This window comes from Vicugna pacos, chromosome 19 (genome assembly GCF_048564905.1).
Source record: "Vicugna pacos chromosome 19, VicPac4, whole genome shotgun sequence".
Lineage (NCBI taxonomy): Eukaryota > Metazoa > Chordata > Mammalia > Artiodactyla > Camelidae > Vicugna > Vicugna pacos.
Window position 1 is genome coordinate 36,147,209 of NC_133005.1, and position 287,410 is coordinate 36,434,618.

General features: G+C 41.7%; 6 protein-coding genes, 3 long non-coding RNA genes and 4 other non-coding genes across 26 annotated transcripts; 9 read left to right on the forward strand and 4 right to left on the reverse strand.

The window, feature by feature from the left end:
- The first annotated feature begins 8,935 nt into the window (after positions 1-8,935).
- On the forward strand, positions 8,936-89,964 carry ARFGEF2 (ARF guanine nucleotide exchange factor 2). 3 transcript variants are annotated; one of them, XM_072944357.1, is made up of 39 exons: positions 8,936-9,222; positions 22,470-22,500; positions 23,153-23,276; positions 29,901-30,047; positions 30,984-31,163; positions 31,522-31,756; positions 39,752-39,820; positions 41,493-41,644; positions 43,981-44,111; positions 45,341-45,575; positions 46,179-46,278; positions 47,025-47,164; positions 47,931-48,039; positions 48,723-48,906; positions 50,583-50,694; positions 51,215-51,420; positions 53,401-53,485; positions 53,590-53,761; positions 54,374-54,525; positions 55,589-55,717; positions 56,776-56,934; positions 60,113-60,260; positions 61,454-61,553; positions 65,671-65,711; positions 65,814-65,983; positions 70,057-70,208; positions 73,197-73,369; positions 73,780-73,940; positions 74,497-74,627; positions 74,775-74,904; positions 77,156-77,291; positions 78,152-78,290; positions 78,394-78,448; positions 79,546-79,660; positions 82,257-82,387; positions 85,567-85,735; positions 86,745-86,883; positions 88,655-88,772; positions 89,350-89,964. In XM_072944357.1, exons 1-39 carry the CDS (start codon positions 9,102-9,104, stop codon positions 89,524-89,526), a joined length of 5,358 nt encoding a protein of 1,785 aa, XP_072800458.1. In that variant the 5' UTR covers positions 8,936-9,101; the 3' UTR covers positions 89,527-89,964. The 3 variants fall into 3 exon arrangements, with proteins under 3 accessions (XP_072800458.1, XP_072800457.1, XP_072800459.1); XM_072944356.1 differs by having other exon boundaries at positions 8,951-9,222; positions 45,311-45,575; XM_072944358.1 differs by having other exon boundaries at positions 8,951-9,222; positions 30,006-30,047; positions 45,311-45,575.
- LOC140687452 (uncharacterized) lies at positions 78,098-101,230 on the reverse strand. 2 transcript variants are annotated; one of them, XR_012061794.1, is made up of 3 exons: positions 100,851-101,096; positions 97,401-97,478; positions 78,098-78,410 (listed from the first exon to the last, which is right to left on the reverse strand). It is a non-coding gene; the product is annotated as an uncharacterized lncRNA (long non-coding RNA). The 2 variants fall into 2 exon arrangements; XR_012061793.1 differs by lacking the exon at positions 97,401-97,478 and having other exon boundaries at positions 100,851-101,230.
- CSE1L (chromosome segregation 1 like) lies at positions 101,205-136,085 on the forward strand. Its single transcript, XM_006206672.3, has 25 exons — positions 101,205-101,347; positions 109,162-109,257; positions 111,682-111,824; positions 113,823-113,924; positions 114,000-114,145; positions 114,497-114,587; positions 116,172-116,279; positions 117,694-117,786; positions 119,588-119,755; positions 119,878-120,007; positions 120,897-120,962; positions 121,314-121,516; positions 121,972-122,056; positions 123,072-123,133; positions 126,760-126,896; positions 127,896-127,999; positions 129,256-129,353; positions 130,577-130,727; positions 130,862-131,070; positions 131,472-131,569; positions 131,668-131,753; positions 132,181-132,262; positions 133,561-133,707; positions 134,702-134,933; positions 135,840-136,085. The coding sequence occupies exons 2-25, from the start codon at positions 109,167-109,169 to the stop codon at positions 135,927-135,929; spliced, it is 2,922 nt and encodes a 973-aa protein (XP_006206734.1). The 5' UTR covers positions 101,205-101,347; positions 109,162-109,166; the 3' UTR covers positions 135,930-136,085.
- A 7,764-nt stretch (positions 136,086-143,849) lies between these two features.
- On the reverse strand, positions 143,850-193,274 carry STAU1 (staufen double-stranded RNA binding protein 1). 6 transcript variants are annotated; one of them, XM_072944363.1, is made up of 16 exons: positions 193,137-193,274; positions 183,621-183,691; positions 177,311-177,599; positions 175,520-175,644; positions 172,370-172,526; positions 170,299-170,437; positions 169,129-169,294; positions 159,618-159,716; positions 152,882-153,094; positions 151,550-151,693; positions 149,576-149,722; positions 148,188-148,263; positions 147,649-147,968; positions 146,908-147,030; positions 146,051-146,136; positions 143,850-145,381 (listed from the first exon to the last, which is right to left on the reverse strand). In XM_072944363.1, exons 3-16 carry the CDS (start codon positions 177,513-177,515, stop codon positions 145,366-145,368), a joined length of 2,016 nt encoding a protein of 671 aa, XP_072800464.1. In that variant the 5' UTR covers positions 177,516-177,599; positions 183,621-183,691; positions 193,137-193,274; the 3' UTR covers positions 143,850-145,365. The 6 variants fall into 6 exon arrangements, with proteins under 6 accessions (XP_072800464.1, XP_072800463.1, XP_072800465.1 ...); XM_072944362.1 differs by having other exon boundaries at positions 152,882-153,112; XM_072944365.1 differs by lacking the exon at positions 143,850-145,381 and having other exon boundaries at positions 145,952-146,136; positions 147,649-147,722; positions 147,808-147,968; positions 152,882-153,112.
- Positions 192,093-209,006, forward strand: LOC140687220 (uncharacterized). Its single transcript, XM_072943532.1, has 4 exons — positions 192,093-192,173; positions 192,910-193,512; positions 204,356-204,468; positions 208,486-209,006. Exons 1-3 carry the CDS (start codon positions 192,093-192,095, stop codon positions 204,428-204,430), a joined length of 759 nt encoding a protein of 252 aa, XP_072799633.1. The 3' UTR covers positions 204,431-204,468; positions 208,486-209,006.
- Positions 209,007-220,295: 11,289 nt separating this feature from the next.
- LOC140687515 (U6 spliceosomal RNA) lies at positions 220,296-220,402 on the reverse strand. The gene has a single exon (XR_012061909.1). It is a non-coding gene; the product is annotated as a U6 spliceosomal RNA (small nuclear RNA).
- A 3,643-nt stretch (positions 220,403-224,045) lies between these two features.
- DDX27 (DEAD-box helicase 27) lies at positions 224,046-240,757 on the forward strand. Its single transcript, XM_006206669.4, has 21 exons — positions 224,046-224,418; positions 226,072-226,218; positions 227,371-227,430; positions 227,689-227,854; positions 228,454-228,497; positions 228,623-228,709; positions 229,397-229,502; positions 230,613-230,786; positions 231,463-231,613; positions 233,680-233,779; positions 233,916-234,057; positions 234,971-235,124; positions 235,919-236,000; positions 236,112-236,289; positions 237,466-237,572; positions 237,770-237,872; positions 238,591-238,685; positions 238,781-238,904; positions 239,434-239,521; positions 240,375-240,449; positions 240,578-240,757. The coding sequence occupies exons 1-21, from the start codon at positions 224,326-224,328 to the stop codon at positions 240,594-240,596; spliced, it is 2,295 nt and encodes a 764-aa protein (XP_006206731.1). The 5' UTR covers positions 224,046-224,325; the 3' UTR covers positions 240,597-240,757.
- Positions 240,758-241,993: 1,236 nt separating this feature from the next.
- Positions 241,994-268,752, reverse strand: ZNFX1 (zinc finger NFX1-type containing 1). 4 transcript variants are annotated; one of them, XM_072944359.1, is made up of 16 exons: positions 268,136-268,752; positions 267,299-267,352; positions 266,606-266,782; positions 265,897-266,011; positions 259,712-261,520; positions 255,748-255,879; positions 254,271-254,419; positions 253,499-253,648; positions 252,353-252,467; positions 251,030-251,280; positions 249,236-249,375; positions 248,054-248,208; positions 247,540-247,685; positions 246,622-246,732; positions 246,200-246,295; positions 241,994-245,515 (listed from the first exon to the last, which is right to left on the reverse strand). In XM_072944359.1, exons 4-16 carry the CDS (start codon positions 265,955-265,957, stop codon positions 243,074-243,076), a joined length of 5,757 nt encoding a protein of 1,918 aa, XP_072800460.1. In that variant the 5' UTR covers positions 265,958-266,011; positions 266,606-266,782; positions 267,299-267,352; positions 268,136-268,752; the 3' UTR covers positions 241,994-243,073. The 4 variants fall into 4 exon arrangements, with proteins under 4 accessions (XP_072800460.1, XP_072800461.1, XP_072800462.1 ...); XM_072944360.1 differs by lacking the exon at positions 267,299-267,352; XM_072944361.1 differs by lacking the exon at positions 266,606-266,782.
- LOC140687453 (uncharacterized) lies at positions 248,187-253,312 on the forward strand. Of its 2 annotated transcripts, none has more exons than XR_012061796.1 (3): positions 248,187-248,258; positions 252,365-252,546; positions 252,658-253,312. It is a non-coding gene; the product is annotated as an uncharacterized lncRNA (long non-coding RNA). The 2 variants fall into 2 exon arrangements; XR_012061797.1 differs by lacking the exon at positions 248,187-248,258 and adding an exon at positions 249,913-250,391.
- A 91-nt stretch (positions 268,753-268,843) lies between the features above and the next one.
- Positions 268,844-272,336, forward strand: LOC107033747 (uncharacterized). Of its 2 annotated transcripts, none has more exons than XR_012061795.1 (5): positions 268,844-268,878; positions 269,210-269,325; positions 270,257-270,333; positions 270,707-270,790; positions 272,096-272,336. It is a non-coding gene; the product is annotated as an uncharacterized lncRNA (long non-coding RNA). The 2 variants fall into 2 exon arrangements; XR_001459258.2 differs by having other exon boundaries at positions 272,104-272,336.
- LOC116284375 (small nucleolar SNORD12/SNORD106) lies at positions 269,051-269,141 on the forward strand. Its single transcript, XR_004194137.1, has one exon. It is a non-coding gene; the product is annotated as a small nucleolar SNORD12/SNORD106 (small nucleolar RNA).
- On the forward strand, positions 270,104-270,194 carry LOC116284377 (small nucleolar SNORD12/SNORD106). Its single transcript, XR_004194139.1, has one exon. It is a non-coding gene; the product is annotated as a small nucleolar SNORD12/SNORD106 (small nucleolar RNA).
- On the forward strand, positions 270,463-270,554 carry LOC116284376 (small nucleolar SNORD12/SNORD106). The gene has a single exon (XR_004194138.1). It is a non-coding gene; the product is annotated as a small nucleolar SNORD12/SNORD106 (small nucleolar RNA).
- Positions 272,337-287,410: the final 15,074 nt, after the last annotated feature.

Sequence of the window (287,410 nt, forward strand, 5' to 3'; positions counted from 1 at the left end):
CGTAGTTTTCTCTCCCATAAAAAGGAAGTACTATTACTAAGAATCTCCTGGGGTAGTTTTGTGTCAATTTAAGCCAAGCTCTTAGAACAGCCTGTGGCCTGTGAGACGCACCATGTGTGTCAGCCACAATCAGCTCTCATGTTTCTGCATCATGAGAGTTATTTTTCCAGTGTATTTTCTTTATTTTTAAAACAGCTTTGTTGAGCTTTAATTCACGTATCACACAATTTATCCATTTAAGGTGTACAATTCAATGGGTTTTAGCATAGTCACAGACTCGTGCCACCATTAACCACAATCTAATTTTAGAACATTTTCATCATCCTCCAAAGAAACTGTACCCATTAGCAGTCATTTCTTCTTCCCCTCTCTCCTTAGTGCCCAAAAGCCCCTAATCCACACTCTGCATCTGAGGGCCTGCCTACGTCCATGACATTTTATTTCTTGTTTTGTTTCACCTTGACAGTGTCTCATTTCCCACCCTCAATCATAACGAAGCATAAGATCCAGGAAACCCTGCCTTCTCCTCTTTTGTGTCCTGTCCTGAACTTCAAATAGCTCTTCGCCCAGTGGGTATCTACTGATAAAGTAATAAACTGGCCCTTTGCGTGAGAACACATACTGAGGACCTACTATGTGCCAGGTAATGTGCTAGGTGCTTTATATACATTAATTCATATTACACACACACACATTGCTATGATCCCCATTTTACTGATGAAGAAACTGAGACATGAGAGGGTGAGTAACTTGCCCAGGGCAACACAGCCCCCAAGTGGGCAAAGTCAGAATTCGAACCCAGACCATTTGCACCTGGAGTCTACACTCTTTACCACTGCACCATACTGCTTTTGAGGCCAAACGCATGGGATTTCTTCACTTATGATCAGGCCCAGGAGACCTTGCAGGTGTTTGGGAGAAACTGTGGTAGCTGTTCTCAGAGATGGTCCCCACCAGCCAACCTCTTAGTATTGCCGCCTGCATGTGTCTCCTCAAACATTTATTCTGGCCTGCCCTCACGACTCAATTTAACCACTAGAATTCAGCAGAAGGGATGCTATGCCATTCCAAGATTAAGCAGCTTCAGTTTTGTACTTTGGGGAGCACTGAGCACCTCCATAAGAGGTCTGGCCACTCTGCTGGCAGAGACTGTGCAGTGAGGTCACACAGGGAGAGGCCCTGAGTTCACATGGACAGCCCTGTCCTGGCGTCTCAGCCATCCTCTCCATGGTACCAGATGTGTCAGTGAAAATTTTGGACATCCTGGCACAGCAAGGCCCCCTTATGCAGCCCAGAACTACCCAGCTGATTCCAGTCAACCGCAGAACTGTGAGAAATTATACATTGTTCCTGTAAAAAGCTAGGCCTGAGGGTAGATGGTTGGGCATCAGTAGATTGTGATGTAAGGCCACTTCCCTGGGTAATAGGTCCAGGGAGGGTCTGATCTCAGGATTCCACAGCCAGCTGCCCACATGGTGATGAGAGCAGAGCACAGAGCAGAAGTCTTGAGATCCTGTCCCCGCTGGTAGTCAGGGTGCAGGCTCACGACCTCCGCTCGGCCCAGCAGAGGTGTCAGCTCAGGACGTTGAATCAGGAGTGAGCAATGCAGAAGGGCAGGAGGTTTTGACTTGTTCTGCAAGGGGGTGATGATGGTACTACACCAGCATCTTGTTTCCAGTGACAGCCAATAAGATAAGGCAAGAATGGAGACCCATATCCAGTTCGGACAACAATGGCATCCTTTCCAGAATCTTCTTTTGGTGTAATTTCTGATCCCCTAACATCCCTCACCTCCCATTTATTTTCTGAACCTGGATCTCTACTCTTCTGATTAGTTTCATAAAAGACCTGTCATCATTCTGATAAAGCTCTTTTTCTGCCTAAGTTAGCAAATTAGTATATTGATTAGGTTCGGTTGCACACATCAGAAAAATCCAAAGCAACTGTGACTTAAACAAGACAGACAATTTTCTCTTTCAGAAGGAACTACAGAGGTCAGCAGTCCATGGTCTTCAGAGATCCAGCATCCTTGTGTCTTGGTGCTCTGGCCTCCATTTTAGCACACTTGCTTCATGGTCTAAAATAGCCGCTAAAGCTCCAGCCACTGCATCCACATTCTGGCAAGAGGGAAGAGAGGATGAAGAAGGACATTCCCCACTCTTTTAAGGAGACCTCCTAGAAGTCTCATTTAACACCTTTGCTTATCTTTCATGGCTAGAACTTAATCGCAAGACCACTGTTAGGTATGAGAAAGACAGGGATGGATGGTCTTTAGCTGAGCAGTGAGGTACCCAGCTAAAAATGAGGGTTATGTTCCTAAAGAGGAAGGAAAGAATGACCGTTGTGGTAGGCTACTAGAAATCTCTGCCTTGGTCTGTCTCTGCTGTGCTCAACCACGAAGCTTGCGTGGAAGAGCCGGACCAGTCAGAGGCCACAGGAGAGCAAAGGACCTTGACAACAGCTGTCTGTTGACCCAGCTGGTTCCCAGCCTAATTTTCTCTCATTTCCTTTTCCAAATTCTTTTTCTCCTCCCTGTTTGTCTTGAATCCCCACTGGCTCTCCCTGGCCCCTGAGTCCCTCAGCTTTCTGCTCTATTTTCTAGCCTACGGTTCCACCCCAGTCTAGCCTCCAAGCCATTCTGTGCACCATTCTTTTCACCTGGAAGGGCCCTCCTTGTCCCTCTGGCTCATCTAAAGTTATCTGTGGGAACGTGTGTCATGCCTTTGGCCACTCTGTGTTTGGGAGATTTCCCACCTCAAGGGTGGAGGGCAGGGCCAGACGTGTCCTCCAGCCTCCCTTGCGACAAGGGGCTGGCGTGTGGCCTTGGCTTTGCTGATCAGCCCCTCCCAGATCAACCTTCAATTCAGAGATGAGTGACATGAAGAAGGCCCACCTGAAATTCCTCTGGTGAGAGTAGCAGACAGGCCTGCAGTTTGCAGAAGTGGGAGTCCTGGAAATCCTCAGCGTTGGCCATGTGGCCTGTACCCCAGGGTGTTGGCAGTGGCTCTTTCTAAGGTAGCCCAGCAGTGAAATGTGGACATTGTATCCAGCTGCAGAGCCTCCAAACCTGATTCTCTGGCCCTCCCCGAGTTTCTATCAGTGTCTTAGTATATTTTAATAAAACTCTTTTCTGCTTAAATTATCTAAATTCTATTGTTCACAATTCAGCACCTTGTCTGATACACTCACAGTCTGGGTATTAGTTCCTTCCAGCTGCTGTAACAAGTGGCCACAAACTAGTGGCTTAAAATACCACAACTTGATTACCTTACAGTTCTGGGGTTCAGAAGTCTGAAATGGGTCTCAACTGGGCCAAAGTCAAGGTATCAGCAGGGCTGAGCTCCTTTCTGGAAGCTCTGAGGGAAAATCTGTTTTCTTGCCTATTCCAAATTCGACAGGCAGCCCAGACCCCTTGGCCTGTGGTCCTCTTCCATCTTCAAAGACAATAAGGGCATCACTCTGACCTCTGCGTCTGTCATCACATCTCCCTCCTCTGGCTCTAACTCTTCTGCCTCCCTCTTTCATTTATAAGGGTCTTTAAAGGGTCCCTATAAGGACTGTTGTCATTATATTCAGCCCACAAAGATAATCCAGAATAGTCTTCCCATCTCATGATCCTTAATTTAATCCCATCTGCAAAGTCCCTTTTGCCACGTAAGGTAACATATTCACAGAGATTCCAGAGATTAGCACGTGGGTGGGTATCTTTGGAGAGCTGTCAGTCTGTCTGCCACAGTTGGGTTCCCCAGAGGCTCATTCTGAGATAAGGGTTTGGATGCACATGGTTTATTTGAGAAGCACCAGTCAGAGAGCAGAGAGCAGACAGGGAAGGGAAGGAAGCCACGATGGGGTGAGCGGCCACAGAGCTGTCTGTTCATCACTGGGTGGCTCTCCCCAGGGTGTCAACCCACTGGCACTCTGGTCTTTCCCAGGCTCGGCCAAGCACACATCTGTGTCCAGGGAGAGTGCTCAGGCCAAAGGTCTGGCATATTTAAAAACAAAAAAGTACCAAAACAGCATGTAGCAGACACTGTCAGTGCCCCAGCCATCTGCCCTGGGCACTGACCACTCCTGGCTGCAGAAAGCTGCTCCCCGTTAGGCATGGGGCTTGGCCAGCCTGTGTGCAGGGCACTGTGTCAGAGCTGAAGCCACCAGAAGCAGCCCTTAGGCAATGATGGGTGGGAACTAGGTGAATGTATACCCAGCTCCCTCATCCCTTGGCTGGGATAACTCTGAGGCATGTCTACACTGGCTCCCAGAATTCTCCAGTGGGATGGAGACCCAGATGCCCTCAGTGGTGACTGGCTTGATAATCACACCTGCCTTGGCCATGTCCCCACCCCTCCTGCTGCCGTGTCCCGGGATCACCTCTCAAACACACTTAAATCCCTGTGTCAGGGTTCTCTTCTCGGGAAGCCCAAACCAAGATCCAGGGACAAACAAACAAACAAACAACAAAACCCCACACCCGTGGTGTGTTAAGTATTTGCATTGGGCAAGTTAACACTTTTTGAGTGCAGCTGGACACATGGACACAAACAAGCAGAATACAATTGCTGTACACATAACCTTCTTCGGAGAGAATCTCAAACATCTACATTTGAGGCTTTTCCTAACTATGAGGCCCCAACCAAACGGTGCTTCCGCCTCGAGCCCCCTCCTACCCTGCTGACAGGCATTGAGGGGGCTGCATTTGAGTTTTGCCTTAAAGTAAACAGAGAAAATAAATTTGTTTCCAACGGAGCGGTGACACAGAGGCGCTGTGGGAGCAGGGCAGGTCTTCCAGGACGGCTGGGCGGATAAAGAGGCTGTGTACAGTGGGAAGAAACCGACTGGCAGCTGGAAAGGCCCACTGCAGGCACGGCCCCAAGCGCCTTGGATGACTGGGTGCTTGTTACCAGTCGAGACATTACTCAGAGGAAAGCAGGAGTCAAAGCAGACACTGTTGGTTGCCAACTTCATCAGTTAGGACTAGGTTCAGCTACAAGAAACAGGGAACTGAAAATAAAAGGTACATATTTCTATCTCATGTAAAAGCCAGTGGGTCAGCACCCCACAATTAGCATGACTCTCCAGAATGTCAGGGACCCAGGCGCCTTCTCTCTTGTTGCTCTGTTGAGAAAAACTTCTATCCCCAAGATTGCCTCATGCGTCCAACGTGGCTGCTGGACAAACAGAGGCTGGGAGTGGGGTTGCTGGGTAAAATGCAATGTATCTAGTTAAATTTAAATTTCAGGTAGACAGCAAATACTTTTTAAAATGTAACTATGTCCCAGGTAAGGCATGGGACATACTTATACTAAAAAAGGTGTTCTAATGTTTACCTGAAATTTCGGTGTAACTGTTGTAACAAATTACCACAAAGGTAGTGGTTTAAAGCAACACAGATGTATTCTCTCACAGTTTTGGAAGGCAGAAGCAGAAAATGGATCAGCAGGGAGGCGTTCCTTGGGTAGGCACTAAGGACACTTGCTTCTCTGCCTTTTCCAGCTTCTAGAGGCTGCAGTGTGCCTTGGCTTGTGGCCCCACAATCACTCCAACTGCCTCCATCATCATGTCTCCTCCTGACTCTGACCCACCTGTGCCTCTCTTATGAAACCTCCTGTGATCATATTGAGCCAACCAGAAAATCCAGGATAACTTCTCTATCTCAAAACCCTTAATTTGAGGGAAGGGTACAGTTCAAGCGGTAGAGCGCATGCTTAGCATGCATGAGGTCCTGGGTTCAATCCCCCACTACCTCCTCTAAAAATAAATAAACCTAATTACTTCTCCCACAAATACAATAATTATATAACACAGTAATAAATAAATTTTTAAAATCATCTATTTAAAACAAAACCCCTTAATTTAATCACATCTGCAACATCCCTTCGGCCTTTTAACATAACGTACTCACTGAGGATTAAGATGTGGATATCTTTGGGGGCCATTATTATGCCTACCATAGAAACACTGATGTTATTCCCAGATAACCCGCTGATTGAATGATTAAGTCCTGTGGACCCCAATCCAGCTACCTCCATTCATTCATTCATTCTATAAGTGGTTATTGAGCACCTCCTACGTGCTCTAGGCAGAGAGCTGTGAACAAGATAGACAATGTCTCCCTCTTCATGAATGCACACATTACCTCCGTTCACTATTCTAGAAGGAAATTCATAATGAAATCTTCCTACGCACATAATTTTTTTAAAAAGATAATGACCTAAGAGACAAAGATGAAACAAAAGGAAAGCAATGTATAATTTGCAAATCTTATTTCAATACATAAGTGCTCAGGCACAATTACACTAAGGGATGTAATAAAGCAGTCAGCTGCTGGAATCTAAAAGTCGAGTCCCCTGAATTACGACAGCTACAAATGCAGGCTGACCAGGGGTGCCATTGGGGCAACTCAAATACCATGGCTGGCATCAACAGTGGTGATGTAGTTTTGAAACGGTGAACGGCATTTGGTAAAGTCCCAGACAAAATACAGTCTTCCCTTGAATTACAATCACAGTTGCATTCCTGGAAAATTCAATATATATTAAAACCATACCAAAAATTCTTTGTGTTCATGTGTAAAGCAGATGTAGGTTCTAGGTTCAGATCATTATCAATAGGTTTTCACCTCCAGGAATGTGCAGTCCAGCCACGTGGGACACGTATAACTCTGCTATCTGGGATTGTCCAGCTGTTTGCAAGATGTCGTCAAGCATTCCTGCTCCCCCAATCATGAAAATAAAAATACTCCCCCTACAAAATTTCCAAAATGCCCCTGAGGGTGGCACTGCCCTCATGGAGAAGCACTGATTGAGAGGCACAGAGGTGCTTAAGCCAAGCCCTTGATGGGAATAAAAAGGAATCCAGACTGGCCAGAGGGTCCTGACAAGGAGGAAAGAGGGGAGAGATGTGGGCAGGGAAATCGGCCATAGTGAGACACTCAGACTCAATTCCAAGGGCATTGGGGCGTCAATCACCCCAGAGTCTTCAGCAGAAGAGTGACGTGGCTTGATCTCATTGTGGGGGGGGGGGGCGGCTCAGAACATGTTACTCAGTGGATTGCACTGCATTTTTCTGAGTTTCACACATTCATTTACTCATTCATTTGACACATGAGGATCAAGGGGCCTCAATGATGAATGGATTCCTGTGTAATGAGCTATCCCCAAATGTGGTGGCTTAAAATAACAATTTGTTGTTTTCCACTAATCTGTGGGTTAGCTGGGCAGTCCTTCTGCTGATCTCCTCAGGGTTATTCATGCTGCCGAATTCAGCCAGTGGATTGCCTGCAACTGGGCTCAGCTGGGAGCCCTGGAATGATGGGCCTCTCTGTCCTTATGCTCTTTCTTCCAGATGCTCTCTGTCTCTCTGTGGCCTACACCCTACCCTAGTCAGACGATAAACAAGTCCACAAGTGAAAAAGGTCAGAAAGTGCTATAGGGAGAAAGGGGCTACTTTAAATATGGTGGTCAGGGACGGCTGCCCTGAGATGTCTGAGCTGAGACCTGAGCATCTGAGCTGCCTGCGTCAGAAGTTTCTGAGATTTCCAAAAAAGATACTGTCTTTGCATGAGCCCAACAGCACCACAGCTCCCCTGGGGGAGGTGGCCAGTGTACGGTGGCTGTCCAGGCTCCAGCGGACATCACCAAAGCTGTTCTGATTTCGCTGGCAGTGGGAAGGATGGGACACTGAGGGGAGAATATCTGTCTTCTCGCCCTCAATGGCAGGCTTGTGTGACATTGGCCATCTCTGTTGCTTCTCCTGCCAGCTGCCCCCAAATACCTGCTGCCTCATACACTCACTGGGAGGAACTACAGGTTTACAAAAAGAGGTGGATACACTGCACAGGGGGGTGCACTCAGGGTGGTTCTCCCTGGCAGCACCGTGCATAGATGTGGCACTAGAAACACAGAAGTCCACTGGCCTGGATGCCAGGAGTCAACTCTACTCCAGTAACAGGAGAAGTGTGTGGAAAGTGTGTGGAAAGTGTGTGTCTTGCCAACAGGACTGGCAAAATCCTGCTTTGGGAGCGTGTGCATGAATACACCTTTCAACCTCTCCCTCCCTCTCGCCCTCCCTCTGCCTTCTTTCACCTGCCCTTTCCCTCCAATTTCTCCCTCCTCTGCTCTCTCCCTCTCCTAGTGTGCCCTTCTCCCCCTTCACCTCCCTCCCATTTCTTTTTCCATTTAATTCCCCATCCCTCTCCTCCTAACTCCCCCTTCCTTTTCTTTCTCTCCCTCGCCTCCTCCTCTCTTCTTTTCCCCTCCCCTCTGCTCTTATCGAAACCTCTCCTCTTCCTCCCTGCTCTCTCCCCATCTTCCCCCCTGCTCTCTCCCCATCTTCCCCCCTGCTCTCTCCCCATCTTCCCCTCCCTTTCCCCTCACTTCTCTTCTCACCTACCCGCCTCCCCTCTGGCCTTCCCGCACCACCTCACCTGCTCTTCTAACCCCCTTAGCTTCCTCTCTTTCCTCCTCACCTCCTCTGACTCCCTTGTCACCTCTCACTCACTTGCCACTTTTCTTCCCATCTTCTCTCTCTCCCTCACCTCCTCTCTCTCTTCACCTCCTCTTGCCCCTTTAGCATCTCATTCTCTTTTTATCCAGTCTTCTTTCTCTCCTTCCTTCTTCTGCTCCTCCTATCTGCTCTCCTTCCTTCTCTCTTCTCTGACCAGTCGTCTCCGCTCTCATTGCCTCTCTTTCTCCTCACCTTCTCTCCTCTCACCCCATCACCACCTCTCCTCCCTTTCACCTCCTTTCTTCTATCCTTCACGTCCCCTCCTACCTCCACCCATTTCTACTCACCTCCCCACCTTTCCCTATTCCTTCCTCCACTCTCAATGCCCCCTTCCTCGCCCACCTGGCCTCACCCCGCCCCTAGCCGTAGGCCCCGCCCCGCCTGGGGTCACGGGGTCGACGGACGCGCGGCAGCCGTAGCAGCCCTGCCAGTCACGTGGTCACGTGACGCGCTCCAACATGGCGGCGCCGTGGGGCCGCGGCGTCGCTTCCTGACGGGGCGGCGCGGACGGACGCCGGGACGCCGGGCCCGCAGCCTCGCTTGCCCGTTTGCTCGCGCCGCCCGCCCGCGGGGCCGCCAGCCCCCGCCGGGCCGGGGCCATGCAGGAGAGCCAGACCAAGAGCATGTTCGTGTCCCGGGCCCTGGAGAAGATCCTAGCCGACAAGGAGGTGAAGCGGCCACAGCACTCCCAGCTGCGCAGGGCCTGCCAGGTGGCGCTCGGTGGGTGAGCCGCCCCGGCCCGGCCCCGCGCCGGCCTCCCCATGCCGGCCGTTACCCTACCCGACCTCAGGCCGGCCTCTGGGGCGCCGCTTCCCCTCCACCCGAATCCCACCCTCCCGGCCCCCTCATTATTCCTCGGGGGAAACTGATGCCCTGGCAGCTCGGGACTGGCCCAAGGTCACCTGGCAAGTTGGTGACAGCTTAGGCTAGCTGTCCAGCCTCGTAGCCCAGGGCTCTTGCCACGACTTCTTGCTGTCCTGCTTCCTGGTTCCTCCCCTCACCACCCTCAGAAGCAGCAGCTTTTGCCCCAAGTTTTTTCTTTACGTGGGTTCTGCTGGTTGGAGTTCCCCTTTGCGAGCAGAGCAAGTGGGAAGAGCTGCCCAGCTGGTTTAGGGATACCCCTGAGGCCTACTTTGGAAGTGCTCAGCTGGTGAATGTTTTCCTTTCATTTGGGGATCTCCCATAAGTCCCTCCAGGAGGGACTGCACCTCCCATGTATTGTAGTGTGCAGGAGCTCTGCTCGTTCCGGGCGGTCCACTGAAATAGAGGGCCTGTGAGGGCAGATAGTTGTTTGTTTTGTTCACCGCTGGATCCTCTGCGTGTGCAACAGCGCCTAGCACACAGTAGATGCTGACTGAATGGACCCACAGACTATAGGAGAGAACTCTTGATTCATAGCTCCTTAAAGCCTTGGCAGTTGATTCCAGCATCAACATCCAATCTTTTAGTTTCAGTCATTCAACAAGTATTTATCAAATGCCCACTGCGTACCAGGAACGGTGATTGGCACCAAGGGTACAGTGGGGAACAAGACAGACAAGGTATTTGCCCTTAGTAAGTAAATTTAAAAATTAGACAATTTTGAATACTAATAAATACTTTTGTAAAAGTAACTTTTTAATAATTAATTTACTTTTGTAAAAAACTTTTTGTAAAAGAGCAAGATGTGATACAGAGGGCTTGAGGACTGCTTTTTATAGGGTTATGAAGAAGTAATCTTTTCTGAGAAGGTGACATTTGAGCCAAGTACTGAAAGGCAGGAAGTATCCACCATGTGGAATTCCAGGGGAAGAGAGTTCTAGGCGGTGAGGATCAATACATTTGACCAGAATTGACTTTAAGTTACTTTAGCACCCCAGTGCCTTTGGTTTGAAATCCATAAAGAGACCTGTTTTCCCTAACAAGTCACCAGGTAAATGGAAAGTTTGGTTTTCCATGACAGAGTTTGAGGTTACTATCACCTTTCTCCCTTCATTTGGTGCAAGGTACTCTGGGACTCTTGGGGCCTAGGAATGAGTTTGTGAACTTTACACTTTTCTGAGAGGAATCCCATGGCTTTCATCAGATTCTCAGGAGGGTCTGAGGCTCCCTCAAGGATCAAGAACTATTGATGCAAAGGTTGTTGCTTAGATAACCCGGAAACACATGCTAGACCTGTGAATTCAGGATCAAGTGGAGGGATTTACTGAGATTTAGGTTTGTAAAGCTTTTTTATTCATAAAACCAAGACTAACTGTTGGATATTGTTTTATCTGTAATGTAGGATAAGCACTACAAAGTAGTTTGTTAGGCAAAAGCCTGATACTTACAACTCCACTTTGAAATCTGCCTGGATTCTATCCTCTCAGTGTTACTTTAAGAGCATTGTTGCGGAAGTTTCAAAATAGTTATTTGGCAGAAAAGTTTTCATTTCCCCGTTTAGAAAACTTAACATCAAATTTTCACCAAATTGTATTTCACATTGTTGGAACCTACTTATAAAATTGTCATGTAAGTCATAAAGGGTCATAACATTGAGAACTTACTAGATAATTTTGCATCATACCTTTGTTGAGAAGATTTTTCCCAAATTGTGGAATGCATATTCAGTGTTTTAGTAGTGAACTGTAAGAAATAGCCTACACTGAAAATATAAATTCTCCATTAAAAACATTTTTCTTGTCAAACAACATAGACAAGTTAAATAAAATATCCCATATAATGTTATTTGAAAAAAAAAAAAAGGAAATAGCCTGTAAAGGAACTAATTGGAGCAGAGGTTAATTGAATAGCAGATTGGTATTGTGGTTCGTCATCATCAGATTGATTAATAGGAGCTATTACAAGGGAACCTGTGTAAAGTATTGCATTAAACTGACCATCTTTAAAAAATTTTTTTAAGATAGTACGTGTGTGTCATTGCTGTTAAATAAAAATGACTGTTTTTACTTATAAACAGAAGAAAACATATAGCAAAGTATCTGGTGATGTTTCGCTCTGCATCACAAGGCCCAGTTCTGTGTCCAGTAAGAGGAGCTGAGAGGAGCCTGGGTACAAGAAGGGTTATGTTATGGCTGGTGTTTTAGAGCTTACCATGTGTAGATTACCACTCATTTTGATAAGAGGAAGTGTAAACGGCCTCTCAGAGTTGTAATGCTTGAATAATAGGAGCATTTACAGGAAATAGCTTCTGTGACATTCCACCAGTTGTAGCCTATTAGGGGGAGGGGACCAGGGATGCACTGGGCTGTACCGGGTAGGAGTTGGGAGTGTCCTCTCTGGACTCAAGACTGCCTGGGTTCAAATTCCTTGCCTTCCACTTGCTGACTTTGTGTTCTTGGACAACTCTTACGCCTTCCTCATAGGGTGGTTATACAGATGAAGTTAATTGAAGTTAATGTGCAATAAACTTGGCATGTATAAAGTAGGTGCTCTGTGAAGGCTTGCTGCTGTTACATATTTTTATTACTTTAAGCTGGGACAAACCATAGACACTGTAAGTGCTCTGGCTTGACATTCTTAACCGACGTTGGTTCCTCGTTTAGGGGTGACTTAACTGCTGTATTTGGTTTGTAGATACAATAAATAAGGATGTAATTACATGACTAAAAGGCTTTGTTTATTGGAGTATTAACTTGCTAAGCTCAATGAAGACAAGGGTTGTACCTTGTAAAAGCAGTGATGATTAGGCTGGAATAGATCTGGAGTAATAATCTTGAACTTTTCAGCTCTCCAGTTGGGGCACATAATTACATTTTTAAACCTTACTTTCATAACTATCTTATTTAAGAGCCATTTTCTCCCATGATTTCATTTAAGTTACATTTCTGGTCTTAAACTGTATGAGATTTGGAGGCTTGACAAGAATAATCTGAGTGTTTTTAAATTGGGTATGGAAAAATTTGGAAGTCTGGAAAACTTTTAACTAAATTGTTCTAACAGTACTTCTCATGTATGATAAGATACACAACATCTTGTTTAATAATTTAATACCCACAAAATGCTAAGTAAGGGCTAAGTGCCCTGTAATTGCTAGCTGTCATTAAACATACCTATGTTTTTCATATGAAATTGAGTGGCTTTAAAAAGTCACTTATTTCTTAGAGCAGTTTTAGGTTCACAGCAAAATTGCAAGGGAGGTGCAGAGAATTCCTATATGCCTCTGCCCCCACACATCTGTGGCCTCTCCGTTATCAGCATCCCTAACCAGAGGGGTATGTTTGTTATAATGACGAACCTAACGTTGATGCGTCATTATCATCCATGAGTGACTTTTTAAAATCACATATTATATAATAACTGTATGGTATCTACCATGTACTAAGCATTTCTGTGTTCCAGGCGCAGTGCCGTTTGCTTTACACGCGGTTTAGTTCTTACTATTATTATCCTCATTGAGGCCTTAGAGAAGTTGGCTGACATAACTCAGCCAATAAGCAACGGAGCTGGGGTGTGAACGCGGACAGTCTGCTCCAGAGCCCAAGATCTTAACCATGACTGTCATACTGTGTTGCTTCTCCATATGAAAGTTTTTGCATTGTATATAAAATACTCAGAGAAGTCATAAACGGTCATTATACCGCAGGGCAGTTTCTATGCAGTGAAGTTTTGGTGAAGTTTCAGTAAGTAAAGCATTCAGTAAGTGAAGAGACCATATTTTTTGTAGTTGAATTTTGAGATGTAGTATTTGACAGGCTTTAATTAAAAAGATCACAGCTTTTTTTTTCTGCAGCTTTTTACTGCATATGTCTTTGGCTTAACTTAGGGACTAACAATAAGAAAGAAATGAGGATAAAGAGCTGATTTCCTATAAATTTCATTTGAGTTAAGTCTTTCTGATTTATGACCTCCCTCTTCATCAGCAGTAACTCCGTCTTACTCCTTCTGGAGTTGTGACATGTAACTGATGTCCGTCCTTGAGTACAGCAGGCAGAGGGAAACCAAGACTCAGAGAGCAGCTTGCCCACAGCTGCACAACCAGGTGGGAGACAGCTGTAACATGTAGTTGCTGTATAAATCATAAAATCCACGTTGAGATTTGCTACTCTGACTGGTTCATATATGGGATTTAGAGACACGTGAGTGATCTTAGCTTGAGCTGATTGGTGGCACAATGGAGGTGGAAACCAGAAGGTGGAGTGGCTTGAGGCATGAGTGAGAGGCGAGCAGACAGTGAGCACACACCTCTTTCCCAAAGTTTGGCTGTGCTGTGAAGAGGCAGAGGGAGATGTGGATCATGGGAACTTTTTGGTTTTCTTCTTTTTCTTTCTTTAAATGTAGAGAAGCCTTGAACTTGTTTAAATGTCATTGGGAAGAAGCCCATTGAGGGAGTACATTCATAAATTTAGTTATATATTAGTTTACAAAAAACATGCACATGTCTGTATAATATATGGTAAATTGTTTATTTCCTCAGTATGATGTTGTTCTTCTAACTTTGATGTGTTGAAAATAACTATTCTCACCATTAGGAAGAACCTAAAGTGCAACTTTTGAAAAATATCAAAAATATCCCTAAATTGTCATAAAGTAAGGCTTTCAGTTGAAATACAGAACAAAACCTTTAATGTTAGCAAATTCTGTCATTTTCATGAGAGATTTTGTTTATGAGTGCTGTAGATTATAAAAGTGTCGAGAAATACTAGTACTCGGGACCCTGACATTACTTTTTATTGAAAAGCTTTAGAGTGATTCCTCAGGAGAAGGTCATCTGTCTAGAAGCAGCACTAAAAATTGCACTGTGCTTATTGAAAAACATTTATTTATTGGATTGGCAAAAAAATCCATTGGGAGCTTATTGATTAGTCTTGTGACCCTGGACTAATAGCTTCTTGGAGCCTTGGTTTCCTGGGATGAGAAAGGTAGTAAGACCTGTGTCACAGGATTATTATGAGGGTTAGGTGAACTAATGCAGTAAAGGGATTGACGCAGTACCTGGCACCTGACAAGTGACCGACTGAAATTCAGAGGCATTGGTTTTCCCGTATTGAAAGGAGAAGGAACTGAATGCTTGTTCTTCTCTGCCTCCCTCGTGGGTTGGTTTATGGACTTTTTTTGCTGGTCTCTGACATTTTGACACTGGCGAGGCAAGTGGTTGGAAGAATTTAGAGCTCAGTCCGGCACTTGTAAACCTCAGTGGGAGACCCTGTAAGCAGTGCTGGGGAAAACAGTAAGACCATTCTTTATGGAAAAGAGCGAACTTGTGAGAACGTGTGCTTAATGAGCAAGTACATGGCGGCTCCTGTGTAAATAGCTCAGGACTGTATTTAGTTCTTACCATTTTCACCAGGCTTCGGGGGCCTGCCAGGAAAATACTTGACTTTCTTTCCAGCAAGCTTATCTTAGAAAATACTTAAATGTTTGCTAATTCATTCCTGGAGTCTTCGTGTAAGAAGCTTCTTTGGGTATACTGTCTTGGTTGTAAATGAGTCTTTTAGCCTTTTTTAAATTAGGTATTTCATTAGGTTTTATAGCTTTGTGGGGAGAACGGCCTTCTTGTGCTAGGACATAAAATTCTTAAATTTTCCCACAGTCCTAAGGAGTAGTCAGTGCATACTTGTTCTCTATATAGTCTTTTTGTCTGTTGACTAAACCAGGCTGACATGTATTCAAAAGATATTTATTTGGGTGGCATACCTGGTGTCATGATACAAGGGAAATAAAACAAAGATCCTGTTCTTGTGGAGTTTGCAGTTAATAGGGAAGAAGGGCACTGTGCAAATGATCATGTCCTCTGAGACCTACTAACAACCTGACAGGTTCTGTGAAGGAGAGAAACCTGGTCTCAGAAGGGGAGTGAACAAAAAGATGAGGAAAAGCTTCCCTGAGGAAGTCTTGAGAGCAGAGTGATAAATAAGAATTAAGTCGGTTAGGGTGAGAGGCATTTTGGCAGCATGGGGACATGGCAAGCATATACAAAGGCCCTGTGGCAGAGAGGAATACAACCGTTAAGGAAACTAAAAGATACAACTGCTTGTGAATCTAGAGTTACCTCAAATTTTTAAAAAGGTTTTAATAATAATAATTAAAAAAAAAAAACTAGAAGAGGCCGCTGTGTGGTTGGAGCATGGTAAATGAAGGGGGAGAGTGTTTGGGGATAAGGTGGGAGTGATAGGCCAGGGCCCCCCCTTGCAAGACATTGGAGGTGATGGTGAGGAGTTTGCTTTTTAGACCAAAAGCAGTGAGATAACACTGAAGAGCTCTAAACAGGGAAGAAGATGATGGGATGGCGAGGTTTGTATTTTGGAAAAATCACTTGAGCCATTTTGTTCAGAACATCTTAGAGGAAAACCAGAGGGATTGCCCAGGGTCATTGAGGAGGTATGTACCGTCATCCAGGGAAGAGATGTTGATGGCCTGGACTTAGAGCAGTGCCAGTGGAAATAGAGCAAAGTGAATGTCTTTCCCATTTGTCTAAAGAGAAAGCTAACAAAACCTGGTGATGAATTGGGTAAGAACATGAGAAAGAGAATCAGTAAGGCTGTTGAGTTTTTGACTCACCCAACTGGATGGATGAGTTCTTTAAGATGGGAGTGGGAAGACCATCTGGGGAGAGGTGGGTGGAGGAGGTTGATCTGAGTTGGGACTTGGATGTGTTCAGTTCCACCTGCCTTTGAGCATCCAATTGGACAGGTGGAGTAGGAACTGGATGGGTGTATGAGCCTGATGTTCGTGGCAGGCCTGCACTGGAAATCCAGATTTGGGAGTCATCAGAGCTCAGGTGGGAAATGAAGGTGCAGGTGAGGATGAGAAGGCCTGGGGAGAGAGTGTACAGAGAAGGAAAGGCAAGGAAGCTTGGGCCTGAGGAACCCCTGCCTGCCTGGCTGGGCAGAGGAGGCCGCGTCTGCCACGGAAAGGGAGGAGAGATGGCGCAAGAAGCAGATGGCAGATGAGAATATGTGCTCATGAAGCCAGAAGTAGAGAAAATTTCAGGGAGGGTGAGATCAGAAAAGTGAAATGCTGCTGGGAGTTCAGGTCAGGTGGAGACGGGAAACATGCCCATCAGATTTAGAGACATGTGGGTCATGGGTGACCTTAGCTTGAGCTGTTTTGATGGTGCAATAAAGGTGAAAACCAGACTGGAATGGGCTGGGGCATGTGTGGGAGGTGAGGAAATAGACGGTGAGCACACACAACTCTTCCACAGGGTTTGGCTGGGGCGGGAAGGGGAAGGGAGAAAGATGGATCATGGGAGTTTGGGGCTTTATTTTTTCCTTTGCTAAAAGATAGAAGAGACTTGAACTTGTTCAAATGTCATTAGGAAGGGAGCCAGGGGAAGGAGAGGTTAAATAATGCCAGAAAGAGACAGTTTATTCCTTCAACAAATGTTGAGTGCCTGCTCTGGGCTGAGGAATTCCTGGATGCTGGAAATTCAGCAGTGAACAGAGCAGACCAAAGTCTGTTGTCACAGAGTTTATATTCTGCTGAGTGAGATGGATAAGAGAACTGATAAAAGTATGTCAAGGGTGGTAAATACTGTGACTGAAGATTAGAAAAATCAGTATAATATGAAATAAAGCAGGTAGGGGATACAGAATCACATGGAGGGATAGGGTGGCAGTTTTAGGTGGCAAGGGCAGGCCTTCTGAAGAGATGACATTTGAACAGTCATCGGAAGGAAGTCAGGGAGCAAGCCTTGTGGGTATCAGGGGAGGGCATTCCAAGCAGCCAAATGGCAAGAGCAAAGGTCCTGAAACAGGAACATACAACAGGTAAGCTGGGGGCAGGGTGAAGTGAGATCAGAGGGACAACAGGGGACGAGATCTTTTAGAGGCTTAGAGGCCAAGGTCAGGATTGAGGATTTTACTCAGTGTGAGATGGGAAGCCAGTGGAGTGTTGAGCAAAGGAGCAGATGTTACCAGATTTACATTCTAATGGTTACAGATCATCTGTTTTGAGCAGATGTAATCTGATTTACATTTTTAAGGGAATCCCTCTGACTGCTGTGTAGAGAAAGATGTGAGATGGGTGGAAGGGTAAGCGCTGAAGCAGTGAGACAAGTTAAGGAGGCTGTTGGTCCAGATGGGAGAGGATGGTGGCATAGCCTGGTGTAGTGGGGATGGCACAGCGTGGTGAGAAGTGATCAGATTCTAGGTGGTGCGGAGAGCATTAAGTTCTTCAGAAGGCAGGTGGGGATGGGAGACTGCAGAGCTGGAGGGATTGGGCACTGTTTTCCAGCAGGAGAGAGTGTGAAGAGGAAATGTATCAAAACGCTAACTGTGGTTCTCAAGCTGGTAGGGTAACAGGTGATTTTTTCATCTTCTTCTTGGTATATATTTCTGTATTACCTAGCTTCTCTTTAGTGAGCACCTGTTACTTCTAAAGTCAGGGAGGAATAGTCTCCTCAGAGTTTGCATTTATGTTTATGTGACAGTGTGAGGCAAATCTTATCTTAAATTCACATACTTAAAATAGATATTCCCCTTCTGCCTGGAATAACAATATTAGTAATAATTTTGCTGAGTTTTTACAATGTTCTAAGCATACTAAACTCTTTTAATGCGCTCTCTTCTGCTAGGAACAGTTGGCATCCAATGCCTCTCGTCCTCTCTCTTTTGCAGGGTGGGTGCAGAAGTGGGTCAGTTTTTCGATTGGCTAACAGGAAGTTGAGGGGATCTCCTTGTGGTGTCTTCTAATTCCTGCATGAAATAGGAGGCTGTTCCATCTGTTGTAAGTAAAGAGGAATGTTGGTGATTAAGAGAGGGAAGGGGTATTTGAGGAGAGTAGAGAAGTGTGCAGTAGTCTTTGTGGAGAGTTAGAGAAGGGGAGCTTAACTGGCAGTATTCAGGGTGCCATTGTGGTTGGTGATTAGGGCCTTTGTAGGCTCACCAGCTTGCCCTGTGGTCAGAGATCTGGTTGTTAAGTGGAGACAGGTCGGAAGGAGATGGTCATATAATTTAACTTGGGGTTTTGCCAGAGTTTAGGCTAAAGGTCAGAGGGAGTCAAGCCTGTTGTTTTCCTGTCATTCAGGTAACAATCTTGCTCAGGGGGATCCATCCTGGAAAACGAAGAAAGTGGAAAGCTGGCAAGTTGGCTTTGTCGAGTCTGACAGGCCAAAGAAGGATCCTTCTTCTGGAGCTGTTAGTAGGTCAGCTGGAAGGAAAGAAGGCTGTGGGCAGAGAACAGGCAGGAGCTGGAAGTGGCACAGTTCCAAATGAAAACAAGATTCAGTGTGACCAGCCACACCGGGCTGCCTCTGAGCGGAGGAGGAGGTCCGGGGAGGGAGAGCTGGAGGAACTGAGGGCAGCGTTGTTTTGCATATTAGGGAGGAGTGTTGTAGATCAGATGTGTCAGGGGCAGCTGAAGGTTTGAAGGAATATGGTGGGACTTTGGGGGAGTTGACTAGTGATGGCATTGTCGAGGCTAGTGATGGTCCTTGTTGCTCTCAGCTTGGGAGTGGAGCAGGGAATGTGAGCCCGTGCCAAAGTCATTGAAGAAAGGGGAGGTGTGACCCGAGAGGTTTGTGAATGACAGTGATGCCCAGAAAGGATTTCCCCAAGAGACCAGCGTTGCTTTTCAGCTGCAGCTGCCCCACCCCACCGGGTCTCTCACCTTTCCAGCCTGCTCATTTATTGCTGCTAATTGCCCAGTTGGTGGTTAGGAAAGCAATGCCTGTTAAATGTGGAGCGATAAACTGGAGCAGGTATGCCCCACCATCTGCTCCTCTTCCTTCACCCATCGTTTTCCTTCTCACTGTTGGGGCTCTCGAGTATTGGCTCTGGAGCAGACGGTCGGGGTGTGATCCTGCGGTAGCACTTCCGGGCTGTGACCGTGGGCAGGGGACTTCCTCTCTCTGTGCCCAGTTTACACACCTGTATACAGTTATGAGAGGAGTGCTGTTGTCCTCCTGAGTTGTAAGGAGGACCAAACAGGCACCTGCCCCTGGTGAATGTTAGCTATTATGATGATGATTTGTGTTCCACTAATTTCTTCTTTCCCTTGGCTCTGTTTGGTTCCACCAATGGGACTAGAGATTTTGCACTATTGCTGACTCCTGTTTTAAGATAAGATCAAGAGAACTGACAATTATTTACCACCTGTGTCTGCCTGCCACTGCCTTAGCCATTAATACCTTGGGTTTGTCAAGAGAATTAACCTGCATCCAGCTGCCTGGTTATAGTCTCTGGAGCATATGGGGCTCCTTTTTATCATCCTTATTTTTTTTAGAGTAGGAAATCGAGTTTTAGGGAGGTTTAATAACCCACCTGGCATCATTCAGCTAACAGATGTCCATGCCAGGACTTGAACTTAGTTCTCTCTAAATTGCCAACCTGTTTCCTGTCTTTTACTGCTCCAGGCTGTGTCAGGCGTTCTTTGGGACCCCATGCTGCACACCTTTTCCCTGTTCTTTTTTCTGCCTCTTTTTAATGGGGAAAAAATTGTATTATCCAAATATATCTAGAAGCCAACTGTTAGGGGAGACCATATGAAACGACTAATGTCTGACCACTTCCAGCTTTCATGTGGTTCCTACTGATATATCTCTCTGCCTCGACTGTTTGCAGTAGCCTCTTGATGGGCCCAGGTTGTAAATAGGTGCCCTGAGGCCAGATGGGGCTCAGAGAGTAAGTAGGACTAGCACCAGTGCTTCCAACTATGGTCTCAGCATTCACACTTTGAATCAGTGACAGCAGAACCAGCATTTACATTGTTCCGCATTTATAGGTTGTAGAGTAATTCTGCGTGCTTATTTGAGGGCCGTGGTACCCAAGAGGTTACGAACACGGTCCCTGGGGCCTAATTTCCTGGGTTCAAGTCCCAGCTCCACCTCTTACTAGCTTGTAACCTCTCTGGATCTTGTTTCTTCATCTGTAAAATTTAGCAGAGTTTGGCCTGGAGCCCTGGTCCTCTGGCTCCTTAGTTGCTCTTTGCTCTTTGGCCAAGCAACATTTAATTTGTATAAAACGTGGATGTTTTGTCTTCATTGTGCTGGTCATAGTCCTTAAAAGCTACTTTTATCCCCTGCAGTTAGTTTTCTGCAACCATTGAAGTACTTTCTCCTTGATTCTTCCCTGTCCCTTCAAGCAAAGGTTGCAAACTGGAGTCCAAGGTCAGGGCAGCCTGCAAACCAGTTTTATTTGAGCGCAGTATTTCTTTAAATCATTGAAATTGCTTTCAATTATAGTTGGAGCTTTCACTTAAAATCCAGATTCTGACTTCTGGAAAGATCAGAACAGGCACCTCCGGGCTCAGTCAGCTGGCACTGAGACTGCTGGGGCGCCCCTTGTCCTGTTGGGTGGGGAAGGGGACCTCCCTGCCCCTGATGTCTTAACGCCCATCCATGTTTCTTTGGGAGGTTCCCTCCCTGACCTCAGTAGGCCTTTGCTTTTATTACCCTCGGTGCCTCAGTGAGCAAGTAGCAGTCCTGGTGATTGATTCACTGATCTGTGGGTTGGCGCCCATGGCATTCCAAAACAGACTCTTTTAGAGTTCAGAGGCCAGCAGACTCTCTCAAAGGCCTAATTGCTTCAGATGCACTTAACATCTAAACTTAACTCTGATAAGGTGACATGGTTGGAGGAAAACCTTACATTTAAGACCAGGCAGCAGTGCCCCTTCTGCACATCACAGAGTGACAGGTGGTATTACCACCAAGCAGAGCCTTGACGTTCTGCATGTTGATTTCTGTAAACTGAAAGCTTGGCCACCAGCCTCCCGGGCTGGATTTGCCGAGCCACTCCCGCAGCCTGGGGCCTCAGCTAGAAGCCAGAGCTGCTTCCTTAGTGAATTCTTGTCCTTGAAGGGCAGGAACCATGCCACAGAGCTCTCTTTAGGAGACAGCCACAGGCCTTATGGTCCATGAGCAGAATGTTTAGTATTAGTCATCTGGGTGTGTCTCTCCTGTTTTCTTACACATGTATAGTAAGAGCACATGGAAAGATGGGCTTGAAGGTTAAAGTTGCCACCTCTAGTGAGTCCAGTTACTCGTTTTTTCACTTCCTAAGGGTCAGTCTAGAATGGAGTTGTCCAGGAAAAGGAAATTTTCACTTCCAGAACTGTGTTCTGGGGCGGCTAGAATAACTAATGCCATGTGCAAACTAGTGGCTCTCAAGAGGCTGTGTAAAGAAGGCTGGCCTTTTGGGGGTTATCTGAATACATGGCATTCAGCTCGACCCGCTTCATTGGCCTGCTCTGGTAATACGGTGAGCCCGCCAGCCTGACACGTAGGGACATGCTGGGGAGTTCGGCGTGTTTTAGATAGGATGTTCTTGTGTCCATGGCACAGAATCTTGTTCTCCTGGACGTAAGACTCTCTCTCTGAGATTGTGATTTTTGAGTATTGACACTGTTTCCATAACCGTAACCTACATGGTAAAAGTTTTTAAATTAATTTTAATTCATAAAAATTACATATGCCTTAGCATAACAATATGAATGTACTTAATGCCACTGAACTAGACACTAAAAAATGGCTAAGATGGTAAATTTTATGTTATGCATATTTACTACAGTTTTCGTAAGTGCTAAAGAAAAAGTATATATATCATAGAAAATGTGGAAAAGAGAAAAAAAACTCGCCATCCCCTTACTTAGATAGCTTTCAATAGTTTGTTGTATTTTTCTGTGCATACGCAGTTGAGGTGTTACTGTATTACCATAATATTGAGTTAGCTATCGTTAACATACATTTTGCAAATGGAACGTAGACTGTGGGGTCAAAATGCCTGGGTTTCAATCCTGGCTCCTAGTTCCTGACATGTAGCAGGAGACAAGTTACCAACCTTTCTTTGCCTTGGTTCTCATCTACACCAGTGGTTCTCAGCAGGGGCAGTTTTGCCCCAGGGGACACCTCAGCACATAGTAACTGCTATGGAAATGATAACTGTTATTAATGATGTTACTGTTTTTATCACCTCATATCAGCATTTCTTTACTTAAAAATCTTCATAAACATTCTTTTTAATAGTTTCAGAGTATCTTTTGGTAAAAGTTTTCTTTTCTATCCATATTGCATGCTCCTAACATGCCTTTCCTTTCTTCCCCACCAGATGAAATTAAAGCAGAAATAGAAAAGCAGAGGTAAGCTGGGACACTTTCTCCTTGCTGAGTGCAATATGAAGGGAGCAGACTTGGCTGTGGGAGCCGCATTCTCTGCATGTTTTCTCGAATTTCTGATCCTTGGGGTCTCCTAGCACCGCACCGGGCACACGGCATGACCCTGTATGTGTCTGAACTGATATCAGGTTACTGGCTCAATAATTGCATATTTGGAGGAAAGGATAAGGAAGGTCAAGTTAATGCTGTTGTACCTTTTATTGACATAAGGGGCACAGCCCTTGTCTCCTGTATGTCCTGCTTCCTTAGGCAGGAAGACAGATTGTCCTGTTAAGTGGCTGCTCCTTGTCTTCGTAGTAATGCAGCCAGTGAGTCACGTTTCAGAAATACAGCTCTGACATGGCAGATGCCAGGATTCAGTCCAGGATGCTGACGATACAGCTTGTTAATCCGAGACCTTGTTCTCTGCATGTGGCACTTTGGTGTTTTTTGCTAAAGCATGTGTTTCAACTTTTCATTGTCTAGCCCCATAGGTGCAGTTTGCAGGCACTTTTAATTAATGATTGCACGTGGGATGAGAAGTTAGCGTGAGGTGTAGGAAAAGCAAGCCCTCTTTTTGTTTGTTTGTTTGTTTGCTTCATTTCCCCTCTCCGGCCCTCTCTTGTTTTTTTCCTAGGCTTGGTGCCGCCGCACCACCAAAGGCAAACTTCATCGAAGCTGACAAGTATTTCCTTCCATTTGAACTAGCTTGCCAGTCCAAGTCCCCACGGGTGGTCAGCACGTCCCTCGACTGCTTGCAGGTACCATATTTCAACTTGATAGTATAAAGGATGTTCTCTCAAGCCACAGGTGTCCTTACACTGGAGCTATGCCAGTGACCCTCTGGTACTCAGAGTGCTTATGGGGGTGATGGAGAAAGGTGAATTCCAGTCTTTCCTTCTGAGGTCTTCTGAGGGAGGGAAGAATGAGGGGTCTGACCTCTTTATGTAAAAAAGAATTTATTTCTCTAGAAGTATTTTGTTGACCTCTTATGTATGTTTTCCTAAATGAAACCTTTAGCATTGATGGAATATTTGGTACATACACGGGCACGTAACGTATTTTTATGCAACTTCTTTATTGATGGCATTCATAACATTATATTCATAACATCAAGTAGAGCAATATAGTCAACTCTTGTTCTTTGTGGTAATGGTCTGTACTGTCGCTGTGAACACTGAATTAGCAAATGCTGGGCCATTGTTCCTAGAAGAAATACACAGTTAGGTTCCTGCGAGCCCTTGGTCACAACATGTTTATCAGCTCATCAGAATGTAACTTTATTCCTTGTGTGTTTCTGTTTAAAGGCACTTTATTTAATATATATTGATTCGTTAGCATTGAATTCATGGTCAACAGCACTGCTGCATGCCTGAAAAAAGCTTATCCCACGCCATTTCTCTGTTGGACACGTCCTTCTGCCTTCTTGCTCTTAGGAACACTAGACAGCACTATGCTTGGGGGCCATTTTAAATGGCAAAATCACCAGCAAAAAGGACAAAAATGTGAAGAATGTGGCACCAAATAGATAGCAAAAAAAACACTGCTTACAGTATGAGAGGTGAAATAAGAAGGCAGAGTCTCCTTATTCCACGGGGCATTGGTGGTTCAGTGGTAGAACTCACACCTCCCAGAGTCTCCTTATTCAACCTCGTCTGGAACCTTGTGCATCAAGTGATTCAATTCAAATTTTTCACTGCCCGGCGGTGACTGCAAATGACTGCAGAAGCATCCCAACTATTGATTTGGGTCTTACAATGAATTTTAGTGAGTGGGTGCATTTGCAAATACAGAATCTGCAAATGATGAGGATCCACTGTATTTGGGGCCACAAGCAACCTTGTTATAAATTAGTTTTTTACTGATGGAGAAGCAGGAGGGGAGAAGTTGGGGTGACTTGTCCAATAGTGTGCAGATAGGGACAGAAACAGGACTACAATTTGGGTTTCTTCATTCCTGGTCCAACATGCTTGTATTTTTTCTTCAGATCTACTCCTGAGACTTCTGGTTACTTCAAAGAATATTTATTTTTAACCCCAGGGGGCAACCTACATCAGGAGAAAAGAGCTTGATAAATTTTTTAAAATACATTGAAGAGATCCACAGTTTACCAGTACTTTGTAGAACAGGGTTAAACGTGAATAGATTCTGTGTTATTACTGCTTAGAAGCTGTGTTGAAAAAAATATCTGGAACCTTGTCTGAATTTCTTGAGAAAGTGCCGTGATTGATTGGTTATGTCTGCTGAGGCACAGGGCTGCCAAGTGGCAGTGGGCATGCCACATTTTTGGCATCTCTACTCTAATATTTACTCTATTAATCTTTCTTTTTTGATGTATCTATACTTGAAAATTGATGACAGTTTCTTCACAGAAGCAGCTCTTCCAAATGAAAAGCCGTTTTCTCATTCAGTATAATTCTGTCCAGATTGTCCTATGTGAAACATGTCATGAGCCAAGAATGTTTAAATGGCAGGCGCAAATCCTACTTCTATCCTAAAATATTTGTTGCTGTGAACATTTTCTGAGGGAATTTGGCATAAGTTTAATTTTAGTTGTTTCGTCCTCTTGTTAAGGTTTAGTTTGGAAGTGGGTGCTGATAGTTGAGATTATTGACGTACTGAACAGTGGCTCACGTATCGAGCGCTCAGCCTGTGCTGGGCCCTGTGCTAAGTGCTTTATCCCCATCAACGTGTTTAATCTTCCCAACAACTGTCTGAGGTTCTTGCTCTTATCCTCATTTTAGAATCAATGAAACTGAGGCTTAGAGAATAAAATGACCAGCGCTGCCAAGTTCCCCTGGCCAGGCAGTGATGAGGTTGGGTGGGTTTCTAGGACTTGTTTACTAGTCTCTGTTCCTAATCAGGGGTCCTTAAACTACAGCATGAGCCAAATCTGGCCTGCTACCTGCTTTGGTAAACACAGTTTTATTGGAACACAGCTATCTTAACCTGTTCAGGCTGATACAAGAGAATACCACAGACTGGGCGGTTTAAACAAGACGCATTTATTGTCCACAGTTCTGGAGGCTGGGGAGTCCAAGATAAAGTGCCAGCTGTCTAAATTCCCGGTGAGCCTTCTTCCTGGTTTGTAGACCGACAGAGTCTCAATGTGACCTCATGCGGCAGACAGAGCAAGCTAGCTGTCCGGTCTGCTCTTACAAGGCTTAGTCCCATCGTGAAGACCCCACTTAATCACACCCTAAAGGCCCCCACCTTTTAATACTATCATATTGAGGGTTAGGATTTCAGCGTAGGAACTGGGGGAGCACAAACCTTCAGTCCGTAGCAGCAGCCGTGCCCTGTCGTTAATGTGTTATCAGTGGCTGCTTTCCAGCTACTACCACGGCTGAGTTGAAGAGTTGGAATGGAAACCTGCAAAGCCTAAATATTTAGCACGTGCTCCTCTACAGAAAAAGGTTGCTGACGTCCGCTTTTAACTATTACCCTGTAGTTCTGTCCTCTTTAAGTAAAAATATGCTGTGTTTTCCTGGAAATAGTCCGTTTCTGGAACTCTGTGTACATGTGAGTCTGATTTCTGATGGAAACATTGATGTCCTGGTTTACTTCAGCAGCTTGAGTGCAGTACCTGTCCCGAGGGTTATGGCCCATGATTAGCTTTTTTTTTCTTTCAAAAATGGAGGTTCTCCATAATTTAGTAGGTGCACGTGGATTTCTTTGGTTAGTGTACAGAATGCAGAATATGTTGTCCTTTTTATGACATTGGAAAGTGGCTGGGTGCTCCCTGGAATACTGAATGAAAAAAAATTCATTTCCTCTTGGGGTTTATCCTTGCAGAGCCTGTTTGGCTGGCCTTTCCCAGTGTGGGTAAGGTCACTTCTGCCTTGGAAATGGAGGGCCAGCATCTAGGGGTAACGGTTGATTTTGGCAGGGTTGAAGCCAGCTGCAGTCGCGTCCATATTGTGCCCTGGGCGTTTTCAGGCGTCCCTCTCTGAGTTTGGAGAGGTGATGGGGTGCTTGCCGGTTTGGTTTGCCCTGAGCAGAGCTCAGAGTTCCCCCCAACACACACAGGGAGAAGCCTAGAGCCTTCCCTTGCTTCTCGCTTCTCCTGAGTGATGAAGACTGTCCGTGTTCCTTTCCTTCAGCACGTGGTCTCCACATACCTCCCCAAGGCCAGGAAAAGTGTAGGGGAGAGAGGGTGGGTTCAGTCTTGTCTAAACTAGTGAGTGATCTCCAAGTTTTTCTGGGCACATATCAATAATAAAAAGTATTTTTGAGACTATCCTCTCAGAGTATTCATTATTCTTTAATTAGAAGACTACTGTTATTAAATTACATACATTATAAAACGTATAAAAATAGACCTTTTAAAAGGATAAGATTAAAAAAATAGATAAAAATAAAATTCTGATATCTTCTTTCTCTATCCCAGTGAAGGCTGTAGGAAATCACTGGTCTAAGCCATCATGTTTATACCATGAGCGTTATCCTTTAGTTCTTATTTCTAAAAGACTTTGGAGTCTTTAATGCACATTTTAAAATCTGTTTGTAATAACGTAAGCTGTCCATGACTATGTTCTCTGTTAAATTTTTTTTTAGAACTTTACAATAAGGCTGAAGTCCCATGGACCACTAGCCCTAAATCCAGTTTGCCTGTTTAGATGTATAGTTTTCCTTCTTTCTTTCTTTCTCTCTTTTTTTTTATTTGTTTTTTTAACATAAATAATACCACTTGTACAAATTTTTCTGTGGCTTGGTTTTTCCAACAGTGGTTTTTAATGTCTATTAGAATGCTGCACGCAAATATGGGGCATTCCTTTTGACTGATACGATATGTTACGCCACCGTTTTACTTACCCCTTCCCCTGTAGAGGGGCATTGACAAGTAGGGTCACAGTGAGCATCCCAGCGCAAGCCGTCTCCTGGACACAGGTGTCCATGAGCCAGCTCCCCTGAGGTCTCCCTCCTCTGCCCTTTCCCCATCCCCGCTTTGCATCGGCCAGAGACAGGCAGGAACTTCTCCTCTCCACCTCCGTCAGTCCCCCAGGGTCCAAGCCACCAGCATCTCCTGGGCAGCTGAGGTGGCCTCCTCACGGGTCCCCCCTTCCACGCCTGTGGCCCTTCAGCCTGTTCTCCACTGAGGAGAAGGACTTAGAAGTGTATCCCAGTTCCTGTTCATCCTTTGCTCAAACCTGCCAGTAGTTTCTGCCTCACACGCTGTGCAGTACACTTCCCTCAAATGAGCTTGCCAAGCACGCTCATGCCCCCGGACCTCTGATATGTTTCCAGGCTGTTTTCTATGCATTTACGAAAGTACTTATTCATGCACAAATTGTTTCTGTTTTCCAAAAATGAGATAACGCTATGCATTATCACTGCAACTTGCTTTAAAAAAAATAAGTTTTTGGCTTTGGTCTCCCCCCACCCCACCCCCTGCTGCCCCCAAGGCTATAAACTCCATGAAAACAGGACTGTCTTACTTGCTGTTGTAACCCCAATTTCTGGCATAAGGAAGGGTGAGAAGGAAGAACTTAGAAAGACCCACCGGACACAGGAACTGTGCTTTCTTCTGGCCCTGTCTCACTACACAGACAAGGGAGTAAAATTACACTTTAAACCTTTTTCTATTTGAATGGTAACACGCCTTTTAAGGAGTGCACAGAGTGGGGAATACTTCCAATGTATTTTCATATTTGAATTAAACACCAGGAATTCACCTCCATCTTTGCTTTGCACCATCAGTGTTGGGTTCTGTGTGGCCTACGTTTCAATATTCACATTTTAGGAGTTCGTAGACCATCCCACTCATAACCCACTGCTCAAAACAGACTCGAGTCCATTAGGAGTAAGGAGTGAGCAGTGTCCAAAACCAGAGCTCATTTACCAGGTAGCCAGCGCTACCCTCACAGAAGCCTGCACGTGTGGCCACAGTGAGAGGGAATGCGGTAAAGGGCATCCTGACTTGTTTTTCAAGAGGACACTTGAACCCCTCTCCGTCCTGGCCTGGAGCTCTCTGGGCTGAGGCTTGGACAGCTCATTCCTGCAGTGTCACACTTCTGCTCCCAGCCACTGTTTCTCAATCTGGTTTTCCTTTTCATTGAATGGCAGCACTCGCGAGGCTAATGATGGGGAAAGCCCTTGAGAAACAGCATCAGGGCTCAGCAGGGCTGTGGGTCTTCCTGTCGCGGTGTGGCGGCACCGTGGGTCGCCTCAGGAGCTGTGTCACTTTGTGCAAGAAGAGGCAAGAATGTGACACACCAGAAACCAAAAAGATAAAGAACAGGGCAGTGTTTGTGATAGACACTGGAAGCAGAGGCTTCCTTTGTATCCTCGACGCCCAGAGGGGTTGTAGCAGATGAGAGGTTCTTTCATCTGGTCACCCATCAGAATAGCCTGGATAGCTTGGGGAAAACCTCGGCTCCCAGGCTCCACCCCGTAGGCTCTGGTAGAGTAGGTCTACGTTGAGGCCCAGGAATCTATTAAGGAGTGCCCTTGGGTGACTCTGAATCTCAGCCTGGCTTAGCCACCATCCTGACCTTTGAGTTCACTCCCGCCTCTCAGATTCTCCAGGATAAAATCCAGGTCATGAGTGAGGTGGCCCAGGCAGATGGCCCCTGTCCAAACTAACCTGTCACCTGACTGAGAGGGCACAGCCCAAGCAGCCACTCGTCTCTTTAGCCACATGGGTGACATGCAGTTTGATAACGTAGGTGCAGAATTCAGTTAGTGTTTTTCCTTTAATTTTTGGAATAGAAAATACACTGACATGATTCAAGATTCAAAAAGAATGAAAGCAAGCGCTACAAAAATGTCTTAGTCCCGCCCCTGCCCACGCTGCTGCGCTCTCCCTGAGCTCAAGCAAAACGTATTATTAGTCTCTTATGTATCTCTCCATTTGAAAAAAAAATACTTTTTTTAAACAACTTTGAGATGTAATTCACATGCATACAGTTCACCCATTTGAGGCATACAGTTCAGTGATTTTCCTATATTGTCAGGGTTGTGCAGCCATCTCAGCAGTCTCATTACAGGCCATCTTTATCCTCAGAAAGAAGCCCCGTTTTGCTCAGCAGCAGTCACTCCCCATTTCCCTCAAATACCCCCAGCTCCAGGGAGCCGCCAACAGCTCTGTCTCTGATGTATAGTTTCAACCCCTCCATTTTTTACACAAGTGGTTGTGCACTGGGGGCTGTTCCACACGTGCCTTTTCCACTGGACATTCTTGCACTGTCACGAGGCCCTTCTGCCATCGATAGTGAGGCGACGTGCTGCTCTCGGGGTGGCTGTGCCCGCCGCACCCCAGGGGAGCAGCGGGATCTGTGGCAACTGGAAGTTAAAGGCAGTGCTCACTGCCTGCCTTTTAGTGCGTGGGCGGCCTCAGTGCTGGCCAGACACAAACTTCTCATCTCTGTTCTTTCTGTGTTTAGAAACTCATCGCATATGGACACATCACTGGCAACGCCCCCGACAGTGGAGCCCCCGGGAAGCGGCTGATTGACAGGATCGTTGAAACTATTTGCAATTGTTTTCAGGGCCCTCAGACGGATGAAGGAGTTCAGTTACAAATAATTAAGGTATTTCTGTCCGTCTGCCGGGTCTGGATTTTGAATGAGAAAGCTCATCCCCCTAGGGGTTTAGATTTCTAATTTACCATGTGTTATTTGTCTCAGGAGGTGCTGAGCTGGAACAGAAAAATGTAAGCATCACTTAGATCTTTTGTTAAGTGTCAGAATGTATTAGCATGGTCTGAGACAAGAAGAGTGGAACCAGGTGTGGTTTCAAAGTAAACAGTTCCGCTAATAACTACACAAATTGCTTGTGAATTAAATTGACGTGAAATCCTCTGGTCTTTTCCCTGGAAATTCTAGATTTCTGGGCTGCCGTTTCTCAGCAGGTCCTTGTGTTGGTGCTTTCCTGCAATTTACTCCTGTCCTCTTGTCCTCCTTTTCCATTTCCCTGTTGCATTTCTGCTGCCAAGAGTGGCTTGGTGTGGGGTGGTCTGTCTGTCTGTCAGAGTACAGATCAGGGTGGGTGTGGTCAACATTTCAAACCTTAAGTCCTGAATTCACTTTGTGAGGGATGGCTTCGTGTTAGCCACACCTTGCCTAAAGCTCCCTTGAAAATCCACCAGGGAACTGGGAGACTGACCGCCTGCTCCCCACGCCATCAAATGTGTATATTTTATGATTAATATAGATGAGATCAAACTGGAGCATTTTCCCTCCTGAGAGGAGTGTCTGCATTTTTGGCTTTTTAAAAAGTAAGCGGGTAGAAAGCAACACAACTTAATTACTTCAAATAATTTGGATTTTATGAAGTCAATTATAATTTTTTATCTCAGAGCAGTAGGGAGTTGGCTCTTGGTACTAATCATCCAGTTTAATTTGCAGAGCCATCTTGTTAGACCAAATCAAATGAAAACAGAGCCAAACCCTGTAGAAAAGTTTGGCTGTGCTAGGATAGGTGGGGGGTTTGCTCCTGAAGGTGAAGATTGCGGGTTGTTGTTTTAGGCTCTCCTGACGGCAGTGACGTCCCCGCACATTGAAATTCATGAGGGCACTATCCTGCAGACGGTTCGAACATGTTATAATATCTATTTGGCCAGCAAAAATCTCATCAATCAAACCACTGCCAAGGCTACCCTTACTCAGATGCTGAACGTCATTTTCACCCGCATGGAAAACCAAGTGGTGAGTGGTAGTAATTTTCGGTTGCTGGGGCGGAATACCATCCCATACTGTGAACTGTTTCACTTGTGGCCTAGGTGCCTGGTGAAGATTCACTTGCATTTTAAAGTTTATCCCTTCCTCCTCTGCATTCTCTGCACTCTGTTTTTGTTCTTGCTTTAAAAAGCAGAGAGAGGATCTAGCATGGGTTTTGAAATTTGCATTCAGAATTTGCTTTGAATTTGTTGAAGGAATTTATTTCCTTTTTTAAATTCTCTCCTTCTGTTTGGAAATTTTTTATGCAACAAGCTGGTATATTTTCTGTTCCTTATCAAAACCCTGGAGCCATTTAGATTGAATCGCTTTTTTTGTTGCCTTTCAGTTGCAGGAGGCCAGAGAATTAGAAAAACCAGTCCAGTCAAAACCCCAGTCCCCTGTGATCCAAGCTGCAGCCGTGTCCCCAAAGTTCAATCGTCTGAAGCAGAGCCAGGCACAAAGCAAACCAACAACTCCTGAAAAGACGGAGGTAACCAATGGTGAGCATGCCACGAGTGCTTCTGGCAAAGTGAGCACGGAGAACGGAGACGCGCCCAGAGAGAGAGGCCCATCGCTGTCAGGTACGGCCCGTGCGCTGTCCCCATCCAGCTGGGACGGGGAGTCATCCTGTACCCGAGGGGCGGATGAAGGAGTTGTCTGATGTCATCGCAGGAAACCTCTGACAGCAGCTCTTCTATTTCTGGGCTTTCCCCTTGACTGCCCCTTTGCTTTTCTCTTACAAAACACAGCCAGCAAGGCCTGGTGTCTCAGGCCCCATGGGTACAGTTGGGTAGTTTTCTCTAGATAGTTCCTGGAATAGCTCTAGCTACTGCTGCTTAATTTCAGCTTCAGTACCATGGGTTCAGCATGGAGCACTTGTCTCCCAGTAGTTAATCATTTGGGTGGGTAGTCGCTCGTTCAGTCTTACCCTCCCAGAGGAGGACAAAGGCCTCATCTGTCATGTATACATGGGATCTCCCACTGCCCAACAGTTAGTTGCTATTTATGGACGTTTGTGAAAGGATCTAGAAGGTGGGTGGGTGGGTGGATTCATAGAGAAACAGATACATAGATAGCTTTGTTTTCTTCTTCTGAGACCAAATACACTACTTGGTTTTGTTTGCTTTTTTAAATGAAAGAGACATTGCACACCTGATGAATAGTCTGAAAGTAAATAAAACATGAAGCATGAAATCTTGGATTAAGTTGTCATAGAAGATTATTTCTGAATGTTTACATCTCTCTCTAGGCAATTTGTATGAACCAGATCCTAAATTCATATACTTTTTTAAGAATATACCTTCTTCCCAAGTGATTCTGCCAAATAACTCTTCACTCTCACTGGTAGAAGTGCATACTTTTACATGAAGTATCTGACCCACCTTTATAACTCATCCCATGTCTCCTACCCCCATTATTGGTAATGACTTCTGTTGGTGGCCAGAGGGCCCATAGTTCGGCAGCTTTTGTTCAACTGTAATTTATCAGAGTGCTTGGCGTCCAATGGGAACAGACCAGGTGTTGCTAGAATGTTGCTCTGTGTCAGTTCGCTGAAGGCAAAGATCAAAGAAAGTTGCCATTAGAACCATGTATGTCTCAGGGTGAACATAGTTACTCAGTCCCGCTGTCTTGTGTCTTGGAAAGTGCTCAGAAACTCCTGCCCCCACCCTCTGTATCTGTTGTCACCTTTGCCTTATTAACTCTCAGGGCAAGGACCAGGCAGGTTTTTACTGTATTCCTTATCAGCCTGTGGCTAATCAATAAATATTAATATTTAAACACACTGTAATAAGCGTGGCTGTGTGGATGTGGAAACAGGTCTCTCTGAGCTGCATGAAAGTGCTTCGACTACAGTCCCTTTTATACCCGGCAGCCAAAGTGATCTCTTAAAAGCGTGAATTAAATCACTACCCTCCTCTACTTACCCCCCTTTGATAATTTCCCATCCTGTCCCACTCAGAGTGAAACCTACGCCCGTCCCATCCCCAGGGCTTCCAGGACCCTGTGTGGCCTGGCCCCTGCCCATCTCACTGTCCCCTTCTTACACTTCCTTTCCCTTGTTTGCTGTGTGATGCGCAGCAGTGTTTCTGGTTCTTGAAAGTGCCCTGCTTGCTCTTGGTGCCTTTGCATGTACTGTCCTTTTCCCGTTCTCTTATCTTCAGGTCTCTTGGGTCTAACTCTGAAGCTCCCTATCACTTCTGTCCCATCATCCTCTTTTATTTTCTTCTTAGCACTTAATCACTACCTGGAATCACTCAAGAGTTTTGTGTTTACTTGTTCCCAATCTAAGACCTAGGCCACCCTGTTCAGCATTATGTTCCCAACACCCGGAATGGTTTCTAGCACCCATGGCAGACACTCAGTAAATATATGTATTTTTTTTAATGAATGGGGGAAAAACTGAATTTCTAGAATGCAGTTTTGCAGAAACACAGTAACTTAAAATTCTGCTTCAAGAGAGAATGCTCTACACTTAGTATATTGCTGTGGATTTTGTTGCCAGTACTTGGTGCCCTCCATGAGGCTTCTCCCAGGATGTGGGAATCAGATTGCTTATAAGAATCAAATCGCAAACCTACAAATGGTAGGTCAGAATGGAGGTGCACTGTCACCATTAAAAAGAGTGACTGGCTTCCAGTTCTCCAGATGTGGCCCTTAAGCTTCCAGTTCTCCAGATGTGGCCCTTAAGAAAGAATGAGTCCTTCAGGAGGATGGGTTGAGGAGCCTGGGAAGCCTGGGAGGAAGACAGCCTGAGAGGCAGGTGGTGGAGGTGCCGGCCCAGGGGACACAGGGTCCTGGGTCTGAGTCCAGGCGAGAGGCTGGGCTCTGGAGCCTCAGTGACAGACAACACGTCCAGCTCTCCTGCGGGCTCCATCGTGTAGGAATCGCCATCATGTGGCCACCCCACACTAGCCAGTCACTGTGCCAGGCGCGGTGCTGGCTAACTGGACCCTCCACACACATTGTCCTGTTTCACTGGGAACCGTCCCCTGGCCTTGGGATAAGTTGTCTCCCAGTGAAATTCGTGTAGATGACAATTCACTGACAGACCAGAGCGTCTTTTTCCCCTTAGCAGTTTTTCATCCCAAATTGATAAATCAACAATTTGTCAGTCTTATCAACCTGTCCAAGAAGTGGATCAGATCGCTCTTTGTAAACTCACAAAATGAGATTTTCAGCCTGTGCCTTGCTACCTTATGTGAATTTTGGGGCCTGGCCAGAAACCTTCCCTGGAGACCACACCCTGTTTTCCATTTACACCCCTTCTGATGGCCCAGCTCTTCTTGTCAATTTCTTTAATAAAACAGCTTTATTGAAATACAATCCACACTGCCTAAAGTGACCCATTTAAAATATACAGTTCAGTTCTTAGTATCTTCACAGCGTCACACAGCAATCACCACAATCAATTTTAGGACAGTTTTATCACACCCAAAAGAAACCTTGTACCCATGAACAGTCAGTCACTTCCCAGTTTCTTTTGAGTTCATTTTGAAGATTCTGACTTTTTAACTCCCAACATTAGACTTTAGCACTTTCACATTTATAGAGCCAATAAGTAGCTGTTGTAGGTGTACAGTTACCTACGTGTTCACGGATTTCTTAGCTGCCTTTTTTCTTCTTGCATCCCATTCTTTAAGGAAGAAACAACCCAACTCTTAAATATTACGAACTAGAGAACATGTGTCTTCCCTCAGCCAGCTGTGGAGGTTCTGATCCAACACCCTCAGTTCAGATCATGACTCCACCACTCGGTAGCTCTGTGACCATGAGCAAAATCTTTAACCTCTCTGAGCCTCAATTTCTTCATCTTTAAAATGAGAATACCACTTGTACTTACAGGTTTGTGAGAATTAATAACAATGTCTGGCACTCAGGGCTCTATAAGTATTTGCTGTTACTACCTTTAAGATAAGTTTCAGCTTAAAAAAATGAGCTAGTTTAGAGAAAAATTAGATATTTCAGATGGTAGTCAGATACGAGGGTGGCAGGAGCAGGGCAGCAGCATAACATGAGCCTGTTTCCCATGTTAGCAACACCAGTCCTCTGTTTCAGGAATTTTATTATTTTTGTTGACAAAAAAATAAGTCTCAGACTAACACTTTATAAAAACAAAATGTACCCACAGGTCCCCCTTCTTTCTGGCTTGTTTTTGACACAGCCTGCTTTATAGGGAGGCTTTTCAACCCATTGCTTTGCAGTATTTTTATTAGCTGTGTAATGTACATTTATTTGGGGACAGTGAGTTGCCCAACGCATCTCTTACTGTTGAGGAACCACATGGGTGTGTGGCCAGAATGTGACAACAAACAGCCTTGTGCCCTGCTTTTCCCCTTTAGTTTTCTTACATACGACCGAATGCTTGGATGCTGGACATAACCAAGCCCTGGTTTTTAGGAAACGAGTGTGTCATATTTTATTGTTATCATGTGCTCACACTTGCCCTTTCCAACTCCAGGTCTGCCTTCTGCCACTTCGCTTTTTCCCTAGCACCGTAGCAGAGTATTATTTATTTAGTTATTATCCCAGCTAGAGTATAAGCACCTTGAGGATAAAGATCTTTGATTGATTGGTTGTTATTTTTTTTAACTGAAGTATTGTTGACTTACAGTCTTATAATTGGTTTCAGGAGTACAACGTAGCGATTTGATATTTTTACAGATTATGCACCGTACAAAATTATCACAATATTATTGACTGTATTTTCTGTGCTGTACTTTGTGTCCCTGTGACTTATTTATTTTATTTTATAACTGGTAATTTGTACCTTTTAATCCCCTTTACCTATCTTGCCCAAACCCCTTTCCTCCCTTCTAGTAATGACTAATTTTCTTAATCTGTGAGTCTGTTTCTGTTTTGCTATATTTGTTCATTTGTTTTATTTTTATTTTCCACATATAAATGAAAATATGCAGTATTTGTCTTTCTCTGACTTACTTCACTGGCATAATACCCTCTAGGTCCATCCATGTAATCACAAATGGCAAAATCTCCTTTTTATGGCCAAGTAGTATTCCTCTGTGTGTGTGCGTGTGTGTGCATGTGTGTGCGCGCGCACATGCAACATACCTTCTTTATCCATTCATCTGCTGATGGGCACTTTAGTTGCTTCCATATCTTGACTATTGTGAATAATGCTGCAGTGAACATTGGGGTGCATGTGTCTTTTCTAATTAGTGTTTTTGTTTTCTTCAGATGAATACTCAGGAGTGGGGCTGCTGGATCATATGGTAGATCTATTACTAATTTTTTGAGGGACCTCCGTGCTGTTTTCCATAGCGACTGCACCAATTTACATTCCCACCAACAATGTACAAGGATTCCTTTTTCCCCATGTTCTCACCAACACTTGTTAGTCCTGGCCTGCCTGTATTTCCTGGCTTTCCTAGTAGAAAGGTGGCCATGAGACAAAGTTCTAGCCGATGAGCGGCCAGCCTAAGTAACTGGGGATGGCACAAGCTTCCAGGAAGGCTCCTTACTAAGGGGTGTGACTCAGCTGGGAGCCCTGTTCCTACCCCCTTCTCCTTCTTCCTGCCTAGAACAAAATGGCAACATCAGGAGCCATAAGGCGACCCTGAGAATGGGAGTTACGTGCTAAGGAATCTGAGATGGGCTTTCCCATGTCTCTGTTTTCTGTCTGGTGAAATAGGGACCATGAGGGATGGGGGTATGTGGGCTCATAAGATGCACTCACTCCATTCAGTCAACAAATGGACTGCCTGTGTTTAGCACTGATACAGGTATTTGGAATATATCACTGTTTAGAACAAAGATCGTTCATCAAAAAGAGGCTCACAGCTAATTCAGAAGTTTTAGAAAGCAGTGCATCGGCACAGCAGAGGAAACAACAGAGAGAAAATTCAACCTGTGGACTGGGAGAAAATACTTGCAAACTGTACCTCTGATAAGGGAATAACATCCAAAATAGCTCAGAAACTCATACAACTCAATAGCAAAAAATAAGTAAATAACCCCATTGAAAGTTGAGTAAAGGACCTGAATAGACAGTTCTCAAAAGAAGCCATACAAACAGCCAGGAGAAATTAAAATGGTGCTCAGCTTCACTAATAATCAGGAAAATAGAAATGAGAACCATGATGAGATACCACCTCACTCCTATTAGGATAACTGTTGTCAGAAAGATGAGTTATTAAGGATGGAGAGAAAAGGGAACCCTTGTACCCTGTTGGTAGGAATGTAAATTGGTGCAGCTGTTACAGAAAACAATATAATGTTCCTCAAAAAATTTAAAGTAGATCTACTTTATGATCCAGCAATCCTATTTTTGAGTATATAGCCAAAGGGAGTGAAATCAGGGTCTTAAAGAGATAATCTAAACCTCCCCATGTTCGTTTCAGTGCTACTCACAATAGCCAAGATATGGAAACAGCCTAAGCATCTGTCAAAATGATGAAAGGGTAAAGAAAATGTGTTTTATACACACACACGCACGCACGCACATACAATGGAATATTATTCAGCCTTAAAAAAGAAGGAAATCCTGCCATTTGTAACAACATGAATGGACCTGGAGGGCATTATGCTAAGTGAAAGAAGCCAGTTACAAAAAAGACAAGTACTGCATGATTCCACTTACATGAGGTGCACCTCGAGTAGTCAGATTCTCAGAGACAGAGTGAGAATGGTGGTTGGGGAAATGGGAAGATGTTTGTCAGGGGTACAAAGTTTCAGTTATGCAAGATGAGTAAGTTCTGGAGAGCCAGTGTACAACAGTGCGACCATAGTTAACAGTACCATGCTGGGTACTTGAAATGTGCTGAATGTAGATCTTAAGTGTTCTCACCACCAAAAAAAAAAAAAGGAAAAGGAAAAATATAAAACTGTGAGGTAACGGATGTGCTAATTGGCTTTTTGTAGTGATTATTTTATAATGTATACATATATCAAATCATCAAGTTATACAACTTAGATATATAGATATAGATATATAAAATTCTTACCAGTTACACCTCACTGAAGTTTGCGGGCGGGGAGAAGCGTGTGTAGACTATAAACAGTGCATACCTGCAAACCAGGTGTACCCGGCGGCCACCGCTTTCCAGCCTCTGATCTAACTTACCAAGCCTGCAGCAACTCTGATAAAATGTATTCATAAAGCTGATATTTCTTGGGTGTTGAATGTGTACAAGGGACTTTGGAATGTATAACAGAGATTAGAAACTGTTGTCATAATTCTGTTAAATCATAGCATCAGGGAATGTTGGAATTGGAAAGGAGCTTGGAAATATCTAGTTACGTGTTTACCAGATCATGGTTTGGACGGGATGATTTTAGATGACTCGTAGGTGAATGGTTTTTATTTTAATAGTTACACATCTGTTTTAGCATGCATTCAGAAAATATAATTGGCATATGAAACCTGTGGTTTTGTAAACATTAATTATTGCTTAAGACGAGGTAAAGAGCTTTGTTAAATATATATATGTAATAAAGTAAGTGGTGCATGAACATGGCAGAAATTCGAAAAGTTGTATAAGAGTGACTAAAGCATGGGTAACACTGATCGCTACTAAATCATCTCATTTGGATGAAGAGACAGGTTTAGAAGATTTTGACTGTGGCTGCGGGCTTTTCTAACTTCCATTCAGGTTGTTTTTTGCCTTCTAAGAAAAGCATATAACATCAATATTTTTCATGTAAATTTTCTTACTCATAAAAATAGTTATGATGGTTTTATTTGTCAGTTAAACCTCAGTAAAGCTGGGGATGGGGGCAGGGAATAACTAAATAGTTATGGTGGGTTAAGTGCTCAATGTAAATGAAAATATTTCCTGCTGCTTCTCTAGGACCTAGTGGACCAAGCACAGAACTCATAAAAATAGTGGCTTGATTGAAAATACTCATTAAAGAAGAGCTTAAAGGGTTATTTTGGTTTTGTTTATTTAACATGATGGCCTTTTTGTCCATGATGTTTTAAAGTCAGTGATGTTTGCTTCTAAAAATCTAGTCAAGTGCTGTTTGCTAGTTCTCCTAGAACTAGTTTTCTACCAAAGCAAAAAACAAACAAACAAAAAAACCTGGTACTGAATCTCTTCCACTTAAACAGTTAACATTTTACAGAATAATTCAATTTAAAATTTAGTAAATTCTCAACTGTCACATTAGAAATCTTGTGCTAAGTTCTGGGTATACAGTGTGGGAAAATGAAGCAGCAGAAGGCACATTATTTACCAAGGATCTGGAACTCGAGGGGAAAGGGCAAGACAAAGCTTTACTTTTGTTCTGCCAGGAACCATGACTGGATAAAATCCAGCTTCTGCCTCCAACCCGGGGGTGGTGGAGAGGGCCCTGGGCTGAGCAGCTGTGGCTCAGGAAGGAAGAGGGTCTGAGTGTTCCACAAAGGGAAGATAGAGTCATAGCAGATGCTGCCCACGAGTTTGCAGAGCTTGCAGGGCATGATCAGATTTGGCTTTGGAGAGTGCTTCTTTGCACCCTTGCCTTCTGAAATGTGACTCTAGAGACCGTTGACTTAATCTCCATCTCCATCTTCCTTTGTTTTCCCTGGAAATGCCCACGTGTATGTGTTTGTGTTTGTATTTGGTGTTTGTGTGTAGGGACTGAAGATGGAGCCCAGGAGGTGGTGAAGGAGATCTTAGAAGATGTGGTCACATCCGCCGTTAAAGGTAAGAACCAAGAACCCAGCCTTTCCTCCTACTCATTCCTCCACAGAAGTCCTCAGCCAGACGTTTTAGTGGAGGAGTGTCCTCCTCCAGGGAGCTCATGGGAACTGAGTCTGTCCATCTTTCATACGGAATTCAGAAATTACTTGTTAGTGATGGATTTTATTCCCACTCGGTTTGGGTTCAAGAAACACAGTCTGACAGTGTTAGGGTTGAGTTCTCCACATGGAGGCACAGAGGACTGTTCCCGTATCATCCAGGTTTTTCTAGGAGTGGGCAGTGAGCCCTGAGGTGGTGAATTTTTATGGCCAGCCATCGATGTGTCCAGGAGACAGGTCCCATGTCAGCAGGTATCAGAAGCACAGGGAAGCTTTGTTTGTTTTGTTGGACTTTGTTCATAACTCCCTCAGTTTTCGGTGTGGCTTCACTGGATTTAAACTTGTAGAGCTCAAAATGTCTACTAGATGAGTTTGTTTGTTTGTTTTTACCCAAAATCTCAAGTCAGTGCTTATGTGTTGAACACTCAGCTCCATGCCAAAAAACTATCAATGGGATCAGAAATTGATAAATTAGTGGTTGCAATCAACATGTTTTAAATGAAAGAGAATAAAATGAAAATAAAATACAAACTGAAGGCATTGCATATAGTAATGTTAAGCATTGTTTTGTGAAATGTGTGTTTCAATGATGTATTTATATGTGCACATGTATACTGGGTCATAATTTTTAAAATGTGTTTCTTACTGAGGGTCAGGTCAGAGAAATTTGACCCACTGCTCTCAGCACTATCTTTTTGTTAATTTAAGGTACCACCAAGCTATATACCTAAATTTCGTTATTTGTTTAACTCTGTAAAAATGTCTCTAAAATAGAATAATTTTATTTCATACTCTTAGATTTTTTTTTCTGGGACCCTCATAAGAAGTCCTCATGTAATGAATACTTGCCTGTCTTGTTCCCTGCAGTATCCCTCAGCCCCTAGCACCGAGCTTGGCACGTAATAGGCACCTAATAAATATTTGTCGAATGAATGTCTGCCTCGAAAACCGTTATGGAAGATTGTGCTTTACCAAGTTGTTTGGTGTCCCTTACATGTATAAAGATCCACGTAGTAGATTCCTCATAGAGTTCAGCTGTTCTGCTAATCATCAAATAGGCTTTCTTTCATTAAATAATGAAATCTACTTAATTCTTTGTCTTTTCCTTTTCCACATGGTTGCTAGGAAGCTCAAGCCTATATTTTTTTCCCCAATGACTAAGGTTTTCTATCATAATTGTCAGACTCTTTTCATTTACATAACTCTTGTTCTTTAATCCCTATATTAAGAGCCCTTTAAAAAAAATCTGTGCTTTTTATGTTTAGTTATTTCTAATCTTCTTTGAAAGTAGGTAGGGGTATGCAGGGCTGCTGTATTGCACAATTCTGGAAGCATCACTGACCTGGACCACAATATGAACGAAGGCACCTGGGAGTGAGGCTATGGATTGTAGACATGCAAAGCCAAAACACTGCTTTGGCCAAACCTTTTTCAAAATTATGTCAGTCACAAGGCAGTGGTGCAGGGAAGGGGGAAAAGCAGTTGCTAGAAGGTTATGTGAATAACTTCTTCCTGGTCTCAGACCAACTTATAGGGTAAGTACTAACTTGGCGATGACTTTTGCATTGTATTTTAAGAAGCAGCACAAAAGCATGGTCTGACAGAGCCGGAGAGGGTCCTGGGCGAACTGGAGTGCCAGGAACGTGCTGTTCCCCCAGCAGCTGATGAAAACGCACAGACCAATGGGATAGCAGATGACAGGCAGTCCCTGTCGTCGGCGGATAATCTGGTATGTTGGTGATCCTCTATCAGATTCATTTCGATGTTTACTTTTTTAGAAAATGCAGAATTAAATCTCTATCAGAAGAAGCGAGGGAAAACCAGCAGGCCCTGTTCAGTAATTTTGTCACACCATCCCGGCCTGATGGTCTTTGTGTTAGTTGGTTCTGTTCTTGAAACACGCTGATGGTGGGTGGTATATAACATTGTTGTTAAACCCTGTTTATTCAGACTGTTTAAAACTTATATATCTCCTGCCCTTTTTCCTTCTCCCAAAATGGTACGCATTCATTATAGAAAAATAAGAAAATATTGAGAAGGGAAAATAAGGAGATAAAACTCATCCCTAATCTTCTGACCCAGAGGTAACTCCTCGGTAACATCTCACCTTTATCCATCTAGATTTTTCTCTCCCTCTCTTATTTATTTACCACTTAAATGTAATAACACAACATACATGCTGTTTTATAACCTGCTTTTTCACCTTAACGTATATTATGCACATCCTTTCAGGCCCCCATGTCTGCTACATTATTTTTTTTTTAAACAGCTTTGTTGTCTTGAAAATATAAACAATCAAAACAGGACAAAATATGATGTTAACGTCCCATCTGAACCCACTCTCTCTCTACACCTTTTCACCAGTGTTTCTCTACCTTTTAAATTATCCGCCCACCACACACACAGAGGAGCTTTTTTATGTATTTCCTTTTCCTAATCACCACCCCACTTTACGAAACTTTAAAGCCACTGATAACCTAGGGAGCCGTTTATGTACTGTATGTATATCTGTGCTTTATACATAAAAAGAATAAGATTTTTTCCACGTACCCGCTGCCAAGAACCAATTTTTGCCCCTGTCTCAGTCTGTTTAGGCTGCTGTAACAGAATGCCGTAGACTGGGTGAATTATAAACAACAGAAATGCATTTGTCACAGTTCTGGGGCTGGGATGTCTAAGGTCAAGGTACCAGCAGTTTCAGTGTCTGGTGAGAGCCTGTTGCCTGGTTCATAGATAGCTGGCTTCCTGCTCTGTCCTCACGTGGCAGAAGCGGCGAGGGAGCTCTCTGGGGCCTCTTTAATAAGGACACTGGTCCTATTCATGAGGGCGCCAACCTCATGACCTAACCACCTCCAAATACTGTCACAGTAGGGATTAGATTTCAACATGTGAATCTGGGAGGGACACAGACATCCAGTCCCTAGCAGTCCTCTTGGAGTTGTATCATCCCCATTAAGGATGCACTTATTTAGGGATGTACTTAAATCCGTCTGAGGGGCTTGTATCTTACACACTAGGCTGCAATTTGCTTTGTTCGCTCAACACTGTTTTATGGACATCTTTTCACATCAGTGCTGTATATCTGTTTAGATATATATGTCTAGCTAATTTTTTTAATAATCATGTGAAATTCTATCATAGATTACCATAGTCTATTTAACTAATTCTCTGTTAGGTTTGGGGGTTATTTCAGTTTAATCACAGGAGACAGTTCTACAGTGAACATCTTTACGGATAAATCTCGTGCCCATCCTTAATTCTTTCTTTATGAAAAATTCCTCCAAGTGGTATTGCTGGGTCAAGAGTTGGAAGCTTTAAGGCTTTTGTTCCTTAACATCAAATTAGCCTGCCAGGAAGGCAGTGCTTGAATTCCTACCTACCTGGAAGCTCTCGGCATTCCTTTTCCCATTCCCTCATTAAAACTGGACAATTGCATTCATTCAGATCTTTGCAGATCTAGTGGGAGAAAGATCCTGCCTTAATAATTAGTAGTAAGATTATTTAGGTTTAGCTGTCATTTGCATTTCTTGGTGAATTGCTCACTCATGGTTTTTGCCTGTTTTTCGTTTGGGAGTAGAGTTTCTGTATTCCCTTAATGAATTATGAGAACTTTTTCAAGATATTCATCCTTGTCGTATTACAAATATTTATTTAAAAAATTTTTAAATGTAACTAACTTAAAGAAGTTTATTTTAAAACATCTATCATTTTTCCCCCATTTCCCCTGCAATAGTATTCTTAGGAATACCTTTTTTACGCAAGCTAATATAGACAGTTACCTCTATTTGTTTCAGGGTTTTTTTTTTTGTGGTTTAACCTTCACTCATTTATCATTTTAAACCATCTACAACCACTGTTTGAAGGACAAGGAACGAGGCTTGAGAATTGCTGTAATGACTCCCCCTAAGCTTCTGTTTTGACATATTGTCTCCTCCCCCATACCGTCACTTCCCCCACTGAATGCATAATTTAAATTTTCATGAGATAATTACATTTCTTATTTTTGAAAAGAGTTATTCTTTTGTTTGGACCTTTTGATTTTTCTCGTCTTTGTTCTAATCTTAGGAATCAGATGCACAAGGACATCACGTGGCAGCGAGGTTCTCTCACATTCTGCAGAAGGATGCCTTCCTGGTGTTTCGCTCCCTTTGCAAGCTGTCCATGAAACCCCTTGGTGAAGGTCCCCCGGATCCAAAGTGAGCAGACAGCAGTTCTTGGCCATCTATAACCCAGATGATCCAGGAGACTCTCTAGGGTTCCAAGAAACCCCATGCCTTGTCCCCTGGTTGGTGTGAATGCAGAAATCCATAGGATGGTTTTACAACCTTTCAGACTTGCAGGTCCCTAGTCTTTTCATCATGAATTGTCTCTGTGTCCCCATCAACCAAGATTACTGTGCCCAGTTTTGCTTTCCTTGGTTTATATGCTAAAAAAAAAAATTGTTATAGTGAATATTCACCCTCTTTTTACTGACTAATGAACTTAATCTCGTGATCGGAAAGTCCCCTGTCAGGATGCATACAAACCTCAGTTTCCTGCCCTGGTTGGAAACTTTGCTTCATGGATACAGATTTAAGCCCCAGAGTCAACCCAGGAAGGCCGGACCTTTAGAGTGAAGGAATGACCACAAGGGTGGTAGTGCTGTGGAGTGTCGAAGCAGAAGTTCTGGAGCCATGGGAACTGCATTCAGCCCTGGCTCATTTGAGCACTGGCTCCATGACCGTATGAGTTACCAAACCTCACCTGAAAAATGGCAATATGGAAAATCACCTTATAGGATCAATTACATAAAAAGATAGAATGACATCTCAAGGTGGGGGGAGCTTGCACTTTTATAGAGTTTTATAGTTGCTGTTATTATTATTATTATTATTATTATTATTATTATTATTATTATTATTATTAGTCACTAGTAATAATCTTCACTCTTCTGTTGAGACTGTGATGATCATTAGGGAAAGGGCTCTTGGAAGTGTCCCTTTCTCTCCATCCCTGTGGCCAGGGTGGGGAGCATGAGGCAGGTGGAGGGAGAGCACTGTTTTCCGTTGTCTCTGAAGGTGGAGCGGGACAGATGTTTTTGTCTCTCATGACATAAAGTAGTTGGTTCTGTTAGTTTAGCTGCAGAACCAGCTTCCCAGAATCAGTTTGCACTTTCTTACCCCTGCTGTCTTCTCTGCTTTATGACAGGGAGAGGAAAGTAATGGAAATCGGCAGCCCTCGTTTTGAAAGGCCTGCAGGTTCTGTGAGAACCCACCTCATGCCATCCGCCCTCATTCTCTTGACATTTAGGTCCTGTCACCAGTTCTTAACTCCCCGGCTTCTCAGAAAGTCCTGCTCACGGGTAGAGGAGTGCGACCTTCTCAAGAAACACCCTTCTTAAAATTTTCTCTTTTAGCGCTGTCATGGTTTTCCTGTTCTCTGCCAGATCCCACGAGCTGCGCTCCAAGGTGGTTTCTCTGCAGCTCCTGCTCTCCGTGCTGCAGAACGCCGGCCCGGTCTTCAGGACGCATGAGATGTTCATCAACGCAATCAAGCAATATCTCTGCGTGGCGCTGTCCAAGAATGGCGTCTCTTCAGTGCCTGATGTCTTTGAGCTCTCTCTTGCTATTTTTCTTACTCTTCTTTCAAACTTTAAAATGCACTTGAAGATGCAGATAGAGGTACAGACTCCAAACTGATTTTTTTTTTTAATTTGATGATGCTTTTACATGATGAGTTAACCGCTGGCAGCATAGTCACCAGGAATCAGTACTTGCTGGCACCCCAGAGAAGAGCTTTTTGAGTGAGAGAATACGTCTCCATACAAAGTTACTGCCCCTAAATCTTGTGTGCCGTCCATTTGGACCAGAGGTTTAAACTTTATGGTCTGGGTATTGGGCTCAGTCCCCCAGACGTGTTTGTTTGGCCTGTAAATTGTTTGAAATAACTTGAATTAGCTTCCAAGTTGAAAAATAAGATTCTCCACAACAATGCAAAATTCTGATTTTTCTCAAAAAACTGTAACACCAGTCCTGCCTTTCACATGGCAGTTCCTGGCAGTTTCTCAGGAGCAGTTGCTCCCTCGAATAGAGCCCTGTTCTCAGTTCTCCGTGGTCTGACCCGATTAGCTGTTCCTACATGAGGCCAGGTTCCAGGGCTGTTCCCTGTCTGCGGCTACTTCACTCAGAGGCTCTGCGTGTTCTTCAAAGGTTTTGGGGTTTTTGAGCCCTAATTTAAACTGTCTATTAATGAGTGTCCTCCTTTGGCCTTTCCTTATCATATAGGTCTTTTTCAAAGAGATTTTCCTGAACATTTTAGAAACGTCAACGAGTTCCTTTGAGCACCGGTGGATGGTCATTCAGACCCTGACGAGGATCTGTGCAGGTGTGTCCACCCTGTGGGGGCTCATCCATTTGACTTGCCCAGAAACAGTTTTGATGCTTTCATTCTCCCAAGTCCAGATTAAGACCTTTAACTCCTTCTTTCAGAGTTTTAATGAAGTGCTGAGAAAATCTTAACCTTAAAGGCTAATGCTAGCCAAACGACCAGCCCCCCCCCCCCCAGTTCTCCTCCTTCAGAAGGTGACCAAGATTGGTTTGCCTGGGACTTTCTGGGTTTTGCATGGAAAGCCCCATGTCCTAGGAAACTCCCTAATCCTGAAAGACCAGGATACTTGTCACCCTCCCTACAAGCTGAACATGGTTTGTAAGTCACAGGGTCCCAGGTATTGGTGCTGCCAGCCCTTGACTGGATGCTAAGGTAAATTTGGATTCCCTTTCACTGTACAGTTGTGTGTCTGTAAAACGAGCATCTGTCATCAAATGTAACTTCATAAAAGTTACACAACTTTAAGAGGTGGATGGGGCCCTGGCTCTCCCTTTTGATGAGAGTGAGCCGTGCGAAGGTGGAATGTGCCGCTGGAGATTTCAGTTAGTGCCAGGGCAGGCCTGGAAAGAGGGCTTCCCACGCCCCCAGTACTCCCGCCGTACATTTTCCTAGTGAGTTGTGTCCAAGCTGAGTTAGTAATTCACTGGGAAAAGTTTTTGACAAGAGAATCTCATTTAATAAGAAAGCATAACTACTATCTGTGTCCCATCAGAATTTCTAACACCCGTGTGTTATTTTCCAAGATGCCCAGTGTGTTGTAGATATTTATGTCAACTACGACTGTGATTTAAATGCTGCTAACATTTTTGAGCGCCTCGTAAATGATTTATCCAAAATCGCTCAGGGAAGAAGTGGACACGAGCTGGGAATGACACCTCTGCAGGTAAAAACACTGAGAACACTCACTCATATTTAAAGTTCATTCATTTCGATAAACATTTATCGAGCACCACCATGTGCCCAGCACTGCCCCTGGGGTTGGAGGCCCAGCAGAGAACAGAACCCAGACACATATGCACATGTGCACGATTGCTGCGGTCCTGACACGTAACAGCAGGCAGTGGAGAAGTCAGCTGCAGAGGGCAATAAAGCAGGGATAACAGAGAGAGGGTGCTGGAGCCGAGGCTGTTGCCATTTTAAATGGGATCAGTGAGTAGTCTCCTGGAGAAGGTGACCGTGGAGCCTGAGACCTGTAGGGAGTGAGCACACTCCCAGTCACCTTCCCGCAGATCGTGTGGAAACAGGATCCCAGGCTCCAGCAGCCGCAAAGGAGATTGCCTCTTATTAAATTGCCTCACTGTTAGATCTTTTAAAAAGGGGCATTTTAAGAGGTTTTTTTAAAAAAAATTATATGGCAATGAATGTGAACTTCCTTTTAAAAATCCGAATAACACACTTCATTTTAAGAAAGCACACATCCCGTAGTTTTGCGGCTAGGGTGTTTGTAATGAACAGCTTTAAAGATGGTCAGGGTATTTATAATGAGCCCTCAATATTTCTGTCACCTGTTACCTTTCCCTTGGATTTTGTACTTAATAGCATTGAATGTGAGAGATCAGCTCGTGTCCTCCCAGGGTTCCCGGTGCCCTGTATGTGTCTGCGCTTAATTCATCAGCTAAGTCTCTGTGCCGTGTCACTTTGTCGTTTAGGAGCTCAGTCTGAGGAAGAAAGGCCTGGAGTGCCTCGTGTCCATCCTCAAGTGCATGGTGGAGTGGAGCAAAGACCTGTATGTGAACCCCAACCACCAGACCAGCCTCGGTGAGGGAGCACTGCCGTCCCCACTCCCTTCCCCGTGCGCTACTCACGGCTGTTGGAACAAGCTGTCTTGGTAGAGCTGTCTTAGAATTAGCAGGAATTAAATTTGCGAAAAACCTGAAGTATGTTAAGGGTGCCGTTATTTAATCCATCTGGAATTTGTGGGGGGAACAGTGTGATTTGTGCTGTAATTTCATTTTTCCCAGTGAAGAGCCAGTTATCCCAACATATTTTTTTCAGTAGTCTCTGCTTCCCGCACTGATCTGAAGCACATCTTTATGATATATACCGCATCCCCCGTGTGCATAAATCCTTTTCTGAATTCTCTGTCCTGCTCCGTTGATTTGTCTGTCCTTGCACCAGCGCCGCGCTTTTCATATGCCTGGAGTTCTGCAGTGAGTTTCAGTTCCTGCTAGGACAGGTCCTCCTGCTCACTGTTCCTTAAGCGTCTTGACTGTTTTTGCACTTTCATTCTTTCCTGTGGATTTTTGCATTGTCTTATCAAGTCCCACAAACAAGTAAGTTGTTAAGTGAAGCAACGGAGTTACGTCAGGGTGTTCGTGATCCATACAGCACGACATTAGTGTTACAGGCCTGGGAAAGGGAAGTGCAGAGCCAGACCTCAGCTCATCCCTGTCTGTATCCCATCTGCTTATTTGGTTTCCTTTGCTTTTATGTCATCACAGGTCAGGAGAGGCCCACAGATCAGGAAATGGGGGACGGGAAGGGTCTTGACATGGCAAGACGGAGCAGTGTGACATCCATGGAGTCCACAGTATCCTCGGGAACTCAGACAACCGTCCAGGATGATCCAGAGCAGTTTGAGGTCATCAAGCAACAAAAGGAGATGATTGAACATGGCATTGAGCTGTGAGTGTGGCTGTTGATCTAGCTGAATATCTTGGGAGCCTGGCACTGACCCCTCAGGACGAAATGCCTGTTACAAAAGACCAGAGCCGGGCCTGATCAAGCCAGGCTGTGAGTGAGTGAAGGAGGGTGTGAGAGAGAGACATTTAATAGCTTTGTGTGGTTGATGCCCGGTCTTTAAAAAAAAATTTTCCTAATTAAAAAAATTAAACCAATTTAGAAAATACAGAAAAGTATAAAGCAAGAATGTTAAAAATCACTTATAAAATTACTACCTAGAGAAAATCAGTTAGTAACATTTTTTTCTATTTATTATGAAAAATTTCAACATACAGAAAAATTAACTTTTGCCATATTAGTGTTAATCTGTGTATGTTTCCCCCTCCCCCTGGATCATTTGAAAGTAATTTGTAGCCATTATAATACTTCAGCTCTACATTGTTGAAAAGTAAAGACACTCTCCCATATAGCCACATCATCATCATTACAATCACTGGTAAATCTTAATGTTTCTTTCCAGTCTTTTACACACAAAAATAAATAAACACACAATCTTATATCCTGTCCAACTTTTGAAAGCTTGGGTGACTTAATAAACTCAATTTATTTTAAAGGTTGATGTTACAATACTTATTTATTAAAATGTTGATCTCATTTCCACTCTCACTATCCCAGCATCCCCCCAGTCTATTCTCCCACAGCAGCTAAAATAATCTTTTAAAAACTGAAACTTGATCTTATCACTTCCCTGCCTAAATCATTCCAGGTTTCCCAATTCCTCACCACACCCTAATCCAGTTTCCAGCCTCCCTCACTGACCTCATCTCCTTCCAGTACTCCTGAGTCACACAGTGCCTTGCAGTCCCTTGAACACCCCAGGGTCTTTTTGCCACTGCACCCTCTGCTTGGAATATTCTTGGGTCTTTTTCATCCTTTAGGCTTGGCAAACATCTCAGAGAGGCCTCCTATAACCAATATCATCTAAACAGGTCGTGAGTTTGTCTCTGTCCCTGCACCGTATTCATATCCTTTCCCCTCAGCCCTTGCCACAGTAATAACAGTACGTAAGCACCATTAAATCCCAGAGTGGACAGTCTAGGGCTGGTACCGTGGCTCTTACGGACGTCAGAAATCCAGGCTCCTTTTATCTTCCTGCTTCACCATCCTGAATACAATTTTCATCTTCACTATTGCCCCATGATTTAATGTGCCTGCAGTACTCCAGTCATCACACATGTATTCTGGGGAAGAAGGAGACAGAACAAAAAGTATATACCTCTCAGCCACGTCAGCTTTGTTAAAAGTCCTTCCTAGAAGTACCCACACCTCTCTGCCCATATCTCAGTGTCTGGAACCTTGGCACATGGCCATGCTTTGTTTCAGGGAAGCAGGGAAATGTAGTTTTTACCCCAGGTAGTTGTGTGTCCAGCTAAGCATCTAGGTTTTATTAGTGTTGGAGAAGAGGAGAATGGATACTGGGTGACAGCCAGCAGATTCTGAACAGCTAGGTCAGAACTTAGAGGTGAACCTTGAGAAAAGCTGCCAGGACACACAGGACCTTCCTAGTTGATAAGTGACAACTTGTTCACGGTGTTATTATAGTTTGCCTTAAACGCCAGCTTTTTCCATCCTCCAGATTTTGAAATAAGCAACCTGTGTTCTGTCTCTTCTTGAAACAGTTTCAACAAGAAACCCAAGAGAGGGATCCAGTATCTCCAGGAGCAGGGCATGCTGGGAACATCAGTTGAAGACATTGCCCAATTCCTGCACCAGGAGGAGCGCCTCGATTCTGTAAGACTGGGGGTTGGGTGCTTGCATGCGGCTTCTGTCATGTGATTCTGAGACCTTGATGGTTTTAACGTAGAGATTGGCCGACCCTCAGTGCAGCGACTGTTGTCACCACCCCTGCTTAGGAAGGTCCTACTCATCCCTTTGGCCAGTGTTGCAGAAAGCTCTTTAAAGGGAATAAACTAAACTCTGGACAGGTAGTTGTTTATTTGGAGGGACAGTGTCAGAGCTTAAAGTGTCCCTTGAATGCTAGAAATTGTTATGGGTGCCCATCTGCAACTGACCTCCCTCCGTAGTGTACCCCATCATTCTTCCATTTTTTAGTTTCTTTTGCCTCCTCCACATCCTTCATGGCAGGACAGATTGAACCTGGAGTGGTTGGATGGGTGGGCAGACCCAGAGATTCAGCCTGTTCTGGGTGTTTAGAGCCGGGGCATTCTGCCTCCCGCATTTGACCAAAGCGTCTTTAACTGGGCGTTCATATTTGACAGTTTGTAGATGTGAATGAGTGTGTATGTTTCAGACTCAAGTAGGTGATTTTCTGGGAGAAAGCATGAAGTTCAACAAGGAGGTGATGTATGCCTACGTGGACCAACTTGACTTCTGTGAAAAGGAGTTTGTCTCAGCCCTGCGGACATTTCTAGAAGGTTTCCGCCTACCTGGGGAAGCCCAGAAGATTGATCGGTTAATGGAGAAGTTTGCTGCAAGATACATAGAGTGCAACCAGGGGTGAGTACTGTGTTTAAGTCCCTTCTGTGCCATTGTTTTGTCTCACTCATAGCACCAATCTTAATGTGGTTAGGGGTTGAGTTTAATCTTTCTAAATCCATATCAAGCTATTAAAGGTTCTGTTGACCATGTGCCAGTCGCTGTGCTAAGGAATTATCTCACATAAGATCTCCCAGCAACTGTTTGTGTGCCCTTCTACAGGAGATTGAGGACCAGAGAAGCTAAGTAAGTAGCCTAAGACCACACAGCTAGAGCCCATGCTATTAAGTACGACAAAAGAGCAATTTTATGAGTTGAGAAGAGGTACTCAGTCACCTCTTCCTTAATCAAGAGCAACTCCCTGACTTAATATATGGGGTAGAAACAAGGATTTTAGTTTTCCTTTGATTATATACTGACGAGCAGGTCACAGAAATGCCTGCCTATCTAATAAAGCCTGCTTAAGTATATGATTTCACCTTGGAGTCTTTTTTGATGTGTAGTTCATGTTTTCGCAGGAAGTGGAAATTGAAAAGAGAGCTGACCTTTATAAACACTTCCTGTGTGTCAGCCGTGCTGTGAGTTTTACGTGCATTTCATTTAATTAACAGTAAGCCTGGGAGTAGCGTCCCTGTTTTATAGGTGAGGAAACAGGCTCTGAGAGATTGAGCAACCTGTCCAAAAATTAATCAGCTAGTAAGTAGCAGAGCGAGGATTGAACATGAATTTGTCTAACTCAAAAGCTCATGCTCTTTCCCCTGAAGGTAAGACTGTCTATAAAGTAGATAAACAGCAAGGTCCTGCTGTACAGCACAGGGAACTGTATTTAATACTTTGTAGTAGCCTATAATGAAAAAGAATATAAAAAGGAATGTGTGTGTGTGTGTGTGTGTGTATCTGAATCACTATGTTCTACACCAGAAATTAACACAACCTTGTAAACCGACTGTATTTCAGTTTTAAATAAATAAGTAAATAAACTGAAGGAGAAAAAAAGAATGTCTGAATATACCATGAACGTGATGTGGAGATTTTTCAGTGGAAACAGTATGATAACAGTTTTGCCTCTCAGGTTAACTTGGTTTTCATAATTCTTGGTCCCAGTCCTCCAAGTGCACAGCAAGCTGTTCCCATGAGATGCCATGGTCAGCAAAGGCAGCATCTGGTCACTTTAACCAAATGGATACTAGAACACGCTGTGAAAGCAGAATCAGATGTGATTTACTTTAAACATATCTCTTGTATGGACCCAGAGACCTTGGTCTGTGTCCCTTAATCAGTAAATATGTGACCCAGTTAAATCTCACGTCGGAATGCAACCTTTACTTTCTTCAGAACTACTCCTTTTCCTCTGGGGGGCAGTTTGGATAGACGAGTTTTTCTTTAGCCTCATATATCACGAAGCTGTGCATCTACAAGTTTTTGTCTTTTCTTGCCATAGGACTTCACCAGTGTATTGTTTATTGAAACAACATAAATATTTTCCTATGTATTTCTGCTGTTAAATATTATAGTGGATAACGTAAAGTTTAAATAGCTAATAACTGGATGGGAGTTTTAGTCGTCTTCCTACCTGGTGCCTGGCACAAAGTAGATGATCTCAGGAATAGGACCAGAGTGAGGCAAGTGACATGCTAAAGGTACAGACTGTAAGGGGCCTCACACTCAGGGTCAAGCACTGCAGGGTCGACACCTGGGGGCAGGGGAGCCTTGCATGCCTCACCCTAGTCCCGGCCCCGGAGGCTCCATAAGGATCTTCTTAAAAATTTGACTTAAAACTGCTTAATTCAAAGAAGTCCAAATCTGACATGTATTCTTAGTTAGCTTTTTCTGTACGCTGGGTCATTCTTTATCACTCGGGGATGGAATCGTGAAAACTCTAGATCGTTTGGCATCACATGGAGCAGTGGGCCTGCTTTAGTGACGCTTGTCTCCTGTCGCCCTGGACCTTCCCAGCCTCATGCGTGTTCTCACGTCTGGAACCTTTTTTTCTTTTTTCAGGCAAACACTGTTTGCTAGTGCGGACACTGCATATGTCCTAGCATATTCGATTATTATGCTGACTACAGACCTGCACAGCCCCCAGGTAAAATATTTTAATGATTTATATACTGTAATGGCTAAGTAAGTAGCTTTATTTGAACCATTGGATGTCTTCTAAGTGGTTTATTAATTTTGTTTTAATTTCAGGTAAAAAATAAAATGACAAAAGAGCAATATATTAAAATGAATCGAGGTATCAATGATAGTAAAGATCTACCTGAAGAATATCTCTCAAGCATCTATGAAGAGATCGAAGGCAAGAAAATTGCAATGAAAGAAACAAAAGAACATACAATTGCAACCAAATCTACTAAGCAGAGTAAGGTCTAATGGCAGATTATTTCTATTAATTCCAGTTTTTGAGTATCAGAATGCATGATTAAGTTCCCTGAAAATGAATTTAGTTTGCATATCTAGCTATCCGAATAAGAAATGTGATTACATTAGTTACTATGATTATGTTGGCTCTCTCATAACATCACTTATCTTCTTGCTAATTTTGCAGTTAGTTACAAGAGGGAATTTAAAATAATCTGAGAGCTAAATTTTATTCCCCCAAAAGATTCCTTAAAACTTTGCTTTAATACCAGTGGTGATTGTGCCAACTTTGATCAGAATTCTTAGTTCAGGTCCCCGTGAAGCTGTCGGTTTCTTTCCTTAAGAGCAGCAGAGTGCTGTGTTTTAGACACACACTCCAGAGCCACGCTGCCTGGACCCAAGTCCCAGCTCTGCTGCTTATTAGCCGTGTGATCCTAGGCAAGTTACTTAGTTTTTGCGCCTCATTTCCTATCAGTAAAATGGTAATACTTGTAACGGATGCATGAGATGTTTGGAAGGATTTGTGAGTTCATTGTAAACCTTTTGAAATAGCCCGGCACACAGCCGACACTCAGTGACCGTTAGCTGCAGTGATTCTCTTACTTCCTTGTAGGTGTAGCGAGTGAAAAGCAGCGACGGCTACTGTACAACTTGGAGATGGAGCAGATGGCTAAAACAGCCAAAGCCCTGATGGAGGCCGTGAGCCATGCCAAAGCCCCGTTTACGAGTGCCACTCACTTGGACCACGTCCGGCCCATGTTCAAAGTGAGTGTGCTGAGAAGTTAAGACATGGCTAAGCCTGATTCTAGAGTTGACCAGCCAGAAGCTAGCCAGCAAGTTGATAATGGCGAAGAGACTGATGAGAGGAGAGGCCAAGTCCAGGTGTTTCTTTCTGAACAGTAATTAGAGCAAGTCCTTCATGGAGGTTCTTTGATGACACTGGGGATGCTGCAGACAGGTTGAACAGTCAACATGTCCAGTTTGAACCCTGCCTTTGCCACTTTGTAGCTCTGTGACCTTGGTCAGGTTACTCAGCCTCTATGGTCATCATCTGTGAAATGGAGACAGATACAGAGAGCTGCAGGGCTGCTGGGGGGATTGAATGAATTAATAATTATTCAGGCAAAATTTTATGTGATATCTCTTCTCAGTGGCCTCAAGGTTAGTTTATCAGTTGAGATTAGGTGGAAGTAAAAGACAGTATCCTGAGGTCTCTCTGTTTTAAAAATGTCTAAAAAAGATACTCATTCTAAATACATAGCATTCATTTTTCTCTAAGATGTCCTTATAGTAACTGTTAATAGCCTGTTGATCAATTCTAGATTTTTGTGAGTTTTTATTTTCAGGAAATTCACAAGAAAATTGGAGGAAAAGTAAAGTCTAAATAATTTGAACTAGGAATATTTCAATAAACTAAGTTTAAAGAACCTAAATTTCTTATAGATTTTACTTTGCATGCCGACCTCTGATTGGTAATGGATGCCTGCTGCACTGTGTAAAGGATTCTCGAGCCCTGATTAGCCTCAGCAGAGAGTGGGGGGGGGTCTCTGATTGATTAGTGATGTCTGCCAGGAGCACACAAGTAGACACGGTGGTGGCACACTAGCCACGCATTTGCCATCCTTTCTTCCGAATTGTACATTTACCAAATGGCCTATCTCTAGTCGTAGCTTTGACCACAGTTTAGGAGGAGTTATTTTATATTGTGAATGAATCAAAATAGCTGTGAACTTTGCATCCTGGCTCTGCTCATAACTAACAGTGTGGCCTCTAAGTGCTCTTTCACACTGAAATTCTAGACATTATTGAAACCTTCCTTCTTTGGTAGCTGGTTTGGACGCCGCTGTTGGCCGCCTACAGCATTGGACTGCAGAACTGTGACGACACTGAGGTGGCCTCCCTGTGTTTGGAAGGCATCCGATGTGCAATCCGGATTGCCTGCATCTTTGGAATGCAGGTGGGTGTAAGTTAGCAAAGCTCCAGAGATGCTGGTGGGCTGTGTACTTTGAGATTTGGCAAAATTTAGAAACTATCAAACGTTTCCAATTAGCCGAAAACGTCTCAGCAAACTCCTTAGTCATGCCCACTGAGAGAAAGCCCACAGATTTGTGGTGACAACAGCCTCATTAGGGGAAAAAACTGTAGATTTGAATTAAAACCTTCTTTGAAGGTAGGTGGGGTCCACGCTACTCAATTGAATTTGACAAAGCAGGCTTCCTATCCATCTGCCTAACTGCCTACCCTGGTGCTTAAAATATTATTTTTCCTTTTAAGTTCAGTTTATTATAATTTCTGTTATATCCAGGTCTTCTCTGGGGGAAATAAATAGTTCAATACAGAAGGAATACGTCTGTATATCTTTTGACTCTTGAAGGATTCACGCAAATAAAATATAATTCTCACACTGTTAAGACACCAGGAATTTGTCAATCCCATGCTTCATTTTCTAAGTCATTAAGAATTTGCACCCATTCATTTTGAAAAGCTCAGTCTTCTGTTCCCTTTTATTTTATAGCTAGGCAATTTCTTTTGGACCAAAACCCTAGGCTTTGACATCAGATGATCTGGGTTTCAAACCCCAGCTCTGTTGCTTCTCTAGTCATGTAACCTTGGCCCAGCTAGCTTCTCCCTAAGACACCCTGTATTTCCTCATTTATAAGCTTGAGAAAATAGACCTACCTTGCAGAATTGTGGCAAATACTAGCATTTGTGTGACAATCTTAGCATTCAACAGAGTCCTCCCCCACTCCCTGCAAAGGGCGTAGCACATGGTACATCAGGTGGAGGTCAGTTGCAAAGAGGGTTAGTTCTTGAACAGGTGACATACAGGGAGCCTCCTCAGGGTGTTCTGGTAGCGAGAGGACAGCAGCGTGGAGTAACTGGCACGTTAATGTGTGTAAAAACCTGTCCACTTGTGCACAGAGGGCATCAGGGAATCCAGGCACAGGCCCTTCGACGTGAAAATGGTCTCGCTCAGGGCAGGGACTCAGCGTTCTCCCATCACTTCCGTTACAGCTGGAACGAGACGCCTATGTTCAGGCCCTGGCACGCTTCTCCCTGCTGACGGCCAGCTCCAGCATCACGGAAATGAAGCAGAAGAACATTGATACCATAAAGACGCTCATCACGGTGGCTCACACCGACGGCAACTACCTCGGGAATTCCTGGCACGAGGTGTGTATCCCTTTGAGAGCCTGGTGATTGCCTTTTCTTAGTTAAGATGAGTCCTGGCTCTCCTTTGATTTAGTGTCAGTCTCTGGTTGACTCCATTTTTCTTGAAGTCAAGCCTAACTTTAACTGTGGGTTTTGTCTCACCCCCAGATAACTCGTGTATCAGAAAGTTAGGCTCCCTAGGGCCACGGAGAGTAAGATGCCTTGGATGCACCACCTCATAGGGTGTCCCCATCCCCAGTGGCCAGTGTCCACACAGAGTGCGCTTCTGTTATGACAACTTTCTTCCCACATCAGCGCCACTTTTCCCAAGTCCTTCCACCTCCTGAGAGCTCTTACTGCCAGTGAGTAGATTTAAGGCAAAGCCGGAAACCTGATTTTTCTCCTAATTGTATCAGAAAAGAAATGGTCACCATCTACAGTGAGCCTATAGGGAGACTGCCAGTGGGTTTCCATTTTTATTTAACTAAACCATATTCTAAGAGTCTCACTTAAAGAGGTGATTATTCACATGTACAAACATGTTTGAAAGGTCATTTATCAAAATTTTAGTTGTTCTAGGGAACAATTAGGTTAGAAATAGCCTACATGTCCCAACAATGAGAGATTGCTCGTTTTTAAGAAAAGAAGTGTGAGGCACCACCATGTCGAGTGTTACGCAACCACGTAAAGCGACGTTGCTGAAAGGAGAGGCAGCCGGATGTTATGTGCTCCCTGATGGAAGCACACGGCACCACCTAAGAAAGGTTTTTGCCCAGAACTCCATCCTGAGTCAATTCCAGCCTCTACTTCCAGCTTTCAGGAAATAAAGGAGACGGAGGAGCGCAGCAAATGGTTGATGGGAATGCAGTCTGAGTGCTCCAGGATATGACAGACCCTTGGAGCAAGTGATCAGGTTCTTCAACAAATAAATTGCAAGAAAAATAGTAGTTTGGGTGACAGGGGGGTACCTAGATTAAAAGAGACTTTAGAGGAAAAAAAGATAAAGATGTCATTAAAGACTATCTAATATTGTAGGAAGATGATCACAGTACATTAAATAAAAAATCATTATAAAACATTGTGAGACATCGTCCCTTGTACCAAACGTACACAGAGAGCGAGGTTTGAAAAGACAGACAAGAATGTTAACACCCCATCTGAGTGACACAGTTATGGAGGTGGTTTATTTTCTCCTTTTTTATGTTAAATTGTTTTCTAATTTCTTAGCCATCTACAGGGATTACTTTTTATTCTGGAGAGAAAACTATAAATGAGTTGAGGTGAGAGCTTGGAGGGTGGTGGGGACCGTGATGTCCTAGGAGAACTGCTCTCCGCCGCCTCCTGTCCCAGGCGTCACGTAGTTAGGAGGCGAGGCCCAGAGCCAGCCGGCTGGCACCCGATCTGGGTCCCCGCCTCTTCCTGCCTGTGTGGCACGGCAAGTTAAGGAGTCTTTGAGCCTCACCTTCCTTCCTCCTTTGTGAGGTGGTTGTGAGAATAAAAGGAGTCAATACGTGGGAAAGGGCTTAGAACGGTATTTGGCAGGTAGTGAGAACTCAGTAGATCCTAGCTGTTGTCACTGCTGACATGGCACTCACCTCAGTCCTTGTCACCCCGTCTTTCCTTTCTTTTTCACATCTCTGCAGTATTCCATATTTGAAAAGATGGTGGGGGGTGTTGTTTTGAGTTGTGGCTTTTTTTAAGAAATAATGTCCTGTTTTCTAAAGAGTCATAGTACTGGTGAATCGATAAATAGCTGCTTTCTTTAACCTGAGAGAGATTAGTGTGGTGCTTTTGCTGGTGGCCAGGTGTATAGCCGTACCTGGAAATTTAAAAGTGAATCAGCCACCTGGTTGATGGTCAGAAACCTTGAGGCATTGGGTTAGAGTCCGTCAGGCCTTGGCCGCGAGTGTCACCAACATGCTTGAGATTCGAGTTATCCCGGCTCTGGAAAAGGGAGGATGTTAACAGTTCACTAGTAGTGATTTAGCAGCACCGAGCCATGTGGAGCGATCAGGGGATGGCTCTCTCTGGTGGAATTAAGTACCTTTCTCAGTCAAGAGGAAGGCAATTTATAATTGAAAATACTCAGCAGTGGTCAGTGGTATGGTAGAGTCCCATACTCTGGGATTGGATTGTAAGGTCATCATGAAAAGCAAAACTCAGCTTTAGTCAGAAGTCCCCATGGAATTCCTTAGGAGGGGTTTACCTAGAGATCTACATACTGTCCCTCAGTAAGTTTCATGCAGCCAGTTTTTGCTCCAGTAGAAGTTGAAACCAGTCTCTGTTTCTCCGGGTAAGCTCCAGGTGGGAGAGGGCTCATGTGCAGGTATGGGTTCTCGAGCACCTGAACTACCCCACAGGGCTGGAAGATACAGTCTTTTCTCCTATGCACACCCATTCTAGGGCACTTTTCATTTATTCAGTTAATTAAATAATAATTGCCAACTATTTTAAGTGCTAAGGATGCAACAGTGAACAAGACACAGTTAATGCTCTGTTTGCCCTTAAGACAGAGAACAAATATATGACATAATGCCAAAAAGTAGTAAATACTAAGAAAAAAATATGTGACCAGGAGATGGAAATGGGGAGGGTGTGTGATCTCGTGGTGGTCAAGGGAGGTCTCTCTGAGGGACACATGTCTAAGCTGGGCATCTGAGGGGTGAGCCGTGGGGAAGAGCATGTTCAAGCATAAGGAATAGCGAGTGCCAAGGCTCTGGGCTAGGACTAGACATGTCAAGTTAAAGGAGCAGCAGGGAGGCTGGGGAGGCTGGCGTGTTGTGTATCTGAGCGGTGGAGTGGGAGGGCAGAGGGGTTGGCTAAGTCAGACTAGGCGGTGCGCTTACTGAGTGGTGTGGTGGGTGAAATCCCATTCTCCAATCAGATGCTTTTTCTTTATTGAGCACTAATTAAATTTGCATAATAAAACATTTATGTAGCATAACTGTGTTTTGCCAGTTTTTCTTTTGCTCGTTTTTTCTTTTCCTTTTTAACAGAAAAAAAGAAAAGTGAAGTTTGTCTTCCAGACCCAGCCAGGTTTCCCAGCCGGAATTAGGGCAGGCCATCTTAAGAGCCTCAGATTTTGTTCTTCTGAAAAGCTGCGTGTTTCAGAGAACTCTTTAATGACTAATGTAAGATTATAGTGCCCTTTTCGGGCTATGAAGTGGGAACTCATTCCTTCACACCTTCTTTTCCTTAGATCTTGAAATGCATCAGCCAGCTGGAGCTCGCTCAGCTGATAGGAACCGGAGTGAAGACCCGATACCTGTCTGGGACTGGGCGTGAAAGAGAAGGGAGCCTGAAGAGCCACACGTTGGCGGGAGAAGAGTTCATGGGCCTTGGCCTCGGTAAGACCCCAGGCCCCACGGCTGGCCGTCTTGGACTCACGGGTTAACCAGAATGAAACTTCTCATCTTATCAGGACTGTCATGTGGATTGTCTCCTCCTTATGTGCCAGCTGACAGTGTGTTTGCTAGTGGAAATGGAGGCGCTGCCTCAGCTCTCTAAATTGTAATTAAACTGTCGAGTAAATGCCTATTTTATCAGCAGCGGCAGGGTGCGTTGCTTTTCTTTCTATACATATAACTACGTGGGGGTGGGGGGAGCCATTTGCTTTAGAAAGGCTGCCTGCAGCCTTAGTACGTGGTATTAGAGGAGTGGGTGTGCATATCTCTAGGTTTTAAAAGGTAGATTCAGCCTCTCTTCCATGTTCATTTGGGGGTCTTTTGTTAAATGGTATTCTTCTGAAAGTAGAATAATTTTTGACTGCATATTGAACTGAGAGACTCCCTTGTCAGTGATATAACATCATCATAACAGTAAAAAGGGCAAGCAAATGTGCCAGGTCGCATTCTAAGTGCTCAGTTTATATACTCTAATTTATTTAATTTTTGTAACAACTCCGTGAGATTGGGGTTATCATCATCCCCATTTTGTGTAAATGAGAAAAGTGAGCTACAGGATGTGAAATGACTTGAACAAGGTCACATTAGGAGGAAGTGGCAGAGATCAGTTCCAAACCCAGGCCACTTGATGCAGAGAGCAGGCTCCTAGGTCATTCATACCGTGGTTGAAATAATGCAGTATAACAAAAGGACAAACTATGAAAATGGAGAGGTGAAATAGCAACTACTTCTTAGGGTGTATGTGAGGGTGGGTGACTGGAGTGAGACCCTAGAAAGCGCCCCAAGCCTCCAGGAGGTGAAACCGTTACATGTTCTAGGGGCTCTGGGTTAGTACTGATCAGTTTGAATTTCTAAATATAAGCATTTAATACTGTGAAAATGTAAAAGACTATTCAGAAAGGGAGATGTTTGGTACAAACAAGGGAGCTTGTAACAAGAATGTATTCTAAACGCTAAACACCACAACCTAAGTTTAATTTTCTTCTGTCATCAATGGAGGTTCTTTTGTTGTTTGTTTTTCCTGCAAATCATTCTCATTTATGTCTCTTGTCTGTTCACATTGATGTCACCGGATACTTCGTTCTAAATAGCTGACGGTTTTTGAAGCACTGTTGATTTTGTGCATTGTGTTTCAGGTAACTTGGTGAGTGGTGGAGTGGATAAAAGACAGATGGCCAGCTTCCAGGAATCAGTTGGTGAGACCAGCTCACAGAGTGTGGTCGTAGCTGTAGACAGGTGATGATTTTGTTTTCTGGCGAGAGTGGACTACCCAGTAGCTTGGCATCTTCTATATGGTTACTGAGTGTGAATGAGTTCTAATTTGTTCGACTGTTACAAGTGTTGTGAGCTCCAGATCACTCAAGCTAAGAAAGATTAAAAGTGGGACACATGATCCACAACTACTGATAACCTTCAGATTTATTTGAATTTTGACCTTGAAATTGTATCATAACCTTTTTAAAAATAATTTTAGCTTTGTGACCAAAGTCAGGTCAAAAACAAGCATTTTTGGTTTGTGCTAATGTTTTAAATTACCTTGTTTCCTTGGTGTAGAAATTACTTTTTTAAAATTTCAAGACGAGTTTAGGATTTAAAGCCTACCCATAAGTGAATGTTGGCCGAGTTGACATTTTCCATTTGTTTCCTCAGAACCTTCCTATTGTTTCTGTTTACTTAAAACTTGACCTAAACATCCAAGAGAAACAAAGGCATTCTCATTTGAAGATACTCGTTAGGTACTAGTGCTTAAAATATGAATTTTCTTAAAATCAACAAACTCCTGAAAATTACCATTGAACAATCATGTACATTAAATATAGACAATTTTGAGATGATAGCAGTATGGAATTAATGACATAATTTGTATTACTCTCAGAACAATTTCCTTAGCATTTTAAACCCTTTATCAGCATATTTTTCTTACCTTGCTCCTATTACTTCTCTGCTTCTCTCCAACAGAGATATTGTCTATAACATACTTTTGATGGGTTTTCTCCACTTTTTTCCACTTAGGTTTAGGCTAATAGAACAAAATATTTATTCTGCCATTAACCACACATTTCTTTCCTGTTTCTCTGCCTCAGCCAGATAGCAGACAGTAGCAATTTTGCCTAGCACCTTTTCGTATGCTACTCCATTTTTTTAAATTGAGATATAATTCACATACTGTAAGATTTACTCTTTTAAAATGTACAATTCAGTGGTTTTTAGTATATTCAGAGTTATGCAACCATCACCACTAATGCATTTCAGAGTATTTTGATCACCCCATGAAGAAGCCCCACATTTATTGCAATCGCTCCCCATTTCCTCTCCCACCAGTTCTGGTAACCACTGACCTACTTTCTGCCTGTGTGGGTTTGCCGATTCTGGACATTGTTGAATTGTCTGTTTCTCCCTTTCAGTGCTGTCTTTTTTGCCTCATTGTTTAGGGGCTCTGTTGTAGATACATATATATTTATTGAGTTTTTTTTTTTTTTGACAGATTAAATGTTTTATTATAAAGTGATCTTTGTCTCTAGCAGTTACTTTAGTTTTAAGTCTGTGCTGTCTAATATTAGTGCGGCCACTCTTGTTCTCTCTTGGGTACTGTTTGCGTGCTGTATCTTCTTCCATTCTTTTACTTTCAGCCTATTTGTGTCTTTGATTCTAAAGGGAATCTCTTTAGACAGCATATAACTGGACCATGTTTATTTTAATCCATTCTGCCAGCCTCTTCCTTTGATTTAATTCATTTACATTTAATGTAATTGCTAGCAGACAGGATTTAATACCTGCTATTTTTAAGTATGTGTTATGTCTCTTTTGTTCCCCTGTCTCTCCATCATTATTGCTGTGTTTTGTGTAAAGAGATTTTTTTTAGTGTATTGTTTTACTTCCCTTGTTAATTTTATTGTCTTTTTAAAGTTATTTTCCTAGTGATTCTTGAAGATTAGGATTAATAAATCTTAACTTTTAATATTCTTCTTTGAGTGAATAGCAACTTAATTTTAATAATATGAAATTGGCTCCTGTTCTCTCCCTCCTTTTCTGTGCTATTATTGTCATAAAAATTATGTCTTCGTGTTTTTTGCCCATTAGCACATTTGTAATTCCTACTTTTGCTATTGTCTTTTCAATCAGTTAAGTAAAATGAGTTACAGACAAAAAATGCATTATCTTTTATATTTCCTACGTGGTTACCTTTACCAGTGCTCTTCGTTTCTTCATTTCAGTTATTATCTGTTATCCTTTCATTTTGACCTGAAGAACTTCCTTTAGTATTTCTTTTGGGCAGATCTATTCACAATGAATTGCCTCAGTTTTTATTTATTTCAGAATATTTTAATTTCTCCACTTTTGAATGTTAGTTTTGCTAGATATAAAATTCTTGGTTGATAGTCTTAATTTCAGCACCTCAACTATGTTATCCCATTGCCCTTTGGCCTCCGTTGTTTCTGATGAGAAATCAGCTGTTAATCTCATTTAGGATCCCTTATATGTGATGTGTCTGTTCTCTCACTACTTTCAGGATTTTCTCATTGTGTTTGGCTTTCAACAGTTTGATTGTGATATATCTGAGTGTTGATCTCTGAGTTTTTCTTACTTGGAGTTTGTTGACATTCTTGAATGTGTAGATTGTTGTTTTTCATAAAAAATTTGGGAAGTTTTTAGCCATTGTTTCTTGAAAATTTTTTCAGCCTCTTTCATTATGTGTATGTAGATACACTTGATGGTGTCTCCCAGGTCTCTGAGGCTTCCATTTTTCATTCATTTTTTAAAGTTTTTTTTTATTTCTGTTCATCACATTGAATAATCTCATTTGACCTGTCTTCAAGTTTACTAATTATTCTGTCAGCTCAGAACTGCTGTTGAGCCCTTCCAGTGACTTTTTCATTTCAACTTTATAATTTTAACTCCAGAATTTCTGTTTGGTTCTTTTTTTATTATTTTAGAGCATTTATTAATACTCTCTATTTGGTGAGATATTATCCTCATATTTTCCTTTAGTTCTTTGAACATACTCAAAGTAACTAACTGAAAAACTCTGGTGAATTTAATAACCTGGGCTTCCTCAGGCATGGCTTCTGTTGTTCTTTTACTGTGAACGGGCCATCTTTTCTTGTCTCTGCATTTTTTGCAATTTTTTTGTTGAAAACTGGACATTTTAAATAATGCAACGTGGCAACTTTGGATATCAGATCCTCCACTTCCCGCTCAGGGCTGGTTGTTGTTGTCATTGCAATTTGTTTAGTGATTTTCTTGAGCTACTTATATAAGTCTATATTCTTTTCACATGTGGTCACTGTCTCTGCTCAGTTAGCCTTGGTGGTCAGCTAAGAATTGGACAGATTCCCGGAACTGTTAGATCCCCTAGCCTTTGCTGAGGGGTTCTGTGTGCATTTTGGGGCTCTCCTTTGCTACTCAGACAAGCTGTTTACAACTCTGCCTTTGCCTTGACTTCTTGTTCATGGAGAGCCTTAAGGCCAGCCAAATGAGAGCTTAGGGCCTTATCGTATCTTTCCTGGGTGTGTGCAAAGCCTTACACACTCAGTGGCTGTCTAGAGTCCCAGGAATGTGTGGGAACTTTTTAAAGCCACCTATGGACATTTCATTCCCAGCTTTTCCTTTTAAGTTTTTGGCCAGTTTTTTGTTTGCCCCAATTGTTATTGCCACCTCGGGTAAGCTACAGTGTTAAACACTGATTGTTTTTGGTAAAAGGCCCCTGGGGGAAAAGACTGTTTGCATCGAATGAAGTACGAGTTAGGTCAAAAGATTACAAATCCTGTAAATGTCTGTTCTCAAAGAATGATGTTTTGGGGGCACTCCAAGACTTTTCTGTTCTCACAAGTGGTTATCAGGCTCCTGAGTTCAGTTACTGTGACTTTGAAGCTGTTGGTTTTCAAGGTTCCTATGAAGCTGGAGATAGTGGAAATAGACCAAGTTAAAAATACCACAGTTTGTTACTTATACTGAGAAAAACATTTTTTAGACCTTTGGTAATTTCCAGAGTTTAGTTCTGAAAAAGTTGATTTTTTAAAATTTTTTCCACTTTTTTGATTGTTGCTGTTATGGAGCAGCAGCTTTTTAAAGGTCATCCCTGCCACTCCCACTGTCGTGACATTACATGCTATTACATTTTGACTCTCCCCCCATCCCTTTGCTGTGTCTCTTCCTCTTTCTATCAGTATAAGCATTTCTGCTGTCACCTCAGCTCACTGACCAGTTGTATACCTCTGATGCCTCATCATTTATTTTAGTGGAAGTGCCAGACCTGAAATGTTTCCTTTCCATCTTTTCTAAGTGTTTAAAATAGAAACTTCTGCTTCCAAAGCTAATTTTTATTTTATTATGTCTGGAATTTTCTTCCTAGAATTTTTACGGGGTCGACCAGACTCGATGGAAATGCAATAGGTACGTATTTGACTCACCTGTGACAACTACAGAAGCCTCGTGTTGTGACTGTCTGACCGTTACTAACGAGGCCTCGCGTGTGTTGTTGGGTCTGGCCTGTAGTTGACTTTGTCCGCTGGCTGTGTGCCGTGTCCATGGACGAGCTGGCTTCCCCCCACCATCCCCGCATGTTCAGCTTGCAGAAGATTGTGGAGATATCATACTACAACATGAACCGGATCCGACTGCAGTGGTCCCGAATATGGCATGTGATTGGAGATCACTTCAATAAGGTAACCCTTCAGATTCAAAAACCACCCTATCAGTGTCCAAAAAAGACAGGCAACTAATGTCAAAGAAGAAGTAATGAGGGTTTAGGTGCCTGTGATTCATTTTCCCTGTGGAGTCAAGAACAGCTCATAGTATCCTTATCTATTGATAGAACTCATGAAGAATGAATTAAAAATCTATCGGTATCAAAACTACTTTAATAGCCCATATTTAGGATGTACACTAACACCACAGAAATCGTTACAGTCATTAGATGAATGTATTGGTGTTTGAAAGCATTGTGAAATCCTGAAGCACCTTCTGGATGACCCAAGATTAAGTTATGTTGCATATAGTTTCACTGTGAACATCACTACCTTGTATTCTGGCATCCATGGCCACCGCTCTTCTGAAACCTTTGTCAAGGAAACTAACATTTATTTAAATGAGAAACAAGCCAGAGACTTCTGTGCCCTAAAACTGACAACTACTGAGAGAAAACCAGGCCTTTCTCCACTAGGGGTTTCACTGTATACATACAGACACATGTATATTGAACCAGTGAAATCAATATACGTATTATGTGTATGTCTGTATCTGTAATGTCATTTGCTTTATAAGGGAAAACAGCTTAATAACGCTATTGTTTCCTTCCAAAACACAGTTCATGATTCCAGAAAAATTTCCTTAGGCCTGGAGATGCAGAGTTATAATGTAAATGCTTAAAAATAGTGTTAATAAAAGCGTATCCACAAGAGAACTGCTCTTCCTACATTGACTAGAAGAAAATCAGAGAGGGGAGGATGTAGCTCAGTGGTAGAGTGCATGACTAGCATGCATGAGGTCCTAGGTTCAATCCTCAGTACCTCCATTAAAAATAAATTTTTAAAAAGCCTACCAACCCCCTCCCCCCACCCACCAAAAAAAGAAAGAATCTGTCATTGGGATACAGAACAAGCAGTAGAGTGCTGGCAAATGATTTGTAGCATCTGCCGATTTCTGTGGTGTAAATGCCCCACCACGATCAACTGAAAGCTAGCAATGTGATGTCACTAAGTGTGGATTAGGAAGGGTTGGGCACTGTTGGCTCTCCCAGGCAGCTATTCTAGAACCCCTCTGAAATGAGGCATTGTCACATGTAATCTTTCTTCTAACTTGGTCCATCAGCTAATCAGAGTTCTTTGTTTACTTTGCTTCCTTATCAGCTCAAAGTGAGGCACCTCCGAGCACACCATCTGCTTAACAAACTGTCAGAGTGCCTTGTAGCAGGGAGTAAACAGATGAGGTCCCTGCCCTAATGGAGGTCATTTGCATTTTATGATAAAATTACTGATGGTAAAGGATCAGTTAATGCGATGTGTCAGGCCTCTCTAGAGGTGATCTTTCATCTGAGCCGTCAGTGAGGAGGCAGCCCTGAGAACCTGCACATGACCCAGAGCAGCTGTTTGTTGAGTGAATAGTATCACTGTCAGCTGAAGCAATCAGTCACCTCAGCAACCATGTTTACCACAATTCTGGGTAAATAAATTCTTGGTGGACCAGTTGACGTCATTAATGTGAACTTGTTTGGGAGAGAAAATGTAAACGATTACCATGACTGTACCTTGTAGTCTCGTCCAAGCCTATGACAAGCTTGGGATCTAGGCTGGCAGATAGTAATTAAGCATGTCGTGGTTGTCAACCTCATTACAAATGTCCGTTCCATCTAATCAGTGCTGTTAAGCACAAAGTTGTGGAAAACTTAGTTGCTCAGTCTGGGGCTCATCATTCTTTCCACCAGCTCAGAAAGCTGTGCTGTTTCCCCTCGGGAACTGGAGCACATGAGAATCTGTGGGTTTAAGGAAGTGGACGGCTGGTACAGCTCTCTGGATTCTAGCATAGTCATTGGGACAGTCACACGTTTCCCTTCTTCTAAACTAGGGCACGTGTGCTCCCAGGGTGTGCTAAGCTGCACTGTAAGCATGGTGTGTATTCTTGAAGCAGGGATTCCTGAATCCTCCTAGAGTTTTAGGCAGGGAGTAATATTCTCATTAGTCTCTAATTACATCAATATTACATGAACATTTTAAAAAACGTTACAGCAAAAAACAGCCTTGACCATCCTCACCCCCAACAGACCCTCCCCTAAGCTAATTATTTTTTATCAGTTCAGTATACAAACATATCTTGGAGATGCTGCGGATTCAGTTCCAGACCAAAGCAATAAAGTGAATCACATTAATTTTTTGGTTTCCCAGTGCATAAAAAAGTTATGCTTACCCTATACTGTAGTTTGTTAAGTGTGCAGTAACATTATGTCTAAAAAAAGTACCTTAATAAAAAAAACATTATTGCTAAAAAATGCAGACCATCATCTGAACCTTCAGCAAGGCATAATCTTTCTGTAGTAGTAACATTCAAAGATCACTGATTACAGATCACCGTAGCAAGTATAACAATAATGAAAAAGTTTGAAATATTGGAAGAATTATTAAAATGAGACACAAAGTGAGCAGATGCTATAGGAAAGATGGTACTAGTTGACTTGCTCAACACAGTTGCCACGAACCTTCAGTTTATAAAAAACACAGTATCTGTGAAGCTCAATGAAATGAGATGTGGCTGTAAATCTTCCTATTTTTCGATGCACATATATGTGTATGTACTCATAGAAATGTAGATAATGTTGTCTTGGTTTGTTTTGCTTTTTTAAAAAAATGTAAGTAGTATTACATGTATCATTTAGTGACTGGCTGCAGCAGATCTCCAGAACCCTTTTCATCTTGCAGAGCTGAAACTCTGTACCCACTAAACAGCTCCCCATTCCTTCCTCCCCCTATTCCTGGCCACCACCGTTCTACTTTTTGTATGAATTTGACAACTCTAGGTACCTTGTGTAAGTGGAATTATATGGTATTTGTTTTTTTGTAACTGCCTTATTTCACTTAGCATCATGTCCTCAAGGTTTATCCATGTTGTATGTAGCATGTGACAGAATTTTCCTTTTTTGTTTTTTAAGGCTGGATTTATTCTTCCTTTTTAACTGCCAAATATTATTTTGTGTATATGAATATACCATTATGTAGCCATTTTCCTATTGACGGTCCCAATTTTTTTTTTAATTACAAATGATACTGCAGCATTTTTTAAAGGTTTTTTTGTGGGGGGAGTGGTAATTAGGTCTACTTATTAATTTATTTATTAAGTTGTTTTTGTTTTTATTTTTAATGTAGGTACTGGGGATTGAACCCAGTACCTCGTGCATGCTAAGTACTCACTCTACCACTGAGCTATACCTGCCCCACCTCCTCTGAAGCATTACTTGTGTAAAACATTTTCTGGTCAGACCACGTGTCGGTGGAATTCCTTGCTTGGAGCAGGCTACTGCAAAGTGCCCCGATGCCTTGGTAGGGCTTCCAGTGGGAAACATTTCCTTGCTCTGCTCTTTGGAATTCTTCTTGAGGGAAAGATCTGAGAAGCACCAACTGAATATGTATACTCATAACTCCAGTCCCTAAAAGTAGGTAAACCATAGATAAGTACAATTTTAAGGAAATTGAAAAGCCTCAATATTTCTGCTGGATTTTTCAAGGCTGATGATATTCATTTATAATCACTTGCTTTAGGTGACAGACATGGGAAAGTGTGAAGAGGGTTTACAGAGACTCTAAAGTCTTTTGACCTCTTTTATATATTGAATAAAATTAAATAGCACTTGGTGGAGGTTATTTAATGGGTAGAGTTTCAGGTTTGCATGATGAAAAGAGTTCTGGAGATTGGTTGCACACCAGTGTGAATGTATGTAACATTACTGACTAAACTGTGCACTTAGAAATAGTTCAGGTAATAAATTTTATGTTCTATGTATTTTGCCACAATTTTAAAAAATTACATAGCACATTTTGAAAGCATATTTAATCAAATGTGCAATACTGATCTTTCACCGTTAAACTTAAAACCATACAGGTCATAGTCAAGAAACATCTTTTTTTTCTCCTTAGGTGTTTTATCCCAGAGCATTTGTTTTGAAGGCAGTCTGTCCATTGTTTATGTTCAGAGCCCCGTACCCACCGTTGTTGCACTGTGCCTATTTCATCTCACCTCCTGTCCTGCTCAGGTCGGCTGTAACCCCAATGAGGATGTGGCAATCTTTGCTGTTGACTCATTAAGGCAACTCTCCATGAAGTTTCTTGAGAAGGGAGAATTAGCCAACTTCCGCTTCCAGAAAGATTTTCTGAGGCCCTTTGAGCATATCATGAAGAAAAACAGGTATGTGCATTGTTCTGGCAGATCCTTGGCCATACCCCGACTGGGAGTCTAAAAAGGCCTCCTAACACTAACCACACAATTAATTTTTTCCTCTCTTGTTGGTGGAAGCAAATAAAATGAGCAGACTGTGATTCACATGTATTGTCACTAAATCACCCTAAGATCTGCATGTAACCTTTCCCAGAAGATTACAGATTACATCACTGCAACTAGCAGAAGTGTGTCATGCATCCTTACCGGGGCTGGTACTGGCAGTTTGGAGATAGAGCCACTGCCACAGCATCCTTGGGCAGGGTCAGGAACTGTGGGACCCAGCATTTCTGCCCCGGGGAGCTGGTAAAAAGTCAGCATAGCTGTCCCTCCGAAGCACTCCCTGTTCATCCACTCACTTGGCCTATATTTTTTTTTTACTTGTTTTAATTGAGTTATAGTAATTTTACAATGTTGTGTCGAATTCCAGTGTAGAGCACAATTTTTCAGTTATACATGAACATACATATGTTCATTGTCACTTCTTTTTTTTTTTCCCGCTGTGAGCACTTGGCCTGTATTTTTTGAGAACTCTACTGTTCTCAGTGCATACAGCAATAAATAAAACGGTCAAAAACTCCTGTTTTTGCTTGGCCCTGATTTGATAATCATTGCAGCTGAGCCATGGGGATACAGGTGTTCATCACCCTGTCTACTGTTGTGTATTTGACAGTTTCCATAATAAAATATTTTTAAACCCCTGTTTATATTCCACTGAGATAGCTACATAAACAAAAAATGCTTAGTAAGTCAGTGTCGGTGATTGCTCTGAAGAGCATTCAGTCACAGTAATGGGGTGAAATAGAAGGACTCCCTTATGTGGGGCAGTCAGCTGACGTGTGTTTGGTAAGGTGACCCTTAACCAAGGTGAGGAACAGGCCAGGAGTGCCTCTTTGTGTCTTGGGAGGAGTGTTATGAGCAGAGGGAGGAACAAGAGCAGAAGCCCTGTGGTGGAATGTCCTTGGCATAGTTAAGGAGGAGCAGGGAGGCTAATGTGGTGGGTGTGGAGTGAAAAAGGCAAAACGTCCTAGAAGCCTAAGTCCCAATCTTGTAGGACTATCAGCCTTTGTAAGGACTTTGGCTTCCTCTGTGTGAGAGATGGAAGCCATTGGAGGCTTTTTGAGCAGAGAAGTGAAATGGCCTGACATATTTGAAGGATCATCCTGCAATTCGTTCATGAAAAACGAGAGGCAGAAGAATGAGTTAGGTGGCCATCGGGAGTTGTCCAGGTTTGGACAGAGGAGGTAGCAGTGGCGAGGCCCCATGGGACTGGATTCCGCATACATTTTGAGAGGAAAGCCTGCAGCATGTGCTGATGGGTAAGCTATGGGACATAAAAGGGAGAAATGTCAAGGATGACTTTCGGACATCACCCTTCATGCCTGCCTTTATCCCTAAAGAGTATATTCTGGATCTGCTGGGATCATTTTATTTTTTAAAGAAAATGGAGGCTCACAAGCTCAAAGGCTTTAAGCCAACATGGGCCATTTTGGGGCAGCAAATTAAAAGGGCAGCAGAAAAGTCTCCTTGACATGTCTCTCTGTCTCTTGGTGTCTGTATTCTTCACAACATTGCTTATTTTAGAAGAACCAAAGTTAAGCCCCTTCCAGAGTCTGGCATCAGCCCTGATACTAGCATATGCACAGAAATGCTGTCCTGCCTTTGGGAGCACTGTCAAGAGTGGCTGAGGAGTCCGAGACCTCACCGGGCTAAGCAGCGTGCTCAAGCCTGCCTGGCACCGGAATCCCTCATCTCCTAACTGCAGCCTTCCCTGCCCATCCTGCTGCTGCCCGCCCAGCACTTGAAAAGGGCCACAGGAAGTTTAGAGTCACATGTCACCAGCTGGCACTGTTGGATCTGTAACTTGCTGTAACGTTTTCAAAAGTATGTTGGTGGTATGCGTCACGAACCTTAATATTTTTGTGCCCTTTGATGCAGTAAGTCTGCACTTCTTTAACTCTTTCCTAAGGAGTTAATTTGAAATACAACAAAATGCTGTGAATCACACAAAATAGTTTTTGAAAATCCAGAAACCACCTGTCTATACAAGAGTATGTAGTAAATATTGGTACAGCCCCAACATGGAATACTGTGCAGCTGTTTAAAATGCTCACAAAGTTAACATGGGAAGTGCTTAGTTGTTTAGTGAAAAGGGCAGGTTATAGAATTGGACAGACAGTGTAATAACAAAGAGTGATATGGTGTATCTCTCTGTATGAAATACCATACCATCATATAAAGGCATCTTTTTCTTAATGTTTTTTCCTACATTTTGCAAAACATTGATTGTCATCATATATTTTAACAATCAGGCAAAACCCATTTTAATAAATATGTATAGTCCTTGCCAACAAGGGAAACAACCATGAATTCATTTGTATTATGCATTAAAGTCACCCAGGTATGTAGTCAGTTCTCCGTTATCTGCAGGTGGCAAATCTTCTTTGTGGACTTCTAGGCAATTTTTAACTCTGTTTTGACTTTGTCCTTGCCTTCTCTAAATGAGCTTTCCTACTATCAGTTAATATGGGTCCTGCAGACAAGCATGAATATTATCCTAAGCCAGATGAAATTTGAAAGACAAACCTGCAATCCCAAAACCACTCTAATGTCTTCCAAAGCTAGTGCCATAGAAGGTCATGTAGCTCCCCTAGCTAGCTGCAAGGGAGGCTGGGAAATTGAGGGTCTGGCACATGAGACAAGACTGTCATGTTGTCTTATACTATTTATTATGATGAGATTGGGCGTGTTGTGACTGCTGGGTAGGCAGCTAACTGCCACACTGACTGTCTTGTATTTTTTCTTCTCATTGTCTCTAATTTTTTTAATAAATGTGGATTACTGCATGCTTTAAAAAAATTTTTTTTTAAGTGCTACTTCTGAGCAACAGGCTGTATTTATTTATCTTCCCACTGTCCAAAGTACAGATGACAGGCTCCTGCCCCATTCCTCCTTCAGGTCTCCAACCATCCGGGACATGGTGATTCGCTGCATTGCCCAGATGGTGAACTCCCAGGCGGCCAACATCCGCTCAGGCTGGAAGAACATCTTTGCTGTGTTCCACCAGGCAGCCTCAGATCATGATGGGAACATCGTGGAGCTGGCCTTCCAGACCACGGGCCACATCGTCAGTAAGTGGCTCTGTGCCCTCTTAACTAATGTCCCACGTGCAAGTCTAGAAGGGTGACCACTTATTTCCCATCTGTTTTACTCCCAAAAGGGGCTTCCTTGTTTTAGCTACACTGTGGTGTGATAACGTGCTTAAATGCGTGCACGTAGTCGGCACTCAGTAAATGTTTGCTGCATGAATGAATATTTGGGCCCTTGCATCATTGCTTGAGCTCAGGAACCAGTTTAGTTTAGCCCACACTATACTCAATGCATTCATTCTTGAATAATTTAATAAGAAGCTCTGTGCTCCAGAGATACTTACATGCTGTTCTTAGATTTTCACAAAAGTAATCATCTCTGGGGGGGTGTGTGTGTTTAATCTTCATTTCTAGGTCCTCGTCTTATAAAAACTATGCCTTTGTTTCCCCAGCAACTATTTTCCAGCACCATTTCCCTGCGGCCATCGATTCCTTTCAGGATGCTGTGAAGTGCTTGTCCGAGTTTGCCTGCAACGCTGCTTTCCCTGACACCAGCATGGAAGCGATTCGGCTCATCCGCTTCTGTGGGAAATACGTCTCTGAGAGGCCTCGGGTACGTCTTTCCTCGCTCGTACGGGCAGTGAAGGAAGGAGTCATGCGCAAAAACCCTCGCTCCTGGCGAATAGCTTTCTATCTCCTCTTTTATTTCTACCTGCTTCGTGGAGTTGTTGTGAGAACTGTTAATCCAGGTAAAGCACCTTCACGGTTATTGACCCATAGAAGCACTTAGTAAAAGCAGCTGCGGCCGCTGCTGTTACTTTACGTAACATGTGTTACAGTAACGTTCCAGAAAGACCTACGCTCTTGGATCATCCTGGATATTTTGCTATCACCATTTGACCTTTATTGCTTTTCTTAAAGTAACACCTCCTGCCCCCAGGATTCTTGTGATCCACCCACTCAGTTCACTCTAAAACCCACGAAGGTCTGAAGGTTCATGTGTCCTTGGGACAGGCTTGTCTCAGTCTCCTCAGGGTTTCTCATCGTTCCCTTGCTAAATGGATATTTTTAGGAGATGAAATATTCAGGGCATGCATTTCGTGTCGTTCTGTTTCAGTTCCTTCCCTTCACTTGCTTAGTCTGCCTCTAAGGGGTGATTCTCATTGTAGGTGCTACAAGAATACACAAGCGACGACATGAATGTGGCTCCTGGCGACAGAGTCTGGGTCCGAGGCTGGTTCCCCATCCTCTTTGAGCTCTCCTGCATCATTAATAGATGCAAGCTGGATGTACGGACAAGGTACCTTGTGCCCGGGTGGTCCCCCTTCCTTCCGCACTGAAAGAGCCTCAGTCACCTGCCCCCGCCAGCCCCTGCTGTCCCACCTCTTCTCTGCTGGTCTCTTCCCCCACCCATTCCCTCCTCCTCGCCTGGCTTTGTTTCCTCCAGAGGACTCACCGTCATGTTTGAGATAATGAAGAGCTATGGTCACACCTTTGAAAAGCACTGGTGGCAGGACCTGTTCAGAATCGTGTTCAGGATTTTTGACAATATGAAACTCCCCGAGCAGCAGTCGGAGGTAGGTGATGACCAAGGCGTTACCCTGGATGGGATGGGAGAAGAGCCCCTCTGGCCTTTGTCTGCCTCTGGGGTCGCATCGTCATCCAGAGTGCACGAAAGTCTTAAATACTGAGCCATTTCAGGTGTGTTTTGAAAGTGGAAGCACCCTTCCTGGCCCTGTTCTGCCAGTGTCCCCTGGTGCTGAGACCCTCCCCACGTGGGGAACCGTAAGAGGGAATAAATCAGTCTCCCGACTCAGCCCTCGGGCACTGGACCCGCCAGTCAGCAGGCACCTCACTGGTCCTCTCGCTTACTCGGTTCATACTGACTTCTGAACAGTCAGTGAAAAAATGGATTGTCTCTGGTCCATTTAAAAACTCATTAAAAGGATTTTGAGTGAAGTTACAGTTGAAGATGATGTTGGCAATATTAGGCCTTTTTTTTTTTTTAAAAAAAAAGGGACGTCTCTATGTGTCTTTGTTATTTCTCCTCTAGGGGTAGGGGGTCCCAGGACAGGATACTCTATCCCATGGTTTTTAGATGGGAGAGTAATTTTTTTCACCTTCTTTTAGAAACAACATTCCCTCCCACCCCCTGGTATAAAATTAACATGTTTAATGAGGAATGTTAGCAAGATACAGAAAATTCATAGTTTTTCCATTGAGAAATTAGAGTTAATGTGGCCAGTTTCCCTCGGTCTGCTACATGATTCAGATATGGTTGAGGTCATAGTAGAGATACAGTTTTCTAATTTTATTTTAAGGTAATTTTAAGTTTTCTTCATTATAAAACAAAAAAAGAAAAACAAGCAAAAATTAAACACCCACAGTTCCAGTCTTCCACAGGTAGCAACCTTCTTTCTTCACTTAATATGTATTTTTCCATAACTGTAACTTTTCATCTGCAGTGTTTTTAAGGGCTGCAAAGCATTCCTAGCTGTGGGTGTTCCATAGCCCATGGAAAATTGTTCTCAGTTTTTCTTTCCTTAAGCAGCACTAAAGTGGGCGTTTTTTGCAGCTACCCTTGTACTTGTTATTTATTTGTGATCTGACTGTCAGGTTTGGGGCGTGCACGTTACTGAGGCTTCTTGATACATACTTCTGAGTTGACCAGAATAAATCTGTAATCGTTTACATTGCTGTTTGCAAGTCATGAGAGTTCCCATTTCTCCACATCTACTCCAGCTCTTTATATTTGAATTTTTTTAATCATCAATATCATAGGCCAAGTGTATCACATTAAAAAGTTCCTGAACAGATAGCAAGGTTGTGTATTTTCCTTCCTGTCACTGGTCATTGCATCTCTTCTTTTATGAATTGCTTTTTCATATCCTTAGTCCATCTACTGGGTTATTTATTTTTTTCCTATTGATTTATGAGATTTTGTAGCATAAAAATGATATATCCTATTCTTACATATATTGTGGATGATTTTGCCCACTTGGTGTCTTCTTTGTTTTGGAAAATACTAGCTTTTAAGTCAGCTAATGTATTAGTTTTTTTCCTTTATGGTTTCCACTTTGGGAATCATGCTTAACAACCCTTCCCTTTTCCATGATTTTATAAATCTCTCTATGTATTTCCTTTGGTAATTCCATGGCATTTTTGTTTTAATTTTTTTCTTTCAGCTTTTTGAGATAAAATTGGCATAGAGCACTGTGTAAGCTTGAGATGTCTGTAGCTTAATGATTACCACAGTCAGTTGAGCTAACATCCATCATCTCATGTAGATGGAAAAGGGAAAGAAAACTTTTTTTCCTTGTGATGAGAATATTTAGGATCTACTCTCTCAGCAACTTTCAGGTCTTCCAAATGTTGTTCCTCACCTCCCCAGGATTTATTTATCTTACCACTATAAATTGTACCTTTCGACCCCTTCATCCATCCATAATCTCATTTTCATTTTTTCCAAGTCATTCAAAATGTTTGTGAATATCACTTTGAATGACTGTTTAATGCTCTGTCATATGGATGTACTCTGTTTAATCACCACCTTATTGAGCATTAGTTTATGTCTGTGTTTACAGTATATAAGTACCAATGTGGTAAACATCCTTATTCATGTTCCTTCACCCACAGATCTTTGATTATTTCCTTAGGGTCCATTCCTGGAAGTAGTGTTACTGCATCACTAGATGTGAACATTTTTAAGACAGTGGGTACATACTGCCAAATTGCTTTTCAGAACGGTTTTGCCAGTGATACGTGAGAATGCCCATCTCACCACTGGGAGAGTGGCTTTTAAACATTATCGTTTAATTGTTTTTCCAGAAATCTGAGTGGATGACAACAACTTGCAATCACGCACTTTATGCTATTTGTGACGTATTTACCCAGTTTTATGAAGCTTTGAATGAAGTTCTTCTTTCGGATGTATTTGCACAGTTGCAGTGGTGTGTAAAGCAAGGTACTCTGTGTGTGGTTAGGCATCGTTTTTCTTGACACAGTCCTTAATGAGAGATTAATTTTGTCAATATATAATAGCATGGGTGTAATACCAAGGAATGTAATATATAATTTAATTACTGAAAATGAGTATTTCTAATTTAATTAGAACATAAAACAGTCTCTCCACCAAGTCAGTTTGTAAAGCATTTCTTATAAGATAAAATATACTAATTTTATATTTTGAAAGATGTACCTTTGTATATTACTATTCTTTCTACTTTTGTATATGTTTGAAATTTTCTATAATAAAATGTTTTTTAAATGTACTGTGAGAATCAAGATCAGTAGCTTCATCAATAAGCACTTTTTGTTTGAGTACTTACGTATTTATCTAGTGTGTATTAGGAGAAATACCCACATAGCACGTTAGACTTGGATCCCCTTGATAGTTTTGACTCAGGACAAGGTTAATATAAAGGTTAAATTTTTCAAAATAAATATTTTAAAATAAATGATCAGTTGATACTGACACAGAAAAAATTGGAAATATAACGTTTGAGTGACTAACTTTTTAGAAACACTGGTCTAATATTTTCCATCTTCTTTTACCATTTCTCATACAAGAAGCCAGGTAATTAAGTAGCAAAGTGTTGAGTTTCTTCCATCTCTAGCAATAAAGCTATGGTAAATAATTTTACTTTTTTATAGCCTACTTAAACTCTAAAAATTTTAGTACCATCTATAGCGGTGCTTCATTAATTAAAAGCCTACAAAACCACCAGTTGCATAGTCCCTACCTCACAATAGGAAGCAGCAGCAGCCAGGTTGGAATCCAAACAGCATTTGAAGTTTAATGATAGATGTTGTTTTATTTTACAGATAATGAGCAATTGGCTCGATCAGGTACAAATTGCTTAGAAAACCTGGTAATATCCAATGGAGAGAAATTCAGTCCTGACGTCTGGGACGAAACATGCAATTGTATGTTGGATATTTTCAAAACCACCATCCCGCATGTGTAAGTGTTAATGTGATCACTGCTGTTTGTTCTGCAGTGCTTGTCTTGAACCACGGGCCTGCCTTTCACACTGATCATTTTCCTTCTCTTGCCTTCCCTTTAGTTTGCTGACATGGAGACCTGTAGGAATGGAGGAGGATGCAGCAGAAAAACATATGGTAAGATTTTTTTTTTATTGTCTTTTCTCTGATCACATATTATCAAAAAAAATTTTTTTGAATAAGGAGCCAAAAGAATTTGTGCTTTTCTCATGGGAAGTGAGTTTAAAAGGTTGTAAGATCTAAACACTATATATGTTCATTAGCATGTTTTTTAGAAAGTACAGAAAAGTATTAAGCAAATAAGTCAGCTTCAATCAGTAAAAACCACAAAGCATTTCTATTTTTTTTCTTTATGTGACTGAGCACACACAACCCACATATTTGAAATTTAGGCTCACTTGGAACATAATGCATTACTTAACACCACTGTGGGCATTTTTCCATATTCTTAACTGTTCTCTGAGAAAGCCTCTGCAGTGGCTGGCTGTACATTGTTGTAATTTATTTAGTGAATTCTCCCTTGTTGGACTCTCACGTCAGTTCTGGTGTTCCGGTGTTGTAACTATCACTTTGGTATAATTATCCGTAATTTATTGCCCTCCTATTGAAAGAGTGTTTTCCTCTCCACCGATGAAATAGTAGTTTTTATTTTTTGTGTAAGGCCACATAAAGAAGTTCTAATCCAAGTCTCACTTAAAAATACTTTGTTTATAGGGAGGGCTTGTATTATTAACTTCTATTTCCAAAAACTACAAGGTCATTAGATTTTAAAAGGCATTTGGGACATAGCAACGTGAAAATGAATCACATTATATAAATATTTTCTGTTTTTTCAATCTTTTGGCTCTCAACTTTTTTTAAAAAGCTTCTGCACTTACTTATTTTTGAACTTGATCTCATTAAAATTTTGTTACACTTATCATGAAATCATAATATGTAGAGAAATGCCCTTTAAGTTGGAATAAGAAAATGTGAAATTTGACACTTGATCTTAGCCCAAAGGCCGAAAAGCGATGAAAATGTGAAATTTTAATGGGAAGGAAAAATAATTGGAATTTGTAATCTCTCCCATGCAGCCTTTGAGAAGTATGTGGTGTAATTATACTTAAAGCTGAGCAAGAAGTTGAGTCAGCAGTGTTACAACAGGCACGGCTCTGTCCAGGTACTTGTGGATGGAGAAATGAACGTTGAGTTTCTCTCTGGTTTACTTTTAGGATGTGGATCTGGACCGCCAGTCTTTAAGCAGCATAGATAAAAATGCCTCTGAGAGAGGCCAGAGCCAACTCTCCAACCCAACTGATGACAGTTGGAAAGGCAGACCGTATGCAAGTAAGGCCACTTCTGTTTGTTGTTTTGATTTATTCATTTTAGGTAGGTAGCACATTTATGTGATTCAGATATTCAGAAGGTACAAAAGGGTAAACAGGATAAGCCTTTCTTGCACCCCTGCCATCCCTGTGGCAGCCAGTGTCTCCAGTTTCTCGTGTACCTTTCTAGAGACACTTTATTCATATGTAAGCAGACGCACATCCATATACACAAACATACACGTATGTGTCTCTTTTTGTATATGAATTCTCTTCCACTCCTCTTCATGCAGGCTGTAGAATACCATCTGTGCATTTTTTTTCACTTAATATAGATCATCCGAAGTCAGTACCTAAAGTGCTCTCACGCTCTTGAATACCACTTTATGTTGCCTCAGGTTGTCGATGTACTATTATTTGCTTAATTGGGTTCCTACCAGTGGACGTTTATGTTACTCTCAGTCTTTTTCTGTTGTAATCAGTACTGCAGTGAATCACCTAATACATGTGTTGTGTGTGAGTCTAACTGTACGGTAAATTCCCAGAAATAGATTGTTGGATTAAAAGAGAAGTGCATTTGCTATTTTGACAGATAATTCCAGATCGCTGCCTGTTAGTCTGTACCTGTTTGCGTGATCTTTGGGAACATCTAGGTGATATTTGGTGTTTTTTGAGTAGTTTTAATCTGCAGTTTTCTAATTATAAGTGAAACTGAGCAGTTTTTCATGTGTTTAAAACTATTCCTGTTCTCTTTTCTGTGAACTAACCTGTTCATAATCTTTGCTCATTTTGTATTGTTCATGTTTTTATTGGTTTGGGGAAGACTCTGTGCGTTAGTGATCCCTTTTCTGGATATGAGTTTCAAATTACTTTTACCAGTTTCTCTCTTATTGTTGCTTATCGTATGTTTTACTGTCTGTCATTTTTTTTTTAAAGGTTTAACAGTTGCTGTGAGCCAGGCTCTGTGCTGTGTGTTCCGTGTGTGATCTCACGCGATCCTTGTGCTTGCCCTTTGAGGGGGCTGCTGTTTTACCTTTGAGTGAACTGGGACTTAGGTGATGTGATTTGCCACTATGTAGTAGAGTTGGGATTCAGACATACTTTTGGCTGACCAAGAAATGGGAACGTCTCTGGTGTTAATCTGGTCTTTTAAAGGTTATGTTTCCCCATTGTTTTTCTTCTTAGCAATTTCACCCTCTTCTCAACACGCCAGGCTGTAGGGGTTAATATTGACATTAACTTCTGAAGCAGCACGTTAGACAAAGCCATGTGTGGTCACCATTATCTTCTGAAGGCATGAAAAATAATCACCCTTAGAATCCATGAAAGAGGCACCATGTTGGAGACACTGAGGCTGTTCCTCAGTGTCTGTAGCACATCCTGTCTCTCCAGTGTGCGGGGAGAGGACGAGCTGTGCCCTCGTCAGCCCCAGATAAAGGGGTCGGCCTGTGTGGGAGGGGCAAATGGACATTTCTTTAAATGGTGTGGTAAGTGCAGCAAGATGTTTATGCCCTGAGAGGTGCCTGGGACTTGAGACCCCTGCCATTCCTCCAAGGAACAGTGCTTTGTCTCTCCCAGTCTCCTGTCTCAGCCTGTCTTCTGGGTCTAAGCTGAATTAGAGCAGCAGGCAGAATCTCTTACACATCATCCGTATTGTTTTCTTTCCTTCTTTTTATTTTTGGTCCAAGATGGTGTCATTGAATTGGCACAAGTTAAATGTCTGCTGCAATTCCACTATATACTTTTTCAATTACAAAACTAACTCTGCATGGAGAATTTTTATATGTACATATAGCTTCCAAGCCACTTTCAAAAGCTTGAAGATGACCCAACTCCTTGTTTTTATTTAATATTTACTATTTAATATTTTCAACATTCTGCTTCGATGACAACAAGTTGAAAAGGAAGCTCTACTTTGACTGTAGTCACATCAGCCAGCACTTACGAAGTGCCAGACATGGGCCGTCCCTGAGCCCAGGGATTAAGATGAGATGTTAGTCAGAGTCTAGTCAGCAGACAGAAACCACATCAACAATTTGAACAGGGAATTCTACATTAAGAATCGCTAACCAGTCAAAGATAGCTAACCACCAAAAGAGGTAGAAGTCAACTCTTGAGGGGTATGGAAGTAGAAAATGTGGAAAGCAGACAGAAGGTGATCCAGAAACTCGGAAGTCTCTCTTTGGAGAGTCCAGCTACGCAGGACTGTGGGGACAGCACGGGCCGGAGCTGATCTGTGGGAGTGGGCCTCCAGGCAGCAGGGAGACTTGCTGGAGGACATGGGGCCTGCATAGCTGGCGCCCTTCCCTTCTTCAGGCCTTTGCACAGATGGCGCATTTTCAGAGAGACCTTTCCTAACCAGTTTGTTTAAACTTGGAACCCTCTCATGACACCATCCAACCTCATCATCCCCATCCCTACCTTACATCCTCATCGTTTGACACGTTGTATTTTTTTTCAGTAGTTTGCTGTCTGTCTCTGCTGTGGAAACGGGTTTTTGTGCAGCTTATTCACTGCTGTGCCACAGCGTCAGGAACCGTGCTGGCGCATGGTAGGAGCTCAGTGAGTTCTGTACTGGCTGAATCGTTATTAGGGTTAATCTTTATCATCTAACATAGATCAGAAACTGTTTGCCAGCCTCCTCATCAAGTGTGTGGTCCAGCTGGAACTGATCCAGACCATCGACAACATCGTGTTCTACCCTGCAACGAGCAAGAAGGAAGATGCCGAGCACATGGCTGCTGCCCAGGTAAGAGCAGGCCCGGAGGAGGGCGCCCTCATCTGTGGGGAGGCTGCTCAGGTGCAGTGGTGCGCAGGGGCGTGCTCGGACAGGCTCCTGTGCTCATCTCTTCCCAGGCCAGCGCTCAGTGACACGGTACTCATAGCTTAAAATTGGCCCTGATTGGGGTATTGACACCACAGAAATCAGCAAACACTAAAAATCAGGGATTCCTTCCTTTTTTTTATTTCCCAGAGAGCCAGTTTACCAGCACGCCACTGCTTAGATCCCACCCTCCACCCTGGTGCTTCAAAAAGTGTGTTACCAGTCCCAGGGACTGTTTCTTATAATAGGTAGCCAGTTTAACCATAAATCACTGAGAGGGAAAATATGCGGATAAAGGTACCAGTTCTTCCTTCAGAAAGTTCACTCTTCTGTCTTGTATGCAATCTTTTGTATATACCGTACGCTTGGAAACAGAATTCATTGTCCAAAAACTGGACTGTCACCTTACACCAAAGGTTGCAAACTTAAGTGCTCCAGGGGCTGGCTGGTTCTGTGAGCGCCCGCGGCAGGCTGAGTGGGACCGTGAAACCGGTGAGCGCCAGCCCAGCGGGGGCCACAGCCACTCCCCAGCTCCGGCGGCTGACACTGCTGCTCTCAGGGCAACCTGCGAGGGTCTTCCGGGTTTTCCAGAGGAGGCAGAACCAAGATTTTTTTCATATAGGGATTCGCCTGTTTATTAAATACTGTCATTCTTGATCAACAAAGTACATATGTGGGCCAGATCCAGCCCAAAGTTTGTCCCTTTTTTTTTTTTTAACTTTTTAAGTACACAATTGAGTGGCTTTAGTATATTCACAGAGTTGTACAAACATCTCCACGGTCTAATTCCAGAAGATTTTTATCGTTGCCAAAGGGAAACACCTAACCATCAGCAGTCATTCCCCATTCCCTCCCCATTCCAGCCCTTGGCAACCACTGATCTGTTTTCTGTCTCTGTGGATTTGCCTAATCCAGATATTTCATGTTAGTGGAATCATATCGTATGTAAGCTTTTATGTCTGGCTTCTCTCACGTAGCATAATGTTCTCCAGGTTCATCTGTGTTGTAGCCTGTATCAGGGCTTCATTATTTTTATATGTGGCTGTTTAATCTTCCACTGTATCACTGTACCACATTTTGTTTATCTAGTTGATGGACATTTGAGTTGTTTCCATTGTCTGGCCATTATGAATAATGCTGCTATGAACATTTGTTTAGAAATTTTAATGTGAACATATCTTTTTAATTCTCTTGAGTATACACCTAGGTGTAGAGTCGCTGGGTCATATGGTAACTCTGTGTTTACCTTTTTGAGGAATTGCCAGACTGTTTTCCAGAGCAGCTGGACTATTTTACATTCCCATCAGCAGTGTATAAAGGTTCTAATTTCTCCACAGCCTTACCAGTGGTTGTGATTGTCTTTTTTTTTATTATTATCAGTATAGCAATACCAGTGGGTGTGACACTTCATTGTGTATCTCATTGAGGTCTGGATTTGTTTCCCTGATTACTAATAATATAGAGCATCTTTTGTGCTATTGGCCATTTGTGTGTCTTTGGAGAAATGTCTATTTAAATCCTTTGCCCATTTTTAAGTTGGATATTTTATCTTTTTATCATTAAATTGTAAGAGTGTTTGTATATTCTGAATGTTGGTCTCTTATCAGACATTTATGATTTGCACCTCTTTTCTCCAATTTTGTACATTGTCTTTTCAGTTTCTTGATGCTGTCCTTTGAAGCACAGAAGTTTTTAATTTTGATAGAGTCCAAGTTACTATTTTTTTCTTGAGTTACTTGTACTTTTAATGTTATTTCTAAGAAAACATTACCTATTCAAGGTCACAAAGACTTAGGCCTACATTTTCTTTTAAGCTTCCTGATTTTGGCTCTTACATTTAGGTCTTTGATCCATTTACGAGTTTACTTTTGTATATGATGGGAGATTTTGCACCCTAAAGAGCATCTACCTTCATTCTTTTGTACATAGATGTTCAGTTGCCGCAGCACCATTTGTTGTGTAGGCTATTTTTTCCCACTGGATTGTTCTGACACCCATAAATATGAGAATTTATTTCTGGATCTCAGTTCTGTTCCATTGATCTGTGCCTGGCTTTATGCCATTACCACACTGTCCTGATTATTTGATTACTTACTTTAGTAAGTTTTGAAATTGAGAAGTATGAGCCTTCCAACCTTAGCTTCTTTTTTCAAGATTATTTTGGCTATTCTGTGTCACTTAACATTTCCACACAAATTTCAGAATCAGCTTGTCAGTTCCTGCAAAGGTATCAGCAGGGCCTTTGATGCGGATTGCATTGAATCTATAGATCACTCAGCCCTTCTGTAACCTCTGACTTATAGAAGGGGATGTGGTCCTTTCCTAGAGGGCTCGACAGATACAAAATCTGTAAATATGTCTCACATTTTAGGCAACATGTTCAATAAAAATCTAGCACTCCATACCTATTTTTATGGTTTTTCCCTTCACATTTGAAAACACAGTTGTCAAACTTTGTAAAGTTCATTAATCACCTGATGAGGCTTTGGTTAACAATGTCTGTCTTTGTGTTTTGAGACACACCTGTCTCGTGCAGCGCAATTTTTCTCATTTTCCAGTTGCTCTTTTTTTACTGCACATATTTTTTAAATTTACATATATGTACTGTTCATTGTTTCTAAGAACATTTAGAGCTTTAGCTTTTTAAACTTACATAGTTACCAAAGGAATAGAGCAAACCACAAAATAAGAATTAATTCAAAAAGATATATACACCCTGCTGTTAACAGCAACATTATTTATAATTGCCAAGATATAGAAGCATCCTAAGTGCACATTGATACAATTTCTTGATAAAATAAAAAATAGTGCAATCCTGTAGTGAAATAAATTGAGAAATCACACTCCTGTTCACGCAACGAAGGCAGTGCTAACGAAACTGAGACTTCCGGCCAGCAAAGCCCACCATCATGCAAGAGCCCAGGGTGTTCTTTCCCTGGCCACTGAACAGAGTCTAAATGGGAGACCGCTCAGGGTGTTGAGGAATGAAGTGTTCCTTCTACAGAGGATGAGCTCTGGACAGTTATGATGGCCTCTATCTGATACCACGATATCCAAAACTATTCCACCTTCTTTACTTAGCTTTCCTGTCCTCCCCTCTTTAGCAAGACACACTGGATGCAGATATCCACATAGAGACAGAGGATCAGGGAATGTATAAGTGCATGTCTTCCCAGCACCTCTTCAAGCTGTTGGACTGCTTGCAAGAGTCTCATTCATTCTCAAAGGCCTTCAACTCCAATTATGAGCAGCGGACTGTCCTGTGGCGAGCAGGTAAGGAAGGCTACACTGTAGGTCGGACAGGTGGTCACACTGGTCACCATCCTAAAACATTAAAGCCTTTGGAAAATTCCAGATATGGTACACGTAGCTGGAATAACTTGCCATATCTTCATGCTTGAGGTAGAAAGAGATGCTGGATATGTTTCATCCTAGTACCAGGAATACTGCCTGGCACACGGGAGAGTCAGTAAGTATTCGATGGAAAAACAAATTGACAGAGAGTTGAATTGATCTGGCAAGTCAAGAAATGTTACATTAACTTGAGATTGTGTAGCTAAATGTGATATAAAAAATGTGATAGTCTAGGAGAAACAGAAGCATTCATCCCTTTTTGAGACTTTTGTGGATTCTCTTTCCCACCTCCACAAGCTAAGTACCTGAGTCCTGGAGGTGGGTGTGTGTGTGTAGACACACACGTATATATGCAGATGGGAGTCTCACTTGGTGAACTTTGCACTAAAGTGATACTTCATATAATTTTTATGTTGTCACCATCACTTTTTCTCCCCCAAGTACCTATTTTAACCCACAATTTTAAAATGTCATTTTTCTCTGTGGCTTTAAAATATCTAGATGTTTTGTGTCTTTGCCTAAAATCAGGTTTTGCTTCTCAGAGTGGTTTACACGTCTCTGTGGCTGACTGGTACTGCTTTGTTTAAGAAAATGCGTTCTTAAGCACTTTGTGAAGAAAAAAAAATCTTGCAACTTAGAAACATGCTAGAATTCTTAAAGAGCTTTTACACTTGAGAAGATAAAATGAATGACTTCTCCAGCCAGCGAGCAGAGCCTAAATGGAGAGCAGCTCAGGGAGTTGAGGAGCAAAACGTATCCTGTACAGAGGAGGGGAGGTCAGGGCTGCCTTCATCTGACATCACAGTTGAGCCGTATTAAGAATGTGAGCTGTTTCAGTGTTTCCTGAAGTAACTAGATTAGGTTCCCGTGTGATTTCTCAGCATCACCCTGGAAGTGTGCACTATTTATATGACCATCTGCTGTCTAGGTTTTAAGGGCAAGTCTAAACCCAACCTCCTAAAACAAGAAACCAGCAGCCTGGCCTGTTGTTTGAGGATCCTGTTTCGAATGTATGTCGATGAGAACCGCAGGGATTCCTGGGAAGAAATACAGCAGCGACTTTTAACGTAAGAAGAATGGTTTCTGGTTGAATTTCTTACCTGTAGCACACAAAGTGCTTCACAATAATGTTGTATTTGAAAAAAGTAGGTGAAAAATACCTACATGTTGACTCCCTCACACGCTGTTTTCCTTTTTGTTTTTTCTTTCTATTTGGTAACTCTTCCATTTGACTTTGTTTAATGCCCTGAAGAGGGCAAGGCCCCATTTTTCATCCATATGTTTCTTAAAGCAGAGAAACATGGTCTGGAAAAGGTGCGCTGAGCTCAGAGGCATCAGGCCCAGAGTGAAGCCCTGACTCGGTCCTCTGCAGAGCACGGGCTGCCCTAGCGTCCCGCCTAGTCCTTCTTTCGCAGAGGAGCATATTAGAGTCCCGTGGGTACCAGGATGTACTTGGATTATGTGGAAATGCAGCATTTGGGAGACAGTGGAAGCCCTGGAGAGAGCCCCCTGCAGAAAAGTAGATCTTTGCCACCCAGTTTCTTAGGCAACCGTGAGCACGATACTGTGTCTGAGCCTCCTTTCACTCCTTTAAGATTTAAAAGCAGTAACATGCAGTGTTGGCAACCGTGCGATAAAGACATGCACACTCCTACACTGCTGGGGGCAGTGACAGGGTTTTGCTGGGAACCAGGCGGCATAATATATCAAGAGCCTTAAAATAGTCAGCCTCTTTCTTTGACTCAGTAATTCCACTGTTAAAGAAGCAGGATCCCCACACAGAACATTCATTACAGACTGACTTATTATAAAGAGAAAAAATTTAAAACAGCTCCACCATAAGCACCCCCCTGGCTAGCTCAGTTAGTAGAGCATGAGACTCTTAAAACAGCTCCACTGTGGAGTTGATAACTACATTTTGGTGTATCCTATGATATAATATTACACAGCCATTAAAAATGAAGTTTTTTAGTGGGGAGGGTACAGCTCAAGTGGTAGAGCGCATGCTTAGCATGTACGAGGTCCTGGATTCAATCCCCAGTACCACCTCTAAAAATAAATCAACCTAATTATCTCCTCCTCCCAAAATAAAAAAATAATAATTTTTAAAATAATACAATAATAAATAAATATCTATTTTTGTCATGAAGTTTTAAAAAAATAATTTTCCTTGCTATGGGAACATGTTCATAATACAAGTTTCCCCACCAAAAAAAAGCAGGATGTGAAACCATATATACTTGTGATTTTTCAGCAAATGTTTTTTAAAAATCATAGACGAAAAACTGGAAGGTAGTATGTCAGAATATTGTCATGTGTCCCTTAAGATGATGGAATGAAGAGAATTTTTTCCTCTTTTATAATTTTTTGCACTTTTCAGTCATCTTACAATGAGAATATATAATAAATCATAAACTGAAAAAAGAATTAATTGATTAAAGGGGACACCAGTAGCTCATTTCAACTTCTGTCAAGCCCAAAAGAGAATTACCTACATTGTCTCATAGTTTCTCTAAAGGAGGTACATCAGTGTTCAGTTCTTAGCACAACACGTTTTAAAAATAGCAATTGTGTGAGATGTGAGAAGAGAAAGCCGGCGCCAGGCCTGCACGAGGCTAGCATTTAACCTACTTCATTATATCTTCACAGCACCCCTTGAGTTTGGTACAGTTATTCAGTCCCACTTTACAGGTGAGCAGATCACCTGGCCTCAGTTTCCTCAGCTATAAAATGGGAATAAATAATTGTATTTGCAGGAGTAAAGAGTTCTCCACGTCAGTGGAACTGTCAGCTGTTCATCTTTTGTTTGATGTGCCTCCCCCTCTCTGATTCTCCTAGTGTGTGCAGTGAGGCCCTCGCGTATTTCATCACGGTGAATTCTGAAAGCCATCGGGAGGCCTGGACAAGTCTCTTGTTGTTACTTCTAACAAAAACCCTCAAAATAAATGATGAAAAGGTATAAACAAGTGATGTCTCCACAGTCTGGGTGGGCTTTTTACTCAGCGTTTGAAGTTAACTACCTTCTCCATCCTTCCAAGGGTGGTTGCATAACCACCGCGTTCTAGGCGCACTGGAGAGACCTCAGTGCATTACGGACAATGGATGCCTGAGGTTACTGGGGCTTTTTGTCTCCAAGAACCCTAGTTGAGAAAGGCTGAAGTTGAAACCAGGCACGTTGCTGTTAAGCAGCTACAGTGATTTTCAGTGTGGCTTTGTTGGAAGAGAGGGTTGAGATTGTGAAACATGAGTTTAGAACTGAAAACCTGATTTATTAAAATGAATGTTGACTTTGGTATCAAGGCTGTCCCCAAATAATTTGTGTTTGGAGTTCAGTATAATCAAAAGAAGTTTTAATTTGCAAATTTTTTGTACTAACTTTCTAATAGCAAGAAAAAGCACAAATACTGCAAGAAGTTCCACAGTGAGACGAATACTTTTGAAGAACTTGTGCTGAGAGATAGTTCAACGTCTAATTCTCTCTCTCTCTCTCTTTCTCTCTCTCTCCCCACCTCCGTCCCTTCCCTCTCCTCAAGTTTAAAGCACATGCTTCAATGTACTACCCCTACTTGTGTGAAATTATGCAGTTTGACCTGATTCCTGAGCTCCGAGCTGTTCTGCGAAAGTTCTTCCTAAGGATAGGTGTTGTATATAAGATATGGATTCCAGAAGAGCCATCACAGGTACCAGGGACCCTGTCACCAGTGTGGTAGCCCTGGCCCCTGCGGGCCACTGCTCCAGCTCTGCAGAACTGTCACCATGCCACCTCCGCCTGCCACGTCTCGGGAGGGGTCAGACCGCAGAAAGTCGGCATCTTGGAGCTCAGAATGGCCCGGATGGAGATGGGCTCTGCGCCGGTTCCGCCCGAGGCCCTGACTCAGGCGTTGTATTTCTTTACACCATCGCGTACCCAGTTACCGCAGTCGGTGGGGAGTCTGTTTCATCTCTTGTCATCTCACTTTACTGACTGAACTCTGTCAGGTCTGCTGTCACACATGCCATGGTTTTCAAGCAAAGGCCCACGATTGGCTGTAAATGTTCTGTCAGAGGAAGTCACTCTCCTTGAAGATACTGAACATAGCTGTATAGGTTCATGATTCTTAGAGAGTACGTTAATAAAATTTTTTGTAACGGCTAACCGCCACCTCAGATATGCTGGGTTTTTTGTTGTTTGTGCTAGAGAAGTTTGAGTGTTTTTGTCAGTTGTGAGTCAACTGTAGTTACGTTAGTTTGGGGAAAGGTGGGGGGAAAAGGGTTGTTTTCTTTTTTTTCTGTTTTGTTCACGTCTGGGTGATTTTTAAAACATTTTACAAAAAAAAGATATTACTGAGGATTTGACTGAAGGCAGAGTTTAGTAATTAAGTTAGAATTAAGAGCTTGAAAGGTTTTTAAAAAAAAACGTAGTGCCTCCTGGCTCTCTTTAGTAACTTGGGGAGAAAAAGTCTATAGGAAAAAGTAAACAATTTAATGAAGATGATTAGTCTTCCTTGAAGTAAGTATTTGTGGAAGGGTATTAAATTAAAATTTCCAGAATACATTGTCCATCTAATATATGAAGTAGTAACAAAAATGAAGTAGTAATTTAAGAGAATTAATTTATATTTGAGTAAACCTTTTATTTTTACCTCAGAATAGTGAGTGTACCAATTGTTGGTATCCCTGCTTGGCACCGTTTCCACGAAAGGGGCCCTTGAGAGAGGCCTGGGCACCGGGCGTGAGAAGGGTGGCTCCCGGGAACCTCTGAGCCCCGTGCCACGTCGTGGGTTCAGCCAGAGCGGACCTGTGTTGTTGTGAGGCCAGCACAGCTGACTGCCATCTGGCGGGGGGGGGGGCATGTGTTCAGTGCTCCTGCTAATTTGAGCCTAAGAGCCGAGTTCTTTGGCAGGGTTAGATTCTGGGGTCCTTATTATGTTGATGATGGTGCAATGACTCTTAACTGCAGCAGAACTGGATTCTGGTGCAGCCTACGTAAAGGCAGGCGGCCTGTGGACACGGCCCGATGCCTGCAAGCAGTATATTTGGGAGCTTGATGTATTCTCAGTCAGTGAGAAGGAACACGCGTTCATCTCTGCCCTCCCATCCCCTGCTCGCCGAGGGCAGCGCTCAGCATTGGAAATGTCAGTTACCAAACCTTCAGGCTGCTGCCTGCGCCCTGTAGTCCTGCAAATTGGGTTGTATTGATGTCAACTCTGGTGCCTTAGAAGTTAGTAAGCTGGGAATCAATCTAAAAAATCGGATACTTTTTCTTTATAGAGAAGGACTTCTGGTGCTTTTGTTTACTAAGAGACCGATTTCTTATATTTTTTGTGTTTAATAGCCTTGAAAATGTTTGGTTTTGGCCAGCAGCACTCTGTCGACTTTTTTCTTTCCCCAAAAGTGTTTTAATTTCTCTACCAAAGAAAAAAAGAGCAGGTTTAGGTTTTTATGTTATTTACCTACATGGGAGAAGAAAGGCTGTGAAATTAGCAGGAAGGGACTGTGGGAGAGTATTTTTCTGTGATGGAAACTGTTAGCACACTTGTCCTGGTCCCGGAATCCATTACGTCTTTACACCGCAGCGTGGAGCGTACATCCTAAGACTGACTTGCCAGTACTGTGGTGCCTCACAACCTCGGCGAGTCAGTCCCCATCAACACGTGCACTGAAGGTGTAAGTGGGGAGCATGCAGGTTTGTTCATACTTAGATTTTCTGTACAGCTGCATCCCTAGTTGGAGATTTTTCTCTTCCTTCTGAAGCTCTCATGACGTTTTCGTCACTAAATGTGACCGCAAGACTTTGCCCATGTATTCCTGCCTTCTCTTTCATCTTTACCTCCTCTTGCAGAATGGGAAATGTGTAAGCACATTTTGTTCCTTGCTGAAACGTTCAGGTTTAAATTTCTTTTCAGCTGTGTTTCTCAAAAGATTCAGTTTTCTGAGTGAGGCATTTGAATTGTACCAGCATGGACCTTTTAAAAACTGGATGTAAAACGATTTAGGGTGATTTTTCTTGTCGGTGGACCGTGACATACAGAGGAAATCCCTTACCTCCAGTGATAAGCCATTCAGCCTAAATCCTATTTTGTGAATAAATCTATTCTAGCTCGCGGGGAACGTGGCTCGTGCCACTCAAACACTAGTGAACAGGGTGTGTGTGACTCTAGCACCGAGCCGGGGTGCCATTCATTAACAAGGTTATGGAGGAGAGCGAAGCATTTCCAAGGCCTTATTTCTTTCTCAGAATGCTTTAAGTGTTGATTATTTCTGCTGGGTCTCTAAAAAGATTTTGTTTGTTACAATCCTGCTGCTTTGAGCAATTTCATTTTTCTTCATTGTCCTTTAGGGAGATCACCAGCTTTGGCATCTTAACAACAAACAGTGGATGGGAAATCTTATTTCTAATGTGCATCTTTAAAGTCAAATACACCTTTTCCCTGTTACTCCTCATGGACAACCAAAGAACATATATTACGGAAATTGTATAATAATAATCTGGAAACTACAGTTTCCTCTGAGAGGTGACTTTTGTACAAAACACACACACACACAAAAAAAACCAAAAAAAAATTTTCTGTTGTTCTTTTGTGATTATGGCTGTACATTTAGTAGTCTTTATAGTTATTAAAGGAACCTACTAACAGATGCAACTATGAATGTCTCATTCAAATGTTTGTTGTTATGATGCACATGGATATTGGTTTAAACAGAAGCTGGATTCTTAATAAAACTGCATTTTCTGATTTCTGTTTTAATATTTGTGTTAAAATAGACATAGCTTGAACTCACGTGAAATCCTGAAATTTTGCTATCAGCAGCTTTGTAGTTTGGGAAACAAGGAAACCAAAGCTGACTATTTAAAAGAATGACTATGTATGGAAATCCTTGCTCTCAAAAAAAAGACACTCATCAAAAGTGTAGTTTTTCTCAGTGTTCTGATTTTTTAAAAACTTTATGCACATTTGCATCAAATATTTCTTTATGTGCAAAATGTATGTTTTACCTCCTTAAAATGCCTAAAAGTTAGATAATAGCTACTTTTCTTTAATCTACACACGATGATTAAGTGCATTTAATATTGGTAATTTAATGAAAAGCATTCCTTGCCCAATGGATGTATACATTTTTGAAAGAATAAGCAGAATTATATAATATGAAATGCTATGTAAAGTTTTCTATGTAAAAATATTATGTACAATACTGTTAAAATGAATATCTCATGCTTTAATCAGGTGGTAAATCAATAAAGTTTTAAAAAGTAAAGCTGCTTGTACTATAGTAATTAATTCATACCAAACCATGGTTTTGGGTTAGTTCCTGTGGCAGGTATAAGCTTGTGGTTTTCAGTTGGTGGTATAATTTGGCCTTTATATTTAACTAATATAATTATTAATGGGAGAACATTAATTGTGGGTTTTCATTTTTTTTAAGTAAAATTCCCCTTTCACCTTCCTTCCTTCCCACTGAGAAACGGAAAAGTGTCTCGTTATGAGGTCACGAGAAGATTCTTATTTATCCCATTAATTAGTCTGACCTGTGGGTTCATTCTTAAGAGAAGACAGAACTCTCCTCCTGCCGGCATGGAGGCCAGGGCCACAGAGGAAGGCTCACAGGGTGGGCAGCGGGGCACTGAGTGGGAGACGAGGCTCAGTTTCATGCAGGGAGCCGACACAGGACGACAGGGAGCGCTACGCTCGGCTTTACTGCCTCCCAAGTGCACAGTCCATTCTTTCTGAAATATCTGAAGTTACAAATCATGCTCGTACTTAAAATAGTCCACTGCTGAAATTGACTGAAACGTGGTCGTCCGTATTAATTCCCTGGGAAAAACTCTCTGTGGCTCCACATTTCACCTGCTTCCAGGCAAGAACAAAGGGATGGCCCTTTGTTTCCAGTCTTTATCTCTTCAGTTTTATCTAGAGCAGTGGTCTTCAGTTCTGCCCGCAGGGAACACTGAGGACCCTTGGTAATGTCTGAAGACATTTTTGGTTGTCACTACTGTGGCGAGGGGTGGCTGTGCTACTGGCACCTAGTAAGTAGAGGCCAGAGATGCTGCTAAGCCCCTCCCCTCCCCGCGCCCCACAAGGAATCACCCAGCCTCAGTGTTTGTAGTGCCAAGGTTGAAACACCCTGAACTAAAGTGACCTCCTTCCTCTGCGTAACAAAACTCTTTCAGCACGGTGCTGTAGGACCTAAAAGTCCATCTGTGGCAGATACTTTCGGCTTTCTTTGGCCTTCCTGCTTATGCATGCTGAGGGCATGCTGAGGTCACTGGTTGCGGAAGGGCACAACTCCAGCTTATTTAAGCATTTTGAAAGGTAATTTTAGCATCGTACCACACGTGTATGCTGCCAACAGACTGGAACACATTTTAGGCAAAAGTATGTTTTCTTTTTCAGAGGACTAGAGTGGCCCCCTGGAATTTTTGCAAACCTGTGTAACACGCCTGTTACCCAGTCTAAGATACCTGAATTGTCCTTGGATTAGTGATTTGTGTCACATCTTAGAAGCATCCAGCTTAGTGTATGTAGCTGCATGCCCGCAGTAAGAGGAGGAGGAGAAGGGGTCGGTCGGTGCTCCCCTGGGATTCTGGCAAACGTGATTTTATCTATTTAAATGCGTATTTCTAGACAAGTGCCAATCTTAACGTGCTCAACTGAAGACTGAGCCTTTGAGGATAATTTTATACAGTAGTCAATTTTCATCTTTCCGGGAGATTCCCAGTGTTTGCATAAAGCTTCTATAGCCTCCTCTTTTTTAACCTAATTCAGATTTGCATAAAGCATTTATTTTGATTTATGTCAAGAAATACCCATGTGTTCTAATAAACTTCTTAGCTTGAGTGAATTTGAGCTCAAATCAGGGCATATTGATTTCCTTCTCCAGAGCGCTGTGGATTTCTGAGAAGCAGGCAAAGAGCAAGCACCAGTCTGTAGGAGAGAGGCCGATGGACAGATCGTGGAAGCTGGAAGGAAGAACTCTGCAGAAGGTTTTGTGCTAGCTTTCTGCCCTTTGGGGCACTAAGCAGGCTATTAATGTCATTCATTCATTAACATTAATGATGCTAGTGAACATCATTAACAGTTACTGATGTTGACTGCACTCCAGACACCTTACTAAGTGCTTTGCATACAGGAAGTCTTTTAAACTTCACCATAACCATATGACGTAGATAGCAGTATTAGACCCCTGTTAGATGAGGACACTGAGGCCCAAGAGGCCCACTGAGGCTGGATCATAATTGGAAAGTGGCAGAGCTGGGACTCTGACCCAGCCACTGTCTTCAGAGCACACACACACCAACCACACTACATTTCACTGCGCCGGTTCATCTGGGGAAAGGGGCGGGGCGGGAAACCAAGCAGGGCATCCGGCAGAACCCAGTCCTGGTCTCTGAGGAGCTTCTGTTCCAAGGCCTCTGTTTGTAAATTGAACTGCTTGGGTGTTACAAACCCCTGAGTCAGAAACAATCAGTACCCGATCTCTTAAGCCACCTTTGTAGGGCTATTCCTTGGACCTCTTCCTGACTAGCTCAGACATTCAGAAGTTGAGGAAAGGAACGGCGTCTAGCAGAGACAATGTAGGGCCCATAAGCCCTTGTGATTTGTGCCTTCGTTTTTCCACTTGATTACACACCTTAAAAGTCGCCATTTTGTGACTGCTTTAGCATTCCACACTTGCTCCTGCCTCAGGGTCTTTGCCCTTGCTTTTCCTCTGCCTGGAATGCGCTTTCTCTGGATTGCTTCATGGCTAGTTCCTCTTGCTGGGTTCAACCCAAATGCTAACTCCTGGTTGCCCTCTTGGTGTCCTCAGAGCTCACTGCCATCTGCTGTGATCTGTTTAATGTGTGTCTCCCGCTGGAAAGGGGGAATGCAATGGGGTCAGGAACTGTGGCTATTTGTGTGTGACAGTCTCACCATCTGGAACACAATACCAGATACAAAATTCATTCAATGAATTTCTGGTGAAAGAATGCAGGGATTTTTTTAAAGTGGAAATTCTAGGATGATCCTGGGACAGTTCACAACCTCAGGGCAATGCAGTTATTTCCTGTGCTTTCTTGGGTTGATGGCAGTTCCACTCTCCATTTGCCTTGCTCAGCTTGAAGAGGCAGCTGCCACCCAAAGACCCACTTCCGTTCCCACATGGTGGAAATCAGTGCTGGGCACCTGCTTTCCCCTGAGAGCATTCGGGAAGGTGCTCAGTCCTCAACTCCAAAGGTGCCCAGAGGGCTCCAGTTTGAAGCTCTGTAGTCTCTGGATTCTTGCCAGTCTCACTTTGCCCCTCCCCTCCACCAGAAGAGAGAAAGAGAACTTTATTCCTCCTGTTAGGCTTCTCTAGTGATCACTTTTTATGCTCTTGCCATTTCAGCCATTGTTTAGCCTTTTTTTTTTTTTGTCATTTCTGTGATAGCACCTCCCACCAGAGCAATGATCAAAGTAATAATGGCCATTCACTGGATTCTTAATGTGTCAGGAATTTTCTCTGCACACATCATCCCCTTTAATCCTCACAACCACTCCATAAGGCAGGTACTATTATTCTCATCACATCCCATTTTTTAACATGGGGCTCAAAGAAGCCAACAAACTTGCCTAAGGCCACACTGCTCGATGTAAAGCCCCGCAGGTCTGGCTCCAGAGCCAGCCTCTTAACCACTGTCCCATACCACCTCTCCATGCTTGACAGCCATTAGCTCCTGTCCCCATCCCTCTCCTCCACTGCATACTTCATGTTCCCTTCAGCCCCTCCCTACGGAGGGATCTCACACAAGGGCCAGGCTATTTGATGTGCTGGAGGGTAGACACTTGTAGGTCATTGGGCACTGGCTCCAGAGGATGGAGAACACAGCCCACTACTGACATCTGCTGGCTTTGGGGCAGAAATACAAATGTGGGCTCACATGCAGGAAGTCTAAATGTTTCAAGGTTATATGTCAAGCTAATGAGTTTCTGAATAAAAACATTCTAACCTCCTTCTTTGATAAATACCTTTGTAATGCCTGGAAGTTCAAAAGTCGAATTTTCAGCTTCCTCAGAGTTCCATACCAGAACAGAGCATCATGGGGAGAAGTGGCTTTTGTCCTGTACCCTTTCTCTCCCCTACTCAAGCCTCAGCCTGCACCACAAGGCTTTGAATATGTGTGCATGTGTGTGTGCATGTGTGTACATCCAGCTCTGTCCAAACCCGCTGCAAACACAAATGCCCCTGAATCACACTTCCAGCTTGGGGGTGCTCATGTCTGCTGTGCACTTGCTCTCAGAAGTGACCAGACAAGAGGTTTCCACAGACCCTGGAAGAAGGCTCAAGGCCTAAGAGTGGGGACTTCCAGGGTCCTCTGTGACCGAAACGTGGTCTGAAAAGGGGTGGCATGCGTTCCTGGTGAGTACGGAAGCACACCCACTTGGCCCACGGCCCCCTCGCCGGCTGGCAGGGAGTGGCTGGAGGAGGGTCAGAGTGGAGCCCTCTAAAGCGCAGGGGCCAAGGCAAGGGCCCAAAGGCTTGCCCAGGTCTAAAGTAGTACCACCTGGGAAAGCGGAGGACTGGGGACAATGGGAGGGCATCAAAAATACCCTTCCAGCGGTCATAACAAATGGTCATAACAGCTTACACAGTTGGGCTCTGACTGTTTCCCAGGTGCTGTTTCGTGGGCTTCATATGTATCAGCTCTTTAATCTTCACAGCCACCCTAAGAGATAAAATATTTTTAACCCTATTTTAGAGATGAGGCAACCAAGCTACGAGTAACTTGCCCAACGTCACACAGACGGCATTGGGATCTTAACCTGGTGGTCTGGCTCAAGTCCACGCTCTTAACTAGTGTGATACAAAAAGATGAAAGAAGAGTGGCAATAAAGGATGGTGAATGGTATGTCAGTTGTATCTCCATAAGGCTAGGGTGGGAGGAAGGCAAGGAAATTGTTAACGGAACGGAAGCAGGTCCAACAATATTGCTATCGGACAAGACAGAATTGGAAAAGGAAAGCTATGAAAGGGCCAAAGAGGACTGTTTCACATTATCAAATGATAGACTTCAACAACAAGAAATGGCCTGAACAGCCATCAGAATATAAACTACTGAAGTACCCTTTAACAATAACACAGCCAGAATCACTATGGGAGACTCACATGCCTCTCAGAGAACATCAGATAAGGAACATTTTTTTAAATAAGGGGATCGAGGACTTAAATATTCACTATACTGCCTACAGCCAATGTCCTAGTTAGTGAAAGATCAAATGCTGTTTTTACTGTGTGAAGTTTCTACCATGTGCACGCACGTTTAAAAAGAACATTGCCTCCGTTTTAAAAAGATAAGAAGTGACAATCTGACACTTCTCAATTTTAGCTATCAACTCTCTTTGCATCTCAGCTGGGCCTTAAAAGGAAGTCTTTCCATACAGTAGACACATTGTTTTTATCAGGGTTTGGAAAGAAAGGAAACTACATGCATACTCAGTTGTTCCTCCTGAAAATGGCTGAACTATTTTCTTTGCTTTCCAACACAGTAGCAGCGGTAGCGAACCTAAGAGTGTGTGTATGTGGTAGGGACGGAGGATGGGGATTCCCATCACCCGTGCAGGGAGAGTGGGGAGGGAGGCCACGCAAGCCTTTCCATGGCCCTTACCTGCATGGTTCTTGGCAAAGGGCAAAGGGCCCTGCTGGAACCATGTCCACAGACATGATAATCTTGGCACAGCTCGAGGGCTTCCTGCAGAAACTGGCAGTGATACTAGACAGACACAAGACGTCAGCCAGCTTCCTTCCTGACTGGCTCTCAGGGATGAAAAGCTGTTAAGTCATCAGGGTCGCTCTCCCAAGGACTGGAGGAAAATGTCCAGGAAAGCAGATTAGCAGGATCAAGGTGACTACTTGTACTACTGGGGCAATGGTAAGAATACATCTTTTTCACCAGTGTCCTAAAAATGTACACTTTTCTCAACGGACTTAACCTATTTAGGGATTTTAATTCAACATTCAGCAAATATTTACTGAGCAGCTACCATGTGCTAGGCACTGGGGGTACAGCTGTAAATAAGATAAAGTTTTTAATAGAGTCCTTGGGCAGGCAGTGGTAGAGGGGACGATTAAAAGAGAGACAGTTAATCGCAGGGAGTGATAAATGCTAAGAAGAAAATGATATAATGGAACTAGGGCTGCCAGATAAAATATAGGACACCTGATTCAATGTGAATTTCAGATAAATACTGTTTTTTTTTTTAGTGTATGTCCCATGCAATATTTATACTAAAAAATTATGCACTGGTTTTCTGAAATTCACATTGAACCGGATGTCCTGTGTTTCATTTGCTAAATGTGGCAACCGTAAACATCTCATTATTGGGAGGGGGCAGAGGAGGGGAGTGGGCAACTTCAGTTGGAAAAAAGTGGAAGGCCTCTTTGAGAAAGTGACATTTGAGCTGGCATCTGAAGGTACAGAATAGCCAGTTATTCAAGAATCTAGAAGAGCATTACAGGCAGAGAGGGAAGAGCAAATATGAATGCTCTGAGGTAGGAATAAGCCTGGAGCTTGGAAGAAGGGAAAGGGAGGTGGGGGTGGCTGAGCTGAGTGAGGGGGGAGGGGAAAGGAGGAAGGTGATGAGTCAAACAGCTTGGCAAGAGTGCCAGATCTTGTAGGGTTTGTCGGCTACGATAAGAAATGTTGAGTAATTTTACCAAAAACTTTTATTTATAATCCTTTTACTCAAATGGAGCAACTTTTTACATTTTCTGCATAGGAGATGCTTTTATATGCTTGTAGTGAGGTTGTGGTCAGGGATAAACACAGTCATCAGGACTGGTGCAGAGGTGATTGGACGTTTTAAAGAGAGAATGAGGAATAAGGGGAGAGGGAGGCTCAAATGAAAAGTTACGAAGGGTTGGTCAGTGTAAATGCGATTAGGCTAGCTGTGGCGGCTAGCTGGCAATCATCAAAGTTGGGCTTCTAGCCTCCCACAGAGACTGGGAGGCAGAGACCCTGCCTTCCTGATGATTACATTTCAAAGGAAGAGCTTTCAGGTCCTTGAGAAAGACACTCCTGAATTGTAGGAGACACATATATAATATCTCCAAGGGATGGAGGAAGAGTTCACAATGTAAGTCCTTTACAGTAAAGCTCTAAGAAAGGGAGGTTGGGGCCCATGCTCAGGTCTTGGTTAGGAAAAAAACAGTACATTCTCCTGGCACCACTGAGCTTTCTTAAGCAGTCATGGGAGAGGCCGAGGCACTGGCATCATCCGAGCGACACGGCCTTATGCTACTAGAAGCCAGTTTTGAGTTTGGTCATCTCTTAGCATAGAGGTTTGGACAGAGTCATTATGGGCTGAGGGCTTTGCTGTTCTCAATGCCTATATAATTTTGTGTTCTTATATGTGTTTCCTTGAATGATGATAAAACAGTGTGCCTTTCAGTCCCAGGAGTAAAAAGCTAGCAATTCCAAGGATTGGCTGAGTGGAGACAGCTGGTCCTGTTAAAGGACAAGGAGGAGGTGGCCAAAACTGAGGGTTGGGATTTCCAGAAGTCACCACTGGTTCCTCTCTTTCCCGCACTCAGTGTATCATAAGATCCATGGGCTCTACCTCTGTCATAAATCCTGAGGCTGTCCACTTCTCTCCATGTGCACTGCTACTTGCCCTAGTACAGTCCCAACATCTCCCTCCTGGATGCTTCCAACAGCCTCCTCACTGGTCTCCCTCCTTCAAGCTCTTCCCTCAGTCCAAGCAATAACTGGTGTGGGCCTTTTAAAATATACATTTGGCGGCCGTCCTGTAATGCACGCACTTAAGACACATCCAAACACTGGCTTACACGGCAGCCGTACATCATCTGGACCCTGCTGGCCTAACCTCATGTCCTGCTAGGATCCACTTCATTTTTTAAAGCCCCAGCCTAGCTCAGTCCTGCCTAAGAACCTAGAATGCTCTGCAGACTGATCACACTGCTGTCTCCTTTTTGAAATTCAGGTCAATTGTCACCTGTTCAGAAGCCTCCTCTGGCCCATTGAACTCATGTCACTGCCTGCCATATCATCCTGTTTTTAAATCCTCTTCGTAACACTTACCAAATCTGAAAGTATTTCACTTGTTTATTCTGTTTCTTCCTCTAAAACATAAGCTCCATGGGGGGGCAGAAAGTTCTCTTCTGTCTGAGACGCTTTGGATATGATTTTGGGCAGTTCGCTCAACAGTTTTATAAGGCCTGCTGCGTGCCCGACTCAAACTAGGTCACAGTCCAGCGGCCACTCGCCGAATCTGTGCTCATCTCAGAACAGGGATTGTGACGCCCCTTAGAGCGGTCAGAGCCAAAGGGCACTGTCGCTTGTGACATCAGCGCAAACACAGAGCGGGGCCGTGATTGGCCATTCGAGTCTGGGTGGGGCCAAGAGCCCTTGGTCCCGCCCCCCGCCTCGGCCCCGCTCACGCATGCGCCCTGGCCGCAGCCTCGCCGCCGCGCCATTTTGCCGGGGTTTGAATGTGAGGTGGAGCGGTGGCAGGGGTGGGTAGTGCCGACTACAGTCCGCGGCTCAGATTCCCTTCTCCGTTCCCGTATCCCTACGAGGTAAGGCGCGGGCATGCACAGCCTGGCATGGTGGCCTCTTGAGACCCAGCTGGGGGAGGGATGAGGCGCTCCCGACACTTCCGAGCGGTGGGAAGCAGGGACCGCACCTCTGGGAGAGAGCGGAATGTGGGCCTGTGCCCCGGGTGGTGCCCTCGGTCAGGGTCTTTCCTTTCGCTGATGGGTCTCGTCTCCCCTCGCGGCGTCCCCAGGCCTGAGGCCCTGGCCCTGTGGTCCCCGGGGCCTGCGAGGGGCGAGGGCAGCCCAGGCGCGGCCTAACGCGAGCGGCGCGAATGCCCGCCCCTTCCCCTCCAGCGCTGCGCTGATTGGCCGCGCCGCTCGGGATGGCCTCTTCTCATTGGTCGCACCCGCGCGTCTGTTCTCGGCGCTCTCGGCCATCCGCAACGTGAGCAGAGTGCGGCGGCGAGGCCTGTGGGCTCCGAAGCGGCTGTGCTGGTGTGCCGGCCTCTGTACGGACCGCCTCTTCCCCTGGCCTCACTTTCTAATTAAGGATGCGGTGGAGATCCTCCTCCCCGTGCTTCAGTCTTCTCGACTGTAAAATGGACATCGTAATATCACTTTGCTGAGTTGCTCGTGAGGAATAGATTGTAGTCTTTGCTCCGGGGTCCATGCACCTGCCCAGTAACAGACAGTAATGGGATCCGCTTCCTGGGGGGAAGCCCTGTGGTGTGGTAGTTCGGAGCATGGAATTCGGCTTTGGAAGTAAAAGGCCTAGGTTGGTTCCAGATTTAGCGCCCCCCCCCCCAGGGGTGTAACTTAGTGCTAGTCACTTCATCGCTCCACTTCCTTATCTGCAAAGTGGGATTGAAAACACCTACCTCGTAAAGTGGCTGTGAAGGTCCACTGAGTTATTACCGTGGTTTACAAAGTCCTGCTTAGGTGACCATTGCCGGCGTCTCCCACCCATCTGTTCTCCTTAGCCACTGTAGCCATGTTTCTGATCTTTTTCTTAAACGTTCCTAGCGCTTGTCCTCGCTAAAACATTTGGACGTGACTTTCGTTTGCCTGGAAATTACCAACGTCAGATCTTTGCAAGGCTGGTTCCCTGTCCAAGTTTCGCTCACCTTATGCCGCCTTTGACTAACCTCTCAAAGGACCTCATCCCTTCAACTCTTCATCACATCACCCTAATTTTATTTACTTCATACCTTTTATCATTATCTAGAACCACTTATACAGTTTACTTGTTCATTGTCTTTCTCAGCTCCTGGCGTGTAAAAAGCAAGGACTTTGCCTGCCTTATTCATGCTGTACCCAGGTGGCCAGTGCTTGCCACATGATAGATGCAAAGGTATTATTCCTTGGATGCACAGAAAGGGACTTTTTACTCTTGGATCCTAGTGCTCCTTTTCTCCTCCACTTGGGCCCCCATAGTCAATTTTTGGGCCCCTTTTTGGTGTGTCTTCATTTTTTGCATAATTGTTGGGATTCTTGACCTACCCAGTCTTTTCCCTGTTAAGACCCTTTATCTTTCGTTTCTTTCCATCAGTGCAAGGGAATTCTCTCTTCCCTTCTGTTTACTTTGATTTCTGCTGGTTGGGGGCTAGGATAGAAGGAATCCATTTCCTGTACAGGGTTAGATGGGTTTGAGAGCAGTGGTCTACCTTTGGTATTAATTTGTTCCTTTAATCATTTAATAACTTCAGTGAGCATCCACTTAATCCCTGGGAATACAGTGAAGAAACAAAGTGGACAAAGTCCCTTCCTTCGGAGAGCTTATATTCTAGTGGAGGAGAGAAACAGGAATACACATAAATGAATTAGATAATTCTAGATAGTGACAGAGTGATGTGATAGATGAAGAAAGCTTCTCTGTGGAGGTGACATTTGAGCTGAGACCAGGTATGGAAGGACGAGGAAAGAGAATATTCCAGGCAGAGAGAATAGAAAGTACAAAGGCTCGAGGACGGGAGCAATCTTGGAATGTTGGAATATTGGAGGAAAATCCAGCTTGCTAGAGTAACATATGAAGTGAGAGGTATCTAGGGGCAAAGATCGTGTAGGGCTTTGTAGACAATGGAAAAAGCTTGGGTTCTTCTAAGTGGCATGTTTCTGTGATTAGAAAGCAGAGGGTGGGTTGAGGTGTTGGGGTGTGTTCTTGATGTGTGTGCCAGATAGTTTTCATTTATTGGATCTCTCTCCCTTTCCCCAGATGTAAGGCCTCAGGAATGGTTCTCTAATGTGGAGGAAATATCTAAGAAAAGGCACACATCTTGGATCAACTTATGTCACAGATGTCTGTGAGATGGCCTTGGAAAACAATCTTTTATTCTGAAAGTTTCCATCTGTAACTGAGGGCCTGTGGGAAGAGGCTAGACTTAGGTCCAGCCATTCATTTAACAAGAAGAACTTGAAATTTAAATAAGTCTGTCATAATTGATCTAGTGTGGTACATGTTTTTTGATTTTTGTGTATTGGTAGGCATTTCCAGAGATAACTCGCTGGAGAAGTAAAGTATCACCTCACTTCTCATTTAAAGGCAAAAGAGCAAATGTTTCATTTCTAGTGTGAATCTTTATTTTAAAGTTAGTAACACTTTTTACATTTCTATATTGCTAATAGTTCATAGTATCAAAATACCTTCATCTATGGCCAAATAATATCACTTAATTAGACCGTGATCTTGTTGATATATTATGAATACCTGTGGCATATTGCCTAAAATTACCTAATTTGTCACACTTTCCCAAATCAGGGCTAAGCTTGGGTTTACAGACATTATCACTAAGGAGACAGAAGAAGAATTTGTTGACAAGTGTTTAGTCCCTTAACTTACATTAACAATATGGGGTCTATATGGTATTGTATAACTTACAGAGATTGTAGTATGCATATTTATATTCCACCCACCCATCCCTCCCCCATGGACACACATTTTTCCCCCACCTTTTTTTTTTTTTTAAGTCTTATCCTAGCACCTCTCCGTTGTCATTTTTAGGGTCATTCTGTCATGTGGTCTTAGAATCAGTTATCTCCAGCTCTTCTTGTTTGTCACAGTCAATTGACCAAAATAAATGTGAAGCATTCTTCACTATAGTGTTTTGATGGGAAAAAAAATCAGTAAAGGCTACGTAGCTTTTGAATATAGCACAGAAATACTTAGGTATTTAGTACATGCCCATCACTAGGGAGATTGCAGTGAACAAAACACAGAGTCACTACTCTTGTGGAGTTTACAGCCTAATGGAGGGGGAAGCATAGTAAAGACAGCAAATTTGTGTGCGTGATAAAATTTACTTGGAAAAACAGAGTAAGAGAATGGTGAGTGGCCAAGGTGAGTGCCCTTTTAAATAGGGTGGTCCAGGAAGGCATCTCTGAGAGGAGATGACATTTGAAGAAAGACCTGAATGAAGTGAGCAGTGAGCCACAGAGCTCTCCAGGGGCAGAGCTGTCCAGGCAGATGGGACAGTAAGTGCAAAGCCCTGAAACAGAAATGCAAGCACTGGCAGATGTGAACAATAATGCAGGACAAATTGCAGATGCACATCTTTATTGAAGTACTTTTGAATGAACAGAAATTTATTATGGCGGTAGGTTGGTCCTTTGTTTATCTGATAGATGTAGCTGAGTACCTACATTGTGTTGGGTCTCCTAATAAGTGATCTTCAAAGAATAGTCTCCAATCCCAGGCCACATCCATGTTTTAGCTGCCTGATTGACATATTGATTTATACATTAGTTTGTGTGAAAAAGAATGTCTACTGTGTGCCAGGCAGTGTTGAAGGTCCTGGGCATAAAGATGAAGAAGACAAAGTTCCTGCCCTAAGGAATTTACAAAGCAGAGATAACAAGTAAATCAGAGATATCTCAGATGATGATTAATGCCCTTAACAGTGTAACAGGGATGAGGTAGATGATAGTCATGGAAGGCTCTTTTGGGTTGTTGACTGTGGGCTAACAGCCAAATTATGCCAGATATCAAATTAGAAGAAAGGGCATTATTGCAGGCAGGGAGAACTGTCTTGTCTGGTTTGAGGAACAGAAAGAAGGCATTTAGGGCTGGAACATAGTGACAGGGAGAAGGTGGGAGATGAGATTGGCAGGTGCTAGATTGCATGGGACTCTGTCATGAAGAAAGTTAGTGAATAACAGATTTATTGAGGAATGTATTTAAAAATTCAACAAAATAGATTCTGTTAACCTCTGTAAACCGCACCCCCCCAGCACACACACAGTTTCTAACATGTTGCCTTGCATAAGTCTTACAAGATAGAATAATTTGCATGTGGCAAACAAAGAAAGACCCTTTTTGTTTTAAGCTCATGTATACCGGTGTCAATGATTTTGCTTGGCCACAGCAAACTTTCATTATTTCGTAACAGATTCAGCATTTTAACAGAACAAAGAACGGGAAATCAATTGATTAAATCACTGGTTTACCAAGTGTGTTCCATAATTGGTTCTATGGCCAAATGATGGGAGGACCCTGGATTAAACAGCATTAAATGGATAACTTACTGTTCAAGTTCCTGAGGCCTTCAAAGTGAATCTGCAAAAGAGAAGGGATATGACGCACAGCACTTTCCAAACTTTTGATATAAAAGCCAGAAAGAGTAGCCTCTCAGCTTGTATGTGTGGTTGACTGGGACTTGATATTCAGGCCCATAGTGTGAGTGGTCTGCCCTGGGTCAAAGGAAGTGAATATATGGGCGGTGGAATCTACTTAATCAGTCAGAATACCTGCTTCCCTTGTGATTAAAAACGTTTTCTAGTTCAGAGAAAGGACTATTGAGAATACAAATAGTTTCAAACAGATCATTCTCCTTAGCAGGTGGTGGTTTCTGGCCGTGGAGGACTGCTTTGCACAAGCACAGCATTAGCTGTAGCCCTTTGTAGAATTTTGTAGCTTTTTTGTTGTTGTTTAAAGTGAAGAGATGAAGCATTATGGCTTTTTAATTTGGATCTGACTTGTTCGAAATCTTGGTCATCTTTGACTTCTTCCCCTCCCTACTCATCTGGCTGCCCTATTTTTCACATCACCCTTCCTATTGCTGTTCCGAGTGCTTACACTCAAGTTCCATCCTCTTGTCATTATCATTTCAACATGAGAGAAAGCCTTGGGTAATAGGAATAGGGTAGACCCATGGAGTCAGACTGATTTGAATCTGATCTTGTTTGTGACTTGGGGCAACTTAGTTAATCTCTCTTTGATTGTAAAGTGGTTATTGCAAGAAATGATAGGAAGCATATAAAACATCAAGTACTGTGTCTGGCTCATGGGTGTCACCATTCCTCCACTTTATAAAAGTGTCTTAACAGATCTTATTCGCTTCCTCTGCTCCATTCTATAAAAAACATTAACAGCCTCAAATTCCTATACTCCAGTTTCATTAAGTTTTTACCCATTTCAAAAAACCTCTGGTGTCTTCCTCTTGTACATTACATCATGAAACTCTTCAGCTAAGTGTTGGAAACCTCTGTGATCTGATCTCAACCTCCAAGTCCACTCACTGTTCCCCAAAGGAGCTAACTATGCGTTCTTCCCCTCTCTGTGACTTTGCTCACACTATTTCCTGTATGAAATGGGTTCTCATTTTACTTTGCCTGTCCAAATCTATATATCCTTCCAGTTTACAGCTTCTGGGAAATCTTGGACAGAAATACCCCATTGACTTTTCTTAGCCACCTACCAGTTTAGTCGCTGTTGGTGTGATTCATTTGGCACTTATACTCCATGGGGACAAATGTGTTTCAGAATTCAGATTTTTTATTTTATTTTATTTTATTTTATTTTATTTTATTTTATTTTATTTTATTTTATTTGGAATGCACATACTGTAGATTACGAAACATCCCCAGGAGGACATGGGGATGACCCTGCAATCAAACACGTTAGTGTATCTTTAGTGAAACAAATTTACATACTAAGTGAGATTAAGTGGGTTGTATTTATAGCCTCAGGCAGTTCAAGCCAGGTTTTGCTGCCGGGTGAGTTTGCCGCAAACTTGTTTAAAAAACCTTTCGGTTTGTAAATTTTTGCATCTCAGAACTGCAGAAAAGGGACTATAGGTCTGTGGTTGTTATTTCCAATATTCAGTTGTATCTTGTCTTCCAGCTAGGCTTTGAGAGCCTGAACTTGATTGCTTTTTGTCATAGATGTCTTTTAACTATAATAATAAAATTTTATTAACTGATTGTAAATGTAACACATATAGATAGTTGTAGGATATTAGGAAAATCTAGAAGACTATGAAGAGAATGGAAGTCCCCTTGTACATCATGTAGACATTACCACTGTTTATATTTTGGAGTGTATTTTTAGTTTTTCTATATATTTCAGTATGTGTAAGTTTTTTTTTAAGATAATTTGAATTATGGTATATTTGACCTTTTTTTTCTCATAGCTTTATTACATTTTACAAAAACTTTATGTACTTAATTTGTTGTTGTTGTCATAGAAGCCCCATAATAAGTCATAATTTGGTGCATGGTTGCCCTAAAAGGGCTTCATTTCCCCGAGAGCTGTTAAGTGGCTTTGACCCTAAAAGCAGCTTAACAAGATCTAAGCAGTAGTCAGGCTTTTTGAGATAGGCTTGTTGAGATATGACTTGTCATGAATTCATCCATGCTGTCACAAATGGCAGGAACGTCTTCCTTTTGTGACTGAGTAATATTCCATTGTATACGTAGACATTTCATTATCCATTCATCCAGTGCTGACTGTTAATAATGCTGCAGTGTACAGGGGGGTGCAGATACCTTTTCAAGTTACTATTTTCCTTCAGATAAATATCCAGAAGTGGAATAGCTACTTTTAATATTAAAATATATTCTGTTTTTAATATTTTGAGGAATCTCCGTACTTCTTTCCACCGTGGCTGCAGCAGTATACATTCCCACCAGCAGAACACCAGGTTTTCCTTTTCTCCACGTCCTTTCCAACACTTGTTATTTCCTATCTTTTTGGTGGTAGCCCTTCTAAGAGGTGTGAGGTGATAGATGTCTTGCTGTGGTTTTGATTTACATTTCCCCGATGATTAGTGATGCTGAGCACCTTTTTATGTATCTGTTGGCTATCTGTATGTGTTCTTTGGGAAGATGTCTATTCAGCTCCTGCCCATTTTTAAATTGGATTTTTTTTCTGAATTATATGAGCTTTTCTATATTTTGGATATTAACCCTTTATCAGATACGATTTGCAAGTATTTTCTCATTTGGTATATTGCTGTTTCATTTTGTGGATGGTTTCCTTTGCTGTGCAGACACTTTTTAGTTTGATGTAGTCCTACTTACTTAGTTTTGCTTTTGTTGCCTTTGCTTTTGGTGTAGAAAGTAGCTTTTTAATCATAATCACAGCTGTCATCTTCTGAACCCCAAAATTATCTCCCCAGGTGCAAGTTCTCAGTATATGGTTTATTTTCAGTACCTATGGTTTCATGTTGTACATAAAGGAATTTATTCCAGTTTCTTTAATCTTAGAACTCTGTAGGATCCTTACTGCTTAAAATTTTAATTTCTAATGGTGGGGCTTCAGGAAAAAATCCTAGTGAGTCCTGTTTTTTACCCTTAACTTGCCCTTTTTCATAGCGTTAAATCAGATAAACTTTACGGTGACTTTGATCAATTCTTCAATTTTGTTTTTCTGTGCCTGTCTTTGAAATTGTATTTTTTCTTCTTTATCTCAAAATTTTTTCATCACTGTTTCAGAAAAGCCTACCTTATCTTCTGGAACCTTGTCTCAGCTAAGAGTTAGGCTTATATAGCCCACACCTAAAACATAAATGGATGATTTTCAGAGAAGGGGAGACACATAATATAAAAGGGTTCTTCTGTGTAAATCACTGTGTCCCCTTTAGGTTCCATGGCAATGGAGCTCAGCGATGCTAATTTGCAAACGCTAACGGAATATTTAAAGAAAACTCTTGATCCTGATCCTGCCATCAGACGTCCAGGTAAAGAAAATGAATATTTTTTGTGGTTGATTTTATTCTTAAAGGACAGGTATGGGAAACCTTGGTGCATTCTGCCTATTTGTAAATTTAAAAAAAGAGAGAGATTCATAATTGGATTCTTGGAATAGTTTATTTCTCATTCTCCAGCCATAAAGTGCGTGGTTTGCTGCTTACAGCTACTGTAACATATGGTGGTATGGGGTTTTTAAAGAGATTTTGGTTTGTTTTTTGAGTAAAATAGATTTTATTTGGTATCTTCTGGGATAAAAAGGACTGGCATATTTAGAATGCTATGTCCCTTGACTTTTCTGAAAATCCCCAACCTGCCTCTTTTAGAGATATAATAATGAGGGCATAGAGATAAGAGTTAATTGCCTTAAAAAGTGATTAAGTGAATGAAACTAGGTAATTTGATACTGTGTCTTAATCCCCATGTTGGGTTTGACTTAATTAATGTATTTTAAGACCTAGGGTTCTTCCCCTCCTCCTTCCCACCATCCTGATTTTGACCAGTTTTAAATAGAGACTTAGTATAAGTTTAGAATTGCAAGCTCAGATGTCCACAGAAGTCGGACATGAAGGTAAGTGAGGAAGTCAGGCCAAGTGGGGCCTGGTGATAATGGTGTTATTGTATGCCTTGGTTAAGGGGCAAATATTACTTGGAAACAGCTAACTCTGGGGGATTCAAACCAGTCTTTCAAGATCAGATTTCCAGCTTTGCTCGAAAAAATAAGGATATTTATATGAAGTACAAATTCTCATTTTTATCTGATAATTCTCATTTTTAAATGATAGCAAGTAACTTCAAAAAAATCTGAAACATGGTACAAACCAAACAGACTACTTCTGAGGGCCAGGGGTGTCTTATGGGTAGCAAGTTGATGATCCTTGATGTAAGTCATATTAACCAGAATTGCTCTTAATCTGCTTCTTCAGAATTTACGAATGTGGATTCTCATAAAGAGGAGGCACCCCATGAAGACCCAAATAAGTGCATGCACATGTGTTATGTTTTATATATGTCATATATGATAAATAGAATTGTACACGTGTTAATTGTACACGTTAATGCATCCATCCTAGTCTAGAAAGGCCATTCTGATTTTCTCATTAATGCCTAAAGAAGTAATTTGTTCTTGAAAAAAGAGGAAATTAATGGCTCTAATCTTAGACTTTCCTGGAAAGCCTCTGCTAACACTGATTATTAAAAATTATTTTTTTAATCATTGTGTCTTTGTAAGGTGGGGATGCTGTTGTTTTATGAATCCAGGACAAAATGTAGGAATAAATTTACGTTTCTAAGAAGAACTACAAACATAGTGTTTCTCAGGGATTGCTGGACATGAAATACTGACCAATCAAATACTGAAACAACCAAAGTGTTCTACTGAACTGTACAAACCATACAAAACCATAGTGCGTCCCTTCCTGAAAAACATTTTTCTGTTCAGCATTCTTTATCTTTCAAGAAACACATGTAGACACAAAACAGGGAGGGTTTGAGGATGGAAGTTAAACTCTTGGGACTCAATTTAGAAAGAAGAAAGGTATTAAATCACATGAAATCATAGAAAATAATAGATGCTAACAGCAGACCTTTTCAGTAAATACTGGAACCTTGGAATGGATGTTGGCTTATGAAGCTTAAGATAAGAAAAATTAGAAGTGCTGTAACCCTGCACTGTGTGCTCAGTAAACCTAGGAGATTTACTGTCCCTAAGCGTAGAATGAGTTTAAAATATGCAGGTAAAATCTTTGTATGAATTTATTGCTGATAATAGAAATGTTTAGTTTGAGAGGAAAACTGAGGGCTAATATGGTAGAATAAGGACTGGACTAAAACTTCTAGACAAGTTAGTTAACCTCAGTGGCCTTGTCTTTAAAATGAGGATACTACTACCTACCTCTCTGGGTAGTAGTGACAACTTATCTTTGTGAGGATAACTTAGCTATGTGAGGAAAGCACCAGACCCATAAGGGTAATAGTAATGTGTATGAGCAAGACTTAACCCATCTGCTCTTAATCACATATTATAAAAGAAATATTACTACCATTATTAATAGTAATCTTTCTGGAACAAGACTGGGTGTATGACTTTTGCCCTAAGATCACTTAATCTCTCTAAGAAGCAGATTCTCCTTCACTTGGAATGATCACAAACTTTATAGGTTTGTGAGAATCGGGTACATTAATGGATGGTAAAGTGATCTGAAAACTGAGGTATTATATACGTTTAATACGACGTCATATATAGTCCATTTAATAGATAAGAAAAGTGAGGTCAGTATACCCATGATAGGTTCCCTAAAGGAAAATATTCTTTTCGTTCATTTTTTGATGCTTCAGTTAGAGATATGCATAGTTCACATGAAGTCTTAAGATTTGATTCTAATAACAAATCTAACATGGAAATTGTTTTGCAGCTGAGAAGTTTCTTGAATCTGTAGAAGGAAATCAGAATTACCCACTGCTGCTTTTAACATTACTGGAGAAATCCCAGGATAATGTTATCAAAGTATGTGCCTCAGTAACATTCAAGAACTATATTAAAAGAAACTGGAGAATTGTAAGTATTCTGTGAATACATAGTTTAATACCCTGCATATTTATAAGATTTCTGTATGCAGTGTTCCTGAAAGATTCAGATACAGATTAAAGATAAAATTAAACAGGACCCTCCTCAACAAAATATTAGCAGGTCAAATCCAAAAATATACTAAAAGTGTAAAAATACACACCATGACCAAGTGGGATTTATCCCAGATATGCAAGTCTCGTTCAACATTCAAAAATTAATGTAATCTATCACATCAGTCAACTGAAAACAATAAATCATGTGATCATATCAATAGGTGCAGAAAAAGCATTTGTCAAAATCCAACACTCATTCATGATAAAAATTCTCAGTAAATTTAAAAATAGATGGGAACTTTCTCGATTTGATAAAGCTACAAAAAACCTATAGCTAACATCATACTTAACGGTGAGAACCTTGAAGCTTTCCCACCGAGATCGGGTACAAAACAAGGATGTCCCTTCTTACCACTCATTTTCAACATTGTTGGAAGTCCTTGATGATGCAGTAAGAAAAGGAAATATACCAATGGGGAAGGAAGACATAAAACTGTCTTTATTCACAGATGACATGATCATCCATGTAGAAAATCCAAAAGAACTGACCGAAGTTAAACAGGATATTTTCCCAAAGTTCCTATTTGTTTAAATCTATATAGATTAAATCAGTTTCGTCACCTAGGTTGCTATAGAGTATGAGACTTGGTTTTAACCTCCATTTTGGTTGAAATTTAACTTTGGTTCCCTGTCTGTTGAAGGGACATTATGTGGGAAGACATAGTCCAAATGAATAATTGAAACAATTTCTATTGTGGACAGGGAGAAATTATATAAAGCTGAAAAACCACATTTTATTTTTATATATATATAAATGTGTAGAATGGAAAATAATTTAGATTTCAAGTTTTTGATAAGAGATTTGTCCTATGTGGGATATGGAAATAATTTCTAATTATAAGGTGAATCCTATTGTGCTGCAAATTTAATGATCAATGTAAAATTATACATTGAGAAGGTATTTTCCCCTACGTTAGCTTATGACAGTAGTTCTCAGTTGGGGGTGATTTTGCCCACCTGGGGATATTTGCAGGCATTTTGGTTGTCACAACAAGAGGTGGGTGGAGTTGCTGGCATCTAGTGGGTGGTTACCAAGGATGCTGCTACCCATCCTACAATGCACAAGAAAGATCCCCACAAGACTCGCCTGACCCAAGATGTCGGTAATGCTGAGGTTGAGGTAGCTCTGAGAGAATTGTTTCCAGTGATAGCAGTATTAATATTTAGAAAGTATCAAAGTTGACAAAAATGATCAGTTTTTCTAAAAAGTCCATTTTAAATCTTAATAAATATTGAGAGTCTTTTTCCTCATTCCATAAAATAATTTAAAAATAGGAAATACGTTTTTAAGTTTGTATAGTCAGGTGTTACCCCATGCAGTGAAGAAGTGACTTGGTGAATTTTAGAATGTTTGAAAATCCATCTCTCTGCTTGGAGACATGATAGCCCTCTCTCTTGATTTGTGAATCGAGTGAGACTTCCAGAATCTCTCTGGATGGTATAGTCCTGGATGCATTCAGACTGGTAATGGTCAAGAAGTTTTCATTGACAAGACCTTTGACTTAAAGTGAGAGTCCAGTTGAAGCTTTTGAAGATGAATTTGGGCTAAATGGCATATATCTCTATTTAACCCTGATCTCTTTAGTTTACATACAGAACTAAGATTCTTAATTGGTGTTAGAGAGTCAGAGAAGCTAATTAATTTGTACATAAAATATTTGCATTTGGGATGGAATGTACATTTTTTCTGCAGCAAAATGCTTTCATCAAATTATTAAAAGAATCTGTGACCCATTTATGTAGAAAGAAGGCCCTACCTTCTCTGTTTTTCTTAGGAAACTGGGAAATGAGAAATGGTTCTATTTTATCTACAAACCCATATAGTCATGGATATGGATTTTATTGTACTTACTCATTTGTGTTTTGCTTTTAGGTTGAAGATGAACCAAACAAAATTTGTGAAGCCGACCGAGTAGCCATTAAAGCCAACATAGTACACTTGATGCTTAGCAGCCCGGAGCAAATTCAGAAGCAGGTAATGTGAGGCTGGGCTTTTTAGGTAGGCGTGTGTGAAGAGCTTTCATCTAATTAGTCTTTTTCCTCTCCCCAGTTAAGTGATGCTATTAGCATTATTGGCAGAGAAGATTTCCCTCAGAAATGGCCTGATTTGTTGACAGAAATGGTGAATCGCTTTCAGAGTGGAGATTTCCATGTTATTAATGGAGTCCTTCGTACAGCACATTCTTTATTTAAAAGGTATTGGTGTATAAATTCGTATTTTAAAAATACTTTTCTTTCAAATGTTTTCACTTATATATATTTTTGTGACTATTGTCATTCCTTTATGATAATCCTAGACTAAGAGCATAAGCCTCTCAGCTCATTATTGTGTTTGTTTCTTTTAAGTAGGATGTTTATTTCATATTGCCCTGTTACTTGTGAAATACCTGGTCTTGCTAACTGTGCTTGGTTCCTTTAAAAAGAAAACCAAGAATTTGCTTTTTACTTCAGAAAGCTGTCTAGCTATAGATTTTTCTCTAATCTGTCCTTGAAGACCTAAAATCAGTTAACAAAAACTTGTTAGTTTACCTGTTTTTAATTTTCTAGATATCGTCATGAATTTAAGTCAAACGAGTTATGGACTGAAATTAAACTTGTTCTGGATGCCTTTGCTTTGCCTTTGACTAACCTATTTAAGGTATGTAATAACATCTTGGTATTTTTTAATTACTTAATATTTTAAATTGCTTGAATGTTTGTATAAATTTTAAGAGATTGCTTTGAAAGCTTATTTGATAGGAAAAAGAAAAAGAAAGCTTATTTTTATAGATAATGTTTAGAGCAGCATTTCTTTTGAAAAATTTCAAACCCACATGGAAATAGAGAGGATGGTATAATGAACTCCCATGTATCGATTACTCAAGTTTAACTGTAACCAGCATTTTGTCCTTAATTAGTTCCCTCCCCTTCATTCTATAGGAATATTTAAAAGCAAATCCCAGGCATCATATTATTTCATTCAGGTATTTGAGTATGTGTCTGTAAAGGAATAGATCCATATTTTGATTTGACTGGTTATGGACTTTAGTTAATTTATGTATTTGTACATCGTCTTATAGTACATAGGCTACTTCCCTAAATGTGTTCTTCATTTTCTGAGAATCCTTTAAGATTGAAAGAGAAGTGCTGTTAACTTTTTTTCCTGGATGAGGAAAGAGGACAGTATCACATAGCTAATAAAAAAAAGAGAGCCAGGCCTGAAACCTAGTTTTACTGCCTTGAGAAAAGCCATTCATTTACTGTTTCCAGAAAGGAAAGTTGTTGAAAGTTGATATTCACAAATTGCTAAATTTCAGAGTATGCACAGGATTTTTCACGGTTGGGATATCAGACTGATAGTACATTTTTGTTTTTAAAAATAAAATTGGACAAAATGGGGTCAGTTTTTTTCCACCTACTGGATTGGCAAAGTTTTTTATTTCTTTTTAATAACATAAACAGTTTTAACGAGAGTTCAGTGAAATGAACACTCTCATGTCCTGTCCACTGGATTATAAATGGTAGTAGCCTTCTGGAGTTTGACATTTTAATTAAGAAAACCTTAATGTTCGTATTTCCTAACTCTAGGATATAGGAAGCAACATTTGTTGAATATCTTTTACATAGTGGGTGTGCGCAAATTACTAGGACCTTTTATGTATATTTTCTCATTTGATTCTCATATTCTCTATGAGGTAGGCATATTCTTTTATTACAGCTGAGGATGTTGAGGCTCAGTAAAACAACGAGCTCAAACTCATGCTCATTGTGAGTAACAGAGTCTGGGTTATATCCAGGTCTGTCTGGCTTCCAAAACCCATGCTCATAGCATAGCATCAGTAATACACTTTTTGAATCTCAAACTCGGAGAACTAGAGGTGTGCACAAAGTTTTTTTGCAGATAGAATAATGAACAATTGGAAACAACCTAAATGTCAGGTGACAAGGGAATTATTTAATGAGTGCATATAGAGACAGTTTTGTGTAATATATTTTTATATATGCACAGAGGAGGGTAGAAGGATCTAGACCAAAACACTAATATTGGTCTTGTCAGTAGTGCTATTATGGACAATTTAAAAATAGATACTTTAACATATTTTTCAAAAGTCTTAAATGACTGTGCCCTACTATTTAAAAGCCAAATTTTGGAGAAGACAGATAAGTAGTTTCAGCCCAGTGCAAGGCTCTTTCACTAAGGTTTACAATCCACTAAATCCATGTTCCTAAATTCCTTTCCAAGGCCACTATTGAACTCTGCAGCACCCATGCAAATGATGCCTCTGCCCTGAAGATTCTTTTTTCTTCCCTGATCCTAATCTCAAAACTATTCTACAGTTTAAACTTTCAGGTAAATTTTTGTTTTGTTTCTCACCTTTGATTCTTATTCTTTGATGTCAAATATAAAGTTTTTCCACTTGATAAAGACTTCTTTGCTAGCAGTGATTATTTTTTTATCTAAAAGAAGACATCAGTTTTTTTCTTTTCCCCCCATTCTTTATCTACAAATTGTGTTCTGCATTACAGTAGTTCCTAGAGATGCTAGTGGGTGGATGTTTCTTGGGGGAAAGTAGCATTCTGTTAGTCTAGTAAGTTAGGCTAACCTCATCTCGTAAATCACTCTTGGGGTGTTACCCTGTGTTCTACTTTATTGAAGACACAAAGATCACATTCTCAGGCCTTCCTCTTTTGTTCATTTAAATGGGTATTAACACTGGGGCAACCATGTTTTGATTAGAGGCCTCTGACTAGCTTATTCAGAAAGGCTTTTAATGGAAGCATATCTGGGAGACCAAAGGCTAAAGAAGCAGATTAGGGAAGCTGTATGAACTAGTGACATTTCTGAGGAAGCACAGCCACAGTCTTATAGCAGAAAATGCCTGGTCACCCACTCTGTTGCTACTGAGAGGTAGTGGCCTCCAATCATTCTTTCTGTTCTTGAGTCATTACTTTGACTTAGGAACGTGAGGAGAGTCTTATTGGTACAAATTACTATACTGAGATGCTAGAGGAAGGACCTGGCCTTTTTGTTGCTCATAGCCAGAGCCAAGAAACTGGACTTAATCTTTACAACATGGCTGTACTCACAGTGGTAGGGAGAGCATTCCTCAGAAGGAATAGGGAGAATGAATGGGAGAGACAGCCCAAAACAGCATGCCTTCATCAGTGTTCAGCTGGACAGCATTTTGAGAAGTTCTTGATAGCACTATTTTTGTTTATACCTTCTTTAGAAATGCTTCCTAGAAGTCAAGTAGAAGGAGGTGCTTAATAACATGTTAGTCAGGGAAACCAAAGGAAGGGGGCATAATCTTTACCTTTGGGGGCTTATCCCTCATTAAGAAGGCGGTGCTGTGCCACAGGAATTCGGTAACTGCACAAGACAGTAAGCCTGACTTGGTGGTCATCTTACAGTAATAAATGCAGTAGTTCAGAAAGGAAAAGGAATGTATTGGTAAACACTGAGTTGTGAGGAAAGTCTTCAGTCGTAGCTGGACCCTGAAGGAATAAGTAGATTCAGATTGGGACAGGAAATAGAGGTGGCCTCATTTATGGTTGAAACCTTACAGAGACAGAATGATTTACTCAGCTACCAGACCTAGTTGGAGCCGAGAATTCTTGCCAGAATAGGTAATGGTTGGCTCAGCTGAGAAGTGTGGGCTTGAGTCTAAGCATGTGGAAAATACTGTGTGTGGTGGGGAAAACTTTTTAAAATAGAATACTTAATTATTTCTACCAAAAGTCTCAAGGCAGCATTTATTCTTCAGGATCTCCCTGAATTTTTTGAAGATAATATGGAAACTTGGATGAACAATTTTCATACCCTCTTGACGTTAGATAATAAACTTCTACAAACTGATGTAAGTATTGTTTAAAATAGTTTCCAAGTAGGCTTTTTTTTAAATTAAGGACTTGAAATATAATGTTAAATGTCAATTGTATCTCAATTTTTTATAATGTTAAAAAAAATTATTTGAGTACTCTCTGAAAACATTGCAAAGAGGATAGACTTCAAAAAACGTTATTTGAGAACATTTAGCATTCTAATTCCTTAAAAATTATTTAATCTTGCATTGTTAATAGGTTGAATCCTAAGAATGCAAGTAATAATTGATTTTGTAGGATATTCTACGTTTGGTTGTTTGTAACATGCAGAATTACTCTTATGGGCCTCACTTAAAGTCACAATTTACGGATAAGGCTGTTTTATTACATTATTGAAAGTAAGACCTCAAGTATTCACATTGTGAACATTTTATGAAATGAAAAATTACTTTTATGAAAATCCATTTTTTGAAATAATTTTATGAAATGAAAATTAAACCTCTATGATAGTAGCCTCTTTTGAAAAAGTCATGTACAGTGTGGGAAGGAGGGGACATGTTGAAAGTTGGTAATGTGTAAAAGTTTCTGATCTGGGTTTTGTAATACATACTTTTCAACATACAGCACTTATTCTGTCTTATTCATTTGCTTGTTTATTAATATATTTATGATTTACCTTTTAAACAAAAACTTTAAAATATTAAGAATACTTCAACACCAGATAAAATAAAAATTAGAATTGGTGGTTCAAATCTGTTTGGGGGGTGGGGTGTAGAGAATCATTTCTTTGGGGGTACAGCAGATTTTGTCTCTGAGATTTACAAGCAACAAAAAGCAACCAAAAAAGATTGGGTTTCCATAACATAATTCTTGCAGTTCACTAGGGAAAAAACACTCCCTCAGAAAACAGCTTGTCTTTACACTTAAGTCTAAAAAGAAATTCTCCACATGGGGTTCTTAAGGGTGCTGTCTGCCCATTTAACCACGTTCTACCCTGTGTCATCCACCTGTGCAGCGGCCCTTATATTTATGCCTTGAAGGAACTATTAGGGAGTTCTTTTTTATCTTTACTCAATTTGAGTTCTTTTGCACATAACTCAAAAGGCATTTGTGGGATGTTGTTACATATAGTTAGGATAATTATATCCATCATTGCTGTGGTTTGGAGTGGAGCTGGCAAACTATTCCTGTAAAGATCCAGGTAGGAAATATATTTGGCCTTGTAGGCTGTACACGCAGTACTATAAATTACATCAATGAAAACAAGGAATGATGGTGGCTGGGCTTTAATAAAACTTTACTTCAGAAATTTTTTGGCAGCTGGTTGACCCCTGCTTTAGATTGTTTAATATGTACATATTTTTAGATTGTTTAATACTTTATAACCAAAATATTTTTTGTGAGAATGTTACAGCATTACTTTATTGGAGGGAGGACACATTTTAAAATATTTGAAAGGAGAACCTTCGGGGAGATAGCAAGGCAATTAACCATGTTACAAAGGAAAGTGAGATGTGATCTTTATCATTCAGGTTTCTGGAGGATATATTATTTTAGTGTAATATGTATTTTATAATTCAACAACCAGAAGAAAAGCCTTTATTTAACTTGAAAACTTTTGAGAACTGCTTTCATTAATAAATAAGAAGTATTTCATCTTTTATTTATTTGAAATACCAGGCGAATAAATTGGCAGTGGCATAAATGTAGTTTACAGCACTTAGCTTGGGATATAAATTTTTTTTAAAGAGTTCATTCAGGAATTTCAGCTTCTCTCCCTATTTGTGGTAGCGTTGAAGTTGTATGTTTTGAGTTTTCCATTTTCTCTTATGTGAGGATGAAGAGGAAGCAGGCTTATTGGAGCTCTTAAAATCCCAGATTTGTGATAATGCTGCACTCTATGCACAAAAATATGATGAAGAATTTCAGCGGTACCTGCCTCGTTTTGTCACAGCCATCTGGAATTTACTAGTTACAACAGGTCAAGAGGTTAAATATGACTTGGTAAGATGATGGTGGAGATAAATAATTAAGACATTCCCTCCCCACCTCCCCCCCGCCCCTCCCGAAAAAATAAACAATTTGGTTTACTTTTTAAAATATGCCTATTTTATGTTTTATTGCAGTTGGTAAGTAATGCAATTCAGTTTCTGGCTTCGGTTTGTGAGAGACCTCACTATAAGAATCTGTTTGAGGACCAGAACACGCTGACAAGCATCTGTGAAAAGGTTATTGTGCCTAACATGGAATTTAGAGGTAATTGTCGCAAGGTGTAGATCTTTTTTAGGAGATTAATTAGAAGCTTGTTTTTTTTAAAGAGTATGTTAGTATATATTTAATAATTTAAAATTTAAAAAATTTAATAAGTCTTTTTCCTGTTGCTTTTTGCAACATATTCAGTCTAAGTTTTGTTTGTTTAGTGTTTCACGGGGCAAAAGCTGTTTTTAAATAGTTGTCTTGAGACTAGCAGTGGTTGATAACTTTTAAAGACAGAGTTGAAGCCCATTTAGTTTTTGCTTAAGGTTAAGAGCCCTTAGAGTCTGTATTTGTATACAAAATGTCTTCCTTACAGTTGGAAAGAGTGGGTAGTAGATGGGAAGGAATTGTGTATCAGAGCAGTCATTGGATCATTCAGTCTGGGACAGAATGAGGAGTAAAGGACAGCGTCACACGGGGTTTTATTTCCTTTTGTGTTTCTATAAAACTATTTAAAGGAGAGGTCTTTATTCTGATACTGTGTGTCCTGCTTGTTTTGGTGTTAAAATGACTTGTACTAAATATGGTGATTGCAGCTACTAGGTCATTTGTTTGTTTAATGTCCTTATCTAGCAAAATAAAAAGTTGGTATTGCTAGACTGGTCACCAGTACTTTTGAAAGTTGTTGGTGAAGTCCAGTTCTGAGGACGCTCGCGCTGGAGCAAGCGAGCCTGTGTCAGCTGTGTGCGTGACCTGCTAGACGGCCTTTCCGGGCAGCACTTGCTGCCCTAAGTAATGGTTAAGAGAATGTGAAGCAGTTATTCGTTAGGAAAGAACACTTGGCTGTAGAACTTGGCAATTCCGCATACTCTTCTGCGTGCTCAGCTGTAAAAGTAGAATGACTTGTCATGTCTTTGAAGAGGTGATCTGAAATGTCGTCTCTTTGTAGCTGCTGACGAAGAAGCCTTTGAAGATAATTCTGAGGAGTACATAAGAAGAGATTTGGAAGGATCTGGTATGTATTTTGGTTTTTAGCTGTCAGTCTCTCAGCAAGCCAGTTTTAAAGTTGCTCTTTTTCTAATGAATAGAGGGAGGTGGGGGAGTTTAACTTGTACATAGTAAAAAGTAGCTCTTATATGAGCTGTATCAAAAGTTGAATCATTTCTCTTCTCTTTTTTGTATACTTAGTGTTGATGATACTACTGTTACCTTTTAGGTTCACTCTCAGTGTATGTTTGGGGGGATGTTCTTTTCATTCTTTTTGTTGCTGATGGCTGTCAGATGGCAATTTGTTTTCTTATAAACTTGATGAGTTGGTTGGTGGTGGTTTCTTCCTCCCCTGATATATTTCCGTTTGATTTTATAGATATTGATACTAGACGCAGGGCTGCTTGTGATCTAGTACGAGGATTATGCAAGTTTTTTGAGGGACCCGTGACAGGAATCTTCTCTGGTTATGTTAATTCCATGCTGCAGGAATATGCAAAAAATCCATCTGTCAACTGGAAACACAAAGATGCAGCCATTTACCTAGTGACATCTTTGGCATCAAAAGCTCAAACACAGAAGGTGAATCTTTTCAGCGTAGTTTTGTTTCTAAAACAGACTTGTCGGTAACTGCAGAAGTCACAAAGAAGTAATAATATTTCTGATGATTCAGCCTACTCTGCTAGGTAATGTGTTAGCTCTGATCAGAATTCATAGCGTCTCCACAGATGACTTTATGTTGCTGTATTAAGCACTGAAGTTTCTTATGGACCAAAAAATTGGACAGATGCTGCACTTGTTCCCTTAGCTGAGACTCAATGTATAAAACATGCTAAACTTAAATTTAGTTTATCTTGAATTTAGAGAAATTTCTTTATTATGTATTAAAATACTCTCATTTTATATGTAAGCAGTTAATATTTTGAAGTGTTCATCCCCATTTTTAACCTGATTTTCTAAATTTGCCTAAATTTCCAATGTGGTAGATGCATACAGATACTTCATGTTATTTCACTGTTTTTGAATTTGTTTTTTAGCATGGAATTACACAAGCGAATGAACTTGTAAACCTGACTGAGTTCTTTGTGAATCACATTCTCCCTGATTTAAAATCAGCTAATGGTGAGTTTTGTAAAATGTCTTTAATACAGCTTAGACTGTATATCTGCAATTTTTATTTGTATCGTTACCTTAAACTACAAAATGAGTAACATCATGGCAAGAGTCATGATGCAGGCTCTGTGTCACCATGATGCTAAAAACACTGGCCCCTGTCCATGTTGTGGTTACTTGTTTTATTGAATAAAATCTCAAATGGTTTCCCCAGATCTTGCCAAGGTGAAATTCACTTTCTGTAAGGAAAATGTTGCTTATATAGAGGGAAAATAGGAACAAGTAAGACTAAATTGTAACCCAGCTTTGTTAGCCTAGTACATAACTATACATATAAAACTGTGTATGTGTCTGTGTGTGTGTGTGTGAGTACACATTAATGTATTAGAAGTTATACTTTGGTTTTTGTTTTCCTTCTCATTTAAAATACGAACTCGTAAAAACTGAAGTAAATTTAAAGTACTTGAAACTAATAGATATTAAGGGTAATTTCATGTTTTATGAAAGTATGTCAATCAAGATTTTATATATATTCTTCTTTTTAAAACTTTGTGGAAAATTTAAATACACTAAAAGGTAGGGATAATATTGTAAAGAACATTCATGTTACTGTCATTCAGCTTCAAGAATATTTAACAATTGGCCAGTATTCTATCCCTTTCACTAACTTATTTCCCACCACTAGAACAATCTCAACCAGAGACACATGCTTTTGATTCAGAATAGTTTTAATTCTGGAAAAAGATACCATCATTAGTTCATGGTCCAGATTATGTTTATTCAGTTACATAAGTAACATGTTGATTTGTAGTGAAACTTAAAAGTAAGGGGAAAAAAATAAAATTACTTACAGTCTTACCAGAATTAATAACTGTGTAGTAATCATTACATAATTAACTAAGCTTCAATTATTTGACATTTTGTTTACCCAAAATCATGTTTTAAAAATCTGATAATGTTGTCACCATATTGGGAGTAATAGTCTTAGCACTTAAATAACTGTGACTTTTTATTTTTTTAATAGTGAATGAATTTCCTGTTCTTAAAGCTGATGGTATCAAATACATTATGATTTTTAGGAATCAAGTAAGTAGCTTTTCATTATATGTTATATGCCACTTAATTGCTTAAGAGCTTTATTGTATACCAGCTTCTTTTCCCTTCTGTGCAGTCATATTTAATATCCACATCTAACAAAATTAACAATAACTCCGTAAGAACTTAGGGTTCCAGACCATGCTTAGTTTTCCTCAGTTTCTTAAAAATACTGTTTTACAGTGACCAAAAAATTTTCAGGTCCAAACAAGGTCTATACATTGCTTATGGTTGATTATATCTCATGTCTCTTAATTTACAACAGAGAGGTCCTTCTCTTCTTAACGCTTATTATCTTTTGGAGAAAGCAGTAATTTATCTTGTAGAGTTTCTGATTCTACTTTTAGCTAATTGCATCCTCAGTCTCAATGGTATAGTATGTCTTGTTCCTCTGTTCCCTGTATTTCTAAATTGGTTAATCTGAAGGGGTTAATTAGATTTTTTATTCCAGGTGGGAGAGGTGGGAAGCAAGAATTTGTCGTGGGTGTATTTTGTTTCATTAGGACACATACACAGACACATACTTTCAGTGATTTTAAAAGTGATCATTGACATATTTTTTAATTTGAGATATAGGTAACCTAATATAAAATTCACCATTTTAAAATGTATACTTACACGGTTTTCAGTATGTTCATTCTTTTGTGCAACTCCCACTACTGTCTTGTAGATTAATTACCAATCTGAAGGAAAAACAGCATAAACTGTTTGTATGTTTTTCCCCTTTATCACTTCAGAGTAATGAGTTTAGTGCCTTACAAGCTTCCGGGTCACTCCTGAGGGCCTTCTGATGCTCTGGTTGTTCCATCTTTGGCCAGCTGGGGCTGCATTATGTAGGTTCCTGTGTCCTCTTGACATAAACTTAGTAGCCTTTAACAACTTCCCTTCTTTCCTATGTGACAGAATATTTCAGGTTCGTCTTGAACATTTCCTGCCCCAGGCCTGAATTAGCTACCCTTTAAAGGTTCATATATTTCCCAAATATTTTGAACCCTGAATAATTTGTGGGTCCTGAAGTATTTAAGTTAATTTCGAGCATAAATCTCCTTTATCAAACTTAATCTTCGTATCATTCCCTATTTTGATCAATCATACCCAGGCTCCCACCAACTGCAGCACCGTGGACCGCAGAAAGGAAAACAGATCCACACCTGGGGCTGTTCTTCATGCAGGAGTACTCTGTTCTTATATTGGAAATACAGGGGGCAGCTTTAAATCACCGACTCAGCCATTTAGTTACTGTCTGTAACAGCCTCCCCACAGTGAGGACAGATAAATTCTGTCAGTTCTACCCACTTCAGGACACAATACCATCTTAACAGTTTCCTGAAATGGAGAAAGAGTTTAGCTCCCATTTTACTATTTGTCAAGTACAATGTTAATGCTTGTGATGGAATCCCACCTCATTTAACTTACATACATTCAGTTATTGGGCCTCAGCAAGGAGAATGAAAGAAAAATTCCACCCCCTCATGCTTGTCACTGAGCAGACACTTACTAGAGAGGGGAGACTCCAATCTGCTGTTCCCTCAGTGAGTCTCAGTTCCTTCAGCTCTCTCTTTTCTTAAAAATTGATATGTAATTGACATACTGTGTTAGTTTCAGATGTACAGCATGATGATTTATATTTGTATATGTTGTGAAAAGATCACAGTAAATCTAGTTAACGTCCATCACCATACATAGTCACAGAATGTTTTTCTTATCATGAGAGAAGTTGAGATCTACTCTCAGCAGCTTTTAAATATGCTGTATGGTGTTAACTAGTACATTGCATCCCCACAACTTATTTTATAACAAGAAGTTTGTACCTTTTGACCCCCATCATGCATTTCACTCACTCCCGACCTTTGGCAACCATCAATCTGTTCTCTGTATCTAGGGGTTCATTTTTTTTGTTTTTTTAAGTTTCACATGTGAGAGTATATGGTATTTATCTTTCTCTATTTCACTTAGTATAATGCCCTCAAGGTCCATACATGTTGTTGCAAATGGCAAGATTTCTCTTTTTATAACTGAAAAATTGTGTGTGTGTCTGTGTGTGTGTGTGTGTATACACACACCACATTTTCTTAATCCATTCATTGACTGATGGACACATAAGTTGTTTCCAAGTCTTGGCCATTGTTAATGCTGCTGTAAACATGAGGATGTGGATATCTTTTTGAGTTAGTATTTTTGTCTCCTTTGGTTAAATAGCCAGAAATGGAATAGCTGGATCATGTGGTAGTTCTGTTTTCTAATTTTTTGAGAGACCTCCATACTTCTTTCCACAGTGGCTATTATCAGCGTACATTTCCACCTACAGACACCAGGGTTTCCTTTTCTCACATCCTTGCCAACACTTGTTATTTCTTGTCTTGTGATAACAGCCCTTCTAACAGGTGTGAGGCAATAGATATCTTGTGGTTTTGATTTACATTCCCCTGACAATTGGTGATGTTGAGCACCTTTTCATGTGCCTGTAGCCATCTCTGTGTCTTCTTTGGGAAAATGTCTGTTCAGCTCCTCTGCCTATTTTTTAATTGGATTACTTTCTGCTATCTAGTCATATGATCCTTCTGATTCTTAACACTGTAAGTCACTGTAATTTTAGTGACAGAAAACAAAACATGCACAGTCCATCTTACTTCCTCCAACACCACCACCAAATTACACTGCAGCCATCTTGCAAATTATTTTAAACACAAAAGCAAAAATAGAGAATAATACAGTGATACTCACATAACCAGCACAAACCTTAACTCCAGGCTGTAATGACTGAAACTACACACACAGTGGCGGCACCCAGGGCGTTCTCAGCCTATTTCCATTCTAGTTCCTCTTTCTCCCCAGAGGTAATGAATGAATTCAGTGTGGTTTATACCCATATAAGTGACTGTTTATGGTTTTACACATATTTGTTTCTACAAAAATTCTATAGTATTATATAGGCTTAAAATTTTAATTGATACCATGCTATAGGTATTAGTTTACACATTTAGTTTTCTTTTGTGCTTAACACTGTTTTTAGTAGATGTGTTATAGTTCATTTTTAATAGCTGTGTAGTATTCCATTATGAGAATATGCTACAGTTTATTTCCTATGGATGATCCTTTAATTTCTTGATTTTATAACTTTTATGTGTCTTTACATGCAACCTTGTGAAGCTGTTCTGTTTTAAAGACTAGTGGATGTTCTAAAGTTGTAGAGGTTTTTAGTAAAGATTACTATGGTTACGTCTGTGCCCCCCCCCTTTTTTTAAGAAGGTGAAAATGAGGCACAAAGAGCTTGAATGATTTTTCTAAGAAATACCTGCCAGGGAAAAGTATAGTTCTTAAGATTAATAAAATCAGTCTGCTTCTCCATGATATTAAATGTTTTAGGGCATGTTCACTTATCTACAAGATTTTACCCCAATCATAGCTTTATGCTCAGAGAAGGAGAATTGGAAAATTGGATGTGAACTGAACCACCATGTGGAGGTAGAAGTTTTGATTTCTCACCTGTATCATCTCCATTGTAATAGCTGGAAACACACACTTTTTAGAATCAGCAAATCCTCCTCTTCCAGTTGGCTGATACTTACATGATAGCATCAGTGAGTTAGAGCATGTATATCACTATTTTTTTCCAGGTACCAAAAGAGCACCTTTTACTCTCTATTCCTCTCTTGATTAATCATCTTCAAGCTGAAAGTATTGTTGTTCATACTTACGCAGCACATGCTCTGGAGAGACTGTTTACTATGAGAGGCCCAAACAACGCCACCCTGTAAGTATTTGATTCTGTGTATTTTTTCATCTCAGGGTGGAGACCATTCTGTACTGTTTAGAGATACCTGGATATGTTCATAATTTCATTCGTAGTTAGAAAAATAAATGTGTACATTTTATTCATTTATACTGTGTCTCATTCCAGAAGGATTTGAGACCACATGCCAGAATAGATACATTATGACAGTAACGTTATACAGAGGAAACTGGAGCAAAGGGAAATAATGGGGGTGTGAGGTTTAACACAGTCATCCAGAGGCATCTCAGAAGTGGGCCTCCCTTAAGAGAAAACTTGTAGAGCGTTCTTAGCAACACACTGCCCCCGAGCTACTTTCCCTGGCCGTGTGTGTAACCTTACTCAGCGCTGAGACTGACACAGTGAGCGAGAGCAATTCTCCAGGGTCCAAAGTGGTAGCTCCTCTGGCCCGATCCAAGGATGAGATGCAGTGGGGGACAGTCTGCCTGTCTTTCAGGCCATTCTTCAGCAGTGTTATTTCTTGAAACTGAGCTTTGGGTAAGAGAAAGAAAACATTCTAGGTTCTTTTCTTCATCAAGAACTTGAAGTACCGATATGCTCAGTGGCCAGTTAAGGGTTGAAAGGATATCCTTTGAGATGAGTCAAGAGAGTACTTGTCTTCAGGCCTGGAATTTATACAGAAAACAGTTCTGAACCTGCTCCATCTTGAGGAAGACTAGGTGGCTGAAAATCTGAGTTCTGTTCTCGATGGTGACGGATGCGAACCAAGAGGGACCTGAACAGCTTTCGATGACGTTGGGTTTGCCTGTTTGGGGCTTGTTTAATTGTGTTTGTTCCCATGTGCCTTCTTAGGAGCTTAACGTGAACACATGTCAAAGAATTCTGAGCTGTGTGCTGATTGTCAGTGGTGGGGAACAGCTCGCTTTTGTAACAAGTGTGATTTTTAATAGTTGCCAAAGGTATTCCTAAGTGACAAGCTCAGGAGTTGGCAGTGACTGAAAGCTGTTTTTTCATCTATAGCTTTACAGCTGCAGAAATCGCACCGTTTGTTGAGATTCTGCTAACAAACCTTTTCAAAGCTCTCACACTTCCTGGCTCTTCAGAAAATGAATATATTATGAAAGGTAGGCCGTTTCCCTGCTGTACAGACCCTGAGTATCTAATCTCGGATTACAGGGCTTTAGTCTATGAACCAGATACTGTTTGTCAAGAATTTGGTAGGTTTAGATATTTTTAAATGAAAAATACTGTTTTGTTTACTGTTAACAGTGTTTTCAGGGGGAAAAAATGTTAACTCAATATAGAAATCTTATTAAAGAAAAGGTAGCAGATTCCTTTTTACTTTTTCTAGGTTGAATTTCTTGAGGGCATAGATGAGCTCAGACAACATTTATTGACAGCGTGCTCTGCTAGGTCTTGGTGTGAAACCTGGGTATATCTGGTAGACCCCACACAGATCTTGCCTTCGTAGACATACTGCCAAGAACATAGGCAGCTGTGACCACCTGCCAGATGTTACATTAGTAGAGTGTCTTGGTAACAGTTCTCAGACAATCTTACTCTTATTCACGGTTATATTCCAAGATTCTAACACAGTGTCCGACTCATAGGAAATGCTTTTCAGAGAAACTGTCCTTGATGCTTCTGGCTTCAGTAAGGATCCCTGGGGTGTGGGTGTATGTGTGTGTGTATCTAGGTGAGTATTTGTGTGTGTGTTTTTACTGCTAATCTGGTCTTCATTGCTGTGTTTCTAGGGTATGCAAGAGCACCCAGTATGTAAAATCTCAATAAATACTGTTGTATGAGTGGATGATAAGATTCTGTGCCAGCCCAGGGGAGGGGCACTGATCCATCCTATAACCCTTCGCTTTCTCTAAGAAGTGATGTCTAAGCTGAGACGAAGGATAGGTAGCTGCTAGCTAGTTGGAGGGTGAGTCTGGCATCACTGCAAAGTTTAGGAGGCGAGAGAGGATAACTTTCTATCCCATATGCCTGGCATATAGTAGGCTCTCTACTTAGTAAACAACAGTTCTGTTTGTACAAAAACAATTACACATTTTAGCTTAATAATATATTTATGCCCCATGCCAAATGTTTTTAGACATCTATTAATGAGCAGTTAATTTTGCAGTCACGTCAATATTTTTAATGTCCCTTAAGCCTTCTGGAAATAATTTTTCCCAGCAAAATTTTCTTGCCAATCCTTGGCCTAATTTTAAAAGGAAGGGAAATTTAGATAATTTTTAAATGGAGAGAACTATGTAGGGGTTGTTCAAGGGTCTTAAAATTTTAGTTGATGAATCAGTTGACTTTTTTCCCCCCAATCACTGTTTTGTTCTGAAGTTTAACTAAACTTTGTTTTTGTTTTTTTGTTTTCCAGCTATCATGAGAAGTTTCTCCCTCCTCCAAGAAGCCATAATCCCCTACATCCCTACGCTTATCACTCAGCTTACACAGAAGCTGCTAGCTGTTAGTAAGGTAACAGAACCAGTTTTGAAAGTGTAGTTGCTTTTTAACCTAAATGCTCCAAACTTCGAGCCTCAGAACTCCCTGGCAATATGTTGGACAAGGAAAGATCTTCCTGACCAACAGCGTATCATTCTGAAAGTGTGGGGATGACGCTAGCTTGGAGACATGGCATCACTCATCTTTAAGTGTAGGCTCAGAAACTTTGACATTTTTGTTCTCATTTTAAAAAGTAACATGTTCTTTGAAGGAAATTGAGAAAGTACAAATGATTTGAAATGCTCTTAGATGGAAGAAGTAGGTTTTGTACCAAATGGACACAGAGGCTATTCAGAGACGTCTGTGAAAAATGACAGCTGAAGTCCCTTGTGCCTGGTCTTCCTTATTCCCCCAAATAAAGTTCACTCCTTTGATTAGAAATTTTACAGATATTTTGATCCATATTTAAATATTAATACCAAGTTTTAGAAAAAAAATCAGTTTAAGGCCAACAGAATTCCTTTGTAGATGCTTATTTTTAATTACTCTATATAAAAAAGAGATGAATTCATTAGGAAGGATCAGAGGGACTTTGAGAACAGTGATCATTTTTTCACTGAGTTCTAGATAAGGGTCTTGGGCCTACTTGGGTTTTGGGGAATTGAGAAAAAAGAGAAGCAGGGTCCCTTTGCTTTCACCTGCCCCCACATATACACACAATCTGAGTTCATCACTCTATGTGGTAGCCTTCCAAGGATTTTGTTTAGAAAAAGAAAATTGAAAACAGCTGATATGAAGGATCATCACTGTGTAGTTAGAGACGTATTGAGGCCACGAGGTCCTACACGAGGCTAGTGGCAGAGTCAGCCTGTGTCCCTGCTGGTTTCTTCCCCACTGTCCGCGTCAGCCCAGGAGAGCACGCGGGTTTGAGAAGGTCCCTTACAAGCGCTGGGAGCCGAGGCTTGTGTAGTCACCTCCTGGTGACCCTGAAGTATTTTTTCATAAGTCGGCTTTTGCCCATTTAAAAAAATCCAGACAAACAGGCATTAACAAGTATTTTCTGAAGTTTAAAGTCAATACAAAATTTTAACATGAATGTAGGCTTTTTAAGTATAATTGGTATTTTTTCTTAATACTGATTTTTAAAAAGATGGAATCTCTTTTAATGTTTTTAGTAAGGTTAGATGTGTTTTAGATTCTTTCTAGTAGTCACTTGGATTATTAGGGTGATAAGCTTTTTTTTTTTTAAATTTCAGAACCCAAGCAAACCTCACTTTAACCACTATATGTTTGAAGCAATATGTTTATCCATAAGAATTACTTGCAAATCTAACCCTGCCGCTGTTGTGAATTTTGAGGAGGCTTTGTTTCTGGTGTTCACAGAAATTTTACAAAATGATGTACAAGGTAAACAAGTTATTTTCCTTCTTGTTGAATAAAATTATTAAAGTGATAAAATGCAGTCCGCCTAAGAGATACGTGCCTTTTGTGTCAGAGCCGTTAATTCTGAAGCTGACAGCTGGCTTTACTTTTATCTACAGAATTTATTCCATATGTCTTTCAAGTGATGTCTTTGCTTCTGGAAACACACAAAAATGATATCCCGTCTTCCTATATGGCCTTATTTCCTCATCTCCTTCAGCCAGTACTTTGGGAAAGAACAGGAAATATTCCTGCCCTAGTGAGGCTTCTCCAGGCATTCTTAGAGCGCGGTTCAAATACAATAGCAAGTGCTGCTGCCGACAAAATTGTGAGTCACGTTTACTGTCACGTAACTGATTTTCTAAAGTAGGAATGGCGGATGTTTTTTAATTTAAAAAAATTAAAATTTCTTTAAAATTAATAAAAAGGGAATTAATTAGTAGAAATATTAACCTATGTTTTATTAGAACTAGTTATCCTTTAGTTATTTATCTCTATGATGGGAAATTTGAAAAAAACCAAATAGGTTAATTTCAAGAACTTAACTTGAAGGGCTTATTGTGGTGGGATTTTGTTTTCCTCTACACTTCAGAAGTGAGAAATAAAGAGTAAGTGCTATTTAGATTATTACAGCTTGCACCTTTTCCCAATATATATTGCCTGCTAAACTTCTGCGACAATTAACCCTTGCCTCATTAACTAATTATTATTTGATTTAATTCGTTGTAGCCTGGGTTATTAGGTGTCTTCCAGAAGCTGATTGCATCCAAAGCCAATGACCACCAAGGTTTTTATCTTCTAAATAGTATAATAGAGCATATGCCTCCGTGAGTATGAATGCAAGCTCATTGTACATGTAGTTGAGGATTCTATGAGATACTAGAAAAATGCTGAGTTATACTATTGGTTTTATTCAATTCTCTAGTGAGTCAGTTGACCAGTACAGGAAGCAAATCTTCATCCTACTATTCCAAAGACTTCAGAATTCCAAAACAACAAAGTTTATCAAGAGTAAGTAAAATATTTTTAGTGTTCCTACAGAAATAAGAAAAGTGGCTAAAACCCTTAGACTTCATGCTTACATATAAACTTTTCTATCAGTTATAAGTTTTATATATGAAATATTTTAAGATGGTTGTATTCTCCCAACACTGAATGTTTCAATATATTGTGTTCCAAAGGTTAGTAAGTTTAAATATCATAACATTTTTTATAGATTATAAAGAAATATAAATCAGAGATTGTATATAAAGACTTATGACTGAACTATAAAGGCAGAAATTCTCTATGTTAAATTGTATTAAAAGGCCAGTATTGATGCCAGAGTTAGTCATTGAGTTTTGATGTTTATGAATGTTTCATTTGGCAGGCTTTCACTAAATTTCTTATTAAGTGCAGTGAGTCCTCTGTGTTGATACTCCCCATCTCTTTCCAACAGGTTTCTTAGTCTTTATTAATTTGTACTGCATAAAATATGGGGCGTTAGCACTGCAGGAAATATTTGATGGTATACAACCAAAGTAAGTATGTTTTTATTTTTCTATTTTGAAAAGCAAAAAAAAAGAAAGGACTCTTAGCACAAACCAGTATCACTATTTTATAGATGATTTTATAGCTCTTGAATCAGTGATAGTATCGTCATGGTTTTCAAAATGTTCTTGGGGAGCTGGGTTGTAAAGAAGAAATACTGCAGACATTTGCCTAGTTGCCAGAAGTACCCTGTACCCCCACCCCTGCCCCTGGCATTTCTCTGCAGCCTGTGTTCGTGTTACGTTAGATGGCTGGCATTGTCTCTGGGAGCCTGCCTCTGAGAAGGCCAACAGTGTAATTTTTCAAATGAGAAAAGTTTAGAGCAGTAAAACTTTTTATTTTTGACTTAATTTCATATATATGCCTAAGAATGTAGCTCGGCAGCGTTTCTGGTTTAGTAGGAAAAAGAATGACGTAAAGAATGATAGAGAACAACTCCTTGGAGAAAAACCTCAGTTTAGGTCTCTCTGTATGTTTGGATCCAAAAAATTCCAGACTGACTGAAATGTAAAAATTGTATTAACCTGAAAGCTACCAGAAAATACGGTTTCCAGCTTTAGAAGATCATGATGAAACCAGCAGTTTTATGCAGTGCTAGTGGGTGCCTGAATTGACATGGTCTTTCTCAAGGGTAGGAAATACACACTTGTAATTTAGAGCATCCAATGTCCATGCTCTTTGATAGCTGCTGTTTCCACTTCAAAGAATGTAATAAATTCTTAATGAAATAATGGAAGTATAAACTGAGAATTTTACATCATTTAGAATTATGAAAAACTACTTCTGTGATGTTTGCAACAATAGTCATTGGTCAGATCATTTTTTTTTAATTCAGCCATTAACATTTACATACTTAAAGGTATGAAAGCATAGAAAGTTGAGAAGTTTATAATCCAAAAATGTTAAAACTGGTAATTGCTGGGTTGAGGGGTGATGGTGATTCTTTTTTCTTGTTGCTTATCTCTTCTGATTTCTGATTTTTCAAAGATTTATTGAATAATCTAAAAAAAAAATAAGACCAAAAAAAGGCTATAAATATTTTACTTAAGTATGGGCTTAAGATAGTGTTCACAGAAGATGACGGCAGTTGGTCACAGAGTAGACAGAGCTTGATGTTTTAATTTTGTCATCTCATTGTCTCTTCCATTCAGCTGACCAAAATTAGCAGCATTGTTATTTTGTATTTTGTTATATGCATAAGGAGGCACTGGGTGTGAATAACATAAATGTTTCAGTGTTTAGTTATAGTGGTGATCTAATACTGAGTGGATTTATTTTGCTTTAATAGAATGTTTGGAATGGTTTTGGAAAAAATCATTATTCCTGAAATTCAGAAAGTATCTGGAAATGTAGAGAAAAAGATTTGTGCAGTTGGCATAACCAAATTACTAACAGAATGTCCCCCAATGATGGACACAGAGTATACCAAGCTGTGGTGAGTATTCCATTCTAAAGTTGGGGTAATTACAGTTTCTTTCCCCGAAGACTGTAAAATTAACCAAACTTACTCTGTTGGGGGTCAAGAGAATTGGGTTCTGATCTTAAGCCTCCCCCCTAGCAACCATCAGATCCAAGACATGACTTGTGGATCCTTCTGAGGCTAGAAAGATCTTGTTTTCTGATTAACTTTCCTATGGGGGAATTTATGGACCCCTCTGAGATCCTGGGTTAAGTCCCTGGTCTACATGACGGTCGCCTCCTGTCTGAACTAGCTTGTCTCTTTTTTTTAATATATATATATATATATATATATATATATATATATATATATACGTATATATGTATGTATTTTATTTATTTATTACTGTTTTTTGTTTGTTTGGCAGGGGGGAAGTAATTAGGTTTATTTGTTTTTAGAGGAGGTACTGGGGTTTGAACCCAGGGCCTCGTGCGTGCTGAGCATGCGCTCTACCACTTCAGCTGACCCCTCCCCACCCACCTTAAGTCTTTAAGAGGAGACACTGAATACACCAAGAGATCTCACGTGCTTGTGCTCGGTGTCTGGCCGACTTGGCTTTTCTTCCCCCTCGCCGCTCCTTTCCTTCTTAGTTTCACTCAGGCAGCCTCTTCCATCAAGCGATCTGACAACTTGAGGCTTATTTCTTCTAACGTAAAGCATTGAATCACCTTGGTTTGGCTTGAGGCACATGGCCTTCTAATTAAGTAGCCAGGCCTGGGTCACACAGCCAGCTTTGAGAGCTCTGGGGATGGAGCTGTTTCCAAAAGAGAAATTAGGGTACTGTGGGCCATAATTGAAGAGTGGTTTCTGGATGGGCACAAGCATTGATGTGCTGCTTAATTTCGAAGGTCCCTCTCTACTCTTGAGACTCTGAGTGTATAATTTTGTGTCCCTGAGGAATTGCTTCTTATTTATTTATTGTGTAATCTTCAGAGTAGTTACTTAAATTTTTTGTCTTCTTCCAATCCAGGACTCCTTTATTGCAGTCTCTGATTGGCCTTTTTGAGTTACCTGAAGATGACACCATTCCTGATGAAGAACATTTTATTGACATAGAAGATACACCAGGATACCAGACTGCCTTCTCACAGCTGGCGTTTGCCGGGAAGAAAGAACATGATCCTGTAGGTCAGATGGTCAACAACCCCAAAATCCACCTGGCACAGTCACTTCACAAATTGTCTACTGCCTGTCCAGGAAGGGTAAGTGTCTTTGCTGTCAGAGAACTCTTGATCAATGGTGACCTTTATGGGAAGGCAAGAGGGTCGTTCTGGTGCCTGTTTTCATTGTTCAGCAGAATCAGACAGTATCTGTAGAATTTTACAGTCAAAGCTTTTTTTTTTTTTTTAATTAAAATGACGGTCTCTTTTTTTTTCTTATATGATGCGTGCAAGTGATTTTAGGAGTAAAGACAAAGCAGAGGATAAATGCTTTAAACAGAAACATATTTAATTCCCAGATTGAAATAATCCTATTACTAAAATGTAGGTATTGATTTTTTTAACTGCAAAATACTCAGGAATAATGGATCATAGAGTAAATCTAATAATGGCTTTATAGTTGTATTAGCTTATAAATTTTATCAGATAATCTATATTTTTCATTGTTTTATGATGGAAAACTTGAAACATACTTAGAAACTATAATAGACACTCATGTGCTGACTTTTGTTTTTTTATTGAAGTATATTCAGTTTACAGTGTTGTCAGTTTCTGGTGCACAGCGCAGTGTTTCAGTCATACATAAACTCCTTTCCATATGCTCCGACTTTTGATAATTAGATCATTTCAGAGGAAGCCTTAGACATCATGTCTTTTCACCCATACATACTTCGTTAGGCATTAGCAACCAATAGGACCTTTTTTTTTTTTTAAGCAACCACAATACCACTGTCACACTAAACAATAAAATAATACTTCCTTATGGATCCACTTTTTAGACCTACCCATTTTTGAAGGTATAGAAGCAGTTGAGTTACTCTGGGCATCACGTGAATAGTTACTGGTGATGGACTGCCTTTCCCAGAGCTGCGGCAGCTCCCCCGGAGGAGGGAGGGGTGTTGGTGTGTCAGGATCTGTCATCCTGTGTGTGTTTCCCGCCTCCTGTAGGTTCCATCAATGGTTAGCACCAGCCTCAACGCAGAAGCGCTCCAGTATCTCCAAGGATACCTTCAGGCGGCTAGTGTGACACTGCTTTGAACTGTTCTTTGAATTGGCTCCTTAGTCCAGGATGGTTTCTGAGGACATCATGTAGACTTCTGAGCACAGCTGCGTGAAAAAACAAAGCAAGTTTTCGTTTTGAACTTGTCACAAATTCCCTCTTGTAAAGAATATTAAATGTTGCTTTAAGCTGAACCTTGACAAATTAGGTGGTTTGTGTGATCATAAATATAAGTGGGTGACTTTTTCAGTTTGCAGCTATAAACACAAGTATTACTAGTTCAGTGTACGACATTGATTTGAGCATTTGCACTGTTTGGGTAATTTTAAAATTCTGACAGACACTGACTGTGGAGACATTTTGTCTTACTAAATCCTTTGAGGTTGTTGCCATTCGTATTTCTCTTGTCCTTTGTATTTTTGTCTGTTTCCTTAAGCTTTTATTGGAAATGTGAGTAAGCAAAGAAATCACTTGTGTAACTTGCCAGGAAATGCACATATCATAGTTTTAAACCTGTTATCAGCAATAAAAAAAAAAAAGCCCTAATATGTACCTAAGAACATCTTAAGGACAGGTTTTTGGTGCTGGTATTTTTATAATGAAGTTTCTTTAAATCTTTCCTCTCCTGGACTCCATAAAATCATAATTTCTAAATAATTCAAATTCAGATGACTTAGTCTTTTTTTACAAGGGAAAGGGGAACAGTTACTACAAGTTTGGGGCCCAGCTGTTGGGACCTTCTAGGTAGACCAGTGCCGGGCAGCAGCGTGGACTCTGGGTAGGTGGTGTCCTCGGTGGACTGGACAGAAACGCTCTGCCGGGCTTCCCGAGGCTGTTGGGGCTGCTGTAGACGGTGTGGATGCTTGTTCTTTTTTCTCTGCAGACGGGAGGTCAGTTGGAACTTTTCACACCGTGGCATCTTAGAACTCTAGGTCTAGGAGCAGCCTGCAGGCATGGATCCATCCTGGTAAAGGCTGCCAGCCTGGCCCCTCCCTGGACCAGATTGGACCAGGTCCAGGGGTCCTGTGGCCTTTGTCCTTGGGGAATAAAGACTTAGACTGTCGGCATTTGGAGAGGCAGTATTTACATATGCTGGAATTTTTCATTGTTTAGTGCAGTTAAGCTGGAATCCCTTCTGTGCAGACTACATGGGTTTTTTCCTCCCACACGTCAGGCACCTAGCCTGAACGCTTTATCTTCGTCACATGCTGGTTGTGGTGGCAGAGAGATTTCCAGCTTAACCCAGTGTGCCTGCACCAATCCGGTTTTTTCAGTTTTTTATTTTTGTTTTGACATAGTAGTGGAAGCATTAAACCTTACATTGCTACAAGGCTTAAGTGGTCATTCGTTGGCAGACGGATACTGAGAGAGCATTGGCATCCATTTTTAAACTACAGACAGTTTATACAGGTGAAAAGTCTCAAGTGGCAGACAGAATTGGTGGTGATGGTTTATGTCTCTGTCGCTAAGTCCTTTGTTTTGAGGACTGACGCTGAGATAGGCCCCTCGACTGTCTGGCTCCGTGCTTGCTAAAGCTGTTGGTTAGCAGTTGAGTGAATGCAGGCAGTTCCTGTTCTGGAGGACCCCGTTTCAGCACCTTAAACTCAGAACACTGATCAAGGTCTGGATTTCTTCCTTTCTCAGTTAAAACAGTTGAATGGGAGACGGTTTGTGTTTGTAAGTGTACCTATTAAAACAGCGTCTGAAAAGGAAGGCTGGCACTGTCACTCTCTTCGTTAACCCTGGCATGATTCATGGGTATTCTGTTAATGGTTTTTTTCAACGGTGTAAACTGCAGTTTATTATTCCATCATCTAAGACCATTTTTCTATCCAGCTTATGAAGACTGTCACAGGTGGTAGGCTGAAGTCGCTGTGGGGTGTTTCTGACGAGTCTTGGTGACTATACCTCAGTGTGGTGCCAGTTCTTCTTGTGTGTAGAGCAGGGTTCCTATTTTGGGACCAGGCCAACCTGGGTTTGAATTACAGCTCTGCCACTGACTGAGACCTTGGACAGATGGCTTGACCTCTGTGCTTTTATTTCCTCTTCTGGAAAACGAGGAGACTACCACTTACCTTCAGGATGGTTATAAAAAAAATGAAACAACATGAAGTACCCAAGAGAACCTGTAGACTACTGATTAATAAAAAGCTGCTATTAGTTTAGCTGTTTAAGTTGGGGGGAGACGTGGCTGGGAGGAAGCGTGTGTGTTACTGAGCAGGGTGGAACACCGCCTGTGTTATCAGCCTGTGTAGTGGCCCTCGGAGGTGGCGAGGCTTTGTGGAGGAGTCCTGGCCTAGGCAGGGGCCTCACTCTTGGGCCGTTTTTCAACATGGGGCAAATGTCGTTGCAAAGTTCCTCATGAGAGCCTCCTGGGGAGGCCACTGATTCTCCCTGTTGTTGGAGCGTATCTTCTCTTTAAACAATCAGATTTTAAAGTAACACTTCTAATTATAAATGTGTTTTCTTTGTGGAAAATACAGGAAATACTTAAAAATTAAAAATCATCCATATTCCTACCTCCATTTCAGAAAAGCTGAGTGTTGGCTCTGCATCCCAGTTCTTGCTTGTTCCTTGCTCTTGTTCCTTGATTGAGAAACTTGGTGGCCTAGAGGTGTGATGAGGCAAGACTCACTCTTGGGTCCACCCTAGGGTGTTCTTGGTAGGGGCTTCAGGGACCCGTTGAAAATAATCCAGTTCCCTGTGGATTCTCTCTGTAGCTAAGAACTCGGTGACGGAGGAGCCCTCTGCCCTCCCCTCACCCGCCTGTCTCTGGGCTTGCTGCGGGATAGGTGGTAAAGACTTTTAAAAGCTCACGTGTGGCTGGAGAAGGCAGCCATCAACTCTAAGTCAGCTTTCTCCCTTATAAAGTGGACGATGTGAGAGAAGAACTTGGCAACGCGGAGGAGCGAGCCACCACAGAGACGGGAAGGTTTCTCAGACCTGTTGCAAAAGGGAGAATGATGGAAAGTGGGGAGCAAATGAGAGGTGTGGTTCCCTTGCACAGGGAGAATGGCCCGTCTCCCCGCCAGCAGCCGAGTCTATCCTTCTGCATCTAGAGAGGCAAGTGCGGCTCCCAGGATACTGGGTTTCTGCAGCAGACATCAGCTTGAGAAGACAGATCCTAAACTGTCTCCAGGTGGGTCCACAGGGCAGTGCGGTAAGACTGTAGCACGCACAGGTCCTGCTGCTCTCAGATAGAGCACGGTTTACGTCCTAGGAAGGCCGGCCAGTCCCACGGCTGAGAGCCAGGGTCGAGCTGGAGCCAGCCCGTGCGGAGAGCTGCCTCGGTCACGACTAGATCTCAGGCTGGACGAGGGCCCTACGACGGTGCCTGCTGAGAGAGCTCCCGAGGAGCAGCACGGTGGGGGCAACAAACTAAGCCAGCTGCCCAGGGTGGGCATTCCAGACGCCTGTCCTAGCGGCCTGCTGAGGAAACGGCCTTCAGTCCCAGGGACAGACCAGCTTCCAGTCTCGGGGGCCTGAAACAGCGAGGCCAAAGCTGCCTGCCATGCAGCCAGAGGCAGGATTTCTCAACATGATTCAAAGGATCTGGGGTTCTATCCAAAGGAACATCTACCTTTTACAGTGTTTTGTATTATTTTTTAAAAGCACTAGCAATTTCATGGGCGTTACACCCCCAGGACCTGGTTTGTTAGAAATGCACGTTCCTGGCCCCGCACCTGCTGCCTCGGGGCCCCCGGGAACGGGACCCGCAGCCTTTCAGCAGCCAGCCCTCCACGGGGCCTGACGGTCACGCTCAAGCTGGCGAACAAGGACTCAGGATGAAGTGAAAGTGAAGCCAAAAGACGTGTGGGTGTGGCGAAAGCTGTGAACACTGCTAGATTCTTAAGTTTCATAGCCTCAGAAAATGAGAAAGGGTCATATTTTAAAGATGTACAATTAACAGCTTTGGTTTTGCACAAAGGGTGGCAGACAGTAGATGGCTGCGGCAGGCAGGGCCCGCAGGGGCTTCAGGCCTCAGTGGGCCTCTCCGGAACGCGCTCCCTCCCGTACAGCTGAGACGGATGCAGGTTCTTGCTCTCGTGGAGCCTCCGTGCTTTTTCTTGGGACAGACTTGGAAGTGACTAGGGTCTGCCTCCCAGTGCGGAGAGCCCTGAGAGCTGGACAGAAGGACAGAATGAGAAAGAGTGCCCGGGGTAGAGGAAGGCTCCGAACATCTCCAGCAGGGAATCAGGCAAACGCCTCTCCACCAGCCACCCTGACTGGTGGAACTCTAAAGGCAAACTGGGAACAGCCGGCTTCTAAGTGTGTCTCTGGCCTGAGAACAGGAGCTGCTTACTAGGTTATTTACTGAGCACTGACTGCACTGCACACTCTGAGGCACTGCGTACATGTTAGTATCCACCCACCTACTTACATCTTGGCCCTTCGTGAGGTTGTCTACTTACAGGTGCTCTTCCCAGCACAGAAGCCGTGTCCACATGGGATCCACCGCCTCCCAGGCTGCTCCTCTGGCCTGGCCAAGGGGAGCACTGACAAAGGTGGTCAAACCACCTCAGAAAGAGCTGGGCCAAGTCTGGGGCCACTCAGGCTTCGGGGAGCTCAAAGGATAGACCGGTTGCCAACAAATGTTCTAGGCCCTACCTTCCCAAACTGCCATACAACATGGTCAAAGATCAGTGTGTGCCCTGGGCTAGGGAAGGTCTGAGTATTTCCAGTTTTCTTAGCTGGATTCAGGATTCAACCTGGCTTGCAATGTTCTTGTCCATGAATCCAAGGAGCCAGACAGGAAAAGAAATTACTAGGGTCCAGAGGAAAGTGCTCAGGCATGCGTTCTCATCCACCAGCACGTTTCTAACAATCTGCCAGGTAAGCATGTGCTCAGCATACACGACAGAGACACCAGGCAGACAGGCCCCCGGCAGGTGTTTGCACAGAAAAACAGAGGCCCAAGGGAATCTCAGCCTCTCAGGCCATTTCCCGGGGAAGACTTTTGGCAGCTGGAGCCAAAACAATTAAAAAAGCAGATCAAGTCTACAGGATTCTGACAGATCTCATTCCAAAGTGGCACCAACTGCCCACTAATGCTCTGGGGTTGGCAACGTCAAAGGTCAGAGAGGCACTCCCACTGCTGCTTCTGCAGCCTGTGGCAGTCAGGACACCCATCAGGAGCACAAGCCTGCATCCAACAGACAAGGGCGGAAGGAGGGACAGGAGCAGGCAGGCCCTGGTGGAGGGGCGCGGGGGGCGTGCACACTGGGCCCTGCCTGGGCCCCGCCAAGCTCCAGGATGTTCAGGGCACACCTCACCGCTCAGCACCACTATGTGTGCGCTGCAGACATAAACGTGAAAGAGGTGCGTGGGAAAGGGGGTGGAATAAATGACAGGATCTGTGTTTGGATAGAGGGCTTTTGGGGATAACTTCCAAATTTTCCACAACTTACTTTTAAAAATCACTTTTTTTAATTACAACAACACAAAGACTGTCTTACAGTTCGTTATTCCAGGCCTAGTAGGTGTTCCCATCAAAGTAGGTTTTTATGAAAATATTTGTAAAAGAATGGAAAAAGGAAATTATTTTTAAAATATTAAACGGGTTATTATGCACATATTTATACAAATTTCCTAAATTATATCATGTTTGCTAATATAAACTGGGTGCCATTTAAGTTAGTAAGAAGTCTGATTAAAATAATTTTAAAAATTAGTTTCAGATATATATCCTATATATACTTTGAATATATACATTAAACACAGCACTGCAAGCACACAGTGACAAATTCCAAGAAAACGCTGTACTGCTTTGATGAACTGAAACTGCCACCCCCTCCCGTCTTTGCGTTAGCCTTGCCTCTTAAAAGAACACACATTTCTTTAAAAGCCTATTTAAGAAAACTGGCTAACTCCTCCCGGCCAATCCAGCAATGCTTAAGTGCCTGACAAATCCATTATTTATGGATTTGGAAATTTTAAGTTTTTCTTGTCTGTTTTTAAAGGCACACAGACATTTAAAAGCACTTAAGCCAGAGACGGTTAAGTTTCATGCAAAAAACAGCCATACAGCTCAGTCCTTGGGTTTATTTCCTGGTGGCCATTTCCTGCTGAGCTCGTATTATGAGCTCCTAGACAGCAAGCAGCAGCACACCGCTTCCTGGGGATGCCTAGGTTTCTTTTCCCACTGGTCACGCCAATCCCAGACTTCCTCCAATCTCTTAACAGACCTTGGGATCCAAGCCAAGGTCACCGTCACTGGGCATTTGCCAAGAAAGCCGGGCATATTAGCTCAGTTAGCTGTGGAAGGAAATCCAGATTCAGAAATGACACTTTTCTAAGAGACAGTTCACACTCCCCTGGTTTAAGAAGGCCTTTAAAAATAATCCCCCCAAAACAAAACAACAAAAAAACAAAACCCAACTGTGGGGAAATCATCTTTACTCATTAAAATCTTGTGATTTAAGAGGAAATTAACAAAATCGTGACCTAATGTCAGTGCACCTGTTGTGCGGTGATCAAGTCCCAGGTCTGTCTATCCCAAGGACCCCAGGGGCTGCTCTAACTTTGAGGATCGATGCTCCACAAATCCTCAGACCCACCAGTCTTACTGTGGTTGATGACTTGCAGCTCCTTTGTTTATTTCAGACCTGCCTCTCAGGCGCCTTCCTGTCTGCTTTTCTGCCTGTAGTCTGGAAACCAAGACTGCATATACTGTCTAAACGGCTGAAGTACCTAGTTTTGACTCAAAGGTTCTTGCAACTCTTAGAGATCACGTTGGGATAAAACAGCACAAACTTTTGATTCCCAAGCAGCTCTCAGAGCACAGAGACAGCAGAGATCATGCAGGTGAGTGAGTCCTCAGCAGGCGATGACAGCTACAGGGCCTTCCCAGAGGCAAGGCTGGTCTGAGAGTTTACAATGTAAGAACAGTCAAGGACAACCCATCTGGACAGCCTTCCAAAGCAACCAGAGCTATATACCACCTTAAAAAAAAAACCTCTTGTCCTAACAATATCCCAGACATTAACAGAAAACTGTCCCTTTTTGGAGTGCTGTCAGTGAGGGCCCACTGGAAACCAACAACTAGAAGTTGTGAGTTACTTCTGAGAATGCCCTTCCCTTCTTCCCTTCCCAGTGTGGAGGGCCGCTGTTGAACGGGAGGCTAGGAGGGAAGAGCTGGGTGGAGGCAGCACGCCCCCAGCAGACAGCTAACATCACAGGGCACGAGTGGCAAGTGGAGGAGGTGGCAGGCAAGGCTGGGAGACTGGCTACAATCTCGGTGTTGGAGAAGGTGCTAAAAAAACGCAGGGGGGAAGGCTGGAGGAACCCTGAGGTGCCGGAGGTATCAGTACAAACGCATGGCTTGTAAGTAGATACACAAACAGATGTTTGTACCCATCCATACACTCAGATGTGTGTCCCAGCCATCTGGGGGCCTAGAAATAGCACCCCAGGAGCCATGAGCTCTCAGAGCGCTCAGATCTGTTTCTAAATGTGATCTGTCACTAGCGGGGATCAAGGCTCCTTGGAGAAATGCTGAATTCAGGGCTGGAAAGGGAAGATGCCTGCCTTCCTTTCACTGCCTTTATCCCTGCCATGCTGAGTCCCCTATGACCCTTCAGCGTCTCGTATAACCTCTGGTCACTTGCAGTTATTCTTGCAGTCCAATTCAGAGGCTCGTGTCACAGTGAACAACCCTGATGAGTATCTTCTAAAATTTAAAACCAGAAAACCACCAGCCCACTCACTCCTCAGCCAGGCTAGTATACAATGCCTCATCTTTACTCCAGGCCCAAGCGTGCCTGAAGGAAGTCACCAGCAAGCCTCCCTCTTCCTCTTGGGTCATTCCCTCAGGTGACAAGGTCAGGTTCAGAGAGAGGCCCTCCCTTCACCTGGGCACCCACACACCTCTCACTGCCAGCAGTGCCTCCACGCCATGCTTCCACAACTCACTCACATCTTCCCTTACTTGGTTAATTACTGCTCAACAGGACCAAAAATTCATTAGTAGCTGTTTATTGATCAATGGTTTGATATAAAGTTATTTCAGATCTTCAGAATTTTGCCCAAATGGAATCACAAGCATTACAAAGTTTTTTCCTTGAAAATAAAAAAAGGGTAGGGGCAGGCTGGGAGGGACCAACCTAGCAGTAGTGGCATTTGAGAATAAATTAACAAAAAAAAATTTAGTATTACCATTTATTGGTGACAAACACTAAGTTTTACTTACATTCCATGGGGAGAAAAAATTCCAGAGTAAACGATGAATCAAAGCAGTACTTAACTTGCAAGGCTACCGTGCTTTTCATCTGGACCATATGCAGGACCTTGCTGCACACATTTCTGTGCACAGCAACACGACATCAAAAGCAACACAGTTATAGAGATAAACATGGGTCATTCTTTTCAGCCCTACATGGAGATGTAATCAACAGTGTAAAGCACTCAGGGAAAATCAATCTGCAACTGAGCATGGGCTACATGGAGATCATATCCCGTAGTGTAGCTGTGTCCTTGAGTCTTATGTATGTACACACAATTTTTTAATAATCTTTAAAACAAAGATCAAAGTTCATTTGTTTAAGTCCTGTTGCATTAACAAAAATAAAATAGAAAAGGAACCAAATGATCATTTAAAGTTTAAAATTCCTAAACTGTCCAATTTACACAACTGTAGGAGACTTCATCAAGGGTTCCTGAGAAGTCCAGGACTGTGTCAGCTAAACCAGAGGGCACACAATCTGCATCAGTGAATGGTCCTGGGTTAGTCCAATGAAATAAAGATGTATAACCACATGTACATGGATATGATCTTTGCCGGTTAGATTACTGATAAAGTCAGTCTCAGACAAGTTTCTAAACTGTGCTATGTAACTAGATACAATTGAGAAATTCTCAAATAAAAATTTATATAGTGTCGTTTCAATCAAAAGGAAATAATGAAACTAAGAATACATATCTCTTTTGGAAGAGAGCAGTGGTGACGGTGTGGGCACCGCGGGAGGTGGCGGGCCAGAGCACGCTACAGATGTCAGCTAGCGCTGAGTAGGAAGCATATGATTTTCTCTGGTGCTTTCAGCTCTTTCCAGCGTGGGTGTCCAGGGTTTGTCCCAATGTGTTCGAGTGAGCCAGTTGGAGAAGGGGTCGTGCTTTCTGTTTCTTCTTTCACACAGCAAGAAAACAAACAAACAAACAAACACACACCCAAAAACAAACAAAAAACCCACCAAAACCAAGCACTGGGGTGCCTGGGGCATGGCCCTGCTGGTTTCCCAATGGACCAGGGCTGCCTGGCAGGCCCGCCCTGCCCCCTGAAGCTGCTGCTGTGTTGAGGGGAAAACCATAGCCACGCCGCCTCCATGTGTGCCTGCCGTCTTCACCACTGCTGTCTCCCGTCCTTTACCCATCGTGTCTCTCAGCCCACTGGAGGTATCAGAAATTCCAAACTTTCAAAGCAGTTTCAGTATTTTCAGTATATATGTTGGGATTTTATAATGGTTCATGGCCAGATAGGATTCAGCACCTCCCACACCTTTAAGGAAGAAAAAAAAAAAATGATCCAAGTTTTGAAATTAAAGAGAATTAAGCAATGTTAATAATGAAATTAGCAGGGGGGAGGGGGTATAGCTCAGTGGCAGAGTATATGCTTAGCATGCACAAGGGTCCTGGGTTCAATCTCCAGTACCTCCATTAAAAAAAAAAAAAAAAGAAATTAGCAACATTGAGAAGTCAGGCCCCAGTTTATGATAACTGGATTAAAGTTTTCCCAGGATATACTATCAAGTGAAAAAAGAAAAGAATGTGTATAGTGTGCTATCTCTAGGGGGAAAAGGAAGAGAATAAGGAAAGAAATATATTTGCATAAAGAAACATATAAGAAGGGTATGTAAGAAACTGATGAAAATGTCATCTCTGGGTGGAGACAGAGTGACATGGGTGGGAACCGCATGAGGGCCAGATCAACCACTGTGTGTGTACACCATTTAAAATAATGTTGACTTCTGAACCATGTGAATGTATTATCTATTCAAAAACTTTTTTTTAAAAAAGTAGAGATCTCTACTCAAAACTTGAAAACCTTTTAGTGGAAAGGGACGGAAAGTGACTTAGACAAATGTTTTACTACTAAGTTGAGCAGACAATTTGAATTTATTGCAAATGAGGAACAGAACTGCCTTTCCATGTAAATCAGCTCACTCACACAGACATTGGTCCATTTCCTGTTCTTGGCATCTCTGTATTTTGTTGGTCCAACTCAGACAGCAACTTTAAAATGTTCAGTGCAGCCTAGCAGGAATGAAAAGGAAAGTCATTTGACGACCACTGCTCAGGACCACAGCTTGAAACACTGAATGGGAAGGCGAGGGATTCTCCTACTGCCCAATAAAACAGGTGGCCCCACTAAATAACCCTTCCATGTTTGAATTTTCACTTAAAAATACAAATTTTTAAAAGTTACCAATTATTACCTCACTGAATCACAACCTCTGTTAATTTTATTATATATTGTCTTCAAATATTTTTAACCTTGTGGTCAGCAGACTGTACAATATATTATATCTTGCTTTAAAAAAAAAACCTATCAAGTTTCCTTGTTAGAATACATTACATTCAGTGACATTAACATGACAGATACATTGTATATGTAGATTTTTAACTTATGTAGATTAATCAATTCCTTTTCTCAGTTTTAGTATTTCTTACAAGAATTTCATCTGAACAGAATGCCAAAACAAGGGGCTTTCTACGGCTGCTAGAGCCTGGGACTGCAACTCTTTGTTCTGGTAAGAGATAAACTGAGTACAGTAACTGGAGGAGTTCCAGGATCCAAGTCTATCCCTCAGGTCAGAAAGGGAAGAGGGGAGTGGGGCTGGCCAAAGCCCATGAGCTCTGATAAACAGAATGAGAAATTAAGGCAGTAACCTAAGAAAAAAGGCTTCAGAACTATGAAATCTAAAAAACAATTAACTCGTCTCCAAGCCTTGGAGAGACTCCTTTTCCTCCCTTGCTGAGGCCAGCAACAAGCCGGGGCCAGGCCCACCGCGTGGGGTAACGTACCATATCATGGCAGGACTCCACGTCCTTTCCGATACCGTGGCTGATCAGGGGTGGCTGAGAGGAGCAATTGATAAGAGATACAAATTCGTTCTTGTTGTTTTTGGGGAAGTCTTTGTATTCAACCTACAGAGGAAAAGATAACTGAGGCAGAGGCAGGGAAGCGGGGAGCATGAATGGGACTCGGGTCTGCAGCTCTGGGCCCAGCATCAGGGAGACGACACTTCTTTCTCCCTGGTCTCAGCCTGACGTCTGCACCAACTACTGCTCCACAAGCACGAGAGACTGTCTGAGGGGACTGCTGCTAAAGGGCACTGAGGGCTGCAGGCAGGAGACCAGGGCCCCAGCCTCCAGAATCTTCCAGGAACCTACATGTCTACTCAAAACTCTAGTCTGGAAGAAGCCATGTTCCTTCCTACCAGGCAGAAAGAGCCAACACAATGAATCGGTTCTCACTTAAAAGTCTAAATGTGTAACTATCACTGGATTACAGGCTTTGTTGTTATGGTTGGCCTGGATTTTTAAATTTCTATTATCCAAGGTTGAGGATTTTCTCTTACTATACAGGCATCTAATACTTTCCAAGCCTCCCCTCTCCTCCTCAGGACCACCCTTTACCATGCTTCCGCCAACCATCCCCTTAGACAAAGAACTTGGTCTAAAAAACAACACACTTAGTTCTGAAAGAAACCCAGAGGTAACCGCACTAAGGTACAGACCACACAGCTCTGACCCAACAGTTACCTGGAATCCCTGGACTCTGGAAAGATAGTCCAGCTGCTCAGAGGGTCTTGTGAGAGGTCCATGGGGTACGTGGCCTGAAGAGATGTTATTCTTTAAAATGGTCTCGGCTGTAGGCGAGGTGCCCCCATACAACAATTCACGGGCTATCATGGCAGTTACCGTGGCCTTGGCAGGATTTGGAGCTACCCTGGTGAAATCTTTGGTGTGATGTCCTTGACTGACTCCTACGGCCTGGGCAACCTCGGGCACCATGGGAAGAATTCCAGCAGGCAGCTGTTGATGACTAAGGTAAGGCATCCTAAACTCATCCTCTTTACTGCCTGGGGAGGGACACACAGACAAATTAACACACGTCCATACATGCTGCCTGGAAAGACGCTCTACAACCCAACGCTGGCCCTCCCTCGGCACACACAACGGCACAGGGATGACGCAGAGCCGAACACTGCACACTCACTCACTGGGTGTCTGCTATTTCCAGGAACCACACAAATCCCAGAATCACATTCAGATCAAGACAATATTAACATCACACTTACTAGTCCCATTTTCATCCCCAGAGCCAGGTTCAAAAAAGGTTACTTTTCTTCCATCCCCTGGTTTCTTTATGGGTGTCTTAAAAAAAAAAAAAAGGCCATGAGCATAAATCAAACTGTTGGAAAATTCATTCCCACTGTCCAAAACTACACAAACTCCAACCAACATTAATCTTGGTTTTAAACTTTTGAAAAATGAGGGAAATCAGCCAAAAAGCCCTCCACCAAAGCCCCACCACTGGTTTGCTTGTGCTGCTCAATGTGCCCAATGGCAGAGCCACCTGCTTTCTCCAAGGTACACTCTCAGCCACAGCAGCCTGTGCACAGAGGGCATCTCACGAAGGGGTCCCCTGCTCTGTGCTCACGAGCAGAGAGGCGAACATTTAACCAGAAGGAGCCAGAAGATGTTAAGTTGATAGAGCTGACCAAGAAAGAAACCTTTAGGTTGAAGTTAAACAGTTGAATAAACAAAGGACATTTCCTGAAGCAAATGTCCAACTAAAAGATAAGGTGACATATCCAAAGATAATGTAGGGGAAATGCTACTAGATAAATATTTTGCCAAACACAGGATCTCTTTTCTGAGAAGGTGAAGGTGCCTATGATGTTCTCAAGACTTTGGAATGAAAAATCTGAAAGCCAAGTCCAGGATCTCTGCAGATTCTGTGATAAGAGTGCTTGGGACCCCGGTTATTAGTATTAACCATGTGGCCACAGCTGATGACATTTCTCTTTGCTAACACGACTGGCAGACATGAATGAATCAGGCCTGGCATTTTCAAGTTTGTCCTGAAAGGACCACCCAGTAACTGAAGACAGGGTCAGCCAAGGCTTTCACGGAGGGTACCGCTTCCCAATCTTCGCAGAAATGCAATTTTCAATATGGGATTATTTTTAGCTAATGTTCAGTTCATAAAGAAAAAGAAATCCCAAATCTAAACTATTTGGCCCTGACTCTAGTATCACACTGTCTCAGTGTCCCAGAAGAGCCTACTCCACAACTAACAGAAGCCGAGGATTGTTGAATCTTTTATACAGGCTTCGCTCTAAGAGTACAAGTGATAGAACCACACACACATTACTTTCAAGCCCAATTACTCATCATCCCACAAACAGGGAAGAGAAAGCTGCCCTCCAGCAAAGCATCCCAGGCCACAAAGATACTGAAACAGTAAGGACTTAACCCCGAGCCATGCTTGGAGCCATGGACATGCAACTCCCCTTCTGACCACATTGTAAGGACCCACTGCTCAGCAGGGCTGCGTTACTGCCAGGAGGATGAAGGAAGTCTTGCCCTGAAGCTCAGCCCTGGAGGAGCCAGGGCCCCTTGTATGAGGCAAGAAGGTCATCCTGCAATTAGAGAGCAAGGACACAGAGCCCCCCGCAGTCACCTTCTCCTCTGATTTGAGGGCTGGTTTGGTGGGCTGGGCCTGCGGGACTTTGAAACCAAGGATCTCCAGCATGTTCTCGGCTGCATTGCGTTTGGCCACTTTCTTATTGGTGCCTGATCCTTCTGCGGTGTGGTTTCCCACCTTTACCTGCATACAAAAGGCAGGACTCAGAACAGTTCTTAAGTCTTCAGAATAAAGACTGCTTGGGAACTGACAGGCTGGCAAAAAAAACCCAGAATGGTAGAAAGCTGGATAGCTTAACAGCGGTGCCCTGGAGCTGGTTTGCACCAGCCTGAGAGAGCCCATTGTGAAACATTCAGGACTTTGGAGAGCTGGTTGTTAAAGTCAGCCATTATCAAACATTAAATTATATGAGCTTATAATTAAATTATTTTAATAAACAAGAGGTAATTAACACATGAAACTCATCACTTCCTACCTGGACTCTACAATTATCTGTGCTTTTGAGGTTTTTAATAGTATCAGTTGTTAAGTGTATGGCGTCAACATGCTGCTAGATGTCTCTTTCCAACTCTGTCATCAGAGCTATAGTGGGAGTATTTACACCACAGAAATCTGCAAATACTACATATCAAGGATGAAGTTTTTTCTGTTGATTGTCTATTCTTAGACTTAAGCGATAGAGAAAAAGCTAATGCAAATAAACTTTAAAAGTGTTTTCAAGTCGGCAGCCATGATGACACTGTAACCAGTACAAAAAAACTAAAGCTTCCAGTCTTCGAAAATTACTCTCTGATTCAGCAGAGGAGTCATTCATACCGTTTAAACGAATGAGGTTCTGACATGTCTTTGTTGTTTTACTTATTTGTTAATATAAACAAAAATGTCAACCAGTACTCATGCTAGAACCACACTCGTTTGACAATGACATGAGCAAACCTCCTTGCTGAACTGGAGAGGAATAAAGCAGTCACATCACACTGCCATCCATGATTGTCACACTGAAGTTATAGATGTTTAAAATTTACAATAAAGAGTATTTATTTATAGTAAAATACAATAATAATAATGAGTATTATTTACAAACTGTGAGCTATATTTCTTTCCTATCAGTAAAATCTATAACATACACATATGTAAGTATAATATGTATGCATATATGCGTACAGATCGCCACACACATCTTCCTCCCATCATACCGCCTCCCCTCAGAGTCGGCTATTAAACATATTCTAGCACACGTCACTGCTTACAGTCCCCTTCCAAGCTGGTCTTGACCACAGACTGAAACCAAAAGCCCTGTATGACGTAAGAGAGTTAAGGAAACCTTTCCTGGCCTGTCAAGATGGGACTGGCGTTGAATCATCCTAACCTGGCATCCACCAGCCATGTAATCTGGGCAAATTACTGAGCCTCTCGGCAAGCTACAGTTTTCTCCTGTACAGTGGAAGGGTCATCACTGTTCTTGCCCTCTGACTGGGTAGGTGAAGCACACCAGGCTGTCGGTGCTTTATAAGTTGTCAACCGCTCACTACACAGGGTTTAATAAACCAAGTGCAAGGAGAAACACTGTACATATCTGAAGTGTAATCCCAATGTGAGGAGGAGCCAACCCCAGACTCCAGATTCTACAGAAGGATCAGGGGGAACAGGAAAAGATCTTTCATATAATTTATAAAACCTATCTTCTGAGAAGAACAATATAAAGCTTCAAGAAGTAACAAAGAAAAAAAAAAGTCGTCCACGGTTCTACTCCTCAGCACTCCTCTAACCGGGCGCAGTGTGTCTGAGCTCCTACGTGTTGATACTGCGGCCTCTGTGGTGCGCAGACAAGCACATGTTTTAAGGCACTGAATTACTGCAAATGATGTGGTCTTAATAACAGTAATGTTCGGTGGAAGGGAGCAGCCCACTAGCCCTAGCCTCCTGGGGAAGGTGTCCAGCCCCTGGACCTCGGCAGGCCCTGGACCTCATGTGGTCAGAGAACAGCCGCCCACAAGCCGGCTGACCCACCTGCATCACAAACTCCCTGCGGCGTGGGAGGCCTCGCTCGGTGAGGAGCAGGTACTCTGGCTCCTTCTCCTTCTTCGCCTGCTGGATCTGGGCCAGTCTGCTAATTGGGTTCATCCCCTGGCCATATTCTGGGCTGCTCTGTAGCTGAGGAACAATTAATGTAGAAACCATATACCCCGTTAGTTACAGAAAAGACCTTGCCAATTCACAGACCAAGACATGACAGTTGATTACTTGCATGCTGATCTAATGGCTCAAAATTAATCAGATCTTTTTTTAAACCTTTTAAAATTGGAAGATGCGTAATGATTTTCTATGACTGAGATGATTTTAAGATCTTCTTAGCAAACCAACACCAACATTCACTATGTTGTAGGCAAGCATCAACGTAATGTCTGCCTTGTAACAGTGAATTTCAACATACGATAATAAATGAAGAGGCAGAAAAAAATACATTCTTCCTAAAACTTCCCAAAAGTCTGTATTATAATGTTGGGTTCCCAGCTTTCTGGACAATGATTCAAAAACCAGAAATCATTAAAAGAAAAAAAATTCAAGCTGACGCCATGTGGAAAGAACCTAAGAATCCCACAGTTACTTCCTGGTGGCCACCTTTAGCGCCAACGAATCCTCACCCGCTCACCGATAAGGAGTGACTTCCCGGATATGTTAAGTGGAAAAAGGAAACTGCAAAAGTATGCTAGCTTTCATATGTACAGAATGCTAATTCGTGTGTAAGAAAAAATGTGGATTGTGATAGAGCATAAAACTATATTGACAATTCTAACTTTACAGATCGTAGTGTTCATAAATGTCTCCAAATGGACCCATCCCTTACGTGGGAGGGTGGGGGGTAATATAATTTTTTGATAGGTCCACTAGCATGACTCAAAAACCCAGAAGAGTAAGAGAGCATGTGGTGCAACGTCTCACTCCTCTGCTGCCCCTGACATCTCTCCGAGGCCCAGGAACCCCTGCATGCTCAGAGCCGTGCGGCAGACAATGACACAGAAGCAGCACGATTCAACTGCTCCCCCCAGAGGCGGGCAGTGCGGCTGCTGACACGCAGCTCCTCCCTGTGATCACAGGGCTGCGAGGACACCCTCATCCAGACGTATGTGGCCGCCCTCAGGGGCCTCCACTGAACCCAGTGCAGGGTCCCTGTCGTTGCCTAACCTGGGGCTCCAGTGGCAGCAACACACGGTGGCCCCTGTAAAGGCTCTCCCGGGCCCGGCGTGGGCGTGCTAGCTCCCGATCTCCTTCACCAGCCTTCTCAACTCCCACCTGTCTTCGGGCAATGAAAACGCCCTCTTCGTTCAGAAGTGTTCTTACCCTGACTATGGATTTTGTTTTCTTTTTGATTCTGGGCTTCACTCGCTCAACTGTAGGCAGGGGCGGTAATTTCTTCAGCTCCTCAAGAACAGCTATAGCAGCGTTTTTCTTTGAAATCTTCTTGCTCTTCCCTTCACCTTCCCCCACAAACTCCCCAACCGACACCTTGGTCACAAAGCTCTTCATGTGGGGTGGGCCACTCTCCCGGGCAACCTGTTTCAGAGGGAAAGACTGAGTGAAAGCGTGACAGACACTTACTACCAGCTGCAAGGCACACTGCTTAGCACACCGCTCCACATGAAACACAGGAGAAGGGGAACTAAGGACAAGACCCATTAATGTTCTTAGGTCTGACAGGTCCAAAACAGTTAGGAATGGAACAGGGAAGCATTTTTTACTCCCACCCACCCAGGGTTACAGACTGTCTTGAGTTTAGTGTGCTCGCCTGCAAACGGCAGAAAGGACACTGGCCCAGCAAAGCCCAGGAATGAATGTAGCACAAAGAGTTCAAGTTTAGTATTTGCTCTGAGCCTCCAGCCAAGATTGAGCTTATTAAATGCTGGCTGCTTTGCAGCTGTAAAAAGAAATGAAAAATCTCCAAGTTTAAAGTGATTTTCAGCACATAGTAAGTCTAAACAGCAAACTGCAAAAGAGTAGATATGGTACCTTAACTTCTCGGTACAAAAAAAAGAGGGGGAGGTTTATATCTATGTAAACATATACACACATACAAATAGATGTGTGTTTATATGCTTATTTTTACAAAAAAAAAAAAACTCAGGATAAAGCAGAAACCAGTGGAATTAGTTTCCTACAACAAGTGGGAGAGACTGGGGTAGAGAAGGGACAAGATGACACTTCTGAATATATCTTTTTGTGTACTTTTGGCTTTTAGAAACATCTGGTGTTACATATAACTAAAAATATAAAAATACGTTGACTAGGATGGGAAAAAACACTGAACAGAACTCTAACTACATATTAAAGTGATTATATAATCACACAGAAGGAAAATAAAAATCAAATCTAACCTACATTAGCCAAGACACCCTTGAAAAGAACAACTAAGTAAACAGACTTACACTGTCAGATTTCAAAGTTTCCTGTAAAGTTATAGCAACTACAACATGATGGTATTATTTAAGGAAAAACCAACAGATCAATAAAACAGAAGGGAATGCAGAAATAGACCTGTGCTAGGCGGTCTCTTGATTTCTAGCAAACACACCAAAACAAAGCCAACGTCTTTCTTTTTCAAAAATGACATGAGAGCAACCAGATAACCCTGAAGAGGATTAAGGGCCAGAAGCCCTGAAGGGCTGGGCTGCTGCTCACTGTAGAAGACAATAAAAACACTTTCCAGCCTCACTCAGGGCGCCTCATCCTTAATCCCAAGGGAAAAACTAAAGATCTCAAACTCAACCAAAACCAAAAATTAACTGAAGCTGTAACACAGACCTAAATATAAAAGTTAAAGCTTTCAGAAGAAAACATAGGAGAAAACCTCACGACTATGAGGTTGGCAAAGAGTTCTTGAACACAAAAAGCACAAACCATAAAATAAAATTAGAATTCCTCAAAGTTAAACACCGTTCACTAAAAGAACATTTAAAAAATAAAAAAGGGAACCCACAGAATGGGAGAGAATATTTGCAATATATGTACCAAAGGAATTATATCCAGAACATTTAAGGAACTCCTAACAACTACTCAATTAAAAAAACTACTTTAACAGCTACTTTTGGCAAGGACATGGAACAAGCGGTGGGGGTAAAAGCTAGTACAATCACTTTGGGAAAGCTTGACAGTTTTTATAAACATCTATCCTTTGACTTAGCCATGCTGAGTGCACACAGGTAACCAAGAAGATTTTGCAGTTTTATTCCTAATAGTTCCTACCTATCCACCGTCCATCAAGAGGACAGTGGATAAATTAGTTTTACATTCATACACCGGAATACCACCCAGCATTTAACTACTGATACACATGGATGAGCCTTGCAAACATTCTGTTGAGGATAAGAAACAACACCAAACAGTCTACATTGTATCATTCCATTTATATGAAGTCTAACGACAAAGAAAATGAATCTACAGTGACTGCAGAAAGCAGCTTCTTCTGGGTGGAAAAGGACACAGGGACTTCTGGAAGTTATGATAACGTTCTATATCTTGATCTGGGTGGTGAACCATGGGTTTTTACACATGTTAAAATTAAGTGGGCTGTGCACTTAAGATATGTACATTTTACTGTATAAGAGACTGTTAAGCATAGGGAAAAATATCCAAGTAAGTTTGGAAAACAATTCTTTGAAGATATAATGGTAAAAAGAATTGCAAAAGTGACTCAGACTTTACTTGGTAGGTCTGTTGTTGAAAGTATGGGTAAATATATTGATGTTGTTGGGAGCCAGATTCTCATGATGGGAAAAAGAAGATCCAAACATGGAACAAGGAAACAGAGAGGAAGAACTTTGTGATGAGGGATTGAAATCGGAGGCATAAACTTGTGATTTTAAAAACAAGACACCCATTTCCTAGCACTACCTGCTTAACAGGGTCTAGAAGCAATGACTCTCCAGCAGCAGCAAGCACCCCTCCATCCTCATCTTGGCCTCCACACTCCACTCTCTATCAAAGGGAACCAGGGTTCCTTGGAGGAACAGCCAAGATCATTTCTATTAGAATTTCTATTTCCATCAGAGTCAAAGCTAGAGCAGGGCAAGTTCAAAGTAAGGCTAAAAACACTGCTGAACCAGAAAATAAGAAAGTTCTCAAAATCTGAAGAGGGAAGTTGAGAACAAGGAGGCAGGGAAATTAGATACCCACACACATACACAAGCAAGAAGAAAAGAAAAAGAATCTTGACTCTTACCACATAGTATATATGAAAACTGTAACTCAAAATGAATTAATAAACCTAAATTTAAGAGCTAAAACTGTAAAACTTCTAGAAGAAAACAAAGGAGTAACCTTAGGTTAAGCAAAAGTAACTTAGGACACAAACACCATAAGCCATAAACTAAAAATCTGACAAACAAGACCTCTCCAAAATTAATTATTTCTCCTCTTTGGAAGATATGGTTTAAAAATGAATAGACAAGCCACAGACCATGAGAAAATATTTGGAAAATACGTATCTCATAAAAGAACTGTGTTTAGAATATATTAAGAACCCTCAAAACTCAATAATGAACAGATAACTCAACTAAAAAACTGACGTAAGATATGAACAGATACTTCTCCCAAGATGTACAGATGGTAAATAAGCATATGAAAAGATGCTCACTATCACTAGTCTTCATGGAGATGCAAATTAAAACCACAAGTTACTACACACATTGACTAGAATGACTAAAATTTTTAAAACTGACAATACTAAGTGTTGAAGAGGATGTAGAGCAACTAAAACTCTCATACATTGCTAGTGGGAAGGTACAATGAGACAACCAGTTTAGAAAACACACTGGCAGCTTCCTATAAAGATATAAAGTTCAAAAGTTAAAAGATACATTTACTACACAACACAGCAAATCAACTTCCAAGTATTTCCCCAAGGGAAATGAAAACATGGTATACAAATATATGTACGTATTTATGGTAGCTTTATTTATAATCACCAGCAACTAGAAACCACCCAAATGCTCTTCAGCTGGTAATGGATGAATAAGTTGTGGAATGTCCATATAATTAAATACTACTCAAAAATGTTTTTAAAATGAACTCCTCATACATGCAGCATAATGACTCAAAATCTGCATTAAGTTAAAGAAGCCACACAAAAAGCAACAGACTCTATAATTCCATGTATGTGATATTCTGAAAAAGGCAAAACTGTAGGGACAGACATCAGATGAATGGCTGCCCGAGGCTGAGGATGGAGGAAAGGGATTGACTGCAAGGGGACAAAGTGGTAACTTTACAGGGTGAGAAATGTTCTTTAACTGTGGTGGTGGTTATGCAAATACACCATCAAAACACACTGAACTGTATATTTAAATAGGACAAATTTTAATACTGTACATGAATTATACCTCAAGAAATCTGACCCCTCACCCTGCTTAAAAAAAAAAAACAACAGATAGAAGCATGTCAAAGGACACAGGAGCCAGTCTAAATGGCAATCTGAACATCAAAATGGTTAGCAATAATAATGGAGTTATACTCTGAATGCACCTATACTAATACAAATTAATGTAATATGGAGGGATTTATAGTAGAATGTCAACTTGGACATGCAGAAAATCAACATTTGACATCCACCACAGCAGTAACTGGTGCTAGGAAGAATTATCACATGCTCCCTCCCTAACAATGCTTTCCACGTTCTTGGATCAGACTCAAAAATTAAAAGCAGTCACCCTGATGGATCACTTCAAATTCACAGCCCTATCCTGGTCCCTCAGAAACCATTTTCATTGTCTGCTCACATCACCACCCCACCAATCTCTATCTGCAATTTGACCTAGAATGTATTTAGTGTGATCAAGTCACAACTGCCTCCTGGTGAATGTATCAATCAGCATCACATCTGTTAACTAAAACTACGTATTTTATCAAAAATCAAGCTGTATACAATTTTCTGAAAACCTGTATAAATAGCTCCTGTCTTCTCCTGTTACATATCTAACCCAGTTTTCTATGTGACACATCTTACTATCTGACAAAAAAATAGCTGTTCTATTCATATATTCAATAAATATTTCCTGAGCATCCAATATATGCCAGGGAATCTTCCAGGTGCCAGAGACAGAACTGTGGGGAAAAAATGAAAGCTCTTGCTCAACCTAGTAACAGAAGTTAATAGGAACCTTTGATATTTAAAAGCTATTCAATATAAGTACTCATATTAACAAACTCAATACCACACAAACTGTCATGTTTTAAGTTATTACTCTAAATTATTACTTTCAGTGACAATCACCACCAGAGAGCACTCCCTTTATTTCTTTTGTGACTACTTGACAGCTCCCTGCTATATGTTCCCTATTCCTGAGAACACAAGTTTGAAAGCCAAATCTAAACCTTAAACAAAAGTAGAGGTGGGACAGAAGCAATCCGGTCCCCAAATACCACAGAGCAAAAACATAAAATGGCTCTGATTCCATCAAGGTTCCGTACAGCTCTGCGACTCAGGCACAGCAGCAATTAGTGTGAGCCGGTGACAAGCCTCACAAGGATCTAGGGCCCTGGCCCCGGCGGCCACCTCTGAAACCCTTAGGTGACCCAAGAAGCCAAGTATCTCCCACTCCCACAATCTCTGAACCCCTTCCTCTAATCTTTAAAAATCCATTCTTGTGACACCAATGCCTCAGCAAGAGGGAAAAGAGCATTTCTTCTCTTTCCTGCAACATAGTCTCACAGAGACCTTGTGACTTTGTGGAGTGAAGCTCTCGCCTAGTTCCCACCCAACAACTAACCCTGTCATTCTGTATGTCCCCTGTCTCATCGCTTCCTCAACCCCCACCTGCTACCCTCAATAGAGGGAAAAAGACTGGAAGGGATGGAGGGCCGGGTAAGGGGATGTCAACCATAGGTCCACCTGGTGCTCTGTACTCTGGAAGGCGGATCATATTAACTGGTCTTGCCTGCCAGGGAAGGGCAGGGCAGGGCAGGGATGAGGTGGGGGGATTGCGAGGTGGCCCTGTGATCCAAGTGCAACTGCCATCCCCACCTGTGCCCCATGGCAGGCAGGTGAGCACCGCCAGGTTGTACGTTAGAAGTCATCATCACTCAGCTGACAGACTAAGGACTGAACTCAGGAGCCAATTTAGGGCACTGGCACGTAATAGGAGAAGGCACATATTTTACCAAAGTCAGACGGAATTTGGGAATCACCTGAAACTGCAAAGATGCTACAAAATTAAAGTATTTTACAGGATAATAATTTTCAGGTAGGCTTTTTTAAAAAGAAATAGGCCAAAAGAAGTTCATGAACCACTTAAAATTGTTTTAAGCAGATGTCCCACCTCAAATTACATTTACCTAAAGTAACAAATATGGGAGTTTAAAGCTCTCTGGAAGACTAAACATATGCTCTTTATAACTCTGAAAGACCAAATACCTGATAAAGAAATCTATTAAAACTCAACCTTGCATAACCAAACACAGAAATCAAAGGAAAGGATTTTCAAACTATCTGCAAAAATTAGGGAAACTTTAAAAAAAACTCCCCTTTACCTGCCTAATCTATTTGGACTCACTATGTCTTTGAAGGAAACACAGACCTAATGTATCTTATTTTCCATTTTGAACTAACAACCATTAACTATTTTTAGACCGTAAGGCCTTCAACAACAAATGAAGTTATTAAATGGAAAAACTGGACACTGGACAATGACAAAACCTATGTCTTTTTAACAATTACTCTGACAAGATTTTTAGGGATCACTAAAGGGAGATTCTTAGATATTTTAGGGGTATCAGATGCTTTTGAGGGTATTATGAAGGCAACAGATCCTCCCTCCAGAAGAATACACGTGTGAACATAAACATGACCCCCTTCAGACTATTTCAGGAGGCCCACAGACCTACTGAGGCCATCCATGGACCATCTAGAGATCCACGGCTGCCCTGGGAAGAAATATTGCTTTGCTAAATATAAAATTTCAATCTTAAATTTGAAGGTTCACATATAAGTAATTATCATTCCAATGTTATTCAGGAAAAACACAATTCCCAGGATGAATGCCAACAGTATTTCATAATCGAGAGTCCTACACATAAATAAGCTTACCTCAAAATTCACAGGCAAGTTCCGTTTAAGTGCAATCTCAAACACTTGACTTATTTCAGATTTATTGAGATTTTCTTCTTCTGATTCTCTTCCATTTACCTGAAGGAAGAATAATCATTTACTAGTTAACTCTTGTTAAAGCTGTCAAGGTCCCAGCTGTGATGATAAACCTTAAAAGCACTGAACCTAGGCTTTATGCACTGAGCACCAGGAACAAGGCCACATGTGTACCACGTGTCAGTGAAATTAAAAAGTTAACAGAAAGTGTACTTTCACGGTCAGTTTGTACCTCATAAATCCACCATAAACAATCCACACATTAACTGGCCTTTGGGTATGAATCAACCTAATCATGGTACAGGGAGAGCCACGGCCACTCAGAGAGGGACTCCTGGAGCCCCCTTGAGGACTGGCAAACCACATTTTGGAAAAAGTCCAAGTACAGTCTATGTGGGGCACAGCAAGGACAAATACGTCTCTCCGCCTAGGTGTGCAAGTTTCTTATTTGGACAAAAACTCCCCAGAAGCCACTTTTTAAAAAAAGAGGCAGTGGAACAGTTACAAAACTGCCGTGTGTCTCATCCTTAACTGCTGCTGGATAAAATGCAAGGTGTAAACTAATAAAGTTCCCTGAACAAAAGCTGAGACTCCAGCTTTGTAGCAAGGTTCAGTCCTCCACAGGCTGGGATTAGAGAGAAGCAGAGATCTTTCCTATGCGTGTGGATCACATGGATTCTCTACTGTGCAGCAGTGATAACGTGAGAAACAGCGAAGTGACCCCAAAACATGTCAAGACAGCTCTGTTTTCTTATACTGGAATGCTTTTGTCAAAAAAAAAATTTGTAAAATCTTATTTTCAAGGTTAGAACTATCTGACAGGAACACATGGCTGAAATCCCTGAACAGACAAGGTGTAGCACTATCCAGGATTTTATCTGTTGTGCAATTCCTTAGGTTTATCAGGTAGGTCCTGTACTTCACACAAGATTGATATTTCAATCTGTAATTAAAAGGAAGTTTTTTAAAAGTTAGAAAAATTCTAAGTTAAAAAAAAACATTAATACAACCAAGAATATACTCCTGTACAAGTAAATTTATACCAAACACTGTAATTCTTTCTCTCCTTTCATGATGATGATGTTTTCTTTCTAATCTGGTTTGATTTCACTCGCTGCCTAGTCAAAACTGTTTGCATAGCAATTTCTGGTGGTTTATTAAGCCAAACACACTTTTAGGTTCGTTGTTTAAATTCTAAGGAGAAAGAGGGCCTGTCTTTTTATGAGTGAATCCTGAAAGCCAGAAATCTTCAAGCAAGGTGTTTTAAAGGCTGGAGTTCCACAGAGTTTTGGTTTGACAGTTACTTTTTAAATAGGTTTAAACAAACAAAAAATACTGTATTTTAAAAAGAAAGCATGTTCAACAAATGGTGCTGGGAAAACCAAATATACACACGCACACACAAAATGAAGCTGGACCCTTACCTTGTATCTCATATATAAATTAAGTCAAAACAGACCAAAGACCTAAACACAAGAGCTAGAAGTATAAAACTGAAGAAGAAACTGGGGAAAAACTTCATGACACTGAATTTGGCAATGATTTCTTGGATATGACACCAAAAGTACAGGCAACAAAAGAAAAAAAATAGATAAATTGGTCTTCACCAAAATTTATAACTTTAGTACATTAAAAGACACTATGAAGAGAGTAAAGACAACCCACATAATGGGAGAAAATATTCACAACTCATATATCTGATGAAGAATTAATGTCCAGATAAATAACTCCTACAACTCAACAACAAACAATGCAATTCAAAAACAGGGAAGGGACTTGAATAGACATTTCTCCAAAGAAGATATACAAATGCTCAACATCTCTAATCATAGGGAAATGAAATCAAAATCACAATCATATACCACTTCACACCCATAAGGACAGCCAAAGAAAACAGCAAGTCAAGGATGCAGAGAAACTGAAAAATTTGTACACTGCTGGTGAGAATGTAAAATGGTGTATCCTCTTTGGAGAAAGTGTGGTGGTTCCTCAGTTAAACACAGAAATACAATATGATTCAGCAATTCCTCTGCTAGATATATACTCAAAAGAACTGAAAGGAGGGATTCCAACAGATATTTGTACATCAATGTTCATAGCAACAGCCAAAAGATGATAACCACCCAAATATCTATCAACAAATGAATGGACAGGCAAAATGTGGAATGTTGATACAATGGAATATTAGTCAGCCATTAAAAAGAATAGAATTTTGAAACATGCTACAGCACAGATAAACCTTGAAAATATTATTATAAATGAAATAAACCAGGCACAAAAGACAAATATCCACTTAGATGAGGTATTGAGAATAGGCAAATACAGAGACAGAAGTAAGACAGAGGTTTCCAGGGGACAAATATGAGGGAAGGCAGAGTTATTGTTTAATTTGCACCAAGTTTTTCTGTGGGACAATGAAAACGTTTTGAAAATGGATAGTGGTGCTAGCTGCACAACACTGAGAATATATTTAATGCCACAAGACTGTACACTTAAAAAATGGTTAAAAAGGCAACTTTTATACTTCACCTTAGTTTTTTGAAAAGCAACAAGTGTTTCATATCAAATATTAAACACACTCTAGAGACTGTCAATACATTAACTTCTGCTAACAGATTAACTCATTTTTGTACATAACCAAGTTTCTTGACAGCTGTTTATCTGAAGAGTATCCAGAGATTTTTTTTTAATGAGCTATTTAAAAAATGGTCTATTCTCATGATAAGTAACTGTCAGTGAGAATGTTCTCCTTATGTGCAACCAGAACCAAATTTGGAAATAAACAAGGTGCTGAGGCTGGTAAGACTTCCATTGCCATGAATGTACCCTAATTTTCAACTTTTTTGTTCATTATACCGCTCAATTAGTTTTAACTTTTATTTTTAGTTATGACGCATTTCAAACATACAGAAAATCACAGATAATAACAGGCAACTGTGTTGGATTTAATGAATGCTAGCACTAAGCGATACTGATGTCAGTTTTTTTTTCTTTTATAAGGAAAACAATGAATGCAGCCTTTACTCTCCTTCCCAAGGCAGAGTTAAGTTAACCACTATTTGAAAATGGGACAGTGGGGGGAGGGTATAGTTCAGTGGCAGAGTGCATGCTTAGCATGCACAAGGTCCTGGGTTCAATCCCCAGGACCTCCATTTCAAAACAAGAATTGAAAGAAGAAAAAAATTAAAGAAAACGGGACTTGATCTTTCCCAGCCACAGGGTTTTTTTTAAAATGGACAAAAACAATATGTACTGTAACTCTGTGTTGTGAAAATTCACATAAATCATTCTCACTGATTGCCTTTATAAATATTATAAAACTCAAACTTACACACTTTACTAATGAAATGCTGTATTTCTATTATGCATACTGAAGTTCCACACAAGTCTGATAGAAAATAATAGTCTACTGCTAAATTTCTAAACTCTCAACCAGTGGTTCTCAACCACAGCAGCATTAGAATCACTTGGGAGCTTTCAAGGACAGACACCAGAGCCCTGCTCCAGACAAGTGAACTCAAATTTTTGCAGGTAGGGCCTAAATATCTGTTTTATATACAGTATTTGATTTTTTTTTAAATCCCCAGGTGATTTTACTAGCAACCAGAGTTGAGATTCACTGCTCTAAGACACTGTTTCCAAAGGAATTTCAGAAGGGACAAAGCAGCCACTAAAATAAAAATGCAAAACGGGAAACAAAGATATACATCTATTTGGTAGTGAGATTATGTTGCTCTTATATGTAAACTAATTTTAATATTATCTGAATTGGACACAATGTTGTGATGAGGGAGCAGCAAATAACTCAAAACAAATCCACAAATACCATTCCCAGTGAGATGGGGAAAGTGCAGCCAGCCCTTAGCCTAACCTTCATGAAGTGGGAATTACTGTTAATATCAATCCCACACTGTATGGTTCAGCAATAAAATCTAGGTAACATTTAAAGAAAAGGAAAAACAAAAAACAAACAAAAAAACCACTCTGATCCATGCTTAACCCTCAATATGGCAGGAAAAAAATAGTCATCACCATTTACCATCTGACTTCAAAGGACCCTATTTATTTTTCTACATTTACACTTGCTCTTAGCCAACAGGCTGAGAAGCGATTATTTTTCTATATTTAAAGTCATTTTACAAACATACAGAAAGAATAAAAGGATAACAAGTCATTTCCTTGGAGATTTTAATAAGAAATTAAAATAAGAAATCCAAATGTTTATTTCAGGTTTGTAGTTTGGAAGGAAGGCAAATATACCCAAAATGGGCAAGGTCCTTTAAATGTACCTAACTGATCAGCAGCTGACACATCAAACCTAGAGCACAGCCCCCGGTAACAAGGCCAGATTTCAAATTCATCTCCACAGGTTCTAGCTTATCATGATTCTGATTCTTCTTATACTGCTATTGGCAAAGCACACCCTTTGGAAACTGACACATAACTTTGTTGAAGAGACAACAGCCATCTTCTTTGCTCCATAACTACAAAACGCTTTCATTTCTAGATTTATAAAAGCCAAAAGAAGGATCTAATGATTTTTCTCATTGTTATATCATCAATTTCCTTCCAAAACACACGCCTACTTCTGCATGTGTCCACTTATTTTGTAGACATTAAGTGATAAGGGGGGGGGGATAGCTCAAGTGGTAGAGCACTCGCTTGGCATGCATGAGGTCCTGGATTCAATCCACAGTACCTCCTCCAAGGATAAATAAATAAACCTAATTATCTTCCCCCACCAAAAAAAGAAAAGAAAAGAATTGTTGACTTCAAAAAAAACAAAGTGATAAGAAACTCTGGTGGCCAAACATCATAAAAGATGAAAGGTTGTCGTCACACAAATTTTTTAAAAAAAATCAAAAACATGATGGTCTGGTTCTTGTTGCAAAATACTATGTGGCAAAGTCCTTCCTGCTGAATGACTGACCAGAGAGAACACACATTTCTTTCTTATACATCACAGAAATACATAGTTCACTTGCCAGCTTTTGGGTTTAGGAAAACTTATCTAAGGTATCATCTGAAGATTCCCAGTCTGAGTCACTTCAACACTCAATCTCACCATCATCATTAGACTCTAGTCTGTCTCCGCATTCATCTTCTGATTTGTCTAATAATAAAAATGTCTTCTTCCATCAGTTTTCTTCTCTTTGTCATTACAGATGGAAAAAGAAAAATTCTGAATTTTCACCTGGGTTCAATGAAAGCTAAAAGTAGATTAAAAAGATGGTGTCTCCAGTCTTCTTTTGTATCTTCTTGAAAGATGATGTGATATATTAGGCAATGGAATAAGAACACGAAAGGATGATGCAATAACAACAATTATTTCACTATTGTATCATCCACCCAGGGATTTCATTATTCCATTTTCTTATTATTTTAGTGTTGCTTATTGCGTATTTGGGAATATATGATCAACAGTGCTGAAATGATATATATGCAGGATGACAAGCAGTAATGTTTCAAAACAGGAAAACATTCCATAATGTAAAGATTTATAAAATGGGCCAAAGGACCCACAGGATCATTTTTAGACAGAACAAGTTTTATTTTACATTCAAAAATATGTTTTCTCTTTGTTCTTTTCAAGCCCTCTAAAAAATAATAAAAGTCCTATAATATCAATCCTTACAGAACTAGAAAAACCTCAAAAATAAAAATTGGGTCCAATGGACCATGAAAGTATAATGAAAATTAAAGTCTCCAATTTTTGTCTTAACCCTACTTAAATATGTCCCTGGCTCAAGTGAAAATAAGGACTCACGATCCGAAAGGACTGCATTTATTTATTTTTACAAAAGCAGTATTAAAAACAAAAGACTTCAAACAGTACAATTTTTTAAAAGTCTGTCTTCTATAACTACTACCAAGAGAAAACTACTTTTAAAGCTTGACATAACCTTCAAGATAGAAACTGTGCCCATGCAAACATATACAGATGTAGACAGACAGACAGACAGACAGACAGACACACACACACACACAGCTGGAGCTTTTGTTTACTTAACAAAAACAGAATCACACTATACATGTAACAATAGCTCTGGATCTTGATCTCCCCCATTCAATAGATTATGGGCCTCCGCTGACGTCCATGTATAAAGATCTACCACACTCTAGTACTCCCTCGGTTAGATGTATTTATTTAACTATTTCCCTACTAATGGACCTATTAGGCTACCTCCTGTTTTTCTCTGTTACAGACATTGTAGTCATGACCACCTTACATCTAACAGCTCAGACACTGAATAAGTTATCCTTTATCAGCACAAGCCACAGAATGGAACAGAATGGAATAGAATAGAACAGAAGTGCTTTCCCAACTCAGGACCTTTGCACGAGCTGCTCCCTCTGCTGGGAGTGTACTTCCCCTGCTCTTCTGCTTATCTTCCTCACAGAGGACTTCTCTGAATGGACCATTATTACTCTGACCTAAACAAGACATTCTGTGCTCTCATGATACGTGCTACTTCCATCCTAGCACTCACTGCACTTTCTGATGATATTGATGTTAATGTCAGTCAACTCCATCAATCAAGCTCCACATGGGGAGAGGCAGTGCTGCTGTGTACCTCCAGGGCCTGTCACCAGGGGCCACACCTGTCTTGTAGACAGAAACTGCAGGCTTTATTGGCTACGTTATAGAGAAGATGAACTGATTCACCATACAATCACATGCTCTAAAATTTTCAACAGCAAAATGGACAATCTGTTTAAAATGATAATTTCAATGCTGGCAGGCTGTGGGCAAACAGGCCGCTCACGCCTCATGAGCAGAGGCCTAAAATGGTACCATCTTCTTGGTGGGGAACTTGGCCGTATACATCACCATGCAACTTCACTTCTAGGACTGTGGCTCACAAAAATAATCACAGGCATACACAAAGACAACTACAACAATGTTCTTCACTACCTACGTTATAACAGTTAAAACTATAAACAACCTAATTAACCAAGCCTCTGTTGTTCAAAAAATAAACTGGTATGGGCACACAACGGAACACTTTGCAGCCATTAAAAAGTGCTCAGAAGCATACTGAATCTGAGTCCTCCACAGAATTATAAGTAAATGACATGGTAACATTCGTAATAAGCATTTCAGTGGAAAAAAAGGTGGTTACTGTACAGTATCATTGCATTTTTGTGAAACAGACAGATGCGTGTATTTACTTATACATGCACTGACATCCACCAAAATGTGTGTACTGACTATCTACAAATGGTAAATTTATACATCATTTGTTTTTCTTCTTTTTTTGAGTTTTTAAATTTTTTAGTTCACAGGCATTACTGGTAAGAAAAAAAATTAAAGTTACCTTTAAAAAATGTCTCTCTTGCAGGGGAGGGTATAGCTCAAGTGGTAGAGCATATATGCTTAGCATGCACGAGGTCCTGGATTCAATCCCCAGTACCGCCTCCAAAAATAAATACGTAAACCTAATTTCCTCCCCAACAAACACTTAAAAATTTTTTAAAGTCTCTCTTTACCTCTTGGTGCCCACTCTCCAGGTGGCCTGGTAGACCAGAGGCAGCTCATTTAGGGGGAAAGCCTAGTGTTTCATTTATTACTTCAAAGAAAAAGTCACATCCTAGTTAATGATTCTCGTTTCTGAAGCACTGGCTGAGGCCAGTCTTTGGGCCATTTCTGAAGGGAACTGTCTCTAGTTCAAACCATACAGAACTAGAAAAGGGGCAAAGAGGAGGAAACAAGGGGCATGAGTAATGACCATGTCTCCCAGCCAAGCTCCTTACAGAGGTCAGATGAGCCAAAGAGAGGGTGTCCACTACAGCCTCTGCCCGCAGGCCTGAGCTAAGCAACTGGTCTAGGGAGTGATGGTCAGCTCTGAGCCACTGACAGGCACTTTCCCTTTGCAGCAATACGGGGAGTACATACTTTCAAGGAGGAATCAAAGAGGGGAAAACTGCCTGGGATGCACTGAAAATACTTAGGACCTATGATCCCCAAACCCTAACTGTGCTTTAGAGTTACTCCAAGAGCACACTAAACAGAAAAAAACGCAACGGCCAGACTCCTAGGTCTTGGCTGAGACCAACTGTATTAGACTCGTGTGGGTTGGGCCAAGGAATTTTTTTTTTAAACTTCTTAAGTGCTTCTGAAGCAGACAACCCACATACCAGTGTTCAGCAATAGTTTAACAACTGTTGGCTAGAGGAAACCAAGAAATACCTACTCCATCTGACTCCAATTAGATTAGCACCAAAGTCAAGTCAAAAAATGAAAAGCCTCTAAAAACGACTCAGCTTTCACTACCTTTTGGTGTTTTCACAAATCTCACCACTGAGAGGCTCATCTTTTCAATTCACTAACTTCTCTTCTAAGTTACAGTTCATTGTCTCTTATTTGGTCCTCAGTGGACCGTGGAAACAGATGATCTCTGTTAAAATGCGAGATTACACTGAAGATGGAAATGCACTGTAACAAAAGAAAAACAAAACCCTCCTGGGCGGCCAGCCATGAAGCCACAGAGCATCATCCTAAGCTGAGTCACCCTGGAGGGGAGCGAGATAAAATGGACCTTAGCAAGCACCCAGCCAAGCGGCCACTCAAGTCCATATCTATCATCGCACATTTAGTCAAATGTTCTGTGCAAGATCTTATTCTTTGAGATCTGGTTTCTTGAGGAAGAAAAGTCAAATGCTTCCCAGGGATACATTTAGGAGGCATTTCGTGCTGTGATTAAACAGAACCATGAAATCTCAGTGTTTTCCACTCAGTGGGTTTCTTCTGAACCTCTGGTGAGAAGACTGCTTTACAGACATAGTCACAAATGCTCTGACCCCTCAGTGCATGGAGCAGATTTTCTAAGACCCACATTCCTATTTAGTCACAAAGAGTTAAAATCCTTTACCTATTGTGATAATTTTAAAACACAGCCCCCAAATCCTTTGATACTCCTCTCACTCAGAAGTAGGGTTCTCAACATTGTGAATGTACTAAAAGCCACTGAAACATACAGTTAAGATGGTTAAAAATTGTGAAATTGTTTTTTTTAAAAAGGAACAAAATTATGAAATTATGTTATGTGAAAAAAAGTGAGATTCTGTATCTCCTCTTTTTTGAAACTGGGCTCTGTGCCTTCTTGACCTGTAGAATATGGCCAAGTGATGCTATGTTGATTTCTAGGTCCAGGTCCTAAGAAACTGGCAGCTGCTTCCATTTCCTGTGTTCCACTATGCTCACTCTTGGAACCTAGCCACCATACTGTGAGACTGACTTTCTTGCTAAGAAATTTTTTTAAAGGGGAAAAAAAGGCAAGATAGCTACCAGGTAAAAAAAAAAAAAAAAAATCAAGTAAGCTATCAAATAACAAAAATTATGGACAGCTCTCAATGTATCCTCTTAGAAAAAGTAACTAGAGATGACGTCTTTCCTACCACCCTCCTGCCACACCCAGAGTGTCAGGGAGCCCCGGCTCTGCTCTCTCCTCACCTCCAGCCTCTCAGGCGGGGGCTCATTCTGCAGAATCCTCAGAGCTTTCGCAGCAGCATCATGTTTCGCAGCCTGTCTCGTCTTCCCTTTCCCATTAAATTGCTGTCCTCCCACAGAAAGTTCAACTTGATAAAGTAAAGGTGGTACTGGAAATGGGTAAAAGTACCTAAAAATAGAAGGGTAAGGAAAATTAGTCTTAGATGGATAAGTCACTCAAATATTCTCTGCCAAATTCCAGGAATTTCCTTCATCATAGGTCCTAACCACATTAGCGTTTGCCTGCCAATGACTCATCATCAGTCTATCCAGAGATTTCATACGTTCACGATGGAGAACTGCCACACAGTATGAGCAAATACTGTTCATGCTCCACAAAGTACATGGCTTACAAATTACATGAGCTCAATTTATAAAACTAACCCATATTTACAAAATCTAAAATGGATTAGGCTTTGGCTGAGATAGAAAACTCGGCTTACTCCATTTTCTCATATCTGAGATTCGTATTTCCATGTCTCCTGAAAATGTTGGAAATTTTTAAACAGAAGTCTTTCAGAGAGGACCCTCATTTCTGGAAATCCCAAAAGCCTATAGCCTGGCAAAGGCTGATTTCTTCCATTTCAGAGTTTCTGCTTTTAAAATGGCTTTGACCTCCACAACCCCCCACACTCCAAAGAAGGGCAGGGAAATAAAGGCCTCCATTTTGATCATCCATCTATCCTCTAGCGTCTTATGAACATGAACAGATTTTTAACACATGACATTTTGGGGTTTAAATTAGTATTTTAACTGCACTGTACACCAAAGCTATTTACAAAGCACATAAATAAATTCAAAAGTCAAAAAGTACCCAATAATCAATAATCAGGAAATCTATGAATGCTGAGACTCGTGTTACAGGAATCATGTTCAAATATGACTCAGTTGCACAAAAGAGTTACAAAGGTGATTTTTAACCAGACTGCTTGGGGCACAAACCGTACTGCTAGTGAGGAATGTGCTCAGGCCCTTCCCAATGACAGGCGTTTAAAAGAGCATCAAGATACTGTTCCACTGACACCAGCACAGTTAAGACTGACTTTAGCTTTTGGCAGAGCAAAGAGGGCCAAACCATTACGTGCTCTACAATCTATACATGTTATTATTCCATGAAAATAAAACAACACATACCTTGGGGGATAAGCACCTCCTCTCATGTTGTAGTTATAGGTGGACTGCATCCGAGAATAAGGATCAACAGGCTTATACATTGGTTTTTTTCCAAGTTTCATGCACAGTGCATTTAGCTCTACAGTAGGGGTTATGCTTTCTGCAACACAGAATCAATGTAAAGAACTGGTTTTCTTCTTGTATGAGAATGATACTCACTAAAATCAAAAAGAATAGCATGCTTTCTACTAACTGGATTCATGATGCATTTCATGGAAGGATCTAAGTACTTCACTGCTAGGCATCAGGTCAGGAAATTCAAGACTGCTATGATTTGTAGATATTAATACACAGTCAACATCATAAAATATACTATAAGAGCTTTTAGGGGAGCAACAATGTAATACAAGGTGTCAGCAGTGAAAGCCATACATTCCAGTTGTCAGAAATAAGTTCCAATACATATCAAATTCCATGATTAAAAAATCCCACAGGACTGTCCAAATCATTTCATTGTTTGGGAATATTTAACCAATATAACTCTGTACTGACTGACCGGCTTACACTTAGAAGGATGTCTGTACACACTACTTCATAAAACGATGCATTTATTCCATACTTGCTGGAGGTAAAGCAGTGTGCTAATAAGCTTGAGGAACATAATTCTTGCCCCAGAGGAGCTCAAAGAACACAACACACTCAAAGGACTACATTACAACAGGATGTGTGCTACAAAGAAAGGTACAGAATCACTGAGGGCGAGACAAGTAAATTCTATCTGGAGAAGTCAGATGAGACCCACAAAATATTTAGATTATTTCCATTCCTGAAATTTATAAAGGGATTTGACTTGTGGTAATACTTGTTAGGAAAATGAGTTCTGTTTCTATACACAACAGGAGCAAGTATATCTTCAATTATTTCAGAATTATCAACTTTAGGAAATACACATTATTCATTTTCATTATTTTTTTTCCTCTCGGTTCATCCAATTCATAAACCTTTAAAAACCATTTAAAAAGAAGACCAGCCTGGAAAGATTAGTGTCTGCACAATCGCATTTAAAAACAACACTTTCATATCAAACACAGAACAGCACTAGCAATGGCAAAGTTTCATTTAAATGCACACAAAAATTCACTTTAAAATGCCTCTTCTGGATGTATGTAAAGGAAAATAAAAATAAATTGATTCTGTACCATAATTGCTATGACTAAATTTAGTGCATAAATCAAATTGGTAAGGATATCTTTGGGTTTACAACCCGAAGATCATATGAGTAACCAACCTCTCTCTAGCTAATATCAGAACTATATATTTTACATAATTCAAATAGTTGCATTTTAAGTAAGAGCAGCTCTGACCCATAAAATTTATCTGCAGTGGAGAATAAATTCGAAGAAAGAATACAACAGAGAAATCAAAAGCAACAAGAAAGGTGTGACTGAGATCTTCCCAGATTCAGTCTCTCGTGCACAGGGCCTGGGATGACTTCCTGTACTTGAGGTAACTCTGCTAAACAGCTACTTCTGCCTAAGGCCACCAGGTCAGTGGTTCCCAACCTCTCACCAGATACTCTTCTTCATCAGTATTTTCCCCACTTAGCTCCCTTGCTTGAAAAGATATTATCTACTGATGTGTATTTAAGAAATAAATATTTAAGTTATTTTCTCATTATTGTTAATGTTCAGGAGACACAGAACTGACAATCAGGGCTTATGACTGACATGTTATAAACAATATTACCACACTAAAGTGAAATGATTTTAGCTAAAACCTACATTCTTGGCAGTCTACACAACCTTATCAAAAGAGAGAAAAAAATGTACTTTCGTTCTTAGAAATTGTTTGGTGACATCCACCACCTCCCATGACCATCTCTCCAGATCATTAGGAATCAATGGACCTTAGATTGGGAACCACTGCTTTAGAGTAAGGTTAAGATTCTGAAAAGGTAAGCATTTGCCACTGGTAGTGCAGAATCTGTGCTTTCAAAATCAACAAGTTAGTTAAGAAAGAATTCATATACATACTAAATGGGTACCTCTAGACACACTTTTGAAAGGAACCTGTCTTGGCCCACGCATAATACCTGGATTCCTTCCTTCGCTACGAAAAGGGCGGACTATGGGTTTAGGAAATTTTGTTCCTTCCAAAGCTTTGGCAGCAGCTGTGTGTTGGGCTTTTTTAATACTAGTTCCTTCTGCTTCCCAGTGCTGATCTCCAAGTGTTAGCTGTACTGTAAACACCTACAAATGAAAATTGTGAGCTCTCAATTCATGAAACCTGATGTTCACTATGATATGTCACTTGGATCTTGAATATATCTTATGGCCATGGTTTAAAAGGCCTGGTCATTATCTTGGTAATTTATCCCTTTACCCCCTTTTTCGTTATTTTTATAAACACAAAAAGATACGTATATCATTAACTTGTACTGCACAGCATTCCTTGAAAAAACTATGCTTTGAAAGATGAGGGTAAGTACAGAGATTTTAAAATATCTTTTCATATATTAAAATACTAAATGCTGATTATTTGGAAGCCATTCAAACAGGAAATGTCTTCCCATTACTTCCCATGGAAGAAATCTGGCAAACTTGTTTTAGACACATAGTTCAGTACCTCACATAAATTAAGACAATACTTGTTTTGATGTTGCAATGTGTTTGTAGACTTTTGTCTGAAAACACAACCCCATTAGAACAAAACCTCAAATAAATTTGGGTATGTCAGGCCCTAAAATGCCTTTTTACTTTCCTAAGGCTGCACTATCCAGACACTACCTCCACTTTCAGAAGAGAATCAGATCCACAGCAAGCAAAGATCTAAAAACATTTCTGAATTCAATTCTAAGGAGGCATCCAAAACAGCCAACTTTTGTCCTCAACAAATGCTGATAGTGGCAAGCCTCTTTTTTTCCTTTTTAAGTAAAAGGTAACCCATGTGCACACTCCGTTTGTAAAACTAGGTTATATCAATCCTATCAGAACTGAACTAATATTCTGTAAAAACAAAACAAAACTACGAACCATCATAGCACAATGATCCTTTAACTCTAGTGTGCATCTGAAGAATAACCTGGGAAGCCTGGTAAAACACACACACCCGGGATTTAGACTGGACAGCACCAGAAGAGACCCACGCATGCGCATGCTTAATGAGCTCCCAGAGTGATTCTAAGGCACTTCACAATTTGAGACTCACTACTCTGGCGCTTTTATTCTGCTTTCCTTTATCACTGAATATCACTTTATTTCATTTACAAACAATCCACATGAGAAATGGTGATCTGAGTATGTCTAGGTCATTTAAATTCGGTGCCTAAAGGGATGGGGCCAACTTGCCTTCATAGCTGATTTTTCTTGTAGGTCTTAACTCCAGGATTCCCTCAGTGCATAGTTTCCACTAAAGAGGAAAAATTAAAGAATCTTTCATGCCCCTTGGAACATTAGGGAGTCTCCTGCATTTCTGCTGCAATTAACAAAGTTACTCATTTAAGCACCAGTAACATGAACTCAGAACCCTGGCTGGCCTGAGAAGTCAAACAGCAGAAGCCGGCAATGCTGTGCAATCCCTGGGTCATTTTCATGGTCCTTTCATGGAAAGACATTGAAGGGGAAAATGCTAAAAAAACAGAAAAGAGTTAATTTCATGATCAGTCTTGCCTTTCTCCAGGACTGTCCCCGTCGGCGTTGCTGCCACTCTGCTGCCTTCTGTGTGGAGTGTTGGTAGTGAGGTTAGATCTTAGTTCAGACGGAATTTAAAGTACACCAAACCTCTGACTTTTTAAATAGTCTATCATCTAGGGAAGGAATAACTTTTCCTCTTTGAACAACTTGTAAATTAAAAAAAAAATGCAGTTACAGATTGAACACACAGCCAAATTACCTAAGGTACTAAAGTTCAAGTAAGAAAATACATATTTTAAAAAAATCAAAAACAGTTAATAAAGGGAATCCCAAAGTTAAGGTCTGCAAAAAAAATCCTGTAGAAGAAACAGAACAGTTATAAAAAGAGGCTAATTGCCTTCCAAAAGAAACATTTCAAATATAATTATGCTTACAATGTTAAAGCTAGCTTCATGTGAGTGGGAAATTTCTGTTTTTCTTAAATGCACAACTGCTCAATAATAATAGCTACCATTTCTCAAGTATTTATTATGTGCCAGGCATTGTGCTCTACACTTCAATATATATTCTCACAATAGACCTATTTGGTATCAGTATTACTATCCCCATTTTACAGATAAGGAAATTGAAGTTCAAAAAAAAGTAGCAACTTGCTCAAGATCACACAGCTAGTAAGAAGCTAAGATTCAAACTGAGATCTGTCTGACTCCAAAGGCAACTAACCTGACTGCGCTATCCTATGGTGTCTATTTATGATTGTGGTTGATGTTACTTTTAGTCAAATGAAAAGAGAAACTTAAAATCATTCAAAGTTTGAGGTTTGCATGCCAAGAAAAATGAGGCATAAAAGAGACAACTCATCCTATAAAATTATTTTACTGCAAGGCTAGGATCAGAAACAGGAGGCCCAATTCCTTCTCTCTCATACTATCCTCCCCTACTACAGCTGCAAAAAGTAAAGCCAGATATACAAACATTTAAGTTCCAAGAGGTACTTAAGAGGTACACTGGCACAGATATCAAGTAAGTTTAAAAGACTGAATTCCTGAATAGTCAAAATTCAAATTAGTCAGTCTTTCATCCTCTAAGTAAGGCGAATGACAAGGATACTGAAATTAGAGACAATCCAAAATACTCATTGGGAGATTAATTTCTACCTCTTATTTTCAAACCTTGTATCTGGATTGCTAACAAGTGGCAAAACTGATTTCTCGTTCACCTCCTCACTCAAAGCCCAGTCTAAGGTACACTTGCAAACAAGCAGGAAAGGAGCCAGAGGCAGGCTGCAGCCAGGAGGCCCAGAGCCTGGACAACTCATAGGGAATCATTCACGGGTGCTTGGGAGTTGTCTCTATTCAGAATCCTAAACAACCACACACTGACTGGAGTTTTAAAAGCCAAATATCCCAGAAGAAGTATTATCTTTTCTTAGACCCATTCTGCAAGGATGAAAAAAGTAACCTGCCAAAAATCTGTACTTTTGCATCTAAGACAACCGCAGAGGTTTGAAAATACATATTCTGAATCACAGCACCACTTGCAACTGTATAAAAAGAAAGAAAACATTCCTAATGGGTTATAAATGAATAAGCAGTATGGACAATATTTACCTTACAGTGAGCTGGACCTTGCTCACGCAAAAGCTTATACTCAGGCTGAATCTTGTTGAAACGGGCTAACTCATTCACAAGACACATTGGGGTTTTCTCTTTGGGGTGTGCCATGTTAGAAGGAACTGAAAAATAATGTAAGAGCATTGAAGTCAACCAGCAGTATATAAGACTGCGGCTCTCCCAGGGATTAATGAATAAAGAGGGAAAACAAACTGAAGGTCTAAGGATTTACAACAGCAGTGATGCAAAACTGCAAACCACACTGGGGGCACCTATCTGAAGACACAGCCGAGATCTTCTCTGAACCAGCTGAAGCCAGGTAACCTAGTAGACGGTGTGTCTTCAAAAGAGACAGAATAGACAGGAATAACTAACCATTTCAGGCATGTAAGATTTGAAGTCAGATGAAGCACTGCTATTATAACCAAGGGAATAACAAGGAGGTCTTTTGAGCAGAGACACACACACACACACTGGTTACCGCAACCGCTGTTAGCTGTACCCTGTTCGTTATTTCACAAAATTCAACATGCCGATACCATTTCTCAAATGACAACTGTCGTTTTCCACACAGCTAACTTCTCATTCCTGGGGCGTCCTCTTGTCTTATCTCCAGAGGCTGCTATCCTCAGACCTTATCTATTTCTGACAATTATATAAGTTAAATAAAGCAGCCTTGGTGGGCTGGATTTTTATAAAGTCAACAAAACATGGATATAAAAGCACATTAGAAGAAAAAGCAACAAATCCCAGACGGCTGAAATAGTCTGTGTCATGTCCTATTAAGATGGTATTCAAATAGGAAATGTGGGGAACACTGAATCTGTAGGGGACTATGACAAGTCAAGAATGCTATCTGGTGAGCCAGTCCAAGGAAGTGTAGAGGTAGCGTGACAGACGCCATGCAGCTGAGAGTGGGACAAGCTAAGGCTCCAAGAACAGATTTATAAAGTAAAAGGAATGAGAGGATGAAGGAGGAAATGCAAAGGAAACTGTCAGGCATAAGGGTTGAAAAGAATTTGTTACAAGGTGACTCCACTATAGAGACACCCATGCTGATACTCCATTCAACTGGTTTTGCAGCTCTGAAGGGAGGTGAGATTTGGGGAGCAGAATATTGTTTTTTTAGAGTTTTTTTTCCCAAGGGTTTCAAGTCTTTTCTGAGCAATGAGCACATTTAGTTCATTTTTATTTTCCGATATTTAAATTTGAATGCTTCTAAACTTATTTCCTTTTTAAAAATCTGTTTCTCTGTTTAGTTTCTAATTGGTTCTCACTATGGTTTCTTAACTACCTCTGGAATCTCAATTTAAACTTGCTTGTTCAAAATAAAAATTAACAAATGCCAACACACTCCTTTGCTTTCCAGTAAATCTGGCTGCCCCCTTGCTTGGGGTAAATCTTAGAGACATCCAAAGGGGGTTTACACCTACGAGTCAGTTCTGGGAAATAGTTTTAAAAGCAGAATTTTCCCATACAACAATGAGTATCAAAAGTGGTATTTACTGTTCAGTTCTTTCTGCCAGCCACCACCTTCTAACAGACTAGGCTTAAAGCTTAGTATCCAATTTTTTTTCTTATTCTTTGAAATGGGCTGTCGAAGGCCTCCACACTCAATATACAACCAGGTGTTTTACATCTGGGATAAAGAAGCATGAGCAGTGATACTATCTTCTGCTTCTTGAATGTAAGTGTACGAGAGCTCCCTATATCTGCAATCTGCTTACAGATCAGAAAACAGGCTGAGAAAACATTTGAAACAGAAGACACTTGGAGTCATACGCTTACCTGCAGCTGCACTGGTGGATGTAATAGATGCAGAGGGTAAAGCAGAGTTTTGAATAGGTCTACCTGCATTTTCAGAGGGCAGAGAGCTAGTAGTAGAAGGAATACTCATCAAAGGCTGTGAGAGAAGAGACTGGTTCTTGTTCAGTATTTGGCTCCCTGAGAGAGCAGCAGATGGGTTCTGAACTTGCACTTGAACTTGAGACATGGTCACTTTCAACAAAAGTGAACAACTGCAGGTAAACAGCTTTCAGTGCAGGTTAATTCAGTGCTATGAAGTCTAAAGTTCTACCTGAAAGTTGTAAGGGAAAGAAAATAAAAAGGTAAATTATAGAGGAGATATGTAATTGCCAATATTCAGTCAAAATCGGTGTCACCTACTCAAGTATAAAATAGTCCCATTTAGTATGTAGCTATGTTGATGTATTAGAAATGGGTTTCTCCATGATATACAGTAAGGTTCACTGGCCTTGTGACTTTCTCATGGTGTTTTTAAATGACTTACAATACCCACATGCTCATTTGACAAAGAGAATCAGTAGGGTATAATAACATTCATTGCTGAATATTAAGAATTATAAAATACAGCTTATATTCAAAATGCAAATTTAAAAATATTAAGAGGTTTCCCATTGTATACGGAATATGGTAAAGGTTTCCGGTCTCAAAATGAGATGAAGCTGAAAGCAAACTGGGTTCATAACACCATTAATAGGTGAATGTAAAACACTGTTTCCGTTTTAGGACAACGCACTCAGATTGGCACCCTTAGAGCTTTCCTTTAAGTTGACTGAAGAAAGAGAGGAATTCCTCACTTTTGCTACTTCTTTTCCCTTATAATATAATGATAAAAGATTTATCTTCCTAAGAGGTTTGTTTGAGATGGTCTCATTTATTTACAGAACCCAAACAAGAACTGCTGCAACCACATCAATGCTCATGATTCTGAGAAATTATTTGAATAATACAGAACATTCTACAGTATTTGTACTATCAAAAGTAAAAGTGGAGATGAAGAAAACAGGAAAAGGTTTCAGACGGGCAATTTTTCTGGTGTGGCTGGTAGGGACAGGGCCTGGGGAGCAGAGGAGATTGTTTACTGCATCTTGTAAGTTCCGAAGGCATTACTTCTAAATCCATAAAAATTTCTTCTCAAGTCAAAAATAAGGACAATTCTCCTCATTTTCATGGCCATTCCACAAGGAGCTGAAAACGTTTAAGCAAATCAAAAGTACTCAAAAATAATCAGTAAGCAACAAACAATAGAAAAAGCAAACCAAAGCAGAGACAAGCAAACTAACAAACTAGAAGTTCTATTACAGAGTAATTGTTACTTTAATTTTTAAAAAAGTCTCAAAATGATTTTAAATTAAAGCTGGACCTCTAGAAAGAGAAGAATGACCAGAGCAATTAAGATACTTGGGGAGTCCTGGCACATTCTCTCTTGCTGAGAGCAAAAAGGACTACAATACTCAAAACAAAAACAAAAAACCTCAGCTAAAACATGACTTTGGGTAATACAGGCATAAACATTGCCTTATACAACAGAGTTTCCCAACTGCAGTTGTTCCTTGTTTACTTTTGGAATCAGAACAAAGTCACAGCGAAGATCCACTGAAGAGCTAGATAATGGTCTTAGCAGACAAGTTGCCAGTGTCAAGAAACAAGTCCTGAACTTTTTAGAATTCTGGCAGCTACGACCTTCACCATTCTTATTTCATTCAGCTGCCAAAACATAAGTATTTCTCTCTCACTCTTCCCCTTCCTTCTCTTATTCACTTTCTCCCTCTCTTTCTAAACTCTGTTTTGAGGGCATTTTTCTACTCCTCCCATTCCTCCTAAAAAATTTAGTGTACTCACAACTTCACAACACCAACCACAGGTCACAAGTCAAAACATAAGCCAAAAGCACAGTGTTTGCTCCAGAGTCTACCTGCATCCCCAGAGGAGCAACCCAACTCTGCCCCAGGTGGCTCTGAAAGCCTTACACTGAATGAATGAACTAAATTGAGAAAAGGCGGGGCCCAAAGGGATCTTTTTTTGGCCAATGTTCTCTACAGCAGGCCGACTGCCAGCATTTCAAGTCAAAGACATAAATTCATAGGTTTTCTAGACGTTGAGAAAGTGAACAAACAGGCTTTTAATTAAGACTGCCCCAAAAATGTTAACCTCAAGTACACCTGGAGGAATTACATCTTTATGACAATTGGCTGAAACAAGTAGTTCAAAACGGCAAATAAAAATTTTTAAAGGCTGCGTATTTTACAAATTTTTAATTTCCAATATAAGCAATAAAAATTCAACAAAAAAAGTACTCATTTTTAGCCATCTACTAATTTAACATTTCTATGTGTCTTTAAGTCCAAAAAGAAACTCTAAAGTAGTGGTTCTAAATAGGGGGCAATTTTGTTCCCCAAGGACGTGTTACAATGTCTGGATACATTACTTTGTTGTCACAACTGGGGGACTGGGAGAACCTACTGGTTATCTAGTGGATGGAGGGGGGCAGGGATGCTATTTTGAGTACATATACACAAATCCACAATATATAATCTTCCTAATGTATTAAGCAGCCTATATTCTCAGACAGGAAAAGAAAATCCCCTTTTCATCTCAAAAGGCACTAAAAAATTGATGCTAATATTTTATCCAAACAGATGTTCCTCCCCCAAGAGAAGCCAGGCAACAACCATAGTTATGAGTGGGGGGAAATATATGGTTTACCCACATAATTCAAAGAACAAATAAAGCTTTTCACCACTGCTATTTATATATTTCATAAAAGTATTCAGGGGAATTATGGAATTTCAGAGAAACCACTTTTGTATAAATTTAGAACCTGCTGCTCAATAGTACTCCATCCTGAGATTAAATCCTTAAATGAAAACTGGACTTTTCCTTTAAACCTGTCTTTAATAATTGTTTTCCATCAGATGAATTAGGGACCCGAGAGAGATTAAAATGCTTTATTGAGAATCTTCTTACAGAACAATTTTTCACACATGGCAAAATTAGGTTAAAAAGTTTGAAACACAAAGACTCTAGTTTTCCCCGGCACTGGAAACACCTCTGACTGCTAAGCCTGTGTTGCACAATTTCCTTGTCTCCTGCCTCCATCACAGACGAGAGCCTTTAATCTCCTAGTTTTTACTATTTGAAGAGCTTGAGATACCAACTCAAGAATAAATGTTCAATCTATTCTCAAATCCTAAATTTATGGAGTACATATAAGCACTGTAACACTACATGAGGAGCAATGTGAGTTAAGGGTACCTCTTTTTAAAAGATTCCTTGTTCCAAGACCCCCCAGTTCCTAACTTTGGCTTGGTGACACAAAAGTCTTCTCACAAAAATAGTCTCACCGTGGCTGGCAGCTTCCATTTTCCAAGTGTCAAGCACTTTTTAATGGATTGTGGGAAAGGGGAATATGGGCACATGGATTCTTTATAAGCATTTTTCAAAATTATACATGACGTGCTAAAAAATGATCAGGCACAAAACACATATTCCTAACTCAGTAGTGAATCTACCAACAATAGGCCATACTGAATGCACAGTCTGAGTGATTTAATACATAAGGCAGATTCTCCTAAAAACAGTTTACAGAGCCACCTGCAACAGTGCTTAGTCCTAATCACTTTCAACTAACACTGTTAAATCATGGCAGTATGAAATACCTACTTTAGCAATTATGGAAAAGCATAATCTTTATTATCCAATTTTTAACCCAATAAATACATGACATAAAGTTTCCAGACTTTTGTGTAATCAAATCATTCCCCTTTGTAATAAATGATATTTCCAAACAAGATGTGGTTTAAAAAACAAAAAAGGAAGGAAGGAAGGAAAGAAAGAAAGAAAAAGAAGTCATCCCAATTCCAGACAAGCTTTTAAGACAGCCACAAACATTTCGTTAAATATCTCCCCTTCTCTTCTTCGTTACATCTTATGTAATACAGGTACACAGATACAAAGGAATATTCCAATTCCTTGCCATGACAAAGCATTAGCAGTACCAACAGCAAGTTCAGCATATACTCATTCACTATCAACAAAAATTTATTAACCATCTACTACATGTGAACGCTTTTATGGCCGACTGTACATCCTCAAGTGCTAGAATCTACTTGTTAAACTTTTCCTCAAAGACAAGAAGAGATCTCTCAGTGGAAATTTGTTGACAACATAAAAAAGAAGTTAAGGAAGAAACCACTTTTCCTACAAAAGCCTTGAAATACACCTAAAATATCCACATCATTCCCTTATATTCAACAGTTCCTTCCAAGATTCTTTTCTGATTCATCCTTCTAGCTACAATGTGGTTATATGTTTTCTGCAAGTAAACTCACTAGCCCTCCACCACCCGCCACCACCACACTCCCTACCTCACCTCCCTCTACCAGCACCCGCCATCCCCTGCCCCGGACCCCACAATTCACTGACTCCAAACACTATCCATACACCTACATACAGGCAGAGCAACCACAAGTACAGAGACATGGCAATCACTACTGTCCTACATAATAATTTCCAAAATGACGATATCAAGCAAATAATGTCCAATAGCAGGCCTGTATATCAAACAGCACAATGATAAAAGGTTCTTAAAAAGAAAAATGACCAAAGTACTTAAAAGGAAAAAAACCCCAAAACCCCACAATGTACTTGATATTCAAGAGAAAGAAAAGGCATATAGCCATGATAAGGCACAATCACTTGCAAGACAATACAATCAGCCAAAAATAATGCCTGGAAACAACCCAGACTGTTCAAGACCTTTGCATCCAATACAAGTGACTGAATGTGGCCAAGCTCACATTTGGCTCAGTGCCAAGTGGGCAACAGAGGATTTTCTTTCCACACAAATGTAACCACTGGGTGGTCCATTTAAAGAAACACTTCCTAAAACAGAATTCATTATTAATTGTTCATCATAGAAGAACCATACTAAGTGAAAAAAAACTTACCTCTGAAAACTAACAAGCTGTTAAAACTTATTTTCTTTCCTAGGTTTGAAACCTTATCAAGTTACCCTCTTTCCTTCCCTAAGAGACATTTTAAAAAATAACCAAATGCAAACATTTGTTATTTTTGTAAACCTGAAAGTGTTTTTAAACCAAAATGAATATGATTTTATGATTTGCTGGAGTTTTAAGAGTAAGTACCGTGTGACATATTCTTGAATAAGAAGGGGCTTCATGCCACACAGTTAACTGGCTTTTCCTTTCAGAAAAGGGAATTTTAGTCTGTAATCATGTGCCATCTACCTAGAAACACAATAGCATTTACCATCATCCTCATGCAAAACAGACGAGTGCCAAGACCTAGTTTCTAAGAAACCAGCCTTGCTGCTAAATAGCAACCAACAATGTTAAATCAGATCAGACTTCTGAACTGTGGCTTTCAGTTCTACTTCTAACTCAGACAGCAGCTATACGTTCAATTCTTGGCAATCCATTGCTCGGTGCCTCGGTTTCCCCCAAAGCACTCTGTTACAGGCTATTTGACAAAGCTTCAGTTGTAGGAATCGGAGAACCAACAAAAAATCCTGAGGCATGGTAACAGTTACTCTGTTCTTTGAAAAGAAAAGCATTATACAAATTCAGTGCAATGAGTGCATATCCATTCCAAGCTTTGTGTAACTTCTCTAAATTCCTCATGCATCAATTTCCTCATTCCCAAAGAAAGTGGGTTTAATTTGTCTACCAACTACTACCTCAGAAATATGGTATGATGATGTACTTTCAGCTCTTAGAGGGCAAGTACTAAAAACACAAAGCAGTGCCAATGCTTGTAGTGTGTTTTGCAGTGTCCTGATAAAGGACTGTAAAATCCTAAACACTCTTATAGTCAAACTTCTTTGGTCTAGACGATCACAGGCAGCCAGCGGTAAACAGAACTTTATTCATAACCCTATCTCATGACAGAAAACAACGCTGAATTATTTTCACAAGGTGGAAAACCAAGCTTAACATAAATAATCTGAGGAATTGAAGGCAAACTACAAAAGTTTCTATGACCAAGATGCTACTGAGTTATGTTTAACAACGATCTCAGACGTCAATTTTCATGTCTGTATATTTAAAGTATAGGGTGGTGTTGGCTAGGTTTTACACCCTTGTCAACAATTTTCTCTGTATTTACTTCCTAATTAAATTCCAAAAGGAAAAAGAAATCAAACTGCATAAAATTTCTTCTGTTTCTCTAATATTATGGCCAGAAAAAAAGTCATTTTCCATGCAGGCCACTGAAGAATTCAAAAATATTACAGATTATGAACAGGCCTGAAATTATAGAGCCAAATGATGTGTACCTTAAAAACAAGTGCTCCAGGAACAACGTTGTTTTGGTTCAGTTCTTAGAGGTTACGCAGTTGGGAAACTCCTGGAAAATAAGAAACAACAGTAATTTACTAGAGTAGATCTTTTTCTGAAAATAAAGATACATATTGCTAAAGTTTTGGGGAAACCTAAAATTTACAAGTATATAAGTTTCAGGGTGAGGATATAACTCAGCGGCAGGGTATATGCTTAGCATGCACGAGGTCCTGGTTGGAGTCCCCCAGTACTTCCAGTCAGTCAGTCAATCAATCAATCAATCAAGCTAATTATCCCCCCTCCAAAAATAAAAAATAAAAAAACACAGTTATCTAAAAAATTAAAACAAAAACAAGTAGGGAAGTTTCTTATAGCATGATGTCATGGCTTGAAGCAGCACACCATAGTCTACAAAAGACACAACTGCCTGGGAACTGGGTAAAGAGTACTTTGCAGAGACATGAACATAAGAGACAGTAGAAATTTCCTTTATAAGTCTCAATTACTTCCTGCTAAGAGAATACTGTGAATACTCTGGAATTAAATTTTAAAAAAGGAACTGGACAGCTAATATTGTCCAATCACACAAGCCTGTTTTTTTTTTTAAGACAGCCTGTATACAAGCCTGATTTTTAAATTTATAGGTTTCCCCCTCCTTCAACTACTGGCTAAATATTTTATTCACAGACATCCTTACCATACAAATGGTGACAAAAATACAATTACATGGGAAAATTTACAAAAAGGCACTTTGTATATAAATATCCTTATATTAAATTGCAAAATACAAAAAAGTGTATTACCTCTAGTAAATTCAAATCACAATCATTCTTTAGAACGGATTTCAGGTGACATGAGAGTTTAATTCTCAAACTCTTGGGTTTCATTCATCTACAGGCTCCCCCTATTTAAATGGCAGTAGTCAGTAACAAATTGGATTCCTTACCTTGAGATCCTTTTTGCATTTTTACAACATAATTTTCCTCATTTCAATTTCACACTGTTACTGTGATTTAATAAACAATAAAAAGTGGCTGTTCACTATCCAAGTAATTTCAGAAACTGTCCAAATAATTTCACGAGCTCTAACTGGTCCTACAGTATTTTAACAACCCACGTTCTTCTTTCTGAAAACTATACTGCACTAACAATTCTCCAGTCTAGAACCCTATTGTTCCACAAGCTCATCCATTCAAAAGATTAGTATGAACGAGAACTGAAAAGGCCTCTGAGCAGCCCAAACAAATGTTTAAGGCCACCTCATACAGCCCGTTCCTTTTACCGGGGGGGCTTTCCTCAATTCAAGCCCATCTATGCTTAATGATTATGGTAGGCTTGGTTTTCAAGTTTTCCAGCCCAAATCTGAAGTTAAAAAAATTAGAATGGAAAAAAGGAGCTGCCAGAGACAGACATCATGACAACACTGAGAGACAACTGCCAACAATTTAACAGCAAAGAAAAAAGGGGGAGGGAAGAGAAATACAATGTCTGCAGACACGTGGATTTCTAACATCTCTACACAAATGATATCTGAGATTCATATACACCTTCACACTTCCATGAGCAAACTTTTTTTAATCCGCAACCATTTCCAAAGCCACCATGATGATTACCAGAACATCTATACAGCACTTACTTACTCCAAGCAGCAGGGTTAAGCCCAACTCCCTTTCTTTTCCACTCAAGAAGCATACTAGAATGCTAGGGGGTGAATTAAATTCATCGCTTTATTCACTTAATAAATAAATATTGAACATCTACTATTTGCAGGCACCATTCTGGGCACTAGAGAGAGAGGAATACACCAATAAGATGTAGTCCCTGTCCTCATGGAATTCACATTTATATAGGAATAACCTTGGACCCAATACAAATTTACATAACTAATTCACAGTGGCATTTTAATTAGTAGTGACAAATCATTTATAATACATATCACCTCATAACTGAAGAAGACACAAAAGAACATAAACGGTCCCTTGGCAGCAAGACACTGATTTAGGGTAAGGGCAACCAGCTATCACATGACTACTTGGGTGAAGAAGAGAAAATCCCTCATTGGAAATCCGAGTTTGGGTCCCAACTCTGGTGCTCAGATGAATTACCCTAAGCAAATTACTCTGTAGGCTTCAACCTTTTAAATTGGGCTACTACCACCAATTTCATATGATTAATGAACAATAATTACATGATTCCTGGGTGGATCTACTGGAAATGTAGGTGAAATGCTTGTAAACTATAACATGTCACACCAAAGTTAGCTGTTAAACATCACTTTCTTAGGGTACACGGTAACCAATATTATAAAATAATATTAACAAACCATGTTCAAAACACTTTAAGAAAGAAAAAATGTAGCAAACTTAGAAAGAACCTCACTGCTTCGAAAAAATGTTTTTTACTTTATTCTTTTTCATGTTTGGTGCTTAAATAGATACATTCTCAGTTAACAGGGAAACTACTTCCTTGAAGCAGTCATACTCTAAATGTTACAGACTGTAAAGCTTTGCTCTACTACAAACCAAAAGGAAACGTATTTACCTATGTTTGACTGCCATCTAGGTAAAGGGTCATGGAGCTTCAATGAGCAGGTTAAACTGTGCAACAAAGAACATAAGCCTCCAAGAATAATCAGACTTATCATTACATATAAATTATCTTCTGACAGAGGAAAGGACTGCCTAGCATTTTGTACCAAATCACAATGGCATTAGCAGACAATGGCCTTATTTGTACCAGGGTGGAATCTGCAAGGGTAGAAAATTCATGCTTCAGTTAATTTTGATCTATAGAAAGCATGAACTTCAAAAAAGCAAAAACGGGAGAGAATCAGACAAGATCTAGTTAGATCATAAAGCTCATGCCTGAGGGGAGCTGACAGAGTAACAATTTAACAAGCATTATCTGCTCACTTCATTCCCAGAAAAGACACATTTCCAACACCTTTTTATGATTGAGACACACCTCAGCTGAGGTTAAAAACACAGAATGCAAACTCATGAACTATCTCACGAAAACCCCAAATCCAAAGGCAGATTTAATTTCACTGACCTAGCCTTTTCAGACTAGCCATAAAAGATGACTACTGCCTAAGAGAACCAAAGAGGTTTCTCATTCAAGGAGATCACCCACTCAAAGAAAGTAAAAAAGAAATTGTTTAGGAGGCAGTTCAATACCAAAAGGAAAGTTACATTAAATATTCTGAATACCATTAACCAGGAAATGAATGTTAGAAACGGCTGGGAAGCAAACAGAGCAACAAAAATTAACTGCAGGCTTAGTTAACTCATTTCCAATAAAGCAGAATATATTTCTAAAGAAATTCATTTTCATAGCAACAACCTTGTCTATAGTTAATAAATCATTTTTAATAAAATTCATAAAGGATTATAGCAATAATTTAGCAAGAGAACCTCCTTCAACACAAAGTCAAATGAAACATCCTCCTCCCCATTTACTTCTAATCCCCACCTCGAACCTTTGAATCAGCTTAAAAGTTTTAGTTTAATTTGACTGCAGCAATCTATCACCACAAACAAAAGGAACCTGTAAATCTTTAAACTGTTTCAAGGAAGTGACCAATAGCATTAATTAAAAAGACTGAGTATTACTGAACCAGACTTTTTTCCAAATTGATCTACAGTCCTAGCGAACAAAATTCATCCTAACTGCAGTGGGTAGGAGAGTTGGGGAGAAAGAACTGACACATAGAATAAATTATCCTAAACAAAAAGCACCTGAGAATAATTAGAAACAAAATGTGGTTCAGTGGAAAGACCTCGGGACCCCGCTCTAGTTACCTGGCCTCCTAGATGGGCCTCAGTACCTCAGCTATTACAACCCTTCCTCGCAAAGGCACTGCGGAGTATCAGAAATACAACATAAAGCATCTACTCAACCTTTAGCACAAAGGAAGAGCTCGATGAACAGCAGCTTTAGCAGCTTTTATATTATTACATAAATTCAACCTGACCTTTGAAATTCCTTTCCTGCATCAAATAACTCTCACCCTGTAATCCAAACCTGGCACATGGTAAGAGCTCAATAAATAGTAGCAAACATTATTATCCAGCAAATTCACTAATTCTGTCCTCAGTCATATAAACATCTATAAATATAAATTTATAGTTACATACCACTTGTAAAAAACATTTTAAATGGGAATAAAGAACATGCTGACTAAAATCAACCCACACTTACTGGGCAACCAGTTCTAACACTACTTCAAATATAGAGACAATCTGATGAACAACCATTTTCACTTCGGGAAAAGACCCCAGGGCACTTAAATAGATTTTTCTTAGACTCTGCAGTCCAGCAGACATAACAAAAAGCCCCTAGGACAATTATGACCTCTGTTCCATATTATAATACAATGATCTGTTTTGCTTCCATTACTGTTAATAAACTCACAAAGTCATCACACTTCTCTTCCAAATTAGATTCCAGATTAAACAGAGGCAGATGGGCTACAGATTTAATATTTAGAAGACTAATTTTTAATCAAAAGCAAAAATATTCTTGGATAGATTTTTTTTCTACTTTGGTTTCAGTAAATATACTTTGAGGGAGCCCCCTAAATATACGCCTTCAACAAACAACTGAACATGTGTGATTCCAGAAAATATAATTAAGTCTAAAGAGAATTTGTTTCTTCCTCTACTTATTTGGTGACATAAATGACTTTACATCAACCTCATTCCCTACTATGGAAATGTAAATATTTTTCAAATAACACAAGCTATTTGCAGTAATTTCCCCATTTTACCATTTTTTAAAGTAAATAATTCTCTTTGGTGAGGTTTTCTACAGTTCAGAGCATTAAGCATTAAGTCAACAAAACATCCAAGCCATCATCTGGTGGCACTTGTTAAGATCAACATAGCTACATATTTATAACCCTATTATCTCCTTAGGTGAAAACAAAGGATTTGGTCAACATTATTCAAACTTCATAATACTTGATTTATAGGTAAGCACATCTTCATGCAAAAGTTCACTAAACAACTTCCTTTAAAAAGCAGAGTTCTGTAATCAAAGCAAAATTAGAAACAAAAATCAATAAAGCTTTTAAAGATCTAGGAATACCTTACAGAACTGTCTCAATTTAAAATGAACTGTGGTAGCTATGCATGCTGTGTGCTGTTTTAATTTACTTAGAAATGTATTGAAAAATAAAATGGATTAATGAATTAAAAGAGATGGACAAATGGAATAGACATGTGATAAAGCAAATATAGTAAAATAATGGCAGAAAGTAGGTGGTAGATACAGGGTGTACACTGAAATTCTTTAAACTCTATTGTATGTGTGAAATCTTTCATAATAAAATGTTGGGGGGAAAAAACTATAGCAACTAACATGTATTCTCATGGTTCAGTCTCTAACTTGTACACTATATTTTTTGGAACAGAATAAATGCTTGATTTTGACCAGGTTTTATTTAAGGAAAAGCTCATACAAAAAATTACACCAGAAGCATTTTAACCACAAAGGTCTGTCACCAGAAGTTAATTTGAAACAATCTGTTACAGTTCTAGTGTGAAACAAAATCTGTCATAAAATTCTCTAAACATTTCTGAAGGCCCCAAAACCCTGTTCTGAGAGAAAGAAAGCAACTCCAAAAGCTTTCATTTGATGGGGAGGAATCTACATTTCCCCAAATTGAGCAACTGTCATTAAGTATGACATCAAATAAGTATGACATTCAGTTTGGAGGCTCATAAACAAGTCCTCTAGAATTGATTTATGACACCCCATAAAGAGATATCTTTTTCATGAAAGTTTCATCTTTATGCTGGTGAATTTCATTTTTTCTCCATCTATTAAAAGGGCATCGGAGAAAACTGTCCTACAAGCTGAGACCCACTCTGTGCCTCCTATAGTAAATACTGTTGTTGTCTTATTCGGGGAGAGACTCCCGGACAAAGGAACACAGTATAGCCCCATGTTTAATGATTACACATGGACCGTTAATGGGTTAGACTTCAGAATTGGGGACGGGAGTGGGGGAAGTTCCATGAGTCATGTTCATTTCTAAACTTAAGATAATGTGAAGAAGGGGAGGGTATAGCTCAGTGGTAGTGCGTATGCTTAGCATGCACGAGATCCTGGGTTCAAACCTCAGTACCTCCATTAAAAAGCAAATAAATAAATAAGTAAACCTAATTACCAACCCCCCCCAAAAAAAACCCCAAAACACACTGACGTGCAAACTTAAGATGTGTTACAAATAGGCTTTCTGGCCGAATCTTAAAAGAAAGCACTCTAGTCTGAACAAACTGGTTTTATGGTAACAATTCCAAATACTTAAAAATTTTACATAAAGCCTACTAGGAAGAAACTAAGCATTTTTAAAAATAAAGCACATTTTGTGTCCTTACTTAGATACCAAACTGGGTTTTTCTTCCCCCTAATTTTAAGAGGTATACATGTCCCTCCTCATCTCCCAGGTTTTAGTAACTAAAACATAACATACATGTTCACTGTACTTGATCAAGAGCAAAAGTAAACCTACACAACTGAAAACGATGATGCTACAGGTCTAAAAGTTGAAAATTGTTCATGATCAGAAATTTTAAAAACAAGTAACAAATATAATTTTTCTGTCAACTTCCATTCTAGGGAAGATCGCCTTTTAGATGATAAAGAAAAACATGAACATGCTGTGAATTCATTCATATTTACTAAATTGGCTTGTAAATATAGCAGACTGGGGAGGGGGCGGTCTTCGGAAAATAATTCCACAGCAGTTTTGAAATCAAAATCCTTTGCTAATTCTTAACCTAAGGTGATAGCAGTATATTTACACAACTACTGTAAAGAAACTTGGCACGTTTTATTATGAATTATTAACTGTAGGTTTAACTTTGACACGAAGTTATTCTCCATTAAAAGTGGTTTAACAGGTAGGGCTCCACCAAAAAACAGGATTAGGGGCATGTGTATTTCTGATTGCTTTCCATTATAGTCATTAATAGCTCAAGAAATGTTGCTTTTGCACACAAAGAAGCAAGGCAGTATTTTGGATGACTTTGAGGAGGATAAGCACTAAATCAAGTGCTGCTTGGTTTGGGTTTTTTTTTTTTTCCCTGCTATACAGTAATCATGTATATATAAGCAGAGATAAGAAGCATAACAAAATGAGAACTATGATTCCACTAAAAGTAAATTTTATGACCGATTAAGAGTCTGGGGCAATCTGGGGGGAGGGAAATAGCTGAGTGGTGAAGCACAGGCTTAGCATGCACAATGTCCTGGGTTCAACCCCCAGTACCTCCACTAAAATATATAAGAAAAAAAAAAAAAAAAGAGTGTGGCAATCTGGTAAAATATGATATTCAGATGGGCTATTTCAAAATAACCCAGTTTGGGGGAAGGGGTACTACATGAAAGAAGACTGACCTTGGCTATGAGTTAATAATTATCAAATCTGGGTGACCAAACCATGGGGGTTCTCTATACTATTTGACTGTTGTATGTTTTCCATAATAAAAAGTTTTTTAAAATTAGATTATTGACTGCAGTGTTAAAACATCATTTCCCTAACACTACAGTAATTTTGATACAGCAGAAGACATGCTTTGTATTCCTTGTACACTTGTTTGCTTAGGTGTTTTTAAAGAGTCATCAAAACAAAGACTAGTGGGGAGGGTATAGCTCAAGTGGTAGAGAGCATGCTTAGCATGCATGAGGTCCTGGGTTCAATCCCCAGCACCACCTCTAAAATCAAAGAAATAAGCCTAATTACCCCCCAACCCCAAAAAGATTCTAAACCATTTCTTGATGGTTAAGACTGTGGCAGAAAATTCTAGGAAAATGTCAAAAACAGGGAAGCCACTTTGCATCCCTGTGTGTTATTCACAGATGGGTGTAAATCAAAACAGTTCAAGTTCAGTAAGGAAATTTACTACCTATGATTCAGGAAGATCATTCAGGAGAGCAAACACACACGCCTACTCTTTTGTAAATCTGAACTTCCATAAGTTGAATTTCCTTAGTGAAGGGTACACCTATACAACTAAGAGCAGAATTAAAAGAAACTCAGTATCCTTAAATAACGTAGCTGTTTTAAAAATTCCACCTGTCACTAGGATGACTGAAACTGCTCCCTCTTCAATCCAACTGTATTTTTAGTTTTTACTTCAACAAGGAGCAATGTAATCTACATTTGCTAAGCATACTGATTCCTGAAAGCCCAAAATTAACCAAAAATCTGGTCTATTTCCACTACCCTCTAAACAATTAAAGCTACAAGCAGAAGGGAAGAGTGACCTTAAAAACGTCCCCACAGCCAGAGAACAGAAGCAGAACAGACTGAAGCACACATCTTCGCCCGAACAGAAGAAAACTTCCACATAAGCAATACTGCAACACGGAGGTGGGGCAAGGGCTTAAAAGGAAAGTCGGCCAACAGGGACGGAGGGAATAAAAGCAAAGCTGCAGTGAAAAAAAGTTAGAAGTTAGAGATGCAGCGCAAGAACGGACAGACATTTTCAGCTTTGGACACTCGCCTCCAGAGCCTGACACAGAACAAGTGCTCAGGAAAGGTTTGCTAAACTCAAGGAAAGCTTCTGCCAGGAACTTTCCCAGAAATGGAATGACAACAAGAAACCGGATGACGGCAGAAAAAAGGACAGGTTGCTCATACTAAGGGAGCTGGTGAAAATCTTGCAGTTGGCTCAGCGGAGGAGATGGAAATAACAGCATCTATCTTTCACAGACTGCCTACTTACAGTGTCCCAATTAAACGTACGCCCCTTTCAGATGTTAACAACCCAAAACAATGTCCGGGCGCTGGCGGTAGGCACGCTGAACATTTCTGCCTCTAAAGAAACCTAAACGGGTAGGTAGGTCAACTTCTGTCCATTCTACCCATTAAGTTATACCTTAATATCACGCTAATAAATTATGCAGACGGTTTACTGGGACACGCTGTGGGTCTGGCACTCTGATAAGCGCTTTACACGCCCCATTTCACTGAACCTTAACAGTCTTAAGAGGCAGGGAAGGCATTAGCCCCTTTTTCCAACCAAGACACAAAGAGTTTAAGCGACTTGCCCAAGGGGACAGAGCTGGGATTTACACCCGCATCGGACACCTGGGCCGCGCTCGTAACCATTACGCTACGAACCCGGCTGAGGAGATTTAGATGCTCCGGACCTCAGGGACTTGAAGCGGGGATCCCCCCCACCTCCCGCCCCGGGAATAACTTCGGCATCCCAGCGCGACAGGAGAAATGAGGAAAGGCGGCGTGGCACCTGTTTCAGGGCGTTTCACCTGCAGCAAGGGGTGTTGGGACTGGGGCGCCCTGGGTCCAGGCCGCTAGGCCCCCTGAGGCGGGGGGCGCGGGAGAACCCGCCTCCTCCGGGAAGGCCCCGCGGGCGGGAGAGAGGCCAGGGGAAGGAGGCCGGGCGCGCGGGCCCGCCGAGGCCTAAGCCCCACCCGCCGCCCATCTCCCCGAGGCCGCGGGGCCCGCGCGGGCCCTGCCAGGCCCGGCCTGGCCGCCTCACCTGGCTGCTGCCCCGAGCTCGTCCCCCGGCCGGCGGTCCTGGGCGGCGGCGAAGGCGAAGACGACGGCGAGGATGGGAAGGAGGAAGGACGACAGGAGACGAGGAAGGGACGGCAGGAGGGAAGAGGCGGAGTGGCCGCGGAGGAGGCGGGCGCCGCCGGGCCGGGGGTCAGAGGAAGGGGGAGCCGAGCCAGACGCGGCTGCCGCCGGCGCAAACGCTGAAGAGCCGCTCCGGCGCCTGCAGCTCGGCAGGAAGTGACGGGGGAGGGGCCTGCGCCCGCCCCCGGCCCCCGCCCGCCTCCATGCCGAACCCCACCCCCACCCGCAACCAGGACCACAAGTCCCGGCGGTGCTGCGGCCGCGCCTGCGCTCGCAAGGTACGCCGGGAGCCTAGTTGGCAGGCGCCTGGTTCCGCCTGAGCCTCTAGGCCCGCTCTGGGCCCCGGGGGCTGCTGGGAGTTGTAGTTCCTCTGGGAGTGGCAGGCTTTTCGCAGGACCCCAACGGCGGCTGGGCCTTCTCTCCTCCTTCCGCTTCGCTCTTCCCTTTTTCTCTTTGCGTCTCTCCTCTTCCTGGGTGTTCGTTACTCTTTCATCTCCTTCCCTCAATTCCTACTTTCGTAAATATTTATGAAACACCTGCTAAGTGCAAAGCACTGCTCTAAGAGCTTAGAATATAGTGGTGGTCAAACAAAAAATCTCTGCCTTCATGGAGCCAACGTTCTAGTGAGAGTAAAACACATAATAAAATCAGTAACTTTTATAGTGAATTAAAAAGGCAAGACATGCCAGATTGCTGTTTCTTTATACAGCCCTAGATAAAGTAAGTAGTTTTTTGCAGCCCTCTTAGAGGTTCAGGTTTGGAAGTGGAGAATCGTGGACCTCTAGAATTAACGCTCAGCAAAGAATAACGTACACATTGTGAGAAATCCAGGAAACAGTGAGTGAAGGGACTGCAGGTGTCCAGGCCAGCCTTTCTTGCTCACTCTACGACTACTTAACCTGTTACTTTAAAAAAGTTTATTTTCTCTACCTCTCTCTCAATATCTCTCAATTTAACTATTGCTCAATCTTTCTTGCCAAGGCAATACAGTTTAATTTGCATAAATTCTTGACATTTAATGCTGTGGCTGAAGGGGCCTCTCCAAACAATGCCGTGGGACCTTGCCCCAGCCACGGAGGGCTCTTTTCTCTGGGCCAGGCAAGGCTCCTTACTTTTGCTTCTTATAAAATGCAATGAGACTAAATTTTAGGACACCGAAAACAAAGGAATTTCACTGTCCGTGAAATTTAAGTGCCCATCCAAGACAGTACTAAGCAACATTCAGATACTATCCTGCCCTCTGCTAAAGGTGAATTTTTTTCCTTTCTAACTTCCAAGCCATCTAGATTCCATAGCTCACTTCGGTAGAGGAGCAGACACAGGGGTTTCCCTAAACCTAAAGCTGAGGTCCTCGCACAATTTCTCCAAAGATGTAAAGGTAGAAGGGAATGTTCTGACCCATTTTATTGACACCCTGGGGACCCAAGTGACAGGCTTATGACTTCTAGTCTCAAATTTCTTCCCTCCTTCTATACATTGAGATGAAGATCCCTCTTTTCCCTTTTTTTCCCCCCCTAACCCAGACTTTGGATTTTATTCTGTGACTTGGGCCTCAACAGAGCTGGGCCTCCATTTCCCTCTTAGTTAAATAGAAACAATAATTTTCTGTTTTACCCCAGGGTCATGAGAATTAGTAGAGCTTCATAACCTGTCTCATCTTCTCCATCTCAAGAGTGACAGGATGCTCCTTAGTGTTGCAAAGTCCTAAGTGTGCTGCTCTGAGCAGCCAAGGCTACTACCTGCTCTCCTTAGTGACTGATCACCCATCATTCTGGGGATCACTTGTCCTTACAGCATTGCCTCCCCCTCCTTCTCCCTAATACCCCGCAACCACCAATCTTTTTACTGCCTCCTGCAGTTTTGCCTTGTCCAGAATGTCATATTGTTGGAATCATTCAGTTTGTAGCCTTTTCAGATTGGCTTCTTTTACTTAGTAATGTGCATTTAAGTGGCCTGTTTCTTTTAATGGCTTGATAGTTCATTTCTTTCTCTACTTTTTAATAGATACATTAAATAACAAGAAGTATAACCTTTAGATAAAAATCAACTTCTTATAGGACTTTTATGAGCTTTGCATGTTCCCATTCCTTATTACAAATACACAGAATTTATCTTCTAGGAAGGGACACACAGTATTTCATATAACTTACTTAATGGTTACAAGTTCTAACTTCCATCTTCCTCTTTAAAAAAAAAATTCCTTTATTTGTCAAGAGTCAAGAAAACTTCTGACCCTTAGAAGAGAATCTGACTGACAGTCTCTAGTTACAAATGAAGAAAAACAAATCTAAGTGACCCCCTCCTGAACCCCAGCCAGCTCACGGCTCACCTATGCCTCAGTTAAATAAAATTCTTTGGTTACACAAGGTGAGAGTTCATAGTTGTTCTCAAAAAAAACAGAAGTATTAAATCTTCAGGTGGTTGTTTTACTTTTCTCTCCTTTTCTTTCTTCTATGTTTTTAGCTTTAATTAGTCGCTATCATTCTAACCCATACATAATAATCTGGTTTGTGTCATCTCCTTCAAAATGAAGCAGATTTGGCTGCACAGAGCCTGCTGAGTGGGAGTTGTGCCCTACAGATAGGTACTTTTTATTTTACCACAGTCCCTGGTTTGTCCTCTTTTCTTCATGTACTCTCCCATTCCTGTTGATATTTGAGTTTGTAATGCCTGGCCTACAGTGTAACTGCATGAACAGAATGCTGGTCTGTGGAGCGGAAGACTAACCAGAAAGACAATGAAAGAATCTCCAGATGCAATCATGATAAGCACAGGAAGCAAGGGAAAAGGGTGTTGTGAAGGCATTATGAAATCCTAGTTTCAGCGTTTAGGGCCAGAGCATCCAGAGCCATGGTAGCTTTAGCAAAGATTGGAAGGGACACGTAGGTGGTACCTAGGCAAAAGCAGTGCAGATGTTCCAAGTAGGAGGTAAAGGATGTACAAAACCCTGTGGTCCAGGTCCCAGTTACTAAGCTACAAAACAAACCACTCCCAAATTTAGTGGCTTAAAACAACAGCAATCATTTTTATTGTCTTTGTAGATCTGTGGGTCTGGAATTCGGAAAGAGTGTGGCTAAGTTTTTCTAACTCGGGGTCTCTAATGTGGAATGGGACCACTCGGGACAGAGCACCGGGGCCTCTCTCTCTCTTCAGGAAGCCTTAGGGCTTTTCCATGTGGCCTCTGGGTGAGCTGCTTTGAACTTCCTCACAGCATGGCAGCCTCAGAGCCATCAACTTGTTTACAATGGCAGCTGGAGGCTTCAAGAGTGAGTATCCCATAGAGCTAGGCAGAGCTGCATGGCCTAATGTGACCTAGCCTTTGTTGTCATATAGAGCCACATCCACTGCTGTTTACTGGCTACAAGTCCAGATCCAAGAGTAGGGGAATGAGACTCTACCTCCTGATGGGGAAGTGGAAATGGCAGGTCTCCAGTTTAGAGGAGACTCAGGACCAGAGATGCAATGTGTGAGTGAGTAGCATCTGGGAGGTAACTGAAGACTTGGGTGTGGATGTTAATGGATGTTAACACCTGGCAATTATCTCTGCTCCAATCTCATAGCCCCTTAGCATAACTTTGCACCCTTATAATTATTCGATTATTTGCTGGTTTTGCTCTGTCTGGCTAGGACTATGTGATCAACTTTCATGAGAGCAGAACTCTTGGACCATGTCTTGGTCACCATGGTATGTATCCCTGACCCTTAACATAGTATCTGGTACACATAAATTTCCATCAACTACTGAAGAACCACAGCCTCTCTTTCTCTGCTGGAGTCTCTAAAAAACAAGGAATACCTGTAGGACTGATTGCTGTATGTCAAGGTCACCTACAGTATATGTTGCAAGGGGAAACAAGTTGAGAACGACCTGCTAGTCTAGATGAGTAATCCATGGGATTATTTGAGGTAGACCGATCTTCTAGGGCTATTTCAGAAATCTTCAGGGAGCCAACAGTTAGAGGATATGGTGGAAGATCCCATTTACAAAGAAATTTTAAAAATTCCTAGGAATAACTTTCCAATAAAAATGCACAATCTATGTGAAGAAAAAATTTTAATTCCACAGAAAGACACAGAAAAAACTTCAACAAACAGAAATATAAGCTATGTTCTTAGCTAGCAAGACTCCACATCATTAAGCTATCAGACATTTAATGAGATTTAATCAAGACATTTAATGAGATCCCAAGAAAAACAAACAGGATTTTGTTTCGGAACTGGATGAGCCATGTCTAAAATTCTTACGGAAAAATTAACAAGAAAACATTTCTGAAAATGCCTGACCACGTAGTGAGCGTATTATAAAGCCTTACTAATTACAACTATTAGGTACTAGCACCTAATTAGTTCCACAAATCAGCGGAAAAGAAAATAAATTCCCAAATAGACCGAAACACATGTAAGCATTTAGTATTAAAGGTGGTATTTCAAATTGGTTAACATGGATTTCATTCAGTAAGTGATTTGGGACAACTAGCCTCTGCAAGAAAAAAACAGAATTAAATCCGTACTTCATCCCTTATACCTGGAAAAATGCAAAAAGGAGCAAAGACTCAAATGGAAAGAAGGAAACCATAAAGGTACTAGAAGAATCCCTGGGAGAATTCTTTTATAACCCTGAAGTGGAGAAGACTCTTTTAACTGTAACTTTTTAACTTTCCTCAGAAGCCTTAGAGGAAAAGTTCGATACAGAATCATTTGGCTTCATGAAAATATAATCATGGGAAATAAAAAGACAAATGACAAACTGGAAAAAAATTGCATCTGAATCACAGAAAAGGCAAATTTCATAACACATAAAGAGGACCTAAGAAGTAGGGGGGAGGGAAATTAGATGAAGGTGGTTAATTATAAGATAAATAAGTATGAGGGATATAATGTACAACATGATAAAGATGGTTAACACTGCTGTACATTATAAATGAAAGTTGTTAAGAGATTAAATCCTGAGCCCTCATCACAAAAAAGATTTTTTTCCTATTTCTTTAATGTATCAATATGAGATGATGGATGCTCACTAAACCTATTGTGGTAATTGCTTCATGATGTCTATGTATGTCAAACCATTATGTTGTACACCTTAAACTTACACAGTGCTCTATGTCAACTATATCTCAATAAGTGGGAAAACAAAAGAGTTTATATGAATAACAAAAAGATTAACAACTCAATAAAAAATGGATAAAGATAGCAGCAAACAGTTCATGGGAAAGGAAAAACAAATTGTTCTTAGAAATAACAATATGAATTCAAGGAAAAACAGATTGTAATAGTAAAAGTTTGGAAATAATATCAATGTCCATCAACCAAAGAGTGGCTAAATGAATTATGACAAATTCATACAATGGAATAATAATCAGCATTTTTTAAAAAAAAAAAGGAATGAGAAAAGACACTATAAAGAGAATGAAAAAAGACAGAGACTTGGAAGAAAGAATTTGCAAGTTACATATCTGATAAAGGATTTGTGTCCAGAGTACACAAGGACACTTAAAACTCAACAATAAGGAAACAAATAACCCAAAGAAAAAAATGGTCATAAGAACTGAATAGACACTTCACCAAAGAAGTTAAAGGGATAATGGTGTCAAAAAAACATAGGAAAAGATGTCATTAGGGAAATGCAAATAAAACACACACACACACATACACACACACAAAATGAGATGCCATTACACACCTGACAACACCAAATAGAAGAATGCAGAGCAACAGGAATGCTTATTCATTGCTGACAGGAATGCAAAACTGTACAGCCACTTGGGAAGACAGTGTGGCAGTTTCTTATAAAGTTAAACATACACATGCCACACAATCCAACAATCCTAGTCCTAGGTATTTACACAAGTGAATTGAAAATTTATCTTCACATTAAAATCTTACACTGATGTTTTACAGGAGCTTTATTCATAACAGCCTACCCTTGGAAAACCAAGATGTCCTGCAACAGGTGAACAGGTAAACAAAAGGTGGTACATCTATGCAGTGGAACATTACTCAGAAATAACAAGGAAAAGGAGCCAAGTTTGCGGAATAACACAAATGAATCTTGCATCTCTCTAGGTGCAAAAACAGAACCCAGAAGCCTACCTAGTTTTTATTCCATGTTTATGACATTCTGAAAAAAGCAAAATTACAGGGACAGAAGACAGATCAGTGGTTGTGAGGGTTGGGGGAGGGGGAGGTAGTTGACCAAAAGGCTACACAGAAGAATATTTAGGTATTGTAGGTGACTGATCTGGTCTGCATGCTAACGAAGTGGTAGATACATTACTCTCCATTTTTCAAAACCATTACAGAGTAAACTTTACTGGATGGAAATGTTTGAAAAATCAACAAAGATTCCAAGATGAAATGAAGACTATTAACAAATGAATCTCACTGATGGGGCAGGGGGGAAAAAGGAGCTGACCTAATTAACTTTAGAAAATGGTGCTTTGACTGGAAACTGTAAAGCTAAAGGCAAAAAGAACTGCATGTAAACACTGCACTCTAGTTGGTAAATTTGCTTCTTGCAGGGCTGAGAAATGTAAAAGTATTGTGAATTGAATAAAAACAAAATTAAATATCAAAATTTGGGGGATGCAGTTAAAGCAATACTTGGAGGGAAATTTGTAGCATTAAAATGCTCACATTAGAAAAGCAGAAATGTTTCAAATCAAGTCTCTTAAGAAACTTTCTTAAGTCTCTACCTTAAGAAACTAGAAAAAGAAGATTAAACCCAAAGCAAGCAGAAGGAAAGACTAAAGAGCAGACATCAATAAAATTTGAAAGCAGAAAAACAGTAGAGAAAATCCATGAAACAAAAAGCTAGTTCTTTTCTTTTACTTTTTTTAGCCAGGGGGAGGTATTAGGTTTACTTACTTATTTTTTTAATAGAGGCACTGGGGATTGAACCTAGGACCTTACTAAGTGCGTGCTAAGCATGGACTCCACTGCTGAACTATACCCTCCCCACAAAAAGCTAGTTCTTTGGGTGAAAAAAATCAATAAAGTTGATAAACCTTTAGCCAAACTAATCAAGAGAAAACAGCCAGAAATTTTATGGTAGCTACAGAACACATATGTTTGTTAATGAAGAGACCACCTCTGGATTCCAGAGGTCTGGAATGAGACATAAAAAAGTGATAACAGTATTTGCCTCTGGAGAGAAGGACTGAATAGCGAGGGATGAAGTGGGAAAAATATTAAAAATACCTTTTAGTATTCTTTAATGTGCATATATAATTATCTACTAAATGTAAATAAAATGCCTTATTTTTTAAACAAAACATCTTCATTTGGGGGCTGGTACTTTTAAAAAGTATAGTCATTCATTCGTTCAATATTTGGTATTTATTATTTCCATGCATTTTTATACTTACACTGCAAATAAAGGCTTCCTAAAATAATATTATCTTGTATATTTTAAAAGTTTAGATAAATAGCATGATACTATTTGAATTATTGTATGACTTGCTTTTTTCCCCTCAACATTCCATCTTTGGGTAGTTCATCCATATTTATCTACAGAGCTTTAAAGTAATATATTTAAAATTTTGTTTTGGGGGTGGTAACTAGGATTGTTTATTTATTGTTTTAACAGAAGTACTGGGGATTGAACCCAGGACCTCATGCATGCTAAGCGTGTGCTCTACCACTGAGCCATACCCTCCCCCTACAGAGCTTTATTTGGTTCACTTTCACCGCTATAGGGAGCATGCCACCAAATGAGTATACCATCTTGTATTTACCCAGGCTTCCACTGAGGGACATTTTGGTTAGTGCCATTTCTTGCTATTGCAAGCACTACTACTGTCAGCAGTCTTTTGTATCTCCTCATACGCCTGGTAGATCGTACGATCCCAGTATTTGTAATTGGCTGTTTCACCAAACATTCCTGAGGTGCCCTCATCAAAGGCTATCTTACCTGTTGATTTTTAGAGGTCTATGAACTGTAGATATAACTTATGGTAACTCTATCCCAGTGCACGTAGACTTTGGGAAAGTCGGGGGGGTCACAGTCACTCAATGATTTATTTATTCCATAGAGTCTTAGATATTTACTGAGCATTAACAATGTGCCAGACACTGAGAATACTGAAATGAACAAGACAGGCTCCTGTCCTCATGGAGGTTACGTGAAGAGCTTATCTCTCTTTTTCTCTCTTGGTCTTTTTCTCTCGCCCATTGTCCTAAAAAATTTTCATTGGGTTTTGTTATAGGGATGTTATGGACTCCGGGTAAGTGAGTGGGAAGTAGTGATCATGAGTTAGTTAGTTCTAGGTCAACAAAGTGGCCCCTGCTGGCTTAGCTGACCTGGTTAGCTCTCAAATTTAATACCAAGTAACCCAGTGGGAAAAACAAATCCCTCATGATGAGTTTAAATTGATCCTGTAGGAGAATTCATTGCTTAACCCAAGGTTATTTGGAAATAGGAGGGTGTATTTTCATATTATACTGGAGGCAGAAGACTAAAGGGAATAATTTTCTCTGTAACATTAGAAACATTTTTGGTCAGGCAAAATAACTTTTGGCTTTGCGCAAATTATTTCTCATGAAGAGCACAAGTGCTCTTGTTATATTCAAATATTTCCTAGTCTCTAGATAATTTCTGTTCTACTACAATTCTTTAAAATTGAATTTCTTAAATATTATGTGTTCATAGTTTAAAGAGTCAAGTAGTTTTAAGAAGCTTATCATGAAAGACAACAGCCCCGCCCACTCACTTTGAACTCTCTCAGCTCTTTTGGTTTCTTCCTTCATATTTCTAAATGGATATGCCTGTACAGATAATTCTGGATTCTTCCATTTAGACTTCTTCTGTTGCTTACTATGGTATATGAGAATTTTGTTCTCTTAGTTCTGTTTCCATCCACTCCAACACACAAATATCCCCTTCTCTCCTCCTTCCAGTATGTTTACACCATAATTCTAGATTCAATCAATATTTACATTATTAAGGCTGTATAAGTAGCATTCACCACTGAGTATGTAGAGCATTATGGTTAAATTTCATTTCTTACCTAAATTTCTTTCCCTGAAGTTCTTAGTTGCCTTGGTTTTTCATTTTCTTGTGTAACAGGATGTTAATAGGGAACCATTTCAGTCTCAGTTTCAGCGGATGCTTCCCCATTCCAAAGTAAGTTTACCTAGGCGGGACTTGTAAAAGAGGTGATTAAAAACTGGTTACAGCAACTTTATTCATAATTGCCAAAACTTGGAAGCAATCAGGATGTCCTTCAGTAGGTGAAGGGATAAACTGTGGTACCTTCACAAAATGGAATACTATTCCACACTAAAAAGAAATGAGAAATGAGCTATCAAGCCATGAAAAGACCTGAAGGAAATTTAAATGCATATTACTAAGTGAAAAAAAGCCAATCTGAAAAGGCTACATACTGTATGATTCCAACTATATGACATTCCGGAAAAGGCAAAAAAACTATGGAGACGGTTAGATGAAGGTCAGCGGTCGCCAGGGGCTTCGGGGGAGGGAGGGCTGACTAGGCAGAGCACAGAGGATTTTTAGGACAGTGAAACTATCCTACTTGACACTATAATGGTGGATCCATGTCACTATACATTTGTCCAAACCTATAGAATATTTATCACCAAGAGTGACCCTTAATGTAAACTATGGACTTTGAGTGACAATGATGGGTCAATACAGGTTCCTGATTGTAACGAACGTACCACTCTGGTGAGGGATATTGATAGTGGAGGCGCCTGTGTACGTGTGGGAGCAGAGCATACGTGGAAAATCTCGGTACCTTCTGCTCAATTTTGCTGTGAATCTAAAACTGCTCTAAAAAACAAAGTAAATTAAATCTACTAAATTAAAAAAAATGAAAACTGATTTTGTTATCTTTGGTTCCTTTCCTATTCAAGAGCATAAAAGGGCTGAGGCTGAAATTTCCAGAGATTAAAGAATATCTCCCAAGAGAGCTGCTGAGGAGATGTGACAATACCTTTGCCCATTTGTGGGATGGGGAGGAGGAGGATGCTTTTTCTTTACTTCAAGCCTAAAGAGAGGCTCTTCAGTCAGGCCTCTTGAAGAGCTTGCTGTGTCTCCGGGAGCTCAGGTGACGCAGTAAGTGGTGTCTGACTCACGCCTGAGAGGTGTACATGAAAAGCACTGCGGCTGGCCAGCTGCTTTGATAGTGGCAGAGAGAAGAGGAGGTGGTGTTCAAGGGTGCATGACAGTGTCCTGAGGACCCGACTGGGCTGTGCTGGGGAAACACTGGCTTGGATCTTGCCTAAGAGGTTTGCCCTGTGGTGTGAGGTGACCCAACAAAAAAGGCTGGATGCCTGGGGGCGGAAGGCAGAATTGTAAGCAGTCATCAAATCAAGGGCTCTTCAGGTTGACCGAGGCCCCCCCCATGGGGGGGGTGAGATGAGGGAGGGTGGAGGAGTAACTCTGAAGCAACACAAATGCCAAAAGCATCCTGGAAGAGGTAGAGTCCATTGCAAACACCTGCCGAGGTCGGAGGGTGCCCACACTGCCTCTTTTCTTCTGCCTCCACGGCCGCTCTCTCTCCTGGAGGAACCAGAGGCAGACTCCTGAGTGGAGAAGGCTGGTGGAAGGCCTGGGTGGGGAACTAGAGAAGCCCACTAGGCCTCCCCTTTGCATCTCAGGTAACCAGCCCAAAGCAGCAGAAGGGGAAATGATTTTATTTTAAATAAATTTGTAAGTTTTGACTCATTAGAGTGAATCAAATGAATATTCAACCATTTATGCTCACAAAAATGGCAATTTCATGTGATTCAGCTTAATGCAGAAGAGTGGACTTCTTTTTAAACAAATCTGGGGGAGGGTAATTAGGTTTATTTATTTAGTTTTAGAGGAACTACTGGGGATTGAATCCAGGACCTCATGCATGCTAAGCCTGTGCTCTACCACTTAAGCTATACTCTCCCCACTAAGAGTGGACTTTTAAATTACTGAACTGAGACCTGTTTGGGAGTTTTAAGTGATGGAGAGAGTTTGATGACCTAAGAGTGACTGAAAAAGTCATGAGATTTGCCCTAGACTTCATTCAAGGGTATGAGGGGAGAACCGGCTTCCCAGAGACAAACTGAACATGCAAAGAATAAACTTTGCAACCAGGAATAAATTTGTTTTCTGCCTACACCCCATAGGTCCCATCTGTTCAACAAATTGGCTACACTTCGTTTTCTATGTGTTTATCACCAGTCGATCCACAAAATCTCTGACAGGAATAGAAATCTCTCAGCAGATTCCAACACATCAGGTAACCTATTAACTTTTTTTTCTTGGTGACATTCCCCCACTCTACGGTTCTCTTCTCCTGCTCTGACTGCGACTGAGATCCCTCTCTAGATCTGCTGGAAGCTGCTGCACTAGCCCCTCCTTTTGCCTCCTTCCTGGCAAAAGTTTCCATAAATTCCTTTTTCATAGCTTTCTCCCTCATGCTCCATTCATTTTCTGAGGAAGGGGCAAACAAGAGAAAATGATGAGAGCTTACAAATCTGGGAATGTCTACATTCTATCCTCACATTTCATGGATAATTTGGCTGGGTATAGAATTCTAGGCTAGAAATCACTGTCCTTCAGAACACAGTTTTTCTTTCTCATACAGGCGGGGTGGGTAGCAAGGGAGAAAATCTGTTTCTTAGTACATTACACTTAGACAGGAAACCAACTTTTCTCTTACTTCTTCCTTGTCTTTTTCTGTTTCTCTTTCTTCTCCTCCCCCTCCTCCTCTACCTCCTCTGCTTCCTCTTTCTCTTTATTCTTCGGGATGGTGATGGGGAAAAATTCTACATTACTGAGCTGTCAAAAAGCACATGACTGTTTTCTTAACATAGATTTGTGTTTAAATAGCAGAAAAGAAATTTGGTACTTACACTTTGTGCTGTGTTTGAATTACTGTCATAGTGAAAACACACATACAATCCTGTGTTGCTTTTCTCAGTTAAAAAATTTGCTAGTACCTTGATAAATGACTTTTCTATCATTCCCAATACTACAACTCTTTCCCTTTTTTAAAAAATTGAGGTGAAATTCACATAACACAAAATTAACTGTTTTACAGTGAACAATTCAGTGGCATTTAGTGTATTCACATTTTTTGAGCAACCATCACCTCTATTTAGTTCCAAAACATTTTCATCACTTCAAAATGAAAACTTGTACCCACTAAGCGGTTACTCCCCATTCTCTCCTCCCCTAAATCTCTGGCAACCACGAATCTGCATTCTGTTTCTATGGATTCACCTATTCTTGATATTTCATATGAACGGAATCATAAAATGTGACCTTTAATGTCTGACATCTTCCACTTAGCATAATGTTTTCAAGGTTCATCCACATTCCAGCACATATGTGTAGACCTTCATTCCTTTTTATAGCCAAATAATATTCCACTGTATGGATATGCCATAATTTGTTTATTCATTCATCTGTTTATGGATGTTTGGGTTGTTTTCACCTTTGGCTACTATGAATAGTAGTGTTATGAGTATTTGTGTACAAGGACTTTTTTGAGCACCTATTTTCGGTTGTTTTAGATACATACCTAGAGGTTGAAATACTGAGTCACATGGTAATTCTATGTTTACTTTTTGAGGAACTGCCAAATTGTTTTCCACAGCAGCTGAACAATTTTTACGTTCCCACTTGCAATGTACAAGTGTTCTAATTTCTCTACATCTTTGCCAACAATCGTTATTTTCCTTTTTTAAAAATTATAGCCATCCTAGTGGGTGTGCAGTGGCATTTCAATATGCTTTTGATTTGCATTTCCCTAATGTCTAAGCATTCACAAGTCTATTTTATCTAAAAGACATAAACATAATAAGCAAACAAAAAAATCTCTTAGTCCCATTTTCTCTCCAGCTCCATCCCATTTTTTTCCTTCCCTTCACAGCCAAACTTTTTAAGAGTTTGCCAGTACTTTATTAAAAGATTACCTTTATTAAAAGAGTATCTTTTCATGGGCTGTTTGGCCATTTGGATATCTTCTTTGGAGAAATGTCTATTCAAGTCCTTTCCTCACTTTTTAGTTAGGTCATTTTTCTTTTTCTTTTGAATTGTCAGAATGCTTTATATTTTCTGGATATTCTCCTTAATTTTGAGGCTATCTGAATTTTCACTGTTGTAATGTCTATTAACATGTGAGCATTACACAATGTGGAAGAGAACATTTTTGCCTAATGAATTCCATTTCCCCACTTTTTTGTAATAGAACCCCAAGTTTATTTTTAGAACTATGTGCCCAGAAACAAATGCTATATTTTCTAGTCCCTCTGTTTCCATGCTTGGCCACATTGTCAAGCTGAAGGTATCTTTTAGACATCCAAGTGGAGATATTTGTTAAACAGATGAAAATTCAAGAATGGAGTTCAGGAGAGAGGTAATTCAGCTTTGACCCTGTTGCCCCCACTGCCTTCTTCCATCACATTTTGGCAACTCGCTCACATAATTCCCCTCCCCTCACCATCCTAGTGACCTCAACATTCTCACACACAGCCAATCTAAGATCCTGGTCATTGAGTTATAGTACCTTCTCATTTCCAGCAACCTTATCCATCCCATCTGAGTCACCCATCCTATGGCCATACGCTGGGTCTTGACATATCCAAAACATCATTCTACATTCTGGATACAATCCTTCTGGCTTCCATGGTCAATGACTAAGACTGTTCTTCTAGCTCATCAGGGCTCCATTCTACTCACCTATCTAGCTTCTCCCTTTCCATCAGGTTTCTTCAACCTTCATGCTCTTCCTTATTTAGCAAGATTTTATGGTCCGTCATTTTGATAACACTCTTTCCAGTACCCTAAACTCCTATGACCATTTGTATTTTGATTGTATTTGCCTATCAAAATCTGCCTATGTGCTTTGTCAGTGTCTATATTGGAAAACTCATTCATCTTCCCCAAACAAAACAAAAACCCACCTGCATCTAAATCAATCTTCTTCCAGTTGCCATAGGAGTGGTTGGTGTTTCTCCTATCCAAACCAATCCTTATTGCCTCCTCTCCTTCATGTGAACCTTACACTATCAGTGATTCATTTTCTATTCTGGATATCTAAGCATTAGCTCTCAATTAGATCCTTCCAGTCTTTATTTAAGCATTCAGGAGTCTATCTTATCTAAAAGACAAAAACATAACAAGCAAGCAAACAAAAAATCTCTTAGTCCCATTTGCTCTCCAGCTCCATCCCATTTTTTTCCTTCCCTTCACAGCCAAACTTTTTAAAAGTTTGCCAATACTTTATTAAAAGATGTCACTAAATCCAATGGGCATTTTCAGATCTCTTGTTGCTTGATCTTTCACGAGCATCTAACATGGTACATCACTCTCTTCTGGAAATATTCTTCTCCCTGGGCTTCTGGACCCTACTGTCTTCTAGTTTTCATCTATTTCTCTGATCACTCCTTTTCTTTTTAAGGTCTCAGAATGAGAGAGATGAAAGTGTTTTGCAAATCTGTGCACTGTAATTAGCAGAAATCATTAATATTTTCATGAGAGAGGAAAGCATATGGAGCAAAGTTGGAAGGCAAACTGGAAAATGAAAGTAATGGTTTTGTTGAAATGGTAGGATATGGGTGTTATCTTCTGTCTTTCTCAAATTTTCTTTATACTCTGTTTTGTTTTAGGTTAACATGCATTAATAGTGTTTTAACAACAAATATAAATCAAGCATTTTTTTAGAAAAAAAAATCAATTCATAATACCAGTTCTAAGAATGTAAATGTTGGCTACAGTATGGTAAACTTGGTGTGGCTACGGGAGGAAATGAGAACAAAGCTTTTTTTCAAGGAAAAATTTTATTTACTCACAGGTCCCAGAGAGGGGATCACTGTGTGCCAGGCATGATCACAGAGGAAGCATGGGGTATTGGTCAAGTGGCAGAAGACAAGAGAGAGGGGAAAGCCTGAGCCAGAGCTTTTACTGGAATAAGAGTAAACAGTTTAGTACTGATGAGTTTAAATAATGCCAGTGGGCTCTGGGCTACAGGGGTCGTCTCTGGTTGCCTGGTCTTGGGCTGAAGTAGGGAAGGGGAAATACTGGCGTGAAGAGTGAGGTGGCTGGAGCTATAGAGTAGAGATTGGTTGGTTTGCTTATGAAAGATGTGCTCAGAGCTGAGCCCTTTGCTATCTCTGAGAATACAGTAGCCCTGCGAGGGGCAGCCTCTCCCCATCAGTAAGCTTTCGAAGATGTCAAAACATCAGAAAATACAAAACCTAAAATACACGATTAATACACCACCTTCCAGGGAATTGCATTTCTCTTTCAGATGTTGACCTGATATTCTCCATCAAATAGGAGAAGGAAGGATATTGCTTTGACACAAGACAGCCAGGCACTGCATGAAGCAAGCATGTTACAGCTGCAGCTGTTGCATGCCTAGATCAAAGGCCATGGACAGTATTACTTAGATTAAATGTCCTCTATACTTAAAAGAATAACATTACCCAAGGCAAACAAAGTATACCAGTGAAGCAAAAGCTTTTTGGCAGGTGTGGGCATGAACTGAGCTTCTGAAAGGGAAGAGCCAGCTGGACAAGTTTTTGTTTGTAAGCCCTAGGAGAACACAAAAGGAAGTAACAGCCAGTGGGGTGGGAGAAGGAACATCCTTCGGTTTTCTCCATTGAGAGATAAAGGGGGAGAATCACGGCTCAGTTAATGTTGTGATAAAGGGTTGTTGTAAGGAGTTCAGGTTTTGGTTTTAGATGGACTTGGGTTCCAATTCTGTATTGGCCACTCATTGGCTTCTTTGGACAAGTCAGTTAATGATAATAAAAAACATTTATGGAGCACCGTGTGTCAGGCCCCCTTTTAAGTGCTTTACATGTATTAATTAATTTAACCTCCACAGCAATCCTGTGAGGTAGGTACTATAATTTCCTCCATTTTATGGATGCAGAAACTGAGGCACAGAGTAGCAAAGTCACTTGCTCAAGATAAACACACTTTTATTAAGTGGAGGGAACTGTTTCCGACGGAGCCTGCCATATATCCCATATCTTTCCAGTAAATTCCTTTTCCTGCTTGACCTAGCCAGAGCAGGTTTTTGAACTCTCAAGTGAAACAGTAAATTATGGGTTTTTTATGCATGTTGTCACACTTGTATAAAGAATTTAGTGCCATATAAATGGTAGATATTATTTATGTTCAAAATGGATATATAAGAAAGATTGTAAAGTGAAGAAAGGATTTTTTTAAAGTTTTTTTGGGGGGTTGGAGGTAATTAGTTTTTTTTTTAATTATCATTATTATTATTTTTAAATGGAGGGACTGGGGATTAAACCCAGGATTAATGTTAAAGTAAGTTAATTAAGAAAATATGAAACTTCATTGGAAATTGGTGTTTGAATATTTAAAAACAATCTCAGATTTACAAAAAAAGCTGTGAAAATGGTTCAGATAATTTTTTTTTTGTCCTTAACCATCTGAGAGTAAATGCTGACTTGATACCACATCATCCCCAAACACTTTAGTGGGTATTTCCTGCAACAAGGACTTTTTTCCATGTGATACACACATCCAAATAAAATGAGTATGATATAGGACTATCATCTGATCCTCAGACCCCATTCAAGTTTTGTCAATATGCCCAGTAATGTAACTTGGAGCAAAAAGATCTTTGCGTTCAGACTGTTCCGTCTGGAACGGTTCTTCAGTCTTCCCTTGACTTTCTCGTCCTTTTAAGGATTTTAAACATTGTAGGCCAATTATTTTGTAGCATGGTCCTCCATTTGGGTTTAACTGAGGTTTCCTCATGATTAATTCAGGTTATGCATCTTGGGCAGGAAAATCAAACATCGAGAGTGGTGTGTTCTCATTATATCTGATCAGGTGGCACATGACTGGGGTTTGTCCCATTGTTGACGGTGTTCACTCTGATCACTTGATTAAGGTGGCATCTGTAGAGTTACTCTTTTTTCCATTTTATTAAGGATTTTGTGGAGAGGTACTTTGAAATCAGATAAATATTCTATTCCTCATCAGACTTTCAATTTCTTTTTTATTGAGGTATAGTTGATGTACAATGTTATATAAGTTTCAGGTGTACAACATAGTTCACAATTTTTAAAGGTTACATTCCATTTATAGTTGTTATAAAATATTGGCTATATTCCCTGTGCTGTGCAATATATCCTTGTAGCTTATTTATTTTATTCACAGTAGTTTGTACAGACTTTCAGTTTATTTTTCTCTTTTGCTCAACAGGTTATGATCTGTTACCTATTTTTAATTGAGATGTAATTCACATAGCATAAAACTCACTCTTTAAAAAAAAATCACCCTTTTAAAGTGTACAATTCAGCAGTTTTCAGGATACTTATAGCTTTCTAATTCCAGAACATCTTCATCACCCCCGAAAGAAAGACTGCACCCATCAGCAGTTCCTCACCATTCCTCCCTCTCACCAGCCACTGGCAACCACTCATCTGCTTTCTGTCTCTGTGCATCTGCCTGTTCTGGACCATTTATACAAACGGAATCATAAAATATATGATGGCTTCTTTCCCTTAGCGTAGTGTTTTCCAGGTTCATCCATGTTGTAGCATGTATCAGCGCCTCGTTCCTTCTTCTTGACAACTAATATTCCATTGCATAGATATATTTACTGCATTTTGTTTATCCTTCATCAGCTGATGGGCATTTGGGTTGTTTCCATTTGTGGCTATCATAAATAATGCTGCTATGAACTTTCACGCATAAGTTTTTATGTGGATAGATGTTTTAAATTCTCTTGGGTATATATATATCCAGAAGTGAAATTTTTGGACCACATAATAACTCTATGTTTAACTTTGTGAGGAATTGCCAAACTGTTTTCTAAAGGGGTTGCACCCTTTTATATTCCCATCAAATATGTATGAAGGTTTCAGTTTCTCCACACTCTTGCTGACAGTTCTTACTGTCAGTTTCTTTTTTGATTATGGCCATTTTAGTGGGTGTGAAGTGATAGTTCCTGTGGCTTTTATTTACATTTCCCTAAGGATTAGTGATGTTGAGCATCCCTTTGCCTTTTTGCCCTCAGCCTCTAATAGGCTGTTTCTGATCTTTCAAGTTTTAGAGTGAAGGGCATCTCCCCATAGAGGCCTTCACTACGTCTTGCATGTAACATTCACTGCAGGTGCCATTAGTATCATTCCGTATTTCCAGTTCTTCTCCTTTTCAGCACTTTATTTATTTTTTTTTAAATCTGACCACCAGCCTTTATTAAAAAGTCTTCCTAATGTAGCACCAAGGATGGTTAGGAGTGTTCTAAAGCCAAAGTTTAAGTGGATCAGAACATGTTACCTAAATTGTCTTGGTGAGCACATCCAGTCCTATGGCTCTAATACCATCTATATGCTGAAGACTGTCAAATTTCTATGTCCATCATTTCTCACCTGGAGTTTCATAATAGCCTCCTAATTGATCTCCCAGCTATTACACTTTAAAAAATTTTTTTATTGATTTATAATCATTTTACAATGTTGTGTCAAATTCCAGTGTAGAGCATAATTTTTCAGTTATACATGAACATATATATATATTCATTGTCACATTTTTTTCTCTGTGAGCTACCATAAGATCTTGTATATATTTCCCTGTGCTATACAGTATAATCTTGTTTATCTCTTCTACATTTTGAAATCCCAGTCTATCCCTTCCCACCCCCTGCCCCCTTGGCAACCACAAGTTTGTATTCTATGTCTATGAGTCTGTTTCTGTTTTGTATTTATGCTTTGTTTGTTTGTTTGTTTGTTCAGATTCCACATATGAGCAATCTCATATGGTATTTTTCTTTCTCTTTCTGGCTTACTTCACTTAGAATGACATTCTCCAGGAGCATCCATGTTGCTGCAAATGGCATTATGTTGTCGGCTTTTATGGCTGAATAGTATTCCATTGTGTAAATATACCACATCTTCTTTATCCAGTCATCTGTTGATGGACATCTAGGCTGTTTCCATGTCTTGGCTATTGTAAATAGTGCTGCTATGAACACTGAGGTGCAGGTGTCATTTTGAAGTAGGGTTCTTTCTGGATATATGCCCAGGAGCGGGATTACTGGGTCATATGGTAAGTCTATTTCATCTTTTGAGGAATCTCCATACTGTTTTCCACAGTGGCTGCACCAAACTGCATTCCCACCAGCAGTGTAGGAGGGTTCCCTTTTCTCCACAGCCTCTCCAGCATTTGTCATTTGTGGATTTTTGAATGATGGCCATTCTGACTGGTGTGAGGTGATACCTCATTGTAGTTTTGATTTGCTCTCCTTTTCAGTACTTTAGATAAGACCGTACTTTCCTGTCTGTCCCCTTGATGTTGAGTGTGGCTGTATGACTTGATTTGACCAATAAAACATGAACAGAAGTGATATGTGTTGTTTCTGAATAAAAGAGCTAAGAGGCAGTTCACTTGTCATATTTCTCAAACTGGTGATCCTAATGTTTTTCTGATGAGTTTGGCAGCTGTTCAAAAATTTAAACAGAGAGTTAACATATGACCCAATAATTCTTTTCCTAGTACCCAAGAGAATTGAACACATATGTCCACACAAAAACTTGTACATGTATTTTCACAGCAGCATTATTCATGATAGCCAAAGAAACTGGAAGCAACCCAAATGCCCATTAACTGATGAATGGATAAATGAAGTCTGGCATATCTATACAATGGAATATTATTCAGCCATGTATAAAAGAATGAAATACTGGTACATGCTACAATGGATGAACCTGGACGACATGCTAAGTGAAAGAAGCCAGTCAAAGATCATATAATTATATGAACTGTCCAGGAGAGACAAAAAGTAGATTAGTGGCTGCCTAGGGCTGGGGTGTGTGGGGGAGGATTTCTAAGAAATCTTCATTTTGGTGCCTCTTTCCCCACCTCCGGTTCTCAGCTTTGGAACAGTTCCTCTTATCAACATGCCTTCTTTTCTCATCTCACTTATTATCTATTTGTACTGGTATTACAACCCTCCAAGGGTATGACCTTGGACAAATTCCTTTATCTCCCTGTGCCTCAGTTTCTTCAGCTGTAAAATGGAGCTATGAGAGCACCATTAGGAAGGTTACACTTCAAATTCATGAGCCAAGAGGAGAGTAGGAATGAGATGGCAATATCTTCAGTGTCTAGAACAGTCTGGAACAAAGTAGGAGCTCTATAGATATTTGTGGAATTAATGAAAACACTATGTTGGCAAACTGATCTTGAGTTGGTACCACCATTCAGTAGTAGAACACTGCTCAACACTAATTACTGAGAACATCCACCTTGACTCTCTGAAAATAAAATCAGTTAGAAGCTCTCTGCCTTGAATTGGAGGGGGGAAACTTGGTACTCCTAAATACATCTAAAGTTCTGGGATTGATGTTAGACTCCCAAGGAGAAAAAGGAAGAAATCATTTTTCCTTTTTTCCAGTCTGTTCTTTGTAGACTTTTGTTTGGAGAAGAGATAAGAAATTAGGTGGGGATGGTAAGGAGTAGGAGTGGGACTGACAGTCAAAATGAATTTTACAAGCAAATGCAGCAAATCTCTAAAGCTCCCAACATCTTTGACCTCCAAGGATCTCGAGGATTTGCTCATTCTTGGGCAAGGTTGTTAGGATTTCCACATCTACCCAGATCTTATCAATTGCAAATCATTTTGGGGAATTAAGATGTGAAGGCAGCCTGGATTTGGCTCCATCTAATAAATATTTAATGAGGCTTAAGCCCATGGGGCACCCTGCGTGGTGCAGGGAGCAGCACAGCACTCATGGAACACAGTCTGGTGGCACCAGGATGGAGGCAAGTAGACATAAGTCAGTGTAAAACATGCCTCGTGCCATGACAAGTCCAAATAGATCGTCCTGGCATTCTGGGGAGAAAGAGATCTTATCTGTAGGTGGAGAGAGCAATAATAGGGTTGCTAAAGGAAGCAGCACTTCCAGGGAAGTTTTATTTCCTGGGGAACATTGCACAAGCCCTCCTGGGAGCAGATGTACTTCTTTGACTACTTCCTTGTTCTCAGTATGACTTTACCATTTGTTTTATTCATACCATTTCTTTTAATCATATTCAAATTCACATTTTTCCCCCTCAAATTGAAAAGAGTAACAAAGCTCCTCCCACCTTCCTGGTGACAAATATATGGTTGTTGTTGTTACTGTTTTTATCAAGTATCACGGAAAACTATAAAGAAGTAATTAAAAATCACCCATAATTTTACCTACCAGAGATAAATTGTGGTGTATGTGCCTCTTAACTGTGACAGATTTCCCACTGCTCTCAATGGCTCTTATCCACTTCTTCCACAGCAGTAGAACTCTAGAATTTTAGTTGGGCATATGGCTACTCTGGATAAAACTTGTTTTTCCCAGGATCTTTGCAGGCAGGTGTGCCCACAGACTAATTTCTGGCCAATGGGATGGAAATAGAAGTCCGGGAAGTGTGATTAAGGGTAGGATATGAGCTCTTCTTTCCCTGCCCCTTCCTTTATGCTTGCTGGAATGAGGCCTGATGGCTGGAGGTTCAGCAGCAATTTTGGACAATTGTGGTGGAAGCCATGTGATGATGATATGGAACAAAAGGACAGAAGGAGCCTGGGTCCCTGATTACTTTGTGAAACCACCCTATTTGCCCTTTTATCCAAAAGAGAACTCAGCATTGAATTTATTTGATTCAGTCCCTATTTACCAAGTTTGTCAGTAAATCCAGTGTCAGCTCTTCTTAGGGGCTTTCTCCCATTACTTGGAATCATGCAAAACCAACCAACCAACCAACCAACCAACCAACCAACCAAGGTTCCCACAATACAAGAAAACTCAGGATGGCCGAGTTTAGTTTTCCACTCATGATCACTGCTGAGTTGCTCAGAGACCAAGTCCAAGACCAAGTTCCAACAAAGTCAGAAGACTCCGCTGTCAGTATCCACTTCCCCCGTGCAAACCGTGGCCACACACAAACCCTTATCAAGGGACTTGCTGACTCCCTGGTGCTACAGGAATGAGAGATGGAGGTCTTGAATATTCAGAAACTCAGCACCCTCTGTCCTCCCAGTCCTCCTGAAGTGAATGTCTGTTATTCTTTACTGCCCAATATCTTTGGATTCCTTCATATCCCAGTGTTTGGGAATATCCCACCTCATCAATTCATGCTTCTCTAAGACTGAGACTGTGGGAGCCCATGATTGGGTTAACAAGTTGTAACAATCCCAGCCACTTATCTCCTTAAAGAAGATGTGCTTAGTACCTGCCTTGAGGTTTTAGCAATGACTCAGGCCCCCAGCTATAAACGCTGGGCGTGCCTGCTGTTAGTCTTGTATCCCCAAAACAGCCTTGGGCTGGAATGGTAAGAAGCTGCAGACTCAGAGGTGAGAAGGCTGGTTAGCCAATGACGGGTAAGAACCCCTGAGGGGGCAACCTAAGACAGGCACAGCCCCCTGAGTCCAAGAAAATCTTGTCAAGCAGCTGATTCCCATGATAAGCTGAAAGGCTCAACACGATTATGATTCACCAAAAAGGGTCTTCTAACCTTGAGCCAAACACCAACAATAAACAAAGCCTTTGTACTCGTTGTGATCCCACCCTGTCCTTCCCTAAATTCCTGCTTTGACTGTACTCAATAAATATGAGAGATTTGAGAGGCTCGGGGAGTTGGCTCCCAACTCCCTCTCACTCTCTTGACTTTTCCCCAGAGTCTTGAGTAATTCATTCCGTCTCGGTGGGACTTCTGCTGGCCAGAACCTACAACTGGTGACGAACCCACATGAGACTAGATCACCAGTCTCAGGATCTTTGCAGCTGAAGTTCAGGCTTGTGATCTAAGCTCCAACAATCAGGGAATCAGTGCTTGTCTTCCATGGGAAGCAGAGAACCATTCAGAGTCTACTATAGCCAGCATGGCGGCAGAGACTCTCAGCTTCACAGGCAGCAAGGGGTCTCTGGTCCTGTAGTCAATGGACAAATCATGATGTCTAGAACCAGCAGTGACCTCAGTGGTACCTCAACCAAAGGAGATCTGTGGAGCAATTTGGCCATTGTTTCTGGATGTAGCCTTCAGGTCTGAAGATTCTTCCTTCCTTCCTCCTTTCCTCCCTCCCTCCCTTCCTTCCTTCCTTTGTTTCTCTCTCTCTCTCTCTCTCTCCCTCTCTCCCTCTCTCTCTCCCTCTCTCCCTCTCTCTCTCTCTATCTAGAGATATCTAGATAGATATATAGAAAAACAGAGAGACAGAGGAAGAGCAGGAGATGGAGGGAGATTTATTATACGGAGTTGGTTCACATAATTATGGATCTGGCAAGTCCAAAATCTGTACAGTGAATGTCCCTGTTTGAGTCTGAAGACTGGAAGTTGCTGTAGAATAAGGAGCTGATGTTCCAGTTTGGCTGAGGCCTTGAGGCAGGAGGAATTAATTCTCCCTTACTCAGGGAAGGGTCAGTCTTTTGTTCTATTCAGGCCTTCGGCTGATTGAATTAGGCTCCCTCATATCATGGATGGTAATCTGCTTTACTCAATCTAGTGACTGAAATGTTAATCTCACCCCAAAACACTCACAGAAATACCCAGAATAATGTTTGATCAAATATCTGGGCATCCTGTGGCCTGGTCAAGTTGACACATAAAATTAACTATCACACTGACCAAGAAACAACATTCTGGGACTAGATCAGTTGCTCATCTTCAACTCACAGCAGAAGCTTCCGTGTCTCTCCCATGTTAGAGAACCTCCATCCTGACATAAACATTAGGCCACACTCTTCTCGCAACTCTAAAGCCACACACCTCTATCACTTTTTCCTCTGGGTCTCTTCAGTTTAACCTTCCTTGATGGGCCTGAAGTCCAGTTTCCCCCTCTTTTCTTGGTGAGTCCACAGCAGCAAAAAGTACAAAACACCAACTGTTTTCCTAATAATTCATCCGTATTGCAGATACAAAAATGGAATCTTATCACACATATTGTTTTATAATCTGCTTTCTTAAGATATTATAGATACTATTCCATGTTAGTATAAATGAAGCTACATATTTTTTAATGGCTAAGGTTTTTCCTTGTAAGCATGTACCACAATTGAGTGACTATTTCTTTATTGTTATACAGTAGGGTCATTTACAAGTTTTTCACCATTACAGATAGTGCTTTGATATACATATGATTTTGTATACTTGTCTGAATATATACTTTTTGGCTTATGTATCAGTCAAAATTCAGTTATGATACATAAACTATACCAGTCATCTTACTAGAGAAAATTTAACGTAAAGAATTGTTTAAGACCACAAATAGCCAAGGCAATCTTGAGAAAGGACAAAGTTGGAGGCATCATCGTTCCTGATTTTAAACTCTATTACAAAGCCATAGTAATCAAAACAGTATGGTATTGGCATAAAAAAGACAGATAGCTCAATGGGACAGAAAAAGAGTCCAGAAATAAACCCACACATATATGGTCAATTGATGACAAAGGAACCAAGAACATACATTGGGGAAGGGGCAATCTCTTTAATAAACCATGTTGGGAAAACAGAGCATACACATGCAAAAGAATAAAACGGGACCACTATCTCACACCATACACAAATATTAACTCAAAATGGATTAACAACTTGAATATAAGACTTAGAACCATAAAAACCCTAGAAGAAAACATAGGTGGTAAGATCCTTGACATCAGTCTTGGTGGTGAGTTTTTAGATTTGACACTAAAAGCAAAGGCAACAAAAGCAAAAATAAACATGTGGGACCACATCAAACTAAAAAGCTGCTGCATAGCAAAGAAAACCATCAACAAAACGAAAATTCAACCTACTGAATGCGAGAAAATATTTGCAAATCATATATCTGATAAGGGACTAAGATTCAAAATATATACAGAACTCAAATGATTCAACAGCCAAAACAAACAAACAAACAAACAAAAAAAACCCCAAACAATCTGATTGAAAAATTGGCAGATGATCTGAACAGACATTTTCGAAAGACACAGATATGGCCAACAGGTACATGAAAAGGAGTTTAACATTAAAAATCATCAGGAAAATGCAAATCAAAACCAAAATGAGATATATAAATCTGTTAGAATGGCTATCATCATAAAGACAGAAATAACAAGTGCTGGTGAGGCTGTGGAGAAAAAGCAACACTTGTGCACTGCTGGTGGGAATGTAAATTGGTGTAGCCACTTTGGAAAGAAGCATGGAGGTTCCTCAAAATATTAAAAATAGAACTACCACATGATCCAGCAATTCTACTTCTGGGTATTCATCCAAAGGAAATGAAAACAGTTAACTGTGGATGAAGACCAAATATATATGAGAAATACATTTTGGTCATCTGAATATCTAACTATTTATCTCTTGTAAATCACAATAGCGCATCTTCATAACACGTGTTGAGAACGTAAAAGGCAAAAAGAAACACTAAGTATTATGGAAGTAGTAATTGCAGGAAGCAGCCCAAGAGCTGGGGAAAGAAAAGGAAGAGGCTAGGATTATTAGAACTAAGAAGTTTAGAGAAGGGGTCTACACAGCTGAAGTTCAGATCTGCAAAGAGGCACCAAGTGGCCTGAGCCCAGAGGAAGTTTCCATGGGGCTGGGACCCAAACTACGGTGGAGTTGAGGCAGCATTGCTCAACTATCGCTGGTGCTCTGGGTGGGTACAGTCAGTGAAGCTGGGTCCATGAGTGTTAAAAAGAAAAACAAAAAACTACAGACTAGAATTAACTTCAAACTGGAAAGAATGGCCACCTCCAGGGAGAAGAGCAATTAGAGTGACTCTCAGAAAATGTGAAGCAAACCAAAAGCAAGTCCTTTCTATCTTCTCCAGCTCTCCAGTCTCTCCCACACGCCCCCTACTGGCAGGTCCTGACGGAAGGCCAATAGCAAAGTATATACATATATTCATTTATGCAGTAACAACGCATATTCACTTAGTAATAAATGATATTATCAAGCACTTCAGATATGCCAAGTGCTGTTTTAAATCATGCCATCTAACAACTCTAAGAGGTAGGTGTTAGGCTATTGCTATTTTACAGGTGAGAAAACTGACGCACAGAGACATTAATTTGCCAAAGTCAAAACTAGTAAGAGGTGGAGCCAGGACTTCAACCTAGATAGCTACTTCTAGAAGCTGTGACCTCAACCACTCTGCCAAACTGTCTTGTTAGCAAATATTTATTGAACACCATCCCCGTGTGTGCCAGGCAGTGGAATAAAATGTTGAGCAAAAAACAGACCCAGTCCTCATGGAGCTGGTAATCTAGTGGGGGAGACTATTAATGAGCTCACTACAAATGAAAGTAAAGTTGAAACTGTACCTGATGTTCTGAAGGAGAACTGCATTGATCATGAGAGCCTTTTATTTAAAAAAAAAAAAAGTGGGTTTGAGATAGTTAGAAGAGGGAATAGGGCCAAACCCAGACCAAGGAGGGGCTTGGAGGCCCAGGAGGAGGAGGTTTTTCTTTATCTTAATAAACAATGGGAAGCTACGCAAGGATTTTCAGCAGGGCATTGGGGTTGGGAATTGTGAGCCAGACTGGATGCAGGGAGGCTGGTTATGAGCCTACTGTCCAGGTGAGAGGTAATGGTGGTGGTAGAGATGGAGAATTACAGAGGGTTATAAAATGCTTAGGGAATAAAATTAAGAGGATATGGTAATGATTTGGAGATTGGGGAGGGCGTATTGAGGAAGAGGGGAAAATCAAGGATGAGCAGTACTGTTATCCCCCAATGAGATGGGGGATGGAGAAGAGCTGTGACTGGACCAATATTTAGCCAGAAGACTACACAGATCTTAGAAATGACTGGATTTTTTTTTAAAGAGGGATAAAAATGTTTTAATTGTTGAAATACATTGGTAAATTGAGTGATTTTACATTGCAGTACCAAACGGATACACATGGTCACCATCAAATTAAGAACTTTCCAAATATCCCACTAACCGTCAGTGACAAGCCTGGAAAAGAGTGTGGAGTTAAGGCAATGAGATGCTCTGATCACACACAGGCAGAATGGGAGACTCAATGACTATGACGTACTTGTGGCTACATAAGCCTTTGACAAAAGAAAACAGGAGGTTAATCAAAATGTGCATATGGCGTGCAAATCTCAGTTCACTTTAAAAATATGGAACGCTTCACGAATTTGCGTGTCATCCTTGCGCAGGGGCCATGCTAATCTTCTCTGTATCGTTCCAATTTTAGTATATGTGCTGCCGAAGCGAGCACAGAAATGACTGGATATTGAGTGCTAAAGATGAAGATACTGTGTTTTCAAGGATATAACTCGATATAACTACACTATCAAAAATATTTGCCAGTAGCCACATGTGGCTATTTAAATTAACTAAAATAAAAACAGAAAATTCAATTCCTCAACTAGCAACATTACAAATGCTTGACAGGCACATGTGGCTAGCGGCTATCATACTGGATAGCACAGATATAAAACATTTTCATTGCTGCAAAAATTCTAATGGACAGTGTTAATCTAACAATTGGCATTTATTTGATGTTTTGCAATAAACGAAGTTTGTTCATCTCTATCTTTGTCTTTAATTCCATATGATGTGGTTTTCTAAGAGCTCAAGGCAGTGCTCTAAACACTGACATCTCCCATGTATTGTGTTGACCTCTAAGGCAGTGTGACTCAAAATGTGGACTGTGCCTGGTGCCCTTTTGTAAACCGTTCATTACGTGCCCAGGACACTCTAAGTACAGAAATTGAGAATAAACTTTCAGAAAGTTTTCCAGCAAGCTGACATTGCCACAACATCTGTATTGTATTTTTACAAAAGTACCAATCTGCAATGGAATTTTAAAATGCCGTTCCTTCACTACAGATTGTGCACATGCAGTACTACTCCAAGGCACAAGGATGAATTGGACATGATTCCTGCCCTCCGGAGCTCAGGGAAGAGTGGAGGGAGCCAGAGTTGACATAAGACTCAAATAGTTGAATTGCACAAACATTGACATACAGACTTGATAGACATCTGAAAAACGATTCGAAAACACACAAGGACATTCATTCACTCATTTGTTCATCAATGACTGAATGCCTACGGTGTACTAAGCACTAGGGAAATACCAGTGACTAGGACAGACAAGGCCCTCACTCTTGTGGCGCTCCTATCTATAAGGGCTATAAACACATTCACCAAATAAATAAATAAAATGATCTCAAAGAGTGCGAAGTGCTACAAGGAAAATAAAAGAGGGCTGACACACAGAGTGACTGTAAAATCGGTGCTGCTGATTTATGGGGTGGTGAGAGAAGGACTCGCCAAAGAGGTATCATTTGAGTTGAAATCTGAGGACAGGAAAGAGCCAGTCGAGAATTGAGGAGACAGAACAGCATTCCAGGGAGAAGGAACAGTCAGTGCCAAGGTCTTAAGGTATGAGTGAGACCGCCCTGTGTAAATAAGAAAGAGGCCAATGTAGCTGGAGTGCAGGGAACAAAGGGGAGAAAAGTAGCAGAAGCTGCAGAGTAGGCTTCTACCCGACAGGGGCTACACCGCATTGCCCATGAAGGAATCAGGATTTTATTCTAAGTGCAGTGTAAAGTTTAAGCAAGGGACCAAGGCAGTATGATTTAGGTTTTTAAAAGATCTCTCTGTTGTGTGGAGAATGGATTGAAGGGAGCCAAGGGCACAATCAGGGAGATCAGTGGGAGGCTGTTGCAGACACCCAGTTGTGAGGAAATAGGTGGTGGTGGCAGAGGTGAAGAGAAGTGGACAGAAGGTGAATCAGATGGAGCCTCTGCTGCACATTGTCTGGAGCAAGAGCGTTTACTTGGGATGATTGTATGGACATCAGGAGGCTGAGGAGGCCCCCATAACTGTATTAAAAATTTTGTATTTATGTGCTTATGAGGGTTTTTTTGTGTTTATGAGAGGCCATTATTATCTCTAGTTGAAGAGACATTGGTTACTCAGCCATAAAAAAGAATGAAATACTGCCATTTGCAGCAACGTGGATGGACCTAGAGAATATTATGCTTAGTGAAATACATCAGGCAGAGAAAGACAAATACTGTAGAATACCACTTATATGGGGAATTTTAAAATAATACAAGTGAATGTATAAGCAAAACAGAAACAGAATCACAGATAAAGTAAACAAACTGGTAGTTACCAAAGGGGAGAGGGAAGGGAGGAGGGACAAATTGGAGGTATGGGATTAACAGATACAAACTACTATATATCAAATAGGTAAGCAACAAGGACATACTATACAGCACAGGGAATTATACCCCTTATCTTATAATAACCTATAATGGAGTATAATCTGCAAAAATACTGAATCGCTATGCTATATACCTGAAACTAACACAATATTATAAATCAACTATACTTCAATTTAAAAAAAAGAAAATTAAAAAAAGAAACATTAGTCTAGACACTAACACTCAACTAAGTAGTAGGAATTCTTGTTTTTGTTTTTGTGGGGGAAGGTAATTACATTTATTTATTTATGTATGTATTTTTTAATGGAGGTACTGGGGGTTGAACCCAGGACCTCATGCATGCTAAGCATGTGCTCTACCACTGAGCTATACCCTCCCCCCACGTGGTAGGTGTTCTTTATTCACAAGACTGCATCTGATGCCAGAATATGAAACTCATCACCATCACAACCACTATTAAAAGATATCTGAGGCTGTAACAACAAATAAACAAACATGTTGGCAAGAATGTGGAGTAATTGAAACACTCAGACATTACTGGTAGGAATGTAAAACGGTGTAGCCACTGTGGAAAACATTTTGGTGGCTCCTCAAAAAGCTAAACATAAAGTTACCATATGACCCAGCAATTTCACTCTTAGGTATATACTCAAAATAATTGAAAACAGGAATTCAAATAGATCCATGCACACCAATGTTCATTACAGTATTATTTACAATAGCCAAAAGGCAGAAACAACTCAAGTGTCTATTGACGGATGAAATGGATAAACAAAATGTGGTAGATCCATCCCATAGAACATTATTCAGCCATAATGAAGTTCTAACACAAGCTACAAGATAGAACTTTGAAAACCCTATGCTAAGTATAATAAGCCAGACAAAAAAGAACAAATATTGTATATTTCAGTTTTCATGAAATATCTAGAACAGGCAAATTCAGAGAGACAGAAAGTAGATTAGAGGTTACCAAGAACTGGGGAAAGAGGAGAATGGGGAGTTATTGCTTAACAGTTAACAGGGCTTCTGTTTGAGCTCATGAAAAAGTCTGGGAAACATACAGTAATGATGGTTGTACAACATGGTGAGTGTACCAAACACCAATGAATGGTACACTTATAAATAGTTTTTAAAAACATGAATTTTTTGTGAGACAACTACAACTCTGTGGCAAGTAGAAAGTGCTGACATGGAAAGAGCAAACAGCTACGAAGGAAGATAGGTAGTCCAGGAAGACTTCATGTAGAGGGTGGTGCTTAGGGAAAGTTAAGTCAGTAAGATTTCCACAGGCAGAAAAGAGAGGAAAAGTTCCTGTTAAGCTGTGAGATCTACTTTCCTAGGGACCCTGGAGCCAATGCTTGGGTTATAATCCCTAAGTACGTGGTTCTGTGATCTTGGGAATGTCTATGTGCCTCAGTTTCTTCATCTGTAAAAGGGTGACAGTAATGGTACCATTTGCTAGGGTTGCCGTGAGGATTAAGTTAGTTAATAAGTGTAGAAGTACTTAAGTTTTTTTTTTTTATGAAAATAGGTGTTTATTGTGGGAAAAAATCTAAAAAGAAAATGGAAATCACTTATAATCCTACCATCTAGAGACAATCACTGCTAACGTTTATTGACTTTCCTGACACAATTTTTTGTACATAAATACAGAGCTTATCCACGCACCTCTTTAGACTTCCTCCTCCACACCTCGCACACTTCTCCAACCGTCTCACCGCTTTCTGAGCACCAAGATAATAGAATTTATTTAACACAAACCCCGCCCTTTGAGAGCGTCACACAAAACCACGCCCCAACTTGCCGCATGCGCTCTGCAAGAGTTGGGGGGGGAGTGCACGGTAGGGGCGGCCTCCAAACGGAAGTGGTGTCAGCACATGCGCGGTGACGACGCGGAGGCCGCGGAACTCTGAGGGCCTGACGGCGCACCGCGCTGGTTTCCGGAAGTGGCTGTTGAGGCAACATGCTTGCGGAGCTGGGTTTAATCGGGACCATAGGCGACGATGATGAGGTGCCAGTGGAGCCCGAGACTGACTCCGAAGACGAGGAGGAGGAGGTAAGAGCTATCGCGGGTGGGAGCGCGGCGGCGGGCAGTCGATGTCCTTGACCGCTTCCCTTCCCCGTGAAGCTTCAGGCCCCTGCCCCAAGTGCTCAGCAGCCTCTGTCAGGCCGGCAGGTGTGCCTGGGTCTCACTCGGACCCCCCAGATCCTCCTCAATTTGCTCGCCACTAGCTTTTCCTCACCTCGCCTGTGCCCGTGCCATTCCATGTTGCCTTGGTGAACTCAATACCCATTCACTGAACTGATATGTAATCCAGGGTCGGTGTCATAGAGATCTAGAGTCAGTCCTGGGTCCTACTCAAGGAGCCCTGGTTATCCATGCGTTCATAAGTCAGTACTTATTGAATATTTACACGTGCTACACCAAGTGTTAAGCATCAGGACACAGCAGTGAACAAGATGGGCAAAGAACACCACTCTCCTGAAGCTTATGTTGAGGTGGGGAGTTAGAGATGTTAAACAGTATGGCAGTTAAAAGGGGATCAGTGTCACGAAAAGGTATACTCACCCTTTATAAGGATCCAGCTCAGGTGATTTCTCTTCTGCGGCCTCATCTGCCCAAGGACACCTCCGTTTCGATGTCCCTTGGCCTCTAAAATTCAACTTTTCCAAAGCTGAACTCTGATCTTCCTCCCCCTCCCCACCTGCTTCATCTCAGTGGAGAAATCTTAGAGTCATTCAGCTTCTTCATCCTTTCTCCCCACCAGTGTTTTGCAGGCTAGCTCAAGGATCTCCCTTAAGCTTCTTCCCCTCTCAGTCCACACTTTTCCCTAGTCCAAGCCACTGCCATCTTGCACCTGAATACCCACAGCCCAAACATACCTGGTCTCTAGCACTTTCTCTTGCCACCCCTGTAAGTGTATTTTCCACTTAGCAACCGAGTGATCTTTTCACTTCTTGAATGGAAAACCACCACAGAAAAGGACTGAAGCAAATTTGGCAAATGACAATGCAAAACTCCAAGTATGAAGTGCTATGCAACCATTGGTAGTTAAACTAGGCACGAGAGAAATGATATAGAATTATTATTAGTAATAAAGTTTTGAGTCAGAGTTCTTATGAGATTGTTTAACTCAGGTAAGAAAAAAAATGTCAGTATAGCACTTTTTAGTTCTCAGGGCTTTTTCTTCTCAGTTTATCCTCCTGAAGCCACAGTTCAGCCAGTCCCCCTTCCTTTCCAGTTTCCAAATGTATGAGTTTTTAAAGTTATTTTTTGTTTTGTTATTGAGTTTTAATTTAATTAAGTTGTGGTCAGAGAACAGAGTCTATATAATATTGACTTGGGGGGAACTTACTGGAGATTTGCTTAAAAGGCCTACTGTGTGATTCATTTCTGCTACTATTCCATATGTGCTTAGAAAGAATGTGCATTCTCCAGTGCAGTGTTCTATGTTCATTGGAATGAAGCTTATTAATTGTGTTGTTCAGATTTTCTACAGACTTATCCATTTGTTTTCTGCTTGATGTGTCAGTTAGTGAGGTGTGTAAAAAATCTCCCAGGACAACTGTAGGTTGGTCTGCTGCTTCTTGTCATCTGTCTGTTTTTGCCTTGTATATTTCTGTTCTCTTATTGGATATCCTCATTTCCTTCTTTTCCTAGTGTTCTTTCATCTCAGTCCCACAGTCATTTGCTTCTCCCTCTTCCCAGGGGCCCATTGTGCTGGGCAGAAAGCAGAAAGCCTTGCAGAAGAACCGCAGTGCCGATTTCAACCCTGACTTTGTTTTCACTGAGAAGGCGGGGATGTACGATGGCAGTTGGGCCATGGCTGACGTCATGAGCCAGCTCAAGAAGAAGGTGAGACTGATAGTGATAGGCAGCTCTAGGCCGTGGGCTATTAAGATTGGGCAGTGGGTTGCAGGGTCCAGTGGTTTAGGAATACCAAATGTTACATATAAATTGCTTGACTTAAAACATGGACATAGCTATGTTAAATGGTCTCTTTTTCAGCTGTTCACTCCTTGTTTTGATTATTAGAAAGAAATCTTTTTTAATGTCGGTTTGTAACAAAGAACCATCTAGTAGGTATCCTTGGTAGTAGTTTTTGATACATCTAGACTCTGCCCCACAGATACTGTCATTCTTTGTCACTTGCCAGGTGACATCACGTGGCCTTACTGTTTAGGGTCCCTGGTTCCCACACAGCACAGCCACAAACGTCACTGTCATCTGCTTGTTTGCCGATCCCATGCTTTTCTTTGAGTCTGGTTAATAAATAAGCAGATGATGTGTGAAAGTTATTTTTGATTTCATGCACTTCCAAGAGAAATATTGCCTGCTCAGAGCAGTTTAATCCAGACTCTGCTGGTCCTTGTTCTGACTGAAATAAAGCAGCATTGTCTTTTCAAGGTCATGTCATCTTGAGAGGATGTTTTTTCTTTTCATATGGACCCCCATGTAATTAAAGTCTTGGCCTTATAAAGCTTATACTCTAGCAGGCTTGGAAATGACTAGACAAGTAATTACACAGTTAATTGTAGCTGTGGTAAATGCCTTAGCAGTTTAGGGTGCTTTGAACATGCGTAAAATGGGCCTACCATTACTTAACCTCTTCTTTTTCTTAAGTTTTAGCAATATCCAGTATTACCTGAATTTGCTCAGATTTCAACGTTCTATTTGAGAGGCTAAATTATGTCTGACTGGCAAGGGGAAGAGTTTTTCTAAGTAGCATTCAGATATAATGTGACATCTCTTGGTCATTGTATCATTCTGAATAGTAAACACCTTCTGAAATGTGGATGTTCTTACTGGTTCCAAGTAATCTAAAGTTTTTTCACAAACAGATAATTTATTTAATTTTTTGTGTGTTCATAATCTACAGATTGATTAATCTGTCCAAGGACAAACAAGCATTTCCTATATTAATATGAGACACTGCCTTCAGAGAACCTTGCCTTGCCTCTTTCCCATATGTCTGTTTCTTTTTCATCTCTTTATTTTTTTCTGCAGAGGGCAGCCACGACATTAGATGAGAAGATTGAAAAGGTTCGAAAGAAAAGGAAAACAGAAGTGAGTAAGCAAAACAGTTACTTCTCTTTGTAAGTAAAGCCCTGAGCTTTACTCTCAGCACGACCCCACCGTTTCTCTCTGAGCCTGGGTTGGAGTGAGGCTGGTAAAGGCAGGCTCCTCTGTGTGTCTGGTTAATATTCACTAGGAATCTGCATAGTATTCTTGCAGGCTGGGGAATATAATGTTGCTCTTTGTAGATTCTGGATTTCCTTAAAGCTTGTAGTTGCCTTGCTTTATTACAGTTTTTTTTTTTTCTAGGCTAAAGAAGCCAAGTCTGAGAAGTTGGAGAAAGAGAAAGAAGTGAAGGAGGGTTCTGAACCAGAGGAGCAGGAAGACCTCGAAGGGAAAGATGAGGAAGGCTCAGAAGATGAAGAATCAGAGAGTGACTACTCGTCAGGTGATGAGAACATCCTCACCAAAGCAGGTAGGTGATGCTGTCAGAAATGGGGACAGGAAGTTGGGAAGTGTTTGTTTGCCTTTCCTTTGTAGGCTATTCTATGCTCTTCTGCACAGTTACACGTAAGATCTCCATACTGCACTCCGTTCTTTTAGCTTTTCTTTTTTTCTTGGGATTTTGTTAGGGTGGTTGTACTTTGCAGGCAGAGTTTGCTCTTTTCCTCATCTCCAGTCATACCCAGCTGCTGGCACCCCTATGACTCCAACTTATTTGGGGTGCTAGGTCCCCCACATCCCACCTCAGATGGGTCCAGCCGCATAATGAGTGCTCCGTAAATGTTTCTTGCAGAAATGAGTGCTAAAGCATCATTATATAGCACAGTGGTTGAGAGCCTGGTCTCTGGAACTTGCTGAGTTTGTTTCCTGTCTGACCTTGGATGAGTGACTGACCTGCGCAGCTGCACGACGTCCTCATCTGTGGGGTGATGCTGATGACAGTAGCTCCCCAGGTCTTGGCGTGGATTCAGTGAGGTGTCCATCCACATCCCACACTTAGGTCCATGTCCAGCAGACTGTGAGTCCTCAATAAATATGAGCCCTGATTATCAGCTCTCGTTTTCTCCATAGATACCCTCAAAGTGAAGGAGCGGAAGAAGAAGAAGAAAGGACAGGTGAGCGTGGGCTTGGATAACAGTGTGCAGCTTGTTTTTACAACCTGAAAGGATTTTGAGGTCATTTAGTTTTCTTGAGCCCTTTTTGCTGAATTCTTATTCTGTCTTTTGATTTTCTGGTGCAGGAGGCAGGAGGATTTTTTGAAGATGCATCTCAGTATGATGAAAATCTCTCATTCCAGGACATGAACCTTTCCCGCCCTCTTCTGAAGGTAGTGGCTTCTTTTGTCAGCCATGGGATTCTTGCAGTCTCCATGTAACTGGGCTCCCTGCCCAAAACTGCACTCTTCGCCTCCTAAACTCTGTTGTGCACACAGCTGTCAGAGAACCCTACACACATGTTCTGTCTTGCCCTGTATGGCCCTGCCCCATGTGGTCCCCTCTGATGATGTATTTTAGTGCTCACTCTGCTCTGGCCGCACTGGCCTCCTCAGTGGCCCTCAAACAGGTCAGGCGTCTTCTTCCTCAGGGCCTTTGCACTTTGTGATTCCTTGTGCCTGGAAGGTCGTTCCAGAAATCTGCTTGAGGTGCTCCTCACATCTTTCAGGGTTCTCCTTGGTCCCTTGCTCAGTCCTCTTCCCTAACAACCCTGCTGTAAATTGCACTCACCCCTCCCCTCCTGCCCTCCAGCAGGCCCTTCGACTGCTGTAGCCTTCTCCGTAGCATTTACCTTTTTAGGAGGTATGTTTGTTTTTTTCTACCAGATTCTAAGATTCCTAAGGGCAGAGTTGCTATTTCTTTTGTTTACTGCTATATCCTCAGTACCTAGAATAGCTTCTCACACACAGTAGGTGGACTGAGTGGCTGAGGGGGATTGAAACCTGTTTGGAAACCTGCCTTGTTTGCTTCATGTGAGACTCCCCTTGCCCCTCCTGTCTGACCCTGTCTTTTCTCTTCAGGCCATCACTGCCATGGGCTTCAAGCAGCCCACCCCGATCCAGAAGGCATGCATACCTGTGGGTCTGTTGGGGAAGGACATCTGTGCCTGTGCAGCCACTGGGACAGGTGAAAAGGATAGGGACTTGGGGGTGGGGGCGGGAGAGGAGGAGGCAGGAGGATGTTCAACACAGAGTAGGCTCTAGGTTGACTTACCAAGAAGCCACTTTGCTAAATATGCACACATAAATTTTAATGCGATAAAGATTATATATTCTGTATCGTAACTTCCTTTTTTTTCTACTTTTATAAAAAATACACTTCTTTATTTGTAAAATATATAAGTTGATTTTCACAATGTACTTTCTAACCGTAAATGTTCAAATCAGATCAAGCATAAAAAGGAAAAAAACTAACACTTTTTCATACAGCTTTTACCACATTTTTTTCCAATATATTTTCACAGAATTCTTTCAAATAACCATCAGATTTATAAACTCATTTTTCGGAGCCTAGTACTAAGGCTTTCTCAGATAAGTAACTCTCCTTTTTTAAAAAACTTCATATATATTTTTCTATTCCTTTAAAACCTCTACTTTTTAAAAATAGAACAGTCACAGGTCACAGGTTTCAGAGGGTCTGGTGAAGGTCATCTTTATTTAATCCTATCAGGGCGTGTCTGTGACCGTGACCACCTGTCACTCCCATTATAGGCCCCGTCATAGCAGTAAATATTTTATAAAAGGGCTGTTTATCACAACATTGTATGTTAGTACAGGTAACTATACACTCATGTAATAGAATAGAAGAGAAATAGTCATGGACTAGGATACTGTCCAACCAATTTAAGAAAGTAAAGAATACTTAAATAGGAAAATACATGTTAAGTTTTTTTAAAAAGGGAAGTTACTAAACAGAATATATAGTGCTATTCTATTAAAATTTATATTTTTACATTTCAATTAAAAAAAGATTGATAATATAGATACCATTACGTTCATTCTTATCTATGGTTGGCTGAACTGTGGGTGATTTTTATTATTATTATTATTATTTTTTGTATTTCTCAGACTTTTTACATTAACCACATGGTATAAAAATCAGAAAAAGGTTTTATGAAAAATAAGTGGCTTCACTTCCCTCTGAGCAGAGATGTAGGTTTTCTGTGCGCAGGTGAAAACTTGAACCTGGGAGGGACCGAAGCTCTTCTCATTGCTGTCCTGCTGCCCTTCCCTCCAGGTAAAACTGCAGCTTTTGCCTTGCCCGTCTTGGAGCGTCTGATCTACAAACCCCGCCAGGCTCCAGTGACCCGCGTGCTGGTGCTGGTTCCCACCCGGGAACTGGGCATCCAGGTACACTCCGTCACCAAGCAGCTGGCCCAGTTCTGCAGCATCACCACCTGCCTGGCTGTGGGTGAGTGTCTGAGGGAGGGCTGGCTGCCCTGAGAGACTTAGCATGTGGAAGATGGATGTGCCCCACTGTCTGAGGGTGATGGGGGCCAGGAAAGCCTATTTGTGAATGAATCCACTTAAGAACCAGATGACACATTGTAACTGACTATAATTCAATTAATAAATAGAAAACAAAAAACCAGATGACAAGGTTTCATAGTAAATAGTGGGGAGATGGGAGGTGGTTTGCAGCCTTACAAAATGATATTTCAAAATTATGAAAAAAAATTTTTTCTTGGTACTGAGCAAATTTAGGATATAATTTTTGCTTGGCATGAGTAATGAATCAAATATTATTTGCGGCAGAATTTTTCTGATGGTATTATATGAGACCATAAACTAACCTTCATTTTATCCTCCTTATGTGGTGGGAGCTGTAGGCGACGTGGAAAGGTAGCAGTTTCGCAGCTGCTTCTCTCAGTCCTTGGATGGTTGAATCGTTCTAATTGGAAGTGCCTTTGTATCATCATCTTTTTTGCTTTTCGCACTTAGCACAATTGTAATTAAATAACCTGTCTCTCCCAGTGTATTGTAAAATCCACATGAGCGGGGCCTTTGTCAGTCTTGTGCTCTGCCATTTGCTCATCAGTACTGGTGAATGACTCAGCTGGCCACCTGGTGGGCTCTTCCCTTTGCAGGTGGCCTAGACGTGAAGTCTCAGGAAGCAGCCCTTCGGGCCGCGCCTGACATTCTCATCGCCACCCCGGGCCGGCTCATCGATCACCTCCACAACTGCCCTTCCTTCCACCTGAGCAGCATCGAGGTGCTCATCCTGGATGAGGCTGACAGGTACACCTGACATGGTGGGGTCCCAAGAGCCACAGCCCTGATGGGAACCTGCACTCCACATTCTCCTGCATGCTCTCACCAGTTCAGCTGCTCACGTGCACCTTTGTCCATCTTAGCCCGGATTATCCTGCTCTCTTTCTGTCCCTTTCCGTAATGTGATGGTTAAGAGGGAAGGTAAGTCTAATTTGGACTCTGCCTCTTCCTGAAATTGGGAAATGTTATTTAGATTCTCAAAGCAAAACCTTTTCTTGTTTGTAAGTGTGGATAAGTACCCATCTCATGGTGTTGAGGATCCAAGGAGTAACTCTGGTAAAGTGCCAGTGCCTAGCGAGGAGTCAACAAACAGCCTCTAGTACTGTGATGGGGACTCCCTCTCTCCTTCCCTACTTCTTCCTTCTCTCTCCCTCCCTCTCTCTCTTCTTGCCTTTCTCTCACTTGTGTCCCATCAGCTCACCTTTTCCTTCACGACGTAACAGGATGAACTCTTAATGAACTGGACTAATGTGGAGGTGGCAGGGAAAAGAAGCCTGTTCAAGTTCACTCTCAACTTGAAGCATCTCCACACTAACCGGATCCTTAACCCATCTTCTTATCCTCTATGCCTCTCCCCTTCTTCCCATCCCAGTGAAGGGCAGATCTGTCGTTCTGTTGTTCAGGCCAAAATTCTTCAGTACCATCCTTGTCTCATTTTCACCCCCTACCCAGGACATCCACTGGTCAATCCCGTCTGCACACGCCTACTTTAGGGCTTCTCTTCTGCTCTTGTCATTTCCTCAGCTTGAAATGACCTCCTTTACCTCGCCAGGTTTCTGCTCCAGTTGTCACTTACCTGAGGGTCCTCTGCTGGCCACTCCCTATAACAGTTTCTGCCCTCCCCTCATACCATCATCTCACCCTTCCCTTCCTGCCTTACGTTGTCCAAGGTGCTACACCTCCTTGACCCCTTGCACTGTTACCTGAATGCTCGTGGGGTGGCTGTGTCCCTCCTCTCCCCAGAACTTCATGTTCGAGAAGGGCCGGCTTTGCGCTGCTTGCTGCCACATCCCAGTGCCCAGGGCTGTGTCTGGAATCTAGCAGATGCTCAGTTGGTGTTGAATAACTGATTGGCCCTCTTGACCATTCTTGAGGCCTGAAGGAGGTAAAGGAGATCATTCTAAGCCTAGGGAACACCATCTGATTTAGGTTTTAAATATCAAAAATGTCAACACCTATGGAAAATTTCAGATTAAGGAGACCAAGGAGACATGACAACTAAGTGTGGTACCTGATCCTCCTGGAGCCTGAACTGGAGGAGAAACAGTCAAGGATTGGATCAGTTGAAAAAACTGGAGTCAAAGCAATCTCACAGATTATTATTACCTGCAAAAACAAAGGTGCCTTTACCAGGGGAGAGAGCTGGCAGACACCACCTTAACCAAGGGGCCAAACTCACATCCACTGAAACAGACTGACGATCTGTCTCAGGGTGGATTGAGAGAGAAGTTCACGGCTGCATCTGCGCACGTTGTCCCAGCACTGATTGTTGAATCTAGTCACTGGGAAATAATTAGATGCAGAGTGTGGAAAAGCGTGAGGGGACTTTCTAGACTAAGGAGACTAAAGAGACATGACAACGAAGTACAATGTAGGAACTTTGATTACTGGACTAAAAAAATAAGACAGCTGTAAGATGACATCTTTGGGACAGTTAAGGAAATTTGAATATAGACTGTACTTTGCTTTAGGTAATATTCAGACACTTGAATTTCTTGAGTGTGATAATGACATTGCACATGTAGGAGAAGGTCATTGTTTTTAGGAAAGATGTGCTGAAATATTTAGGGGTCAAGGGTCGTGATATCTGCAGCATACAGTTGAGCAAAAGAAAGATAAAGCAAAAGTGGCCAAATGATAATTCTGGGTGAATCTTGGTAAAAAGCTAAGATAACACTAGTAAAATAAGTAAATAAATGAGCCTGGAACATAACCATTGGTAGTATCCAAACATCGCCTGGCTGGTGTTTTCTGCTTGAGATAGCCTCGAGCTCAGTGCATTTCTCTGATTCCTCCCCTCCCCTGCCCACCAGGATGCTGGACGAGTACTTTGAGGAACAGATGAAGGAGATCATCCGAATGTGTTCCCATCACCGCCAGACCATGCTCTTCTCAGCCACAATGACGGATGAGGTGGGCTGTGGGGAGCCGGGCAGGGAGTGGAAGGACAGTGCAGAGGCCCCCAGGGCTGGCTGGGCTGTGGCAGGGGCTTGCTTTCTTCCTCGCCTCCTGGCAGGCCGGTGAGCATCCCTGTCTTTGTGCCTGGCAGGTGAAAGATCTGGCTTCTGTCTCCTTGAAGAACCCCGTGCGGATATTTGTGAACAGCAACACGGACGTGGCCCCCTTCCTGCGACAGGAGTTCATCCGGATCCGGCCAACTCGGGAAGGGGACCGGGAAGCTGTTGTGGCAGGTGAAAGCCCAGGGTGGGGCTGAGCAGGGTGGGGCACTCGGCCCCCCGGGTGGTTGTCCCCGGATGCCCCCTCCATCCAGTACCCCCTAACTCAGTGTGATACTGCTGCCCGGCTGCCCCTCACCTTCACTAGTTCTTCCTCCCTTTCTTTCAGTGAGTCCCCTCCCTCCCACCATCCAGTCCTCTTTATATCCTGCTGAACTACCCACCTCCCCGCAGCTGGCCCTCTGGCCCTCCATCCCGGCCACTACTGTGTTGCCTGATTATTGCAGCAGCCTCTTACCTGGCTGTCTGCTTCCACCCTGTCCCTTGGTAGCCCCGTCTCCACACTGCAGATCATTCCAAAGGACCATTTATAATCGAGCATTCGCTCCTGTTCCTTTGCTATTTAAAACCCTCTAGTGTCTTGCGTTACTCTTAGGCTGAAATCCACGCTCCCTAGCGAGTTCCATAAGATGCTCTGAGACTTGCCCCTGCCTGCGTGGAGCCCCCTGCCTGCCTAGAGCCCTGGCCTTAGCACCTCAGCTCATGGTGCTCCAGCCACACTCACCTGTTTTCGCTTTTCAAACCCACCAAGCTTTTATGTTTTATGGGGCCTTTTATGTTTGCTCTTTCCTGTGCCTGGAATCTCCCCCCAAGTCTTCTCATGGATGAGCCTGTCTTGTCATTCAGCCTAATGTCACCTCTTCAGGAAAAGTCAGCCCTGAAGCCGCCCCATCTTCTCTTAACTCTCTCATGGCATTTATCCCCCTCAAGAACTGGGAATTGGCTTCCCTGTCTCTGCCCAGGAGTGGGAGCGCCACAAGCAGGGACCTCACCTGCCTCCCCCATGCCAGGCACAGCAACCAGTTTGCAGCCGAGGAGGGAGTATGTGTTGGAGGCGGCTGCCGGCTCACTTTTCTCTCCCTGGCAGCTCTGTTGATGAGAACCTTCACCGACCATGTGATGCTGTTCACCCAGACCAAGAAGCAGGCCCACCGCATGCACATCCTCCTGGGGCTCATGGGACTGCAGGTGGGCGAGCTCCACGGCAACCTGTCACAGACGCAGCGGTTGGAGGCCCTCCGGTAAAGTCTGGGGGGGCTGAGGCTCCTAGCCATCCTTCAGAGAGGGCCCTCTTCATTCCCGAGGGAAAATACTACCCAGAGGTCGTGTTAGAGCAATAGCAGGGGACATAGCACAGTTCCTCATTTCAGACATTTTAGCCTAACCATTGTAAGCTCATGTCTAGATATATTCAGAACTTGGACTTTGTAGAAAACGATAGTCTTGCCCCAGGGCCTGAGTGTGGGAGCTGCTGGGATCACAGCCGGAAATTCTGACCTGGGAAGCTGCAGCACACGTTCTGACTTCTGCAGCTTTTCCAGAGAGTGCCCATGCCTGGGTCTGCTAGAACGAGATCTGGAATCAAATTCCAGGCCCTGTGCTTTTTCATGTGATTCCTTGTTTACTTCTTGGAGAACTGAGTCACCTTGGTAGGCAAGGAGGAACCCTTTAGAACTCTCCACCTATGCATATTCATTGTAGGCAGCTGAGTGTTGTTTCTTAAAGAAAGGCTGTTTTGAATGCTGAGATATTTGCATATTCTACTTCCCATAGTCTAGCTTTGTGGTTCCCAAACTTCTGTATTTGTAGGAATTGCTGCTTAAAGTGATGTGCAGAAAACTACGCTTGCTCTGTGTTGTGGGATGTTTAGGGGGCTTGTAAGTATTGGAGGGGATGACATTTAGGATCTGTCCTCACTGTGATGGTCTAGACTCTTCTGCTTGACTCCGGAAGGGTTTGTGTTCTCTCTGCTGGCTCAGGCCCCTGCAGAGTACTGGGGTCAGATATCCAGCCACAAGTTTGTGGTTATTTTCAGGCGCTTTAAGGATGAACAGATTGATATCCTCGTGGCCACAGATGTAGCAGCCCGTGGACTTGACATCGAGGGGGTGAAAACGGTGAGTAGGTCTCATCCTCCTTGAGCTTTTGGTGGAAGTCCTTTTGCCTCCTCATGTCACCCTGTCTCTGCCGACTCCGGGTCTGACTGATGCTTCACTTTGGTCTTCCAGGTCATCAACTTCACGATGCCCAACACCATTAAGCATTATGTTCACCGGGTAGGTCGAACAGCTCGTGCTGGCCGGGCTGGGCGCTCGGTCTCTCTGGTGGGGGAAGAAGAGCGGAAGATGCTGAAGGAGATTGTAAAGGCTGCCAAGGCCCCTGTGAAGGCCCGGATCCTGCCCCAAGGTCAGCAGGCATCAGTGCAGCAGCTCAGGGGGTTTGGATGCGTGGGGCAGTGTCCTAGATCAGATGGGATGGGGGGAGCAGAGGATAACAGGTGAGTGTGCGTTGCAGTTAGGAGCCAGATCTGAACCCCAGCTCTGCCACTTCCTTGCTGTGAGGCCATGGGCAGGTCTCCCCTGGCCTCTCTAGGCTTCAGCCTCTCTGTGAGTGAAAGGGAGTGAGGAAAGACTTGTGCCCTAAGTGCCCTACTCGTAGCTGTTTGCTGGCCTTTGGGAAGAGAAGGTCTCTTCTTGAGGCAACATCCCCACTAACTCCTCCCCTCCTTCCTCTCAGTCGGGGCAGAGGGTGGGGAGGGGGTCCACACTAATTCTTTTTAGATATCGTTCATTCTATTTGTTGTTCTCATCCATAGGGGTTATATAAAGTACATCCTTAAGAAATTTCTTTTAATTACAAAAATAATATGTAATCAGTGTTGGAAATAAGTAAATCAAATAAGAGCAAAAATGTAATTATATGTGAAAGAGCTCACCACTTAGCATTTAGTTACATAGCTTTGCAGACCTTTTCTTCCATTCATAGGTTCTTTTTTTTCCTTTTCATTTAAAAATTTTTCACTTAATTTATTCAATCTGTTGCTGTTTATTCTAGTTTACGTATTGGGGATACAGCAGGAAACAAAACAGCTGATACTCTGATGGGGAAAGACAATGAATAAGCTAATAGTCGATGTGATTGAGAACGACATGAGAAGTGCCTCCTTTAGAAACGCTGTTGAGGACAGGCCTTGAACAGATGGCATTTGAACTGAGTCCTGGATGATAAGGATGAGTCAGCCATGGGTGGTCTGGGGACAGAGTGTGTCCAGCAGAGAAAACCAGGGCAAAGCCTCTGAGATGTGAACACACTTGGTGTGGGAGTAAGAGAAGGAAGGCCAGAGGGTCCAGGGCATGGTGAGCAAGGGGGACACAGAGGTCAGAGAGGTAGGCAGGAGCCACATTTAGGAGTTTGGAATTTATTCTGGGAATATCAGGAAGCCTTTGCGAAGGTGTTAAGCAGAGAAGTCATACATTAAAAAACCTCAGTTTTCTATGTCACTGAATACCCATCTGCCGTATTTTTATCAGCTACACTATATTCATCCTTATTTTAAAATTTCTTTTGTTCTCTTCCCTTGAGATGTCATCCTCAAGTTCCGGGACAAGATTGAGAAAATGGAGAAAGACGTGTATGCAGTTCTGCAATTAGAGGCTGAAGAGAAAGAGATGCAAAAGTCTGAAGCCCAGGTGAGGCTGTGGGGAGCGCTCTGGTCCACCATGCTGCTTGTAGGCAGACTGCATGGGCCCCTGCAGGTCTGCCTTTCTGAAATGCTGTTTGCCAAAAGGCTCATCAGAGCCCCAGGCATTTGCAGACTGGCTCCTCGTGCAGCTGCCGTGTTATATTATCATCAGATGCAAGTTTCACCCTTTTGTTGTCCCCACAGATCAACACAGCACAGCGGCTCCTGGAGAAGGGGAAGGAGGCTCCGAACCCAGAGCCTGAGAGGAGCTGGTTCCAAACCAAAGAAGAGAGGAAGAAGGAAAAAAGTATGTCAGGGAGGTTCCTCAAAAAGCTAAAAATAGAATTATCGTTGGGCCCAGCAATTCCTCTCCTGGTTCTATACCCAAAAGAATTGAAAACAGGAAGCTAAGCGAATCCTTGTATGCCGGTGTTCACTGAAGCATTACTCACAATAGCCAAAGGGTGGACACAACCCATGTCCATCAACAGATGAATGGATACACAGAATGTGGTATGTACGTACAGTGGGATGTATGATTCAGCCGTGATGAAGTTCTCATACTGCTACAAGTATGAACCTTGAAAACATGCTCAGTGAAGTCATCCAGACACAAAGGGACAAACATCTGTCATTCCACTTAAATGAGGTACCTAGATAGGCGAATTCATAGACACAGAAAGTAGAACAGAGTATCACCAGGGGTTATGGGGAGGGAGTTATTACTCAATGCCTACAGAGCTTCTGTTTGGGATAATGAAAAAGTTTTAGAAACAGAGAACAGTGATGGTTGTACAATATTGTGAATGTAATTAATGGTACTGAATTGTACACTTAAGAATGGGTAAAATGGCAAATTGTATGTTACATATATTTTGCCACAATTAAAAGTAAGGAAGATGTTTATTTAGATACATATATAAGCCCTTAAGTACCAATTTAAAATATGTGTACTTCTTATTGTAAGTTTAAAAAAAGATTTTATAAAATGGTACCTGAAATCTCATACTCTCTTCCCATCCCAGTTGCCAAGGCTCTGCAGGAGTTTGACTTAGCCTTAAGAGGAAAGAAGAAAAGGAAGAAGTTTATAAAGGAAGCCAAGAAAAAAGGGGAGATGACAGTGAGTGGCTCCCCTCTGGAGTTGGGTCCCTGCCCAGGGTCATGGGTCAGCGCTGCCTGGTCTGTTCCATACTCACATGTCATTTTTCTCCCGAGGCGGAGGAAAGGTCCCAGTTTGAAATCCTCAAGGCACAGATGTTTGCTGAGCGGCTGGCCAAGAGGAATCGCAGAGCCAAGCGGGCCCGAGCAATGCCTGAGGAGGAGCCAGTGAGGGGCCCTGGTAGGCAGATGGGAAGCCCGAAGGGGCTGGTAGGAAGGTTCTGCCTGATACCTGTGCTTGTGGTCAGGGGGAAAAGAGGAAGATGATAAGAGCCCACGTTTTTTGAGTAGTGAGTATGTACCTGTGTACAGCTGTCCTTTTATTGGCTCCAAGTGGTCAAATGACCCCATGGTTAGTAGGAAGAGCTAGGATTTGAATCCAGGCCTTTCTGACTCTGGAGCCTAATCCTTACCAGCTGCCACTTGGAGGAGGGGGTCAGAGTAGAATGAAGCAAAGATGTTTTCAGCTCATTTTACATTTAGGTGGTCCATTCCAGTTTTGGACTCTGCAGTCATCCTTTGGAGTGGTTCTTCACACCTGGTACTCTGAGTCCTTAACTCTTTTCTGCTGGGATCTGATGTCTTGCTTCCATATCAGTAAAACATCAGGCCAGAGCATCCACTGAACTTGGAACTATTACCCTGAGCTTAAGGGGATTTAGGAGTTTGGACCAAAGAGGACATGTCTAATACATTCTCTCTGTGCACAGTGAAGAAGCAAAAGCAGGTGAAGAAATCTGTATTTGATGAAGAACTCACCAACACTAGCAAGAAGGCCTTGAAAAAATATCGAGCTGGGTAGGACTTTAAGTCATCTTGGAGGTCTCTGTCTTCTGATGAAAGCTCTGAACCTTCTCTCTTTCCCCACTCCCACTCCTTATACACCCACAGCTTTATACCACAGACACATCTCGTTTTATTGCACTTCGCAGATATTGCAGTTTATACAAACCGAAAGTTTGTGGCAATCTTGTGTCATCAGGTGATAGTTAGCATTTTTTAGCAATAGAGTATTTTTTAATTAAGACACATGCATTGCTTTTTTAGACATAATGCACACTTAATAGACTGTAGTATAGTGTAGACGTAACTTGTATGCACTAGGAAACTCAAAAAAATCCGTGTGACTTGCTTTATTTCAATACTCACTTCATTGCAGTGGTCTGGAACCAGACCTGCAGTATCTCTGAGGTCTGCCTATATATAATTTCAAGGGCTCCCATCTACCCTCTCCCTGCCAGTCCAGGGTGAGAATTAAGACAAGTGTTAAGACTCTCCTGCCTTGGAGGTGACATGGCATATTTTTGGTTCAGAAATAGCTTTCTCTCAGGGGAGTGACAGAACCCCAAACAAAGCATCCCGGTCTGCTCTTGGGCATGTTGTTCCTCCCCACATCCTCTGGGCTGCGGCTGGGGGCTGAGTAGACCAAGTTTTCCAAGTAGTTTTCCTAGAAGGAAAGGCCTCTCCCAGTCTTGTTTTGAAGCTGGGCCTTGACTTCTAAAAACCCGTTATCAGAAATAGACACAGGTTTAGAACCTCAGGCCCTGAAAATGACGCGTTTGTGGTGCTGTTTTGTGTGGGAGCTGGTGGAGCAGGTGGGGTGAGACATTGCTGGTTTGTTCAACATCTTGTTGTCTTTTCTCATTCACAGCCCATCCTTTGAAGAAAGAAAACAGTTGGGCTTGCCCCACCAGAGACGAGGAGGAAACTTTAAATCTAATTCCAGGTACTGTTTGCAGTTTTGGAATGCCAGAGGCTATGAGTGGGGTTGGAGAAGAAACCTGTCCTGGAAAGTGAGCTCCTCCCTCTTTCTGGTCTTGGGGGTGGTCTTTATTCTGCTCATTTTCTTCATAGATACAAGAGGAGGAAGTAGCCGTGGTGGCTTGAAGAAGCTCGTGGAGCGGCTCTTAGATCCCTTCCTTTGGGAAGTCATCCTGGCTTGGTCTCTTTTCTCCGTTTGTAAAAAAAAAAAATGCTTTAAAACTTTAATAAATCTGTGTCATTTGTACATTAAAAAGGAAAAGTTGGGGGTGATGGTGGCATGTAGCTGGTTCCTGAGCATCCTTATCAGCCAAGGCACCTTTCTTGCTGATTAGCTTTCATATAATGAATATACCAAATGGAAGAAGGTATTTTGGGGAGGGTGAAGAAACCAGTCTAACTGTGTGTATCTTATTCCTCTGTCTCTTCCCTCAACAGCACAGTCTTTGTCATTTACTAGCTTGGCACTGCCATGTATAGTTGGAATGCATCTGTATGCTTGTAGAGGAGCTGGATGTGGAATGAGGAAATTCTTGCTAGAAGTTCTCTTCTGTTGATGTCCTAGAACCAAAGGCTGTCATTTATTGAGCATCAGCTGTGCACCAGACATCCTGTGTACTGAGCACTGTCTCATTCAGTTCACTACACCTCTAGAAGCAGGTACTATTTATCCCCACTTTGCAGATAAAGAAGCAGAGGCTTAGAAAGATGGAGTAACTTTGCAAACTTGCAGTTGGGAATTCAGGGTTTTGGAATGCTGAACGTATACCCTGACTCTTTACTGTGATGTGGAAGTGCTACTGGAGAGATGGAAGCTCAAAGGGGACAAAGTATGCGCGATAAATTAGCTCCTTGCTGCAAAACAAAAAAAGCTTGTACCCTGCAGATGGTGCTTCTCATCCTTTTCTCGATGAAAGGTCCTTTTGACAAGTAGATGAAAGCTAGGGGACACTCCTTGAGACGACTGTGATTGCAGTTTATGTCATATATAATCTCAAGTAGTACATAGACCTCCCCTCTAGCTAAAAAATTAGTTATCCAGTAGCACACACCTTCAACATTAAAGATTATGTTCAGTGCTATTCATTTAGGCTGTGCCTAAAAGTTGCCAACAAAGGGTTCCAGTTTAGTAAATAGCACACTCGCAAGATGGACTGTGGTTCAGACTGTATGTGCTTAAAGAAAGATCCCTGAGTTGGAGTTTTAAAAAAACAAAGTGCAGAACTACATACCTTTTTAAGGGCTATATGTTGCATATGCATGGACTGATTATCTCTGGGAGGACTCATGAAGCTGTTAACAGGATTGCCTCTAGGGAAGGAAACTTCAAGTATACCTTTTTTGCACAGGCTGAAACATTTTTTACCAGGAGTTAAAAATGACTTAGCAGTTAAAAAAAACCCATACCACAGAAACAGAAGAATGGCCTCCTTGTCGGAAGTGTCTCCATTCCCATCCTCACTGTCTCAAGCCGCCTGAGCTGTTTTTAACAGGACAAACACGGACCACTGATTTTTCTCAATCATAGTTTTTATTAATTGGCTTTATAGGCTAAAGTGCATAGTAAAGACAAAAAGGAAATGCATACATAGGAAAGGGATGTTTTTCTCACCAACATTAGAAAGACCTGAGATGACTAAGTGTCAGTTCTAGGAAACACTGGACTGAGGGAATATGTATGCAGGCAGCAGGCCTGGGGGCTGGCTTCTGGTATAGATCTGGGACCTGCAGAAGCTGCTGGCATGCTAACCCTGCCCAGGCAAAAGCTGCAATAGAGGGTGTTGGGACAAAGGATTACACTTTGGATAGCTGCTGCTGGTACCAAACTTGACTTTAGTTCCATTCAGGGCCTCAGGGAACCAGTGTGGCTAAGGAACCCCTACTGCAGGCAAAGAAACCTCCACCGTCCCAAAGTGCAAGTCACAGGAAAGGCATGGGGATCACTCCTCAGGGAGCCTGGGCCTGCTGCATTAGCCCCCAGCTGCGGTCAGTCACTTGCCCCCACTCTCAGTGACTGTAACTGGGGCAGGATTCGTCAGTGAAGTCTGCCTTTCACACGCCTCAGTCCTCTGGAATGAGGGTGCCCAAAGAGGAGGGGAGGAGGGGAGGAGGGATTCTTGTGCTCCTTGAAAGGATAAGCAGTTCATAAACGACTCCTCTGGGCTTCTGTTTATTGGAATGGAAGTTAGTCTGCAAGTTAGGGCCTGGCAACTAGAATGAGCCTGCTTCGCAGAGCTCTTACCTGCCTCTGGAGCACTGCAGAAAATACATCTGACTGAGTCAGGACCCAGAGGTACCACTAGGTAGCCCTGGGTGGAAGCCCCAAATGTGTTCCAGGCAGTCTGTCCACTAACTTGTAGGAGAGATAAAGAGGAAAAATCTGTTAACTTTGCTCAGTTCTGGAGGTAAAGTGCTTACTCTAGCGCAGGGGTAAATCTAGAAACAAATGTGGGCAAGCCCTAAAAGTAGACCCTTAAACAGGTGCTAAGACTAAAGAACAATAATAAAAAACAAACTTCTGTTCCTTCATGAGGGAGCCAGCCCCAGCCAGGTGGCAGCCAGGGCCAAAGGCAGCAGTGAGCCCTCCTCCTACATCATCCTCTGGATCTCCTCAAAGTTCATCAGGTTGTTGGCTGTGTCAGACCAGGCAGGGTGCTGGGCTCCATCCATCTCAGAAGCAAGCTGATTGCTTCTTTCCAGAGTATGATTTATGCCCCCGATCACCTCCTTACAGTCAGGGCATGTGCTCCTCTGCATGGCTCCCCCACAATCGCTAATCACGTAGATGTGGCCATTGGGGCACTTGAACCAGTGGCCACGAGGGAAACCCATGGCCTTGACGATCTGCACTCGTTCTTCCTCTGAGATGCCCAGGCCAGAGCAGGGAAGGGTGGCTTTCAAAGCTTCCATCTTCTTCTGCACAAGCTGGTCATCGGCACGGGTGAACTTGGACGTTTTCTCAAGGATCTTACGGACACTGGAAACCTCCTCTGCTACGCTGCCTCTCACCCTCCCCTCTGCCATCTTGCAGCGGCTCAGGAGGTTCACCAGGTACGTGAGCCTCTGGATCTCACTTTGGAGGTCATCTAATTCCTGGCTGGTGAAGCTCAGACGCTTCTTGGCTAGCCAGTCATGAACCTGGCCTAATCGAGTCCTCACTTTGTTTTGTTCTAAGGCATGCACTTTTTTCAGGGAATCCCATAGGCCAGCCAGGTGGTCGTAGAAGCTGATATAATTCTCAATAAGGCCCAGGTCCTTCACTGACAGATTCTTCTGGGCCAGCTTCTCTTCTAACATCAGAAAGTCTTCAGGGAGTAGCTGGTAGAGAAGGTTCTTCTTCTCCAGTAGTGCCTTAAGTTGTTCCTGGCTGGTTGCAATTTCTCCTGCTGAGCCCTGGATCTTTTCCTTGACGACTTCAATCTCTTCCAGTCGCTGTTTGATGCTGGTTCCGTACCTCAGGTTTTTGCGGATGGGCACCTGGCAGATAGGGCAGACCTTCAACCTGATGGCAACTTCATCATCCTTCTGCTCATTCATGTAACGGTCCAGGGCTTGCACCTCAAAGATGTGGCTGCAGTCTTCCAGCTGTACAAACCGGGCATCTGGCTCATCCTCAAAGCCAAAGAAGATTTGGGTGACTTCTTCCTGGTGGCAGACACGGCACTTCTTGGGGCATGGTTCTCCACACAAACCAATGCAGGGGTGGCCGCAAGCCAGCAACTTGGTACAAGGCACATAACACGGGGGTCGGTCACAAGGCTCAGAGCAGAGTTTGGTACACTGGTAGTGCTGGCAGCGCCAGACACAGGGTTCTACGCAGGGGCTGCACAGTTCCCCACACTTCTTCTTGCACTGGCTGTGGACACAGCGGTTCTGACAGGTCCGCTGGCAGGGTGGGCACTCGCCAGTGCATGGCTCCTGGCACTTGTGTGAGCAGATGAGCAGGCGCTTACAGGGCTGCTGACAGCGCTCATGGAAGCGCCCTTCGAAGCAGCTGTGGCAGGAGCCGGGGCAAGGATGCCCGCAGTCCAAGATGGCACCACACTTGGTGGTGCACTTGACTGGCATGTCATACATGAGGTCTTCCACATGGCCACACTTCACCTGTTGGCTGTGTCCACACTTGAGTTTCACAGTGACCATTTCTGAACACAACCGCACACAGTCCTCACCGCATGGGTGGCTGCATCTGTGCCCACATTTCAGGACCTTGGGGCAAGGTTCTTGGCAGCAGAAATCTGACTCTGGCATGGAACAAGGGACCATTTGTTCATGGCCGCACCGGAGAATGACTTTGGGCACCTTCACCTGACAAGGCTGACACTCCTGGAAGCAAACAAGGGGGCACCGATGCCCATCTTGGCAGATGACCTTCTGGCACGGCTTCATGCACTGGAACTCCTTGTGCGAGGAGTCATAGGGATGACAGGCACGGGTGCAGACGTGCCCACAGCCTAGCCGGAATTCACAGGGTAGGCTGCAGCCTCCTTCGGGCACTTTTTGGAAGTCAGAAGCTTTGGATACTAAGGTGTGGGTATCAGGGTGGTTCTGGCAGCACAGCCGGATCGCAGGGCCTATTTGATTGTTCTCTCGAAGGGTATGGATGATCTTGCTCCACAAGGGCACCTTAGCCAGCATCTGCATGTTTCCAATGCAATACATCCCCTTCTTGGCGCGGGATAAGGCCACGCAGATGCGGTTGGGTATCTGGAGAAAACCCACCTTGCCCTCCTGGTTGCTGCGCACTAGCGAGAGGAGGATGATGTCGTTCTCCTCCCCTTGGTATTTGTCCACCACGTGGACCTTGACACCAGCAAATGTCTTGGCAGGCATGAGTTTGCGCAGACAGAAGAGCTGCCCGGTGTAGGTGGTGAGGATGGTGATCTGGGAGGGCAGGTATTCCTGGCACAGGAAGTACTTGCACAGCTCCACCACAAAGCGAGCCTCGTGCTGGTTCTGGTGGCTTTTGCCTTCTTGGATTTCCTGTTCAGGAAAGTTGTGTTCTACAAAGAAAAGGTTGGAAGAGACCCCCTGGGAAAAAAAGAAGTGACGTGTTAGAAGGTTCACTCATGGTAGTTTTTTCTTGCTATCTTCACGTGCATTGGCCACTGACCCTGTTCCAGGGAGATACCTTAGAAGGCTTTTGTACACTCCGTACCACAGTTTTTAAATCTGAGTTAGTCACCATGTGCTTTGTTTTGGGGCCATGGCAAATAGTAAAATACATAAAGAATTAGTCTATTTTAGTTTTCAAGATACTTATTTGATGTCAATATTTATAACAGCCATCCACAATCCACCCGTTATAGTCCAGGGAACAAGGAGCAGCTATGATAATGAGGCTGAAGAGAAATCAGCTAACTTAGGAGCATTCCACTGTGCTGACTGCTTTATATACATTGTCTCCTTCAATGTATAGAATGTACTGTAATGTACTGTAATGAGGCAGCAGCAATTATTCTCACTGTATAGAAGATGACCCTGAACCTCAGGATTGGTATATAACTTGCTAAAGCTTACACAGCTACTAAGTGGCAGAGCCGAGATTCAAAAACCCAGGTCTGTATTCTCAACTTCTATGCTGTTCTTCCTCTTAATAACCAGTTTTTTAAAGTTGGCTCTATTCCCTTCTGAAAGCCCTTTTTCGTCCTGAGGAAAATATAATCTCCTAGGTTGCTCACAGCATCAGAGAAAGATCAGGTAGGAAAGATTCACCTTAATCTTCTCGTATTTGAGAACAGAGGGATGGTTCTCCAGATCCTGGTAAATGTGGGGGGTCAAAAGCTGTGCAATTTCCGGGCGCATGCGGTGCTGAAACAAGACATGTATGTCATTAAAAACATGGGCAGAGAATAAACAGACAGTTTTCTAAAGACTAAGGTGCTGGTGGAAAATCTGGTGTCATAATATTTGAAAAGAATAATAGGGAGAAAAGAGCTAAATATAAACAGCTCCTTCATCCAACACAAACAACACAGACTGATCTTGTGGTATTTTAAAACAGAAAACAAAACAAATCTGACAGAGTCATTTCATTACTAAGCCAGCTTTATTTTTGAGACCTTTCTTGCTGGCAGTTGGTAGGCTCCCAGGAGCCTTCTCCTGGACATCTGGTAATAAGAGGTTTAGTTTCTCACCTGGTAATTCAGACGGACAAACGGAATGTTTACTTTCACCAGCCGTTCAAAGAGGGAAACCTCAAGGTTGAAATTCTTGGCTAGATCATACACGTTGGCACTGGGGCGCAGCTGAGAAGAGAAAGGTGGCCATTAAAAACGTATTTTAACCATCCATCCATCCATCTACCCAGCTATCAAATGTTTTTCAAGTGGCTTCTATGTTCCAGGCACTGCTTTAGGTGTTAACAGGCTAAGGACAAACAGTGACAAAAGCCGTGAAAGCAAGAAAACAAGGATGATGTGACAGAGTGCCCAGGGGTGGAGGTTCTTTATATAGGCCTCTGAACAGTGACATCTGATTTGATGCCAGCACGGAGGAAGTTGCCGGTCATTCAAAAGGCAAGCCATGAGAGGGAGCGTGAAGAACGGGATGGGAACACAGTGAACAAGTGAGATGGTAGTATGAAGTGCGGTCAGAGAAGCACGCTGAGAACACTTGCCTTTGTAGGCCACATTAAGAAGCTGGATTCTTCTAATGAGTGCAGTGGGAAACCACTGGAGGGTTTTAAGCTGGGGACTAATACGATCTGATTTACTTTTTTAAAAAATTCACTTTTGCTCCTTTATGAAGAATGGATTACAGGGTGGCAAAAATGGAAGCAGCAGGATGTGAAGCATGCTGCTTTAACAGTCCACTTAAAAGGCCATGGTAGGTTAGAAAAGTAGCAGAGACAACAGATGAAATAGATGATGCTACCTCTAAAATATGCCCCAAATCTAAGAGCATCTCCTTTTAGACTGAACATGGGAGGTGAGGAAAAGAGGAATCACAGAAAGCCACTGGTAAGCTTGAGGACTGGTGAAGCAGAGGCCAGGGTCTTGCTGTCTGATTCCACCCCCCAGAGAGCCAGCCATCTTCCAGGGGCCCTGCCCTACCTGCTGGTGGTCCCCAATCAGAATGAGGTGCTGGCAAGCTTTGCTTAATGTGGCAATGGTGTGGGCCTCAAGGACTTCAGCAGCTTCTTCTACAATGACGATCCGAGGCTCCACCTTCTGCAGGATCTGGCGGTATTTGGCAGCACCTGAGTCAAGAGAAGAAAGACTCTGAGCTGATGTGTGGACTCACGGTGCCATTGGGCTTCTAGATTGGTGACCCCTAAGCCCGGGTCTGTGACAACAGTCCTCACATTCACTCAAGGCTGTGGTGACCACCATATGAGAACGAGTGCTGCGGGGTGGTCTCCAGAGCATTATCCACATGTTCTCACCTTTGAGGTTCCAAATGCAGCAGAGTGGGTGGGTGAATTTCACCAACAGTTCCCTAAATACAGCTTGCTTTCAAAAGCTTTTTATGATATTTTTTTCTAACCTACTAAACAAGTTTCTCTTTACCTGTCCTAGATAATCTGATAGGAGCTTGGCACCAGGAGTGAACCCCATGCTTTCTTACCTGTGGTTGTCATTCCTACAACCTGAGCATCTTTCAGGATGTGCAGGTCTTCCTGGAGTCTCAGCTCAGCCATTCTCTCTGCTGACGTGCGGTACTGGCGTTCATAGCTGAGGATCTTTCGGCGGGTATCGGCCTGGTACCTCTGAAGCCACAGCCTGGAGAATGTGGAGAACCAGGGAGAGGAAGCCATGTGCTCTTTGAGAAGGTGGAGGAACCCCCTTCAGTGTCTCTTGCACATTAATTGGAACCAGGACCCCTGAGGAGGTTACAAGCCACAGAGAAAGAGGGAGGAGAGACCCAGGTGTACAGGGAACCAAATGAGGGCTCCCATGTTCAGTCTAAAATGTCCAACAAAAAGATGTGCAGAGAGATATATAAGTGGTCAGGAGCTAAGAAAGGAGGGGGATAATGAACAGAAGTTAATTATTGGGACAAAAGTAAGGGACTTTAAAAGCTTCAAGAATTTCTTACAAATTTTCCCTGCTCCATTCCTGCCTGAGTCCCCACCCTTGCCCTCCCCTAATTTTCTGCAAGTAAAACAGATCATGTCACACTCTGGTATAAAACCTTCTAATGGTATTCCTCAGATAAAATCTGCATTCACCTTAGCCCTGAAAGGCCCTGCACAGTCTGGCCCCTGCCCACCTCTCTGACCTCAATTTCCATTTGTCTTTCTGAGTCACAGCCATGCTGGCTGCCTTCTTTCAATTTCTCAAACAAACATGTTTCCTCCCACCTTGAGGACTTCACCTATGTGGTCCTTGTGAGCTCATCTGCACCCTCTTCCCCTCTGGCCTTATTAATCCCTACTCATCCTTCAGATCTTGCCTCCAATGTTACTTTCCTGGATACCTCAGACCAGCTCAGCTCCCGTGTTAATATTCTTAGCACTCCTTGCTCTTCTCTTTCTTGGTGTTGATGCCCATTTGTAACTTTTCATTTGCAGAATTCACTAATCTGTCTCCCTAGATAGACTCTAAACCCCATGACGGTAGAGCCAGTTGTCTGTTCTATCCTATGACTAGGTCCTAGCACTCAGCTCAGGGCAGGTGGTACTCAATCAATTGTTACTTAACACTAATGTTGAAGAATTTCAGGGCTTATGTTCTAGCAAAAGGAAAGGAACCCCCTGGGGAAATTACATGGGCTGGCTAGGGCCAGGGTGGTGGGTGGGCATAGTACCTATACAGCTGCCAGCGAGAATTCAGGTCCAGTTGCCAAACGTCCTGGATTTCATTGGCCTCAGCCTCAGTCATGGTGTTCAGTTTGCGAAGTTCATCCTTTACTTTCTTCTTCATTTTCTTTTTCTGGCTGCGCTGGGTCTGCAGAAACCAATACCAGTCAGGGTCACTATCTGAGTAGAGGTGAGCCTGGTTCTAAGCCCAAGGTAGGGACCAGACAGAGCACATTAAAAAAAGGAGCTGTCACCTCTGATGAACTTCTCTGAGTGTCTTATATTCTCCCAGCAGTTATTCCATTGTAGAGTGGCAAAATGAGGGCTCTGGAGCCAGTTTACCTGGGTTCAAAGTACCATCTACCTCTTGTTAGTTGTGGGTCCTAGGCTGAACCTCTATGGGCCTCCACATCCCCTTCTATAAAATGGGAATAATAACAGTACCTCCTCATAGAGTTGCTGGATTAACTGAAGGAGTAAATACATGGAAAGCACTTTAAAAGCATGCTGGCACTAGTAATCACTGAACATCTTTTGACCACAGTCTGCTTCTCATTCCTAAAACATATGGGTCATTAAAGTAGCAGAGAGCAAACCTATGTGTCTCTCTTGCTAAATGCCATACAGGTTCTGCTAATATGGTCTTAATGCCATCATAACAAAAGAGTACATTTAACAAGTGGGTGAAAGGCACCATTTATGGAGAAAGTGCTCTCCCCTGGCTGTTTCTGAGTCTGAGGCCATGAGCCTTTGGAAAGACTGGCATGCCAAATGGATGTCACAATACAATGGACCTCTCTTCACTTCAAAACCAAATAATCCAACCCCTCCTGCAGCTACATGGCAGAGAAATGCTCCATCCATGCTTCCAAGTATTGGGATCATGATTCTGTCCATTACATATGGTGATGTTGAACTGAACTAGGAGATCAGGTTCAAAGCCGGCAGACTGGAGAAAGTTGCATTCAGTCAAAGTTGCTCTTGAAAGGCCTTTAAATGGGGTTTTCATTAAAAGGCCTTTAAATGGAATGGGGTTCAGTGCTCTATTGTCATAGTAACATGTAGTAAATTCTGAGGACCACTGGGTTCTACCCAAGGAAGGAGCAGAGGGGAAGTCTGGGCATTTATACTATTTTGGCTCTAAGAGAAATATCAAATTTCAAGGTGAATTAAGGATGAATATTCCATCCAGCCTATATAGCTTACTTCATTCTGTTTTTCTTGAATCCTCTAAAATCTTAATGCATGTTCATAGACTTGTCTGTAGCTGAGAAGATAATGTCCATGAAAGCACCAAGCACTGAGATCGTGTTTGATCTTACTCACTTCATGAGAAACACTTGGCTACCTGCTCCTTTCTAAGTTAGCATTTCTTCCCAGGGCCCTTCTAAAAGGTCGTAATTTTTATACTCTTGAAAATTGGACCCAACTAGAATTAGGTTATAAAAGAGTAAAGTAAGCTAATTGTGAGGATGAAGTGAATACACTGCAACAGAAGTGGGTGAAAATAAGGGGCTGCAGTTCTAGTCAGAACAGATGCTCTCTGGGGGAGGGTACAGCTCAGTGGTAGAGTGCACACCTAGCATGCACAAGGTCCTGAGTTCAATCCCCAGTACCTCCATTATATAAATAAATAAACCTAATTACCTCCCTCTCCAAAAAAATAAATAAATAAAACCCAAAAAACAGATGCTCTTAGGCCTGTTTCAGGAGATCTAACCCCCACCCACCTGGCAGTAAAAACTGAACTCCCATTTCTTACTCCGTTAGGGCTTTCGGGGGCCACGAGGAAGTGAGTTTACCTCCCACTCTCCTGCAGCCTGCTCCTGCCCAGCGGCTGTCCTGGGGCCATAGTTGTCTAGCCTCATGGCCAGAAGCACTTTAGCTAACTCCTGGACTGCCCCATTCTCTTCCTTCTTCCGCCGCCGGGGCCTGACCACCTCTTCCTCTTCAATCACCCGGTCTGCTTGAATCAGGTCGGCCTCCTCTGCGATCTCAATCAGCGAACTGTCCTCTTCCCCTTCTTCCTCCTCCTCCTCCCCTTCTGCCTGGGCTAAGAGAGGAAAGCAGGCAGGACAGGGTTGGAGACTCTTGAAGCCAAGGGACAGAAGAGGGCATTTTACAAGAGCTTAGAGGCATGAAGACATTCTTAAGAGGTTTAAGTGGTTACCTCTGGGGTAGGGAAACAGGGAAGAATGACAGGGGAGAGAGACTTAGGTTTCCTTACACATTGTTTTGCTATATTAAGAAAAAAATCACATGAATGTATGTGTGCCTTTTGAAGGAAGGTTTTACTTATGTCACACACACATACAAAAAGGAGAGTATACAGTGTAAATGTGCAACTTAAAGGATAATAAAAATACATAAAATGAACATCCAAGTAACTTCTACCCAATTTAAGAAGCAAAAAGTTACCTATTTCTCTGAAGACCCTTGTGGGCACTACTAACCTGAATTTTATATTACTCATTTCTCTTTTAACTTTACCACATATATAATGTCCATATAGCTCTAAACAACATATTATATAGTTTTGACTTTTCTGAACTCTATATAAATGAAATCATATTGTATATATTTTCCTATAACTTGCTTTTTGCAATCAGCATGTTTTTGAGACATCTATGTTGCTGTATATCTTGTAATTCACTCCTTTTTACAGTTGTATTTGTTATCTGAATAGACTGTAATTGATCCATCTGTTGTACAAATGTGGATGGACATTTGAGTTCCTTCTGTTTTTCTATTATCATAAAGTGGCTTTGCCAATTAATATCCCCATTAGCATCGTATCAGAGTTCCCACTGCTCCACATTCTTATCAGTGTGGGATTATATCAAACATTTTAATTTTTGCCAATCTAGTAGGTGTGTAATAGTATATCATTGTAGTTTTAATTCCTCTCATTTCTAATAAGCACTTTTCGTGTTTATTGATCATGAGGATTTCTTTTGTGATGTGTCAAAAGTCTTCTATCTATTTTCCTATTAAGCTATTATTTGTCTTTTTCTGATTGATTATAGCTCTTCATAAATTCTGGGTATTAATTTAAAGTCCTACTCTTCTAGTCTGTACCATATTCCATCTTAATATGTAGTTCTAGGTAGACATACACTTCTTACCTATATTTTCAGGTCCCGCTGGAGCAACACTTTGGGTAAAAGAACCAACACCTAGACCCAGCCATTCCAGCATCATGGAATGCTTCCAGCCGTGGAAACAAACCCATTCGCTATCCTGAGGAAGGAAGAATTATCAATCATGAGAATTCTATGACAACTAATATGAAGGAACAGTCTTCTCAAACGATCAAAAAGTAACTCCCTTAAAATTTAGAGGCTGCAAATTGGTAACCTTTGGGAACTGGACCATTTAATATGACTTTCATAAAATTTTAAAAACAAAAATTTCCTGCTTCTCTTGACAGAATCAGGAGCTACAGCAGCAATGAGCCTGTATTCCTGAATTGCAACAAATGGCTGAAGCGGGTTGCTGCCACCCCTTTTCCCGTTTGCCACAGTCCTCTCTACTTCCCAAAATCTCACATCTAGCCTGCTTCAGTCATTCATAGGACCTGACTGACCCCTTTAGGCTTTTGGCTTTGTAACCCTGGAAATCACCAACCCATCGATAGAAGAGCTACCATTTCACTGAATTCCTGGCCAACCACTTTATAGAGATTGTGTCAGATACTTATAATAATCTTTGAAGGCAAGCATTATTATTATTCCTGCTTGACTGCTCAGGGACCCGAGGGTCACACTGACCAGAGCCATACAGTCAGCCTGTGTGACTCAGGTCTGTCAACTCCCAAGCTCTCTGTATGTGCCAGGTTGCCTCACTGTGATTTTGTTTCATTTAACAAGCACTTAGAGCACACTTATTAAGAGGTTTACAAATATTGACTTGTTTGTCCATAACAATCCTGTAAGGATTAAGTAGATCTGTAAAAAACTGCCATTTTTGCACGTTAAATTTACAAATACTGGAAAATTCATATGATTCAACTTACTGTTCTTTACCCTCACTTTATAAGAAGAAACAGGCACAGAAAAATTAAATGACTTGCCTAGAGCAAAATCAGGATTCAAATCCAGCAGACTGGCTCCTGAGTCTTGTTTTGGATTAGTACACTCACCTGCCTCTCCTTACAAAAAGGAACTTTTCACATCATGGTAGCATCAGATTATAGCTAATGCTTTGGACTGCTACTTCTCCTGAAGGCTCCCTCCAAATACTAGGACAAGAGAGATACTTGCACCTCCTACCTGTATTGGTCCATTCATCAGGCTTTTCCAATGCTGGAGGGAGATATACTTTTCCAGATGCTGTTCCCGTAGTACACCACGCATGGTACACTCCAGGGTCTGGGCCCCTTCATGCAGCTCTTGTTCTGACTCCTTCATCTGTGTCACGATCTGCCGAGAACAGAGGGAAATAAATGGTGAGGAATCATTATGCCCCAAACTCAGTCCCTGACTTGAGGGAAAACAAAGCTAAGACAAGAATAGCCAGAACGGAGAATAAATAGACCAGTCAACAAACCAATTTCCCAAAGCACATTACTGTAGTTTTAAAACTAACGGATTGGTATCTAAAATATCTAAAAGACTCCTACCAACTAGTAAGAAAAGGGAACAAATAATACAACAGAAAAATAGGCTGAGCATACTGTGGTGGATACTTCTCTCTTCTTTCCTTAGTAATAAGAACTCGGAGTTTTGGCTGCGCAACTAGGAGATGACACTTCCTTGATCAACAGGCTGTAAGCAGAAGTGCTATGGGTGGTTTTGGGGAAGTAGCTTTAAGATCCTGGCAGGGGCTGGGAGGCAGGGTGTGCCTTTTTCTGTCCTTTCTCTGTCTTGGATTATGAGGGCAAAGGTCACCCCATGGAATTAGCAGAATGGAATGCTGGAAGGAAAGCTGGATCCTTCACAGCTTCGTGGAGCCTCCCTATCTCCCCCACCTGCGCACCCAGAAAGCACTGATCTCTTGGTTGTTCCCCTTGAGCTATCTCAGATATCCAAAGCTGGGACTTACACTCATGTAGGCCCTTCGGAGGTGCATGGGGAGGTTGCGGCGGAATTCCCGCTTGTTCCTCAGCTCCCTGAGGGTGAACTGCTTCAGGATTTCACTGTTGCTCCTTCCACCTACCCGCACAATGCTGGTCTTCTGACACTTGTAGATGCCTAAGGAGCAAAGTGGAGCATGGCAGAGCTGAGGGGAGCTATGCTGGATTCTCTCACGTGAGCGCTCTGTGTGTCTGGGATGTTGTTGCAGCTGGTCCCTTATGGTACAAACTGGTACTTATGGGAAATCTACCCCATTAATGAACAAGAAGGCCCCAGAGATGATGTGACTTGCAGAGCAGTATTGTGCTTAAAGAGCACAGGCTTTAGAATCAGACAGCTGGGGACCCAAGTCTTGGCTCCACCACTTACTGCTACTATGTAACCTGGGGCAGGTTACTTAAGTTGAGCCTCAGCTTCTTTGTCTGTGATTTAAATACAGTTATACTTTCCTTACAGGGCTACAGTCTGGGTAAATGAGAGAATATTTTTGTAGCTCTCAGGTAGGGCCTGGCACAAAGTAAGCCCTTAGTAAATGTTCTCTATCATTCACTCTATAGATATTTACTGATTGTTTATTATGTGTCAGCTATGTGCTAGGTTTTAAAGATACAACAATCAAAATACAGATTCAGTTCCTCATTTGTTCTCATGTCTCACAGTCTGGCAAAGAAGATACACATTAAACATTTAATTGTAATAAAACTTAATACTATAAATACATGATACTGTAAGTATATAACAGGAGTCCTTAACTAGTGTGGGTGGGGTACAGATCTAATTCTTGAGGATCAAATTTAAACTGAGACTCCAAGAATAAGGAGGATTTAATCTAGGTGAAAGAAGGATATAAGAGAATGAAAAAATAACAGTCAACAAAAGGAAAAATACACTTATTAATTCATTAATGCAATTAGTATTCTCTGAGTGCTTAGTATGGGCCACAATCTTTGAGTATAGCAAAACACAGGACCAATCTTCATAGTGTGTAGTCTAGGGTAGAGACACATACAAATAAATTGTTACATATCTACTAAGTCTCTCAAGAAAAACGCAAAGGGAGTCTTAACTTTGTCTGGGGGTAAAAGGGTAGGCCTACATGAAGTGAGACCTGAAGAATAAGCTGGAGTCAGCCAGGCTGGGCTCATCAAGATGGAAAGAGAGCGGGAGAGAAAAAACACATCCTTGGCAGAGGGAACAGTGTGGACCAAGGGAGAAGCTGGAGGAAGTCAAGGAACTGTAGACAATCAGTGTTGCTGGAGTTAGGGAAAACAGGAGAGAGGCAGGAAATGAGACGCAGAATTAGGCTGGAGCCAAACACACACTAGCCTTCCAGCTCATGGTAAGGACCATGGCCTTTAGCCAAAGAGCAACAGAAAGCTACTGAAGCTGCCCATGGTTCAAATATAAACGTCTTAATAGAGAACAATTTTGCCAACAGACATTACCTTCCAGAAACTGGTCCAAAGCATGATTAGTATAACACACAACCAAGATGGGGAACTTCTGGAGGCTAATTTGCCAAACAGGCTCGTTGGTAAGAAGGGCCTGAACAATTTTTAGACCCACATAGGTTTTCCCTAGAAAACAAGGAAAAAGGAGAGTTAAAAAAACTCAGAGACTTTCCAAAAGGAGTAATTAGTTACCCACAGCAAATTATTATTATTTAAAATTTTAAGTTAATACACTGAGATGGTTTAAAATCCACAAAGCATAAATGTATATATTATGAAAAGCCTCCTCACTCTTCTGTCCCCAGTCACCTAGTTCCTCTCTTGGAAGCAACCAGTGTTACTAATTTCTTGTGTAACTGTCCAGAGATAGTCATTCTGGGCATATACAAACAAAAACGAATATATAGTTTTTTTGAGCCTTCTCCCTTTCTTTTTTGAATACAAACAGACTATTTTCCCTGTTCTGTTTCTTGCTTTTTTTCACTTAATATATCTTGGAGATAGTTCTCTATCAGTAAAAAAAAAAAAAAAAAAAAAAGATATCAGTTATAAAAAAGAAAGAATCCTTTCTTTTTTTGGTTTTCACAGCTGTAAGGTATTTTTCTGTTTCCTACTGATTGACATACATGTTGTTTCCAATCTCACGTGGCAAATTATTTACAAATGCTTTTAATATATCACAACAGATTTGCCTTTGCTATAAGAGGGAAAAACAGAAATCAGCATTGGAGTTAAGAGTTATGGCCTCATTGTAAATGGCCAATAATCAATTAGTTGTCTATAAACAGCTAAATTCTTACATTGTGTCAGGCTAAGATAGCCATTGTCCTCAAAAAACTCAAAAGTTGAGTGAAGAAGTGATACAAAAAAAAGACTTTTTAGTATAGCATGGTAAATCACAATTTTTGCTCCTTTTTTTTTTCTTCAAATAATATATATTGAGTGCCTAAACAGGTGTTAGACACTGGGTTAAGTGCAAGAAATACAATCGTGGCCATGGTTCTTATTTCCTGGACCTTACAGACTTGTAGAAGAGAAAGACAGTTAATCACACAAATATAAAAATCATAAATTGGCAGGGTATAGCTCAGTGGCAGAGAGCATGCTTAGCATGCAGAAGGTCCTGGGTTCAATCTACAGGACCTCCATTTGAATCAATCAAGTAAGTGAGCAACCAATCAATCCTAATTACCACCCTCCCCTACCTGCCCCACCTCCCCCCCACCCCCTGCCTACACACAAAATTAAAATGTGAGAAATGAGAAATACATAGTACAAATAAAACATATAATTGGGATTCCGGCCTACTGTAAGGTTAGAAGAGTCTTCCCTGGAAAAGTGATAATTGAGTAAGAGTGGGCAAAGGGGAACAGGGATGGACTGGTTGGGAGGTTCCTAACATCTTCCAGGTGAGTAAGGACCTAGGCCTGCCTCCAGCTAAGTTAAGTAGGCCGACTGGGGAGAAGTTTCAGAGATAAACTTGACTGGAACTTGATAATGGTTTGGCAGGGGTGTGGAACAGAAATGGATAACTCTTTTGTTTCTAATTTGGAGGATTAAATAAGGAACGGATAAGGAGCCCTGAAGAGGAAGGAAAATTTTTGTAATTCAATACTTACCCACCCCTTCCCACTGCTTCCTCTACCTTAGAATGGGTACTTTGTAGGATTTCCACTTCAAAAATGACCCCCTTTTCTACTTCTCTATCAAACTCACAGGTCGGCTCTTAGTAGCTGCGTGCGTGCGTGTGTGCGTGTGCGTGCGCGCGCGCACGCGTGTGTGTATCTTAAGCTAGCCCGAAATGATTGAATGATTACTATACTTGGAACTAGAGATTCCCAATTCAAGTGATAACATTTGGGGAAATTATTTGCAACATGCATATTTTGAATATACAAGTAGCTCCTACAAATCAATAAGAAAAAGAAGCCATTCAACAGAAATATGGGCAAATATGAAAAGGCAATCCACAGAGGCAGTAATAAATAAATAGCTAACAAACACAATAAGGGATATTTAATTTCACTCTTGATTAAAGAAATACAGATTAACTACTATGATACACATTTCCAGAGGGCAATTTGGCAATATCTATAAAAAACAGAAATTCACATATTTTTTGATACAGTTAGGGATTTCTCTCCTGGATATATTCTGTTTGTATGTGAAATGACTCACAAACAAGGCTATTTACTGAATTATTGTTTGTATTAGATTTTTCTATAGGGAACTGGTTAAAGAGATTATGAGCTAGCCACACAAATGGAATATTATGCAGTCAAAAACAAGAGATACTACTTGTGCAACAATATGAAAGGATCACCAAGATATTTTATAAATGAGCAAAGTAACATGCAAAGTGTTTCTAGCATAGTGGGTTAAAAAAAAGTGGGGGGAAGTAAATATAAGTATGTATTTGCTTGAATATTCATAAAATATCTCAGGAAGGATTAACAGGAAGATAATAACACTGCTTTAGATAAAGGAACTAAGTGGGATGGTAGGAGGAGAGATAGGGACTTTTTAAAATATTAAAACAGTTTTTTATTAAAACATAAAATTAAAATTAATAATGAGTCAAAAAACCTCTCAGATCAGCAAAAACTGCTAATGAGCAAAGAAGACTGATAACATACAACAATGTTGGCAGCATATAAAGGAATGGGAACACTAATTCATTCATTCTTGGTGGAAGTAAAAACTGGTACATCCCTTTTCTAAAGCCCTGAAAGCACCACTTTAATTATGCGTATTTTCCCATCATATATGGGTGTTTATCAGAAAAAACTTTCCATTGTTACAATAATTTTTAATCATGAATTGCCATTACTTTATCAGCATTTTTTAAGGACCTTTTCCTGTTTTTTTTTTTTTCCTTTTCTTTTTTAAGTATTCTTTTGGGAGGGTAATTTAGCAGTACCTACTGTAACTATTAATGTAAATTTCCACTTTAGGGAAAAAAACTACAGAAATAACAAGTAGAGTACTCAAAGATAAACACACAGATATAGATATATAAACAGTTATTAAGCACTGTATGTAATACCAAAAAAAAAAAAAACTCATGGTGCATTCATACCCCAGAGTGAATGCATGCATGGCAGGAGTAAGGTACATTTCTACATGTGACTGTAGTGTAAAGAATGTAAAAATGTCCCTAACATGTTGTTGTATACATACCTATAAATTGTAGAACACTATGTAGAGCATAATCCCATTTTTGTTATTAAAAAAACAGAAAAAGTGTACATGTATGTATGTAAACATATAAATACACATACAGACACAACGATGTATCAGTTTTAACCTGGGAGAACATCTGGAAAGATACATATCAAACTGCTAATAGCAGTTATCACCCCAGGGGATTACAGAGTGGCACATGGGCAAGAAGATATAGGGAAGTATACTTCCAAGAGAAGCAAGTACAGTGTGGCAGACAAAGAAGGCAGACTGCCTGAGTTCTAGTCTGGGTCTGTCCCTTATCATCTATGTGAGCTCCAACGTATTATTCAACCTCTTTTTGCCTTAGTTTTTTCATCTGTAAAATGCAATGGTTTCTACCTCACACAGCTGTTGTGAGGATACAAGTTAACATATGTAAAGCATATAAAACAGTATTTGCCGGACAGTGCTATTATATGCTTGGTATTATTTAATTTCAAGTTATATAAAACCAAGCAAATCAACATAGCCTTTGATGAAGCAGAAGTAACACATCTTCCTAAGTTTGACCCCTTAGCAGTTTTCTAATCTTGCGATTTTTGGTCTATTACCATGCACATTGGTGTGGGTCCTCACTGGAAAATCACTATGCGCAGCTACTTTTCAAAGAAGTTTGATGCCCATTTCAGGGGAATGTTTTTAACTGAGACATTCTAGAAACCTAGAATCAAGCCTCCCTTAACCTATCTCATAAGGGCAGATGTCATGTGCTCAGAAGAGTTTTCTCTCTTACCTGTTCCAGGAGGTCCTTGAATAATAGCCAGTTCCCTTGTGAGAGCAAACTGCAAGGCTTCCATCTGGGAGTCATCCAGCTTCAGGGCTTCTTTTGAGGGCCACTGGCTGGGGTCTAAGACATTAACTCTGGGACGTCTCAAGCTCTCGGTGCTTCTCAGAGATTTCCCAGTGGCTGAGGGATTCTTAATTAAGGGAGTGAAATCATATCTGCCTCCCATTAGCAAGTACCTTGGCTCCTTCACATAAGAGTCACACTCCACAATGTTCCTCTGGAAGGGTACATCTTCCTCCTGGACTTCCTGGAGTCCTTCCAGGACGTGCCTATAGGCCTCAAAGTATGCAGTTGTCTCCACCATGAGGAAAGAGTCAGAGGGCTGGACCTCTGCTAGTAGCTGTTGGCTCTGCTCATTGAAACAGAGCTGGACAATTCCTCGGCAGAGATCTTCCTGCTCCCGGTTAGACACAGTAGCAAAAAGAAATGTCTCAAAGTTGTCCTTGGACATGCACACCAAGGACCCATAGAGCAATCGCTTGGAATTCTGCCAGCGAACAAACTTCAGTGGTTTTGTGTCAAACTGCACCTTGTAGACAATGCCTGATGATGAACACATGGGGGTGATAATCCTGGTATCAAAGTAGATTCGAATATCATCAAACTTTCTCTTCCTCAAGCCTTGGTCTTCAAAGTTTTGGAGAAGTTCCAAAATGCCTTCTCGTAGGGGTCTGACAAAATCCTCTCGCAGAAGTCGGAAGTGGGTATCCAGATAGACAGCAGTGCTGTCATATTTTCCAGAAATGATGTTGGGACGAAGGAATGGCCTCTCATCCAAGTGCACTTCATTGTAAGTGGGGTAAATGGGAATGGTCCGGTAGCTCTCAACATGGTCTTCTGCCCCAGGCTGCACAAGAGTATAGGTGTCCACTCTTAAAGTGCCCTCTCGCCTCTTTTCCTGCAGATGTTCAATGATGGTCTGGACCTTTTCCAGGTTCTTCTCTGTCTCCTCTTCTATGTCAACACCAGAGGCTCTCAAAGCATTAAGAGAAGTTGGCAGGAGGGAAATGAGCATGGAAGTTTCCTGCACAGAGCTAGCAGGGAAGACACTTACAAGGTCCTGAACAAGGGAGACGATGTTGCCAATGTGTTCTGGATACTGGTTTCGAACATCAGGGATGGGTTCAGTGATCATCCCTACCACATAAGCTGGCAAGCAGACTTTGAGGAATTGGGAGTTCTTCAATATGCCCAGGACATGGAGAACGCTGTGGCGGTCCATTTTGGAACTGCAAGCCTTCCGAAGAACCTGGCAGATGAGCTCAAGGAAGTTGGATTTCATAGAAGAATGAGACAAGAGCTCCTTCAGTCCTAAACTTGTGGCAAGTGTGATGACCACCTCAGAGGGGTCTTTCTGTAGAAGACTTTCTAGGAACTTGTAGCCCAGTTTCTTCACCTGCTGTGGCTGTTCTGCAGGCTTTTGATGGGGGGTCCGCCACTGCTGAAAGTTTTCATCAGACCGTGGTGGTCTGCGGTTCCTTCCCTCCTGGTTGCCATTTCTTGGCCTGGTGTCATTTTCCTGACCATGTCTTTGGCCTCTAGGTTCATCATTGGCATGCCCCTCCTGGTTCCTCCTTTCCTGATGTGGGTTCCTGCCCATGGCCGCAAATCTTTCTTCTCTTTGCCGGTGAGGAATGGGATGGTTGTTGGCCCTAGGATGCCTTCTGGGCTGGTTGGCTCCTCCTCTGAGAGCATTGGCTGGTGGGTTATTGGCCTGATTTCTAGCTCTTGGTGGTAATTCTCCATCCATAGGTCCTAAACACAATGGGAATATTGGGTAAGCACAAAAATCATGGTGTGAGAAAATTCAATAGGACAATAATATGAACATACTTTCATTTTTCAAAACAATTGAAGAGCTTAGGTTTTGTTCGGAGAGGAAAAAAAGGTTTCCTACCAAGTCATGTAATATATGTAAAATAGATAACTACAGTTGCTCTATATATTGTGAAAACACTGTTTTTTTCAAAGGGTGCAGAAGAAAACAGGGATAAACATTTTTTGAGTGCCGAATACATGATAGAGAATAGATAATCATTTAATCCTCACAAACTGGGATTATTTCAGAGGCTCAAAAAAGATCATCTCATTGCTTCTAGTCTCTTGCCAGTACCAAATAATAGTGAGAGTATGAGTTTCACAGTCAAACAGACCTAGTTCAAATCTTGCCCTAGGTATTTCCTTACTGCCTAACCTTGGCCAAGTTGTGTAACTTCTCTAAGCCTCACTATCTGGGTTGTTGTAAAGATTAAACGTTTATAAGGTATTTAGAATACTACCTGACACATAAAAAGCTCTTGTTAATGTTAGCTATTACCAGCAGCACTAGCAATAATTTTTTATTGGGAATACCCCATTGACTTCTAGGGCCACTGGCTCTGCCGCTAAACAATTAGGCAACATCAAGTGGGATAAAACTATAAAGGGAAATGCTTCTTGAACTTTGCCCAACATCAGACGGCAAAGGGCTTCCTCTACTAAGTTGTTTTTGAGTCAATTAATAGATTGTGAAGGAAACTGAATAATAAAACTCAAGTTCTGTTTCAGGAAACCGAAAAAAGAAACTCAACTTTGATTTAGGAAACCGAAAAATGAAACTTAAACTTTGGTTTACGAAACTGAAAAATGAAACTTAACTTTTCCTCCTCTCTGCAGCATGAGTTCATCCACATAGTACTTATCTATTATCAATCCTCAGACAGGGAGGCTTCCCAGCACACACTGGAAAGCCAACATCATCCTGTGGGTGAAGCTGAACTTGTCTTCCTTGATCGGCCACACATTTCATAAGTGACCTTGGCCAACATTTCCAAGTCTGTTTTTTTTTTTCACTTTCCTTTCCTTTAAAACTAATTCTGGAGTTGACCCAACTTAGCAGAATGATTTGGAGATTTTAAAAACAAAGAAACAAAATAAGACTGTATACAATGATTTAATGATAACAAATGTCATAAAAGTTTCAAATGTACATCATATTCAAGATGATTTTACAATTTCATGCCATCAAATTCCAAATCCGTTGATGTACATTTTCCTTATTTTGCACTTTTAAAAAATTTTAATGTGATGAGATAAAGAAAAATTTGGTAAGATATAAATACTGTACTACTGAACTCTAAATTTGGGGGTTTTTTTGTTTTTCTTTGTTTGCTTGTTTTGGTGGGGGAGGTAATTAGGTTCATTTATTTAGTTAGTTGTTTTCATGGAGGTACTAGAGATTGAACCCAGGACCTCATGCATGCTAAGCTTATACTCTTAACTGCTGAGCTATACCCTCCCCCCAAACTCTAAGTTTTTATACTTGTTACTTTTATATTTACTTTTCAAACTCCAAGATATCAGAAGAAAGTTCTGCTTTTAATATTTTGGTCTGATTAGATGACTCAATGTTTTGGAAGAATAGAAAATTGTATCATTTCTCATCCTTTCAACATTCACATAGCTCAGAAAATAGAATTTTATACTTCTTCCACATTTGTGCCACAACTGAAACTCAGATGACAAGATGCAAACTTTGGGAAAGGCCAGAATCTATTTAGTTTAGTTCTGTTTTAGAGAGTCCTGAGCAAACAGAATAATCACTGCAGTAGAGTGATGCTTTTGGAACTAACTTTGCTTTGGTGACTAGGACTCTAGACACATACTTTTAAATACATAGCTACTAGCTATGTGTGGCTGTTAAGCATCTTAAATGTGACTAGTTTCAATTAAGATTTGTAAAATAACACATGGCATTTTAAAGACTTAATAGCAAAAAAGTTAAAATATCTCATTAAATTTTTTATATTGGTAACATCTCAAAATAATAGTATTTGAATATTTGGGAGCATAAATAAAATATTAAAATTATTAAAGTATTATGAATACTAATAAGAAAAGATCTATGCACACTTATGTTCACTGTAGCATTATTTACAACAGCCAAGATTCGGAAGCAACCTAAGTGCCTGTCAATATATGAATGAATAAAGATGTATGAGATTAACATATATATGTAGAATATTACTCAGCCATAAAAAGGATGAAATCTTGCCATTTGCAACAACATAGATGGACCTAGAGGGTATTATGCTAAGTGAAATAAGACAGAGAAAGATAAATATTGTATGATTTTACTTATATGTGAAATCTAAAAAACAAAAGAAATGAACAAACACAACAATAGTAAATAATTATGTAGTATCATTGCATGGTAACAGATTGTAACTAGACTTACTATGGTTATTTTTAAATGTATAGAAATTCTGAAACACTATGTTGTGTAACAGGAACTAAAAGAATGTTGTAGGTCAATTATACTTCAAAAACAAATAAACTCATAGAAAAAGATCAGATTTCTGGTTTCCAGAGGCAAGGGGTGGGGAGAAGGAGAATTGGATGAAGGAAGTCAAAAGGTACAACTTTCAGTTATAAGGTAAATAAGTACTAGGGATGTAATATACAACATGATAAATATAATTAATACTGCTATGTTACATATGAAAGTTATTAATACAGTAAATCCTAAAAATTGTCATCACAAGGAAAAATTTGTTGTTTCTATTTAATTTTGTATGTATATGAGATGATGGATGTTTACTAAACTTATTTTGATTCAGCCATAAAAAATAAAAAATAATAAAATAATTCCTTTTGCAACAACATGGATGGACCTGGAGATTGTCATTCTAAGTGATGTAAGCCAGAAAAGAAAGAAAAATACCATATGATATCACTTAAATGTGGAATCTAAAAAAAAAAAAAAGGAACTTATTTACAAAACAGAAACAGACTCACAGACATAGAAAACAAACTTATGGTTACTAAAAGGGGAAGAGGGTGGGAAGGGATAAACTGGGAGTTTGAGATCTGCAGATAGTAACTAATATATATATAAAACAGATAACAAGTTTATACTATATAGCATAAGGAACTATATTCAGTATCTTGCAGTAACTTATGGTGAAAAAATATGAAAACAAATATATGTATGTTCATGTATGGCTGAAGCATTATGCTGTACAGCAGAAATAAACACAACACTGTAAATTGACTACAATAAAAATATATATACAAAAAAACTTGTTTTGGTAATCATTTCATGATAGATGTAAGTTAAATCATTACTCTGTACACCTTAAACTTATATGGTGTTAGTATGTCAATTATATCTCAACAAAACTGGAAGAAAAAAACTCCAAAAAAAGTACTATAATAATAAAATATATTCAATTATAATATAAAATGATATTATTGGGATATACTGGCTTAAATAAGACAAACTCCAACTTTTATTAAATTAGTATTAAGTTTTTTAAATGGATGTCACCTGTTTCTTTTTGATTTTCAAAATGATGCCAGTAGAAAATCAAAAATTTTATTTTTGGCTTGCATTATGTTTCTATTGGATAATATTGCTCCAAACCAGAGTTATATCCATTTTTGACACATCATGACTACCTTTGCTAAAGTGAACTGTACCCATTTATCAGCTCTCTTAAGGAAAGGGGAGGGCTGTCTGGTTTCAGAGTCATTCATGCTGTAGCAAGGGAATAAACCATTCTTTACCTGAAAGGTGCAGTCAATTTCGGTGGGCCTGCTTATTCATAGGGAATTTCCTTCCCATTACAGATCTTCTTTGATTTACAATGGGGTTACTTCCCAATAAACCCACTGTAAGCTGAAAACATTGTAAGCTGAAAAAGCAGTTATACACCTGATCTACCAACCATCACAGCTTAGCCTAGCCTACCTTAAATGTACTCAGAACACCTACATTCACCTAGAGTTGGGCAAAATCATCTAATACAAGCCTATTCTATAACCAAGTGTTGAATATGTAATTTATCTAACACTACACTGAAAGTGAAGAACGGTATGGTTGTCTGGGTGTAGGATGGTTATAAGTGTAACAGCTGTTTACCCTTGGGATAGCGCAGCTGACTAGGAGCTGCAGCTCGCTGCCACTGCTCAGCATCACGAGAGAGTATCTTACCACACACATATCTAGCCTAGGAAAAGATCAAAATTCAAAATCTGAAGTATGGTTTCTACTCAATGCATATCACTTTAGGTCCGTCGTGTAAAGTAAAAAAATCGTAAATGTAACTATCATCAGTTTGGGACCATCTAGGGTAGAAAATCTTGCTCACCTCTGTGGTTAGCATGAAGATTTCTGGGCCTGGCCTCTGGACAAGGTCTTCTGTCCTCCATGTCTGAGTTACCCGATTTCCTCCAGGTTTATGTTACTTTCAGTTACCTGGAAATCTGCACAAGGTGAGAGTTATTAGTGCCCTTGAAACACAGCATCTAGCAGAAAAAACTCCAAAAAGCATCAAGCTAATCCTTCTGCCTCTGTATCTTAATGATTTGTTAAGTAAGAGTTAAACACAGATTTTAATCTTGTGCACAAGTGTTCAACTCTGTGAACACCCAATTATGATATAAAATACTAAATTCACAATTTAGGATCAAATTTCAAAGAATCAAATTTCCCCTTCTCTTTATCCTTGTATTTTCTTGGGGTTGAGGGAGTGTCAACAATTCCCATTTACAATTCATGTTTGGTTTATGCCTTTAGCCAAGTTACTTAATCAGTTGCTAGGTTTCATTTTCCTCTTCTATTAAGTAAACAAATATTGTTGCCAGGATACTAAGAACTACATTTTCATTAATCCAAAATCCATGTGTTCACCAACCCACCCGGCACTTACATCATATAGTACTCTCTATAGCTTATAGGACTCTATAGTTTGTAAACACTTAAGAGTTATCCCTTATCCTATTCTTTGGAACACAGACAAACTGATTAAGCCCTCCACTCTACTGAATCAAGAGAAAGAAATAACATATTTCAATTACCAGGAGGCTTAGCATCTATGGGATGTTGTTTCCTCAGGACCAGCTAGAATCTGCAGTCCTTTTCTTCTCCTCTTTCTTCTACCTTGATGGTTTTTGACAGTAGTGCCATAAGAGGAAGAGGAAGCCCCTTTTAAGGGAACTTCTCAATCCAACTCATACACATCATGTTGGTTGGGGCTAGGGAAAGAGTGGGTGACAGAGGGTCCTCAGCAAAGAGACTTATTCAACTGTCCCTTTCACTGAGTTTTAAAATATTCATAGTTGAAAACTGTGAATAGATTTGGCATTATATGAAGAATAGCTTTTATCCTCATCAGAAAAAGGAGTCCCTTTCCTTCCAGCTGGGAATATTTCTGGTGAATCTCAACCCTCATCTTATCAAACCCAGCTCTTATGGCACAAGTTCAATATTTAGAGTTTTTTTTTTAATTAAAAAAATTATCTGAAGGGAAAATCTCTACTTCCTCTTGTTGAAAATACTCAAATAGAAACTCACAAATTTTCTGGGCTAAAAGAAACAGAAGAAAAGAAAAAAGAAAAGCACAGAAAGGGAGGAGCAGAGAAAAACAGGAAATGCTACGAAAAAGCAGACTAGGGTGGGTTTCTTTGGGAATCAAGGCCTAAAAGGGCAGGAAGAATATCAGTGATAGTCAAGCTGGTATAGGAGTTAAATTAGAGAAGAATGGTAATTACCATTGTGGGATCAAAGAGGTTAGAGCTGAGTTTCAAGGGGAAGTCTCCAGGGTCCTGAGAGAGTACAAGAAAGGATGGATGAGTCTCTTGCACCGGGGAGCCCAGCAGGTCCTTATGGAGATATTGTAGGGTCAAGGGAGAGCCAGGGTTGTGTGAGGACATGAAGGTGCCATGGCAAGGCTGACGCGGGGAGCAGCAGGGAGATGGGGGAGAGGGGAAGGGGTTTGGGGGCCTCAAGAAGAGGGTGGGGCTGAGCTCAGCTGGGAGGTGCTTGCTGAAGTGATGGGGATGGGGATACAGGAATGGGGAGTCTAGGTGCGGAGGGTGCTTCTAGAAGATGGGGGATGAATGATGTGATGGGCGGTAAGGATGGAAGATGATGAAGAGGGGTTTGGCAGAAAGTGAGGGTGAAGACGGGGGACAGAGGAGAACTAGATGATGGGGCTGGAGGCGGAGGTAGTGATGGAGGCGCTGGGGGCAGAGGAGGTGAAGGGGGCGCTGCGGGAGGAACCGGGGTGCCAAGGTGGGGCAGAGACGAGTGACGGAGGCGCTGGGCTCTGAGGAGGTGATGTGGCGCTGGAGGGGCTAAGAGGGGCACTGAGGAGAGGGGACAGTAGAGGTGGATGCTGGGGGCGCTGGGAAGTGATGGGGGCTCTGGGGGGTGACGGGTGCTGAGGCGGGTGATGGGGACGCGAGGGGCTGAGGAGGTGGCGGGTGCGCTGAAGCGGGCGTCGGGGCAGAAGTGGCGGCAGAAGCAGCGGGGAGCGGCGCCAGCACGTGGGGTCGCGGCCGGCGGGAGCAGGTGCCGGGCTGGGGCGCGGGGCAGGGGTCGCTCACCGGGTTCCAATGTGTCCTCTCGCCGCCACCGCCGCCTCAGACTGGTGCTGGGACTCGGGCCCAGGCAGGTCGGCTGCCCCGCCCGGCGCCGCGCACTTTCGGTTTCCCTTCCCCGCAGACACTGGGCGGGGCGAGGGGCCGGCCAGGAGGAGGAGGAGGACAAGGAGGAGGAGAAGAAGGCGGAGGGGGCCGGGCCCGGGCACAGCCGGCGCCCCAGCTCTCAGACCCGCCAGGGGCGGCGGAAGCGCGGGCGTCGCCTCAGCTCCCCGCCGGCGGCTTCGCCGGCGGGCTCCAGCGGGCGCTGCTGAGGGGAGGGGACTGCGGGGGACGGGTTAACAGCACCCAGGGCCGTCGCAGGCCTCAGCTGTCCCCGAAAGAGGGGGGACCAGGCGGACGGCTGGATGCGTGTGAAGCGCGACATGGCGGCGAGGCCAAGAAGCCCGGCTGGCCTCGTGTGTACAGGGAAGGGGCGGGGATAGAGCTGCCTGGACAACCATTAGGCCCGCTCCGGCTGGGCGGCGCGGGGACTACATTGCCCATAGGGCCTCTCCCGGCGTGGGAGGGGAAAAGGAAGTGCCTTGGGTGCAGTGCGCAGGCGTGAGAGGCGCCTCGGACTATATAAGGGACGCTCCAGCGCCCGTAGTCCTTTCGCGTTTGCGGCTCTTTGGTGTCTTTACCCTGTTTTATCCGCGCTTCATCCGGTGACGTTCCGTGCCAGGAACCTCGGTTTACTACCGTGTGTGGTGAGTGGAGACTGCTCGTCGAGATCTCTACCTCTTTTTTTGTCTTTGCGCCATCGCCGTAGCCGGTGGCTACCCCCTGCTCTGACCCTACTAAGTAGGCCTTAGGGCCGTGGAGGGGCTTAGCTAGAGCTGGAAAAACCCACGCCTTCTGTTCGGGCCTAAGGAGTCCTTGGCTGGTATAAATGATGACTTGACTTTTTTCCCCGTCAGATCGACAATGTTGATGTCTTTAATTACTTGCCAGTTAGTTCTGATACACCAGCCTCAAAAGGCCCTGCCATATTCTTTTCTCGACTCTGAAAGATGGCGATTGACGACCTTTCTTTGTTAGTTCGCAGGTTTGCACGGTCAGAGCCGACAGAATGGATCTTGGAGGAGTGGGCCGCTGCCGGGCCTTCCGGGGAGCCACGTGTAGCCGTCCGCAACCTTCAGTCTCCTACCTCTGCGGTAAGCCTCTGTCTTTTGGCCTGTTGTAGGAAAAGCGTACGCTGAGGGAATTCTTCGTTTGCCAGGCGACCTTGGCGGGGAAAAAGAAAGGAAGATTAAGGACAACTCATTAGTGTATTTTAGTTATTAGGTCTTCTTTGAGGTGTTCTAGATAGATTTTTATAATTCTCAAAAACATTGGGTTTGTTCTAAAGCGGAAAAATGTTTTGACAGTGCACAGGTGTTAAATTTTTAGTGTCCTGACAATGCTCATGAAGGCACCGTGTTGGATGCCTTCGCTTTATTTGTTCTTGATAAACAGCTTTCTTTTGTACTTTTGTTTCCAAGGGAATGGATTATGTACTATTTTCTTGAGGAAAGCCAAATGTGTTTCTGTTGAAACTAATCCCCTACCCCCTAACGTTTAAATTCACTTGAGTCCAGGAATGCCACCTCAGTGGGCGTTTTTGGACAGTTTTTCTTTAATCTTACTGTCCCAGAGTCTTTGAAGTCAGGTTTTTTAATAATGACATCTTGCTTTAAAATGCAAAATCATGGCGCTTGGTCAAAACCTTGCAATCACCTCTCAGTAAAAGCTAGCCATTTCTCCGCGGTTCTTGTCAGCAACACTGGCCTCTACGAAATGTGAATTCAGAAGGCAGGGGTGTAGGTCTTAGCTAAATTTTTACTGCCTGCAGCAGGACGCAGAAGTGTTCAAATACTGCATAAAATTTGCCGAGAAACAGACCAATCAAATCTTATTCCTGACTCAGGTCTTTCTAGAAACCAAGAGCTTCCTACTGGCATATATGATGACTGAACTTTTTTCCCCGACTGATCGACCATGTTGATCTAATTTCTCTAAGCCAGTTTCTGTCTGATATGCCAGCGTGAGCAGCACCTTTGTCCCCTACTCCCTTGGGCATCTAGCTAATTGGAACTCCTGTGTCAGTTTTTATATCAGGTTAATTGCTGGCAGAAAGCAGACTTTGAATGGACCAGGATGAATACAGGATTGGTAAAGAATTGGTAAGTGATGTCCATATGTCTCAGTGTGCCCACATGGCTGAATAGATACAGGACCTGTAGATGGGAGGAGGAATTAACTGCTTTTAAAGGGGCTATCCCTTTTGCATTCCAATTTCTAACTCAAACATGGCCATTGTAGCTGATGACATAACTTTTTTCCCCATCAGATCGACCCTGTTGATCTAACTGAACTATTAGCCAGTTTTGTCTGATGCATTGGCCACAAAGAAAACGTTTATGTTTTCTGCTTACCACCACCAGACTGTCGACTGCACGTGAACTTTTTAGTGGAAATTGGGATTGCTGTATAGGCTTTTTACTTCTTCCATCGTTCAGGTCATTTATCTTGGCTTCATCTGTTGACTTCCTACAGGTCTGGAGCCCTGTGTGCCCCAGAGCAGTGAGTAGGTTGATTGCAGCCTGATAGAACCCTCGGCTTGGTTCTGTCTTGTAACAGGTGAGGATTCTGCAAATTGTTACCCAAGTGTTAACTCCCTAGTAAGATGACTATGTTTAATGTGCTCATGGTAGAGAGTTGTTGCCCACTTGAGAGTAACCTCGGGACCCAGTTCCAAGCTGTGTATAAAACAGGAGGGGGAAGAAATTGACACAACATACTAAACTGAGTATACGTCAATTAAAAAATAAGAGGGCAAAATTGCATCCTTGGCAGGACTGTTGACCTGTTAGTAGTATTATGTCTTTCCCTAAGAAAGGAAAAAGTAAAGTTAGAATTAACTTGGCAGATAGTACAAGAATAGAGGAGCTCCAAATCACATTTGAGTTGGGATTCAAATTATAAAATTTTTTTGGAATAATTAAGTTCCTCATGCTGTTGGCTGAAGGCCAACCTCAGTTCTTGCTCCATGGGCCTCTTCAACATGGTGTCGTGCTCCATCATAGCAAGCCGAAGAGACAGGCAGGCCACACCTGAGTCTTTTTTAAACGCTGGGTATATGTGTCTTTCCATGATTGGAACGTGACTCCCTTGAATATCAGCTGTACTGATTAAGGAAAACTTAAGCTAGACCTGTCTGAATCGGGCCTTGGTTGTAGGCCTTTAAGCTGGCCTATACAGCCCTTAAATTGTGCCTTCTTAACTGGCTGCGTTTGCCCGATTGATCCCCTGGTGTGCTTAGGAGCCTTACAGTGGAAAGGGAGCAACATCAATGATAGCTTCCCTCCTCTTGAGTGTGTTGACTACAGTAGACGTGTCTCTTGGTGATCAAGTCCCTGCTTTATGAAAAATCTGAAACATGTACAAGCTCAACACCCTAAATTTAAAATATTTGCTTTTGTTTACATAAGTGCGTAGATTTTTGCCATTTGAAAGTTGTTGCTTTTATGACCCTTAATCCCTAGACTGTTCATTTGAATTCCTCTAAATTCAGAAGTAAGACTATCTTCCTATATACCTGATCATTAATAGCCAAGAAATAAATAGTTCCCTAATATCTGCTAATCAGTATACTCAGATGACCCCATTTGTCCCTAGAGTATCTTTGTATGCGTTTCAAGTGTGTTAAGCCCCTTTGGTACCCTGTGTAGTCCTGGTTTTTCCCTCCTTTTATTTCTAGTTCCTGTGCCTAGGAAGATTATAGGTTGAGGTTGAGCGTTTTGACATCAGGGACAAATAGACTTGAGTGAGGTGCCAGACTCGAGATAAGAAGACTTGAAAGAGATTGGTCTGGGGCTTGACTGTACATCCACCTTGTTACAGAAGTCTTAGTACTGGTTGTGATGTACTTTTTTTCTTTTTGAGTATTTCAGTTTATGGCGTTGGAACACAAGATCTCTTGAAAAAGATTGTCTCTGCTTTCCTGAGAAAGCGTGATAGTTCTGGTGAATCAGTCCAGCAAGGTTGTGTAACCCACGTGTCCGGAGCTGAAAAGATGGTGTCTGCTTTGAAGAATCGAGGATTATTATATTATTAAACTTGGTGAAGTTTTCTAACTTAGAGCCTTTCTATCTGGAGAAAGACAATAAAATCCTTTAAATTAAAATGTTGTATATGGTCATTGAATACTCAGCCTTGAACAGGGACAATATGTAACAACCAAATAATTGTTGGTGGGTGCATCCCACACTTGTCCACTTGTCCTTTCTGAGCCGGGTTTTGTGCTTTTACAGGCATGAATGAGATAAGTGTGATTGGGCTACATCTAACTTACATTTTTAACTCTAACCATGGAAGCTTCTAAACAGATTGGTCTAATAATGGGACCAGTCTGGTTTCACTAATTTCCCTCTGTCCCCAGATAATTGAGTAATCTGGAAAAGGATTCCATTTTTGTTTTTTCCCCTAACATTGTGCTTGTAGAATTCCCGGTATTGACTCGGTCCCCTCCTCTTGTGAGGACCTAGTGCTCTCAATGAATAGAAAACTAGCACAAGGGGATATATCCCTTCCGATACTAGGTTATAAAAAACATGACTTGTATACATTCAGTTGCTGTTTCTCTTCCCTGTCTCATTCCTTGGCTTGCTCACTTTGATGAAACAAGCTACTAAGTTGCAGTCCAAGTACCAAGGAATTGAGAGTGATCTCCAGCCAGTTGCAGGGAACTGAATCCTGCCAACTAAATTCAGAGGCAGATCCTTGCCTGGTTTTTGGTGACTGGAAACCCTGCTGACACCATGATGCCTGTGAGAGGCCTTGAATTGGGACCCAGCTAAGCTGTGCCTGGATTCCTGACCTATAGAAAATGAGGTTGAATGTTTCAAAGTCACTCCATTTTGGGAGTAATATACTCAGCAATAAATGGTATAGAGCATAAATAGTACAGAATTCCATAATCAAAAGTCTTAATGGTCTTGAACATTACCAACTGCAAGCCAACTGACCTTTCTCACATCAATTTCTTAGCACACTGGAAGCTCCGGCTGTAGCCTACATCTCTAGTCTTGTTTCCCTTCATACATTTAACTTGTCCAAAACTGAACTGAGTGATCCCTTCTCCACCAAGTCTGCACTGCCTACAACCATTTCTACTCCTGGTATTGGCAAGTCTAGTTGCTCAGGCCAAAAATCTCAGTTATCCTTGACATTTTGCTCATATTTCCTGTGTGTAACCCTCAGCAAATCCTTCAGGTATATCTGATACCCTTTTTAACCACCTCCATTGCTACCACCTTCCAGATCCAAGCCACCATCATCCAAGCTTTGATTACTGGTCTCACATCCACCATTGCTCCCTGTGAACTATATGCAGCCGAGGTGCCCTTGAAACCAGAAGATCGTGCCACTGTCCTGCTCAACCCTCCAATGTCTCCCCATTTTCAGTAAAAGCTGGCGTTAAAGGCCTATGCCAACTTCCTCTCCCTCAACGTCTGACCTCATCTCCCTTCTCAGGCACCCAGGTCTCCTAACCCTCTATCACTTTAGGTTCACTTGAACCTCAGATCGCCTGGATGATCAGTCTTAGCCCCCTCAGATCTTTGTATGGTTCCCCTCATTCACTCAAATGTCACCCCTGGGACCTATCTAAAACCTTCCCCTCCACTTTCTATTCCCTTGTATTTTTCTTCGTATTTACCACTGCCTGATGAATAGTGCCTGTACATATACAATATATATGCATCACATATGTATTTATATAGCAGGTATATTTATCATTTGTCTCCCACATTAGACCATGACTCCATATAGATAGCAGGTCTCCCTCCTTGGTGGCCCCTCCGTGGCATGTGCCACAGTGCCTGGCGCATAGTAGGCCACTTAAATACTAAATGAAAGAAGAATTAGACACTTGTGGCGGGATGGTGCTGAGGCACCGGCCATGGACACTCATTCATCACAACAGCCTGTGAGGAGAGAACTAGCATGATTCTCACCCCAATTGCACAGATGAGGAAACAGGCTCAGAGCTACGGTTCCCCAGCTCTATATGAGAGAGAATCAAATCACAACTCTTACTTGACTCCTTTTCTCTCTACAAGTTACTGCCTTTTACGAGAACAAGTGTTTTCTGTTCTTGCATCCCCTGCAGTTTCTAAAGCTATTCCTTACACAGTAACGACTTGCCTGAAGTCACACAGCCGGTAGGTAGTGGTGTCAGGACTTGCACCCTGTCAGTCTGGCTCTCCAGTTTGTAATCCTTGGCTTCATTGCCGCCTCTTACTGAAATGCAGTCTAACTGATACAGGAAGGAGCCAAATCCCGGTTCTTGAAATCTCAAATGCTTTTGCTGGACTTGCTTGTTGGTGAGAAACCTCTGAGGTCAGAAGTGGTCCCAAATGCCTGCTACCCAAAGGTCAGAGAAGTTCCGTAGAGAGCTCCTACCCACTTTGAGTCTCTTGGCTTTACAGCTTCCCTGAGCCCCAGGGGCAATGCTAAGCCTTAGATACTCAAACTCTGCATCGTGTCTCCCCAGCTTCAGTCCCTCCCAACATTTGATGTTTTACTCTCCTACTTCTTTGTCCTTTTAGCTGAGGGATCTTGGGCAAATCGCTTGACTTCTATATGCCTCAGTTTCCTCATCTGTGAAATGGGTTCATAACAATGCCTACCTACTTCAGAGAGTTGTACGGTTCAATAAAATCAGGTCTGTAAAGTGCTTTGCCCAGGCTTGGCACGTAACAGGGATACAGTTCATATCTAGTGAATAAACGAATCTTCCTGCAACATTGAGATGGAAGATCAGTGTTGGTGAGATATAAGAAGTGTCTTCATTGAGTGCCTACCATGTGCCATACTGTGTTAATTATTATCTCATTAATCTATACCCCAACCTTGTTCATTAGGATCCCATTTTATCCCTTCCAGGCATCAGCTTGTGTCTGCAGGGGGCGCTGTGGGCACACATTTCTCCAGCCTGTGGAGAGATGCCACTACCCAGGAAGGAGGGAAATGGCCCCGCAGTGGCCTTGAAGTTGGGCAAGCATTTCAGATCCTGCCGCCAGCACTTCTGGGGTTGGCTGCAGCAGCAGAGTCTGCGAAGGCAAGTTCCCCAGGCCTGAATCATGGACTGCTGATAGTGCGACCGACCATCACTCACCATGCAATCAACCAACCAAAACGAAATTTACCCACAATCCCTTCAATCTAACACATCAGTAATCAGCTTTCACTCTTCCACGTTCCCTTCTGTTCTCATTATGTTATTATAGTGGGGCAGCTTGGTAGAGCTTCCAATTTTTAAAGGAAGCCAGAAATTCCTAAAACGTTGGCAACCGATTTCAATTTTATAAACGGAAGACTGAACAGTGCATACATCTGAGCCTCCTATGGCCTGGAGGTCACCAGTGTAAGACCTCTGCAGTTTGATCTGTGTCCCTTTCAGCAACCGTCCTTGTCATTCCTGGGCCAGCTAAAACACACGATGCCCAATTATATTTGAATTTCAGATACACGTCTCAACTATTACATGGGACATACTTACACTAAAAAATTGTTATTTATCTGAAGTTCAAATTTAACTGGGTGTTCTGTATTTTTATTTGCTAAATCTGGCAACCTTATTCCAGGGAGCATCTGGCTTGGGATGATGCATCTGTTCTTTAAGATGAAGCCTTGATGGACCTCATACCTTCTGAGGAACTTTCGTTATCTCTGCCAACCTGGTCTTTTCCTCCAAGATCATCTTGGGGGATACCTGGGTTTATAGAATTTCCCAACAGTTTACTATTTGTCTTCAAAGCCTGGGTGGGTAGATTTGGCAGGTCCTGTGGTCCCCTGGCTGGACCCTGATCAGTTCCTCCCGAGGTCCCAATGTGAATTAATTGCAGGTCTGTTTAGAAGGCAGCTGTCTTGTCTTTTATCTGTTAGTCATGGCAGAAACAGACCATCTTGGGCTTATTTATATCTGTGGCTTTCTTAAAAAGAGAGAAAAGGAGAAATCTGGATCCTGTTACTTGGCAGGCTCATTTAAACAAATGGTCCTTTTGCTAAAACAGACTGGCACCACAGGGCCACAGTTTGCAGGTGGGAGGGTTTGGGATGGGGGTGGTCCTGGTGGGTGAGAGTTTTTTCTTCTTTTTCTTCTTCTTTTTCTCCAGTGTTGAAACGATGGCATGTGCAGTCTGGGACTTTGGTGTCACTTTTGGCTCTGCCCAGGTTGACCTGGTGTTGTTACAGCTAGAGGAGCTACCTACTGAGTGGGTGGTATTTATCATAGTATGTCCTAGGCTGCCTCGGACATGTCACTGTCCCACTGTAATAAGAGCAGAACAAATCTGACTTTATAGTGGATCTATTCCTTTAGTTTTGACCACTGTGCCCCATGTTCTAGGCTTAGTCTTGCCAGCTCTGCACCTTTTGTAAAACAGTGTTGCCTTTAGCCTGAAAGAAACAGGAGAGCCTATTCTAGGGGCTCTGACCTTTAAGGATGTTAGCACTTCTGCACTTATGTAGAGATGGCAAGTTGCAAAATAGAGACTAACCTTTGTTTTGTTGGAGGTTTACAGAGACACCAGGGCTGACCCACATGGAAGGATGCAAGAAGAAAGAATTCCTGCAGCAAGAAGTTTGCAACAACCAACCACACCCCTTCCCCTGTTTTTTGTATGAAAGGAGCCTGTTTTCTGACTGGAGTAGAATGGTTCTCCAAGACATTAGTCTGCCATCCTCTCGGTCTGCTGGCTTTCCAAATAAAGTTGCTATTCCTTGCCCCAACACCTTGTCTCTCGATTTATTGGCCTGTCGTGTGGCAAGCAGAACGAGTTTGGACTCAGTAAAACCGCTTTTTTGTCAAGTCCAAACATACCTCTCTAAGCTCCATTTCTCCCTACTTGAATCACAGTAGTAACAACGCAATAATGGCAACGCCATTTATTGAAATTTCCTACCAGCCTTCATGCTAGGTACTTTACATGTAAGTAATTTATTCCTCACTTCAACGCTACAAGGGCAGTAATTTTATTATTCCAACTTTACAGTTTAGGAAACTGAGGCTTGAGAGGGAAAGTGACTTACTTAAGCCACGCAGTTAGCAAGTGCCTCTGCCAACATCTTCCCTTGCCTGTCCAGGTCCCCTCCTCACCCTAGTCCACCTTGCTCAGCGCTTTTGTAGCAGGGACACATCTTTGTCAGCTCTGAGTCCTATGGTGGGAACTTCAGCCAGAGATGGTGGAGGGGTTGGAGAGTGAGGTTAAGCTATGCATTCCCCTGGCTCTGCCCTGGGGGTGCCTCTCCAGCTCCTCCACCTCACTGTCCTACTGGGCTTTGACATTCCTTCCTTGGCCCCTTGTCATAAATGGGTCCCTCCTCTATTTCCAGGGTTTTGCACTAGCTCCTGCGGTCTCCTTATATTCTGTGGGCACCCTTGTGTTCTTCTGGAATTGTGCTCTTAGAATTACTTTGTTTACAGTGGACCAGGACGGGTAGAGAGGCAGAGCTGGGGTCCAAACCCAAGGACTCCAAAATAACCTCTTTGCTAGTGACCTCCCAGAGCTGCTTGCTGGTTGCTCCTGCCAGGCACAGTGTTTTTACTGTGGTTTGGAGGAGGATCTACTCTCATTTCTATCACTTTTCTCCAACAATTACAGAAAATGTTGCTAAATGCGTTCTCTGTGCCTGCTAGTGCATGGACTCTATTAAAAAGAAATCAAATACAGTGCTAGCTTGACTGACTTGTTCTTAGGAACAAGCTCTGAGTAAACCCTTGCACTCCCCCACTTCGATCCCCACCCCATCCCCATCATTGTGCAGGGTTTTGAATGGACATACATTTTCAACTCTTTCGGACGAATACCAAACAGCATGATTGCTGGATCATATGGTAAGAAAGAGTACGTTTAGTTTTGTTAAGAAACTTCCAATCTCGTTTTCAAAGTGTCTGTACCATTTTGCATTCCCACCAGCAATGTATGAGAGTTCCTGTTGCTTTGCATCCTTGCTAGCATTTGGCGTTGTCAGTATTTCATGTTTTGGCCATTCTAATATTTGTGTAGTCGTAGCTCACTGTTACTTTAATTTGCATTTTCCTGATGACACATATGGAGCAACTCTTCATAAACTTAGCCATCTGTATGTCTTCTGTATTTTTTAACTTTCCCACACGCATTGGCATCCTGGGATCTATCACTTCCCAGCTGTGAGACTTGGAAAATCATGTCATCTTTCTTGGCCTCAGTTTTCTTAACTGTAAAATGGAGCTCGTGATAATGTCTCACTGGGATGCTGCAAAGATTAAGTGTGGAAAATGTCTGGTGTGAAATGCTCAGTAAAGATCTGTGAAATGGACAAACTCTTAATGCCCACCAAAGATACTAGCAAAACAGGAGAATGAGTGGAGATGGCAACTTAACGGCATGTTATTAAATTGAATCATGGGGTGTTGCCCCTAGGGCATTATTTTTTAAATCTGGAAAAAGTGAAAAAATTGAGTTCTCCCTCTCTCTCCTTCTTACATCCACTTAAAAGAATTGTGGTTTTTCTTCTTCCTCCCTTCCCCCTTTTAAATCACCTTTTTCAATATGCTGAGTTCCTGCTTAAGCAAATGCAGTCCTAGGTTGAGAAGTTCCCCCTAGTGAAAAATCTCCTAATTTGTTGATGATTACTGGAAAAGCTGGCCAGTTGCTGGTTACAGGAAAGTGCTCAGCCTGAGATGATTTTTCCGAGCAGTAAATTTGATCTGATGCAAAATCCTGCATGGTGCTAAGCTCTTAAGAACTCTCTTGATGCAGAAGAGAACAGATCCTGAGCAAGATGCCCCTAACCCCAATAAAATGCTGAAGAAAACTATCCCCACTGGGGCACTGGGTTATTTAAATGATTTTTCATCCTGAATCTGTAAGTAGCAGTGCCTGATGATCTTGACAGACCAAGGCTACTGGGAGTATAAAGTCAGGTGATAGATGTGAATCACTAAAAAGACGCCTAGTATGTAGCAAGTACTCACAAAATAATTGCTATCATCTTTATTTCTAACCTTTGGATTTCTTATGGGTAAAAAAATATTAACTTATGATCCCTAACTCACACTGTTGAGAGAATAAAAGAAAGTAGTTTATAATTCTTAAGTCCTGTGGAAATTCAGTGTGCCTGGCTCTCCCATGTACTAGCTGGGTAACTTTGGGCAAGTTGTTTAACCTCTCTGTGCCTATTTTCTCATATAAAACATGGAAAAATGCTAATTGTACCTACTCCGTAGAGTTATTGTAAGGACTGTATACAGCAATATTTGTAAACCTCTTAGGACAATGCCTGGCACATAAAAACTTAATCAAGGCTAGCTATTTTTTGGTTATAAAATGGGTTTTGGAGTTCTTAGCCCGGTGCAAAATGTGATGTGCTAGGCAGCTTCTAAATTTGGTCCCAGTGATCCTTGCTTCTTGGTTTTCTTCTATAATCTCCTCCTCTTGAGTGTGGCTTGATTCTAATGAATAGAAGATGGCAAAATTCTAAATTTCTAAAATTAGGTTACAAAAAGGCAGTGACATCCAACTTGCTGACTGTCTTGTTCTCACTTGCTTGCCCTCTGGGAAACTAGGCTCCATGTTGTGAGCCCTCGTGGCAAGAAACTGAGGCCCTCAGTCTAACCACCCATGAGGAGGTGAATCCTACCAACAACCATATGAGTGAACATGGAAGTGGATCCTTCCTCAGTCAAGCCTTCAGATGAAACTGCAGCTCTGTGTGGCACTGTGACTGCAGCCTTGCAAGATATGTCAAAGCAGAGGTGCCCAGCCCAGTTGCACCTAGATTTCTGGCCCATAGAATTGTGTATGTTGTGTATGCCCAGTAATAATTGTGCGTGTGTTGCTTTAAGCTGCTAAAATTTGTGGCAATTTGTTGCACCTAATAGATGACTAATATATATGGCTCTGCCATTTTCTAGCTGTGTGACTCTGAATAAGTGACTCTCTGAGCCCCAGTTTCTTCAGCTGGAATGTGGCAGAGCCCCCAGAGATTGATGGGTATCATAGGCCAAATGTCGTGGAGTTCAAATAGAAATGAATTGACTTGACTTGGCTACATTAAACACACTGACATTTAGCGAACATTGTCAGAGAAAATTTCTCACAAATATGTAAATCTGAATAACCATAGTTTGTCTGTTAATTATCATTTTAAGTAAAAATAATGTTCCATTGCAAATCAAAACTACAATGAGATATAACGTCACACCAGTCAGAATGGCCATCATCCAAAAGTCTACAAATGATAAAAGCTGGAGAGGGTGTAGAGAAAAAGGAAGCCTCCTACACTGTTGGTGGGAATGTAAATTGGTGCTGCCACTGTGGAGGACAGTATGGAGATTTCTTAAAAAACTAAAAATAGACTTACCATATGATCCAGCAATCCCACTCCTGGGTATACATCTAGAGAAAAATACAGTTCAAAAAGGCACATGGACCCCAGCGTTCACAGCAGCACTGTTTACAATAGCCAAGACAGGGAAACAACCCAACAGATGACTAGACAAAGAAGTTATGGTACATATATACAATGGAATACTACTCAGCCATAAAAAGAATAAAATAATACCATTTGCAGCAACATGGATGGACCTGGAGATTGTCATTCTAAGTGAAGTAAGCCAGAAAGAGAAAAAAATGTCATTGTGATATAACTTACAAGTGGAATCAAAAAAAAAAAAAGGACACAAATGAACTTTTCTATAAAACAGAAATAGACTCATAGACACAGAGAACAAACTTATGGTTACCAGAAGGTAAAGGTGGGTGGGAATGGATAAATTGGGAATTCGAAAATTGCATCTCTTAGGGAGTGATAGAAATGTTAGCTATCTTGATTGTAGTGGTGGTTTCATTGCTGTATATATCTATCAAAATTCATCAAATTGTACATCTGAAATACGTGTAGTTTACTGTACAGGAACCATACCACAATAAAAGTGTTATTTTAAAAAGTTAAAAAAATAATGCTCCATGAAAAGTCAGCTAGTACAACTTACAACTCGGTCACACAAAGAGCTTTTCCTCAAGACAACCATCATACATGGTGCACAGTGGAAGTCCTTTATATATACTTTCTACATAATTTTAAAATTTTACTCAAAGGTTGAGAATTAATAAAATTAATAATTTTTACTGCTTTGTCAAGGAGTATGCCAAATGAAACTGGCTTTCTTTTCTTTTTCTTTTTTAACTGTGGGTGTATAGGGCTGAAGCACACAATGATTACTAGCAGAGTTTGGTGCCACTGCCTTGATTTACACTAAGGAGCCTGAAGTTTTACCCACCACTACTTTTGTACTAATGGTGTGAATGTCAACACAGTGAGAAACGTCACATCTTACTGTCATTATGAGAACAGTTTTGACCTTGCAGACCCTCTGAAAACGTCCTAAGCACAACACTTTTAAGAACTACTGATCTATCCCATACTCCTCAGTCAAATTTTGCCAGTTTCCCTACTAACTTCTTTTTTCTGGTCCAAGATCCTACCTAAGATCACAAGGTGCATTTAATTGTCCTGTCTTCTTAGACTCTCTTTAAATTTGGAACAATTCCTCAGTCTTTGTCTTTCATGACCTTGACACTTGAAAAGAGTACTGGCCAGTTATTATGTAAAACATTCCTCCATTTAGGTTTGTCTGCTGTTTCCTCATGAATGAATTCAGGTTATACATCTTTTGGGCAAGAATACACAGAAATATCGCCATGTCTTTCCTAGAGAATATCAGAAGGCACATGATGTCAGTTGGTCCCCTTATCAAGTGGATCATTTGCACTTTCCTTATTCCAGCTCTGGAATCAGTCATTTCACCAAGGAGCCCTGGTTCCCTTTATTGGAGAAACCAAGATCTAGGCATTAAGTGTAATCCTTGCTTCTAGGCCCCTCAGCAGACAGAGCTAGGAAAGATGTGGCTTCTGATCTCATAAAGCTTTCATTCTAGTTGGGGACACAGTCAATAAACAGGTAAACAGAGAGGAGATAATTTCAGACAGCAGTAAGTGCTATGAAGGAAATAAAATAAGAGGATGGGGCATCAAATGAATGGAAAGTTGCTTTGGTTACAATATTCAAGAAGGGCCTCTCTCAGGATGTGACATGTAAGTCAAGACCCAAAGGATGAAAATGAGCGGGGCATGAGAAAATCTGAAAGGAATAAGCATTGTGAGAATAGGAACAGAAATTGCAAAGTCCCTGAGATGGGAATGAGTTTGGTGAAGCTACCCAGAATTGTGTTTAATATTCGTCTTCAGCTGCCAAAAAACCTGTCCATTGATGGAACTTGGGCCCCAGACACATAGAACTGACATCAGTTAAACACTTATCAGACCTGAACTCATGTTAATGTGGAGTAAAAATGGAAAACTCCAGACATCTCTTTGTAAACACTTGACGTGTTTCATTTGCTTTGGAGGAACTTTCCTCATTTCTAACTCATGGGCCTCCAATTTCCCAGACCCTGTCTGCCAGAGAGGGAAACTGAACTGGAAAGTTAACCGTCCAGAGAGGGTCATGCACTTGGCTCCACCCTGAACTTCATCATTTACCAGTGGAGCCAGCTAGACATTTGGCAGGAAATGGTGCAGATAACATTTTCCTGGTGCCATTTGCATTTGGGGTTGGATGATATCCAAAAGCACCTGGGAAAATTTCAGTTTTATCAGGCATCCATCTCTTCTGTCAGATGGTGGCTAGCCACACAGGAAGTCACATAGATACCTATTTCCCACTGAATTAGCGCTGTCCTTAAAATATATATTATTTAAGATATAAACACATGCAAAGGCCAAGAGGAAGACAGCTTGAGGAAGTGGCTAGATCACTGTATTGGACGTCAGGGTATTGGGGTTCAAGACCCAGCTTAGGCGCTGACTGACTCAACCACCCTCATTTATAAAAATCGACCAGTTTTCAACGAAGTGGCAAGTACTTTCTAGTTACGTGATTTTAGATAAGTGACTTTACACCTCTGAGCCTTGTCCAACCTCTGAAAAATTCATTAATAATATATATTTATGGTAGACACTGCTGGCTCCTAACCAACAGCCATTCCCCCCCACCCCCACTGTGTTCTTGCTGGCAGAGCTTGTCTCATTCCACAGAGGCAGAGGTAGCCAGGCACCCACTTCCCCAGCCACCTTTGCATTAACGCATGCAACTTATCTCTGACCAATGAGATGCGAGGGATACCTGGCGAGGGTGCTTCTGTATGCAGTGCTTATGGCATCTTTTCGTGTGATTATTAATAACGAAACTGAGTCCCCCTAAAACTGAGGTCCCTTACCAAGTTTATGATTCATCTCTCTATCCAAAACTTTATTCCCTTTCTTGTCCCCTCTGACCTCAATCCTGTGCTCACTGGACACTAATCAACCAGAGTCAGACGACTAAAATAGCTGTTGTCGATTAACACCATTAATGTAGTAAAATTGTTATTATAGACATCATTATCAACCTACAAACCCAGGTTGTTTCTTCAGGGCAAGGTGAGCTAACCGACCCCTGGTTGGAGAATCATAAACCAGAGAAATCTTGACTCTTAAAACTACAATTAAGAAAGGTCACGGGAATGTCGCAAGATGATGGTTAGTCCCAGACACTTTGTTCTTCCCCTTTTAAAAAAAGCCCTTCGGGGGAGGTGTAGCTCAAGCAGTAGACTGCATGCTTAGCATGCACAAGGTCCTGGGTTCATTCCCCAGTACCGCCATTAAAAAGAAACAAACCTAATAACCTCCCCCAGCCAATAAAAAAAGCCCCTCACTCAAAGACCAAGTGGGAGTGGATCTGAGGCTTGTCTCCCACTCCCTTGCTTGGCGCCCTGAAATAAATCCTTACTTTGCTGCAAACACCTGCTGTCAGAGTTTGGCTTTCTCTGCTGTGGGCACATGAGCCCTTGCTGTTACAGTAACATGATTTCATGCAATTATTAGGTGGGGCAGGAAGCCCCCAGAAAGACCCAGAAAATCCAAGGCATATGTGCTGCTGTATAGGTTAGAGCTTCTCAGACTTTATTGCGGGGATCTTGTTTAAAATGCAGATTTTACAGTGAGGCTCAAGATTCTGCATTCCTAGTGATAAAGTTAATTCATATATCAGGACCCACAAAATGGAGGCCGCCACAGTGGCCCAGCCCATGTCACAAATCTAAGCTGAAGTTAGCCTGCACTTACGAGAAACACCTGTCAAGGAAACATACACCGATCACCGATCGCACCGATCACACCGAACACAGGTCACAATCCTCCAACTCAGCTTTCGCTAGCTTACCTTACCCCGGGAAACAGGAGCTCCTAGTCAATCATGCCTCCTCTAATGCTCTGTAAAACTTGCTGTTGCCCCAGATCCCTCAGTGTCCCAACTGTGAGGCACTGTACTTTCCTACACCATAGCTTGTTTGCCCTTGAATAAAAACATCACACTCGTTACTAAATTGTTTTAGTTTAGTCATTTGAGATGCACAAGCTTTCAGGAGCAACCGATGCAGCTGGTTCTAGGACCACACTTTAACGCAGGGTATGGCATTCCTCTGGACATGAATAGGAGAGAAGCCAATTATATGTGACTTAAATAAAAAGGAAAGAAGTTTCCAGGGAGGCAGTTTAGGGTTGGTTGATTGAGCAGTTCAACAAGTTCTTTAAGGACCTCAGGCTCTTTCCCGCTTTCCCCTCCCCTGCCCTGTTGTTGGCATTTAGTCTTCAGGCTTGTCGCATCAAGGTCATGAGATAGTTTCAGGGGACACCCAGACACTACTGTTGAGTGTTTCAAAGAGGAACACATTCCTTCCCACGTGTTTCCCACTGTCAGTGGGGAAGTCTTTCCCAGAAGCCCCTGCCCGTGCTGATATGCGATATGCATGCTCCGGGGGTACCCTTTAATAGGCTTTACCGGAATGCTGCCTCAGAAGCTCCCAGCCATCTTCTCCTCACGTCCGGGTGGCCAGAGTGCATGCCCTGCTCAAACCTAAACCAATCATCGGCAAGGGGATAGGAGGAATGTGATTGGCTTAGACCTCTAGTTCTTAAAGCAGGTACTCAGACCAGCAGGATCAGCATCACCTGGAAAACTTGTTCCACGTGCAGATTCTTGGGCTCCACCCTAGACTTCCTGAATTAGAAAGTCTAGGGGTGAGGCCCAGCAATGGTGTCACAAGGCCTCTGGGTGATTCTGCTGCAAACTGGATTCAGCCCAGGCGGCACATTCGAGTCATCTGGGCAACTCTTAAAACTACCACTAGATAGAGATCAGAATGGTGGTTACCTGTCGAGGTGAGCTGGGATATAGACCTTGAAAGAGTGTGATCAACCTATCCTGGTTTGCCCAAGACTTTCTTGGTTTTAGTACTGAAAGTCCCAGGTCCCGGGAAAAAACTCTCAGTCAGTCTTGGGCAAATCAGGATAGTGTGTCATTTTACTTTGAAAAGGAAGAGGGAACTTTATGGGGTGCTGGAAATGTTCTATGCTATAATCCGGGTGTTGGTGACATGGGTGTATGTGTGTGTAAAAATACCAAGCTACCCATTTAAAGTTAGTGTACCATACTAAATGTAAGAAACACTGATGTCTAGATAGTATTCCAGATCAACTGAATCAAAATCTCAGCTGAGAATCCCAGGTAGTATGATGAAAACCCTCTCCAGGTGCTTCTAATAATGTTCAGCTAGGTTTGAGAACGAATGTGTTCACATCACCAGAGATCTTATTCAAATGAAGATTCTGGTTCAGTAAGTCTGGGGTGGTGCCTGAGGTTCTGCATTTCCAACTGGCGCCCGGGCGATTCCAGCTCTGGAACCTGTTCTGAGCAGTGGGGGCCGAGCCAAATCCAGATTTACCTTCTGGGCCTGGGGGCAGGGAGAGCGGCTGTTATCCAGGAAGGAAGAAAGCTGGGGGGAGCTGGACCAGCTATGGGGTACCAAATCTAGAAGCACACACCTGGGCAGCCTCACCAATGCAGAAGCTCAGACAGCTGTTTCCAACCCCATGACATGCCAAGAGGTCACGTTCACCTGAGTCCTGGGCTTAGCCAAGCCAAGACCAAGGCCCTCAGCCTGGGTTCAACTCGCTTTTCCTAAAGTCACCCAGGAACCTGCCCCTCTGGAGAAGCCAAGTGTGGCATCCAGGGGTGTCCTGTCCCTCTGCCCCACGGACGCCATGGAGGCTTGATACAGGGCTGCCAGCTGATTTAATTACCCAGATGGGAAGTTGGCCAGGCGAGCCCAAGCCTTGAACAGAGATTAATGACTCCATTATCTTCCTGGGCAATCATCCCATGTGGGCCCCAGCCCGGAATGTAGATATAGGTGTAAATAAAGTCCCTGTTCTGAGGGAGCACATTTTTCAATGTCTCCAGATGGGAATTTGGCCCAGAAACCCTTGGCTTAATTCCAGGAGGTGTCTTTGTTTAGCAGAACAACCTGGGGCATGTGATACAGGCCTCCTGAGCGCTAGGCTGAGGCTTGGGGCAAAAAATGTATTGCTGTTTTTCTTAAACTCATAAGTAACACATGCTTGTTGTAAAACATTTAAAGCTGGATACATGTAAGGTAACACGTGGTAGTTTTTGTCCCCCGCTTCCCACTCCCTGAAGATAGTGATTATTAACTGTCTGGTGTGTATTCATCCAAAAATACATCTTTTTTTTTTTTGGTCCTTTGTTCTTTTCCTTTGATTCAATTTTTTCCCCCAACTTTATTGAGGTATAATTGAAATACACAATATGGCATATATTTAAAGTGTATAATTTGAGTAGTTTTGATATGTGTCAAACCCATGAAAACTTCATCACAATTAAGATAATGAACATATTCATTGCCTCCCAAATCCATCATCCATCCTCGTGCCCCTTGGCAACCCTCCGTCCCTTCCTCCCCTCCACCACTAACCTACTTCTGTCACTATAAATTAGTTTGCATTTTCCAGAATTTATGTAAATGAACTCATAAGTACGTATTCATTTTTAGGTGATGGGAGCTGGCTTCTTTTACTCAGCATGATGATTTTGAGGTGTCATAGGGTCAAGAATTTGTTCCTTTTCTACTGCTAAGAAACATCCCATTGTATGGGTGTTTCATGATTTGTTTATTCATTCATCTGTTGATGAACTTTTTAGATTGTTTCCAGTTTTTGATGATTACAAATAAAGCTGCTCTGAATATTTGAGTACAAGTCTTTGTGTGGACAAATGCTTTTGTTTCTCTTGGGTAAAATCCTAGGAGTGGAA

What these genes read in the sequence shown, in the direction of transcription:
- ZNFX1 (XM_031687710.2), bottom strand. Translation starts at nt 265,957, where the DNA reads ATGGAGGACAGAAGACCTTGTCCAGAGGCCAGGCCCAGAAATCTTCAT. An exon ending in TCCGAAGGGCCTACATGAGT is followed by an intron (nt 253,649 to 254,270) that starts GTAAGTCCCAGC and finishes TGTTCTCGGCAG; the next exon opens with ATCGTGACACAGATGAAGGA. An exon ending in TGATGAATGGACCAATACAG is followed by an intron (nt 252,468 to 253,498) that starts GTAGGAGGTGCA and finishes TTCCTTCCTCAG; the next exon opens with GATAGCGAATGGGTTTGTTT.
- ARFGEF2 (XM_072944356.1), top strand. Translation starts at nt 9,102, where the DNA reads ATGCAGGAGAGCCAGACCAAGAGCATGTTCGTGTCCCGGGCCCTGGAG. An exon ending in CCCGCATGGAAAACCAAGTG is followed by an intron (nt 31,164 to 31,521) that starts GTGAGTGGTAGT and finishes GTTGCCTTTCAG; the next exon opens with TTGCAGGAGGCCAGAGAATT. An exon ending in CAACCACCAGACCAGCCTCG is followed by an intron (nt 48,040 to 48,722) that starts GTGAGGGAGCAC and finishes ATGTCATCACAG; the next exon opens with GTCAGGAGAGGCCCACAGAT.
- CSE1L (XM_006206672.3), top strand. Translation starts at nt 109,167, where the DNA reads ATGGCAATGGAGCTCAGCGATGCTAATTTGCAAACGCTAACGGAATAT. An exon ending in ATAAACTTCTACAAACTGAT is followed by an intron (nt 117,787 to 119,587) that starts GTAAGTATTGTT and finishes CTCTTATGTGAG; the next exon opens with GATGAAGAGGAAGCAGGCTT. An exon ending in TGATTTAAAATCAGCTAATG is followed by an intron (nt 122,057 to 123,071) that starts GTGAGTTTTGTA and finishes TTTTTTTAATAG; the next exon opens with TGAATGAATTTCCTGTTCTT.
- STAU1 (XM_072944362.1), bottom strand. Translation starts at nt 177,515, where the DNA reads ATGTCTCAAGTTCAAGTGCAAGTTCAGAACCCATCTGCTGCTCTCTCA. An exon ending in ATCCACCAGTGCAGCTGCAG is followed by an intron (nt 175,645 to 177,310) that starts GTAAGCGTATGA and finishes ATTATTTTTCAG; the next exon opens with TTCCTTCTAACATGGCACAC. An exon ending in CCCTCAAATCAGAGGAGAAG is followed by an intron (nt 148,264 to 149,575) that starts GTGACTGCGGGG and finishes TTTTTTTTTAAG; the next exon opens with ACACCCATAAAGAAACCAGG.
- DDX27 (XM_006206669.4), top strand. Translation starts at nt 224,326, where the DNA reads ATGCTTGCGGAGCTGGGTTTAATCGGGACCATAGGCGACGATGATGAG. An exon ending in CTGTGCAGCCACTGGGACAG is followed by an intron (nt 229,503 to 230,612) that starts GTGAAAAGGATA and finishes CCTTCCCTCCAG; the next exon opens with GTAAAACTGCAGCTTTTGCC. An exon ending in GGCCCGGATCCTGCCCCAAG is followed by an intron (nt 236,290 to 237,465) that starts GTCAGCAGGCAT and finishes TCTTCCCTTGAG; the next exon opens with ATGTCATCCTCAAGTTCCGG.
- LOC140687220 (XM_072943532.1), top strand. Translation starts at nt 192,093, where the DNA reads ATGCAGCGCAAGAACGGACAGACATTTTCAGCTTTGGACACTCGCCTC. An exon ending in AGAACAAGTGCTCAGGAAAG is followed by an intron (nt 192,174 to 192,909) that starts GTTTGCTAAACT and finishes TTTCACCTGCAG; the next exon opens with CAAGGGGTGTTGGGACTGGG. An exon ending in GCCGCGCCTGCGCTCGCAAG is followed by an intron (nt 193,513 to 204,355) that starts GTACGCCGGGAG and finishes TACACCCCATAG; the next exon opens with GTCCCATCTGTTCAACAAAT.